Here is a 288358-nt window from a genome sequence, read left to right as displayed (position 1 = left end):
TTTGCTCTCCAGTTTTTTTATTTGCATTTCCAATTCATTGATCTCTGCCCTCCCTAATTTGTTAATATCAGCACTCAGGGATATGAATTTTCCTCTGAGTACTGCTTTGGCTGCATCCCATAAGGTTTGAAAGGATATCTCACCATTGTCATTTTCCTCGATGAAATTAATTGTTTCTATGATTTGTTCTATAACTAGCCAATTTTGGAGTATAATATTATTTAATTTCCAATTAATTTTTGATTTTGCTCTCCATGTACCCTTTCTGATCATTATTTTTATTGCCTTTTGATCTGAAAAGGTTGCATTTATTATTTCTGCTTTTCTGCAGTTGTATGCCATGTTTCTGTGACCTAGTATATGGTCTATCTTTGTGAATGTGCCATGTAGTGCTGAGAAGAAGGTGCATTCTTTTTTGTCCCTATTTATTTTTCTCCATATGTCTATTAACTCTAATTTTTCTAAGATTTCATTCACTTCTTTTACCTCTTTCTTATTTATTTTTTGGTTTGATTTATCTAAATTTGGTAGTGGTTGGTTCAAGTCTCCCACTAATATGGTTTTACTGTCTATTTCCTCCTTCAATTCTCCTAGTTTCTCCATTAGAAATTTGGGTGCTAAAGCATTTGGTGCATACATGTTGATTAGTGACATTTCCTCATTATCTATATTCCCTTATAACAAAATATATTTACCTTCCCTATCTCTTTTAATCAGGTCTATTTTTGTTTTGGCTTTGTCAAATATCATGATTGCAACTCCTGTCTTCTTTCTATCAGTTGGGGCCAAAAGGTCTTACTCCATCCTTTAATTCTGACCTTGTGAGTATCAACCTGCCTCATGGGTCTTTCTTGAAGACAACATATGGTATGGTTTTGGATTCTAATCCATTCTGCTATTTGTCTACGTTTTATGGGTAAGTTCATTTCATTCACATTCAAAGTTATGGTTGTCACTTGTGGATTCCCTGGCATTTTGATATCCTCTCCTAATTCTGACCTTTCTTCTTTAGCTATAACCTTTTAAGCCAGTGATTTACTTTAAATCAGTCCCCCTAGTCCCCTCCATTGATATGTTTCCCTTTCTGGCCTCTCCCTTTTTGTTTCTTCCCCCTCCTCCTCTCCCTCCCTCCCTTTTTGTGTTCCTTTTCCCCCTAACCCCCTTGGTTTTCTCTTCTCCTTTACCCTGTTGGATAAGATAGAATTCAAGATTCCAATGGATCTAGATGCTCTTCCCTCTCAGAGTTGATTTCACTGAGAGTAAGGTTGAAGTAAAGACTCTCTTCCTCTCCTTCTTATAGAATTCTTCCCCTCCCATTCCCATATGTACCTTTGTGTGAGAAAGATTATTCTATTTAGTTTTTTTTTTCTATTTCTTGGAGTATACCTTAGTACCATCAACCATTCCCACCCTCCCTTTTTCTTTCTCCCCCCCTTTCTCCATATCACTTAATCCCCCAAACTTTCCCTATGCATGATTCTTCTTACTACTCTAATGATGCATAGAATTTTTGAGAGTTACACATTACATTTCCCCCACATATTAACATATATGTATGTATATATATATATATATATATATATATATAGTTATAAATGTAGTCCTTATAAAAAGAGAGTTTGAATAAAAAAAATATAACGTTTTTCTCCTTTTCCCTTTCCTTCATATTTCCCTTTTCATGTTTCTCTTGTTCTTTGTGTTTGGATGTCAAACTTTCCACAGAGCTCTGGTCTTTTGTTTTAAATACTTGGAAATCTTGTATTTTGTTGAATTCCCATACTTTCCCCTGGAAGTATAGTCAGTTTTGATGGATAGTTGATTCTTGGTTGAAGACCCAGCTCTCTTCCTTTTCTGAATATCATGTTCCATGCCTTACGGTCATTCAGGGTGAAGATTGCTAGGTCCTGTGTGACCCTGGTTGGTGTTCCTTTATATCTAATTTGTCTTTTTCTAGCTTCTTGTAAGATTTTTTCTATTGCTTGGAAGCTTTGGAATTTGGCAATTACATTCCTGGGAGTTGTCTTTTGGGGATTTAGTGTAGATGGTGTTCTGTGAACTCTTTCAATGCATATTTTGTCCCCTTGTTCTAGAATCTCTGTGTGTTGTTTTTTTTTTCTTTTTTGATGATATCATGTATTATGATATCAAGATTACTGTTTATTTCTGGCTTTTCTGGTAGACCAATGATTCTCAGATTGTCTCTCCTTCCTCTGTTTTCCAGGTCTGTCACCATGTCAGTGAGATATTTTGTTATCTTCTAATTCTTTAGTCTTTTGATTTTGCTTTATTAATTCTTGCACTTTTGCAAGATCATTGTCTTCCAGTTGCCTGATTCTGACCTTTAAAGACTGGTTTTTCTTTTCAGTTTGGTCTGACCTGTTTTTTGAGGCTTCGAGCTATTTCTGCATTTGCATATTTTGGTCCCTCAGATTGCTGAGTTCCTTTTGCATTATTTACCATTTTTCTGCCAGATGGCTTCCATCTTTTTGATAATTTCCTTTTTGATAATTTCTTTTGGAAAGGTTTGGAGCATTTGTTTGTGTTTCCTCTTCTATTTCCACTGTATTTTGTATTTTTGCTTCATAAAATGTGTCTAAAGTCACCCCCTTCTTCTTGCTTTTCTTGGTGTTGGGAGGCTGACCCTGAGCACTGTTTGCCATCTCTATGGTTTTTCCTCCCCTTTTCAGTCAGAAATCTGAGTGGGGAGGGCTGATTCTCAGTCTATGGGTCTAATGATCAATCAAGGCTTTAGCCCCAGGAAAATTGTCCATTCTCTGCAGCTGCTCTGTCTTCCCTCCCCTGCCTGCCGGCTTTTCGGGTGTTACTACACTCAGTTCTCTCCAGCTGCTTCTCCACTGCCTTACTTCCATGCTTTGAACCTGCCCGCAAGGTACCCCAGTGTCTTTGCCTGCCCCAAGGTTCCTGTCCTTTCAGAAGGCCCTGCAATCTAGGGGTAGAGGGGTCCTGTCCTCCCTGAGTTCTGAGGACTCTTGATGGGATTATGTTCAACTGGTTTGGTCTGGGTGTGTCGCGAGGCAAAACCTCCAGTAAGACTGGAGCCAGATAGAAGGACCCAGCCACAAGACTGTAGGCTCCCCACATCTCTCTCTGGGTGATTCCCTGACATCTGTGTTGGATGCCCCAAGCTTGGCCCAGGTTGCTTTCAAGGTGCACCCTTCAGAATAGCACTGTTTCCTACCCAAGTTTCCTGTCCTTGTGGGAGGCCCTGCACTCTAGGGGTAGAGGGGTACAGGCCTCCCTGGGCTCTGAGGAGTCCTGATGGGATTATGTTCAACTGGGTTGGTCTGAATTCGCCAAAGGCAAAAGCCGCTGGTGAGACTGGAGCCAGATAGAAGGATCCAGCCACTGGACTTCAGGTTCCCCGGTCTCACCCTGGCTTCCTCCCCACTGACCTGAGCTGGACGCTCCAAGCCCAGCACCCCACTGCTCACAAGGTAGACCCTCTAAACCAGCACCTTTGCCTGCTCAGAGGTTCCTGCTGCTGGGGGTCAGAGCTCTGGCTTGGGAGGGAGAGGTCCTGGGACCTTCCTTCTGCCTTCCCCTTATATCCATGTGTTCTAGGATTCTGGCTTGGGGGGGGGCATACCTTTTGATTTGAGTCCAGAAGGAGGGTTTCCCGGCTCTGTCCTAATGTTGAGTTTGCATTTAAGTCCCCTAGGAGAATTCAGTTTGTGATTGGTGAGAAAGCGTTTTCAGAGGTCTGAACTTTTGCAGCTTTTAAGCCACCAATAAGTGTTTAAAATTGTTCTATCAGTAAGTGACTATCTAATAAACTGGCTCAGTTTCCTAAAAATTGGGGAAAGGAATTATGTTTCTCAAAGAAAACAAAGGTTTCACATATTTGGGCCTAATGGATTTAAACCTGGATTATCATGTCATGAACCAGTCCTATTCTTTATTTTGAAAGATGAGTAAGTTCAGCCAAAAAGCACATACACCACAAGAAAGTGACATGACCAGGAAATGGTTTGAAATAATGCAGGGTTAAAAATGTACAAAAAATGTGTTGACAGGTGAAATTAAAGGGCCATAGGACAAATTCCCTTTGTTCCTAGAATTTGAAAAAAATATCAACAGTCTTGAGATTCCAGAAAGTAAGCTGTACAAAGACAAAAGATACTGTGATATTTATAAAAATATCTAATTGCATGTTTTGTTCTTCTCTGGAAGAAAAGGAGGAAATGAAGAAAGGAAATGAAAAAAGAAGGAAGAGGGAAGGAATGAGAAAGAGAAAGAAGGAAGGAAGGAAGGAAGGAAGGAAGGAAGGAAGGAAGGAAGGAAGGAAGGAAGGAAGGAAGGAAGGAAGGAAGGAAGGAAGGAAGGAAGGAAGGAAGGAAGGAAGGAAGGAAGGAATGGAGGGAGAAAAATATCTGAGAGGTCTTAATCTAACCACCTTTATTTTATCGATGAGAAAACTGAGATCTAGGTGAGTGAAGCTAATTTCAACAAAATCTTCACAAATGGAAATAATTTTATTTCTTCATGTCTGAAACACTAGAGAAAGATGAGTACTGGTCCAGCAAATCATGGATAAAATTTATTTCAGGGCTTGAATGTAGGATTATCAAATCAAATCATTAGAAATAAAAATTACTTAGAATACATGTTGTGCAACAATCACATTTAATGAAGGAAGAAAATGAGAGCGCTAAATTAAATTAATGACAAATAGATAACACATATTAGAGTTGGAATTCTAACATCATTAAGTCAAATATGATAATAACTACAGGCAGTCCTTCTACAACATAACACTATTGCAGTTTCAATATATTGCTATTCATCATAAGAAATTAAATATTAATTTTTGGGAGTTTCACAGAAGTTAGAAAGATGAGAAGGCTAGCCAATGATGCAGAAAAAAGGGTTAAAAATTCAAGAATGTATAGAATTTTATGAAATTAGCTAATTTAATCTTTCAAAACTATAAATATGTATAATTTCTTTTTAAAGTAAAAATAAGTAAAAATTTAAAGCATGCTAAAAGAACACAAATTTCATCAGATATCTAACTTGAATTTATAGCTATTGATGTAGACATATAATAATTTGACCTACATATAGCTCATGATTAAATACTTCTCCCAAATTTTACAACAAATTACTTTAAACACCCCATAAAAGAAAATAGAAAAATCATACTTTACTGATATGAAGAAAGAACCAAATTTTTTTCTTGGATTTTCAAAATTGCAGGGACTCTGTGCCCTTAATTCATTGTGTTTTGGTGGGTCAATGAGAAAATCATAGAAACAATTATTGATTTCATTGAAGAAATGGCAATGAGGAGATAGCATGTCAAAATCAATGGGATATAGCCAAAGCATTAGTCAGGAAAAAATGTATATCCCTAAATGCTAATATTAATAGAATATGGAGGGAGGAGATCAACGAATTGAGCATGCAATCTAAAAAGCTATGAAGAGAGAAAATTAAATATCTCCAGATAAAAACTAAATTTGAAATCCTAAAAATCAAAGGAAAAAAGAATAAAATTCAAATAAAAGAACTATCGAACTAAAAAATAAGACTAGGAGCTAGTACTTTGAAAAACAACAATAAAATAAAGTGCTGGTTAATCTCATCCACACAAAAAAGAAAGAAGAGAATCAAATTAACAGCATCAAAAATGAAAAGGGTGATCTCACCTTTATTAAAGAGGAAATCAACATAATTATTAAGAGCTATTTTGCCCAATTATATGGTGAAAATATGACAGTCTAGGTGAGTGGTTCTCAACCCTTCTAATGCCATGAACAGTAATATAGTTCCTCATATTGCAGTGACCCCAAACCAAAAAATTATTTTGGTGGCTATTTCAAAATTGTAATTTTGCTACAGTTATGATTCAGAATATAAATACCTGATATGCATTATGTATTCTCATTTCTACAAATTGGGTGGTTGAGAAACGCTGGTCCAAGTGAAATGAGCAAATATTTACAAAAATACAAATTGCCTAGATTAACAAAAGAGGAAGTAGAATACTTAAATGATTCCATCTCAGAAAAATAAATTGAACAAGCCACCAAGGAACTCCCTAAGAAAAAATTCCCAAAACCAGATGGATTCACAAGTGAATTCTATCAAACATTCAAAGAAACACTGATACCAATACTCCACAAACTATTTGACAAAATAAGCAAATAAGGAATCTTTTTTTAACATTATTTTATTTGGTCATTTCTGAACATTAGTCACTGGAGACAAAGATCATTTCCTCCCCTCCCTCCCCCCCATCCACCCATCTATCCCATAGCCAATGCGCGATTTCACTGGGTATAACAAGTGTTCTTGATTCGAACCCATTTCCATGTTGTTAGTGTTTGCACCAGAGTGTTCATTTAGAGTCTCTCCTCAGTCATATCCCCTCAACTCCTGGAGTCTCGCAGTTGGTTTTCCTCAAGTGTTTTTATTTCCACAGTTTCTCCTCTGCTTGTAGATAGTATTTTTTCTCCTAGATCATTGCAGATTGTTCAGGGATATTGCATTGATGCTAATGGAGAAGTCAATTATGTTCGATTATACCACAGTGTGTCAGTCTCTGTGTACAATGTTTTCCTGATTGTGTTCCTTTCGCTCTGCATCACTTCCTGGAGGTTGTTCCAGTCTCCATGGAATTCCTCCACTTTATTATTCCTTTTAGCACAATAGTATTCCATCACCAATATATACCACAATTTGTTCAGCAATTCCCCAATTGAAGGGCATCCCTTCATTTTCCAATTTTTGGCCACCACAAAGAGAGCTGCTATGAATATTCTGGTACAAAACTTTTCCCTTAGTATCTCTTTGGGGTACAAGCCCAACAGTGCTATGGCTGGATCATAGGGCAGACAGTTTTTTATCGCCCTTTGGGCATAGTTCCAAATTGTGCTCCAGAATGGTTGGATCAGTTCACAACCCCACCAGCTATGAATTAGTGTCCCTACATTGGCACATACCCTCCAGGATTCATTACTTTCCTTTGCTGCCATGTTAGCCAATATGCTACGTGTGAGGTGATATCTCAGAGTATTTTTAATTTGCATCTCTCTGATTATAAGAGATTGAGAACACTTTCCCATGTGCTTATTAAGAGTTTTGATTTCTTTATCTGAAAACTATCTATTCATGTCCCTTGCCCATTTATCAATTGGAGAAAGGCTTGATTCTTTGTACAATTGATTTAGCTCTTTGTAAATTCGAGTAATTAAACTTTTGTATGAGGTTTTTATGAGGATTTTTTCCCAATTTGTTTCTTTCCTTCTGATTTTGGTTACATTTGGTTTTGTTTGTACAAAAGCTTTTTAATTTGATGTATTCCAGATTATTTTGCATTTTGTAACTCTTCCTAAGTCTTGCTTGGTTTTAAAGCCTTTCCCTTCCCAATGGTCTGACATGTATACTATTCTATGTTCGCCTAATTTTCTTATAGTTCCTTCTTTAGGTTCAAGTCATTCACCGATTTTGAATTTATCTAGTTGTAGGGTGTGAGGTGTTGATCTAAGCCAAATATTTCCCACACTGTCCTCCAATTTTCCCAGCAGTTTTTATGAAATAGTGGATTTTTGCCCCAAAAGCTGGAATCTTTGGGTTTGTCATATACTGTCTTGCTGAGGTCACTTACCCCAAACCTATTTCACTGATCTTCCTTTATGTCTCTTAGTCAGTACCAAATTGTATTGATGACTGCTGCTTTATAACATAGTCTGAGATCTGGGTCTGCAAGGCCCCCTTCCTTTATATTTTTTTTCATTATTTCCCTGGATAGCCTTGATCCTTTGTTCTTCCAAATGAACTTTCTTATAGATATTTCTAAATCAGTAAAAAAAATTTTTTGGGAAGTTTAATGGGTATGGCACTAAAAAGATAAATAAGTTTGGGTATGATGGTCATTTTTATTATATTGGCTCATCCTAACCATGAGCAGTTAATGATTTTCCAATTGGTCAAGTCTAGTTTTAGTTGTGTGGAGAGTGTTTTGCAGTTGTGTTCATATAGTTACTGTGTTTATCTCAGGAGATAGATTCCTAAGTATTTTATTTTGTCTAAGGTGATTTTGAATGGGATTTCTCTTTCTAGTTCTTGCTGTTGAGCTGTGTTGGAAATATATTCAAATGCTGATGACTTATATGGGTTTATTTCATATCTTGCAACTTTGCTAAAGTTGTTGAATATTTCAATTAGCTTTTTGGTTGAATCTCTAGGATTCTTTAAGTTGACCATCATGTCATCTGCAAATAGCAATAACTTGGTGTGTCCTCCTTGCCTATTTTAATGCCTTCAGTTTCTTTTTCTTCTCTAATTGCCACTGCTAGTGTTTCTAGTATAATGTCAAATAATAGAGGTGATAATGGACATCCTTGTTTCACTCCTAATCTTATTGGGAATGCATCTAGTTTATCCCCATTGCAGATGATTATTAGATGATGGTTTTAGATATATACTGTTTATTATTTTTAGGAACTACCCTTCTATTCCTATGCTTTCTAGTGTTTTTAATAGGAATGTGTGTTGTATTTTCTCAAAGGCTTTTTCTGCGTCTATTGAAATAATCATGTGATTTTTGTTGGTTTGCTTGCTGATGTGGTCAATTATGTGGATGGTTTTCCTAATATTGAACCAGCCCTTCATCCCTGGTATAAATCCTACTTGATCATGGTGAATGACTCTTCTGATCATTTGCTGGAGTCTTTTCCTAGTATCCTATTTAAGATTTTGCATCTATATTCATTAGGGAGATTGGTCTATAATTTTCTTTGTCTGTTTTTGGCCTGCTTGGCTTTGTGGTCAGAACCATATTTGTGTCATAAAAGGAATTTGGTAGAACTCCATCTTTGCTTATTATGTCAAATAGTTTGTATAGTATTGGGGTTAGCTGTTCTTTGAATGTTTGATAGAGTTGAGTTGTGAATCCATCAGGCCCTGGGGATTTTTTCTTAGGGAATTCTTTGATGGCCTGTTGGATTTCATTTTCTGATATGAGATTATTTAATATTTCTATTTCTTTTTCTGTTAGGCCAGGCAGATTATATTTTTGTATATATTCATCCATATCACCCAGATTGGTATATTTATTGCCATTTAATTGGGCAAAGTAATTTTCATTGATTGCCTTAATTTCCTCTTCATTGAAGGTGATGTCCCCGTTTTCATCTTTGATGCTGTTAATTTGCTTTTCTTCTTTCTTTTTTTAAATTAGATTGACCAGTACTTTCTCTATTTTGCTTGTTTTTTCAAAGTACCAGCTTCTAGTCTTATTTATTAGTTCTATAATTCTATCACTTTTGATTTTATTAATTTTTCCCTTAATTTTTAGGATTTCTAGTTTGGTTTTCTTCTGGGGCTTTTTAATTTGTTTGCTTTCAAATTTTTTCTATTTGCATTTCCAACTCATTGTCCTCTGCTTTCCCTAGTTTGTTAATATATGCACTCAAGGATATTAATTTTCCTCTGAGTACTGCTTTGGCTGCCTCCTATAAAGTTTGAAAGGATGTCTCACCATTGTCATTTTCCTTGATGAAATTATTCATTGGTTGTAGACTTCTTCTCTAACTAACCAATTTTGGAGTGTCATATTATTTAATTTCTAATTCTTTTTTGATTTGGTTCTCCATGTACCCTTACTGATCAATATTTTTATTGCCTTATGATCTGAAAAGGTTGCATTTATTATTTCTGCTTTTCTGCATTTGAATGCCATGTTTCTGTGACCTAGTGTATGGTCAATCATTGTGGCTGTCCCATGTGTTGCTGATAAAAAGATGTATTCCTTTTTGTCCCTATTTATTTTTCTCTTTATGTCTATTAACTCTAATTTTTCTAAGATTTCATTCACTTCTTTTACCTTTTTCTCATTTATTTTTTGATTTGATATGTCTAAATTTGATAGTGGTTGGTTCAAGTCTCCCACTAATATGGTTTCACTGTCTATTTCCTCCTTCAGTTCTCCTAGTTTCTCCATTAGAAATTTGGGTGCTATACTATTTGGTGCATACATGTTTATTAATGACATTTCCTCATTGTTTATAGTCCCTTATAATAAAATATATTTACCTTCCATATCTCTTTTAATCAGGTCTATTTATGCTTTTGCTTTGTCAAATATCATGATTGCTACTCCTGTCTTCTTTCTATCAGTTGAAGCCCAGAAGGTCTTACTCCATCCTTTAATTCTGACCTTGTGAGTGTCTTCCTACCTTATGTGTGTTTCTTGAAGATAACATATGGTATGGTTTTGGATTCTAATCCATTCTGTTATTTGTCTACGTTTTATGGGTGAGTTCATCCCATTCCCATTTAAAGTGAAGATTGTCACTTGTGGACTCCCTGGCATTTTGATATCCTCCCCTAAATCTGACCTTTCTTCTTTAGCTACAACCTTTTAAGCCAGTGATTTACTTTAAATCAGTCCCCCTAGTCCCTTCCCTTGATATGTTTCTTTTTATAGCCCTTTCTTTTTCTTCCCTCCCACTCCCCCCCTCCTTCCTTCCCTTTTTGTGTTCCCTCTCCCCTCACCCCCCTTGTTTTTCCCTTCTCCCTTACCTTGTTGGGCAAGATAAAATTCAAGATCCCAATGGATCTGGATGCTCTTCCCTCTCAGAGTTGATTTCACTGAAAGTAATGTTTAAGTTAAAACTCTTTTCCTCTCCTTCTTATAGGAGAATTCTTCCCGTCCCCTTCCCATGTGTATCTTTGTGTGAGAAAGATTACTCTATTTAGATTTTCCCCCCTTTTTCTTGAAGTATATCTTAGTACAATCAATAATTCCCCCCTCCCTTTTTCTTTTCTAACCCCCACTTTCTCCATGTCATCTTGATGCCCCGTACATTCCCTATGCATGATTCTTCTTACTACTCTAATGATGCACACAATTTTTGAGAGTTACACATTTCATTTTCCCCACATATTAATATGTTTAAATTGATATTAATATAGTCCTTAGAGAAGAGAGTTTGAATTAATGAAAAAGATAATACTTTTCTACTTTTCCCTTTCCTTCATATTTACCTTTTCAGATATTCCTTGCTCTTTATGTCTTGATGTTGATTTTTCAACAGAGCTCTGGCCTTTTCTTTGCAAAAACTTGGAAATTATGTATTTTGTTGAATGCCCATACTTTCCCCTGGAAGTATATAGTCAGTTTTGATGGATAGCTGATTCTTGGTTGAAGACCCAGCTCTCTTGCCTTTCTAAAAATCATGTTCCATGCCTTACAGTCCTTCAGAGTGGAAATTGCAAGGTCTTGTGTGACCCTGATTGGCAATCCTTTATATTTAAATTGTCTTTTTCTGGCTTCTTGAAAGATTTTTTCTTTCAGTTGAAAGCTTTGGAATTTGGCAATTACATTCCTGGGGGTTGTCTTTTAGGGATTTAGTGTAGAGGGTGTTATGTGAACTCTTTCAATGTCTGTATTGCCCCCGTGTTCTACAATCTCTGGGCAGTTTTCTTTGATGATATCTTGCATTATGAAGTCAAGATTATTATTTATTTCTGGCTTTTCTGGTAGGCCAATTATTCTCATATTGTCTCTCCTTCCTCTATTTTCCAAGTCTGTAACCTTGTCAGTGAGATATTTTATGTTCTCTTCTAATTTCTTAGTCTTTTGGCTTTGCTTTATTAATTCTTACTCTTTTGCAAGATCATTGTCTTCCAATTGCCTGATTCTGACCTTTAAAGACTGGTTTTCCTTTACAGTTTGGTCAAGCTGTTTCTGTAGTTACTGTTTTTCCTGCTTCAGATTGCCAAGTTCCTTTTGGATTGTTTACCATTTTTCCTCCCAGAAGGCTTCCATCTTTTTGATAATTTCCAATTTAAATTCTTCAAGAGGTTGTGGAGAATTTCCATTTCCTTTGGAAGGTTTTGGAGAATTTGCTTTTTTCTTCTTTTTATCTTTTCCTCTTCTTTCTATTGTTTCCTCTTCTATCTCCTATGATTTTTGTATTTTTGCTCCATAAAATGTGTCTAAAGTCACCCCCTTCTTCTTGCTTTTCTTAGTGTTTGGTGGCTTTTGCACTTCTGTACTGTTTGCCATCTCTATCTGAGTTAGGAGTACTGGCTCTTCGTGTATCTGCTGATGGTCCCAGGCTTTAGCCCCAGGCAAATTGTCCATTCTCCACAGCTGCTCTGTCTTCCCAGGTATGCCCAGGGTCTGCCCTCCCCTGCTTGCCCGCGTTTCAGGTGTTACTGCTCTCAGTTCCCTCCAGTTGCTTCTCCGCTGCCTTACATCCAGGCTCTGAGCCTGGCACAGCACTGTCCACAAGGTTCCTCAGTGCCTTTGCTGGCCCTGAGGTTTCTGTTCTTTCAGAAGACCCTGAACTCTAAGGGGTGAGGGGTTCTGGCCTCCCTGCCCTATGAGGGCTCATGATGGGATTAGGTTCAGCTGGGTTGGACTGGATTTCCCCTGAAACAGGGACCTTCAGTGAGACTCAGATGAAAGGACCCAGCCAGGGTGCTACAGGCTCCCCCTGTCTCTCTCTGTTTCCCTGCCGTCTGTGTTGGGAACCCCCTGAGAGTGACTCAGGTTGCTTTCAAGGTGCATCCTTCAGAATAGCTGGTCCTGAGGCCACACAAGACCCCCCCCCCTGTGGGCTAAGGGCTCTGGATTGGGGGGGATGGGTCCTGGGACCTTCCTTCTGCCTACCCCTTAGATCCAAGTGATCTAGGGTTCTGGCTTTTGGGGGGCATACCTTTTAATCCGAGTCCAGGAGGAGGGTTTCTCAGCTCTGTCCTGTTGTTCAGTTTGAATTTCGTTGCCAGAGGAGCATTAAGTTTGTGATCGGTAAGGAAGGGTTTTCAGAGGTCTGAACTTTTGCTGCCTCTAAGCTGCCATCTTGACCGGAAGTCCATTTGATTTTTCAAGAGCATGTTTACTTTCAAGATATAGGAGGAACCATATTCAGACATGCCCATTAACCCAAATACTAAAGGAAGGCATACTCTCCCCAATATAATCTTGGTCTTTGGGGTAGTAGTCTCATGATAGATCAATTTCTATATAGAATCAGTTCCACCAAGTTCATGTCTAAGTACTTCAAGACTCTGCATAAGTTCTTTCATTGATCCAGAGACTCAATAGTTTGCAAATACCTATCTTTGCTCTACAGGACATTAGTCATGTGATGACTACAAAAAGCTCAGTTGAATTTTAACTCCCAGATTCCTATGGTACATTTTCTTGACCTTTCAGACACACAGTGTTGAAAACTCCACTGTCCTTACCTTGAAGAGAAAAAAAAGTGAAATTCAAGGTCTAGGGCTAATTTCTTGAGAAAATATGACATCAGAGGGGAAGAAGCCTGAAGGTCTTTTATTTTCCAAATTTTCAATCTTCATATGCCATGAATGTGTCATTGAATTTCTCTAAACATCAGCCAGGTAAAGAATCCTTGTATTTTGTTAACAGGTCTTTTGTTGAATGTCTCTTAGCCCAAAGAGGCTCCCCTTCCCTTGCAGTTAATTTAAAATTTATAAAATATATTCTTCATCACAATGTTAAAAAGTTTCTATGTTAATAGCCCCATTTCTGGATCAATAAACTGAGACAGATAATTGGTGTACTGGATTTCAAACTAAGAATTTAGTTTGAATTAAATTCATACATTTATACATGTATAAATTAAGTTTATACATGTATACATTGAATTTTTTTATTTATACATGTATAAATTTATACAATTTAGAGCTAAAGGACTTGGATTCAAATCCAGGATCCTTCACTAGCTCTCTATAAGTCTATAGACAAGATATTAAATTTCCGTGGTTCCCTATTTTCTTATATGCAAAATGATGAAGCTGGACTAGATTATCCTAGGTCCCTCTCTGTCCTAAATATATGACCCTATGTCTCTAAATCTTAAAGTATTTCTATTATACTAGACATATTATGGCATACCTATGGTGTGTTTACCAAAGATGGCATTCAGAGAGTTCCCTGTGGGCATGTTTGCTACTAGAAGACAGAGGGATTCTGCCTGAGCTGCTCCCTTCCCCTTCTCCACTGTCCCTCCCTTACCCTCTACACTTATTCCCTCCCTTCTTCCCTCTCCTGTCTGGGGTAAAGTGGGGGGGCAGAGGGTGGCATTTGGTCTCTGGGGGCTGGGGCACTGTATGCAGTTAAGGACAGGGCACATGGTCTCTAAAAGGTTCTCCATCACTGTACTAGACTATATTTTTTATTAGTCATATTTACATTTAGTGGGCATAACTTTTAAAAACCAAGTTTCCCATCATGTTATAGTAAAGCTATTTCAGTGGAGAATTAATAAACCATCTATCACACTTGGTTAAACCAGGTAACTGAAGTTTTGAGAAACGTTAATGCTCATAGGTTCAGTGAGTCACTTCTTTTAGAACTATAGTATTTCCAAGACATGACAGACAGCTTTGGAATTCTTATCAGAAAGACCCTGACATGCATTTCTGGGAAAAAGGAATTAATGATCATGACCATAACAGTGCTTAAATCTAGACCTTCAGGCAAATGTTACCTGTTTTTGTTCCAGTCTCTCAAAATTAGAAGTTCCTAGGAAATGCCTTGAAATTACAAAATAGAACACCATGCAATTCATCAAATTTGTGGAGTAATGTTAAAAAAATCATTATCTTATTTCTCTTTTTAATATCTTTGCTATGTAGGAAACTCCATAAGAGAAATAATGCTAAAAAATCTGAAAGAAAATCTAGGGTATTGATCAATTTGAACAGTCCAGACATCAACTGAACTCATACCCTGTCAATTCTTCTTTTTAACATAATCATTTTACCACTCTTGAAACTCAGAATATTGTTTCTACCAAAATTAGTAGTAGAATTCAATGCTGATTTTATATCCAGTCTATAATTATGATACTATTATGAATAATGGATATGTATTATTTACTTTTTACTTTCTCTTAGTGTCTAGTATAGTACTTACTATATATAAATGCCCATCTAATAAATCCAAAAATCTAAATTGAAAAACAAATTTAAATACCTTTTATAAAAAAACTATAATCAACTAGTACGGCAGCACAATGAATTGTGTTTCTCTTTTAATCTAAGTCATACTAATTTTTTTTGGTTTAAATGAGATCTTGATGACTTTGGTAAAATGTCAATATTGTACTATTCATGTTACAGTAAAATGTGGACCTTTTGATTCCTTTAATTCTCCAACACAGCAACATTTCTAAAAATGTCATTTATGTGCCTATTTTCTCTCCTGATACAGATCAGAAATCTACTGTTCAGTTCTCATTAATATTCTCTCATAAAATTGATCCTTTTTCATTATCCAAAAAAATGAGAATAATTCAGGTTGTGTATACCAAATGGGGTGTTACCAGGATCAAATGATAAAGCACTTGGAACCATTTAAAAACTATGTGGGTATTTTGAAGAACATAGATTTTCATTCTTCATTTCCATAATCATCCAATTCATTTTGTAAGCTATTAAAAACTTTAGAGGTCATGAAGCACAATCCATTCATTTTTCAGATGAGGTGATAAGCAGGCAAAGAAATGTAAAGTGATTTGAAAAAGGTCATATAACTAGATAGCCAGAAAAGTAAAAACTATCAACCATTGTCTCCTAGTTAGAAACCTCATGCTCTTTATGACATACCTTCCAAGACATGAAAGTGAAGCTCAAATATAGCTTACATGTATTTCTTATTCATTTATACTTCTTGTATATGGGTGGGGGTGGGGGGTGACAGGTTTAAGGTGAGGACCCAAAATCACATTGGGCATATTCCCATTGAATTTAAGTACTCCATATATCTCCTAATTTGAAAAGCATTGTTCCTAATCTCTCTCCTTGATTTTGGGATGCATATTCTTTATTCATTTTTATCTAGGTTTAATATAAAATGTATATATTTGTGAAATTAATTAATTTAATTAACATTCTTTAAAAGCCTACTATGTACAAGACACTGTGTTAGGTGTTGAAATTAAATAATATCTATGACATAAGCCTGGTTAAAGAAAGTTTAAAATTTAATTAAAAAGACAACTGTGTATACAAATAACTATGGTACAAAGGATAAGAAAATAAGTACAAAGGAAAAACCTTTGAAAATGTTATGGGAAATATGGGAAAGAAGAGACGATTTTTACTTTGGTGGAATTTTGTCCCTGAGGAGAAATCATAAGCAGGACTTTGGAGAAAACAAGGTTCATCCCCAGAAAAATGGGGGGCAAGAGGGTCCATTCTGTGAATGAAGATTCTGTATGATTAGAGGAAAGGAGATAATCTGGAGACCTTATGGTATATAGGGTATGAGATATTGATCTAAACCTAATTTTTGCCATACTGTTTTCTAATTTTCCCAGCAGTTTTTGTCACATAGTAAGTTCTTATCCCCAAATCCATCATATTTGGGTTTATCAACCACTAGATTGCTGAGGTCATTTAACTGTTCCTTTGATTCCCACCTTCTATTTCTTAGTAGTAGATTGTTTTGATGATTACTGTTTTATAGTATAGTTTAAGGTCTGGTACTTCTATGTCACAATCCATCACATTTTTTATTAGTTCCTTTGACATTCTTGACCTTTTGTTATTTCAGATGAATTTCATTATTATTTTTTCTAGTTCTATAAAATAGTATTTTGGTAGTTTGATAGGTATGCCAATGATCATTCATTTATTTAACAATTTTTTGTTTGTATATTTATAAACAGAAGAAATGAAATAATGTTTAATAAGTCTCTGTTATCCATTAGGAAAGCATCTTACAATATGACATGACTAGGATTTAGCATCCTATTATTTATATGCCTATTCAAAAATTTAAAAAAATATATTGATCAGACTTTTTAGAATTGTCCAAATTTTCCAAAGTAATTTGTCTTCCCTACCTTTCCCCTATGTCACTTCCCTGCGCACCTTTGCCTGAAATCAAAACCATCTAAGAATGAATATGGCAGATTCTTCCAGCTGCACGTGATCTATTCTATCCGTTGGAAGAGAATCATGAAGGGAGAAAAGCCTTCCATCTCTATTTGTGAGGGAAATTCTAGAGATGGGTGGATTACAATTGATAATATCAAAATACAGCCAGAAAATATTGGTGTAAACATCAAAATTATTTCCCCAGAGTTTTCTATAATGTTTGGAATATTCTTTTTTTTTCCCTTGTGGGGGTGATTTATAAGGAAACAAGTAATCCTTTAGACTAGAGCAATTCTTCCCTGGAGTTTTGATGTTGCAGAGAGATAAAAAAACAACTTTTTAAAAAATTCAAACTACTTCTATTACTTCACTGTTGCCTGGCATGCCAAGAAAATAGTTCTGAGTATTATACATATGGGGATTTCTGATTAGCCACTGGGGTGTCTCAGTTACCACCATGTTGGAGCTTGTAGAAGGGAAGGAAAAGATTTCTAAGGCCTCACACCCATATACTCATTCTCAAAATAATAACTGCACCCCCTGTTTAGAATGGTTGTTTTATTTTTGAATAAGATTCTAAATTCAAAAGAAAAGACGTAGCCTTTCGTATAATTTTTAGTCATTGCATTCCTATAGGTATGACTCACAAACATAAAAAGTTAATTTGTCTGCATTATCTAGAGAAAAACTTTAGGTAAAGAAAATGAGACCAAGATGGTATCTTATGGGGGATTAGCTATAAATCAGTAGATATGTCCTAGGTTGTTGACTGGTTGTGATTTTCCCAAAGTTACACAATTATTACGAGTCAGATGTAAAATTTGAATAAAGCTCTCTTAATTCTTTAATATTGCTATATGAATTTTAGGTCTATATCCAAATGAGATCAAAGAAAGAAGAAAAGGTCCCTTGTGTGCTAAAATCTTTACTGCGGCCCATTTTGGTGGAAAAAAAAATTGAAAATAAGAGGATATCCAACAATTGAAGAATGGCTGAAAAAGTTGTGGCTTATAAATCTGATGGAATATTGTAGTGCTTCATATTACACTTTTTTATAGGAAATAAGGAAATAAGTTATTATCTATTTTGTCTCATTCTTAGAAGAGTCAATACCTGTAGAAAAAAGAGAAAAGAAATATTACAATATGATAAGGAAGATTTCTGTTTCTAAATGGGTAGTTAATGATTACTCCCTGACCTCCCTATGATCATCTCACCTTCCCCATTAGACACAAATTTTGCTCTGTGGTTCCAAGTTCTCCTTCCTTTCTGGGTATCAGTAGTTCCAAGGAGCTCTGATTCTCCACCCCAAACCGGATGTTATATATCAAAGCACAATACTATCTAAGAGATAAAATTATTATGTCTTTATTTTCACTAACTGTCAACTGACTCAACTCTAACTGAGTAGATAGGTTGTGCAGTGGATAGGGTGCTAAGGCCTGGAGTTAGGAAGACCTATGTTCAAATCCAGCCTCAAATACTTTCTAGCTTTGTGACCCTGTGCAATTCATTTAACACTACTTATCTCAGTTTCTTCATTCAAGTTATGAGAATTAGGCTAATATATAATTTATTGATCTCTATTCCCCCCTCTTTGAGTATAGAGATAATTGGATCTTTAGTAATTTTTGCTTAAGTGTGTTTTAAAAAAATTCATTTCCCATATCCTCTCTCCCCCCTAACTTTGCCTCCCTCCTGTTTACCGCCTATTTCTGTAGTTTGGGAGTTTTGCTTAATGTATTAATTCTATACAGTGAGTTGGAGAAAGAAATTGCAATCAACTCCTTTATCTTTGCCAAGAAAATCTGTAACGTGGTTACAAAGAGTACAATACAATTGAAATTGAACAAAGCAACAACTAAAATGTAGTATTTCCTGTAAATATTTTAAAAATACTCCTAGAATAGATAAATAGGCTTTACTATATATTCATAGGGGTCCATAGTACATCCAGAACGATTAATAAGTAATTTCTTAAAGCTAATAGGGAGGTACCAAAACTCTTTGAGCTAAATACTTGCTATAAGGGAAGAGGAATGAAATCCATTGTACTAGACCACAGAAGGCAGAAGAGTTTTAGAGGAAACCATAGAGTAATGATGGCAAACCTTTTAGAGATGGAGTGCTGGGCCTTGCCCTCACCTCACCCTGCCCCCCCCCAGGCTAAGTGTAGTGCCCACTCTCCCCAGAAATAGAGTGCCAACCTCCCACATAATTCACCTCCCTCTCTCCCCAGTGCCTTAACCCAGACAGGGGAAGGAGGAAGTGCTCCCACTGGGCTGCTGGGTGGAGGGGTGGAGGAAGTAAGGGATGCCCTCAGGCACATGGAGAGGGGGAAGGGAACAGCTCTGCCCCAAATCCTTTTTCTAGTAACAAAGTTTGGGAAGGGTGCTGTGTGTATCCACAGAGATGACTCTGCATGCCATCTTTGGCACTTGTGTCATAGGTTCACCATCACTGTCCTGGAATGAGAGATATTTTTTGTTTGTTTTATTTAATATAGATTAAAAAACAAAGAAAATCTAAATATTAAAATGCATAAAAATGGAATTTAGATATCTTGCTTGTCAGAGAGGTCTTTAAAGGGAGGCAACATAATTATTTTCTAGAAGTTCAGCGAGTTTTCTTAAAAATGAATTCTAGATCCAGAACTGTAAGGACAATTTGAGATCTTCTAATTCATCTCCTCATTTTACAAATGAGGATAAGCTGAGGCCCAAGGAGATGAAATGATTTCTATAAGGGCACATTGGTAGCAACAATCAGATGTAGAATTTGAAAACAAATTATCTGACTACATAGCCAAGGATCTGTAAGTTGTGGAATTCATTTATGTTATCTGTTATTGGATGAACCAGATGGTTTGTGACGATGTCTGTTTTATTCATGATATTCCGTAACTTTGTATTTCCTTGTTACCAGGGCCTTTTAAACCACTGAGTACATTACTACTCAGAATCTCTGATCTTTGTGGATGACAGTTACAATTTTTAACATTTAACTTCTTAATTTTGCATATGGAATTATATGATCCATAACACAACATTAAAGAAATGGAAAAAAGTGTCAAGATGCAAACTAATTCAATCTAATGAGCCTTTATTAAATTCCTTTTCTGTGCAATGACTATGCATGTCCTAAGGACCAAAAACCAATTTTTTTTACATGTCTGAAACCCTGAAAAAAAAATCCAAGGAAGGATGAATTGCTGATCTAAAAATAAATGTTAAACAATGTTAATCATGACTACACTCTTTTGAACAAAAAACAAAATAAAACATTCTCAAAGTTCAGAATTCAAATAAAATGTCTCTTTCTCTATTCTTTTTGAACTTTTTTGTTTAACTTTAAAAAGTTTTTTCTGTATGTTTTATAATGAAATGGAGCTTCCTTTCTATTTTTCAATAATTTTCTTTCCTTTCTTTTCTCAATTTTTTTTGGTTCATGTTCCTTATACTCATTTATTCTTTCTTTAAATTCACATTTCACACTGTATTAAATCTTCTAAGGTATCCATTTTGAGTTCATTCTTCTCAAAAAAGTATAGAAAAAAACTTTTTAAAGTTAACAAACAAAAAAATTTAAGAAAAATAGGAAAAGAGGTATTTTACATGAATTCTGAACCAAGAGATAAATCTAAACAAGTATATAAAAGGAATAGTATAAAAAGGAATTAATAATTTAAGTAAAACTCCAAACCTAGGGGAACAGGTGGTAAAACATTGGTGGAAGGTAAGATTTGGGGGGAGAGATGCTATGAGAAAGGGATTGGGTTTTTTTAAGTAGCTTAAGCTAAAAACAACTGAAGATCCACAAAATGTCTCTATAACAAGGGGAAAATATAATTCAAGAAAAAAAGAAATAATGAAAGAAAATAATAACCAAATTTTTGTAATATTAATTTTAATGGATTTTAAATATAAATGGATTAGGAAAACTAATAAAAAAAGAGAGTGACAAACTGAATAACACAGTAAAATTTACAGTTTTTTTCCTAAAGAAATGTTACTAAAAATCAAAGACATCAAGAATAAACAAAATAGCCTGGGGAAAAGTATTTCATATGAGAAGAATGTTTTAAAAAGTTGTAATGACACTATTAAGCAAAAAAAAATCAAAACAGAGATAAAAACAATTAGTAAAATAATACACAAGTTATTTTTAAAATTTTGAGAAACAATATGTTACTCTACTCCTTGAATCAAGCAAATATAGTCTTAATTCCTTAAACAAGGAAATGAAAAGCACAGAATTGTAGTCAATTATCACTGAAGAATATTCATTCAAAAGTTTAAATATAATTCTTTCTAAAATAATAGAATAATTATTTGCATAAAGAAATGTTAGGGAAATGATGAACATTATTAATTTTTTATCAGAATCAAATAATTACTTCAATAGAAAAAAGATTTTGACAAAGAACAATATTCATTTGTAATGTATAGCCTCCAAAATATAAGTATAGGAGGCTCTTTAATATCATCAAAATGTATGAAATTAAAAGTAAAATTCATATAAAAGATATATATATATATTATATATACATTCCCAACAAATTTAGATATAACCAGACTCTTCATTTTTATTTTTTGATATAATGGAAATATTAGCTAATATGGTGAGAAAAGAACAGAAATTAAAGGAATGAAGATATGTAAAGAGGACATAAACCTATCTATACATGCTGACATATATGATTTACTTGGAAAATCAGCCAAGGCATCAATTGAAACAATTAATAACATTAGAAAAGTTATGAGCTACAAATACCAAAATCTAGAAGTAATAATAGAAAGGGTTATCCCATTCCACCTAACTACAAAATGAATTAAATAACTGGCAATTAATATACAAATACACTCAAATATTTATGTAGATTCAATAACAAACAGTTCTTTAAAGAAATAAAGAAAAAACATAGCTGGGAGAACATCCAGTGCTATGCCAATATAATAAAAATTACAATATTACAAAAGTTATTTTGTAGTTTTAATCTTATGCCAATCAAATTATCAAGGGAATATTTTATTGGACTGGATAAAATAATAGCAAAATTCATTTGGAAAACAAAAGATCTAGAATATCAAGGGAAATATTTTTAAAAGGTAGGTAAGAATGGGAAATAGCACTTCCAGACTTAAATTATGTTATAAAGTAGCAATCATCAAAACCATTTGGATCTGGTTAAAAAAAAAAGTAGGGAAATTGATCACTGGAACAGAATAGACCAAGGAAAACCAGAAATAACATAATTCAACAGTCTAGTCTTTGATAAACCAGAAAATATAAATTATTTTGGAAATAAATCTATAAAATATAAAAACAGTTGGGAAAACTAGAAAGAAGTCTGGCAGAAATTATACTCAGACAAGCACTTTATATTGTATTATACAATGAATTTAAAAATGGATGTGTGACCTTAAGAACCAACCTAATAATATTTAAGAACCTTGTACAGAAGAAGATCATATATATGATATGGATAGGAGATCAATTATTAACTTCCCAAATATGGTTAGAGGCAATTATAGAATATAAAATATGTAACTGATTCCATGAAAATGGAAAGTTTCAGCTTGTTGATTTTGTTTTGTCGTTTATGATTTTTTTTTACTTCACCTGGGATTTTCTTTGTAATGATACTGGAATAGTTTACCCTTTCCTTTCCCAGATCATTTTACAGATGATGAAACAGAGGCAAACAGGATCAAATAATTGCATCAAGGTCACATAGCTAGTAAGTGTCTGAGGCCAGATTTAAATTCAGGAAGATGAGTCTCCTTGACTGTAGGTTCAGTACTTTATTCACTTTATCACCTGGTTGCCCTGAAAAGCTTCAGCACAAACAAGATCTATGCACTTGGATGAGAATAGAAAGTGTCAAAAGAGAAAAAAAAATTATATTAAATTTCTCTGTTGAGATATATGTAAGACATTTAGAAAAACTGAGATATAAAAAGACATTTGAATGTGTTTATGTGTAACATATCTGTGTATAAATAAATAAAAGCCAGTCCCCAATAGTAGTAGTAGTAGTAGTAGTAGTCTCTCAGTAACCGAGGATGACTATTGTCTTTGTGTGTTTTTGTGCACAAAGACACTTGTGCATGAAGATTTAAGTGGAAAAGTTGATGCACAGAGACAGTCCCACTCTCTAGGCATTGGAAGCCTGGGTCCAGTGGCACGAAAAGTTGTTACATCTGGAGACTTCCTCAGCTGCATTGGATGGCCATGTTGTCTTTTGTGCTCCAACACGCCCTAAGCACTCCACAGTGCCTTGCTGCATCGCCATCTCAGCCTTTGAACCTTCTTATTGGTTTCTTCCATCTGTTCCTCTGAAGCAGTCTTCACATGCTGGGTGAGCAAAGCCCTGGTTCACCAGGGGTCGGGGATGACCCGATGGCTACCCTCACAAGGTTTAGCCAGCCTGTCAAAGCCATTGCCCGGGGTGTGGCCACTGCCGCATGCTAGCAGCTACTGGGAGCCACAAGTGAGAGCTGGGTGTCAGGTGAGGGTCAGAGGCTGGAGTCCCCAATAAATAAATGGTCAAATAATGTAAACATATAGTTCTCAAAAAAGAATTACATACTATTAAAAATCATATGAAAATATCCTACAAATCATTAATGACAACCATCACCTAATTAAGGTGTCACTTTATATCCTATACATTGTAAAAAATAACCAAAGTTGTTGGATTATGGGAAGGATATGCACATTAGTGCAGGATATTTTTAATGGAATTGTGAATAAGTATAAAAATAGTGGAAATTAATTAAAAATTATTTAAATAAAATAATTAAAGTGAGCAGAGTCAAGATGGCAGCATAGAGGCAGTGAAAGTTGAGACTTCTGAAAAACCCTTCCTTACCAAATACAAACTAAATACTCCCAGGGAACTGAAAAGTCAAACATAACAAAAAGACAGAGCCAAGGAACCCTTCTGCTGGACTCAACATAAAAGGTACTCTCCCCAAAGCCAGAATTTGAGAACACTCTGATTTAAGGGGAAGGAAGAATGAGGGTCCTGAGACCCCTTACCCATGTAGAGCACTAAGCATCCAATGGCAGCTAGAACCTCTGGGTGGGCAAAGGCACTGGTCTAGGGGGAGTACATTGCAGGCAAAGCTGTGCCAGGCTCACATTGTCCAACATAGGCAGTAGGGAAGCAGATAGAGAAGAAATGCAGAGCATAGATTGTGCAACAGTTGAAGCAGAGTAGACATGCCATATTGATGCCACCCACCCCACCCCCTTTTTCAGAGGTTTTGGCCTCAGGGCACATTTAGAAATCCAGTTGGACTTAATCCCATAAAAGCCCCCAGAGGGCAGGGAATCTCAAGCTCCAACACAGCTCCACCACAGACTGCACTGAGAGATTTACTGACAAAACACCAAGGGTGAAGGCAGAAAGAAAAGCCCCAAAACACAAAAATATGAGATGAGCAAGACCTCAGGCAACTGCAGAGAATAAAGAAGGGGTAAATACATGAAAACAACAAAAAAAAGAAAAAAAAAAGAAATTACAATCGGCAGCTTCTATACAGGCAATGAACAATGAGCAAGTGGAACAGAGAAGGATGAGGGAAAAGCAAGCCAAAAAAAGAAAAAAAAGAAAAAGAAATCCCACTGAATTGGATACAGGTTCTGGAAAAACTCAAAATACATTTCAAAACACAATTAAGAGAGACTGAAGACAATTTGGAAAAGAATTTCAAAACTAAGATAAGTCATCTGGAAACAGAAAATAGGTTCTTGAAAGCCAAAAGCAACCAGCTTGAAAATGAGGCAAAGGTAATGAAATATGAGGCAAAGGAGATGAAAAATGAGGCAAAGGAGATGAAAGATAAGGTAAAGAGGATGAAATATGACCTCCAAAGAAATTCAAACCAGAAGGAGAAGGATGGACCAAAAAGCCAGGGATGAAATCCATCTTTAAGAACCAGAATACAACTACTAGAATTAAGTGACCTCATAAGACAGAAGGACATTATAAAACAAAACCAGAAGAATAAAATCAGAGAGGAAAATATGAAGCATCTCATTCACAAAAGAGAATATTTAGAAAATCATTCCAGGAGAGACAATTAAGAATCATTGATCTACCAGAAGACCATGACAAAAGAAAAAGCCTGGACATCATCCAACAGAAAATTATTAAAGAAAACTACACTGATATTCTAGAACAAGAGGGAAAAGTGGAGATTTAAAGAATCCACATATCACTTCCTGTATTTAATCTTCAACTGACAACACCCAAGAATGTTATAACCAAGTTCAAGGACTATCAGAACAAGGAAAAAATATTATAAGCTGCCAAGAAGAAGTCATTCAGATTCTGTGGAACCACAATGAGGATAACACAGAATCTGGCTGCATCTACATTGAAGGCCCAAATGGCATGGGATATGATATTCCAGAAAGCAAGGGAACTAGGTCTACAACCAAGAATCAACTACCCAGCAAAACTGAATAAATTCTTAAAGAGGAAAGTATGGTCATTCAACAAAATAGAAGAATTCCAAGCATTTGTAAAGAAAAGACCAGACATGAAGAGAAAAATTGATGCCCAAGCAAAGAATCATCAAAAGATAATTTTAAAAAAGGAAAAAAAAGATAAACAAAACCAAACAAAAAAAAGGTTTTCAAGAGACCCAATAAGTTAAAATGATATGTATTCCTATAAGAAAATAGGTCATTTGTAACTCTTAAAATTGTTATCACATGTACAACAAGAAGAATTACACTTAGAGGGAACAATGACAAACTGTATAGGATGAAATGGCAAGATATAAATCGTATATAGATTTATATATGTATAAATACATATACATGTGTGTATATATATGTGTGTGTGTGTGTGTATGTGTGTATAACTAGAGCTAAAATAAGATGTTAAAACTAGAAGAAATGGAAAGAAACAAAAGGGGGACATTTATATGTCATAAAGAAGCTCATGGTGGTAGGAAGGAGTACATCAATACACTGAAAAGGTAAAGAGGTAGGAGATGGGAAATACCCAACTCTTACATGCTTTGAAATTGACCCAAAGAGGGAAGAACAATCTAATACATTGGGGAAGAGAATATATTTACACCCCATAGGAAAGTAGAAGGGTAACAAATAGATTGGTGTGGAGGGAAGCAGTACAAGGAAGGGAGAGGGTGGAGGGGTAGTTTAAAAAGACTGTGAAGAAAATAAGGGGGGAATAAGAAGGGAGGGGGTAGAAAGGGAAGTAAAATAAGGATGGGAATTAGGGGGACTGATTAAAAACAAACATTGGAGTAGAAGGAAATAGTGAAGGAAGAAAAGCCAGGACTCTGAGTAGAAATCAAAATGCTAGGAAATACACAGCTTGTAATCATAACTATGAATGTGAATGTAATGAACTCACCCATAAAATGCAAGTGAATAGCAGAGTGGATTAGAATCCAAAACCCTACCAGATGCTGTATACAAGAAACACACATTAAGAAGGCAGACACGCAGAGGGTAAAAGTAAGAAGATGGAGCAAAATCTATTGGGCGTAAACTGATAAAAGGAAGACAGGAGTCACAATCATGATATCTGACAAAGCCAAAATAAAATAGATCTCGTTAAAAGAGAAAAGGAAGGTAATTACATCCTGATAAAAGGCAGTACAGACAATGGGGAAATATCACTATTCAACATGTATGCACCAAATGGCATAGCATCCAAATTTCTAAAGGAGAAACTAGTGGAACTCAAGGATGAAATAGATAGAAAAACTATATTAGTGGGAGACCAGAACCATCCTCTACCAGAACTAGATAAATCAAACCAAAAAAAAAAATAAGAAAGAAGAGAAGTGAACAAAATCTTCTCCAAACCCGGTTTGTTAACGAACAAATCATAGAAACAATTAATAATTTCATTGAGGGGGCAGCTGGGTAGCTCAGTGGATTGAGAATCAGGCCTAGAGATGGGAGGTCCTAGGTTCAAATCTGGCCTCAGACACCTCCCAGCTGTGTGCCCCTGGGCAAGTCACTTGACCCCCATTGCCTAGCCCTTACCATTCTGCCTTGGAGCCAATAGACAGCATTGACTCCATAACGGAAGGTAAGGGTTTAAAAAATAATAATTTCATTGAAGAAAATTATGAGACATCATTTCAAAACCTATGGGATGCAGCCAAAGCAGTACTCAGGGGAAAATTTATGTCCTTGAGTTCATATATTAACAAACTAGTGAGGGCAGAGGTCAATGATGGGCATGTAAATGAAAAAAACTAGGAAATGGACTAATTAAAAATCTTCAGATGAAGACTAAATTAGAGATCCTAAAAATCAAAAGAGAAATTAATAAAATTGAAAGTCAAAGAAATATTGATTTAATACATAAGATTATAAGCTGGTACTTTGAAAAAACAAATAAAATAGACAAAGTACTGGTCAATTTTATTTAAAAAAGGAAAGAAGAAAACCAAATTGACAGTATCAAAGATGAACAGGGAGACCTCACTTCTAATAAAGAGGAAATTAAGGCAATCATAAACTATTATGTCCAACCATATGGCAACAAATATGGCAATCTAGATGATATGGATGAATATTTATAAAAATATAAATTGTCTAGACTATCAGAGAAAGAAATACATTACCTAAACAACCCCACATGAGAAAAAAAAAAATGAACAAGCCATCAAAGGACTCCCTAAGGAAAAAATCCCCAGTTCCAGATCGATTCACAAATGAATTCTATCAAACATTCAAAGAACAACTAACCCCAATAATATACAAACTATTTGACAGAATAAGCAAAGAAGGAGTTCTACCAAATTCCTTTTACAGCACAAATATGGTACTGATTCCAAAGTCAGGAAGGTCGAAAACAGAGAAAGAAAATTATAGACAAATTTCCTTAATAAATATAGATGCAAAAGTCTTAAGTAAGATATTATCAAAAAGCCTCCATCCCCCGGCACCAAATGAAACAGATTACCTCAAAAAAGCATAAAAATCATTCTTAGAAGAATGGAGAAGCTAAGAAGAACTGCAGATATAGAGGAGCCCCCATAAGAATCACACATGACCTAGCAGCAAACATGCTGTGAGACCACAAAGCCTGGAACACGATATTTAGAAAGGCAAGAAAACTGGGTCTTCAACCAAGAATCAGCTACCCATCAAAACTGACTATATACTTCCAGGGAAAAGTATGGGCATTCAACAAAATAGAAGATTTCCAGAACTCAGTGGAAAGTTTGACATCCAAACACAAAGAGCAAGAGAAACATGAAAAGGTAAATATGAAAGAAAGGGAAAAGGAGAAAGTGTTTTTTTTTTCTTTTATTCAAACTCTCTTCTATAAGGGTTACAATTAGATCAAATTATGTATACTAACATATGGGGGAAATATTATGTGTAACTTTCAAAATATTGTTTGCATTAACAGAGTAACCAGAAGAATCACTCATAGGGAAAGATCAGGGCATTAACATACTAGAAAGTATAGGAAGAGAAGGGCCTTTTCTAAAAATAATAAAGAGTATATATCTAAAATCATCAGGTAACATCATCTGCAATGGGGATAAACTAGATGAATTCCGAATAAGATCAGGAGTGAAACAAGGATGCCCAATATCATCTCTATTATTTAACATTGTACTAGAAACACTAGCAGTAGCATTTAGGGAAGAAAAAGAAATTGAAGCCATTAAAATAGGCAACGAGGAGACCAAGTTATCACTCTTTGCGGATGATATGATGGTCAACTTAAAGAATCCTAGAGAATCAACAAAAAAGCTAATCGAAATATCAACAACTTTAGCAAAGTTGCAAGATACAAAATAAAAGCGCATAAGTCATCAGCATTCCTATATATTTCCAACACATCTCAGCAGCAAGAATTAGAAAGAGAAATCCCATTCAAAATCACCTTAGACAAAGTAAAATACTTAGGAATCTATCTGCCGAGACAAACACAGGAACTGTATGAACACAACTACAAAACACTCCACACAATTAAAACGAGACTTGAGCAATTGGAAAAAACATTAACTGCTCATGGATAGGATGAACCAATATAATAAAAATGAACATCCTACCCAAACTGATCTATCTATTTAGTGCCATAACCATTGAACTTCCAAGTTTTTTTTTTTTTTTTACTGAATTAGAAAAAAACATAACAAAGTTCATTTGGAAGGACAAAGGATTAAGGATATCCAGGGAAATAATGAAAAAAAAATACAAAGGAAGGTGGCTTTGCAGCACCAGATCTCAAACTATATTAAAATAATTTGGTACTGGTTAAGAGACTGAAAGATTGATCAGTGGAATAGATTTGGCATCAATGACCTCATCAAGAAAGTCTATGACAACCCAAAGACCCCCACTTTTGGGACTAAAATCCACTATTTGACAAAAACTGCTGGGAAAACTGGAAGGCAGTATGGGAGAGATTAGGTCTGGATCAACACCTCATACCCTACACCAAGATAAACTCAGAATGGGTGAATGACCTGAACATAAAGAAGGAAACTACAAGTAAATTAGGTGAACATAAAATAGTATACATGCCAGACCTTTGGAAAGGGAAAGACTTTAAAACCAAGCAAGACATAGAAAAAGTCACAAAATGTAAAATCAATGACTTTGATTACATCAAATTTAAAAGTTTTTGTATAAACAAAACCAATGTAACCAAAATCAGAAGGGAAGCAACAAATTGGGAAACAATCTTCATAACAAAACCTCTGACAAAGGTCTAATTACTCTAATTTATAAAGAGCTAAAGCAATTGTAAACCAAGCCATTTTCCAATTGATAAATGGGCAAGGGACATGAATAGGCAGTTTTCAGCCAAAGAAATCAAAACTATTAATAAGCACATGAAAAAGTGTTCTAAATCTCTGATAATCAGAGAGATGCACATCAAAACAACTCTGAGGTATCACCTCACACCTAGCAGATTGGCTAACATGACAGCAAAGGAAAATAATGAATGCTGGAGGGGATGTGGCAAAGTAGGGACATTAATTCATTGCTGGTGGAGTTGTGAATTGATCCAACCATTCTGGAGGGCAATTGGGAATTATGCCAAAAGGGTGATAAAAGACTGTCTGCCCTATGATCCAGCCATAGCACTGCTGTGTCTGTACTCCAAAGAGACAATTAGTAAAAAGACTTGTACAAGAATATTCACAGCTGTGCTCTTTGTGGTGGCAAAAAAACTGGAAAATGAGGGGATGTCCTTCAATTGGGGAGTGGCTGAACAAATTGTGGTATATGTTGATGATGGAATACTATTGTGATAAAAGGAATAATAAAGTGGAAGAATTCCATGGAGACAAGAACAACCTCCAGGAAGTTATGCAGAGTGAGAGGAGCAGAGCCAGGAGAACACTGTACACAGAGACTGATACACTGTGGTACAATTGAAAGTAATGGACTTCTCCATTAATCTCAGTGCAATTTCCCTGAACAACATGCAGGGATCAAGGAGGGAAAAATAAAAACACTACCCACAAGCAGAGGACAAATGGTAGGAGTTAAAATACCAAGGAAGGACAACATCTTGACTACAGGGGTGGAGGGGATATGATGGAGGAGAGACTATGAATGAACACCCGAATACTGAAACGGATAGCATGGAAATGGGGTCAGGTTGAGGATGTCTGTGATACCCAGAGGAATCACGCATCACCAATGGGAGGGATGGGGGGCGGGAGGGGGGGAGGTGATCTTTGTTTCTAATTAATAATGTCTGAAAATGACCAAATAAAATGATGTTTAAAAAAAAAAAGATTGATCATATATTAGGGCATAAAAACTTTGCAAACAAGTGTAAAAGAGCAGAAATAATAAATGCAACCTCTCAGACCACAATGCAATGAAAATAACAATTAGTAAGGATACATAAAGAGGCAAATCAATAATTAAAAATTAAATAATATCATTCTCCAAAATCAATTAGTTAAAGAACAAATCATAGAAATAATTATAATAACAATGGTGAGACATCTTTTCAAAACCTATGGAATGCAGCTAAAGCAGCATTCAAGGGGAAAGTCAGATCCTTAAGTTCATATATTAACAAATTAAAGAGGACAGAGGTCAATGAATTGGGCATACAAATTAAAAAACTAGAAAGTGAACAAATTAAAAATCCTTAGATGAAAACTAAATTTGACATCCTAAAAGTCAAAGGAGAAATTAATAAAATTGAAAGTCAAAGAACTACTGATTTAATAAATAAGATTAGAAGCTAGTAATTTGAAAAAACAAATAAAATAGACAAAGTACTTATCAATCTAATTTAAAAAAGGAAAGAAGAAAACCAAATTAATAGTATCCAAGATGAAAAGGGACACCTCACCTCAAATGAAGAGGAAATTAAGGCAGACAGTAGAAATTATTCTGCCCAATTATTTGGCAATAAATATGGCAAGCTAGGTCATATGGATGAATATTTATAATAATATAAATTGCGTAGACTAATAGAGGAAGAAATAGACTACCTATATAATCGAATAATAGAAAAAGAAATTGAACTAGAACTCCCTAAGGAAAATCCCCAGGTACTGATGGATTCACAAATGAATTATATCAAACATTTAAAGAACAACTAATCCCAGTATTATACAAATTATTTGACAGAAAAATCAAAGAAGGAGTTCTATCAAATTCCTTTTACAACACAAATATGGTACTGATTCCAAAGGCAGACAGGTCAAAAACAGAGAAAGAAAACTATAGACCATCTCCCTAATGAATATAGATTCAAAAATCTTAAATATGATACTAGCAAAAAGTCTCCAGCAAGTCATCACAAGAGTTATTCACTATGACAAGGTAGGATTCATAACAGGAATGTAAGGATGGTTCAATGTTGGGAAAATCATCTATATAATTGACCACATTAACAAGGAATCCAACAAAAAAATCACATGATATTATCAATAGATGCAGAAAAATACTTTGACAAAATACAACACTCATTCCTATTGAAAACACTAGAAAGCACAGGAATAGAAGTGACTTTCCTAAAAATAATAAATAGTATATGTCTAAAACCATCAGCAAACATCATCTACAATGGGGACAAACTAGAAGCCTTCCTAATAAGATCAGGAGTGCAACAAGGATGCCCATTATCACCTCTATTATTTATCATTGTACTAGAAACACTAGCAGTAACAAATAGAGAAGAAAAATAAATTGAAGTTATTAGATTTGGCAATGAGGAGACCAAGTTATTACTCTTTGAAGATGATATGATGGTCTACTTAAAGAGTCCCAGAGAATCAATCAAAAGCTAGTCAAAATAAACAACTTTAACAAAGTTGCAGGATACAAAATGAACAAACATAACTCATCAGCACTTCTACGTATCTCCAACCCATCTCAGCAGCAAGATTTAGAAAGAGAAATTTCATTTAAAATCACCCCAGACACTATAAAATACTTAGAAATCTATCTGCCAAGACAAACACAGGAACTATGTGAACACAACTACAAAACACTCTCCAGTCAATTAAAACTACATCTAAACAATTGGACTAACATAGACTGCTCATGTGTAGGATGAGCTAACATAACTAAAATGACAATCCTGCCCAAATTAATTTTCTTATTTAGTGCCATACCCATTGAACTACCAAAAAACTTTGTTACTGAATTAGAAAAAAAAAACATAACAAGTTTATTTGGAAGAAGAAAAGATCAAGAATATCCAGTGAATTCATTTAAAATGTGTAAGAATGATGATATGCAGGCCCAAATCTCAAAGCAGTGGTCATCAAAACAATTTGGTACTGGCTAAGAGACAGAGAGGAGGATCAATGGAATAGAGTTGGGGTAAGTGACCTCAGCAGGACAGTCAATGATAAGCCCATATATCCAAGCTTTTGGGACCAAAACCCAATATTTGATAAAAAACTGCTGGGAAAATTGGAAGACAGTATGGGAGAGTTTAGGTTTGGATCAACATCCCCCACCCTACACCAAGATAAACTCAGAATGGGTGAGTGACTTGAACATAAAGAAGGAAACTATAAGTAAATTAGGTGAACCCAGAATAGTATACATGGCAGATCTTTGGGAAGGGAAAGATTTTAAAACCAAGCAAGACTTAGATAAAGCCACAAAATGTAAAATCAATAATTTCAACTACATCAAATTAAAAAGTTTTTGTACAAACAAAACCAATGTAACCAAAATCAGAAGGGAAATAACAAGCTTGGAAACATTCTTCATAACAGAAATGTCTGACAAATGTTTAATTACTCAAATTTACAAAGAACTAAATCACTTGTACAAAAAATCAAGCCATTCTCCAATTGATAAATGGGAAAGGGATATGAACAGGCAATTTTCAGCCAAAGAAACCAAAACTATTAATAAGAACATGAAAAAGTGTTCTAAATCTCTGATAATCAGAGAGATGCAAATCAAAACAACTCTGAGGAATCACTTCACACCTAGCAGATTGGCTAACATGACAGCAAAGGAAAGTAATGAATGCTGGAGGGGATGTGGTAAAATTTGGACATTAATTCATTGCTGGTGGAGTTGTAAATTGATCCAACCATTCTAGAGGGCAATTTGGAACTATGCCCAAAGGGTGATAAAAGACTGTCTGCCTTTTAATCCAGCCATAGCACTGCTGAGTTTGTACCCCAAAGAGATAATAAGGAACAAGACATGTACAAAAACATTCATAGCTGTGCTTTTTGTGGTGGCAAAAAATTGGAAAATAAGGGGATGCCCTTCAATTGGGGAATGGCTGAACAAATTGTGGTATATGTTGGTGATGGAATACTATTGTGCTCAAAGGAATAATAAAGTAGAGAAATTCCATGGAGACTGGAACAACCTCCAGAAAGTGATGCAGAGTGAAAGGAGCAGTACCAGGAGAACATTGTACACAGAGACGGATACACTGTGGTATAATCGATGTAATGGACTCCTCCATTAGTGGTAATGCATTGATTCTGAACAACCTGGAGGGATACAGGAGAAAAAACACTATCCACATTCAGAGGAAAAACTTTGGGAGTGAAAGCATGAAAATCAACTGCTTGATTACATAGGTTGAGGAAATATGATTGGGGATGTAGACTCAAAATGAACATCCTAATGCAACCACCAACATGGAAATATGTTCTGATCAAGGACACATGTAATATCCAATGAAATTGCATGCTGGTTGCAGGAAGGATGTGGGTAGGGGAGGGAGGGAAATAATGTGATTCTTGTAACCAAGGAAAATGACTAAATTAATTATTTTTTTAAAAATTCCATAATTTTGTAAGATTAGAGGATATTATTAATACAGTGATGATATTAATATAAAAGTCAATGTGGGCCATATTCATATTCTAATTTCATTGTTATTTATCTGTTTTTCTACACTATTCAAGATTTACCCTATTTTCCAAATGATGGTAACAGTGAATAAAATTCTTAAAAGTTCTATATCTCAACTTACTGCTACAACAAGAATGAAAAACATGTGCAATTATATTGACTAGATATGAAATGACCCAGATCCATCAATTTTAATGACAGGTAAAATGTGGGTAGAAAATTATATCTTGATTAACTGATTTAAGAAGAAAATAATGTCCACTTATATCAATGAGCATACTTTTCTGCATCCCGCATCACTTTGAAACATTAAAGATAAATGAGAATATAATATAATTAAATCCACTCCTAGCTATTGTGTCTATAAGATTTGCCTAGGGGTATTTAAAAATGAGATTTACAAAATAATTACTGAAATGAGAAAACTTATGAAGCACCAAGAGAGAGGATATGAGAGTTATTGCCCACATAATTAAACAGACTTTGAATATGTTGAAAGCTAAAAACAATGTCCTGAGGATATGGCTCTTAATTATAACTATAGGTCTTAAAAAAAATGTAAAAGATAAGTTACTGTAGGCAGCTATGTTGTTCAGTGTTTTGAGAGTCAGGCCTAGAGACAGAAGATTCTAGGTTCAAACCTGGCCTCAGTCACTTTCTAATTGTGGGACCTGGATAAATCAAATCCATTTCCTAGCCTTTATCACTCTTCTGCCTTAGAACCAATACATAATATTGATTCTAGATTGGAAGGTAAAGGTTTAAAAAGTGTGTAAGGAACTGCCAAAAAATAGATAAAGAACCCACTACCTTTCAAGGCAGTTCACTTCGATTTTGGATGATTTTAAATGTTAGGCAATTTTCCTGATATTAAACCTGAATTCATATTGGCCAGAGAGGCTTTATTGGCTAAAGGGATCCATTTTGTTCTCTTTGCTCCAGATCTTTCCCCTAACTAGCCAAATTTTATTTCTATTCTTGTATAATAACTTTTTCATCCTAAATTGATATATAAAAACAAAATACAACATCTCCACAGTACCTCCCATTGAATAAAATTTGTCTTCTTTGCTATATACTTTGATATGATTGAAGAAACTAAGTTGATAATAGTGATAGAAGGTGAAGATTAATTTTTGAAACATTCATCTGACAGCAAAATTGTCATGCCTTCTATTCATCTCTCATTCCAATCTTGGCAAATTGTTTTAAAATAAATAAATAAAAATATCTTGATTTGCTTTAAAAAAAGAAAAACCTTCATCTGTTTTGGCTAATTGTGACTGTCTTAAAAGCTGTTTAAAGATAAATATCATGAAAATTAAATGTTAATATATTCTTAATCATCAGTAGAGCAAAATTTTGTTTTTGTGACCAATTTTTAAAATTATTGTTTAAAAATACAAATTATGTGTTAACTTTAAAATGTATTTAGTTGAGCTTAATTTTATTAATAAAAATAATGATCTTTATGATTGCTTTCAGAAAAAGTTTAATTTAAAAAATAAAGAATAAATTCCCTGAATATATACACCAATAAAATGTTCTATGCATGCTGATGTTTGTATGTTAAATAATGAAACTCCAATGTTTAATGTACACCAAAATTCCTAAAGAAACATTCAAAAAGAAGGGTACAGAACATTTGAAAATTCCAAGTAGGTTTTTTTTCAGGTAAAACTTTAGGTTTTTTAAATGAACAGTGACAGATCAATTTTTAATGGTAACTCTATTATTTTTCTCTATTACAAATATACTTTTTTATAAGACCATGAAAATTATGTTGACATTTGAAAAGCATGGGATTAATTGTAGCAGAACAAAAATAAGAACAGTCCAAATTTGAGAAGGTGATACCAACAGCATGCCTGTCACCATAACCCTTTTGGCAAAGGGGAATAATTCTATGTTTTGGAGTGGTGTTTTTTTTTTTTTTTTGGCTGCCAAATGTTAGAGACCTAAGGTGTGCCAGGAGAGAATGGTGTAAGTTTCAGCTGTGGTAGCAGAATATAACAGTTTGTTGCAAGGCAGTTCTGAAGTCCATAGAAAATCTGGCTATGCAAAATCCAAGTCAATTTCTCAAATGAAATTAAACAGGCAGACAGCTTAAAGTTGCAATATGGGCCAAAGAGACCAAACAATGTTTACAAATTGTAATTTCCCACATTTTCTCAACTCTTACTGAAAGATTTGTGCTCAGACATTACAAAACAGTTACTGTGCATGGAAACACAGACATGAGAAACTGAGTTCCAAAAAAACAACAAAGGCTCTAAATAGAACATTCTGTAAGGTAAAAATACTTAAAGTAATGAAATTGGGTCTTATGTGTGAAGGTGATCTCACTGTAGTCCCATAAGATCTTATTGCTCTAGATACTCTCTTCAGCAACAGGGAGAGCAAAGCATCCATGCCTGTGCAATACATTAACAACAAAGTTAGATAAGACACTGGTACTGCCCTCAATAAGCTCATCATCTAGGAAGGAGATAAGGCAGAAACTTAAATAAATATAATGCATTAGATAACACACATATATGCCATGGTAAGCACATTAGAAAAATTCATCCTCACTCTCCTTTGTGGTCTTTTCCTTGGAAGAAACATTTATCTGAGTGATTTTATGGTACATTCTTTATAAAAGTGCTAGGTTGAAACAAACATTGGCTGGGGAGGGAGTATGGTATAGAGAAAAGAACAATGAGTTATTCAGGGACTTCAGTTAAAGTCTTGATTCTTCTCCATGTGATCCATATGACCTTAAGTAACTCATTTAATGTGTCCCTACATCTCCAACAGGACAATTTTAGATTCAATCTTCTTTAAGATTCCTTCCAGCTTTAAATATATGATCAACATGGGGATCAAATGCAGTATAGTAGGTCCTCAACATCAGAGACAGAAGCAAACTTACTAATAACTTCATTCTTTTTAATTTCATCTTTTTAATTTCAAGATTTATTGTGTGTTTTGGTTTTAAATTACAAACATCTCTTAATTATCGTGCTCCCATTTCTTGAGTTTTTTTGTAAGTAATATAATTACACAAACTAACAAAATAGTGAGGGTAGCTAAGTGAATAGAGTCCCAGGCTTGAGCTGAGGAAGATCTATCTTCCTGAATTCACATATGACCTTAAAGACTTCATAGCTGTTCAATGCTAGGAAAGTTACTTAATATGCTTGACTCAGTTTCCTCATCTGTCAAATGAACCAGAGGAAATAATATCATCATTCCAGTATCTTTACCAAAAAAACTGTTATCACAAAGAGCTGGACAACATTGAAATAAATGAACAACAAAAATAATGTAGCCACCTGTAACAGTTAAAATTTAGGGAAAACTGAGGCAGGTAGAAATTAGCTTCTCTATGAAAGGAGAATTATATTTTTAGAGGTTTATTAAAGATTGAGAATTTAAGAAAAATACAAGTAAGAAAGGCACATGCCAGGTGGGCCGAGAGGCTCAATTCAATTTCACTCACATCATGAGACCCGTCTGCTTGCCAGCGGAGACAGGAAGAGAAGAGATCCCCTCCAACTGCGAAGACCCTTTAAATCATAATTTGCTCTCGGCCCAGGTGAGAATTCAGTGAGATTACAAAGCATTCTGGGGAAGTGGAGCAAGGACTTCTGGGGATTGAAGTCCTGGATTTCAGTCTCCATTTTTACACACCTCATCTAAAAATGTATGTAACATTCCCCATCTGCAGCACTCCCAATCTTATTATTTCTTTAATTAAAAGAAATATATATTTTCTCCTTTTTGTCATATCCCATTTTTAAAAAAAAAGGAGAGAGAAAAGGAAAAAAAATCTCCGTGTGCCAAATACGTATAGTCAAATAAAACAAGATCTATCTATCTATCTATCTATCTATCTATCTATCTATCTATCTATCTATCTATCTATCTATCTATCTATCTATCTATCTATCTATCTATCTATATATATATAGTGACTCATCATTAGTCCTCTGAAATCCTGGCTGGTAATAATAATAGCTCCTGCAGCTTTCAAAGTTAATTGCCTTTACAGTGCTGCCATTACATAAATTGCTTTCCTGGTTCTGCTTATTTCAGTATTGATCAGCTGATAAAGTTTTCAAGTTTGTTCATTATTATATTAACTTATAAGGTATTAAAATATATACATTATTTTTCAGTTTATATTTACTTCATTCTGCATCAGTTTATAAAAATGTTTATCTATTTTCTTTCTATCTATCTATCTATCTATCTATCTATCTATCTATCTATCTATCTATATTCTCTGTTCTTGTGAAAGAATTATATTCCTGCACACTAACATACCACAGTTTATTCAGCCACTGCTCAAATAATGCATATCTTTTCAATTTCTGGTTTTATACTACTAGAAAAATAGCTATTATAAAAATCATATTAATAATAATAATTGGATCATGCTTTATTTTAACCTTTTGAGTGGAGTAGTATAGCTGCATTGAAAGAATGCAATATTTATTAATTTTTTGTATATAATTCCAAATTGCTTTCCAAAATGTTTGTATACATTCACAGTTCCAACAGAAGTGCATAAGTACATATTTTAGACCCCCTAATAGTTGCCATTTTGCATTTTGATCATCTTTACCAATATGAAAAATGAAATTATAGATTTGCTTTAAATTTTAATTTATTTAAATAGTATGATTTGATTTTTTTAAAATATAAATCTATATTGCGTTTCTTTTCAATACACATATTAATGGCAGTCTTTTCATTCTTGGTAGTCATTCTTCCCTAGCTTAACTATCTCAAAAAATAAGGAATACAGTCCCTTTCATGGTAGACAATTTTTTAAAAATCTCTGATTGTTAGGCAGTTTTAATTACAAAAAACCAATACCCATCTCCTTTACCTAATTTCTCTAATCAAATGAGCTACCTGTCTCAGAACTTTTAGGGCTAAATAAATACTTATCATACTTTGCTACCACCACACCCAGTCACAGAAGAACTGAAAGGATGAAATTCTTGTAGATAAAAGAAATTTGAGTTTCAATTAAGTTTATGTGTCTATTTAGTTATGATACCTAGGGAATTCCATAATTTATTTGTTATTTCACTGCCAGTGAGAATATTTAGGAAGATATAATTATTGTCTGACTTCTATGTATACACTAGGGACAAGAGTAAAAATGTGTGTACTACACAAGGCTTTCAAGTCTATTAACTTTATGAAGAAAACAAAGGAAATGACATGTGGTGTTTCTTAGGCTTATTGTTAGAAGTGACCCAAACCAAAGCCTCAGGAATTCACAACTTCATAAGGAAAACAGAAAATTCTTAAATAATTAAACTATGGCAGTAAATTAAATTTTTGAGAAGGAATGAAATGTATGGAATAGATTTATACTATCACACTTGATTTGTAGGCAGTTTCTCATGGAAAAATCTATTAGTTGACAGTGAATCCATTCCAATATCCTAATATTTAATAACTTCATGTTGTGAAAAAGAATCAGAATAGAAACAGGTTTAAATCCTGGATCTTTCTTAGTCAAACACCTTTATTTCTCCATGACTCAATTCTCTTCTATATAAAATGAGGATTTCAGTGTCACATATTCAGGGGACTATTATAAGACCGAAAATGCATATGAAGTACTCTCTTATAAAAGTATAATAGGGAAAAATAAAATATTTAATTCATGGAATCACGAGACTCTTTAGAGCTAGAAGGGTTCACAGAGATCTTTATTTCAACCTATTAATGAAGAATTTCTTCTGTTATCATAGATAAGCAGGCCTTATAATGTGAAGTGACCTGCAACCTCTCAAGAAAGGTTTTATTTTTTTCAATTTTGGATAGCTTAATAAAACTAGCTATTTCTTTTTAAAACATTACTATCGATTTCTCTTACTTTTGTCCTCTGGGGCAAAGCAGAACAAGTCTACTGTTACCTTCAAATGATAACTCTATAAATTTTTGAAGAAAACTTCCTTGATTACCCTAAATCTTTTCTTCTTTAACATCTTCAGTTCTTTCAATCAGTCCTCAAAGGAGATGAATTCAACCCTTTACCATCTTAGTTCTCTTCATCCAAACATTCTAGCTCATGCAAGACCTTCCAAAAAGGTTTACAAGTAATACTTTAAAAAATTCATTATTCAATGCTTACATGGTAATGATTGGTATTAGAGGTATCTGATCAAAGAAAATTAACTATTCCCTACATCTGGCCCCATTCTTATATAGGTAAATCAATTCATTCTCAATTCCTCCCTTCAGGCATGACATTTTCTCTACTCCTACACTCTGTATGATTCTAAGGTTGTGGTGAAGGGTTCTTGAACCTGTAAGCAATGAAACTAAAACAGAGAAGAAAAATTGTCTAAAGTCACTGCCTTAGAGTATAACTTCTCTTTAACAAGCTTTTTTACTAAAACTACTGAGTCATATTTTTTTTGTCCAAGATATTCAGAATAACTGAATTCAATTGATCTTTTTTACTACTTTTAAGCACATATAATGATATTTATCAATGAAATCCTTATAGTCCATCTTGTGTGTTCAGCTCCAGATATGAGGATCCTAGCAATTAGAAAGAGAAATTCTTACTTCCAGGCTAAGATGACCTCAGAGTAGAAGCAAGGGATTTCTTCTCCTTACAACCAACAAATATAAAGCTCCTCAAAAAGACAAAAATCAAATTGGGCAAGCAAAGAGGCTCTACCATAAGACACAGCCTTGAAGGTAGAAAGGGTTTGGACATTTCCATCCTATAAGGGGTTATACTTACACCTACCAAAGCATGAGCTCCCACCTATGATGCTAGAGTTGGAATGAGTTCTGGGGAAATTTCTAAGTTCTCAGGGGCTGGCTGAGGGCAACAGAGACTTACCCCCAGAGGGAAGCAAGACTTGGAATCCCAGGAGGCTGAGGAGTGGTAGATCGTGGGCAGAGAGAAAGGGCAGAGAGGGGATGCAGACAGCAGACTTGGCAGAGACTGAAAAATAGACTCCGGGCAAAAAGCACTCTATAGCTCCATACAGAGAGAGGTGCCCACCTTCCTCACTCAGAATTCTGGCTTGGAAGGGAAAACAATAACACAGCAATAGCCACCAACACCCAAAACTACAATCTTAAATTACTAAAAAAATTTAAAAAAAAGGAAAAAAGAAAAAGAAAAAGAAAAAAGGGAAAAATAAAACCTCTGATCCTGGATAACTGCTATGGTGAAAAACAACCAACTACAGAGTAAACAGCAGAGAGTGAAAAACAAGCAAACATATCCACACTTTCCAAAAAAAAAAAGAAATGGAAATTGGTCACAAACTCTCAAGAAACTCAAATTGGAGTTCAAGAACAAAGTAACAAAGATAAAAGAAACTTGGCAAAAAAAGTGGGAAATAGTTCAAAAAGAAAATAACAGTTTAAAAGACACAATCTCCCACTTAGAAAAAGAAAACCAGAAATCACATGAAATGATAAGCAAATTGGAGACCAGAATTGACCTGGTGGAAGCCATGAAAAGCAAGATAGACAAAACCAAAAAGAAAAATGAAAAGATCATAGCTGAAAACCAGTCTTTAAAGATTAGAATTGGGCAAGTAGAAGCTAATGATCTCACAAGAAAGCAAAAATTAATAAATCAAAGTCAAAAGAATGACAAATTAGAAGGAAACATGAAATATCTCATTGAGAAAATGTGGGACCTGGAATAATTTCAAAATCATAAGCTTACCTGAAAACCTAAAAAGAAAAAACCCAGAAGCCTTGATATCATATTATAAGAAATCATCCTAGAAAACTGTCCAGATATTCTTTAACAAGAAGGCAAAATAGACATTGAAAGAGTCCATAGATCATCCTCTACATTAAATCCTCAAAAGACAACTGCAGAAATGTAAATGCCAAATTCAAGAGTTTCCAAGCTAAGGAAAAAAAAAATATTACAAGAAGCCAGAAAGAGATAACTCAGATATCAAGGAGCACCAATCAGTATTATTCCTATATCTGGCAGACTCCACACTAACAGACTGCAAGCCTTGGATTATGATACTCAGAAAGGGAAGAGAATTGGATCAACAACTAAAAATCACCTACTCAACAAAATTAACTATATATTTCCAGGGGAAAATATGGGCATTTAACAAAATAGAAGATTTTGAAGTATTTGTAAAGAAAAGACCAGAACTAAATGGAAAATTTGATGTACAAATACAAGATTCAAGAGAAACATGAAAAGATAAAAAAGAAAGGGGAAAAATTAATTGCTTCAGTAAGGTCAAATTATTTATATTCCCATATGGAAAAAATGATATTTGTAACTCTCAAAAACTGTATTAACTATCATAGTAGTTAGAAGAATTATTCATAGGTAATGGTTGGGATACTAAATGGTTTAAGATGATATGTAAAAAATGAAAGGGGGTGGAATAGAAGATGGCACCAAGAAGTTGAAGGAATAAGAAAAATAGGATAAATTATACCCTGTAAAGAGGTGCAAGGGAGGGGGAGGGGAAGAATACTATTATAAGAAGGAGAGGGAGACAGTACTAATAGGTAATACTTAAACCTTACTCTAAGTGGAATCAATTCTGAGAGTGAAGAGCATCTAGATCCATTGGAGTATCAAATTCTATCTTACCCTAAAGGGAAGTCGAGAGGAAAAAACCAAGGTGGGGGAGTGGGGAAGGGAGTAATAAGAGGGAGTTAAAGTGAGGGGGGTAGGGAATTTAATAGGCCCTAAATAAAAATGAGAGGGGAATAAGAAGGGAGGGAATGGGAAGGTAAGTAAAATAAAGGTAGGCATTAGGGGGACTGATTAAAAGAAAAACACTGGTGTAGAAGGAAATAGTTACAGAATAAAAGGCAGAAAAAGGAGAGGAAAAAATGATGAGGAATTCACAGGTGGTAATCATAACTCTGAATGTGAATGGGGTGAATTCACCCATAAAATGGAAGCAAGTAGCAAAGTGGATTAGATACCCAAATCCTACCAAATGTTGTCTAAAAGAAACACACATGAGTCAGCTTGACACACACAGATGGAGTAAAATCTGTTGGGCATCAACTGAGAAAAAAAGGGCAGGAGTCTCAGTCATGATATCTGACAAAGCCAAAGTAAAAATTAGATCTGTTTAAAAAAGATAGGGAAGGTAACCACATCCTAATATAAAAGGCAATATAGACAATGGGGAAATATCAGTACTCAACATATATACACCAAATGGTATAGCAATCAAATTTTTAAAGAAGAAACTATTAGAGTTTAAGGAGGAAAGAGATGGTAAAACTATACTAGTGGGAGACCTGAACCTTCCTCTATCAGATCTAGATAATATTAAGTCAAAAACTAAATAAAAAAGAGGTAAGAGATGTGAATGAAAACTTAGAAAAACTAGAATTAATAAATATGTGGAGAAAAATAAATAGGGGCAAAAAGGAATACACTGTCTTTTCAGCAGCACATAGTACATTCACAATGATTGACCATGTACTAGTGCATAAAACATAACAAATAAATGCAAAAAAGCAAAATTAATAAATACAACCTTTTCAGATGATAATGCAATAAAAATAATAATTAGTTAGGTTACATGGAGAAGCAATAAAAAATAAAGTGGAAGTTTAATAATATGATTCCCTAAAATTGGTGAGTTAATGAAAAAATCATAGAAACAATTAATACTTTCATTGAAGAGAATGACAATAAGGAGATATCATATAAAAATCTATGGGATGCAACCCATAGACCAATCTCCTTAATAAACATTGATGCAAAAAGCTTAAATAGAATACTAGTAAAAAGACTCTAGCAAGTGATCACTAGGATTATTCACTATAGTCAGGTGGGATTTATACCAGGAAAGCAATGATGGTTCAATATTAGGAAAAACATCTACATAACTGACCATATTAACAAGTAAACCAACAAAAATCACATGATTATTTCATTAGATGTAGAAAAAAGCATTTCATGAAATACAACACTCATTCCTATTGAAAAGACTAGAAAGTATAGGAATAGAAGAGTCTTTCCTAAAAATAAATAGTATATATTTAAAACCATCAGTAAGCATCATCTGCAAAGCAGATAAATTAGAAGCCTTCCCAATAAGATCAGGAATCAAACAAGGATGCCCATTATCACCTGTATTATTTAACACTGTACTAGAAACATTAGCAGTAGCAATTAGAGAAGAAAAAGAAATTGTAGGTATTAAAAGAGGCAATGAGGGGACAAAATTATCACTCTTTGCAGATCATATGATCATCTACTTAAATAATCCTAAAGATTCAAGTAAAAAGCTAGTGGCAATAATCAACAACTTTAGTAAAGTTGCAGGATACAAAATAAACCCACAAAAATCATCAGCATTTCTATATATTTCCAACATATCTCATCAGCAAGAATTAGAAAGATGAATTCCATTTAAAATCACCCTAGACAATATAAAATATTTAGGAATCAGCCTGCCAAGAGAAACACAGGAACTATATAAATACAATTATAAAACACTTTCCATACAATTAAAACTAGATCTAAACAATTGGGGAAAAAAAACATTAATTGCTCATGGGTAGGATGAGCCAATATAATAAAAATGACAATCCTACCCAAATTAATTTATGTATTGAGTGCTATACCTATCAAAATACCAAGAAACTTTTTTACTGAATCAGTAAAAACCATAAAAAAGTTAATTTGGAAGAACAAAAGATCAAGAATATCAAGGGAAATAATGAAAAAAATGTGAAGGAGGGGGACCTAAGAATATCAGATCTCAAACTGAACTATAAAGCAGTGGTCAACAAAACAATATGGTAGCGGATAAGAGACAGAAGGGAGGATCAATAGAATAGACTTGAGGTAAGTGACCTCAGCAAGACAGCCTATGATCCCAGTTTTTGGGACCAAAATCCACTATTTGATAAAAACTGCTGGGGAAACTGGAAAACAGTATGGGAGACATGAGGTTTAGATCAACATCTCACACCCTGCACCAAGATAAATTCAGAATGGATGAATGAGTTAAATATAAAGAAGGAAATTATGTCAGTTAGATGGACATAGAATAGTTTGCCTGTCATATCTATGGGAAAGGAAATATTTTAAGACCAATCAAGATATAGGGAATATTATGATTTTGATTACATTAAATTTTAAAAATTGTACAAACCAAACCAATACAACCAAAATTAGAAGGGAAATAACAAATTGAGGAAAATATAATAAAATCCTCTGACAAAGGTCTAATTTCTCAACTTTATAAAAAGCGAAATCAATGGTAAACATAATCAAGTCGATCCCTAATTGATAGATGGGCAAGGGATATCAACAGGCAATTTTCAGATAAAGAAATCAAAACTATTAATAAGCACATGAAAAAATGTTCTGAATCTCTTATAATTAGAGAAATGCAAATCAAAACAACTCTGAGGTATCACCTCATACATAGCAGATTGGCTAACATGACAGCAAAAGAAAGTAATAAATGTTGGAGAGGTTGTGGCAAAATTGGGACATGAATGCATTGTTTGTTTAGTTGTGAATTGATCCAATCTTTCTGGAGGGCAATTTGGAACTATGCCCAAAGAGCGCTAAAAGATTGTGTGCTCTTTGATCCAGCCATACCACTGCTAGGTTTATACCCCAAAGAGATAATAAGCAAAAAGACTTGTACAAAAATAGTCACAGCTGTGTTCTTTGAGGTAGCAAAAAATTAGAAAATGAGGGGATGCCCTTCAATTAGGGAAAGGCTAAACAAATTGTGGTATCTGATGGTGATGGAATTCTATTGTGCTGAAAGTAATTATGAGTTGAAGGATTTCTATGTGAACTGGAATGACTCCAAGAATTGATGCAGAGTGAATGGAGCAGAACCTGGGGAAGGTTGTACACAGAAGGTGATACACTGTGGTACAATTGAATGTAATGGACTTCTCTACTAAAAGCAACACAATGATCCAGAACATTTGTGAGGGACTTATCAGAAAGAACGCTATCTGCATCCATAGAAAATCTGTGGGAGTAGAAACACAGAAGAAAAACAACTGCTTGATCACATGTTTGATGGGGATTTGATTGGGGATAAAGACTCTAAACAATCATCCTAGTGCAAATATTAATAATATGGAAATAAGTCTAGGTCAATGACACATGTAAAGCCCAGTGGAATTGCTCATTGGCTATGGGAGAAGGGTGGGAGGAGGGGAGGAAAAGAACATGATTCATGTAACTGTGGAAAATATTCTAAATTAATTAGTCAAATAAAGTTAAAAAAAGCAAGAGATAACTTTAGCTTTTTCCAGATTTACATCTTTTAATTTCTCCCAATGATATAGCTACAACCTTTAAATAATGTTTTTAGAATAATCATTAATAAGAAAAAATTTCACTAGCATAAGTTTTAGGCTGTTACTATCCAAATGTAAACACAAGCTGCCATTATATGTTCCTTTTCCATTGCTTTTCACACATCCCATCCCTAAAGAAATTTGAGTGGCAGTCTGCAAAAACAAAAATGCTAAGTACATCAGAGTCTGCTTACACAGGATGCCAACAGATGGCAATATTTTATCATTATTACACAAAGCAGAGCCCCTTCATTGGTGACCTGTAGAAATGTGCAGTGTTGGCCCTTTGGTGTGACACACGTCACTGAAGTTTCATCCTCCATTAACTTGACTGTTGTTTGTGATTGTTAAGCTGTATGTCTTAGCGTGTGTCACATTCTTGACTTAAACAAGGGTCCATTAGTAAGTAGCAACTGAGTACTATGAATCATAGGAGGCCTCCTTCTTGGAAAAATAAACATAACATATTCAACTGAGATTAGAGCCACTGGTCAGGATTGAGCTGGATGTTGTCTCATGTAAAAAGCTGTTTCTATGATTCATTATAGCAGATTTTCTCTATCGATAGATCAGAGTGTGAAGACCTGCAAGGGCATGCAACATTTGTTTAGCACTCTTCATTCCCAAACATAGACTCACATATACATTACCACTGGTAAGAGGCATGACCTATTGCTAAAGAATAGATGAACATATACAATGGTGGAAGAGAAAATGGAATCCACATGACCTAGAACTAACTAGTCACTTTGTAAAATGTATATTTGGGTTTTATGTTGAAGGAATATTTTCCATTTAGATGGTTCCTCTAAGAAACCTCTTCCTCATTCTTTTTGTCCTTTTTGTTTCCTTTATTGTTTTCTCTCTACCTCTCCTCTTTTATCTCTCATCTTTCCTTTTCTTTTTCAATTTCCTTTCTTTTCTCTTTTTTCTTCTTCTCTTTCTTTCCTCTTCTGGTTTTCCTTTCTCTTCCATTCCTTCTTCCTCCCTTCTTTTCATATTTTCTTTCTCCCCTTTTTCTTTTCCTCTCCTCTTTAACTATCTCAATAGATTTTCCTTACTCATTAACTTTTGCTTTTCACTTTCCTGCATCTCTCTGCAATATACTTTCTGCTTCTATCCCTCCTTAGAGTATAAGATATATAGGGCTATATGCCAAAGAAAAATTTCTAAATTCAATAGAACAAAAAAGGAATTGAGGACCTCCTCAATAACATCTGCCTAAGGAACTGCATTTTTAAATAGTGATTTTGCTCTGGGAATAATTTAATCCAGTCATTGCCAGTACTATAACAACTGGCTCAGAATTAAAGGACAGAGATAAAGGTTGCAAACAAAATTTCCAGTTTGGGTTTGAAACAAGTTTTTTTTTTTTTTTTCCCACTGTGAAAATGCCACTTATGAGGCTATATTTCAATTCCTGACTTCTTTCCTCAACAAATTGGTTCACTCTTATTTGCATTTGGGGTCAGTGTGTGTGTGTGTGTGTGTGTGTGTGTGTGTGTGTGTGTGTCTGTGTGTCTGTGTGTGTGTCTGTGTGTCTGTGTGTCTGTGCATTCACTTCACTTTCAGGGGAGTGAATTTCTGGCATTTATTCCAGGAAGGAAAGCTCATGAAAACTTCAGGCACTGTTGGGAGGCATAAAGAGAAACCGGCACGAGCATCTTCACAGGCCATCAAACCTACTTGGTACAGGGTCATGACCACCTAAGCAAACAACCAAGGGTCAGAGGGGAGAAAACAGATGAGTCCTACAGGATCCTAGATTATATAGCTCCTTCTAAATCCTGTGAAGGAGAAATATTCTACAGTAGCATTAGTTTTCAAATGGAAATCGTCTTACAAACACTCTTTTTTATAACCAGTATAGAAGAGGTGTTTTGACATCAAACAAGGTTTTATTGAATGTCCCCTATGTTATTATTATAATATTAAATGCAGATATATAACATGCTTCATAAACTGTCACAATACACATTCATCCAATTCATGTCACACAGTAGGACTTGTACTGAAGCCTTAATAGTAATAAAGACCACCAAAAACACGATAGCCATTTATTTTCCTACATTAGGTTTCTCTCTCTTTTTTTTTTTTTGCTTGGTAGATTTTGCCATGTTGAAAGGGAACCTTTGGTCAAAAGTCAGCAAGCAAACTTGTAGAAAGCTTTGATAGTCAGTGAAGTGAATCATGACTACACATGGTAGTAACATGCACCAATGGAGCCTCTTGCTGGGTAGACCTCCCTCAAAGAGTAACTTCTGATCATTAGTCAAAGGCACCCCCTTTTAGCTGTGCATAGCCATTGGTCTCACCATCTCCACAGTGTCTGAGTCCCAAGCTGCCCTTTTTCATAGGCACTGCTAAAGCAAATAACAGATGGTATTTACTGGGTGCAATGCTTTCAATCATGTTAATCTACCCAGTAAAATATTTATGACCAATAAAAATTCCACAGTGGCACAATCCATTGGTGGAGAGAATGGAAACACAAGCCATGCCTCCAGTTGTCACAGTATCTAGGAGGAGAAGAAAGAAAGAAAGAAAGAAAGAAAGAAAGAAAGAAAGAAAGAAAGAAAGAAAGAAAGAAAGAAAGAAAGAAAGAAAGAAAGAAAGAAAGAAAGAAAGAAAGAAAGAAAGAAAGAAAGAAAGAAAGAAAGAAAGAAAGAAAGAAAGAAAGAAAGAAAGAAAGAAAGAAAGAAAGAAAGAAAGAAAGAAAGAAAGAAAGAAAGAAAGAAAGAAAGAAAGAAAGAGGGAGGGAGGGAAGGAAGCAAGGAAACTTTATAATTCTTAAAAGCCACAGAGTGAGACTGAATAAAATTGAAATAACCCCAAACTCAGGAAGGTCTTGAGCTACTACTTGAGCTACTACTTTGAAATGGTACATAGGTAAAGTATTTTGTTGCTTGAGCCCTGGAAAGTTTGAGTTAAAATCTAACATCTTGAATTTACTAGCTGGCTATATGATGACGAATGAGTCACTTAAACACACTGAAGCTTAGGAACTTCACTGATAAAATTGGATAATAACAACTGTAGTACCTACATTACAAGATTATTAGGACACTGAATTCAGATAATTTGTAGAATATATTTTGCAGACAAAGATACAAAAAAAGGAAGACTACTATCATGGATTACTCACTGGTCATGAAAAGAAGACAATCCTAAAAGAGTTACTATACTATATAGCAACAGGATTTCTATTTGGGTATGCTTTTCCTTTGGGTTGTAGCAAGTGGTAAGCATAGCTCTGAAATAAAAACATTTCTATTGTTTGCAAAATTCACTGAAGTTTTATGTAGTTGTGTTGGCCACAGACAATAAGTTATTAAATCAGCAATGTTGTATTGGAAAGTCTTTTGTTAAGTTCTTAATAAGTAAAGGAAGTAAATGGGTTTGAAGTTGCTTTCAGTGGAGGATTTCAAATTCTAGAACCTTATCCATGGACACATATTCATAATTTCTGTTAAGAACCCAGGCCAGATATGATTCCTAGGATGTTGTTTTTTTTATTATTTTTTCCCAATTTAATTTAGATATATTTTTTAATAAACATTTTCTGACATTTTGAAATCCACATTATCTCCCTCTTTACCTGTCTTTTCCCCTTCCCAATAGAGAAGGTAATAAGATACAGATTATATGTGCATTACCATGAAATACATATTTCTATATTCATCATGTTGTGAAAGGAGATATATCCCTTATATAAGAATAAAAAATCATGAAGGAAATAAAATGAAAGATGATTTGCTTCAATCTCCATTCAGACTACATCAATTCCTTTAAATTACAGTAGAGACCCTTTTTCATAGAGCTGTCTTGAATCCTTTCATTGCTCATAATAGTCAATTTGTTCACAGTTGATTATCATACTTTATTTACTTTATTGATATTACCATGTACAATGTTCTCCTGGTTGTTCTCATTTCACTTTGCATCACTACATATAAGTCTTTCCAGGTTTTTCTGTGATTATTCTGTTCATTTCTTATGGCCCAATAGTATTCCATTACAATTAAACACCACAACTTGTTCATCCATTCCCAAATGATGGACATTCCTTCAGTTTCAAATTCTTTGTCACTGCAAAAAGAATAGTTATAAATATTTTTGTATGAGTAGGTTCTTTTACCCAAACTTTATGGTTGCTACTCTTTTAAAATTCATCTTGGAAACATTATTAGGAATAATTAAGTTATTAGCTAAGGAATTCTTAACCATGATAGACCTCCTTGAGAAGAATGAATACTAATTATTGAGCACTAAAAGTAGGGGTGTGCTTTAACATCTGGTTCTCTGAAGACCATGACTAGTACATTTTTAATATTATTTTTCTTCAGTTACATATAAAATAATTTTAACTTTCATTATTTTAAAATTTTGAATTAAGTGATTCCTCTCCCTTTTTCTTGAGACAGCAAGCAGTTTTACATAGATTTTCCATTCTCAATAATGTAAAACATTTTTACATATTAGTCATTTTGTGGAAGAGAGCTGAAACAAAAAAAGTGAAATATATAGCAGCATACACTCAGACTTCAACAAATGTAATCTTTCACCAGAAGCCCTTGGGAACTGTCTTGTATCACTGTATTTCTAAGAATAGCTAATATTCACAATTGATCATCACACATTATTGCTGTTATTGTGTACTATGTTCCCCTACTTCTATTCACTTTATTTTGCATCAGTTCATGTAACTATTACTATGTTTTTTTACATAACCCTTCTCATCAATTTTTATAGCACAATAATATTCCATTATAATCACATACCACAACTTGTTCAGTCATTTCCTAGTTAGTAGACATTTCCTCAATTTCCAATTCTGTGCTAACCCAAAAAGAGCTGCTCTAAATATATATATATATATATTTGTACAAATAATTTATTTCCCCTTTCAAAACTCTTTTAGGATACAGAATGTATAACTGAAAATCTGTTAACCTAAAAAAGAGCTACATTTCCTAGGAACCAATTGACTTCCTGTCATTATGTACTTCCTATAGGCAGAGGATATTAGTGAGTGAGTTGTCCTCTTAGGGCTCTTTCTTGGGATTGCAGCCAGCATGGTGGCAGTGGTAAACTAAGCATGGGGATTTTAAATGGGTTGATCAGCCATGGGGACATGGTCTTTATTTTGTATACTCTTTATTCCTTGATTCTAATAATCATTAATAAATCTCCTAAAATTATAATATTTTTATTATTGAGATTTCATTTTAATTTTTACAGTGATAGCAACCACTTGGAGAAAAGAATTCTCAATTTTTTAAAGATAGCCTAGATAAGTTTTAAGCCACATTTCTCTTGCCAAGGCTTTTTGCCCATTCCACCCACCCACCCTCTCTTTGGAACTGCTGCCTTTTTTATTTCCCTATTTTTTCCCCAGTTACCCTCCCTACTAGACAGGCTGTTTTTAGCTGGATGACTCTTGTCAAAGAAGAAATAAGCCTCTTCTCTTGCCCATCTGCTTGAGCCCATGTTCCTCAGTTCATCGCTGCTGCCTCTGGCATTGCTGTTGCTGATACTTCCTGCTCCTACTCCTGAATCCTCCTCATGATCTCATGCCCCAGCTGCTCCTGCTTCTGAATCCTCCTCCTCATCTCCAGCCCCAGCCCAGTCCCAGCCCCAGTCTGCTGTAGCTGTGTCTTCAGAATCACAAACTAGGTGGTAAAAAATTGGGTACATTTTCCTTTACACAATTAGCCTCCTAACTCCCTCTCCATGTGGCTAGGGAAACTAGCATTTTACCTCAGGGGGGAAGGGGAAAAAAGGAAGTTACTCTTCCAAACAGGAAGGAAATTATAAGCATGGTGTACTCTTTGAAAGAGCAGTATCTTGCCTATTCCAAACAGCTTCTACCATTCATAAGTTCACTGATATTTTCACTTATCTTGCCAGAGATTCAGGGGAGAAATTCATCTCCCTATGACCCTTTGTCACTTGGGCCTGCCCAGTCTCTAAGATTCAACCAGTTTGAGATTCCTCAAACCCATGTTCTCCCTTGCTATGGGAAATACCAAAGTTCTGACAAAAGGAATTTGGATTGATATAGAAAGGAACTTTAAAGAAACTGGAGGCAGAAATTTTAAGCCCTTTCAGACTCTATTTTTTTTTTATGAAAGTCTCTGTATCTTATTGTATTTTGCTGATTGCTTTAAGATTTAATTTTGTTGTTTTAAGTTCATATATTAATGTATTCAATACTATTCTGTTACACTGAATCATTTAAATCTACTGTGTTTTAACTACTGTTATATTGTTACCTTTTCTCTATAACTATACTGAACAAATATTATTAAATAAGCCCATTTAAAAAAACATCTTTTTCTTCCTTTTTTGCTCTAATTGTCACATCAAGGATGGATAGATTTCATCAAAAACTTGTTACAATTGAATAACATCCTTTGGAAAATTTAATGAGCTAAATATCTCAAATGGATTTTAAGGGGTCTTCAGATGGGATTTTAAATTTTTTTTCAATAATTATGGGTGATCATTTTGCTGCCTCTGAGTTATTTGTAACAAGAGGTAAAGAGTCCATTTTATTAGCTGAAATGAAGCACAATTATAATCCCCACTTCCCACATTTGTAAAAATGTGAATGAATGGGACATAACAGTCTCATACCAAAGTAGCTGGGAAGTTGATCCCAGGGCTCTCCCTCACAAAAGCAAGCATTTCTCATTTGTAACTCTTCAGTTTAATTTACTTCCAACAGAAAAATCTAGATTTCTTAGTAATGTTGTAGACCCAAATAAGTTTTACTTTGTTTAAAAATATCTCAATCAAGGTTGAAAAATTTACTACACCTGAAAAACCTGTGACAAATAGCCATTAGCTTTAAATGTCATACATCAGACTCATGTAAAATATGACAGTGCATTTGTTTGCTATTGTAATTAAATGGACTATTATAACTTTGGGGATTTTGATACTTTTTGAATGTGCTTTACCTGTTGTATTACTGTTCTTTATTAAAAAAACTGTTACTTTGTGAAAATCATTTGTACTTACAGTGGATCATGGTTGAGTTTGAAGAGGTCATGGATCTCATTTTTGGAGTGAGAAACCTTTGTATTCTACCTCTCCTTTAGTGACACAGTATCTGAGTTTTATTTTTCTCTCCATTTTGTATTTGAAGTACATGTCAACAGTATTGAGATTATTCTTTATTTTGCAGTAATATAAATTTAAAATGTATTTGTTCTAATATTAATGTATACCCCCAAAAGCTTTAGACTATAAAAATGATGCCATTGATTGTTTAAAAAATGATTTTGTCTGATTCTAGGATAAGGGAATACAAAAAAGCCATTTCACAGTGCCAAAGAAGCACAAAGCTAAACTGAATAGTGCTAAGGAGCACAGGGTCAAAAATGACCAAACCAATCCAGGTAGGGTTAATGAACTCCTTTTTTTTTTTAAACTTTACCTTCCGTTATGGAGTCAATGCTGTCTATTGGCTCCAAGGCAGAAGAGTGGTAACGGTAGGCAATGGGAGTCAAGTGACTTGCCTAGGGTCACACAGCTGGGAAGTGTCTGAGGCCAGATTTGAACTTAGGACCTCCCATCTCTAGGCCTGGCTCTCAATCCACTGAGCTACCCAGATGCCCCCTTGTTAATGAACTTCTAAGTCAATACGAAAGGACTTGAACCTAGTGTGAGACTTAAGGTTGTGATGCTTGACATATGTTAAGACATAAAACACCTTGTATCCACACTCTTTGTGAAATACTCACATACAAATACTAAAGTTTGGCTATTATCCTGGTTCGCCCTATCTCTGAGAGTGATAATCATGAGTAAAATCAGACCAGGAAATGACACATCCCTATCACAAAAATCTAGTCCTTTTTTCTCTTATAATACGGCAACTTCCTATAATCTTGGCTGCAAATGGGTAAGTGAAATATTACTGCATTTTGTCTCACAGACTTGTGGGATAGAAATTACTTCAATTGAGTCCTGATTCAAGGACCTGTTATAGGCTTATTTTCCTTTACTAAGAATTTTTACATAATAGACTTTGATAGTCTATACTTCATCCAAAAATTATTTCTTCTTTTATTTGGATTTTTTTTAAAGGTTATAAATTATTTTTATATGTAATTTGGGAAAAATAAAATATTGTGTTAAATTTAAAAAATAAGATACACACACACACACAAACACACACAAAATAGCATAGCTGGTGGCAGAGCTAGGATTGAACTGAAGTACTCCATATGACTGAGAGAGATGCCCTGATGAAAGCAAATCAGAACCAAAATGAATCTGGAATGAGCCTGGATGGATAAAGGGTTCATTGTTTTCCACTTCAATCTGTAAAAAAAGAATTAAGTCTTAAAAAATAAAAATTCCGACTTCCGGTCAAGATGGCGGCTTAAAGAAAGCTAAAGTTCAGATCTCCGGAAAACCCTTCCAGACCGATCTCAAACTATAAACTCCTAAGGCGCTGAAATTCAAAACGATCAATAGCATAGACCCTGGGAATCCTCCTCCTGGACCTGGACCTGGATCAAAAGGTATGGCCCCCCTCAAAAGCCAGAACCCGAGATCACTTGGACCTAAGGGGTAGGAGCGCAGAGTCCAAGGCTCCTGGAAGCCACGGCCCCTTCCCCCACAGAGAACAGGGTCATCTGAAACAATAGCAACCCTCAGGGCGGGCAAGACAGCCTCATGGGCTGGATCCTTCTATCGAAGTCTCAGTGAAAGTCACTGCCCTAGGAGCTCGGGAAGCCGCGGCCCCTCCCCCCCCCCCCCCCCCCCCAGAGAACAGGGTCCTCTGAAACAACAGCAACCCTCAGGGCCGACAAAAAAGCCTCATGGCCAGCTATTCTGAAGGCAACTTCCGGAAAGCAACCCGACACAGTGGAGGGGGCACCTTAGCAGCAGGGAAACAGAGAGAACGGGGGAGTGTGTGGCCCCCTGGTCCGAACCTTCCATTCCAGTTCCAGTGAAAGTCATTGCCTGAAGGCATACTCAGTTTAACACAGGGAAAGCTCATAGAACCAACAATCTGCCCAGGACTAAAGCCTCTGAACCCCAGACAGAGATAAGAAAAGCTAATCCTCCCCATTCAGAGATGGCAAACTCCACAGAAGCACAGAAGCCCCAAAATCCCAAGAAGAATAAGAAGAAAGGGGTGACTTTGGACACATTCTACGGAGCCAAAATACAAAATACAGAGGAAATAAAAGACGATACACAAGAAAATGCTCCGAAAACTTCCAAAGGAAATGGAAACTCTCCACAAAGCCATGAAGAATTTGAATCAGAAATGACCAAAAAGATGGAAGCCTTCTGGGAGGAAAAGTGGGAAATAATGCAAAAGAAATTCACCCATCTACAAAACCAGTGTGACCAAACTGAAAAGGAAAACCAGGCTTTAAAGGCCAGAATCAGGCAGCTGGAAGACAACAATCGTGTAAAAGAGCAAGAATTAATAAAGCCAAGACAAAATACCAAGAAATTAGAAGAGAACATAAAATAACTCACTGACAAGGTGACAGATATGGAAAATTGAGGGAGAAGAGATAATTTAAGAATAATTGGACTTCCAGCAAAGACAGAAATAAACACCAAACACAACATTGTGATACAAGATATAATCAAAGAAAATTGCCCAGAGATTCTAGAACAAGGGGGCAATTCAGCCACTGACAGAGCTCACAGAACACCTTCTACACTAAACCCCCAAAAGACAACTCCCAGGAATGTAATTCCCAAATTCCAAAGCTATCAAACAAAAGAAAAAATCCTACTACAAGAAACCAGAAAAAGACAATTTAGATATAAAGGAATGCCAATCAGGGTCACACAAGACCTTGCAAGTTCTACTCTGAATGATCGTAAGGCATGGAACATGATCTTCAGAAAGGCAAGAGAGCTGGGTCTTCAACCAAGAATCAGCTACCCAGCAAAACTGAATATATACTTCCAAGGGAAAGTATGGGCATACAACAAAATAGAAGACGTCCACCTTTTTGCAAAGAAAAGACCAGAGCTCTGTGGAAAGTTTGATACCGAAAAACAAAGAGCAAGGAATACCTGAAAAGGTAAATATTAATGAAAGGGGAAAAATGTTATCTTCTTCTTTTAGTCAAACTCTCTTCTATAAGGACTACATTTATATCAATCTATGTATACTAACATGTGGGGAAAATGTAATGTATGAATAGGGGGTAAAGAAAGACCAAATAGAATAACCTTTCTCACACAAAGATTCACATGGGAAGAGGAGGGGAAGAAAACTCCTATAAGAAGGAGAGGAAGAGAGGGTTTTTTACTTAAACCTCAATCTCAGGGAAATCAACTCTGAGAGGGAAAAACATCCAGATCCATTGGGATCTTGAAGTCTATCTTACCCAACAAGGGTAGGGAGAAGGGAAAACCAAGGGAGGGAGGGGGAGAGTGAAAACAAAAAGGGAGGGAAAGAGAGGGGGCAGGGGAAGGAAACAAAAAGGGAGGGAATACAAAGGGAAGCATCAAGGGAGGGGAAAAGGGGGACTGATTCAAAGTAAATCAATGGAATAAAAGGTAGAGCTAAAGAAGAAAAGGTTAGAATTAGGGAAGGATATCAAAATGCCAGGGAGACCACAAATGACAATCATAACTTTGAACGTGAATGGGATGAACTCACCCATAAAATGTAGGAGAATAGCAGAATGGATTAGAATCCAAAACCCTACCATATGTTGACTTCAAGAAACACACATGAGGTGGGTTGACACCCACAAGGTCAGAATTAAAGGATGGAGTAAGACCTTCTAGGCCTCAACTGACAGAAAAAAAGGCAGGAGTGGTAATCATGATATCTGATAAAGCCAAAGCAAAAATAGACCTGATCAAAAGGGATAGGGAAAGTAATTATATTTTGTTAAAAGGGAATTTAATGAGGAAATATCACTAATCAACATGTATGCACCAAGTAATATAGCACCCAAATTTCTAATGGAGAAACTAGTAGAATTGAAGGAAGAAATAGACAGTAAAACCATATTAGTGGGAGACTTAAACCAACCATTACAAATTTAGATAAATCAAATAAAAAAATAAATAAGAAAGAAGTAAAAGAAGTGAATGAAATCTTAGAAAAATTAGAATTAATAGACATATGGAGAAAAATAAATAGGGATAAAAAGGAATACACCTTCTTCTCAGCACCACATGGCACATTCACAAAGATTGACCATACATTAAGTCACAGAAACATAGCACACAAATGCAGAAAAGCAGAAACAATGAATGCAGCCTTCTCAGATCACAAGGCAATAAAAATAATGATCAGTAAGGGTGCATGGAAAACCAAATCTAAAACCAATTGGAAATTAAACAATATGATACTCCAAAACCATTTAGTTAAAGAAGAAATCATAGAAACAATTAATAATTTCATCGAGGAAAATGACAATGGCGAGACATCCTTTCAAACCTTTTGGGATGCAGCCAAAGAGGTAATCAGAGGTAAATTCATATCCCTGAATGCTTATATTAACAAACTAGGGAGAGCAGAGATCAATCAATTGGAAATGCAAATGAAAAAACTCGAAAGAGACCAAATTAAAAACCCCCAGCAGAAAACCCAACTAGAAATCCTAAAAATTAAGGGAGAAATTAATAAAATTGAAAGTGATAGAACTATTGATTTAATAAATAAGACAAGAAGCTGGTACTTTGAAAAAACAAACAAAATAGACAAAGTACTGGTCAATCTAATTAAAAAAAGGAAGGAAGAAAAGCAAATTAACAGCATTAAAGATGAAAAGGGGGACAGCACCTCCAATGAAGAGGAAATTAAGGCAATCATTAGCAATTACTTTGCCCAATTATATGGCAATAAATACACCAATTTAGGAGACATGGATGAATATATACAAAAATACAAACTGCCTAGACTAACAGAAGAGGAAATAGAATTCTTAAATAACCCCATATCAGAAAATGAAATCCAACAGGCCATCAAAGAACTTCCTAAGAAAAAATCCCCAGGGCCTGATGGATTCACCAAAGAATTCTATCAAACATTCAGAGAACAGTTAATCCCAATACTATAGAAACTATTTGACATAATAAGCAAAGAGGGAGTTCTACCAAACTCCTTTTACAACAAAAACATGGTACTGATTCCAAAACCAGGCAGGTCAAAAACAGAGAAAGAAAACTATAGGCCAATCTCCCTAATGAATATAGATGCAAAAATCTTAAATAGGATACTAGCAAAAAGACTCCAGCAAGTGATCAGAAGGATCATCCATCATGATCAAGTAGGATTTATACCAGGGATGCAGGGCTGGTTCAATATTAGGAAAACCATCCACATAATTGACCACATCAACAAGCAAACTAACAAGAACCACATGATTATCTCAATAGACGCAGAAAAAGTATTTGATAAAATACAACACCCATTACTATTAAAAACACTAGAAAGCATAGGAATAGAAGGGTCATTCCTAAAAATAATAAACAATATATATCTAAAACCATCAGCTAATATCATCTGCAATGGGGATAAACTAGATGCATTCCCTATAAGATCAGGAGTGAAACAAGGATGCCCATTATCACCTCTACTATTTGACATTGTACTAGAAACACTAGCAGTAGCAATTAGAGAAGAAAAAGAAATTGAAGGCATCAAAATAGGCAAGGAGGAGACCAAGTTATCACTCTTTGCAGATGACATGATGGTCTACTTAAAGAATCCTAGAGATTCAACCAAAAAGCTAATTGAAATAATCAACAAGTTTAGCAAAGTTGCAGGATACAAAATAAACCCACATAAATCATCAGTTTTTCTATATATCTCCAACACAGCTCAGCAGCAAAAACTAGAAAGAGAAATACCATTCAAAATCACCTTAGACAAAATAAAATACATAGGAATCTACCTCCCGAGACAAATACAGGAACTACATGAACACAAGTACAAAACACTCTCCACACAACTAAAACTAGACTTGAACAATTGGAAAAACATTAACTGCTCATGGATAGGATGAGCCAATATAATAAAAATGACCATCCTACCCAAACTTATTTATCTATTTAGTGCCATACCCATTGAACTACCAAAATACTTCTTCACTGATTTAGAAAAAACCATAACAAAGTTCATTTGGAATAACAAAAGATCAAGGATATCCAGGGAAATAATGAAAAAAAAAAAACCACATATGATGGGGGCCTTGCAGTCCCTGACCTTAAACTATATTACAAAGCAGCAGTCATCAAAACAATTTGGGACTGTCCAAGAGACAGAAAGGAAGATCAGTGTAATAGACTGTGGGCAAGCAACCTCAGCAAGACAGTATACAATAAACCCAAAGATCCCAGCTTTTGGGACAAAAATCCACTATTCGATAAAAACTGCTGGGAAAATTGGAAGACAGTGTGGGAGAGACTAGGAATAGATCAACACCTCTCACCCTACACCAAGATAAATTCAAAATGGGTGAATGACTTAAACACAAAGAAGGAAACCATAAGTAAATTGGGTAAACACAGAATAGTATACATGTCAGACCTTTGGGAGGGGAAAGACTTTAAAACCAAGCAAGACATAGAAAGAATCACAAAATGTAAAATAAATAATTTTGACTACATCAAACTAAAAAGCTTTTGTACAAACAAAACCAATGTAACTAAAATCAGAAGGGAAACAACAAATTGGGAAAAAATCTTCATAGAAACCTCTGACAAAGGTTTAATTACTCAAATTTATAAAGAGCTAAATCAATTGCACAAAAAATCAAACCATTCTCCAATTGATAAATGGGCAAGGGACATGAATAGGCAGTTCTCAGATAAAGAAATCAAAACTATTAATAAGCACATGAATAAGTATTCTAAATCTCTTATAATCAGAGAGATGCAAATAAAAACAACTCTGAGGTATCACCTCACACCTAGCAGATTGGCTAACATGACAGCAAAGGAAAGTAATGAATGCTGGAGGAGATTTGGCAAAGTAGGGACATTAATTCATTGCTGGTGGAGTTGTGAACTGATCCAACCATTCTGGAGGGCAATTTGGAACTATGCCCAAAGGGCGACAAAAGAATATCTACCCTTTGATCCAGCCATAGCACTGCTGGGTCTGTATCCCAAAGAGATAATGGACAAAAAGACTTGTACAAAAATATTCATAGTTGTGCTCTTTGTGGTGGCCAAAAACTGGAAAACGAGGGGATGCCCATCAATTGGGGAATGGCTGAGCAAATTGTGGTATATGTTGGCGATGGAATACTATTGTGCTAAAAGGAATAATAAAGTGGAGGAATTCCATGGAGACTGGAACAACCTCTAGGAAGTGATGCAGAGCGAGAGGAGCAGAACCAGGAGAATATTGTACACAGAGACTAATACACTGTGGTATAATCGAACGTAATGGACTTCTCCATTAGTGGTGGTGTAATGTCCCTGAACAATTTGCTGGGATCTAGGAGAAAAAAACACTATTCATAAGCAAAGGATAAACTATGGGAGAGGAAATACCGAGGAAAAGCAACTTCCCGAATACAGCGGTTGAGGGGACATGACAGAGGAGAGACTCTAAATGAACACTCTAATGCAAATATTATCAACATAGAAATGAGTTCAAATCAAGAAAACATGTAATGCCCAGTGGATTTACGTGTCGGCTATGGGGGATGGGGGGAGGAAAAGAAATGATCAATGTCTTTAATGAATAATGCTTGGAAAAGATCAAATAAAATATAAAAAAATAAAATAAAATAAAATAAAAATAAAAATTCCAAGTTCAAAAATTAAAGCTGGGGGTAAGGGTAAAATTGAGGAGGAGATCAAAATCTTGACATCACTGATCGCTGTTTTTTTTTTCTCACTTTCTTCATCTTTTCCCAATTTTTTTTAAAATTTTATAATATTTTATTTGATCAATTCCAAGCATTATTCATTAAAGACAAAGATAATTTTCTTTTCCTGCCCCCACCCCCATAGCCAACGCGTGATTCCACTGGGTATCACATGTGTTCTTGATTCGAACCCATTGCCATGTTGTTGATATTTGCATTGGAGTGTTCCTTTAGAGTCTCTCTTCTGTCATGTCCCCTCAACTGCTGTAGTCAGGCAGTTGCTTTTACTCAGGGTTTCTACTCCCACAGTTTATCCTCTTCTTATGAATACTGTTTTCTCTCCTAGATCCCTGCAGATTGTTCAGGGACATTACACCGCCATTAATGGAGAAGTCCATTACGTTTGATTATACCACAGTATATTAGTCTCTGTATACAATGTTCTCCAGGTTCTGCTCCTCTCACTATGCATCACTTCCTGGAGGTGGTTCCAGGCTCCATGGAATTCCTCCACTTTATTATTCCTTTTAGCACAATAGTATTCCATCACCAACATATACCACAATTTGTTCAGCCATTCCCCAATTGATGGGGCACCCCCTCGTTTTCCAGTTTTTAGCCACCACAAAGAGTGTAGCTATGAATATTCTTGTACAAGTCTTTTTCTCCATTATCTCTTTGGGGTACAGACCCAGCAGTGCTATGGCTGGATCAAAGGGTAGATATTCTTTTGTCGCCCTTTGGGCATAGTTCCAAATTGCCCTCCAGAATGGTTGGATCAGTTTACAACTCCACCAGCAATGAATTAATGTCCTTACTTTGCCACATTCCCTTCAGCATTCATTACTTTCCTTTGATATCATGTTAGCCAATCTGCTAGGTGTGAGGTGATACCTCAGAGTTGTTTTGATTTGTATCTCTCTGATTATAAGAGATTTAGAACACTTCTTCATGTGCTTATTAATAGTTTTGATTTCTTTTATCTGAGAACTGCCTATCCATGTCTCTTGCCCATTTATCAATTGAAGAATGGCTTGATTTTTTGTGCAATTGATTTAGCTCTTTATAAATTTGAGTAATTAAAACTTTGTCAGAGGTTTCTATGAAGAATTTTTTCCCAATTTGTTGTTTCCCTTCTGATTTTAGTTACATTGGTTTTGTTTGTACAAAAGCTTTTTAATTTGATGTAGTCAAAATTATTTATTTTACATTTTGTGATTCTTTCTATGTCTTGCTTGGTTTTAAAGTCTTTCCCCTCCCAAAGGTCTGACATGTATACTATTCTGTGTTTACCCAATTTACTTATGGTTTCCTTCTTTGTGTTTAAGTCATTCACCCATTTTGAATTTATCTTGGTGTAGGGTGAGAGGTGTTGATCTATTCCTAGTCTCTCCCACACTGTCTTCCAATTTTCCCAGCAGTTTTTATCGAATAGTGGATTTTTGTCCCAAAAGCTGGGATCTTTGGGTTTATTGTATACTGTCTTGCTGAGGTTGCTTGCCCACAGTCTATTACACTGATCTTCCTTTCTGTCTCTTGGACAGTCCCAAATTGTTTTGATGACTGCTGCTTTGTAATATAGTTTAAGGTCTGGGACTGCAAGGCCCCATCATTTGTGTGTTTTTTTCATTAATTCCCTGGATATCCTTGATTTTTTGTTATTCCAAATGAACTTTGTTATGTTTTTTTTTATCAGTAAAAAAATTTTGGGGGAGTTCAATGGGTATGGCACTAAATAGATAAATAAGTTTGGGTAGGATGGTCATTTTTATTATATTGGCTCATCCTATCCATGAGCAGTTAATGTTTTTCCAATTGTTCAAGTCTAGTTTTAGTTGTGTGGAGAGTGTTTTGAAGTCATGTTCATATAGTTCCTGTGTTTGTCTTGGGAGATAGATTCCTATGTATTTTATTTTGTCTAAGGTGATTTTGAATGGGATTTCTCTTTCTAGTTTTTGCTGCTGAGCTGTGTTGGAGATATATAGAAAAACTGATGATTTATGTGGGTTTATTTTGTATCCTTCAACTTTGCTAAAGTTGTTGATTATTTCAATTAGCTTTATGGTTGAATCTCTAGGATTCTTTAAGTAGACCATCATGTCATCTGCAAAGTGTGATAACTTGGTCTCGTCCTTGCCTATTTTGATGCCTTCAATTTCTTTTTCTTCTCTAATTGCTACTGCTAGTGTTTATAGTACAATGTCAAATAGTAGAGGTGATAATGAGCATCCTTTTGGGTGAATCAGGAGTGAATCCTGATCTTATTGGGAATGCATCTAGGTTATCCCCATTGCAGATGATATTAGCTGATGGTTTTAGATATATACTGTTTATTATTTTTAGGAACGACCCTTCTATTCCTATGCTTTCTAGTGTTTTTTAATAGGAATGGGTGTTGTATTATATCAAAGGCTTTTTCTGTGTCTATTGAGATAATCATGTGGTTCTTGTTGGTTTTTTTGTTGATGTGGTCAATTATATGGATGGTTTTCCTAATATTGAACCAGCCCTGCATCCCTGGTATAAATTCTACTTGATCATGATGGATGATCCTTCTGATCACTTGCTGGAGTCTTTTTGCTAGTATCCTATTTAAGATTTTTGCATCTATATTCGTTAGGGAGATTGGTCTATAGTTTTCTTTCTCTGTTTTTGACCTGCCTGGTTTTGGAATCTGTACCATGTTTGTGTCATAAAAAGAGTTTCATAGAACTCTGTCTTTGCTTTTTATATCAAATAGTTTGTATAGTATTGGTATTAACTGTTCTCTGAATGTTTGATAGAATTCTTTGGTGAATCCATCAGGCCCTGGGGATTTTTTCTTAGGAAGTTATTTGATAGCTTGTTGGATTTCATTTTCTGATATGGGGTTATTTAAGAATTCTATTTCCTCTTCTGTTAGTCTAGGCAGTTTGTATTTTTGTATATATTCATCCATATCACCTAAATTGGTGTATTTATTGCCATATAATTGGGCAAAGTAATTGCTAATGATTGCCTTAATTTCCTCTTCATTGTAGGTGCTGTCCCCCTTTTCATCTTTGATGCTGTTAATTTTCTTTTCTTCCTTCCTTTTTTAATTAGATTGACCAGTACTTTGTCTATTTTGTTTGTTTTTTCAAAGTACCAGCTTCTTGTCTTATTTATTAAATCAATAGTTCTATCACTTTTGACTTTATTAATTTCTCCCTTAATTTTTAGGATTTCTAGTTGGGTTTTCTGCTGGGGGTTTTTAATTTGGTCTCTTTCGAGTTTTTTCATTTGCATTTCCAATTGATTGATCTCTGCTCTCCCTAGTTTGTTAATATATGCACTCAGGGATATGAATTTACCTCTGACTACGTCTTTGGCTGCATCCTAAAAGGTTTGAAAGGATATCTCACGATTGTCATTTTCCTCGGTGAAATTATTAGTTGTTTCTATGATTTCTTCTCTAACTTAAAGATTTTGGAATATCATATTGTTTAATTTCCAATTAGTTTTTTATTTGGTTTTCCATGTACCATTACTGATCATTATTTTTATTGCCTTGTGATCTGAAAAGGCTGCATTTATTCTTTCTCCTTTACTGCATTTGTGTGCCATGTTTCTGTGACCTAATGTATGGTCAATCTTTGTGAATGTGCCATGTGGTGCTGAGAAGAAGGTGTATTCCTTTTATTCCCTATTTATTTTTCTCCATATGTCTATTAATTCTAATTTTTCTAATTTTTCATTCACTTCTTTTACTTCTTTCTTATTTATTTTTTTATTTGATTTATCTAAATTTGGTAATGGTTGGTTTATGTCTCCCACTAATATGGTTTTACTGTCTATTTCTTCCTTCAATTCTACTAGTTTCTCCATTAGAAATTTGGGTGCTATATTATTTGGTGCATACATGTTGATTAGTGATATTTCCTCATTAAATTCCCTTTTAACAAAATATAATTACTTTCCCTATCCCTTTTGATCAGGTCTATTTTTGCTTTGGCTTTATCAGATATCATGATTACCACTCCTGCCTTTTTTCTGTCAGTTGAGGCCCAGAAGGTCTTACTCCATCCTTTAATTCTGACCTTGTGGGTGTCTACCCGCATCATGTGTGTTTCTTGAAAACAACATATGGTAGGGTTTTAGATTCTAATCCATTCTGCTATTCGCCTACATTTTATGGGTGAGTTCATCCCATTCACGTTCAAAGTTATGATTGTCATTTGTGGTCTCCCTGGCATTTTGATATCCTTCCCTAATTCTAACTTTTCTTCTTCAGCTCTACCTTTTATTCCAGTGATTTACTTTAAATCAGTCCCCCTTGTCCCCTCCCTTGATATGTTTCCCTTTCTAGTCCCTCCCTTTTTGTTCCTTCCCTTTCCCCGCTCTTCTTCCCTCCCTTTTTTGTGTTCCCTCCCACCTACCCCCCTTGGTTTTCCCTTCTCCCTACCCTTGTTGGGTAAGTTAGAATTCAAGATCCCAATGGATCTGGATGTTCTTCCCTCTCAGAGTTAATTTCCCTGAGAGTATGGTTTAAGTAAAAACTCTCTCCCTCCCCTTCCTGTGTGAATCTTTGTGTGAGAAAGATTATTCTATTTGGTCTTTCTATTTCCCCTATTTAAACATTACATTTTCCTCACATGTTAGCATACATAGATTAATATAAATGTAGTCCTTATAGAAGAGAGTTTGAGTAAAAGAAAAAGATAACATTTTTCTCCTTTTCCCTTTCCTTCATATTTACCTTTTCAGGTATTCCATGCTCTTGGATTTTCGATATCGAACTTTCCACAGAGCTCTGGTCTTTTCTTTGCAAAAACTTGGAAATCTTCTATTTTGTTGAATGCCCATACTTTCCCTTGGAAGTATATAGTCAGTTTTGCTGGATAGCTGATTCTTGTTTGAAGACCCAGCTCTCTTGCCTTTCTGAAAATCATTTCCCATGCCTTACGATCATTCAGAGTGGAACTTGCAAGGACCTGTGTGACCCTGATTGGCCTTCTTTTATATCTAAATTGTCTCTTTCTGGCTTTTTGTAGGATTTTTTCTTTTGCTTGAAAGCCTTGGACTTTGGCAATTACATTCCTGGGAGCTGTCTTTTGGGGATTTAGTGTAGAGGGTGTTCCGTGAGCTCTTTCAGTGGCTGTATTGCCCCCTTGTTCTAGAATCTCTGGGCAATTTTCTTTGTTTATATCTTGGATTACAATGTCTAGTTTGCCTTTTATTTCTGGCTTTTCTGGAAATCCAATTATTTTTAAATTATCTCTTCTTCCTCTATTTTCCAAGTCTGTCACCTTGTCAGTGAAATATTTTATGTTCTCTTCTAATTTTTTGGTCGTTTGGCTTTGTTTTATTAATTCTTGTTCGTTGTCTTCGAGTTGCCTGATTCTGACTTTTAAAGCCTGGTTTTCCTTTTCACTTTGGTCACACTGGTTTTGTAGACGCGTGAATTTCTTCTGCATTAATTCCCACTTTTCCTGCCAGAAGGCTTCCATCTTTTTAATCATTTTCGATTTAAATTCTTCAAAAGCTTGTGAAGAGTTTCCATTTCCTTTGGAAGATTTCGGGGCATTTGCTTGTGTTTCCTCTTCTATCTCCTCTGTATTTTGTATTTTTGCTCCATAAAATGTGTCCAAAGTCGCCCCCTTTGTGACAAGGAAATCACTTTAAAAGACTGATATATATTAATTTAAGGTCACCAAGGAATTCAGCTATGTAATTCCTAAAAGAAAACTCAAGTCAGCCATCAACCTTTTATAGAGTTTAATTACAAACAGGAGGAAGAAAGGAATTAGAGAGAGAGACAGAGAGAGAGAGGGGGGGAGAGAAGGGAATAGGGCTTAAATACACACTCTGTTTAGGCTGGGCCAAAAGGCCCAAGCCCTTAGATAGCTGGGGCAAAGAAAGGAGATCAGTCCCTATTACTCACATGACCAAAATGGAGAAACAGTTTCAGAGGCCTCCACCTCCAGCTTCCTTCAGAGCAAGCTTCTCAGAGCACCTCTCCAACCACTCAGAGCCAAAACTCTCCAAGCACCCCCCCAGTCCTCAGACCCCTCTATCTTTAAGGAAACCATCCAAATTCCTCCCCTCAGTTCTCACATCTACCAATCACTGTCCATCATTTTCCCTGTGCCAATGGTGGCTCTAGCTTAACCCAGGACCGCCCAGAGGTCTGTGGCTTTGCACATGTCTGTTGAAGGTCATATCATATTCTCAAATAATTAAATCTTGGTCTTTTGCTACAGCCCTTCCTAAATCCTGTTACCCTGAGTAGGGTAGAGATTGGAATAATTAAATTTTGATCTATGCTGCAGCCCTTCCTAAATCCTGTTAGGATTGAGTAGGGTGGAGATTGATTCCAAGTATCTCCATTGTATCAATTCTAAAATCAATCATGACTCAAAGAAATTCCTGTTCTATGCTTAAGCATAGGTCAAAGCCCTTTCCATTGTTCAGCAAAAGGTTTCTGTCCTAAAGTAATCTTAAGAAGGGAGGAGGAGGAACCTCCCATGCCAATGGGGTTCACATTCCAATAGACTATCACTAAGAAATTTTCCAAGTATGAAATTTCCCAATGGTGAAATTTCCAACATTTATAAGTCTAAGAAATTTTAAGGTTTACACCTTTTACTTGTTTTTCTTGGAATTTTGGAGCTTTTGTGCTTCTGTGGAGTTTGCCATCTCTATCTGAGTGAGGAGGACTAGATTTTCTTATCTCTGTCTGGTGTTCAGAGGTTTTAGCCCTAAGCAGATTGTCCGTTCTATGCAATTGTTGTTCTGTCTTCCCGGGGAAGCCAGGAATTTCTGGTGTTTTCAGGTTACTGCCCTCTTCGGTTCCCTCCCGATGCTACTCCATTGCCTTACTTCCATGCTCTGAGCCTGGCTTGGCCCTTTCCACAGGGTGTTTGTTTCTGTACCTTAGCTGGCCAGGAGAGCCAGCACTTTGAGAAGGGAGGGGCCAAGACTTCCGGGAACTCTGAGGGCTCCTAGGAGCTTTCCCTGGGTGGAACTGAGTGTGCCCTGAGGCAGGGACCTTCCATGAGACTTCAAATGGAAGGATCCAGCCAGGGGGTTACAAGCTCCCCCTGTCTCTTTCTGTTTCCCTGCTGTCTGTGTTGGGTGCCCCCTCATCTGAGTCAGGTTGTTTTAAGGAAGCAGTCTTCAGAATAGCCAGCCCTGAGACTCTGAGGTTCCCTCTGCTGCCTTGGACTTGCCGCTCTGGGTTGGGGGGGATGGGTCCTGGGACCTTCCTTCTGCCTACCCCTTAGGTCCGAGTGATCTCGGGTTCTGGCTTTTGGGGGGGGGTGTACCTTTTGATCCAGGTCCAGGAGGAGGATTCCCGGGGTCTATGCTGTTGATCGTTTTGAATTTCGGTGCCCTAGGAGCATATAGTTTGAGTTCAGTAGGGAAGGGTTTTCAGAGATCTGAACTTTAGCTTTCTCTAAGCCTCCATCTTGACCGGAAGTCCTATTTAGATTTTTTTAATGTTTTTTATTTCATTTGAAAATTGATTTATATACCTCATGTTAATATGTGTGTATATATGTATGTATAATGTATGTACATATTATATATATGTGTACATATATATATGTATGTACGTACTCAGGAAATGTCTGAGATCAGATCTGAACACTAGTTATTGTGACTCCAATCCTGGTTCTCTATCTATTGTTATACCTAGCTGTATCTGATAATAGACTCACTAGTGGTACACCTGGTTCAAGCACTTCATTTCTTAAAAGATCTCAGTCATAGAATCATAAAATGTTCAGATTAAAATAATTTCAAAAGGCCTGTTGTTGATAGATAGAGAATACAGGGCATGAAGTAAAAAGACATGGGTTTCAAATACTACTTTAGATACTAGATCTTTGACCAGGTAAACCATTTAAATTCTTGGCACCTTAGTTTTCCCAACTATAAGTAAGATGAGGAAACAATCTATGATTTACTTCCCAAAGTTTTCATGAGGAAAGCTATAGGTTAAAAAGCTATACATATATTGATATCTAGATATCTAGCTATACATAATGTAATAGATTTGAAAAATGCCAATCCAGCCTCATTTGGAAGACTACCATCTCCTACATATAAGGATGAATTCTTTTCCATTTTTAGACAATTCTGATTTCTAGGAAAATTTTCCATATATCATGTCAAAAATTTACTCTCCTACAACCTCCACCCATTTTCTGACTTATACCTTCTGGGGGTACATAGAACAAATCTTATTCTTTTGCCACATGACAATCCTTCAAATAGTTGAAGGAAACCTCCAAAGCTTTCCCTTTTGAAGTATAAATATCTCTAGTTCCTTTAAGTGATCCTTGTATGGCATGGTTTCAAGTTGCTTTACTATTTGGATCATCCTCTCCTGGCTGGGCTCCAGCTTGTCAGACTTTCTAAAACATAGTATTGAGGGTTGAAAATAATCCTCCAGCTATGGTCTGATCAAGTTATCAAGTCCAATCCCTTACCCTTAAGCATTTAGACACTTACATCAAATCGCCCCCTGAAGCATTATGTATTTTGCTCTAAAGAATGTGAGGAGTCACTGGATCATAGAGTCATGGAATATTTGAATTAGAAGATACTTTATAGATCATCAAATCCAACCATTATTTTACACTTAAAGAAACTGAGGTCCAGTGACTAAAATAATGTATCTAGAATCATATGATTTAGTGGCAAAGCCAGAATTAAAATGTATATCCTTTGATTCCCAATCAAGGGTTCTTTATTTCCACCATGTCACATTTCCTTTGCTATCTGAACCTAGCATCTATTTCCAATACTTTCAAGAAACCTTATACTCATATGCAAAAAATATGTATAGCAGCACTTTTTCTTTTTAAAAATCCTTATCTTTTCTCTTAGTATCAATACTGTGTACTAGATCTAAGACAGAAGAGTGCTAGGGACTAACTAATGAGAAATACCATGAGAACAGACTAAGATGTGCTAACGCAGCATGACATTGAATTTGACCATCCAAATCATTTGGATCTAGAAAGCTACTTATCCCTACAGGAAAATAGGAGGGAAAGGGGAAAAGAGAAGGGGGTGGGGCTAAAAACAGGGGGAAATTGGAGGAGATGGAGATCAGAAACTAAGCAGGGGTAAATAAATTGGAAAGTAATACCCAGTAATAATAATGTTAAGGAAAAATTTACAAGTCTCTAATAAAGGCTTCATTTCTCAAATACATAGAGAAAGTGGTTGAATATATAAGAAAATACAAATCATCCCCCAGTTGATAAATGACCAAAGGATAAGAACAGATAGTTCTCAAAGTAATCAAAAATTTCTATAGTAACATGGAAAAAAATGGTCTTACTCAGTATTAGAGAAAGCAAATTAAAATGTCTCTGAGGTACTACCCCATTCCTAACAGATTAGTGAATTTTACAGGAAAGCTTTGAGGATGGGAAAGCTGAGACAGGAGTACACTATTTGGGAGTTATGAACTGATTCAATCATTCTGAAGAGTGTTTTGGATTTATGCACAAAGGGGTATAAAACACTACCTTCTCTTTGACCCAGCAATAGCATTACTAGGTGTGTATCCCAAAGAGATTTTTAAAAAGGACCTATATGTAGAAAATTATTTAAAGCAGCATTTTTTGTGGGGGGAAAACAATTGGAAAGTGAAGGGATACTCATCAATTGAGGAATGGTTGAGTAAGTTATAAGATATGGTTATAATGTAATACTATTGTGATATAAAAAATGACAAACAGGAGGAGTTCAGGAAATCCAGGAAAGATTTGCATAAACTGAAGCAGAGTGAAATAATCAGAACCAGAAGAATATTGTATACAGGGAGAGGAATACTCTATAATGAATACTGTGAATAATAGCGATTCACAGCAGTATAATAATCCAAAACTATACCAAAGGACTCAGAAAAATTTTTATCTCCTTTCAGAGAATAAGAATTGATAGTCTGAATCCAGATGGAAGCATTTTTTTTACTGTTTTAATTTTTTTTTCTATTTGAGTTTCTTTCCACAAAAGGATTAATATGTAAAAAATATTTTATCTAACTACACATGTAAAATCTACATGAGATTATTTATCATGTCAATGGGGAAGGTAAGTGGTAGAGGAAGGGAGAGAGAAATTGAGACTTCCAAAATGTTGGAAATTGTTTTTACATTTAATTGGGGAGGAAATAAAATTTAATTAAAAAAAAAACTCGAACATCCATAGAGGTAATTCCATACTACTTACAAGAAAATAAGGATTAAGTTAAGGATCCTTCCAACTGGATGATGTACTATGAAAACACTTGCCACAATATTATTACTAGGTCCATGACAAATTGGACTATTTTTACTGAAGAGCCTTGGCAAACCACTGATGCTTTTGGTTAACTTGAGTTTTGTCACTGAGATTTTCTCACTTTCCCTCAGCACTGAATTTTCCACCCCAAAACCACTGCCCATATGCCCTGCCCCCTCTCCCCAAAAATTATCTCCCTATCCAAGATCAACTCAATTTTCTGCTACACTTTCCTTGCTTTGGGGTCACAAGTCACCATGTTTCTAGAATCTTCTATTTTTTCCCTTTAGGTTGGGTTCCATATGCTAAAATGTTAGGATACTTTAACAAATTTTTAAGAAGCTCTGCCCTCCATGCTAGGCTTTCAGTGGAAGTTTTCTGAAGTTGTACCAGTAAGATCATGGTGTCTGAGGGCTTTCTTTTCTCAGTCTATCTTGCTTTAAATAAGGATTCAATAAATAGGAAGTGGACAAAAAAAACAAAAGAATGAAAAAGAATGGGAGGGTCAAAAGGATAATATCTATATGTCCCTAAATACACATTTTCTTCTTCGGAATTATAAAATGGAAACATTCTCAAGTTTGAGATTGACATAACACTCTTACTTAACTCTAACTTAAAAATAATAATGGGAGTAGAAGAAGTATTTCTCTGGATTCACATTAAAAAGATCATTCAGTTGCTGATATATTGTTGGGCTCATAAAAAAGTAACAAAGCCTGGGATCAAGATTTCATTCCATTCATTCCCTGTTCCCCATCCCCATCTCTCAAAAAATATCCAGTAATCCCTTTACCATTCATGGTTGGTTAATAATTTCACAATTCTTTTTTTTTTTTTTAAGATCAGAGTAGGTAGCATAGTATATAGTGAGGAAAGTATTCTGTAATATACCTATGTGACATTTTTTCTGGCCTGGACAATGCCTTTTTGCTTTGTCACAGAAGCAAGAATATCTATTTATTCAAATGTGTCTGTAGATAAGATATTGAGCAAGTATTCTAAGTGTTGCTCACAAACCTCAGTACCAAATGTTGCTCTATCAAGGAAAAGACATTTGACTTTAAGGGACATCAGGACATATTCCCATCCCAACTTTGATGCTATCCTTCTCCTACTTTGCCACATTGTCAAAAATTGCATCTAAGACGTTTATATAACAACTGACAAAAACTAGAAACGTGGCTGGGGATAGAGAGGGTTGAGGTTGTGATGGTCAGGAATTCAATTGGGAATTGTAGTTTTCAAAACAACTGAATGTAGACTCAAAATCTTTCCATTGTCCTTAAATAGTAAAGTTTCTATTTTTAAGTTAAATTTATTTATTTATTACATTAAAATACCTAGGTAAGTACCTCTTTCTAACCTATTCCCTCATTACAGAAGATAACATTTAACAAAAAAGATTTATGTATATATAAAATTATGTCTTGCTTATTGCCATTCATAACTTTTTTCTCCTCATTCTTCAAATGTTTCTTTTGATATATATATACACACATATATATTAAAAAAATAAACTGCTCCGTATTTTGTATGGAGTAGTAATATTCCATCATAATCATATGTCACAGTTTGTTTAGTCAGTCTCCAATTGATAGGCATATCTTTGATTTCCAATTTTATTTTCTTTTTATTTTGCCACCACAAAAAGTTGCTATTAATATTTGAGAACACAGTTTTTTTTTTCCTTTTTCCCTTATCAACTTAGACAATAAAGCTAATAGTGTTATCACTGGGTCAAAGAGTATACCCAGTGAAAGACCTTGGGATTAAAACCCTCTTTCCCCCAATCCCTCCCAAAACTAAGAGCCCTCCTCCCTGGCAGAACACCAAGACTTTGTAACAGCCTGTACCTATACCTCATGCATGGATAAACACCATTCCTAAGAACCAATCCCTCCCTCAGGAATCCTCACCCTCTCAGGACCATCCAAAGAACTGAACCCAAGTAGCTCAGTTTGACCAGAGACAGTCAATAGAGATAATCCAGGTTACCTCATTCCTGACAACCCTCAAAGTCTTTCTACCTTAAAAGAGGTTAAACCCATCTCTACTCAAGTGGAGACCAGACAGCCATCTTTACTGGAGTTGATCTCCCATTTGTCCTCCCTGCTGCTTTGCACACCTTCCCCGCCCCACAGGGGTCTCCATAGCCACCTCTCTTCACATCAGGCTTCTTCCCCTTGTTCCTCATTTCCTCTCCTTCAACTCCCCTACTGGCACTAGACCCCTGTAGTCCCTCCTTTCCTCTAATAAAACCTTGCTGTACCATCTCACTCTAGTCTCATTTGTCTCAAGGGTAGAATCCTCTTCAGTTGGACTGACAAATGGTGTGTTGGCCATTGGTCAGGAATTGGTCAGGTGCCACTCATCCAGGCTGGACTATCCAGGGTTCCTCAGACCTAATTGGACTCTGAGGCTCTAGTCTCATTTGTCTCAAGGGTGGAACCCCAGTCAGACTGACACCCAGTTTTTTTTTTTTAATTTGGAAATTTTTATTTAATTATTTAATGTAGAATATTTTCCATGGGGTTACAAGATTCATGTCCTTTCCCTCCCCTACTCCAACCTCCTTCCTTAGCCAACAAGCAGTTCCACTGGGTTTTATATGTGTGATTGATAAAGACCTATTTCCATATTATTGATATTTGCACTAGGGTGATTGTTTAGTGTCTACATCGCCAGTCATATCCCCATCAACCCATGTGATCAAGCAGTTGTTTTTCTTCTGTGTTTCTACTACCACAGTTCTTTCTCTGAATGTTGATAGTGTTCTTTCTCAAAAGTCCCTCAGAATTGTCCTGGGTTATTGCATTATTGCTAGTAGAGAAGTCCATTACATTTGATTGTACCACAGTGTATCCATCTCTGTATACAATGTTCTCCTGGTTCTACTCATTTCACTCTGCATCAATTCCTGGAGGTCACTCCAGTTCACATTGACACCCAGTTTTATTATAACCCATTAATAGCATTGTTTCATGACTTCACCATTCTGATTATCCTCCCAAGTTATGCTCTACTTTGCCATCCTTCCTAAGTATGGTGTCCAGGGCTGAAATAAGTATTTTAGTTGTGGTGTGACCAAGACACTCAATACAGCTCTTTACCAATAAGCATTTAAACATTTATATCACCCTCCAGACACATTGTTATTAGAACTTTGGGGTATCAGTGAATAATCAACATTTACTTTTTTTAAATATTGTATTACCCAGATTGAATTGTTTGTCAGCTCTGGGAAGGTGGAAGGAAGAAGGGAGGGAGATAATATGGATGATATGACTTTGGGGAACATATTTGCTATGTTTTGTTATTTGTTATTAAATTTATTAAAATAAAAATTATTAAGAAAAAGAAACCCCATCTTAAAAATAAAATTAATAAATAGGTTGAATTCTTTAATTGGCACAAAAATATTGTATTAACTAGGTAATAATTGCCTCTATTTCTAACATTACCAACAAAATATCTTTCTACCCCATCCTGTACCATCAATTTAGTGTCTTTTAATTTAGAACTTCTTTTAAATCTCACAAGTCTTGGAGTTTTTAGATTCATTGTATCTTTCTTGACATGGATGTTCAGCAATGGGTGTATATAGAACGGGCATGAACTCTAAGGTCATTTTGCAGATTCTGATTCTATAAATCTGAAGTTTGAGGTCTGGAGGAAATGTTCATCATCCACTTTCCAATAGCAAGTATCAAAAGTATTCATAATAAGCTAGGTTTGAGGTGACTAATACTCTTCAACAACAATAACAAAAAGACAAAATTAAAAGAATAATAACATAACAGTTAGAATATCAAATTATTTGGAGTAAGTCATCTGATTACTCTTTTCAATATCAAACCTTTCAAATCCATCCCCTTAACTGTCACACTCGTTTTATGACATTGGACCTTAGGCTTAGACAAACAAAAGAAGTAGTATCATATAAACAAAACACCTAAATCTTCAATTAAATTTTGACTCATTTGACTGGGCCAATAAGCTGTTTCAGCATTATACAGACACAGACTTAGTTTCTCTATGCCTTGGTCCCTCCTTCATTATAGTAAGGCATATAATATTGGCCTGCAAATCTCTTTATGATCTTTATGAGGAAAAGTAATTTAATTGTCACTTTGAATATTATTATTATTATTATTATTATTATTAGCATCTCTATCAGCCAACACTAACTATGGATTAACCATCCCCCTATCTTTAATAAACCAGGTAGGTGGTTTAAATTTAGAACCTTGTAATTAGATCATAGGGATGCCAAAATGCATTATAATTTTTCATGTTGCCTGAATGAATAGAACTCATTAGCTAGAATAAAATGATCATTTTAATAAAAGCTCAATGTTTTACACATCTGTCAAATGTTAGCTTTCATGAAATGACCTTTATAAACACAAATTAATTTTCTTACTCTCCTATGAAGTTACTTCTTGCCACCTGCATCCATTTACAGGTGGGTGCAATGTGGATTTATAATTAATGTTTTGCTGAGATTAAGTAACCACACAGTGGAGTTCACACACATGAAGATAGGAGAGGAGAAAAACCTCATAATCTGCAACAGAGTTAAATACTACTTTGATATTGATAATGCTAATTGCTTCCCATCACATGCATCTCTTCTCACTTGTTCTCTTTTCCTCTATCTTCCATTCTTCATCTTTGTTTCCTTTTTTAAAGTTTTTTCCCCTTCCTTTTTCTTCTTGCCAAGCAATAGAACTGCCATTTTCTAATTGCTAAGGATTTAAGACATGATTCAAGGAATTTGGTATTATCCACATTGCTAACTAGGGATATTCAAGTGGAAAAAAAATAGTTAACCTCTATGTTTCATGCTGGACATGTAATTTTTCAAAGTGGATCTAAAATATATACTCAATGGAACATCTACTTGATCCTCCATCACTGTAAACCATTTAATCTTCACCACTAATATCAAAGAAATATACTTATAGGCTCTGCAGCAGTCTAATGTCTGGGAGCAATCTGTAAAAATTAAAATTAAATGTTAATAATCAAAATATTATATTTTAGGATATTTATTAAAGATCATTAGAAATAAAGGGATACAAATAAAAACCATGTGCCCATGGCTAATCACCCAAGCTTACCACCACCAAGCTCACTCTCATCAAGCCAAAAGACCCTAAGAGGACCACCCACTTGCTAATATCCTCTCTTTACAGGAAGTATGGAAGAACAGGAAGTAAGTGGGCTCCAAGGAAATGTAGTTCTTTGTTAGGGTAACAGATTTTCAATTACAAAAATCCAAGTAACCAAGTAGCATTCAAGTCAGTATGATTTCTTTGCAACCTTGTATCTAAATTCTACTAATTCAGTCTATTTCCCATGTTCACTGGGAAGCAAAACTTTGCACTAGTGCTGTGAATCCCTCATAACCTTGTTCTCTCTCTGTGTTCATCTCTCTGATGGTCAATAGAGGTCATTTCAAAGACTATGTATCCATAGTGCCCCCTGGAAAATTCCAGGGACTCCAGTGTCTGATGTGGTTATGGCTATGAGATCAGAGGCATCTATTGAGGGATATAATGTACTTTGGTCCAGTGGTGACCTAGTCTCATTCCTAAAACCAGACTAACACTATTAATGACTAGAATAGGATCCCTGGAATCTCACAAATTGTATAAGCCCTCACTATCTCAGTACTGTGATTTTTCTTAATATAGCTACCTAATATTTTGATTACATAATCAAAATTCCATTATACTCCACCCCTGCATAAAAACATACAAATTGAACATGTATATATGAATTCACACATATGTTCAAAAATAACTTTCATTCTGTCAAATATTTTTTTTTTTACTTTCTTGAAATAGTCCTTTGTTTCCTGTTTTGCAAACATTTCTTATGGCCTGGCATCCCAGTGTAGATCTAGTTAGTATCTGAGATTTGGTTATACTCAATGTGGTCCAAGATCTTGCCACCAACTAAACCCAATATTTTTTACATTTCCAGGATGTTAAATGCTATAAGGAGACAGCCTACTCTTACAAAATGTATGATCTTGTTTGGGAAATGTTATCTATAACTGAAGAGAGAGAGTAATATATAGCATATAATCAAATGCTAAATTATCTAATATTGAATTGAAGTGCTCTAAAAGTTTAAGAAAAGGAAACAAAATTATGCACAAGTGTAGTTAACAGAATTTAATGGAAATAGGGATATCAGCTGAACCTTGAAGAATGTTTAAGTCTTTTATAAGTGGGAAAGGTTTGGTGTGGAGGTGGGGGTGTAATTTTGATCTTTGAGAATAGCAAATGCAGAAACATAAAGGTGAGAGTGATCATGATATACATTAGTGACATTTAGGTGAAATAATTTCATTTGCTTTCTTTTATTTGGCTCTGTGAATGTAACTCCTGAGACATGTGCTACTTATATAGAGAGTTTTGCTCATTGCTGATAAAGACAAAATGTTCCTTAATTGTTAGTCCTTTGAGGTATGGTGACCTGAACATTTCAAAATAAGATTAATATCCAATGTGTTACATGCTAACCCATGACTAAATGATGTGATGGAAATTAACACCTTAAAAATATATGTGTGTATATATGAAAAACAGTCCCAATAGGACTTTTTTTAAAACTATGCTTCCTGTGTCTTATGACTAAGTGTGGGTAATTAAGGAAAGATCACTTTTTCCACTCCACCCACACTTACTAAAAATGTGTTGTAAGTAGTTCTTGATTTATTTGCTCTTTTGTATCTTTTTGTAATTTGGTCAAACAATAATAATCCCAAATGAAATAGATTTCATATTATTATGCCTTCCCATGATTTACTGATCCTTTTAGCACTGTAAAAAAGTTAAAACCATTACATACTAAAAATAATACATGACCCTACTGGGATTCAAAATACACTATTTTCAATTTGGCTTCAAGAGAAATGCTTGGGATGAGGGCAAAATGGAACTCCCTTGCAAGTATCCAAAAGCTTCCAGGAAAAGAGTAAAGAATTGCTAGCAATACAAAATTAAACATCAATTCATTCATAGATAATTTTGAAGATTTAAGATAGCGAGATCCATGTGGAAATGTGTAAGGCCAAGGACTTTTCCTTAGCCTTGTTCCATCATTCAACTTGGCAATTCCATTTTTTAAATAATTAGTCACCATAAACCCAGAATTATGGTATTAGAGGGACACGTAGGTGGTACAGTGAATGGAGTGCCAAGCCATTAGTAAAAAGCACTCATCTTCCTGAGTAGAATCTGGCCTTAGAAATTTATTAGCTGTGTGACCCTGGGCAAGTCACTTAACTTTATTTGCTTCAGTTCCTCATCTGTAAAATGAGGTAGAGAAGGAAATGGCAAACCACTTTTCTTCTAAGAAAACCTAAATGGGTAAAGAAGAGTCAGACATGACTGAAACAACTAAACTTTAAGAACATGATTAAGGGAATAGCATTTATATAGCATCTATTATGTTCCAGGCATTGTGCTAAACATTTTATAAATATTATCTACTTGATCTTCATAACAATTCTGCGAAGTAGTGCCTTTATTATTCTGATTTTATTGTAGGCAAAACTGAGGTAAAGAAAAGTTGAGTTTCTTGCCCAGACACACCTCGTTAGTAATTATCTAGGCAGGATTTGAAATTGAGTCTTCTTGATTCCAGACACAACACTATATCTATTGCAGCACCAAGTTGCCTCTACCGGTGATAAAGGAATGTAAAAGAAATACATGATGAATTTAGGGATTTAGCCTTAAATTGTTTTCAGTCTCTACTCTGTTCTTTATTTTTGCCATGCTAAATACTTTTTCTTTACTCATTTTCTATTCTGTGGGCTATCAGATCCTCCCTAACACTATTACTTCGGCCTAAACCATAAAAAATTTGCATACTATTACCCTGTCTTCCCCCTCATGCCTCATAGTTTATAGCTTGTTTTCACCAATTGTGGTGACAAAACAGACTCTAATGTTAATAAAAGTATATTAAGCCATGAAGGTGTAAACAGTAATTAAGGGAAGGAATGGATAATAATATGGGTAAGAAAATTCATAAAGACTGCAAAGACTGAAAAAGGGGAAGGATCTAAGACAGAGAAAAATAGCTATGCTTTAGAATGTTTGGGCCACTAGCATCTTGCTTTATATAAAAATCTAACCCCTACAATACAAGATAAAAGCTAGTGCTCTTAGCTTAGGGTCAAATTAATTTATGAGGAATCAGATGTATCCTAAACTAAGATTACCTTAAATATACATGAATATGAATGTGTCCTTTGTCATTTGAATGTTGTCAGTTCAGAGCTTTCCATCTCTCATCTATAATTCAAAAATATGTCCTATAACTTTCTATAATTTCACCATTATATATTGATTCATTTGAGTTATATGAGTGCCCTTAGAGGAGACTTCAAGAAATAAAATAAAAACTCAAATATTCTAGAAGGGATAACACACTCAGGTGTTATCATTCACAACTTAGTTAAACATAATTAAAAATATATTTTCTTTTGAACAACATTACTGAGATTCAGACAAGAAGAATTAGACTTTTTATTAGAAGAGATACTAGAGGGTTAATTCTGGATCATGAGGAAATGCCCACGGTATTGGTCTGAGTGAGGCACTATACTATGCACTTTGGAGTTAAAAGTCATTGAAAACAAACACCACCTATTTAATAGTCTAACCTTGGGCCACCCATGTTTTTTGTTGTTGTTGTTGTTTTTTATTAAGTAACTGAATGGTTCCTTGTACAGTTCTATGGTCATTGAAGCAGTTAGATGTGTATAATTGAAAAGGAAGCTTTCACTTTCCTAATAGTGACCCCATGGACCAATGGACAATTTTCCTAGTTAAGTGGCCAAAGTGTTTGAAAGGAATAAACATTTTAGAACACACAACAAGGAGTAATTTAACTCTGAGTGTGAGATTACTGCGGTGACCTAATAAATAAAAAAATATTTTTAACTTTTATAGTCTGACATACTTACTGTCTTTTATTCTAAGCGTTCAGTGAAATCTTAAGACTACCAGTTAAATGTGTTTTTCTCATCCGTAATGAGAAAGAGAGAATTTGATTTAGAAGTTTTCTGTGAAAATGTCTTTCTTAGTTAAAGTAGGAGATTATTTGAAATTAATTTTTTGCAGTATCATAAGGTATTGAAATTGCTTCTCATAGGGAAAAGTAGATAAATAATATAATTTCTTTGTCATCTAATTAATATTCAAATAAATACCTGATATTGAAGAAGAAACCAGACAAGGAGCAGAATTAGACAAAAAATTCACCCATATGTGTGGAGATTTATAATTCACTTTTAGACTGGTCGGTATATGACTCTTTTATAAATCCAATGACTATGGTCACAGAATATTTGTTGTGTATTTTTAAATTTAGCTATACATTTTAAAATTTTAATATTTCCTAGGGTTTTTTTTTCATTTAAAATGGATAAGGTTTAAAGCACACATATCTGGAATTCCCAACTTTCTTTTAAGACTAAAATCATAAACTATTCCCTAAAGGAAGTAGCTCCTTACCCCCTTTTTTTATTCTAATGCTCACCTTTGATGCTTCCCTCAAGTAGACTCCTGGATGTTAGGGGCTCTTTGTTATTTGTCTTTGTATCTACAGTGCCTAATTGTCTTCTACATAGAAATTGCTTAACAAATTTTTTGGGGTTGGATATTTCAAAGTTATATTAGCATTATATAGCCAACAAATTAGACTTTGGGAGACACATTCTCAAAATTACATATAATTCTATTGGGAAAAAATCAGTGAAATAGAATTTTAAAAGAACAAATCTCCAAAATATAATATGACAAACCAGTATGGTCATTTTCAGTAATTATGGTAATGTAAAATGTTATAAGCTTAACCACTATAGGTTAAGATTATTCTCATAAAGAGTTAAAAGGATCTCTAATGAAACAGTTATCAATACAACCAAAGGAAAATGATAGTACTTTCATATCCAGCCTAGGTCTGGACAAGAATATGGTCAAAAGTCTATGAGAACTCTAATTGGGTTTGTGGGGGGAGAGCAGAAGGGAAGGATCATTAAAGTCAGGAACTAGTAAATAGGGCTGAAGACAGTGAGATCTTGGCGTGCTATGTCAGGTCTGAAGCAAGAAAAATCAGTTCCCAATAGGTTACTGATGAAGGAAACTTAAATGAATTTGTTTGGGCATTGTGTACATGACTCAAGACACTCAAGGAGTCCAGAAGCCAGTGCAAAAGTGGGGGACAAAGCCAACTCACACTAGGGCACTTCCCAAGGAAATAGGGAGGCACAGCACCTTGGAGCTTCCAGAAGGCATAAAGCCAGAATAATCTCTGGTACCTGGCCAGGGCCTGTCAGAAATTCAGTAGGGGATAAATCCAATTTCTGGCTAATGATTGTGCAATGAAAATGAGATGGAGACAGGACTAAAGCCAGTACCCATGTAGGGCCACCAGAATATGAGAAGCCAAGAAATTCAGAAAAAGAAGGAGATTGATTCCAACTGTGAACTCAACACTCTTTCTCAGGCCACAGTTATGGAAGGCCTGGATGAAAGGATCAAGGAATCATTCACTCCAACCAGAACTGAAGCAATAAAGCAGTAATGTCATCCAGAATGCAGAGAGAAAATGTTCTGGCTGGCCATACTCACTAATTTTTGGAATTTAGGAGGATACATAGACCTTGCACTAAGTCTAATTCTGAATCTGAGGATAGGGATATGAGTAAATAGGGTAAAACTCTTAAATATAATGAAGAAATACTAGGGCATAAGAGAACTCCAAGAGATAAAGAAATGAAAAGATATTAACTTGGCATCCAGGGAAAATAGAGTCTAGGGCAGGGAGAAATAATTCGTTGACTATACGGACTTCAGAAATAGATAAGTTAAAAAAATCAAATAAAATAAGGAAGAGGAAAGAAAGGAGACAGGGAGAGAGGAATAGAAGAAGTAAGGGAGGGAAGAAAGGAGTGGGGAAGGAGATAAAATGAGGAGAAGGAGAAGACAGAAAGAGAAGGAAGTGGAAGAGGAGGAGAAACATAATAGAAAAATAAAAGAATTTAAGTTAAAGGAAATTAAAGAAACATACTTGATTTGGGAGGATTCTTGGACTGGTTCCATCTTTCACTGCTACTTAGCTTCCATGTTGGCTCCATCTCAAAGAAACATACTTGTTATAGTCTAGGCCTAAGACCAATGCAGAAAAACAGATTTAGTACTGAAATGAATTAAGACACTTCTACACTATGTCACTGATAATAAAATATGTTAAATTAGCTATTAACTGGAAATTATATTTGAAAAGAAGGTAGCATTGTTTCTTCTCCTCTCACCCCACTCCACTCTGATCTTTATAAGGAAATACAATTGACATGCAACTTTTGTTGGTTCATAAGGGGCTGTTGACTTGTATGTCTATTAAACATCTGCCAATTCTGAGGGGCACTGATGTCTTGTGAACTGGCATGTTAATGACCTAAACAGGAAATAGATGCATTTATAAATGACATATTACTTATTCAAAAAATCTCATCATATGTGAAATTTTGGCAGAAATAGAAAAAGATGACATAATTCCCTCCAAAAGATTAATGCTTTATTTCCAAACCAGGGAGGGATAAAGAAGAAAAAGAAAAATAGATAATTATCTCTAGATAATATCAATGCAAAATCACCTAGTAAATTATTATCAGCTATTATAGTAATTAATTCTTAAAATAATGATATAATATATAATGTAATATAATATTAATTAAATTACATAGAATTACAACAAAAATGCATAGTTGGTTCAATAACACATGAAGTATAAACAAGACCAAATAAATAACAAAAGATAAAAACCACATGAACACTAACAGGTATGAAAAAAATTGTGAAAAATGTATTATCATTTCATGTTTAAAAACATATTATAAATCTTAGAAATAAATAGATTTTTACTTAACATGTTAAACTTTAGCTATCTTAAGGCGAAACTAGCATTGTTCATACTAAAGTGATGTTTGAGGCTCTTTCAATATGATCAATATGATCAAATTTAAGTAGAGGGTATCTGTTTCTATATGATTAATTGATATGGTTTTCTAAGAGTTAACTACTGGAGTAAGAAAAGAAAGAAATTACAGAGGTAAATTTAGGCCAAAAAAGAAAAATAATATTGATACTGCATATGTTAAATGTTAGGAGAGACCCTGTTTATTAATATAGTCAGTTGATTGGGTTTTAGCATAACCAGATCTGACAGGGTAATTCCCTCTGAGACAGAGAGCAAAATGGCTATACTCTTCTCTCCTAGATCAGTAAAATCTTATGAGAGGGATAACACAGCAACTGTGCCAGAGAGAGATAACACCTTGGACATGAGGATGACAGTTTACTATGAATTTTGCTTTACCTAGATTTCCAAGATGTTCCTCCTCTGGGACAAAAAGCTGATCTGTAAGAGAGATCAGAATGGGCGACTGGGAGGGTTTGCTCAACCCAGTCTAGTAAGACTCTCTCTCCAGGATAAAAAATCCCAACCCAACACTCTTCAATATTTTCCTATGTATAATAGATTTGCCTGTTTCCCTTACTTTTATGGTTGTTTATTTAAAAGAATGATAACAAGGATGAGGTCAGTAAAGAGGGTTATTAGCTCTAACTAGTGACACAGATTAATGGCAAGTCTCTTCAGCCTCTGCTAAAGCCCAGGTTAACCTGGAATCCTCTCTGTCTGATGTTCTTCCTTATGCTGGCTAAATCCTAGACTAATTCAAGAAGAAGCAAGTCTCTAGGTATAGCTTGCATAAAAGAGAGGTCAGGCTCCAGGACTAATTAATCTCCCTCACCCTCAGGGCTAACCCTAAGGGCAAACTTCACAGTTGATCAGGTCCACACTGGTCTTGCTTTCATCAACAAAACAGGATCAGTCATAGGAACTGAATATATCTCTGGATAAAATAGGAATCATACAGGAATGAGTTATTTCCAGTCCAGGAGTGTGGTCTCAGAGCTGGCTTCCTCTCAGAGTCCAGAGCTGATTCCCAGAGTCCTTTATTCTCCCAGAACCCCCTCTTCCAACATTCCAACCTGTCCCTGCCTGTCTTTTTCTTTCACCACATTCTATTGCATGTCTTTGCAAAATACCTTCCTTCATATATATTATAATAACTTAGTCAAAGAACCCCAGAAATACAACTAAACACTAATTGAAACAATAGCTTCAGTAAAGTAGCAGGAAACAGAATAAATCCATAAAAAATCATAAGACTTTCTGTATATTATCAGTAAAATCCAGAAAGAAATGAAATTTCATTCAAAATAACTAAAGAATTTAAAAATAATACAGTATGGGATGTCATTTCCTAAGACAAACAAGAATGACCTGAGTATATATATAAACCCAACACTTTGCAGAAATATAGATGGCAGTAATTGAGATATTCATTGTAATTTGTGGAGTCTATGTAGGAATAGGGAAAGAGACTAGATTTATGATGTTATGGTAGAGGAAAATCTCAGATAAAGAAGCTTCGTCTACCAATGCAAGTCAACAAGTTCTTTATACCTTATAATAATGGTTTTCTAGTAAGTAATTGGTATAGGGTCAATCAGGGTCACCCAATCAGTGTAAGAAGCAATATTTTAATTACATTTTTCATGTTTCCAAAGTTAGTTTTCTATGAACAACTCTACTTATGGGACATGTCAGAATATTTAAAATATTTTAATATAAATATTTATTTATAGATTCACTGACATACTAATAAACTACTAAAGGGATACCTACTGTGTAGAACTAAAAAAAATGACAAAGACCTTCTAGAAAAATCATACAAATAAAATTCTAGAAACATCAGAATTTTTTTAAATAGGAAGAAAGAGGGTTACAAGAAGTATAAGATATCAAACTATAATTAAAAACATTAATTATCAAAATGATTTAATAGTGCCTAAAATAGAAAAATTTATGAGTAAAATAGATGAGATAAACAGGATCCAGAAAAAATCAGACATAGTGGCAGAGAGTTAAGAAAACCTAACCATATTTTTTGTGGTTCTTTAAAAGTCTACCTATTTTTTAAAAATTGCTAGAAAAATTATAAATCAGTCTGACAAAATTAAGTTATAGCAAACAGGTGATGCCATATGTCAAATTAATCTATATGTGAAAATATTAATAAGATAACAAAGGATATATCATAAATAAATTAGAGAAATAGAGAAAGATGCATTTTCTAACAAAGGGCAGGGAAAGAATTATTTACTAAATAAAATAGTGAGTTTCACAGACGGTAAAATCAACAATTAAAATTACATAATTTCTTTAAAAGTTTCAAATAAATAAAATAAATTTCTTTAAATTAAAAAGGAAATAGCTAATGGAAAAATCACTGTTTTTTATTTCTCTGACGTAGTGTGATATCAAAGATATATCACCAATGAATCCATAAAAATGATTCATGTATTAGAACGAGTCATTCCAAAACTGACAAGTGGTCAAAATTATACATTGGCAAATTCCAAAAAAAAATGAAAAGCAGGCATATTTAACAGTCATATTTTTAAAATGCTTCAAATAAGTAGTATATGAAAAATTAAAATAATTTATTAGTAACAATAAAAAAAATTCTTATCTATTACCAAACAGATTGGAAAATATGATAAAAATGGCCTATTGAAGAAAATATATTGGAAAAAGTTTGGAGGAACAAGCACCTAATGTCTTGTTGGCAGCCATTTTTAGTAGCAGAGAGTTATTTCTTTTTTTTAATTTTTAATTTTTAAAATATTTTCCATGTTTATATAATGTATTTTCTTTCTCTCTCCTCTTCACTCACCCCCTTCCAGATCCAATAAAAACTTCCAGTGGGTTATACAAATGTTGTCACTTATACCTATTTCCATATCATTCATTTTTGCAATAAAGCAAACTTTTAATACCAAAACCCAAATCATATATTTATATAAACAAATCTTGTCATTTTCTCTGTTTCTACTCCTACGGTTCTTTCTCTTAATATAGATAGTATTCTTTGTTGTGGTAAAAAAAAAACAAAAGTTCTCATAAGTCCCTTGGGATTGTCTTCTATTAGCAAAGTCCATTACATTATATTGTTCTTCAATGTTTCACTTTCTGTGTATAATGTTCTCTTGGTTCTTCTTATTTCACTCTGCATCAGTTCTTGTTCATCCTTCCAGGTCATATAGAAATCCTCCAGTTCATCATTCCTTACAGTACAATGGTGTTCCATCACCATCATATACCACAATTTGTTCAGCCACTCCCCCATCAAGGGACACCCCCTCATTTTCTGATCTTTTTTACCACCACAAAGAATGTGGCTATGAATATTTTTGTACAAACATTTTTCATTATTATTTCTTTGGGGTACAAACCTAGCAGTGGTATTTCTGGATCAAAGGGTGTGTGTTCTTTTAAAGCCCTTTAAGCGTAGTTCCAAATTGCCTTCCAGAATGGTTGGATCAATTCACAACTCCACTAGCAATGCATTAGTGCCCCAAGCTGAGAGTTATTTCAATCTTTATTCAACAAATGAATATGTAATATACCAATAAAGTTACTAAACTATGTCTACATTTTGACCCATAGACAGCTCCACTAAGCATATATAGAGTTCTGTATATAGCATATACAGAGTTCTAAATTAAAGACAAAGGACTTGTATGAACAAAAATATTTTTAGTAGTACTTTTTTTTATAGTAAGGAACAAAGTCGGTACTCAGATACTGGGATAACTCAACAAATTATGGCTTATGAATGAAATATATTGGTACCATTAAAATTCCTTTCTTTGTATCCCTAGGACATAACTTAGTGCCTGACTTGTAGAAGAGACTTAACAAATGCTGACTGTCTGATGGATTAAAGAAAACCTGGGAAGATGTGAGTGAACTATTTCAGATGATTAAAGAATAGCAATGTATACAACTGCTAAAAAAATAAAGGACATTTATTTTGAAAGACAGGAATTCTGCTCAATTCAATTAAGAGTAATGATGTCAGTTAAACTGTGAAGAATGTGTTTCCCACTTTTTGGCATTAGAGTGATGGACTAGGGGTGATAAATGAATTATCAATTTCCCAATACGAGTCAATGCATACATTCCTTTGACTATACTTGTTATAAGAAAAGGTCTCTATTTCAAGTAAGTTATGGGGCACAGGTGGTGGGTAATAATATTTTTGCAAACCAATGAAAAGTAAGATAATAATAGCATGAAATACTAAAAGAAAAAAGTACAAAGAGAGCAGGAAATAGGTAGAGTTAAGAAGTTTTAAGTAAAGGAAGAAGAGTTAAGTAGAGCAATTTTGTTACTATTATGTTAAATTATATATGCATTTAAAACTTTCCTCATCTTGACTCTTTTTTTGTTGTGGCAAAGAACTGGAATCTGAAGGGATATGCATCAATTGGGAATGGCTGAACAAGTTGTGGTATACTATTATAAGGAAATATTATTGTGCCAGAAAAAAAGATGAATAAGAATATCAAAACACACACACTATCTAGAAACACTTTTATAAAGTGAAGCAAAGTAAAGTGAAAAGAACCAGGAGAACGATAACAGAAAAAAGCAATAAAGTATGATGATTAACTGTGAATGAATTAATATTATCAGCAATGCTTCTAGGATCCAAGAGAACTCCAACAGTCTCATGATGATGAAAAAGGCTATCCTCTGTCATAGAAAGAAGGGAGGGAATCTGAATACAGATTAAAGCATACTATTTTTCACTTTTTTTCCATTATTTTTTCTCTAGAGGAAATGATATGTCTTCTTTTACATTTATAGTTGCACTCTTTGTGGTGATAAAAATTGGAAACTAAAGTTATGTCCCTCAATTGGGGCATGGCTGAACAAATGGTCTTATGTTTTGGTGATGGAATACTATTGTGCTATAAGGAATGATGAACCGAATGATTTCAGAAAAAAATGGAAAGACCTATACGAATTGATGCAGAGTGAAATAAAAAGAACCAGGAGAACATTGTACACAACAACTGAAACATTATATGATGGTGAAATGTAATAGACTTTGCTACTAACAGAAATATAAGGGTCCAAGACAATTCTGAGGAACTTATGAAAAGAATGCTATCCACCTCTAGAGAAAGAACTTTCGGAGTAGAAATGCAGAAGAAACTATATGATTTGTCATTTGTTTTTGGAGGGTTGATTGATACATGTATAATCCAGTGAAATTAGTTGTCAGTTCCAGGAGGGGGGAAGAATCAAGGGAGGGAGACAACATGAAATCATGTAACCTTGGAATACTAAAGTGTACGTTTTTTACTCAAATAAAACAAAGAAAAATATTTTTAAATGGGTGATATGTATAAAAAAGGTATTAAAATTTATTTATAATGCTACTTATTCTTACTACCCCTTAGGGTTTTGAAAAGCAATGATAACTTCAAGAATTATAAAGGGTTATATAAAAATATGTTATTATTTTACATTATAATGGGTCTTGCCTTGCAGATTCATCAACTTGAAGTGATGTCAGTTCTGAGACTCTCCTGTTCCAAAATGTTTTTGGAAGTGTGTATGTGTGTGCATGTTAAGGGGGGGGGGGGAGGTTTGCAAGTTCTGAACAAGTTTACAAGACACAGGAGGAAGTCAGATGTATTAATTTATGGCAATGACATTATAAAGGTTCCACCTTGTTTTTCTTACCCAAAGGAGTCAGATCACCCACCTTATTCATCAGACTTGGCTCCTATTACTTTTTACTATTTCTAAAAATCATATTAACCATCAAAGGATGATAATTTGTCATTACCAAAGACATTCACCAAAATATGTCCCAGACTCTGCAGGCAGAGGAAACTGTTTCCCAAAGAGGAAACAGTCTTCACTGAGCAATACCAGCATCATTGTAATAAATGACTGGCTTTCCAAGGTGATTTTGAAAGGAACAACATTTATTTGGTGGTATAAAATTCTCCTCTGTCTATTAAAAGAAATTAGTGAAAATATTCAGAGTTGGAGCAAGGAAGAAAATACATACTTGAGATCATAATTAGTTTCTATATTAAATATTCTTGAGCTGATATGATTGTTATTAGATATCTTTAGAGTACTGGGTAAAAAGAAATCAGACATGCTATGTATTGACAACTGAGAGATAATAAAATATAACAAATAAAATGTTGTTCTTGGAGTCAGGAAGATTTGGATGCAAATATTTCCTCTGACTTATTTTAGCTATATGATTATGGATGAGATACTTAACAACTTAATCTGTTTCCTCATTTGTAAAATAGGAATAACAACACTGACCTTACAACATTGTTTTCAAGTTCAAGTGAGTTGGTCATAGAGAGATTTTTAACATGAGTTCCAATGACTTCTCAGGAATCTACAGTTAGATTTTAGGAAGCCAATTGACTTGTGTGTGAAAAAAATACATCTTTATTTCAATATTGATTTTTTCTTTTATAACTTTTAATATTTTACTTTAGATATTTAAAAACACCAAGTTGAGTAGAATTTCATAGATAAAAGGGTAAATGATAGAAAAATGGAGAAAAATTGCTTCTATTTATAAAGTACTTTTCAGGAATCAAAATACTTTACCAATGGCAATAATGTCTTTATTATTTCAAATAACAAAAAGCTCTTATTGACTGAATTAAAAATCAAGTATGGAAGTCAATTCTGGGTATCTAACCAGAAGGTAAAAGTTTATTAAAACTATTTCAAGGAAGGCTAGAAATAATAAAAGCCTCTATTATTGAAAGTTTATGTTTTTTTATTTTTAATTTTTTTCTTTTTCAGGATTGAAAACTTCTTTTAGAAATAGTTGCAAATATTATTTCACCTGATCCTCACAACAACTCCATGAAATAGGTGCTATTATTTTATAAATGAGGATATATGGTGAGTCAGAAAGGTAATGAACTCCAGGTATCATAGTAAGTGACCATATTGGAACCTTGATCTTGCTGATTTCAATTTCTATTCATTATGCCATTGTGAAAACAAAATTACTTCCTTCTGGGAGCTGATTGAGACAGAGAGAAAAAATACAGAGACAGAGAAAAAGAGTCAGAGTCAGATACTGAGATAGAGATAGAGATAGAGACAGATACTAAAACATAGAGATCCAGAGCCATGTGGCTAATCCTTCATCCACTATAGTCAGAGACACCAAGAAAGACAGACAGAAAGAAGTTGTGACAAAAACACAGCCACACAGCACATACATAGAAAGACATAAAGTGAGTTAAATAGAGTGTTATAGGAATATTTAGGAAGGGGGAAAGGGTTTATACAAAGTGAGAAAATCACATTTAAATAAATGAATTTATTAACAGAGAAAGGAATGATAGGGAAGGTTAAGGGGAAAGGTTTGCATCTGACTATTTGACCCAAGATATTCAGCCCACTATAGTTAATTTCCAAGTTTAATCCTTTTCTAAACTAAACTAAAGATTACTAAGGATTACTAAAGATAAGTCCTAACAGAGAGGCCAGATTCTCACTTAGAATCCTTTGGTGGGTCAGGTAGCAAGAATTCAAGTTATGGTGTCCTTAGATGATCCACACAAGGTAGAGATTCTCTTCCCCAGTCAATCTGTCCACCAGGATGACCGGAGATTTCCTCTCAACCTCTTCTAGTTGATCTTCACAGGCAAGCTGCTTGATAGATGGTTTGTCCAGGGGAGTCTCAGATTCATAGCTTCAGTCTTCACCCCAGCTCCAGACTGACTATTGAAAACCTCCTCCTTTAACAGCTTAGAACTTTGACCCAGTCAGCTCCTGAAGAATTCTAGAATGTCACTCAAATTCTTACTACAAGAGATAGAGAAATTTTATTTTTGGTGGCCAAGCAATAATTTTTATATTCTCATTTATATTTTGGTTATCTTTGAGCTGCTAATAGGGGAAAAACTATTGAATAAAAGAAACTGTTTTGAGCATGTTATGACCTCGTTAACCTGATGGTAAAAATCTCATAAAGCAACCTTCAGCAATACAAAGGACACTTCTTCATATCTGATGCAAGAAGTAACCTATACTCTTCTGAGTTGTGATGAAACACTTGTTTCCCGAGCTTAGATGGGATTTAAACTGCTAACTCATACCAATTCACAGCCAGATTATTTGGATGACTCAGATACAATGAAATGGGAAAATAGTATCAAACAAGGAGCAAAAAGTGGTAAGTCTTGAGAGCAAATGCCAATGTATAGTGCATGTGGATTAAATAAATAATTGTAAGGGAGGAAGATATGATTCTTTCCCCTCATCACTCAGTTGATGTAGTTACAGGAGACTCAGAATTTGAAAAAAAAAACTATTAATGAATGTTAAACTGAGGAAATATGTATGGATTCCTGTATAAGCTATAAACATTCCTCTGATTGAGTCAAGGGTCAAGAGGGGAGCTCAGCTGATTGAGAAAACAATATAATAGCTCTGTCCTTCTGAGGAGTTCAAGACAGTAAAGGCTCAGAGCAAGTATGGAATTATACCTGTGGTAAAGGGAGTGGATGGAGAGAGGATTTTGGTCTCTTCTTCCTCAACATTTGTGACAGAATTTGGTTCTAGCCTCCAAGCAGGGGAAATCCCATTCGAAGAATCAGAAAGATACTAAACTAGGAGCTTCCTGTGAGACTCCTTTCAGGAAGAAGGAAGGCAATTTTCTTTTCTTCCCCCATACTTTATTGACCAGATAGCTTTAAAGGTGTGCTTCTGTGCAAATAGGAGACACTGTATTCATATAGGATAAGAGAAATATACAATTGACAGACATGGATATTGAGAGACAGAAATTAGTTGGAGGAATCAGCTTAAAGGAGCTATCTGTGGCAATTGAAAGTTGATCTTCAATATAGAGAAGACTCTGGGACCCCAGCTGAAGTACATACCTTTCAAAGACTCTGGACCTAAGAGGAGCTATATGAAGATTCCACAAAAATAAAGAAGGACTTCCAGGTTCTATAGTATCAAGAATTGTGAGTTGCCTTTGCTGCACATTTTAATTTGACATCTGCATAATTGCCATTTTACTACAAACCTTCACTCATTCTTTTCCATAGATGCTATGCATATCAGCGGGAGAATATCCAATGTGTTTATAGGAGGAATGTTTTTTTAAAAATACAATTCTTATGTCATTTAAATAAATGTGTTTGCAAGGAGTTCATTGAGTCTATCAGCTAATAGTGGAAAACATTCTGGTAGAGGCTCACTAGTTACAGTAGCAAGAATATACTCCCAAAGGGTTATACCTTAGGTATCTTCTAGTTTGTCAAGCCCCAATTCATTAGTCTGAGTACAAAATTGGAAAAATAATAGAGAAGATCTCACATAATCAAAAATACTCTGCTTTGTGCTTTGAACCTTTATCTTGTTAATAAAGAAAAGCAGACTCTGCACACACACACACAAACACACACACACACACACAAATAAATCCCTTTATTTAGAAGCATAAATGAGGGAGTTATGGAGTGGGGACAGGCAGTGGGACACAGTGGAGTCTTAGAGTTAGAAGACCTAGGTCTGAGTCTTGTAAGGAAAGAGAATATGATAGTCACTATACTAGCAATATGACACATACTAATTCTACAGAAATCGCCAAATCACTTAACTTCTTAGTGCCCTAGGATACTCTTTCAAACTACCATTTATAGAGGAATTTCTATCTGCATTTTGTAGTTTAGTACACTTAGGAAATCAGAAGCCTAGATGCCCTCCCTCAAAAAAAGGGTTAAAATACCATTTTAAAATTACAATTTTTCAGGATTTGTCCAAAGTCACATCCTGAACACAGATGCATATATTATTAATAATTTATGATACATCATTAATATAGTATAAATAATATAATATATTCTCCATAATTATGATGGGCAGGATATGTTACTAGATATAATAGACATATATGTCTTATATATTGTATATGTATAATATGAATATGCTCCATATAATATTTCCCCAGTACATTGCAAATAACATGTCCATGATATATTCTAGTCTAATATGCACACACAAAATACATATATGTGGTGAATATATATGCATACATCTGCATATACATAAATTAACCTCAAATTATAGAATCTAGTTTTAGAGCTAGAAAGTCTTAAAAGTCACTCTATCCAATCCCTTTATTTTGCATGGGGGGAAATGTGAAACCCAGAGATTTGCTTATCTGGGGGCAAACATGCTGTAAAATCTTGTGGCTGAGGATGAGGGATGATTCCCTTTTAAGAGTTCGATTTTTCTTCTATACCCATCACTCAGGACATAATATATTGATATTAAAATGTTTTTTTCTTTAAGAAATAAAAAGTCTCCTTAATAGTAATCCCCACCTTAACAGCCCCACTGAATATCTTTCTCTGATAGCTTTTCCACTATCTGTGTGGCGATACCTACACAATGTTAATGAATAAGGGTGAAAAATGAAAAAACTCAGTTCCTTAGCCAACCTTCTCAAATAATTGAATGATTATTCACTTCCCAACCAGATGTCTTGAAGTCCTGTAGATGCAGCCTCTAGTTCTATGTACTTGTTGTTGAGTCATTTTTCAGTCCTGTCGGAGTCTTCATGACCTCATTTGGGGTTTTCTTGGCAAAGATACTGGAGCAGTTTGACATTTCCTTCTCCAGATCATTTTAGAATATGAGGCAACTGAGGCAAAGAGGATTAAGTGGCTTGCTCAGGGTCATATATCTTAGGAAGTATCTGAGGCCAGATTTGAATTCAAGAAGATGAGAGTCTTATTGATACCAGGACTAACTTTATATCCTCAATGCCATCATGCTGACCCAAAACTTCTCAGTACTATCATCACGATAGTACTGAGTGGATTTTCTATGCAAAGATATATGTGAGTGGTTTGCCATTTCCTTCTCCAGTGGATTAAAGGTGAAGAGTTTAAGTGGCTTGGCCAAAATCACACAGCTAATAAGTGTCTGAGGTCATATTTGAACTCAGGTTGTCCTGACTTATGGCCAAGGGCTTTATCCATTAAGCCCTGTAGTTGCCTCATAATTCTGTCTACACAACTGCCTAAGTTGAGTCCATGAAGAAGTAAAAGAAAAGAAAACCGAAGTAATATGGATTAAGGTAATTGATTTACTATTCTCCACAAAGATCATATTAATTATCTTTCCTATAATTAGGTTTGTATTGTCTAGAAGTTAGCATATTACCAAATGTCAATCTTGATTAATCTCTGATGAAGGAATGTAGTACATATCAGTTTCAGAAATATGGAGAGTCATGATAAGAATAAAACAAAGATAGAAATATATAAAATAAGACTAATATATGACACTTTAAATTTGATATATTTTAAAAGCTTTGTTTTCATTTTTCAAGTACAAAAATGAAATTCACTGGATATTTTAAAATAAGTGGATAGTTGTTTCACAAACAAATGTTCAAATAATTTTAATTTATATTTCAGATATTTACCTTTCTTTGTAAATGGCTTTAGATTTAGTTCCTACTATCAAGTGGGACCTTACATCTCTCTATTAGACTGTCTATATACTAAAATTCTAATATTAATGAAATGTCTTTAATATTACTTAAATTAATGTAAATATTATCATAAATTTCAATATAATTTTAAATATTAAATAAATAATATAGATATATATGCTAACATAGTTATATAGATGTTCATATATTCAACCAATCAATAGACATTTTTGTAAGTACCTAACAATTATCAGTCACTGGAGGTATGAAGGTAAGGAAGAAATAATCCTTTCCCTCGAGAAATTTACATACTTTTTAGGAGGTAATCTGTATACTCACACATACATACATGCACACATACACAAATACACAAATCCCACATAAGAGTGAGTGATTGTTTAGTCTCTAGTATAGAGTCAATTAATTTTTCAATGCTTGAGTGCTCAGTTTTCCATCCTGATTCTAATAACATGAACTTTCCAGAATACTTTGATTTGTTGTGGACTTAAACATGGATCAACAATTCCAAGGGTAAAATGCACTAAGAAGAGAATGATTTGATTACATCAATCACTGAGATGGGACAGGTAGGTGAACACAGTAGATAGGATGTGGGATCTGGAGTCAGGAAGACTCATCTTAATGGGTTCAAAACTGAACTCAGACACTCACTAGCTGTGTGACCCTGGGCAAGTTCCTTATCCATGTTTGTCTCAGGTTCCTCATCTGTAAAATGAGCTGGAGAAGGAAATGGCAAATGATCCCAGTATCTTTGCCAGAAGACTGCAAATGGGGTCAGTAAGAACTGGACAAGACTGATGAACAATGACAATAATTACTGTGATGATTCAGAGTGGAAGGCATGCCTTTTCCACACCTCTACATCATAACCTATTTGCAGGGAGCCAGCAATTCATGAATTACTTTCCTTTCTGGGAGTCATAAGGATATATTTAGGAGTGGTAAAGATAGTACTTTTCCTTTTTTTATTTGTTTCTTTTAATGCTTATCTATAGACTATAAACTAGATGATTCTGATGAGTTAGACTGGAATGGTTAAATAGGCTTGTGGTTAATGTAGAATTTGGCCACTCCTCAACTAAATGTCCCTTCCTCTCTAATTGATTATACAAATTTTAGTATTCATACTTCATATCTAATTTGAGGTCTTAATCGGAGACATGTGGAGTTTAAATACATACATACGGGCACATACATAGTGGAAGAAAGAGATACAGAGTCAGAGAGAGAGAGAGAGTCTGAAAATAGAAACAATAAACTTGTTTAAACATTCTTAGTTGGAAAGATTGGCTTCTTTTCAATGAATACCAATTCCAAAATGACTTTTTTACTGCAGCCATAACTTGAGTTATTGCTCAAATCCTATTTCAAATGAAATCAGTATGTGAATGAACACTGAGAAATCAAGTCTAGACCTTGGGGACACTGGAGACTTTGGGTCTTAGAGTATAAATCTTTTGACCACCTGATCACTGATCCAGTATGATGGGGAAGGGCAGTAACTGAAATCGACCCTAGTGGCATAGGTGACCTGAGACAATGCACTTTCTGTGCCTAGTGAGGACTGTTTCATTTTAAAAGGCCTCACAATTTTTATAGAAGACACTGATTATTAAATAGAACTTCCAGAGCTGCTAAGTGGTGTAGTGGAAACAGTGCTAGACCTAGAATCCAGAAGACCTGAGTTCAAATCCAATCTCTGGCACATAATAGTTTTGTGACCTGGGGAAGTCATATAATTCTGTTTACCTCAATTCCTCATATGTAAAATGGAGCTGAAGATGAAAATGGAAAAACATTCTAGTATCTGCCAAGAAAACCATAAAAACTGGAATCATAAAGATTTGGAAATGACTAAACAACAAGTAGAGGGTTCATCATTACACTGTAATCCAAAACTTTTCCCTATTCCCGCTCCCTCCATCAACTGGTAACTATCTAATAGTCAAGAGCTGTGTAGATTCAGGTGATAGTACATATATAACCCAGTGGAATGGCTTGTCACTTCTGGGAGGGGGAAGGAGGAAAAAGGGGGGAAAGTACATGAATGATGTAACTGTGGAAAAATATTTAAAATAAAAATTTAAAAAAATGCCTCAAAATATAGATGTCATTTTTTACAACCCTTGGGGCTTTCAGATTTTTTCAAAGTTAATTTTACTCATATTAAAATTCCATTGTGGAATCAATACCTTTTGAGATAAAGATGTGCTCTCCCCTCAACCTCTCAGCCTTGCTTGTTAGCTAGTTTTAGCACCGAGGAGCAAGCAAAGAAAGTGCTGTACCTGCTCATGCTTGAAGTTACTAGAAGCCTTGGCCAGAGAAATACTGTTGGTGTGTTTATTTTGTGAACAAAGAAAAGAAACCAAATAAAGTTCATTTTAACACTATCTCCACCCCCTCCTCCTTGCAGTCAATTAGCACTTCTCAGTAATTGGCCCCATCCTACCTAAAGTGCAGGTCAAGTCTCAAACTTTTAATATTTCTGCCAAATCTCTTTAAAGTCTTGAGAAGGATACATTGGTGTCATAGGAATTAGTTTATTATATTGGCTAGTTGGGTTGTTGAGTGAGGAACTTGGGTTTCCTTTGGGTGCCCCTTCCCACATTTTTCTCCCTGTTTTGGATCCCTCATTTGACAATAGTTCCATCCCAAAGGGAAAGCTTCCCTATAAAGTAGAAGGTAACTCATTGTCTCAATGAAAAACTCACAGCTGGCAAAGATGATCAGGCATGTGGGTTTTCCTGAATTACTGTAAGCCCTAAGCTCTCCAGCTGCAGTCACTAAAGACCTGCTTTGGCTTGCCTTCTGCCAAAATTATTTCCCACAGACAGGACAACCGAAAAAGTTCAACTTCAGGTTACAGATTTTCAATGATCCAGAAACTGACAGTCACCAAATTAAAGGGATAAAAATGGGTCAACTTTGATTTTCCCCCTTTTGGAATATTCTGCTTGAAAAGAAGAACCTATCTTGCCCTGAGATTCTTTTTACCCCCTATTTCTTAAAAAAAAAAAATGGTTAGTAGGAGTTTGCATTAGAAAGGTTGAATTCTGTATTCTGAAAACCTGTCTACTCCTAATTAGCTAATTCTTTTCAATGAAATTCTAAAAGATCATTAAATTCCACCTTTAGTTTCTGGTTTTAAGGTGGCATTTAGTTAAAAGATTTATTTTCATCACAATCTTGTAAAACCTCTCTTATTTATGTATTTTTAATTTTTTTAAACCCTTACCTTCTTTCTTAGAATCAATACTGTGATTGGATTTAAGGAAGAAGAGTAGTAAGAGCTAGGCAATAGAGGTTAAATGACTTGCCCAAGGTCATACAGCTAGAAGTGTCTGAGGCCACATTTGAAGCTACAACCTTTTGTCTCTAGGCCTGACTCTCAATCTACTGAGGCACCCAGCTGCCCCCTCCCTGTATTTTTTAATGTATAGTCAGACTCAATTATTCATGCAAACAGAATGAGCTAGTATCATATAGACTTGGTAATTGCAGCTTAGATATCTGCTTTATAAATTCTTTCACATATACAAAATTTATACTTTTCTGAGGCTGGTTTTTCCACATTTGAATGGATCCATATATTCTCAGTATGTTTATTCCCTCTAACTATTGATTTAAGCATCCATCCAAATACTTTTATCCTGTAAGCCTGACTATTCTCTACATAGAATTGATTAGAGAATATGGAGCCCAACTCTGTGTGTCCATTGCTCTTACTACCATTTTTTCAAATAATAGGATAATAATATTGTAGATTTGGAGCCAGACAGAACCTAAGAGGCTATTTGATCCAGAGGATAAAAGTTACATCTTTTTTTCTTATTATTTAAAATTAATTAATTTATTTGTTTAGTTAATTTAGAACATTATTCCTTGGTTACAAGAATCATATTATTTCCCTCCCATCCATTCCCCCCCCTCTTCTGGTAGCTGATACTCAATTTCACTGGGTATTGTATGTGTCCTTGATCAAAACCTATTTCCATATTGTTGATATTTGCAATAAGATGTTCATTTAGAGTCTACATCCCCAATCATATCTCCTTCAACCCATGTAATCAAGCAATTGTTTTTCTACTCCCACAATTTTTCCTCTGAATGTGGATAGTGTTTTTTTCTCATAAATTCCTCCAAGTTATTCAGGTCACTGCATTACCACTAATGGAGAAGTCCATTACATTCTATTGTCCCACAGTGTATCCATCTCTTTGTACAATGTTCTCCTGGTTCTGCTCCTTTCACTCTGCATCAATTCCTGGAGGTCATTCCATTTCCCATGGAATTCTGCCAGTTCGTTATTCCTTTGAGCACAATAGTATTCCATCACCAGCATATACCAGAATTTGTTCAGGCATTCCCCAATTAAAGGACATCCCCTCATTTTCCAATTTTTTGCCACTACAAAGTGCACAACTATGAATATGTTTGTTCATGTCTTTTCCTTATTATCTCTTTGGGGTACAAACCCAGAAGTGCTATGATTGGATCAAAGGGCAGATAGTTTTTGAGTGCCCTTTGGGCACAGTTCCAAATTGCCCTCCAGAATGGTTGGATCAATTCACAACTCCACCAGCAATGCATTAATATTCCAACTTTGCCACATCCCCTCCAGCATTCATTACTTTCCATTGCTGTCATGTTGGACAATCTGCTAGGTGTGAGGTGATACCTCAGAGTTGTTTTGATTTGTATCTCTCTGATTATAAGAGATTTAGAACACTTTTTCATGTGCTTATTAATAGTTTTGATATTTCTTTGGCTGAGAACAGCCTGTTCATGTCCCTTGCCCATTTATCAATTGGAGAATTGCTTGATTTTTTTTTTGTACAATTAATTTAGCTCTTTATAAATTTGAGTAATTAGACCTTTGTCAGGGGTTTTTTTTATGAAGATTGTTTCCCAATTTGTTACTTCCCTTCTAATTTTGGATGCATTGTTTTTGTTTGTTCAAAAACTTTTTAATATAATGTAATCAAAATTATTAGTTTTACATTTTGTGTTTTTTTCTAACTTTTGCTTGGTCTTAAAGTCTTTCCTTTCCCAAAGATCCGACATGTATACTATTCTGTGTTCACCTAATTTACTTATATTTTCCTTCTTTATATTCACATCATTCACCCATTCTGAGTTTATCTTGGTGTAGGGTGTGGAGATGTTGATCCAAACCTAATCTCTCCCATACTGTCTTCCAATTTTCCCAGCATTTTTTTTATCAAATAGTGGGTTTTGGTCCCAAAAGCTAGGGTCTTTGGGCTTATAATAGACTGTCTTGCTGAGGTCATTTACACCAAGTCTATTCCACTAATCCTCCTTTCTGTCACTTAGCCAGTAACAAATTGCTTTGATGACCACTGCTTTATAATATAGTTTAAGATCTGGGACTGCAAGTCCTCCTTCCTTTGGATTTTTTTCATGACTTCCCTGGATATCCTTGATCTTTTGTTCTTCCAAATGAACTTTGTTATGTTTTTTTCTAATTCAGTAAAAATGTTTTTTGGTAGTTCAATGGGTATGGCATTAAATAAGTACATTAATTTGGGTAGGAATGTCATTTTTATTATGTTAGCTCATCCTACCCATGAACAGTCAATGTTTTTCTAATTGTTTAGATCTAGTTTTAATTGTGTGGAAAGTGTTTTGTAGTTGTGTTCATATAGTTCCTATGTTTGTCTTGGCAGATAGATTCCTAAGTATTTTATATTGTCTAGAGTGATTTTAAATGGGATTTCTCTTTCTAATTCTTGCTGCTGAGATGTGTTGGAGATATGTAGAACTGCTGATGAGTTATGTTTGTTTATTTTGTATCCTGCAACTTTGCTAAAGTTGTTGATTATTTTAATTAGCTTTTTAGTTGATTCTCTAGAATTCTTTGAGTAGACCATCATATCATTTGCAAAGAGTGATAGCTTGCTCTCCTCATTGGCTATTTTAATACCTTCTATTTATTTTTCTTCTCTAATTGCTACTGCTAGTGTTTCTAGTACAATGTTAAATAATAGAGGTGATAATGGGCATTCTGTTTCACTCCTGAAAAAGTTCTATATCTTGCCCAGAGTCACACAGACATTTCTCAGAGCTGAGATTTAAATTCTAGTCTTTAGACTTCTATTTAAGATCATTTGTGACTTTTTAAAATCTAGATGTCCATTTCTGTCACTGTCTCTCTGTCTCTTTCTGTCGGTCTGTCTGTCTCTCTTTCTCCTTCTCTCTCTTACTCTCTCTGTCTGCCTGTCTATCTATACATATATGCATACACACATACATACCTGAAAAATTCAACGACTTCAAAGGGTAAGTTATCTTACTAGTTTGAGTATTACCTGCATTGATGCTTAGCAACCCCATCTCTGCCTGATCATCCTGTGAAACAGGTTTATTATAAAGAGAGCAATGTTGATTTATTTTCATTTCTTGTAGGCATAGACTTTTGTAGATATTGACTAGAAAGTTCCAAGAAATGGAGAATGAAATAAAAGCAAGGGATTTGAGGTCATCTAAAAACCCAATGATTGAAAATTAATAGGGATTACAAAGATGCAACAACTAACTGAAAAATATAAAAGATTTTCTATTCAATCAAGTTGATTTCTTCTGCTTATATTATATTCAATTCATATTTACAAATAATTATTAAAAACCTACTATAGAGGCAGGTAGGTGGCTTAATGGATTGAGATTCAGATCTGGAGATAGGAAGTCCTGGATTTAAATCTGTCCTCAGGTACTTCCTAGATTTGTGACCTTAGGCAAGTCATTTAATCCACACCTCTAACCCCTACCAGTACTCTGCCTTGGAACAAATACTTAGTATCAATTTGAAAACAGAAGTTAAATAATTTTTTTAAAAAATTATTCTATATAAGGCACTGTCCGAAGCTACAAATAAAATAAGCAAATGACAAGAAGTCTGAGAACTTAAGGTATTTGCATTTTATTGTGTCTTTAACATGTAAGTAAATACAAAATAATTTGAGGAGGGAGATCTGGGGTTTGATAAAGCCAGTTCTATTACAGAATAGCTCATTATTTTATATTCAGTATAATATTAGCACTCCAAAATTAGTAAACACTAAAAATCTGGACTTGATTTTTAAAAATTGATTGTCTTTATTTATGAAAATGATGGGAAAATGTTAATAATTCAGATTAAACTTAAAGTATATTATTAATACATTTTTTTAAAAAGAAGAGCTGCTTGTTAAAAAAAATTCCCAGCATACCACTGAAGAAAGCATTGAAATTGTCCCCTCATTAATATTTGGCATTGAGTTAACTTGGACTTATTAAAAAAATTCAAAAAAAAATGTGAAGGAAGGTGGTCTTACAGTCCCAGAGTTAACTCAATCTCTCAACTCTACTGGTTAGAAAGGGAAATGAATAACTAAAAGGACTTAAATTTTCTTTAAACTGTTAAAATCCTAGTTATTCTGAGGTTTTTATAATGCTAAATTCCTGCCTAATGAGTCCTAAAACCAATAAAGAAATAAAAATAACCCACCAGAAATGTAGATGTTAAATTGATTTTTGTTGTTGAGTCGTTCAGTTCTATCTGACCCTTGTGACCACATTTGTGATTTTTTTGACAAAGATACTGCAATAGTTTGCCATTTCCTTCCCCAACTCATTTTATAAATGAAGAAACTGAGGCAAACAAAATATTGTATATTGTATCCAATGAGCTCAATGACTTGCCCAGGGTCATATACCAAGTAAGTGTCTAAGGCCAGATTTGAACTTAAGGAAGTCTTTTCTTTTAATTATTTATTTAGAATATTTTTCCATGCTTATATGATTTATTATTTTTCTCACTTCTCTTTCCTCCCCCCCTCCTGAAACTGACAAGCCATTCCACTGGGTTATACACGTATCTTTGTTTCCAGAACTTATTTCCATAAAACTAAGGAAGTCTTGTTGACTTCAGGCCCAGCACTCAATCCACTGAGCTACCTAGAGGCCCTAAATTAAATTACTTAATATAATTTTTATCTCATCATATTGATATTGGACTTTGAAGTCGGCTTTATTGTGAGATTGTCTCTAATGAGAGCTATCCTTTCCTCAATATCAATGACAATAGAAATGCTTGGTTTAGAGCCTAAAACAGAGTGTTATATCCATCTCGCCACGATGTTTGTAGTATGTGTCCCACACAAGATGGACACTGAAAATATCATTAACAGGTAATAGAGTGAGGGTAGCCACAGGCAAGATCCATAAGGAATAGAACAGAATTATACTATTGTGAAATTTAAGGTTCTAGAGGAGACAATAGAGGCAAAGAGAAGTAGACAAAAAACATGGAAACACAAAGATGCAGAGATAGACAAAGATATTATTTTTAAGACTGATAGAAAATAATGGAAAATTAATAGTGAGGGAAAGAAAATAATTTTTTTAAAGAGGAAGAAAAATGGGAGATAAGACTCTACTCCTGACACTTTTCCTGTATTCCAGGGAAATCCCAAGAGCGTTCATTCCTTTTAGATTGTGACTTACTAAACATCTTTCTTTCCTGCCATCTGATTTCCTTTACATACACTTTTCCTTTTTCTTTTGATACAAATTTATCTTTAGGAGCTAAAATTCAGTCTATGGTTTTGCATATAATTGTTTCCAATGAACTTAATGCCAAAGGAATGAATAAATAAACTAGTGCTTTTATGTTCTGTGAGGCAACTTGACTGAATAGATTGAGTTACAGATTTTGACTCATAAAGACCTGGATTCAAGTCTTGTCTTACCTAAGCTGGATGCATCAGTTAAGTGCCTCCAAGCAATTCTTTCAAACAAACTCTAAACATTAGATGAATTGATGAATTATTTTTGATCATCTAGTCTTAAGACAGTGATGAAGAAAATGTTAATAATATAAAATAAAAATAAGAGTATTCCATGGATTAATTTTTTTCTCCTCAGAGAGCTGGTTGTTAAATATTTAACAACACTTGACTGCTTATATATGTACATGTTGACTCATTTATAAAATGTAATTTACTGTAAAAAAGCATTGTTTCTTTTTGCTTACTTCCTTCCCTTCATTATTCTCTTTCCCTCTTTATTCATTCCTTTCCTTCCTTTCTTCCTTCCATCTCTTCCATCCTTCATTCTTTTTGATTTTGGAAATATTGGAGACAGTGATTCTAAGATAGAATAAAAACTTATACATCACAGAGAAATATATATATATGTATATATATAAAATTTAAGATTTACAAAGAACTTTCATATTTTATCTTTTTTGATCTTCAAAGTGAGTGAGTTAGTTCCTGTTATAATCTTCCTTTTGTAAAGAAGGAAACAGAAGCTGACAGAGGTTGAATGGTCCGTGCAGCATCATCCAGTATGAGTCTGAAGCAGAATTTGAGCTTCAGTATTCTTGACTACGAGTCTAGAACTCAATATAATGAGAATGATGATCTCATTTGAAGATTAGAGTTGATGATCAAGAATCCAGGGAATTGCAATTGTCAAGCTCATTGTCCTAATTGGAACATATTTATGGAGAAATTATAATGATGGATAAAATGTAACTGTATATCCTTGGTATGTGCACTTCCTGGCCTTACCAATTAAGTCATAGTTGTTTATTTTTTTTTTATTTCTTTAACTATAGACCTTCCTGAAAGGGTCCCTCCCTTTGTGGTTTATCCTGATTCTTCCCTAGGTGTGGGAATCTTTCTCTAATTAGATTGCTAGTAAGTGTAATAATCATAATATTGGTCCTCTGAATAGTACACAAACTATTGGCTTTCACATGGAAATGAAGTTAATTATACTGTACTGATGTTTCTAATGGTTGCACCTGCAACCCCACAACAACCTCCCTTTAACTCAGTTCCACAAATAGTAACAAAGAACAGCTGCATTGGTTTTCATAGTTACAGTTAAAAAAAATTAGAAAGATCCTTAGAAGAAAGGCATTAAACAGAGAGAAGATTCTTCTGGCTGAATTATCTGCTGATTATGTTAATCCCAGAGTTTCTTACAGTAAGAGCCTGTTATCACATGATTCTATTAAGGATTGTTAATTAGTTCATCATGTTTCATTCTTTCTTAAGTCTTCCATTAATGACTACATTATTTCTGGATGGAGAAATAGGCTGGTCAAAGTCAGACAAACTCTATTTATCTTAGAAAAATAATAGACTAGCATAGTGTATAGCATACTCCATATAGAATAAAGAAGACCTAGGCTCAAATCTGGCATCAGACATTTAATAGTTATGTGAACCTAAGTAAACCAGTTATCCTTCTTTATCCTTAGTTATGAGAAAGTTTTTGAGGACAGATAGTTGGTTCAATAGAGCATTAGAATCAGATCTGAGTTCTAATTTGACCTTAGATACTTTCTAGCTAGTGTCCTTGGACAAGTAATTTAATTCCTATTCATCTCAGTTTCCCTGTCTGTAAAATAAGAGTAAGAGTAAGAAAAAGCAAACCACTTCAATATCTTTGTCAATAAAATGACTGAATGACAATTTTTAGTTGGTGGAGGTGGGATGGAACATTCTAGATTTGGAGGACCACTGTGCAAGAATACAGAGTTGAACTAGAAAATCAGCCAAATTTTGGTTTGGCTACATGTAGAAAATGTGATGAAGTAAATGGTGGAATTAAATATTTAATAATCACATAATAAAAATTGGCTGAAATTGTGTAGTTTCAGGGATCAAGATTTATAACACCTGAAACAATGCAAAAGAATATATTGCCCCCATAAAGGCAATTTCTAAAGTACTTCCAAATATATTTTAAGAAATTGCAATCTCAGTGGAATAATCTTATAACCTCTAATGTTTCTACTTTGAAGCATCGTGGAATTATTGTATCATAACTAGAAGTGTTCCTAGAGGCCATCTAATCTGATTTTCTCATTTAAGAAACCTTTCAACCTATTGTATAAGATATAGGACCAAATTTAAAAAAAAAAAAACAAAGAAAAAAAGTCATTGATATTACCTGAAAGTCTTAACTCATGCCCATTTTATACCACACATACATGCAAGAGAACACTGAGACTAGCCAGCAGAACACCTTTATCAGCATGTCTCTTGAACAATGCCAGTGCTTCGAATTGCTCACTGCATCTGAGATCAATATTACTCTAATCCAAAATTCACAGAATGAGTAGGAGGGAATTTGGAATTTAGCTTATCCCAATACAAACCACATATCTTCTTTGGATATCCTTCAGGGTCTCAAAGATCAACTTCTATTTAAGTAAATCTTTCCAAAGAGTAGTGGTATCTGGGAGGGAAGGAAAAGTAATGCTTTTATTCACCAATGAAAAAGGAAAATGGTTTTGATCAACCTCATTAACCACCTGTGAGTGAACTTGTTTTCCAAGAGAAAAGATAAATAAACAAAGTCAAACTACCCCACTCTTGTAAAATAAACTAATTTCTTATTCCTTTGGCTCCCTGGACCACAACCTGGTTTGATCACACTGTTAAAGGAAAACACTATCTCCATTTTGAATTACTCTGGAGGAGGCAAATTGGATTCTATTCCAGCTTTTCCTGTTTAGACTTGTTGCTCCTAGCACACTACAGCAGAGGTGAATGTCCCAAATATTTTTGTGGAACGACAACTTAGCTAACCTCAAAATATGATGTCACAGCTCCCACTTTATAGATAACTTCAGGGACGTATCCTTTTACTGCATGGTGATCTAAATGAAAGATTCATGTAAACAGGATGGGAAAACACTTCTGGCTTAAATTCTGGCAAGAACATTCAAGGAACTTTCCATCTTTCTCATACAATATCAGGTTTAACTAGTTTTCTCAAACCAGTCAGCTAGAGGTATTTAATCTCTACATAAGCTCTCATATAGGCAATGGCTCCAGCATTATATTGAGATCATGAGAAGGATTTCTTCTACTCTAAGCACCACAACAACTCTAACTGGGAGAGATAGTATGGAAAAGATTCAATGACTGACATACAGCTAGCTTCCTTGCAAATACATACATGCTTTAAAGGACTCTGATTCATTTTAAATTGGCCTTCAAGTACAGCTAATCCAAACAATTCTGTACACACTTGGGGAGGTCCATCTCACTTGTTCTGTTTTGCACATTCCTAAATTTCTAAAAGATGTTTATTCAGTGGCACCATTTCAGATTTTTAAACAATGAATCATGCTAGAAATCAGACAGATGGGGACGGGCCAAATCAATCAATAGTCTATTAACTGATTATCTACTATCTCATGCCCTTTTGGAAGAATTTGAAATAAACACCATAAGCAAAGCTCTCAGGAGAGTTTAGCAGGGAACAGGGTATATACCATGTTCTCTATTTTCTTTGACTATTTGAAAATGGAAGCAGGTATGTCTTTGAATTTTCATTAACCCAAATTTGGGTGCATTTGATATATATATATATATATATATATATGAAAGGAAAATCTGGATTGTTTATTTAGAATGAAAGACAAAGAGACTTTTACCAAGCTAGGAAGACCTTCCTGTTGAAACATGCTGGTTTAAAAAAAAATATCTGAGGTTGATCTGCAATTGTTAAAGCTAATCTGTGGCCTGGGGTTAGGGTGGATGGCTCAGAAGAAAAAAGGATGTTGGGGAACCCCCAAATTCTATAGAGTGAAGGAAATTAGACATGTCCACCCCCAGATTTAACGTTCCTGTTCATGTGGTTTTGGAATCCATTTGGGATCTGAATTACATTTGGAAAAGTATAGTTATGCATGAACAGCATATAGAAGAGGTATAAAGATTTCTTCAAGAATTCTTACAGTAGCTTTTGGGACATAGAAAATAAATAAACATTAAGCACCAAAAAACAAAGAAAAAAAAACTACAATCTCTACTTTCAAGAACTTACAATATAGTAGCAAACAAACACACATAGAAAAAATAACAACTATGTATAAAGAACATATATAAAAAAGAACATATATAAAAGGATAAATTGAAGATCATCTTAGAGAGAAGATACTAGAATAAATAGGCAGGAAAGCTTCTTTCAAAAGGTGTACTTATAGCAAATTCAGACTATCAGAAATCTATTTTAAATGATGTAACATTTTTTCTGCCCAAACCAGATAATCTGGAGAGAGAGAGAGAGAGAGAGAGAGAGAGAGAGAGAGAGAGAGAGAGAGAGAGAGAGAGAGAGAGAGAGAGAGACAGATAGAGAGAGAGAGAGAGAGAGAGAGAGAGAGAGAGAGAGAGAGAGAGAGAGAGAGCCATAAACAGAAAGATAGAGTAAGAGGCAGAGAGAGAGAATTCAGGGATAGTAACAAAAGATTTACTAAAAAATATTAGATGATGAATGTCTGGCTTCCAAATAACTTTTAAATTGGTGGGGTGGGGTAAGAGGTTGGGAGATGAAGAGCATGAGTAAACACTGGTGAAAATTATATTCTCCTTCTTTGGAGAGACAGCCTAATAGAATAAGAGGTAGTGTGGAAAATAAGATAGTGTGTTAGACTTGGAGTCAGGAAGCAGGGTTTAAATCCACATTAGATGCTTTGTAGCTGTTGGATGTTAGGCAAATTACTTAACCTTTCTGAACTTCAGTTTATTCAATAAAATGGGGAGAATTGCACCTTACAAAAATAATGATCTCAAATGAGATAATAGTTATAAAATGCTTGGAAAAACTGAGAGAACTATCTGTTATTTTCCCTTGAATCTGAATGGCATTGTAGAAGACCAATATCTATGCTCCCAGAACTCTTTTTAACAAAAGTACTGTAATTATCAAATGATAAGTGACTTTTTGTACATCATTAGCCATTTAGCTCAGACATTTAAAGTAGGGAGGCACAAAGTTCACCATTAATTTTCTTTTTTTTTCCTTCCCTACCTTCCGTCTTAGAATTGATATTAAGTATCAGTTCCAAGACAGAAAAGTGGTAATGGGTAGGCAATAAGACTTAAGTGACTTGCCCATGGTCACATTGCTAGGAAGTTTTCTGAGGCCAGATTTGAATCCAAGACCTCCTGTATCCAGCCTTGGCTAACTAAAAAATTGAACAACTGTTTCTTATGACCCAGAACAAGTATTCCCAGCATACTACTGAACCACCTAGCTGCTCCTTGACCTTTAATTTTGGAAGGCTATGCCAGCTGAGTGGAAATCTACCCAATCCTCCCAAACTGGAAAGGCTTTGAGAATATAACTGGTGATGGGATTTTTATCTCTCCCTGAAGAATCAACCTATCTCAATTCAGAGAGGTTCATCAGCTACCTGGTGACAAAATTTACATCTATTATAACTCTCAAAGACCTCCTCAGTAATTGAAGTGTCATTCTCTTCTTCTAATGCCTACACTGATAAAATCACAAGCAACTGAAACATTGACAGACAACTACGTTTGATGTAACAGAATGCCCTTCCTGAGTCAATGACTATTCACTAATCTTGGCAAGAAAATCCATAAATACTTGTATCTAATCATAAGGAAGACCATAGTCTCATAGGATTTAAGACAAACTAACATTTCATTTTACAGAAGAACACTAAAAGGGTAAAGAGGTTTTACATGTAATAATTTTGAGAAAAACATAGATAGCCAAGGGCCATTTGTCCCACAGATAGAGTCTATGCTCCTTATAGTGAGTGAGTAGTATAACCTTCATACAAAAAGAACATATAATTCTTCGTTTAAATATCTATAAAATTAATTTGTTCAGCCTTCCCACTGATTGGGGATTGCCATGATATCCTCCCTCCATTTCAATCATCTTTATAACTTAGATAAACATCATAATTAAATTTAGGCTGAAGTATTCCTCCTTTTTAGATGAGGAAAGTAAGACCCAGAAAAAAGAGAATTAACTCGTCATAAGCAGCTATGTAGCACAGAACATAGAGCATTAGACTCATAACGAAGAAGACTTGAGTCTAAATCCCATTTCAGATACTACCTAAGTATCCTAAGACAAACCACTTAACCTTTGGTTGCCTTAGTTTTATTATTTGTAAAATGAGAATGATAGCACTGACCTTTCAGTATTGTAAAGAAGACAAAATACAATATTTGTAAAGTTCTTTGTAAACCTTAAAACACTAAGTAAATTCTTGTTTTCATTGTCCTTGTTGTGGTTTGATGATGGGGATAATGTTGACTGGAATATGGTATCTGCCTAATAAATGTTTATTGATTTATTGATTAATGTAACAGAGAGAGTGAATATTAGAATTGGGTCTAGAAAAGGGATTCCTGACTCTCAATTTAGTGCTATTTCCATGGAAGGTCACTATTACAAGTATTTAGAATATTTCCTTAATTGTTTCAGATAGACCCAGGAGTGTACCTGATGCATTTGTAAAAATAATCTGCATTATCAATATTCTCTCCATCTTTCTTAATCTAGAGACTCAATAAATCAAGAAAAATATAAATTTTTATATTTTTATAAAAAATCAAGATAAATAAATTAACTGCAGAGTTTATTTTTGCTGATTCCCCAAGTGTAAATGTGTATACCAAAAATTTACCAACTGTCTTTTATGAGTCAGGAAAAGTACCTCCAGTACTGTCCTGAACCTGTGGTATAGTAGAAAGACTACCAATTTGGATTTGGAGGCAAAGGATTGGAACTTGAATGCCATCTCTGGTTTATTGTTGTTGTTATTATTCAATCATATCAGTCATATATAATTATTTGTCTCCCCATTTGGAATTTTCTTGGCAAAGATACTCGTATGTCATTTCCTTCTCCAGCACATTTTATAGGTGAAGATATCAAGGCTAACAGGACTAAGTGACTTGTCTTGGGTAAAATGTGATTTTATGGTCTTCCTGATTCCAAGATCTTTGCTCTACCTATGGTGTCATCTACCTGCCCCTCTCTGGTTACTTAGAGAATTTTTGTCCTAAATAAGTTGCTTACACTTTTTAAGCTTTAAATTTCCTTGTCTATAAAATGGGGGAGAAGGAGGGGTTGCCCAGAAGATTTCCATAGACCCTTTTAGCTCTAAATCTAAGCTTCTCTGAATCTAAAAGAGATGAAAATTTTGAAAAAAAAATAATTTTAAAAAAGATTTCAAGTAGTTTCTATTGAGGGAAAAAAAATCAACCTCTTATTTTACTATGCTGGGAAAAGAAAAAGAATTCTAAAAAAAAATATGTTGATGAAACTTTGTACTGATTGCATCAGTCTTGGCTTTTGGCCACCCCAAACATCTCAGGCAGGTAATGTTTATATATTTATGTCTTGTTATGTTTCCTAATAACTGACTTTCAGGAAGAACTTTAGGCACATTAGTTCCCAATATACCATAAAAGGTTCTGGGTACAGCTTGGCACTTTTGAAAGTGAACACAAAGTGGGGAAAAGTATTGATGAAGTATCAAGCCAAGTAAGGGACAGGAATCAGGAGATCAGGAAAATACCTTGCTTCCAACAATAAGTAGAGTTAATATTTTGGTTGTTACATGTTCATTGTACAATATTGTCTTCTGGAACTTAAATTAATCAGAAATTCCCACTATGGCTAATAAAGATCAAACCTACCTCTTGTTTTCCATGATAAGGAACGTCTCAGAGACAATCTTAGAAATCTCTGTCTTGAATGTGACCTAGAGAGGAGAATTTACGGTCTATTTCTTAACTAAATAGAGAATTTTATAAAAGAAGGAGTACTGAATCTGGAGTCAGAGGACACATGACCTTAAATCTGGACTCAGTCATCTACTGGTTGTTTGAGTAACCTTATGAAAATCAGTTAACTTCCCTGAGATTCAGTTTCCTTATTGGTAAAATAAAATAGTCGGACTAGATGAACTTAATGTCTCTTCCAAATCTAAATGCTACAATTCTAATGTTAATGTTGACTATAACAAACTATAAGTTCTGAAGAACCTAATAGAATTAGGCCAACTCTACACATTCAGTGAAAGTGCTCTGCAATCCAAATGCTTCAAAATATCAACTATTTTACAATAAATGTGTAGTGAATGGAAATTACTCTGGTTCCAAGCTTATGTTAAGTACACCTATGCCATTATGCATAATAGACACTAAGTAAATTCTTTTCATTTGATTAAATTTATATAAAATATTTTATTTAAAAAACTCGAAAGGTCTCCAAATGAAGATTTTTAAAATTATTAATTCTAGAAATGATAGAGAAATTAAAAGATTTAAAGCATTGAAGTGAACTAAACACGTTACTAATTTAAAAGGTATTTTGAATGAATCAGTCTCTGACGGTCTTAATCAAATTCACTCTTCTAATAATGTCATTTTGAAAAGAATCAGTTAGGAGAAAATTACATGATTTGTCCTATAACTTTTTGCATCCTTTAAACATGGTATGGAAACATCCATCATCAATGATCAACACTTAATGATCTGATAGTTTTCTTAGTCATTCAGAGTGAGTTGTCTATGATGTCAGAGGTCATGTTCCTTTGTAATTATTCTTAATTTGTGGTAAGTGTATCTATGTATGTTTGTATATTTGGCCTACCTAATTTGGAAGACATATTTCTTGGCTTCCATGATTTTAAGGATTCAATCTCTTTTGGCAATAATATGAGCACCAGAATGGGAAACAATGAAGTTGGACCTTTGCTTATTGTAATCTGGAACTATTAAAGCCCTTCTACATTGTTGGCAGTATAACACTTACTGAAGCTTTTCTTGTACTATAGTGAATCTCTATTGATACCCTTTTCCCACACTTATGATCAATGGACAACTCCATTGATGGAACTCCATCATTCACTCCAATGAAGGAACGGTTAAAGAGATCAAGGGATAGAATTGCTGAGAAGTAATTTACTTCCTAATAATAATGGGAAAGTAACATTATCATGTCTAACTACAGAATCAACATGGAAGAAACAATCAGTCCCTCAGGTTCTAATGGGATAAGGATTTAGTAATTCTATCACAATGGGGCTACTAGGGAGAGGAAAGTTTGTGGTGCTGGTGGCTGAGGGAATATTGAGCACATCATGACATCAGGAGAGCTTTAGCATCAACTTGGGTTTGTAGAAAAATTTCATGAAAGAGGAGAATGAATTCCTAACTGCAGTCAATCCTCAACATTTGAGACTTCAAGTATTCATGTGATTTTATTAGGAACTTCAATTTCTGGAAAATGAGGAAATGTCATTTGACTGGGCACTGGCTGAACAAATTGTGGTATCTGTTGGTGATGGAATACTACTATGCCCAAAGGAATAATGAACTGGAGGATTTCTATGTGAACTAGAAAGACCTCCAGGAATTGATGCAGAGTGAAAGGAGCAGAACCAGGAGAACATTGTTCATAGAGGCTGAGACACTGTGGTACAATTGAATGTAATGGACTTCTCTACTAGCAGCAATGCAATGATCCAGGACATGTCTGAGGGACTTATGAGAAAGAATGCTATCCATGTGCAGAGAAAGAACTGTGGGAGTAGAAACACAGAAGAACAACAACTGCTTGAACACATGGTTTGAGGGGGATATGATTGGGGATGCAAACTCTAAACAATCACTCTAGTGCCAATATCAATAATATAGACATAGGTCTTGATCAAAGACACATGTAAAACTCAGTGGAATTGTGTGTCAGCTATGGGAGAGGGGTGGAGGGAGGGAAGAGAAAGAACATGAATTATGTAACCATGGAAAAATATTATAAATTAATTAAGTACATATAATTTTCAAAAAATCACTTTCATGTTGGCTACCTCATATATTCATGGCTATGTGAAGCAGTGAAAAAAATTATAGGAGAGAATGCCATCAAGTTTGTGGAGTGACTTATATCCTACTAGGAGCTTCACTGGTTTTGTTCATCTTACTATTATAGAGTTTCCATGCATTTGTTGTATGTTTTCATTGTTTGCCTTTAAAACTCAAGTTTTATGTTGTAATTAGCCCCTACTGATCTGATCAAGATAGTACACCCTTCATGACCTTCAATCACATCCACCAGCTGTGAGGGACAGTGTCAGAGGTGATGCCAAGATCTCACTGGTTTTGACTAACAGCAGTGACTAAAGCCCTAAAATTTCTCACTTGGTTTTCAGAGTGTGGCTAAATCAGAGAGCTTTACAACAGTGTAGTGTATAGTGACTCCTTTATACCATCATCTGACACTGTAGAAGGTAAGATTCAGGTTAAAAATATTTTAAGAAGTTTATTTACTATACAGTATTTATGTTAATGATGCTACTGTAGATTTTTTATATTATGAAAAAGGTCAATAGTGCTTGATTTCAGTGTTTTGTTTTGTTTTGTTTCTATTGAGATCCTAAAACAAAAGTTCACATAATTCTAGAGAATTATAAGCAAAAATGTGTTTTACATCATTAGTAATATTATTTTGTATACAGTACTTTTGGAGTTATTTCATGGTTACTATTAGAGATAAAATTTAATTTCTTGTTATAAGGAATTGTATGCAGAAAAGTGTATTTTCAGTAATCTCTAGTGAAAGATCACAGTTTTTGTTAGCTTCAGGAATCAAGTTCCCATTTCCCCAGGTTTCATGTATCACATTTTTTTGGTGTCTTTTAGGAATGTTGACCCAAGAAAGTTGAGGATTGACTTTGCTCATTCACACCTAAAATTAGGAATAGTGATTTTAAAAGAAGTATCATCTACTCTGTGACCTTATTGCTTCTGGTATTTCTCTTAATCATTATTATCACTTTTACATTAGTACAACTACTATGAATTGCTCTCGACTCATCCCCACCATTGAAGTTCACTTGTAGCTTTTACATTGCTAGTTTTTGTTTTGTTTTGCTTTCTTTTGCTTTCATCTGAACAGAGCTTCTTTTCCAGAGAAAAGAGAAAGGAAGGAAGGAAGGAAGGAAGGAAGGAAGGAAGGAAGGAAGGAAGGAAGGAAGGAAGGAAGGAAGGAAGGAAGGAAGGAAGGAAGGAAGGAAGGAAGGAAGGAAGGAAGGAAGAAAACTTTAGATTGCCCAATAATGAACCTGAGACCATTTAAATAGTGAAAGTGTCCATACAATAGTTTTGAAACTTGCCATCAAGGAATGGACATTGAAGAAGTAACAGATACTCCATGTGATCTAAATTCAATGAAACTGTCTTTGGGGCTCAGTGGGTTGAGAGCCAGGCCTAGAGATGGGAGGTCCTAGGTTCAAATGTGGCCTCAGACACTTCCCAGCTGTGTGACCCTGGGCAAGTCACTTGACCCCCATTGCCTAGCCCTTACCACTCTTCTGCCTTGGAGGCAATACACAGTATTGACTCCAAGAGGGAAGGGAAGGATTAAAAAAAAAGAAAGAAACTGCCTTTGAAGCTATGTGAGGTAAATATTTAGGGGATCTCTAACTTAGTACATCTCAGAAATACTCAACATAGGAGTCACAGAGTCACATGTCCCCCAGCATCCTTCTGAGTCTCAGCAGACATTCCCCAGCATCAGTACCTGCATCCAGATATAATGTTGCCATGGAAGGAGGAGAGAGATGGCATTGTATTCGAAAGCCATAGACCTATGGAAAGAACTGGGGTCTGGGAAGAGCCTAAGTTTGAAAAGCCAGGATGGGAAGCTGAGGAGCACTATCTTTTGTGACCACATTTGAACTACCTTTGTCTCTGATCTTGTTCTCTTATCTCACTCACAAGGTCATCTCTGATAAGCCCCATCTCAGAGCTCTGGCTGCAAATTGAGGAATGAGTTTTTAACCTAAAGTTAGAAAGACTGAAACATTTCCCTTTCTTTATCTATTCTAATAAATGCTTATAAATATAAAAATAAGCCTCTAGATTAATTATCATTTATAACAATTTTGCCACCAGAAGTTAATGAAGTGCCCTCTATGTTTTTTTTTCTTTCATTCATTTCCTCTTCCTCACTTCTTCACAAAACTAACTTACTAAAAATAGATGTTTTGTTTTGTTTTTCAGTTCTAGGTTCCAGAGATGTGACAGTAGCTACTCTATCCATCAGCTTGGCGATATTTCAAACTTGTGTTCTTTTAAATTAGATTGTTAGAGTATGGGGAAATAAAAAGCATCTGAACAGCTCCAGAGGGTGATGGAAGAATTAGAATGATTTTAATGAGAGATTATGATTTTTCTTTTTAGTTCCATTTGTCACTTTAAATTAGCCATTGATTAGGGTGGTTCATGGATACCACATGGTAACTTGATGAGGAAGTTTAAAGCAGATTTTTAAAATGGGACCTCTTTAGGAACAAATTTAAAGATGAATAACATTAGAAAATCTGATTTTCCCCCTTTTTTCTCATTTTTGGAAAGTATTGATTTAGACAATGGGAAATGCTCCAGGCACCCTGAAAAAGATTCCTAAATGCATGCCAAGGGAAAGCCCTTTATATAAAGTATTGGTTTCATAGGAATATAAAGGCAGACCCATTGAATCCTGGATGATAAGGAAGGAAGCAATTTCTTTCTATAAATCTTGGTCACAACTGGATTTTCTCATGGCCAAAATATGGTTCATTTGACTATAAGACATTAAAGAAGTTAAAGATGGGTAAAGGAGCAGATAACCCCAAGGAATTTTATTACTGTTTTTTTTTTCATGAACCCTCTACCAAAACTGGGTCATCTGACCTTCCGTGCTCCCTGCAACTTTATGTAGAACCTACTTCATCTTCTGTTTCCCTACCCCACCCTATGCCTGCTATGTATCCTTATAAAGAAGAGCTGACTCTCAACATGGCACTCCATCTTTCCATGATACTACTCCTCCCTCCTGCCTGACCACACCCTTTCCTTCTGCCCTTGCCTCCACTCTTCCCTTCCTCCTGCCTCACCTCCTCTTCCTCTTTCTCTAGTTCCTTACCTCTACCGTTCCCTTTCTCCTTTGGATTCTCATCCTTCTGCTCTTTCTCCTTCTCCTGTCCCTCCCCTCTCTCCTCTTCCCCTTGCCCCACTCCCCCAAAAGAGAGGACTAGATATAATTCAAATAAATTAACTAGGAAACAAATGAACATTCAACCCACTTTCATGATAGATTTGGAGAATCAAAAACTAGATATCTTGGGATGTTTCTATCTGTATCTGTTTCTAAACAGATAAATTCTTGGATTATAAGAAACCATTTTGTTCATCACTCTTTCCCCAAAATTAGAGAGTATTTTCAGAAGAATTGTCCGGACTTATCCAGCAGGCACATAGAGCAGATGAAGAGAATAACAGTGTATGTTTTTGAACGCTATGAAAGGGAAAAAAAGGAAAAAGCAAAAAAGATGAGACATAGAAAATGAGGCAGTTATTTTATCCCCAATCTTAACAAATGCAATTGAAGAAAGCATGGCTCCTTTATGAGAAATGGCAAGGACCCTGGCAGACAGAGGATCAGTGCAATGCTATTTCTATGGGAAGCAAGGCCATGTAGCCAAGAATTGTAGGAAGTCCAATCAGGAAAATAGGAACAGAAGTTGGAGGGATGCTTCCAACAGGGCTCATAATTCTGATGAGGTAAAACAGGACCAAAATTATAACCCTCCTCAAGGAACCTGTACTCACTGTGGGGGAACCCAAAGCAATTAACAGAGGAATTACCAGAGTAATGGCCAGAGATATATAATATATTAAAATACAATTTTAGACACACACACACACACAAATACACATACACAGATTCAAATATATTTTAGTTATATTATTTATAAGACAAAGAGAGGAAGAAGGGAGAGGAAGAGAGAAAGAAAAGGATGAAGAGAGAGAAAGAGGGAAAGAGGGAGGAAGGAAAGAAGAAAGGAAGGAATAAAGAAAGAAGTAAGTAGGAAGAGAGACTGAGGGAAGGAAGGTAGGAAAAAAGGAAGGAAAAAAAGAAACCAAGAAAAACCAGACATTTTGTTTCCAAGACCAATAACATTTCTATATTGACCCAAGGTCTCTCTGACAGAATGATAGGTCATTTTACCTATGAGTTAAGATTTCCTCACTTGGAAAATAGAGATGATGCTAGTATATTATCTACTCAAGAGGACTACTGTGAAGAAAAAGCTCTGTAAACCTTAAAGATTATATGATTCTATGTTATTTTAGTTAGTCAACATATATTTATTAAATATATTCTAGACTCAATGTTAAACTCTGAGGATACAAAGAAAAACAAACAACAACAATAACAACAAAAGAAAGCCTTTTCCTTATCCTCAAAAAGTTCATATTTTAATAAGACAAACAATATGAATATTACTAAGAACATTCATATAAGACATATACAGCATAAAGAAAACTTCATCTTAAAGGAAAGAGGCTGGTAGTGTTGGAGACTGGAAAAGACCTTCAATAGAAGGTAATATTAAATAGGTCCTAAAGGAAGCACATAGGTTGATGTAGGGCATTTCAGGCATATTGTCTGCATAGCAATTATTTTTATAGTTGAGCTAATAAGATTACCTATTCTGGCAGGCCTTATACATTGCCCTGTAACTTGAAATATCATTCCAAAGAAGCCATGTTGCCAGTCTAATTCTTCCATTTAAAAGATTTGGTCACCGTATGAATCAGCTGTGCTACCCTTTGCTGTATCACCCACAGACATAGTCATCCAGGCCAGTCCTGCTTCATCTGTGAGAAATAGCCCAAAGATATCCTAATAGCACAGAGTCACTTTAATTGGTTCCTTGCTAAATGACATGCTCTTTTTTATTGGGATAATTCCCAGGCATATGATTGGGTACATAAGAATGACAATAAGCAATGGATTATGGGGTTTACCTAGACCTTCTATGGTAGCCTACAAAGTTGAAGGTTAGAATCTGTCAGTCTGAATTCCCTACCATATTTTCCTTTGCTCTATGAGCATAGCTTTCTTGCTCCCTGAAAGTGAATTTTAAAATCATTTTTAAAATGAATATCTTCTTATTTTGCATTTTAATCTACATTTCTATGCAAAAATAAGAGGTGGAAATAGAAACTTGTTTGGAGATGGAATCAAATCTCTCAAAGTGTGATTGAAGGTAAGAATAAACAAAAATAAAAACCAGGGACAGTAGGATAATAGAATAGGTTAAAAAAAAAAAGAGCTAAACTATGTAGCACATTGGATAGAGCAGTGCACCTGGAGTCAGGAATCTGTAAGTTCAAATATAGCCTCAGACACTATCAGCTGTGTGACCCTAGGTGAGTCATTTAATCCTATTTTCTTCAGTTTTTTCATCTATAAAATGAGCTGGAGAAGGAAGTGCAAAAGCACTCCAGTATCTTTGCAAAGGAAACCCCTAAACAAGACCACAAAGAGTCAGACATGACTGAAATTACTGAACAATAACAAAACCAATCTAGGTTTCCAGATCATTTGTTCACATGATATGCTTCTCCTTACTCATCTGATAAAATTACTTCCTTGGGTCTATCTGGATTCCAAAGCCAAGATAATTTCTCTCATAGATAAGTTATTATTATTATTATTACTATTATTATTATATTTATATTTTCCCTCAGAATTGCTTCTGTTACAATATTTTCTTTTATACATTCTCATAGAGATAAAACTGGAGGGAACCATAGAGGAAATCTATTCCAATCCCCTTGTTCAAATAAGGAAATGGAGCCCAGGATTGAGGTTTAGAACTTAGGACCTTTCACTCAAAATTCAATATTTTGTTTTATTTTTCTTTTCTACAATGTTAAGCTAGCTACCATTATGAGATTTCCCTTACCTATAATAGACCTGTTTTATGTCTCTCTACTTAGAACAGAGCTATAACTAGCATTTGAGCTCTTATGGAAAACAATACAAGATTTGTCTTTTCTCTGGGTAAGCACCTTCTTATAATTCATGATGTGAAAATAATTCAATAAGTTAAGACAAATTTTATTCATAGGGCTAATTTTTTACAATAGGATATTTGACCTAACAAAAGCAAACATAACAAATATTTTTGCCCTCTAAAGAGAAGGAAGGAAAGAAGGAATGAAGGAACAAAGGAACAAAGGAACAAAGGAAGGAAACACATGTTGAATATCTAGTATATGCCAGAAAGAGCTCTATGTGCTTGACAAATATTATCTCAGTTGATCTTCTCAACAATCTTAAAAATTGAGCAAAGTGAGACAGTTTAAGTGATTTATTCATGAGTCACACAAATACTAAGTATTTGAGCTTGGATTTCAACTCCAGTCTTCTGATTCCAGGATCCAATGTATAACTTATCAGGCATTTTTTTTTAATTGAGATTTACTATCTTTTGAATATATTTTTCTTTCTCTATTCCAGAAACATAAAATCACCAGATATCAGAGATGAGATATCTAGAGATCATTTTTTCTAGGCCCCTTATTATGGAAGTGAAGAAACTGAGTCCAAAAGAGGTCAAGTGACTTTCCCATTTTAATAGTGAGTCAGTGGCAGAGCACTGTCAATCTACTACATCTCCCATAGAACAATGGCCTGAGTTCACATTTGATGAACTTTCTGCTTCTAAGTGTGGAAACAATATCCAAATCCAAGGATCATAGTCATATGTCACAGTGAAGAAGATAGAATAAGAATTAATCAGGAAATGATTTGATCCACTCTTCTTACTTTATAAATGAAGAAACTAGAGTTAAAAGGAGATAATTGAAATTCTTGAGACCCTTCAGGCAAAAAAGCAGTAGAATAAGGTTATAAACCCAAGTCTCATCTCTATAATAAGGTCACTTTTTGTTATTCCATATGATTTTCTCATCACACTTTCATTGCTTTGCCATTGGGTGTTTAGAAACACCTCTGGTCGAGGTGGAGTAAAGATGGCGTCCTAGAAGGAGCAGAAGTTCAAACCTCTGAATACCCTTCCTTACTGATGACAAACTAAATGCTCCCAGGGGACTGAAAATCAAACATAACAACAAGACAGAGCCAAGGAACCCTCCTGCTGGACTCAATTAAAAAGATATGTCCCCCCCCAAAAGCCAGAATCTGAGAATATTCAGGTTTAATGGGATGGCAGAAGGAAGGTCCCAGGACCCTTCCCCCCCTGCCCACTGAGAGCACTAACTCCAGCTGCAACAGGAACTTCTGGGCAGTCAAAGGTGCTGCTCTGGAGGGTGTACCTTGCAGGCAGGGCTGTGCCAAGCTCAGAGCATCAAATGCAAATGGCAGTGAAGGAGCTAGAGAGGGAACATAGAGCTGGCAGCCTGGCCAGAGCTGTGGAGATCCTCCATATTTGCTCCAACTTTACAGGAGGAATTAGCCTCAGAGCACACCCAGCCCAACCAAGCTGAATATAATCCAATCAAAAGTCTTCAGAACTCAGGGAAGTCCAGGCTCCACACCCCTCCCTCATTGACTGCTGGACTTTAATCCAATAAAAAGCCTCCAGAGCACAGGGAAGCTCAAACCCCCAACAACCCTCCTGCTGAGACTGCACTGAGAGATCTTCTGTCAAAGCTCCAAGAGGGGAGACTGACAGAAGCCCCCAAAACAAAAAAAAAAAACTGAGAGGAGTAAGAGCACAGACAAATATGGGGAGAAAAGAAGGGGTGGATATGAGCAAACAACAAAAAAAGAAGATAGAAATAACAATAGACAGCATCTATACAGCAAACAGAACAGAGGGAGAGGGATCAGCAAAGGATAAATCAGAAATCCTACCAAATTTGATACAGGCTTTGGAAGAACTCAAAATGCAATTAAAAACAAAATTAAGAGAGGCTGAAGACAACTTTAACAGCAAGATAAGTTATCTAGAAACAGAAAACAGTGTCTTGAAAGCCAAAATTAATCAGCTAGAAAATAAGGCAAAGGACATGAAAGATGAGACAAAGAAGATGAAAGATGAGGTAAAGAGGATGAAAGATGAACTCCATAGAAAAATCAGACCAGAAAAGAAAGATGACCAAAAAGCCAGGGATGAAATCCAGTTTTTAAGAACCAGAATACAACTAGAATTAAGTGACCTCACAAGGCAGCAGGACACTATAAAACAAAACCAAAGAATGAAAATATTGAGGAAAATATGAAGCATCTCATTCACAAAACAGAAGATTTAGAAAAAACATTCAAGAAGAGACAAATTAAGAATCATTGGTCTACCAGAAGACCATGACAAAAGAAAAAGCCTAGACACAATACTACAGGAAATTATTCAAGAAAACTGCCCCGATATTCTAGAACAAGAGGGAATAGTGGAGATTGAAAGAATTCACAGATCACCTCCTGTACTTAATCCCCAACTGACAACACTCAGGAATATTATAGCCAAATTCAAGAACTATCAGACCAAAGAAAAGATATTATAAGCTGCCAAGAAAAAGTCATTCAGATATCATGGAACCACAGTGAGGATAACACAGGATCTGGCTGCATCTACACTGAAGGACCGAAAGGCATGGAATATGATATTCTGGAAAGCAAGGGAACTAGGTCTACAACAAAGAATCAAATAACTCCCAAAAATGACTATATTCTTACAAGGGAAAGTATGGTCATTCAACAAAATAGAAGAATTCCAAGAATTTGCAAAGAAAAGACCAGACCTGAAAAAAAAATTTGATGCCCAAGCACAGAACTCAAGAGAATCATCAAAAAGTAATTTAAAAAAGAGTGATAAAAGAAAAACAAAACAAAACAAAAATTTTAAGAGACTCAATTTAAATTATATGCATCCCTATAAGAAAAGAGGTCATTGGTAACACTTAAAAACTGTTATCACCTGGGCAGCTAGAAGAATTACACTTGGAAGGAACAGTGACAAACTGTATAGGATGAAAGGACAAGACATAAATAGGTATATAGATATATGCATACATAAACACATATACATATGTGTGTGTATATATATATGTATATATATACATAAATAGAGCTAAAAGAGAGGTTAATACTAAAAGAAATGGGAAAAGAAACAAATTGTGGTAAATTTATGTCACAAAGAAGCTCATGGCAGCAGAGGGGAGAACATCAATACATTGGAAGGGTAAAGAGGTTGGAGATAGGAAATACTCAATTCTTACATGCTTTGAAATTGGCCCAAGGAGGGAAGAAAAATCAAATCCATTGGGGCAGAGAAGAGATTTGCACCCTATTGGGGAGTAGAATGGTAATAAATGAGTGAGGAGGGAAGCAGCACAAGGGAGAGAGAATATGGGGGGTAATTTTAGAAAGACTACAGGGAAAATAAGAAGGGAGGGGTATAAAGGGAAGTAAAATAAGGGTGGGAATTAGGAGGACTGATTAAAAACAAACATTGGTATAGAAGGAAATAGTGAAAGAAGAAAACGCAGGGTCAGAAGTGGAAATCAAAATGCTGGGAAATACACAGCTGGTAATATAACTCTGAATGTGAATGGAATGAACTCACCCATAAAACAAAAGTGAATAGTAGAGTGGATTAGAATCCAAAACCCTACCATATACTGTATACAAGAAACACACATGAGGAAGGTAGATGAGCATAGGGTGAAATTAAGAGGGTGGTGCCAAATCTATTGGGCATCAACTGACAAAAAGAATGCAGAAGTCACAATCATGATATCTGACAAAACCAAGGTAAAAATAAATTTAGTTAAAAGAGATATGGAAGGTAATTACATCCTGATAAAAGGCAGTATAGATAAGGAGGAAATATCCATACTCAACATGTATGCACCAAATAGCACAGTGTCCAAATTTCTAAAGGAGAAACTAATGTAGCTTAAGGATGAAATAGATAGAAAAACTATACTACTGGGAGACTGGAATCTTCCTCTATCAGAACTAGATAAATCAAATCAAAAAATAAATAAGAAAGAGGTAAGAGAAGTGAATGTAATCTTAGAAAAAATAGAGTTAGTAGACATGTGAAGAAAAACAAATAGGGACAAAAAGGAATATACCTTCTTTTCAGCAGTACATGGTATATGCACAAAAATTGACCATGTATTAGGGCATAAAAACATTGCAAACAAGTGCAAAAGAGCAGAAATAATAAATTCAACCTTCCCAGATCACAATGCAATGAAAATAATAATTCATAAATGTACATAGAGAGGTAAATCAAAAATTAATTGGAAATTAAACAATAAGATTCACCAAAACCAGTTAAAGAACAAATCATAGAAACAATTAATAACTACATTGAAAAAATGACAATGATAAGACATCCTTTCAAAACCTTTGGGATGTAGACAAAACAGTACTCAGGAGGAAATTTATATCCTTGAGTTCATATATTTAATGAATTAAGAAGGTCAGAGGTAAATGAATTGGGCATGCAAATTAAAAAACTAGAAAGCAAACAAATTAAAATCCTCCAATGAAGACTAAATTAGAGATCCAAAAAAATCAAAGGAGAAATTAATAAAATTGAATGTCAAAGAAATATTGATTTAATACATAAGACTAGAAGCTGTACTTTGAAAAAAACAAATAAAATAGACAAAGTACTAGTCACTCTAATTAAAAAAAGGAAAGAAAAAAACAAATTTACAGTATCCAAGATGAAAAGGGAGACCTCACCTCAAATGAAGAAGAAATTTAGGCAATCATTAAAAACTACTATACCCAATTATATGGCAAAAAATATGGCAATCTAGGTTATATGGATGAATACGTACAAAAATATAAATTGCCTAGACTAACAGAGGAAGAAATAAATTGCCTAAACAATCCCATATCAGAAAAAGAAATTGAAAAAGCCATCAAAGAACTCCCTAAATAAAAATCCCCAGGTCCAGATGGATTCATAAATAAATTTTATCAAACATTCAAAGAACAACTAATCCCAATATTATACAAACTATTTGAAAGAATAAGCAAAGAAGGAGTTCTACCAAATTCATTTTATGACACAAACAAGGTACTGATCCCAATGCCAGGCAGGTCAAAAACAGAGAAAGAAAACTATTGACCAATCTTCTTAATGAATATAGATGCAAAAATCATTAATAGCGTACTAGCAAAAAGATTCAAGCAAGTGTTCACAAGAGTTATTCACCATGACCAGGTAGGATTCATACCAGGAATGCAAGGATGGTTCAATATTAGGAAAATCATCCACATAATTGACTATATTAACAAGCAAACTGACAAAAAACCACATGATTATCTCAATAGATGCAGAAAAAGCCTTTGATAAAATACACCATTCCTATTGAAAACACTAGAAAGTATAGGAATTGAAGGACATTTCCTAAAAATAATAAACAGTATTTATCTAAAACCATCAGCAAACATCATCTGCAATGGGGATAAACTAGAAGCCTTCCCAATAACATCAGGAGTAAAAACAAGGATGCTCATTATGACCTCTATTATTTAACATTGTACTAGAAACACTAGAAGTAACAATTAGAGAAGAAAAATAAATTGAAGTTATTAGAATTGGCAATGAGGAGACCAATTTATCTCTCTTTGCAGATGATATAATGGTCTATTTAAAGAATCCTAGAGAAATCAACCAAAAAGCTAGTTGAAATAATCAACAACTTTAGCAAAGTTGCAGGATACAAAATAAACCCACATAAGTAATCAGCATTTCTATATATCTTCAACCCATTTCAGCAGCAAGAATTAGAAAGAGAAATTCCATTTAAAATCACCCTAGACAATACTTAGGAATTTATCTGCTGACACAAACACAGGAACTATATGAATACAACTACAAAACACTCTCCACTCAATTAAAACTAGGTCTAAGCAATTGGAAAAACATTGATTGCTCATGGGTGGGATGAGCTAACATAACAAAAATGACAATCCTAACCAAGATAATTTGCTTATTTAGTGCCATACTCATTGAACTACCAAAAAACTTTTTTACTGAATTAGAAAAAACATAACAAAGTTCATTTGGAAGAACAAAAGATCAAGGATATCCAGGGAAATCATGAAAAAAGAAATGCAGAGGAAGGGGGACTTAGAGCCCCAGATCTCAAACTTAACCATAAAGCAGTGGTCCTCAAAACAATTTGGTACTGACTAAGAGACAGAAAAGAGATCAGTGGACTAGACTTGGGGTTGCTCTTAGCAAGACAGTCTATGGTAAACCCAAAGATCCCAGTTTTTGGTACCAAAACCCACTATTTGATAAAAACTGTTGGGAAAATTGGAAAACAGTATGGGAGATATTAGGTTTGGATCCACATCTAGTTCATATATAGTAGTCTCTCAGTAACCGAGGATGATGATTGTCTTTGTGAGTTTTCAGAGCTAGGGAAAAAATGTAAAATCAATAATTTTGATTATATCAAATTAAAAAGGTTTTGTACAAACAAAACTAATGCATCCAAAATTAGAAGGGAAGCAACAAATTGGGAAACAATCTTCATTACAAAAACCTCTGACAAAGGTCTAATTACTCAAACTTATAAAGAGCTAAATCAGTTGTACAAAAAATCAAGCTATTCTCCAATTGAAAAAATGGGCAAAGGACATGAATAGGCAATTTTCAGTAAAAGAAATCAAAACTATTAATAAGCACATGAAAAAGTGTTCTAAATCTCTTATAATCAGAGAAATGCAAATCAAAACTATCACCTCACACCTAGCAGATTGGTTAACATGACAACAAAGGAAAGTAATGAATGTTGCAGGGTATGTGGCAAAGTTGGAACAAAATTCATTACTGGTGGAATTGTGAATTGATCCAACCATTCTGGAGGACAATTTGGAACTATGCCAAATAGTGCTTAAAGGCTGTCTGCCCTTTGATCCAATCATAGCACTGCTGAGTTTGTACCCCAAAGAGATAATAAGGAAAAAGACATGTACAAAAATATTCATAGCTGCCCTCTTTGTGGTGGCAAAAAATTGGAAAATGAGGGGATGTCCTTCACTTGGGGAATGGCTGAACAAATTGTGGTATATGTTGGTGATGGAATACTGTTGTGCTAAAAGGAATAATAAAGTGGAGGAATTCCATGGGGACTGGAACAACCTCTAGGATTTGATGCAGAGTGAGAGGAGCAGAACCAGGAAAACATTGTACACAGAGACTGATACCCTGTGGTACAATCGAATGTAATGGACTTCTCCATTAGTTGCAATGCAGTGACCCTGAGAGGAAACTATGAGAAAAACCACTATCCACATCCAGAGGAAACACTGTGGGAGTAAAAACACCGAAGAAAAACAACTGCTTGAATACATGAGTCAAAGGGATATGGTTGGAGGTGTTGACTCTACATGAATATCCTAGTGTAAACAACAACATGGAAATAGGTTTTGATCAAGGACACAAGTAATACCGAATAATATTGTGTGTTGGCTGTGGGAAGAGTGGGTGGAGGTGAGGGAGGGAAATAATGTGATTATTGTAACCAAGGAATAATGTTCTAAATTGACTAAATAAAATTATGTAAAAAATAAAAATTTAAAAAAATTTAAAAAGAAAAAAAAAGAAATACTTCTGGTGTAAATGGTTGCTGAACCCTTTTTAAATGGTATCTTTCTTCCTTTTTTGTCTATCTTCTTCAAGAAGTGACTCCAAGAAATTATAACATGCACAGTAACTACACTCTGGTAAAACCTGCGAACCTAAACCAGGTTGACACTAACTGGTAGACTTCAAACACATTGGTGATTTAGCGGGATTTCTACCTCAGTCATGAAAATGAATGGATGAGAACAATTTGTTCTAATGGCCATGGAGGTAACAGAAGCAGGTGCTGTGGTGCACTTAGAGCTCAATCAAATACCAAAGATGCCAATGTCATTCATGTCATCAAAAGCCATCAAAAACCCCGGATTTTGTCTTGGAACTGGACATCAGGGACTCTGAAAGAGAGTGATGCTGATTACTTTGTGCAACTCTGCCCCACTTAAAACCAAATTACCCCATAATGTCAATTGTCGTCTTCAACCATGAAGGGCAAATAACAACAACTTTGTCACATCCCATCATGTAAACTTTAGTCACTGAGGCATTGCAGGTATTCTACTTGAACCATTTGTTCGTGCTACTATTGTTAGAGGCACAGTCATTAAAATATAGGAAAACAGTGGCAACTAATTCCACATTTATTAAGAACATGAAAAGACCTTTTGAGAACTTCTTTATAGTTATAATTAGAAATCAAGTACCATCAATAATGACTTAACAACTAACCTCCCCTATAAAAAGTTTTTTGGTATAAAATTTAACTTCAAAAATGACCATTTCCTCCCAACGTTTTGAATTCTTCTCTTGTACTTATAATTTGCATTCAAGAAATTTGTGTGTACCAAAGAAAAAGTTTTACAAAGTTATTTCCTTCCAATGACCCATTGAAATAATCAGTGCAAGTGCTACTTTTATCTCCATTTTACAAATAAGGAAAAAAATAATTAAAAAATTAAAAATAAAACAAATAAGGAAACTGATGTTTAGAGATGTTTAGTACTTCCTAGACCTGGAATATGTCTTCCTGTGCCAGAATTAATTACTTTTTCCACTATTCCATGCTATTTTTCAAATTATATAAAATGGTATAATCTTAGACACAGAACTCCAAGAGAATTAATTATAGAATTATAATATCTCAAATTTAGAACTGGAAAAAAATTTCGAGATCATTGAGTCCAAATACCACAATTTAAAATTGAGAAATGTGATATCACATACACACACAAACAGATGCACACACACACACGTATCCACATAATCTGGAAAGCAACAAATGAAGGGATTTTTAAAAAATGAATAGAACCAGGAAAATGTCATATAGAGTAGCATCAATAATGTGAAATGATCAACAATGAATGACTTAAGTATAAGTAATTCAAAGAACCAAGATAACTTCAAGGAACTCATACTAAAAATGTTATCTACTGCCATAGATAGAACTCATGGTGTCTGAATGAAGATTGAAATATGTCATTCATTACTTTATTTTCTCCGTGATTTTTCCCTAGTGTTAAATGATGTGTCTTCTTTCACAATATGACAAACTTGGAAATGTACTTTCTATGATAACAGAGATACATCCTATATAATGCCACTGTCATCTTGAGGAAAGGGGAGGCTCAAGAGAATGGAGAGAATATTGATTACAAATATCAGAATATTATTATTGAAAATTATATCTATAAATAATCTTGAAAAAAATGGAAATTTTTAAATGAGTTCACTGAAGTTCCTACTTTCTAGTTCTTCCTTTTTTCGATCTCTTTAGGAATCTCATGCCCTGATACTGCCAACTTGCTGATCCAGATCACCTACTTTAGCATCTGGTTGAGTTGATCACTCCCCAAATAGGTTTTCTGTTCCCTCATATCCCTATTAAAACTTCCATTCTCTTGATGATCTCAGCTAAATATAAGATATAATAATATCTCATTAAATGAATGTACTTGAGGGTATTATGTTAGTAGTAGGCTGAATCTGAGTCAGGCTGGTCCCCTATTTGTTTAGGTTTAATATTGGAATGAAACGAGACACTGAGGTCATTCATCAGTCAATAAAAATGAAGTTTATATAGCAACAACATAGAAAGAATATTCATGAAAGTCATCACTTAGCTTGGGGAAATATAGTCTTCCTCCAACCCCCTTATATCCAAACAGAAACATTCTGAGTTAAATTCTTATCAATATGATCTTGGGAGGTCTACCAAAACTGAGAGGTCCTGATTCCATGTATATAGACATTGTATGCTCTAAAATAAACATGAAACCAAATTGATACAACCACAGGCCTCCAAGAAGTTGTGTAAATAGAGGCAATTTGAACCTTAGCCCTGTGAGCCAATTGACACTTTTGGACAGATTTCAAGCCTTTAGGGGACAGTAAAAGGGTGTTCAGTGAAGACTAGTACCTCTGGTGTTAGATCTTCCTCAGCCATTTTTTCAGGGCTGTTCATCCACCACCCTGTCCATCTTTTACCTATCTCTCACCTGTGACTTCAAGAAGGTAGCTACATGCCTGTAAAACTGTCCTCCTATTAAATAATCCTACTATAGTTACACAGTCCTAGACATATAGAGGAGAGTAAAAGGAGAATTTTGACCTAGTCTAATTCACTTCAGCATTTGAGAAGAGAAAGATACAACTTAAAATAGATGGTGGTTTTGTCTGATGCTCTCTGGATTAATAGTCTAAAGGAATATAGGTTTGGGGGCCCCTGTGTTTCTCCATGGAATACTCATAGAGTTTATAGCTAATAAGTATGCCTTGTAAATGATAATTTTAGCATTGTGACCTAAATTATATTAATTATTGATCGCCATAGATATCCCAAATAATAAAATAAAAATAACCAAGTCAGTCTGAAATATTATGGTGATTTAATTAATATGGTGGGAAGAAATGAAGAAGGGAGAAGGAAAAAGTGTAGGATTTTACCCTGCCTGGCTTGTGTTGGGCAGGAAGATTAGGGGATTTAGAAAGTAAGGGTTTGGAGTGTGAAGAAGGAAGGAATCAACCTGAACTCCAAGAGGGCTCAGCCAAGATGCCTGAACCTGAATTAGCTCAAGGGCAAACTCACCACCAAAACCCAGAGAAATAACTACCTCCACTACAAGATCTCGGAACACTTAGCATGCTGCCCACCAGAGCCGCCTCTCTGGGAAAAGACACCAAGAGAGGAAGTGACATGCCCTATATAGATGGTTTTACGTCACTTTCCTGCATATCATCTCTACCAATGTTAGCTTAGCTTGACTTAGGACATCCCAGGGGTCTGTCTGCTATTTCTGCACATGTCTGTTGAAGGCCATCTTCTTAGATAATTAAATCTTTGAGTATGGTGCAGACATTCCTGAACCTGTTAAACTAAGTAGGGTGGAGAAATGTTGAGTTCCCAAGACTTGATTCTGTTAAACCAAGTATCTCCATTGTTACTAATCAGGAGATAGCTAAACCAGATCTTCTAAAGTATGGTATGAGTAGGGTGGAGTAGTTTTAAAATTCACAGTCTTTCTCCTGACGTTATAGTATTGCAGTAGTATCCTGAGACCAGTTAGCTCAAGAGAAGACAGTACTTTCTCTTATATTATGAGAAATCTCCCTTCACTCTTTGCAAAAAATGTTCTTAATAGCAGATGAAGAACAACAACAACAACAAAAAATATGGTTCAACCTTCCCAGATTCGAGTTTTGGTAGCATAGAGACTTCATAAATAGAGGATCTTACAAACTGTCTTTCCTTATTCCTATCATTCCAAAATTAATTCCCTTTTTATGTACCAAAGAAATAAGAATATTATCCACTTGAGCCACATGCCCCAGATCAAAGATTCACAGACCTAGAGAAGTACCTCAGTGCACAGAATCATAGAATTTGAGAATGGGAAGAAACCTCAGACATCATCTTGTTCAGCCCATCCATGAAAGGAATTTGCACCATAAATTGCATGGCAGGTGGTCAATATAACCTTTAGTGTTGATTATAGTACAAGAATATGTCTTGATAGTCTTCATAAGCTATTGCTTACAGACCAAGACATTTTTTGCATCTTAAAAGTATAAGAGGAATACTGATCACTACTCAAGAAAGAGAAATTCCTTAAAATAAAAGGAAGTAAAAGAGTCAAGAGCAACATTCAAACAATAGAACAAGTCCTTACCATCACTATCATTATTCATATATGTGTGTATGTGTGTGTGTGTGTACTATTACCCAAATAAATTTTTAAGAGAAGTTTGAAAATTTTACCTCCTGCTTATATTATCAGAGAAGAAAATAATTTGAAACTTTTGAAACCATCTGTTTTAATTTGGGTTAATATACAAATGTCTCCAAAAACAATAAGCCTATGAGTCTCTATATATTTCCTCTTTAAAATATCTATGATTAAGTAAAAACAAAACATAGAATTTTTAAATTAGAAAGTCCTTTAAGGTCTTCCAACCAATATCCTAACTCATGAAGGAACCTTGTTTTATAATACTCCCAAACAAGTCATCTAGATTTTGTTTGAACACTTTCAGGGATTTTTATTTTCTTATATTGAAGTGAAATTTGTCTCCCTTTTATTTCTATGCATTGGTTCTTATCCTGATCTTTGGAGAAATATAGTACAAGTTTTCTTTACTTTCTTCATGAAAGATTTTAAAATGTTTGAATATAAAGTGTTATATTGTCTCCTTTGTCTTCTCTTTCCCAGGGTAGTCATAGATCTTTCACTTACTAAAACCTTAGTGTCAAAGGCTTGAAATATGGACTACATTACTCCCAACATGTTTTGAGTGCTTGGTAGTTAAAATACACACACCACCACCACCACCACCACTCCCTCCCTGTGTAGGTACTATTCTGGGTATTAGTTGAGGGGGAAAGTAGGGAGGAGAGACAAATAAAATATAACTTTATGGAGCTTAAAATCTAAGTAGACAGCATGGTACTTTGAAAAGAAGAAAGATTTTAGAATCAAGGAAACTTGGTTCAAATCCCAACTTAAACCCTAACTATTTAATCTTGGAGGAAAAAAAGGCTCAATTATCTCATGATAACTCCTGAGGTACTTCCCAAATCTCACTGTATAAGAAGATGTACATAAACTATAATAGAAGGGTATAATGTGAAAAATATAAGAAGAGCAAAACAGTGGTATAATGGATTTTAGTATAATAGCAATATATAGGACTAATCATAAGCAAAAGAGGATGGGACACAAGAACTAAATAGGTCATTGCAATAGTAAATAATTAAATCAGCCTAAGAGTTTCAGAAATTAAGTAAACACCATTGAATGGGGACAAAAACTAGATTTTGCCATTTAGTGATATAGCAAACTTCCATTATTTTTTTTCCCTTACATGATGCAGATGCCTTTCATGACCTATGGAGGAAAAAAAAAAACTTCTCCAACAAACTCTTCACTTTCCCCAAAATAAAGAAAATGAAGTGCCTACTATGTGTCAGGTATACTGCTAAGCACCTTACAATATTATTTCATTTAAGCTTCAAAACAATCCTGGGAAGTAGGTGCCATTGTTATCCCCATTTCATAGTTGAGGAAACTGAGACAAACAGAGGTTAAGTGATTTATTCAAGGTCACACAGCTAGCAAGTATCTCAAGGTCACATTTGAACTCAATTTCTTCAGACTTCAGACCTAGAACTCTATTTATTGTACCACCTAGCTGCTGTTATGCAGAAAAATCTTCATGTCCATCTGTCAATCTATTTGTTTATTTTCAGTGTTTCCCCAGTTTCTTTCTTTTGAAACACAATGCAGACTCCTTTCCACTCATCTTACTTCACATTTCAGGAGAGCTTAAAGTTTACATCCTTTATGAATTCATTCCTAATACTCTATTCTTTCTGCTTTCTTGTTCCATTTCAAGATTACTGTGATTTCACTCTGTTAGCCACTTCTATGGAAACATATTGTCATTACCTCCTCTTAATGATAAGATAGGTTTCCCTTCCACTATTTGTCTAGATATGATTTGGTCAACTTCCTAATATATTCTCACCCCACACAACACAGATTTATTAAATTTAAAAAATAAAAAACTCTAAATTATGTAAAGATGTGGGAGGTCACTTCAGGGATCACACTGGTAATAGGAAAAGTTTTAAGCATTAACAGTTCAGTAATAAGCTGTTATTTGGGAATGTGAGGGTTTGAGTGATAACTATGCAGGTGGAAATTAACAACACAATATAAAATTATTATTTTAATATTGAAAACTATTAAGAATTTCATAAATCAGATTCTCTAAAAAAAACAGTCTGTTGAAACAGTTCCAGGAATTACCAACAGAGATTCACATTTGGCCTGGGAGAGATTCTACTTCTCCAAACAGATTTTTATTTCTCCTTCCCTTTCTGACCTTGGCTAGGGATCATAATATCACAGAGCTGGCAAGGTTCTCCTAGGCATATGTGCATTGGTTCAAAGGTACCCCCAGAGGGAGCTCTGGCTCTCTTGCATTTTTGGACTTGAGGAACTGACCAAACCCAAAAGGTCTTCTTCATTTGATCTCTTTATTTCTCTCAACCTACACCCAGGCTTCATGGTCCCTTCAGAAATAGCACCTTAGAACTACTGATGACTCATGAATCTTCCCTCATATCTCAGATTATTATGCATCTATTTTGTACCCAGTTCTATTCTGCATAACTCAAAATCCATCATGGACACTCTAACTTAAAATCTTCAATTGTATTTTGACTAAAAAGATCATTGGTCCAATGTTGCTGTTCATTTATTTTAGTTGTGACCCATTTAGGGTCTTTTTGGCAAAGATAAATAAAGTGGTTTGTCATTTTCTTCTCCAGTTCATTTCACATATGAGGAAACTAAGGCAAATAGGGGAAAGTGACTTGCCTAGGATTACAAAGCTTTAAGCATCTGAGGCCATATTTGAACTCAAGTCTTTCTGACTGCAGGCACAATGCTCTATCCAGGGCTCTACGAACTGTCCCATAAGACCAATATGTCACCATAATGAGAAAAAGGTCCTTGTTATCAGAGGAATTGCTATAGTCAAAGTTGCCTCTTTCAAATTAGAACTGGTCTATGATAAATCCAAGGGAATTTCATGAGGTACAAAGAGAGATTAAATTATTTTTTTAGGTCATACAACTGGTATATGAGAGAGGAAAGATTTAATTTTGTATATATATGTATATTTTCAGCAAAACTTTGGATTGGACTCCTTTAAAGGAAAGAAATATTATTTACACTAGATGCTTAAATTTATCTTTGAAGGCTAAAATAGATAAATTACTTTATTTCACAGTATTCTTCTCTGACGACTCTCAATAATCTGAAGATAATATTGGGATCTCTCTGTCTCTGACTCTGTCTCTGTGTCTCTCTCTGTCTCTGTCTCTGTGTCTCTCTGTCTCTGTCTCTGTCTCTGTCTCTCTCTCTGTAATTTTCTCTGTTCATCTGTGTCTCTCCTAAGTATCTCTATTTTCTCACCCAGGCTAAAAGTTCTGAAGCAAATCCCAAGGTTTGACTGGTGCCATTTTTAACCTGGACTAAATAGGTTGCCTGATGGTCCTGTTCCCCCACCTCCAAGTAGTTCTTCCTAGTGTTGGCAAATTTAGGCCTGATGCAGCTCAGAACTCCTAACTTCATGTGATCCACCATTCTCACCCTTCCCAATAGCAATGATCACATGCTACCATGTCCAATTTGATCTTGAGTTTTCAAAGGATATATACTAATGGGGCATAAATTCTGGCAAAGCTTACCTCCCAACTGAAAAGTTTGCCAATAGAGGCATGGGGACAGAATGTATGATTCATCCAAGATCCAAGTTAGCCAAATGTGGAGAAACTCATCACCAGAATGCTGTCCAAAGGGAGATGAATTATTTCAGTCACAGTCACTTTGAAAGGTCAGTTACTAAGTGATGATAATGCTCATTATACAATGATGAATTGTATCATACTTAACATGAATATATTTCTTCTTTCATTATCTAAAATTGAAAAATACTGCCTAGAATATCCTCCACTATTCTGAGAATTCTATATACCACTTTCTACAAAACATTAAACATCTATATTAAAGGTAAAAATGTAACATTATTAAAATGTTAAGTAATACATCAAATATTATATTTGTATGCAAATATAAGCATACATATATTATGCTCATGCATAAAAGGCAAAAAAAGGCAGAAGAAATCCAGCGTTTGCTGATACGAAAAACTACAATTTTTCAGTGCCCTCAAGACTGTCTATGGTCCATTAAAACCCACCACCACTCCCTTGCTATTCTCTGACGGTGACACTCTCATAAAAGATAAAAAAAGGCATCAGCAACAGGTGGAAAGAACACTTCAGTCAGCTTCTCAACCGACCCTCTTCAGTTGACATAAGCGCCCTTGACCAGATCCCCCAAAACCACACCATTGAACAACTTGACGTCCCTCCTTCAATAGAGGAAGTCCAAAAAGCCATTAAACAAATGAGTGCAGGCAAGGCACCCGGTAAAGATGGGATCCCAACTGAGGTATACAAGGCCTTAAATGGAAAGGCGCTCCAGGCATTCCACATAGTGCTGACCAGCATATGGGAAGAGGAAGACATGCCCCCAGAACTCAGAGATGCCTCCATCGTAGCCCTATACAAGAACAAAGGCACATGAGCAGCCTGTGACAACTACAGAGGCATCTCACTACTCTCCACTGCTGGAAAGATCCTCGCCTGTATTATACTCAACAGATTCCTGTCATCTGTTTCAGAGCAGAACCTGCCTGAATCACAATGTGGCTTCCTACCAGATCGCAGTACCATTGACATGGTCTTCACAGTGAGGCAAATGCAGGAAAAATGCCTTGAGCAGAACCTAAGTCTCTACATTGTCTTCATAGACCTGACAAAGGTGTTTGACACAGTGAACTGGGACGCACTGTGGGTGATACTCAGCAAGCTTGTTTGCCCAGCAAAATTCATCAAACTGATCCAGCTCTTTCATGTCGACATGACAGGGGAAGTTCTATCTGGTGGAGAGACTTCAGATCGCTTCAACATCTCCAATGGCGTGAAAGAAGGCTGCATCCTCGCTCTGGTACTATTCAACCTATTTTTCACCCAAGTATTACCACATGCTGTGATGGATCTAGACCTGGGCGTCTATATCAAATACCTGCTGGATGGCTCACTATTTGACCTTCGCCACCTGACTGCAAAAACAAAGACAACAGAGAGACTCATCTTGGAAGCTCTCTTTGTAGATGACTGTGCTCTCATGGCCCACCAAGAAAATCATCTTCAAACCATTGTGGACAGGTTCTCTACAGCAACAAAACTGTTTGGTCTGACTATCAGCCTCAGCAAAACAGGTGCTGTTCGAACCAGCACCAGGGAGGCCAACAAACCAGCCGTGCATTACAATCGATGGCATGCAGCTTTCTAACGTCAACACTTTCAAGTACCTGGGCAGCACCATTGCCAACGATGGGTCCCTAGACCATGAGATTTATGCCAGGATCCAAAAGGCCAGCCAGGCACTCGGGCGGCTGAGCTCCAAAGTCCTCCAACACAGAGGTGTAATTACTGCGACGAAGCTCAAAGTGTATAACGCAGTGGTCCTCAGCTCGCTCCTATATGGTTGCAAGACATGGACACTGTACCAGAAGCACATGAAACAGCTGGAACAATTCCACCAACGCTCTCTCCAGTCAATCATGAGGATCCGATGGCAGGACCAAATCACCAACCAGGAAGTCTTCAACAGAGCAACTCCACCAGCATCAAAGTCATGGTCCTCAAAACCCACCTATGATGGTCTGGACACGTCATCTGCATGGACCCACAGTGAATACCAAGACAGGTATTCTATGGTGAACTGTCAGCTGGACTCAGGAAACAAGGCCGACCAAAGAAAAGATTCAAGGATCAGCTAAAGTCAAACTTGAAGTGGGCTGGCATTACACCAAAACAACTAGAACTTGCTGCCTCTGACAGAAGTAGCTGGCGAACCCACATTCATCATGCCGCCACCACCTTTGAAGATGAGTGACGTCGACGTCTTGCCTCTGCCTGTGAATGCCGAGGCGAGGCCACAACCGCACCTCCCATAACAACTGGCATCCCATGCCCCATGAGCCACAAACTCTGCAGCTCGGTCTTTGGACTCCAAAGCCACATGAGGGTACATTAATAGATGATAATGCACAAGGATAATCGTCATTCTCGGTCACCGAGAGACTGCCACTATAAGCATACATATATTATGCTCATGTATTTCTATAAATTGTATGTATACATATATGTAGATATATACACATATGAAAATCAGGATAGTTAGCTGAATTTTGCTGTTACTAACCAGACATTTGGATAGAGGGGGAAGGGGGATTAAAACTTTACTACCATTTACTAAAACATCTTCAATAAAAATACTGCTTTGTAACAAATATCCACATGCACAACATAATCTTCATGACAATTCCTGATTATCCAGAATCAATGTCCTCTATATGTAATTTATTGATTACCTCATAGGCTAAAGTAGTGATAATAGATAAGCAGAGATATATCAAGTTCATAAAGAATGATATGAAAACAGAAAGCTATTGGGAAGATGCCACCATTCAATATGTCAAATCTTTGGATCTTTTATTCATTTAAAGAGTATTTTTTGAAAGTCTTGTATGTGTGAAACACTATTCTAGACACTCTAACACACACACACACACACACACACACACACACACACAGAGTCCCTGTTATTGTCATTATGTTGGTTAAAGTCTAATAAGACCTCAGCCAATCATAGGAACTAACAAATCTGATGTTATTTCTTAATTACTCCAGTCACATTAGTGTCTCTGATGCCCAACTTCCTGAACAAACATTTTGCTTCTTGTGGCATCAAGTGATGTTACAACCTTACACCTTCTAGTGCGTGCATATATTTTAATTTTATTCACAAATACACACCCATATAACCCACATATGTATTACTTGTACTACTTTCTGATGAATATCCAATAAAAGAAAAACATGATTTGAGACTTTAGAGACAGATTTGATATTTGCACTTGAGAAAAATTCTGATTCTTATGTGTATATAGCAAATAAAGTATATTTATATTGTAGTTAGTACACTGTTGATCATACTGAAGTCCCACATTAAATGAATATTTTAACAGCTTACTGATTTAGAAATGATCCATTGTTCCATTCTCCTGAAAAATATCCCAGAGCCTATAAATAAACCCATGGACATAGAGATATTATTTTCTTGGCTTTTTCCTCCTTTCTCTTCTTTTTTCTCTCCTGTTTCCTTCCTTCCTCCCTTCCTTCTTTCTTTTCTTCCTTTCTTTCTCCAAGTTATTTATTTCTGTATCAAGGCAGGGAAAAGACAAAAATATTGAAGTCAGAAAAGTGTATCTTATGGATTGGAATGGTTAGCTAATACCTAATGTTAATCCACTAAATTTAACATTGGCACCAGGAAAGGCCTGCTTATGGGTAATATTTTAATTTCCTAGGTTACATCCTATACTGGAGTTGGAATGCATCAGATATTCACTGGGAACAAATGACTTACCTCAGGGAGGTAAAGAAAACTTTCTAATGGTTACACAGACTTATATGGCACAAGGGTATCCTGGTGCCTGTAAAGAGGTAAATGTTCTTTTATCATTCCCCTTGTGATTAGGTAAGTGCTGCTGATCATGATGATAATATTGATAACTGGTATTCTTATTTGCTTTAAGACTTAAAAAGTCTTCTACATGCTAATTGATCTTCATGATAGCCCAAGGAAAGTGCTAATATTCCTATTCTAATTTTGAAGGTGGGGAAACTGAGGCAGAGGGAGGTTAATTGTCATGCCCAGAGTTAGTAAATGTGCATCATAGAATTTAAACTCATAATTCTTACTCTAAATTCAATATTTTTTTTTCTTCTTGGGCTATTCCGTCTGCAGAACCCATCTTGGACAGTATCAGTGATGTGAGGGATTTTTCTTCCGAAAAGGTCCAAGAAGTATGCTCTCCTCAGGGTGGCATAGAAATATGTTTTTTTTTTTTTTTTGGTGCTCCCAATCAAACTAAACAGAGAACTAAATAGAAATGATTCTTCAAAGCAAATAGTTTTGGTGTTCTACAGGACTCGGGTCATCTATTTCATTTCCCTCTACTGTGAAAGAATGTAATCTCTTGGAACTCCATTTTTGCTATTAAATCTTGAATTCCTGGCACATAGCAATCACTAAAAAATACAAAGCAATCATTTAAGATATTACTAGTCTTCAAGACTAGCAAATAAGTTATTGTAGCACACTATGTTCACCTATTTCATTATAAACTATGAAAACTGGATTATTAAAATTACCCACAGGCCAATAGAAAGTTCAGATAATAGTCAAGCTGTACTAACTTAATTATCTTTAGTCATTTATGTATTTTTTTTCCATTGTCCACTGGCATTCTGAGTTAGAGTTAACCCTTACAGAGGAAAAAATTCTTAATTCTTTCAATATTTATAATATAATTTGTATAACACATAATAAAATAAGTTGACTTTATAAGATGTTAAATAAAAATCACATATGATAATAATAATGTTGATTAGACATTTATTTTATCCTTCAATAGCAAAATTATTATAATTTTATGATCCAAATAAGTTCATTATTAAATTTTATGTTTGAAATGACTTTGCCAAGCCCAAGCTAATATTGCTATATTAAGTAGATGGCAAATGGTTCTCTGTAGTTGTTTTAATTTGCATTTCTTATGTTATTAAAGATTTGGAAAATTTTTCACATGGTTATTGATAATTTTCATTTGTTCTTTTTATCATTTTATTTTCTTTAATCCTGAGTTTAAAGAACATAATAAAAAGAATATTTGCATATAAAAATAGAACAAATAAAGAGAATTTTATTTGATAACACAAATATTTATTATTTATATTTGTTTTTTAAAAAAATAATGAATTTAATATATCTTTCAAATCTTTGTGTTTCCTTATTAATTTATTTTCAATGTCTTCTAGGCATCTTAAAAATGGTTTAATAACTGTTTTTCTCTGATTTCTTTCTCTTTTGGAAGGGTGGTCAGTCTTTTAACAGCTTACTCAACAAGTGTGAAAATAAAAATCATTCAATCAATAAATGTCTATTAAGTGCCTATTATGCGCCAGGCACTGCGTTAAGCACTACACTTATAACAAATCAATATCATGATGCAAAAAAAAAAAAACAAAACTTATTTTCTCTGCCCAAAAATGTTGTCCTCCTGCACCTTGAGTCTGTCATCCATGTATAATCCTTTGAATTGCTGTTCAATAATTATTAGAAAGCTTTATTTCTATGCCTTCTAAATTTACATTCAGACTTTTAAACTTCTTTAATTTTGTGTTAGTAATGGGAATTTTACCCAATTAGATTACTTATGAATAAATGCAATATATTTTGACCCATGTCAGAATATCAGCATTCTGACTGATGTCAGAATCCTCTACATGAACTCAATATCATGTACAATTATTCTGTCACTATTTCCTATATATTCCTATTTAAAATAGATATCTTAAATGGAGATTCTGGGAGGAGCTTTCTGAATCTCCTTCTCATGAAAGGAACCCCAAAGGCAAAGGGTATTGATGAAATGAGTACCTGGGCTTAAGTTATCTTGCAACATGATGGAGTTTTGAGAGGCATTATCATGAAAACTTCATTAATAGCCTTGGAGAGTGAATGGAAAGTTCTTCCAAGCCCCTTCATTTAACAAAAAAAAAAAAGGTAGAATTATCCTTTATGCACCCTTTATAGGTATTTTTCCTCCCTTCTCTTCCCACCTTCAAATCGTTCTTTCCTACCTAAAAAACATTGACGTGAATATGATGAACTGCTCTAGTCCTCTGGCTCAGGTTTTAATCCTTTTACATGGAGTACTTGGCCCTGACCATGAATACATGACCCAACCATTGCTTCTGTTTTTATGTTTATTTGTTCCTATTCACAGGAAAGGAAATATGGGAGGTTGGCTTTGATCTTGTAAGCTTCAAAAAGTCAGAAGCTCACATGTGAGCTTGCTGGTAACTGAACCTGATGAGTTGCAAATCACCTTAAAATGTCACTTAACAGATGTCTAGGAACTGTAGGTCATCACAGGATATTTTGTTAAACAAACTCCCCCCCCCAAAAAAAAAAAAAACAAAAACACATCTCTGTCCTGTGAATCTATGTCCTTGGAGTTGTTGTTTTTTTTTTCTCCTTTCCTCCTCTCCTGGGCATTTTAAATGTCGCCTCTTTTAATCATTTTCTCAACCAACTAACTGTTCTATTCCAGATAGAAAGCTTCCCTTGTAACCAATAAGTAGATTCAAGTAAAATAAATTCATAGACTGGTCAGGTCATAAGGAATGTTTTACTCTATACTTCTTGCCTATTTACCTTTTTTCCCAAGAAATAGAAAGCTTCATCATCAGTCTACTGAAGTTATGATTTATCACTGCATTGATCATAGTTCTGAAGTTTTTCATATTTTGGTTTTCCTTTCCATTATTTTATTCATCATTACTTATGCTATCTTTCAGCCATAATTCTGAATGGAATATCTGGGTCTTGGTTTAGTTTCCTTCCATCTCTCAAAACTCTTTGTCTCCTTGAACAATCACATGATGGAGCTGGTTTTCTCTACTGTTATGTCTCTAAAAGGTCCAAACTCTAAATCCCAAGGGTTTCATTCCCCATTAATTAAAGGTTTAAATGGTTTTATACTACTTTGAAGTATGCCTTGACTACAGCATCCATACACCTTAAGGATAGGATAGCAGAACTTACTATGTTTTCTCTTTGACTATTTCCTGGAGGGAGAAGAGAGCAACTATTTTCCTTTATTATAACTGAGTTATTCCTCAGGGAACCTGGAATTGGTCTGACCTTTTGCATCTTTATTCCAGAAGTCCTACACGAAATTTTCCAAATTAAAAACACTGTAAAATGTCTAGGAATCAATATACACCAAATTAAAAGCAACAAACTATAAATTAATTTTATTGTTCTTTGTTATCAAGAAATAAAAGTCTTGCATCTTCTGTGGTCCTGTTTCAAAAATGAACTTATTCATAGTAAGCAAATTACTTGTTAATGCTACATCTTGTCAATTGTTATGTCAACAACATGCCTTTTTGGGGAGGGAAGAGCAGTGGGAATTAGGAGAACAATTAAAAATTATAACTAATATTTTGAAAAAGGATAATTTTTGAGAAGTAGGGTGGTAAAAAAAATGATCTTTGGGTCAGAGGCCCTATATTTGCATTCTGAGTTAGACACATTTGTATAGTTAGATGGGGAAGAGCCATTTCACTGTCCATTACCTTACTTTATTCATCTCTCAAATGGGAATGATAATCCTCTTAGTACCTTTCTCATTGGGTTATGAAGTCAATTCTAATTTCTATTCATTAAGCTCTATAAAAAGATCTATTATCATTGTTTTCAATCACATTTGCACTGATTATGTTGTTTAGAGTTGACTCTATGCAGAGTAACTAGTATTAAATTTGAGACTGAGTGTCTAAGAGGGAAGGAGTTGCCGAAAACTCCCAGAGAAGGGAAAAATCTGTGGGAGAGGGTAGGAATGAAGAAGAGAAGGTCACAGTGGCAAGCTAGGTGTTTATTGTCTATTACTGTTCCATTATGTTTATGCAGATGGAGGATCTCTGCATTTGAAGAAGGCAGACTTCAAGAAAATATTATGGGGAGACTTCCGGTCAAGATGGTGGTTTAGAGAAAGCTAAAGTTCAGATCTCCGGAAATCCTTCCCTACAGAACTCAAACTATATGCTCCTAAGGCACCGAAATTCAAAACAAACAACAGCATAGACCCTGGGAATCCTCCTCCTGGACCTGGAACTGGATCAAAAGGTATGCCCCCCCCAAAATCCAGAACTCGAGATCACTCGGACCTAAGGGGTAGGCAGAAGGAAGGTCCCAGGACCCATCCCCCCAACCCAGAGCACTGAGTCCGAGGCAGCAGAGGGAACCTCAGAGCCTCCTGAAGGCCTCTTCCTGAAAACAACCTGACCCAGTCAAGGGAGCACCCAGACAGAAGGGAAACAGAGAGAGACAGGGGAGCCTGTAACCCTCTGACCAGATCCTTCCATCTGAGTCTCACCAAAGGTCCCTGCCTCAGGGCATACTCAGTCTGAGGTTATTCCTATCACTAGCCCTCAGAGTTCCAGGAAGCCACAGCCCCTCCCCCCTCAGAAAGTAGGGTCCTCTGAAACAACAATAACCCTCAGGGCTGGCAAAAGGGGCTCAGGAGCCGGCTATTCTGAAGGCAACATCCTGGAAACAACCTGACCCAGTCACGGGGGCACCCAGACAGCAGGGAAACAGAAAGGGGACCCTGCAGCCCCCTGGCTGGAGCCTTCAATCCAAGTCTCAAGGTCCCTGCCTCAAAGCATACTCAGTTCAACCCAGAGAAAGTTAATCTTATCAGGAGCCCTTGGAGATCCGGAAAGCCATGGCCCCTCCCCCCTCAGAGTGCAGGCTCTCCTGGCCAGCTAAGGCACAGAAACAAACATAAGATAAGAAAAGCTAGTCCTCCCCACTCAGATAGAGATGGCAAACTCCACAGAAGCACAAAAAACCCAAAATTCCAAGAAAAACAACAAGAAGGGGGTGACTTTGGACACATTTTATGGAGCTAAAATACAAAATACAGAAGAGATAGAAGAGGAAACACATAGCCATAGAAACACAAGATATAGAAAGAGTCACAAAATGTAAAATAATTTCAACTACATCAAATTAATAAGCTTTTGTACAAACAAAACCAATGTAACTAAAATCAGAAGGGAAACAACAAATTGGGAAAAAATCTTCATAAAAACCTCTGACAAAGGTTTAATTACTCAAATTTATAAAGAGCTAAATCTATTGTACAAAAATCCAAGCCATTCTCTAATTGATAAATGGGCAAGGGACATGGATAGGCAGTTTTCAGATAAAGAAATCAAAACTATTAATAAGCACATGAAAGAAGTGTTCTAAATCTCTTATAATCAGAGAGATGCAAATAAAAACAACTCTGAGGTATCACCTCACACCTAGCAGATTGGCTAACATAACAGCAAAGGAAAGTAATGAATGCTGGAGGGGATGTGGCAAAGTAGGGACATTAATTCATTGCTGGTGGAGTTGTGAACTGATCCAACCATTCTGGAGGGCAATTTGAAACTATGCCCAAAGGGAGATAAAAGAATGTCTACCCTTTGATCCAGCCATAGCACTGCTGGGTTTGTACCCCAAAGAAATAATGGACAAAAAGACTTGTACAAAAATATTCATAGCTGCACTCTTTGTGGTGGCCAAAAATTGGAAAATGAGGGGATGCCCTTCAATTGGGGAATGGCTGAACAAATTGTGGTATCTGATAGTGATGGAATCCTATTGTGCTCAAAGGAATAATAAAGTGGAGGAATTCTATGGAGACTGGAATGACCTCCAGGAAGTGATGCAGAGTGAGAGGAGCAGAACCAGGAAAACATTGTACACAGAGACTAATACAGTGTGGTATAATCGAACGTAATGGACTTCTCCATTAGTAGCGGTGTAATGTCCCTGAACAATCTGCAGGGATCTAGGAGAAAAAACACTATTCATAAGCAGAGGACAAACTGTGGGAGTAGAAACACCGAGGAAAAGCAACTGCCTGACTACAGCGGTTGAGGGGACATGACAGAGGAGAGAATCTAAATGAACATTCTAATGCAAATACTAACAACATGACAATGGGTTCGAATCAAGAACACATGTGATACCCAGTGGAATCTTGCATCAGCTATGGGGGGGGGGGGAGGAAAAGAAAATGATCTTTGTCTTTAATGAATAATGCTTGGAAATGATCATATAAAATATTATTAAAAAAAAAAAGAAAATCTTATGGGAGCTACTAAAGTTTAATAGATACCTTCCAAATTGTGTCTTGCAGATGCTGAAATTTTGGAAAGGGGAAGTTTTTTATATATCCATTACATATTTACAAGTCAACAACTTTTATCTTGGGTGTGAACAGAACTGAAGGTCCATTGCAGAAGGAAATGTATTGGTTTCAATACATTGTGGGTCAGTATAAAAAAATAATTTTAATTTTCGGGAGGTCTTGTGAAAGCATAGACTGCATATAAAGGTCAGACAGAAAAAAATTAGAAACTCAGAAATGCATAAATATATGTATAATACTGCAAAATATCAACATATTTTAACTTTTGACGCCATAAATATGCACAATTTCTTTTATTTTAAACACCCCTTAAAGGAAAAAAGAAGAAAATTCAGACTCTCTCTGATATGAAGGTAGAATTAAAAAACATTTTATGTGAATTTTTCAGGTCCCAGGAATACTATGCCCCTAACCCTCCTTGATGTGTAAGAGTATTTGCATTAGGGTGCTCATTTAGCATCTTTCCTTGATCATGAACCCTCAACCTCTGTAGTCAAGCAGTTGCTTTTCCTCGGTGTTTTACTCCCTCAGTTTGTCCTCTGCTTGAGCATAGTTTTTGTTTTTGTTTTTGTTTTTTCTCATAGATCACTGCCAGTTGTTCAGGGACATTGTAAAGCCATTACTAGAGAAGTCCATTACGTTACGTTCTCTTGTACCACAATGTGTCAGTCTCTGTGTACAATGTTCTCCTGGTTCTGCTCCTCTCACTCTGCATCAATTCCTGGAGGTTGTTCCAGTCTCCATGGAATTCCTCCACTTTATTATTACTTTTAGTACAACAGTATTCCATCACCAACATAAACCACAATTTGTTCAGCCATTCTCCAATTGAAGGGCATCCCCTCATTTTCCAATTTTTGGCCACCACAAAGAGCGCAGCTATGAATATTCTTGTACAGGTCTTTTTCCTTTTATCTCTTTGGGGTACAAACTCAGCAGTGCTATGGCTGGAACAAAGGGCAGACAGTCTTTTATCGCCCTTTGGGCATAGTTCCTAATTGCCCTCCTGAATGGTTGGATCAATTCACAACTCCACCAGCAATGCATTAAGATATATATATACCTAATGAAGTGAAATTCCGCTCTATAAATGCTATTTGGGATCTAAAGAGCTAATCATTTTCTATTAGGCTAGGCTTTTATGCTATTTCATAGATATTGGGAACAAAAGTAAAGGCACAGAAATAAGAAATATTTTATTTGACCTATGGTAATTATATATCTGTTAAGTTAAAAAGCATTTTACATAAAGGGTTCCAATGTAGATTTAGACTTGTAGAACTATAGAGAACCTTAGAAGTGAGGCATGAAGAGGTTGAATATTTTTTCCCAAGGCCATCTACCAGGTTGCTGGCAAAGCTAAAACTAGACTCCAAGTTTACAGAATCCCAATCCAGTGCCAATTGTCATCAATAAAGCAAATTCATTTGAAACTGCATTACTATTTAGCCTAAGTACTGGAGATCACTGATAAGTAAAGTCTTCTTACCCTCAGTATAACCATAGGATCATCTAACCAGAGCCAGAAGGGAATATAAATCATTTTAAGAAATAATGTATGATAACAATGGAAACCATTGGAATCTACAGATGGAGGGAGAGTCTTATGGCCAGATCTGTGCTTTTGGAAGTTCTGGTTGGTAGGTGTGTGTATGATAGATTGGAGTGTAAAGACACAAATATGGAAGACCAATTAGGAAGCTATTATGAATCCTGGAGATATATGCTGAAAGTCTGGTACTGAGAGTGGAAGCTATGTAAGTAGAGAGAAATTTATGAATACAAGAAATGTTTAGAAATGACAAGTTTGGCAACTGATTAGGTTAGTGGAAGAAGAATGATAATGATGGGGTTGGGTACTGTAAAGGATAAGTTTAGCTTTGTGACTTGAAATCTAATTAATTGTTCACCAGTGAAAATTCCCAAATAATAAAATGCCCAAGTCATCTGTAAATTATGGTGATTTAATTAATATAGAGAGAAGGAATTAAGGAAAGAGGAGAGAGAGAGAGAGAGAGAGAGAGAGAGAGAGAGAGAGAATTAATTTAAACTGCTCTGGCTCAGGCTGAGCCAGGCAGTAGTTAAAGGCCTTGGCCAAAGTGGCCTCCCTGAACCTAAGGGAAAGGGAGTCAGTCTTATCATTCACCACAAGACCATCTCCAAGGAAGCTGTCTGAGTGAGATCCTCCAGGTTGAGCTCCATCCTGAAATGAACTCCAAATCCAATTTCACTCTGAACTGAATTCAATTCCAAACTGAATTGCCTGAACTGACTTTTTTCAGTCTCCTTTTAAAGAAATTTTCTCTTACGTCACCTCCCCTAAATTTTCATGTCTACCAATCACAGTAGACACTTTTTCCAGAACTGACTATTCTTTTTTTTCTTTTTTTTAATTTATTTAATTTTTCAATTTGAACATTATTCTATTTGGTCATTTTCAAACATTATTCCTTGGAAACAAAGATCATTTTCTTTTCCTCCCCCCCTCCCATCACCCCTCCGATAGCCAATTCCACTGGGTATCATATCTGTCCTTGATTCGAACCCATTTCCATGTTTTTGTTATTTGCATTAGGGTGTTCATTTAGAGTCTCTCCTCAATCATGTCCCCTCAACCCCTGTAGTCAAACAGTTGCTTTTCTTTGGTGTTTTTATTCCCACAATTTGTCCTTTGCTTGTGGATAGTGTTTTTTCTCCTAGATCCCTGCAGAATGTTCAGGGACATTGTATTGACACTAATGGAGAAGTTCATTACATTTGATTATACCTCAGTATTTTAGTCTCTGTGTACAATGTTTTCCTGGTTCTGCTCCTTTCGCTGTGCAGCACTTCCTGGAGGTTGTTCCAGTCTCCATGGAATTCCTCCATTTTATTATTCCTTTTAGCACAATAGTATTCCATCACCAACATATACCACAAATTGTTCAGCCATTCTCCAATTGAAGGGCATCCTCTCATTTTCCAATTTTTGGCCACCACAAAGAGCATAGCTATGAATGTTCTTGTACATGTCTTTTTTCCTTATTATCTCTGGGGTACAAGCCCAGCAAGGACTGCCTATTCTTTAGTTCTCACCTTCTTTGATTAGATTTTCTCCAGGACTATCCATTCTTTAATTTTCACCTTCTCTGGTTAGATTATATCTTCTGAGGTACTTCACACTTCTTTGTTAAGCTTACCTTTTGTGAGTTACTTGACCTTTTTGTGATTAATTTAACCTTTATAGGTACTTAACACCCTTTTGGTATTAGATCTAAAAATAGACTTTGCTTAAGTTTTAGCTTCACTATAAGGTATGAGTTAAGTACCTTCATTGTTCAATCAAGAGTTAACAACTTTATCTTCCCCTAAAGTATGTCTAATTAGAGTGGAGTGGTTTCCAAGTTCACAATCCATTTCTGATTCTGTTAGACCAAGTATCTCCATTGTTACAATAAGGAAATAGCTAAATCAAATCTTCTAAAGTATAGTCTGAGTAGTTTTTAAGATTCACTCCAAGGATAATTGTGGTCTCTGAAGAAATAAGGAACATTGAAAAAAGAGATAGATTTGAAGGGAAAGATAATTGTCTGTTTTGGATTTACTGAGTTTGAAATGCATTTGTGACATCCGATCTCAATTGACATTTAACATGAATCTTTTGTTTCAAATTTCATCATTGATATTAAGTAACCAGACATAAAAGGTTGTTTTCATTGATCATTTCTCTCTGAAACTATAACAGTACATCAAAACAAGCAGTTTATTTGATCATTTTCATGTGTATGTGTCTTTATGTGTCAAAGAAGTTCAGTAAACAATAGTAATAATATCTAATATGCACCTAATAGCTTCAAGATTTGCAAAGCACTTTCCCTATATTATTACATTTGCTCTTCACAGACAACACTGTAAATTAAATACTATTATTATAAGCATTTATAGATGAGACTGAGAGAGATATTAAGAGGTTTGCTCTTTATCATATAGTTAGTATGTGTCCAAGGGAAGATGTGAGCTAACACTGCCTCTAATTTTTAAGTTTTATTTATTTGTTTGCCACATTAAAATTCCCAGGTATCCCTCGACTTCCTTCCCCTTTACTAGAAAATTATTATTTAACAAAAAGACATATGCATATATAAAACTATATATGTCTTATTATGTTTCTAGTATATCAGTTCTTTCTCTAGATACTGACACATACAAATCATGCATCAAAACAATTTTTGTTGCTGTATATAATGTTCTTTTGGTTATTCTCATTTTACTTTCATGCAGGTATTTCCTTGATTTTTTTAAATAAATTAGTTTATTTCTTACAGCTCAGAAGTGTTCTATCACAATTATATGTCACAACTTGTTCAGTTATTGAAGAACTGAAATTAAGAGATACCTATGAAGAATAGTTAAGCATCATTCATTGTCTACATAAAATGACCCATTATAACAATGTCAAATATTTGATGTAGTAGCCTTAAAGATATAACCAAAGACAGACAGAAGGTAACAGATTGAATAACCAATCATTGAAATTAATATGTTGAAAAGGAAAGAGCCCTGAATTTTTTGTGAGAAGGTCTAGTTACAATTTTCAGGTCTGGTATTAACTCTGTGATATGAAGTAAGCACACCATTTCATTTCTCAGGACCTCAGTTTCATCTTTTATAAAATTAAGGAGATGAACTAGTTGATGATTTCTTAATTGTGTGTGTGTGTGAGTAAGAGAGAGAGAGAGAGAAACAGAAACAGATGGACATTTTTGGCAATCTGGTAAAACTTTAGAACATTTTTCTCATAATAAGATTTTTAAATTCTTGTAAAATGGATTGAAATGAAATTATCAAAATATTGTGGAAAAAAGAGTAAGATTTAACTAATTAATTGCTAAAGCTCCTTCAATCCCTGATTATCATTCTAAGAACTCAAACATTATATTGGATGGAGTAGTCCTGTAATAGCTATTGCTGACTTCCACTGCCTACATATCTTTCTGAATAAATTAGTTTCTCAACATAATAATAATAATATTCTGCATGATCAACAATCTCTAACTAAGGGTGTGAATTGCTTCCCACATACACACCCAGCCCATTAACCTTCACACTCCAAACAAGTCCAGGAAGCATCAACAATATATTGAGGTAAGAGATAATTACTGGGAAAAAAGATCCAAATAGGAGGTTGGATGCTGCCTCAAGGAGAAATGGCTTATCATAAATGCCAAGAGCTAAATATATGTGTGTGTGTGTGTGTGTGTGTGTGTGTGTGTGTGTGTGTGTGTGTGTGTTATGTAAGATCAATTCCTATTTCCAGTGGCTCAACAAAACATACTCCTGACAGCTAACTTGGCTAGTTTGTTGATCAGATTCCAGTTATGCTGGATGACTAAGCAGACATTCCCACTTGGTGGTGATTGCTGGTTTCTGAAGAGTTGGTAAGGATTGCGCAACATGGCCATCAGTGGTTCCTGGTTTCTTTTGACATTTGCTATGTAGATTTAAGTACATTTGTGGAGGAAAAGTAGGAAAGCACACCAAAATTTAAAAGGCCATCTTTCATCATAGATTAACTACTAGAATACATTTCTACCTAAATAAATATCAGTGCTTTCTATTCCTTCTTATTGTTTTATGTTTAAAAAATAATAAAAGAAAAAGGAAAAATAAGAAAAACCTTGATTCATTGAAAATTTTTAAAAAATAGGAGAATTTCTGAAAAACAATTTGTGGGACAATGTTACTTCACAGGGTTGATACTATTCTTTTCTCTCCTCTTACCCCACTCTCCTGGCAGTGATAGTTTAGTTATTGGTAGCCAAGGCTTTGGAGAATATGCTTATGTGTGTGAATATACATATGTATATGTATATATAAGCATGTGTCATTGTTTTATTTTTCCATTATCAGATGGAATTTTAAAATAGCGGGAAAAATTCCCTGACCCATTTTCTTGGGTTTTGTGGTATTTCACTCTTTCTCAACTTTTCATCAATTCTCTCTACCAGTATACATAGATTTCTGATGCTTTTGTAAGTAGGTTAATGGAAATATAGCACCCTGCCTGTGTTATTGAACACAATTTACTTTTAATTCTGATAGAGAAGATCAATTTAATCACTTCCAAATTATTTTAGCTAGTGTATTTCACCAGTATTTTGTTTTTTTCCAACAAAGACTTACCAAACAGTTCTGACAACTGGAAATACAAATAGCAATGCTGAAGAAATAGAAAAGTAAAAATAAGGATGGTAAAGAAAATATTTCCATGGGGTCTGAGCTTTGAAATGTAAAGATTTAAAGTAGTAATATGAAGTGACATGTACATAATTATGGTAATTCAGTTTGCTTCAACAATTCAATAATATATTAATAAATACTATGTACAAGGCATTGTATTTGTGTAATAAGAGGTCAAGAAATAAGATTATAAAATATATACTTTATTTCAATGATTAATGGCTCTTTTTTCTAAATAACTTTTTTAATATAGGTTTCATTGGGAGTGATATGATATTCTAAACTCTATAATGAAAACTCTATTTGTTATTTTCAATTTCTATTGGTATGATTAAAGCATGCTTTTTGGAACAGATTAGATGAAATATCATTCTCAGATTTTGTACAGATACCAGACATGCAGAAATCAACAATGACTACCATCTGTGGTTATACTGGAAAGAGTAAATTTCCCACAATCATTCTCAGGTAATTAATAGCTGAATGGCCTTGTCATTAAAACTCAATTTTTTCAGTTATAAAATGGGAATGATAATATTAGCACCTACCTTCCAAAGTATTTGTGATGTTCAAATAAGATCATTTTTACAATATCATTTAGAACAGTGCCTGGAACATACTAAGGGACATATGAATGTTAGTTGTTAATATTATCATCATCATTATCTTATTCAGCTTGGGGTAACTGGACTGGCAAAGCAAAAAAAAAATCATCTTCCTCTTGCCATATATAGAGATAAGAGTGTCATAATGGATAAAGTGCTAGACTTGTAGTCAGTAAGTGCTAGATTCAAACTGCCATATCTGACAATCTGTATGACAGTAAACAAGTGATTTCATTTATATGAATCTTAGAAAACTCCCTAGTAACAGCTAAGTGGCTCAAGGGATTAGGAGCCAGGTGCAGAGAATCCAGGTCCAAATCTGGCCTCAGATCTGTGACCCTGGGCAAATTACTTAACCCCCATTGCCTAGCCCTTTCTGCTCTTATACCTTAGAACCAATAAACAATATTGATTCCAAAATGGAAGGTAAGGGTTAAAAATAAGGAAAAAGGAAAAATAAAAACTCCCTAGAACTTGTCACTAACACCAGGAATTTTCCACAGTAAAGAAGCAGGAATTAAAGTACTGATTTTAATAGCTGGTGTATCATACAAAAACAACCTTGTAAAGTAAAACAACTATGAAAAACTTGAGAATTCTTATTATTTAATGACCATGGTCTAGTGTGTGTGTTGTTGAGGGGGGAGGATGAAAAACTGAGTATAAAACATATTACTCACTTCCTGGAAGAGGTTAACAGAGTTAGGAGAAGAATGAGACATATTTTTAAAGACACAATGAAAGAGAAAATTTGCATTGTTTGACTATATTACAAAGATTTCTAGTTTCTTCTTTGCTATAGGATAGGGATAAAAGAACACTATTTTAGTTTTAAAATATGTATTTAAAGTATTAATTTAAAGAATAAGCCCTTACTCAGGACGATGCATATATTTGGTGCTTAATACATGTTTCTCAAATTGAATTTTCCATCCTGAACAATTTCCTTCCCTTCCTTATCAAGTAGAAAGTCCAGAAGAGAGTCAAAGATGGAAGGAAGGAAGAAAACAAGGAAGGCAAGAAGGAAGAAAGGGAGGAAGGAAGGAAGGAAGGAAGGAAGGAAGGAAGGAAGGAAGGAAGGAAGGAAGGAAGGAAGGAAGGAAGGAAGGAAGAAGGAAGGAAGGAAGGAAGCATGGAAGGAAGGAAGGAAGCATGGAAGCATGGATGGATGGAAATGATGAAACAGGCATTTGTTAAGCACTTTCTATGTGGTTAGGCACTCTGCAAATTGCTTTTCAGATATTATCTCAATTGTTTTTCACAATAGCACTGGAAAGTAGCTGCTATCATTAACCTCATTGTACAGATGAGAACATCAGACAGAGTTTCCCAGAGTCATACAGCTAATAAGTATCTGAGACTGTATTTAAACTAAATTTCCTGATGCCTGGTGCAGTGTTCAATACATTGTGCATTGTATTATATTAGAGGGAACAATTTCGTTTTCTTTTTCCTTCCTTTCTCTTCAGCCCCACCAGCGGCAGCCAGTCAAAGGCACATAAGTTATCCCTTCAAGTTTTAAAAGTTTTGCAATTGTGAAGCTGGGATAAAGGGGAGATAAACTTTGCAGTTCATTCTGATTATTTTTCCTCCTGCTCTGTACCTGAAATTAATGGGATTTAAGAACAATAGCTTTGAGTTTCTACTTCAGTAATAGTGAACCTTTTAGAGAGGGAGTTCCAGGACCAGCCCCCACTCCTTCTCCTAGACAGAATGTCATTCTGGCCCCCCACCAGAGACTGAGTGACATACCCCACCCCACCCCAAGGACAAAATACTAGGCCCCTGCCCTGCTCTGCTCCACCACACCCCTGCCCCAGACAAGGGAGTGACAAAGCACTCGGCAGAGGGACAGGTGATGTGAAAAAATGACATTAGTTAGAGTGGAAAGGGGGAGGGGAGCAGCTCCACTGAGTCCCTCTGACTTTCTGGTATTGAACTCTTGGTGGGAGGGTTGGGGGGGGGGACGGTTTTGGAGGGAAGGATGGCCAAATCCCCACAGAGAGAGCTGTGTGTGCCATCTTTGGCACCTGTGCCATAAGTTCACCATCACTGTTCTACTGCCTTCCTCCTCCCCCTACCTCTTATTCCAAACTACTTGAAGACAATGCCAATCTAAGTATTTGACTGTTGACAATTATTCAGTATGTTTTCTCTCACTCTCCATGGCTAATATGTTGAAAACAAGGTAGGGCAGCTAGATGGTACAGAGGATAGAGCACTGAGCCTTGAGTCAGGAAGAGCTGAGTTCAAATCCAGCCTCAGATATTTACTAGCAGTGTGACTCTGGGAAAGTCATTTAACCTCATTTGCCTCAATTCCTCATGTGTAAAATGGGGACACTGTGAAAGGGAAATTGCATACCACTCTAGTATTTTTGCCAAGGAAATCTCATGGGCAATATCTATGGGAACAGGTAGAGTCAGACAAGAGTAAACAAAAACAACATGATATGACAGATAGTGAATATTTTTTTACTGACCCTATCCAGTTCCCAAAAATAGTTTTCCATTTTAGGCATGGAAAACATCCTCTCCAATTTTAATCAGGAAAGAACAGTCTCACCAAATCAGAAGCTTCTTGAGTCAAAACAATTTATCAAGTATTTCTTAAGCATCCAGTAGGTATGTGTCGTAGATGCTATGAATGTAGGATACAATGAAAGATAAAAAAACAAACAAACAAACAAAAAAAACTGACCATGCTCATAGGGCCACCTATTCCTCATTTCCTAGAACCAGAAAGAGGCCTGGCATTTCCTCATGTAATAGAAATGGTAATCTGTTGTGAACTATTTCTGGTTGCTATAACTGGTATATTCTCTGGCTTGTGACTAGAGTCTGCTACCAGTATGTGAATGGAGGTAGAAGTACTACAGAGATAGAGAGAGATGCTGCCACAGGGATAGAGGGATGTCTGCCACAAGGGAATGCCCTGGGGTTTGCCTATTGATCCCTATTTGATGACTAATGGATCAATCTATTTCCTAATCTCCTACCCTCTTCCTCCCTCACTCTCTCCCTTAACCACATGAAGCCTTTTGGCTTCTTCCCTCCCCCCTGAGTGCACTATAAAATACTCTTGTATTCTTTTTTCAGGTAAGGGGTTTATAGGGATAACAGGATAAGGAAACTGAGGAAAGAGGGATGAGGGTTTCCCTAATCTATAAAGAGGGAGAATTTAAGGGTTTGGGAAAGTAGTCCAGTCACAACTGTGACTCTAAGACAACCAGAGAGATGGAGGACAACAGTTAAAATCTGCTTTCTTCTTCACAAAGCCATCAAAGTCTTTCAGCCTAATTTCAGAAGCCCCCCTCCCCCAGGGTCTTTCAGCCTGGGACAAAGCTAGCAAGATTAGTTAAGGGCTTCTCTCTTTCAGTCAGCCACCAAGAAAAGTCTCTCCTTCAGCCCGGCTTTCCTCCAACTCTAGGTCAGTCAAATCTCAAAGAGAGAGACTGAGTCAGAAGTTTCTCAGTTTCTCCTGGCCAGCTCAACTCCCAGAGAGACAGAATCAGTTCTTCCTTTGGCCAGAGCCCCAAAGCCAAGCCAGCCCCCCAAGGGTCCTTCAGCTGGCATCAACTGCCTCTCCTCCTGGGAACATTCCATTTGGAACCTTCTTGATTGACAGACAGGTCTCCAGCCTTGTTTCTTACATCTTGGCTTGTCATGAAAAACCTCTCTCTCTTCAAGTCTCTATCACACTCATAAACTTCTCCAGTGAGCACATTGTGCCAGCTCTCTCTGGTATTAAGCCTTTGGACTTCATCCTCAATTTCCATCCCCTTTATCCTGCCACTATTCTCTATTCCCCCAAATTTGGAAAGCTCCATTTGATTTTAACTCTGGTATTCACCATGAAATTGAAAAATCAAGTCTTGTTCACTCTAAACCTTTAGAGTATTAGTATAATTCCATGGTTTATTTGGTGAAGCTTTAGCTCTTTGATGTCAGATTCTGAAGGATAAAAGAAGTTGTGTACCCAGGTCTGGGCTGGCACCATAATACTTTGTAAAGTACTCCGGGGGAAATTTGTTACTAAATACCAGGGTAAAGAGAAAGAAACTGATGTCTGATTTATTAACAACTAACCAGAACTATCAAAATAATAGAGGCTGTGGTATGTGTAAATTGTAGTTTTATTTTGGTGGCCAGCTAGCTAAAGAAGATGGTTTATAGTGTGACCCCTAAAGATTAAACTAACCAAGACCACACAGAATCTAAAATCAGTTTCATGTTCTTATCAATGTGCACAATGATAGCAGAAAGCACATCTTTGATTAATGTGGGGAAAAGATTATATCATTTATCTTTATTTTTGATATAAATAATCGTACCATAGTCACCTTGAATTGAACCATATTAGTCACCTGTGGAGAGATAATATGCTCTGAAAAAATATTTAGGGGCTTTTAAGGAGACTTTTGTCTGAATTAGAGATAGAAAAAAATTGGACTTGAAAACACCTAATCACAGAGTAATAATTTATTCACCTCCCCCTAACCCCATTTTTAGACAAGCTGCATGTAGAAAGATAGGAATATCTTGAATACTTAGCCAGGCTAATTCTCAAACTTTTTAAAGGGTCAACAAAGTAGTTTATTGCAACTGAAGCCAAATAACCAATGCTGTAAAAGGTCATTTATTTGCAAAAAAAAATTCAATATACAACAATGTGTTCCTCCATAAAACATTAAGAATATCTCATTTGAAACTGCATTTACTAGATCAGGGTCAATTGCTTTTGTTCTTATATAAACATATCTAACTATAAAAGAAATTCAGGGATTTATGGGGGGAGCTAGATAGCCAATGACATTTAAAAAATAGATATCAGAATGAATATGTGGGATTGAAGTCTGAAGTATAGGGGAACAGATATATGTACCCAGTTTTGAAGTATCTGTATAAGGGGAGTATCAGGATGCCTGAGAAGCCTTTTTGTATTCTAATCAACTCTGGCAGGAACAGAGGTGGGAGACCAATTCATTCACTGAATTACAAAAGTTTAACAGTTTATGAGCTATCTCCTAAAGTTTTATTCCTGAGGGCTCTGGTCAAAGAAGGAAAGAAAGCTATACAAATAATTTGGAAAGTCAGAATTGAAATTGTAATTAAGCATTCAAATCCTAGCCAATATCCCACATAATACTTCTCCTTTTCTGGCTAAGCATTTAAACTGAATCACAGAAATTTCAGATGGGAGGTATCTATGAATGTGAAGTAAAGTGGTGAATCAAGGGCATTCTCATCTGCCAAATGAAAGGAGTTGGATGAGATAATCTCTAACTTGCCTTCCAAATCTAGCACTCTATAATTTTATAAACACCAATAACTGATGTTAAAAAGAAAAATCTCTTCCACCTGTGCCATATTCTTCCTATATATGTTGTTGGAATTTTCTGAAATATTTGAATTCAAATTAAATAAATTAATTTATATTGAGAACCCAATATTCAGGACATGTTTCCCATATTGTTTGTGTGTATAGAATAAATCAATTTCATTTCATAATTAGTAACTGCAGCTTCAAAATGAAGCAGTTAGAGAGTAAGATCAATAATTAGTTTGATATTCCGTTACTTTTTACAGTAATACATTTTGTGTGGCAATGTGATAAGTGTGTTGTAAAGGAGAAGAAGACTCAGGAGAAATCTGGGCATTAATATCAATCAGCTCTGTCTCTTATGTCTTTCCTAGGCTAGTTATTCAGCCTTTTTTAAAATTCATGTCCTTCCATTCACAGTGAGAGGAACAATTGTGGGAACAGAAACACAGAAGAAAAACAACTCCCTGATTACATGGGTTGATAGGGATATGATTGGGGATGTAGACTCTAAAGGACCACCCTAATGCAAATATCAACAATATGGAAATAGTTCTTGATCAATGACACATGTAAAATCCAGTACAAGTATGAACTTTTGTCTATTGCAGATCAAGAGAAATTTTAGTCACTTGTTAGCAGAGCAGACTCAAAAGAATGCTGGTTACAAAATGAAGTTCAAAATCATAGAATATTTGGCTGAAATAGTATCTAGTTGTCCCCTCAACTAGTTTTGAAGATGAATGTCCCAGATGTTTAACTCTGAAAAAGACGTCAAGGTTATTTGTTCATTTTACAGAGGAGGAAATTGTAGGTCTCAAGTTAAGTGACTGTCTCTAGGCTTCAAGAGAAATCAGAGGCAACAAAAGGATTGAGACTCAGATTCTTTGTCTCTACATTTAGCATTTTGTCCACTATACCACCTATTCCCTGAGGCAACTTATGATTGACTGGAAAGAAAAAGTTTCTAGTTCTGTGATCAACTGGGGGGGTGGGGGACCCTCTGGACATGAAAGAAGAGGTAGATAGATTTGAGTTCCATTTCTGCCACTTTCTTCTTGTATGACCTCATGCAAGGGAATTCTCCTCTCTGGACTTGGACTATATCACCTCTAAGGTTTCTTGCAAGGAGAGGAGGGTAAAAGAGTAAATGCTTATGTAGTACTATGTGCCAAGTGCTAAGCACTTTGATATTAATATTATATGGCATAAGGCTAGGATGATAGTTTCCTGACATCCAGAACAAATTACCTTTCTGTTTATCTATCATATGGTTCTTTAGCATGATACAAAAGTCAGAATATTCCTCAAGCTATACTAACAAAAAAAATTATGAAGCAGTTCATGACAGATAAAACAGTATAATGAAAAGACTGCTAGATTTAAAGTTATGCCACTTGGCTTTGAATCCTGACATGTCCACTTTAGGTAAGATTGTTCATTCTTCTAAGACTTTCTTCATTCCCAAAATAAAGAAGCTGAATTTGGCAAAGGGACCTTCTGATTTAAATCTGTACTCTTATAATGATTATTCTGCATTTTCCAACTCAGTAAAAGATTGGTACCAGAGGATGCTTAGTGTTATATTTGTTCAGTATTTGTATTTAGTTCAGATAGAACTTTTATGTTTTTGTGGTGGTTGCTGATTGATTCTTTTCGCTGTTGAGGTTATTTTAGTTAAGATACAGATGAAGATAGCTCTCTGCACATATTCAAAAAATAAACAAAAAAATGAGTAAAGTATCTGGGTTTATTCAAAACAACAACAATAACTGTATCTACTAAAGTTTATAAAGTTGGCAAAATTATCTAGTACTGGTTTCAGCTCTTCCCATTGAGTAGTAATCAGAGACACTATTTCTGAACACCCTTCAATCCTCCCAGTCAGTAGGATGACAGTGGGCTCTGTTTTATAAATAGATATCCTCCTTAAGAATTTTGAGCCACTTTTGGCTCTCTCATTATCACCATCATCACCATTATCACCATCATCATCAACAGAGCAAACATTTCTATAGTAAATTAGGATTTTTAGCATGTTTTACAAATATTATCTCATTTAATCCTTACACCACCTTTGGTAGGTTGGTACTTTTATTATCTTCATTTTGCAGGAAACAAGTGACTTGCCCAAGATCATGTAAGTATATGCTGTAAGATGATGTTCCCAAGTCCAGATACTATATTTTATCCACTCAGTGACCTCTAAGGTTAATTTGAATCTAATTAAAGGTGTCAGGCTTACCTCTCTGGAAATCAAAGCTTTTGTGTTCATAAGTAGTCTGGTATTTATAGAACACTGGCAATATCACTATTAGATTTTGAAACCTCTGTGTGTGTGTGTGTGTGTGTGTGTGTGTGTGTGTGTATGTATCTGTGTGCATCTATCTCTCTGTCTCTTTCTCTGTCTTATTCTATCTGCCTGCCTTTCTTTACAATTATCTCATCTTATCTTTACAACAACAGTGGGAGGTAGGTACTATTATTTTTACTGTTTCACAGGTGAGGAAACTGAGGCATCAGAGGTTATGTGGCTTGCCTAGGACCACATAGTTAGTATTTCTCTCTGTCTCTTCTCCCAAAGTGTCCTCATATGATATGAGATCTCATTTTCCTCCCCAAAGTTAGAAGTTGAGAGGGGTGGTAGAAAAGACGACAGTCCCACTGCTAGAGCTCAAAACTCTCATGGTTTTAGAAGTAACCTTGGTATAGGGATAATATATTCTTGTTACTTATTACTATAGCTACTATATACTGTGCTTCCTATTGTCAACATGGAAATCTAGAAGTCTCTAGTTTATTTAGTAAGGAAGTAGAAACCCCAGGTTTTGACCTTGTCACAGGAGAGGTTTCCCCCTGAGGGAAGGTCCCACTTCACCAGACAATAGACATTTACTTCAGGTGGGAGGTGTAATATTTATTGGGAGAGATGGGGAGGATATGAAAAACCAGGAGATAAAGGGAGGTCTGTATGTAGTAGGGTATGGAGGAGTTTAAGGGGAGAGAGAGGGAATATTGCTCGGTAAGGCAAAGGAGAGAGATGCCTCCTGCAGAGAGGAAGCAGCAGGGGTCCAATAAGGATTGTTTGTTTTGAATGACTGAACTGATGTTCAGCTCCCTCTATACCCCAGAAAAGATAGTCCACTTATCTGACTGTGAATTCAAATAATATAAAGTTTAATAACCAGTTAGGATTAGAGTTTTTTCCTCAGCTACAGAGCTGAGGCCAGGCCTCATAGGCTGGTGGCGGGTTTATCCCACTCCCATCTACTCTATATCAGTCCTTGCTTTGTCTAATTCAAAATATTAGCAGTAGACCGAAAGCAAACAAGAACAGTTCTAACTTTCAGAAGCCTGCGTCTTTGGGCTGAACAGAGTAGAGGCACTCCACTCTAGACTGGGCTGAAATAGCTCCTCCCTCCTCCAACACCAAGAAGGAAGAGGAAGCCGGCAGGAAGGAAGTGCTAGTCACAAGACCCAACTGCCAATCCCAGTTGCCCCTTCCCTCACCAATTGTCAGTCTTGTTTCCTTTACACAGAGGTAGATCCCATCTGAAGTCAAGTAGCTCTTTTGTCTCCAGAAACCTCTCCCAGTATGTCACACCCACCTTCAGAGGATCGAACTCAGGCAACTGATGTGCCACCTACTGCACCAAAGCTGAAGTGGATGTCTATTGTCTGGCAAAGTGGGACCTTCTCTCAGTGGGAAAATTCTCCTGTGACAAGGTCAAAACCTGGGGTTTCTACCTCCTAACTAAATAAACTGGGGACTTCTAGATTTCCACATTGACACTATATACAGAAAAATCTGTTACTATGACATGTTTAATTCAAAACATGAAACACTAAAAGATAAAGTAAAAGTAACAATAATCTCAATATTGCTAAATATTCAATACCAAAGGCAGAGGCAATAATAATGAAAACATTATAGATTATCCATTAACTTGATCCCTGCTTTCTGACTTACATACACAATGTATGCAAGGAAATATATACATATACTTCTCTATGCCTTAGTTTATTTGTGAAGTGAAAATAAAAATGCTGTTGCTTTGAAAAGATGGGAAGCACAATACAAAAGCAAAATAGTTAAACCAAGGCTTAAACCTTGGGGATGAAAAAAATATATTTCTTTGTGATGTTGAAAAGAGGAAGAAAAATCATGGAATATTGAAAAAGAAAGTCTAGTCTCTTGTCCAAAATATTCAGAAAAGGGTCATTGATTTTGTCTGGACATTACATACTATAACTAGCTTTATCAAGTTCACCATTGATTCAGAGGTTTGAGGGCTTTTGTAATCAATGGGATCTGTTCTTATTGTCATTCTTCTTATTTAATTTTTTTTTCTCTTTCATTCCTTGTTGGCCCAGGTTTGACAATCATGAATTGTTTTACATAAGGAAAAGGGAAATACATCATGGTCCATAAATAACATCACCAATTCATCTTGACAGTTTCTGAAATAATTAGTTCTGTTTAGAGTGCTTCCTTCTATCCCACAATGGCTCTTGGCTTTCCTCTTTGGAAATAACAGAATTGTCTATAAGCAGCGGTGTGTAAATATTAAGACTCAGAGCTTTTGGATATCCTGAAGAAGTTTTCTATTCATAATGTTCCATATACAACAATTTGAAGTTGTTATAACCAAGCCAATATAAGGGCAATGTTTTGATACCTGGATCTATATTATTTTAGGTTCTTTGTTTGAAGCACATAAATAATAAGCTTAGTGGAAAGGTTAAACATGATATTAGATATACCATATATCACATGGGAAATGTTAGGGTTTTTCCTCTTTTTGAATGAGTAATTTAAACCCATTCTATTTCAATTTCATCATTAAGTAAAACAATCATTAGAAAGAATGGTTGAGTTCACAAGAAATTTAGGGAAATTAAATTGACATTTTGTTTCTTTTTAATAAAGGGGGCTTTTGCAGAGCAGTTTCTATAGTTAAAGAAGAATTTTCTGAAAGGTAACTTCATGAGTTTCCAGAAGATGGAGTCTCAAACAGATAGTTTCCCACCCCACCCCCCTTATCTGAGGAAAGGTTATCATAAAAAAGGATGTATTCCCCAGAATGCAGAATTGTAAGAAGTCAAGGAGATCATGATTACTGTGAGAAGATAGAGCAATAGACTTCTAATCACCATCAGAGCTATCTCATCTATCATAACTAAGGGCTAAACTATATAGAAGTGCTAGTGGAGTTAATACGAAAGAGATTTTGATTTCTTGAGTTCATTAAATACATCCTCCTCCTTCCCCCTCTTTATGCCTTCTAATTTTCTCTCCCTCCAAGAAAGAAACAGTTCCTGTTCCAAAGGTGTCCTCCTGTTCATTAAACTTGCATTTATATCCACACACAGATGGTAGATAGGTGGATAAATTATATATACATATATTGAGTCAACTAGATGAAGAAATCAATTTAACTGATCTTGGTTGTATGTTTTATTCATTATGAAAAGAACCATGTCAGAGAAAAGGGATGCAGTAATTCATAGTCTCAGAGAAAAAAAAAGGAAACAGTGAAGGTGAATGTTCTCCATTTGAATATCAGAGTGTAAACAGTTCTTCCTTTCAAGTTAGCCTTAGGATGCACAGTAACTAAATTAAAGAGACTCTTAATTGATATTGGTTTAATATTTTATTATATAAATAAACGTGAGCAAACCTTGTTCTGAGTCTCTTCTTTTATAAGTTAAAAACCACTCTTGATCTTTTGAAAGGATATGAGAGTGTTGCTGCATCATATGTCTCCCTCCAATGTTTTCTGTATTATCTTTTGGGAAGTGAATGGCTAGACAGGACTAACTATGACTTCCTTCCAAAGTTGGGGCTCAGCTAAGAGGAGCCAATTATTTTTGTCTTAATTTTAGTGAAATTTGTAACTTCCACAGACATCTGACTATATACTAATTCATTCTTTTTTTTTCCAATTGGCTTTTTAACAGTTTGGGCTAAGAAATTCCTACATCCTTGTCATGTACAAAAATTCCTTCTGGAGACATCAGGATCTAATCGGCCCTAAATTTAAATCATATTTTAAATCAATCTAAATTTTAATCACAAAAGAAGGAAGTTCATAGGAATATGGGGATTGTCATAACAAGTTGGGTGATTTATTGTTGTTTTATGGATGGGAGTTGGGGCATGGACTTATTTGCCAACATTGGGGAAGCAGACTATAGATAGATAAATATTTAATATTAGTTTAAATAGTAGGAATGACCCTCTGTCCTATGCTTGAGAAGAAGGAATGTAATAGGGTAAAGACTCATATACATTTGACTTGGCAAAAAGGGACTATCTCTTCAAATGAAAAAGAGGTTAAGAATGAGATTTTGGAAGAAGGTATCTGAATGATCTGAGATAAAGATGAGAGGGTAAAATTGAGCTCTCAGAAAGATATATAGCTGAGAAAGTAGTGTATGGGGTTATGTAAGCAATTTGAAGAGGAATAAAAAGGTTTGGAAAAGTCTCTATCATTTATGAAATAATTAAATTGATTGAGGAGAGATGCAAAAGAATTGATTTACTACTTTGAGGCCCCAGTTTAGATAATGTACCATAAATATGCAATACTCCCAGTCAATATTGTTTTGTGATTTTCTCCAGAGCTGATCTGAAAAGGGACAAGAGGATGAAAGTAATACAAGATTGAGGCTTTCCAAGGCAAGGAAGATGATAGGATAATAAGACTTGAATGTAGAGAAGAAGTTCTCAAAATATTATCCAGGGACCTTTGGGAATCCCTGTGTTCTTTTTAAGGGTCCATGAAGTAAAAACTATATTTGTAATAATATTGAATGTGAATGTTTAGTTTTAGAGTGAATGAGTCTGTGATTAGTCTAGCACTTTGTGACACACTTCATTTTTGACATTCTCACATCATGCCTTTTATCTCCTGAACAATGACATAAAAAGTGATCACCTGCCTAAGAGTCAGTGTGGCTTCAGAAAGGGTCAAGAAACAATCAACATGTTGTTCACTGCCCAAAAACTCCATGAGAAAATCCAGGAGTAGAACAGAGAGGTCTGTACATAACATTAGTCAATCTGACCAAGACCTTTGATATTTTCAGTAATGAGGGTCTGTAGAAGATGATGACAAAATTTGGGTGCCTGGAGAATTCAGCAGCATTATATGACAGTTATATGATATCTATATGGGTTTGGGATTTTTAAAAAAAGCACTCATGCTTCACCACTTATGAACAGAGTGAAGAAGAGTTGTGTGTTTGTTCCTGTGTATACTATTTTCTTTGATGTTGCCATATGTCTTTAATGAAGATGAAAACATCTTCAAGATCAGTTTCTGCATGCTAAAAACCTGAAAAGACTACAAGTCTGGACCAAACTGGAGAGGGAGTTGGTGCTTGACTTTTTGTTCACAGATGATTGTACACTCAATGAGGCTTCTGAGACCAAGATGCAACAGAGTATGGGTTGATTCTCTGCTGCTTGTGCTAATTTTGACCTGACAATTAACACCAAGAAAATATTCTCCACCAGCCATATTCTCCACCATAACATCTGTATGTGGAATAGTAAGTAGAGAAGATCTGAAGTTCCCTTCTCTTGGTTTCTCCAAGGCTGTCCACATAGGTGATAAGACTGTTGCATGTGTTTCTAGAGCTAGGTCAGTATTTGGAAGACTGAAAGCAAGTGTGAGTGAGAAGAGTTATCAGATTGCATACCAATTCAGTGGTCTACATGGTCATTGTGCTGGCTATACTGCTGTATGACTAAAAATTGGACAGTTTATTGATGTCATGCTGGAAAATTCAACTGCTTCTACTTGAATAGTCTCAGGAAGATAACAACTTTTACCTGGCAAATAAGATACAGGTCCTCCACAGAAATGAACTGCTCAGCTTTCAAACTCTCATGCAGAGAGCACAACTCTGTAAACAGTGTTGAATGCATGCGTATGCAAAAGAATATTTTACAAAGAACTGGCAGGAGGCAAGCATTCACATGCCAATGAGAACAATTAGTATCTTAAGGTATCTAAGCCAATAATCTTCAAGTATCTCTGGAAAAAAAAAACAACAACTAATATTGAGCATGACATGAGAAATACTGGTACAATATAAGACATTGGAAATACTGGCCTACCATGGCATTCCCTCATCAAATGGTACTCTATAGTAAAATAAAATCATAGAAGCACAAATGAAATGTGAGCTTTGAAAATTCAGTCATCTCTACCCAAAATATTCTAATGGACCACTTTTGCCCTATCTGTGATAATGCCTTCCAAAGTTAAATTTCAGTCACAGCCACACAATATACTCTTGACATGGGCACTGTACCCCCAGAAACCCAGGAACTGTTATCAGGGAAACTCCCTTGCCTTTGCATCCTTATGACTCTTAACCTAGAAACACCCAATGACCCCACCCAGGGTCCTGAGATGTTTACCCTCTTTTGTCCTCTAGATTTAAGATGGGCAAAGAGATGAATCTTTATGCCTCCAGGCAGGCCCCAATCAGATGACCATCCCACTCCACCAAATGCCTGAGGGACTAACACTCTCCAAGTCATGTCCACACCAGGACATAGCATCTAAAGAGAATATAAACCCCAGAACTGATGTCATATGGGGGACAACCTCTCCATCCATGCTGTCCCCATGGAAGAACAGCCTTTCCTTTCATGCTGTCCTCCCAAAGAAGTGCTTCCCATCTTGCTGTTCTACCTTGCTATCCTCCTGGCCACTCTCAACATTACTTTCTAAATTAATAAATCTCTTTTTGTTTTTAAGCTAACTTTTGGAGTCATTGCATGCTTGCAAAAGGCATCCTTCCCGAACCTCAAGGGTATCCTTCCTGCCAATAAAACTCTGAACTCAAAATAATTTGTATTTGAAAATTTTTATTTAATTAATTAATTTAGAATATTTTCCCATGGTTATATGATTAATGTTCTTTCCCTCCCCCCTCCCATAGCTGATGCACAATTCCACTGGGTTTTACATGTGTCATTGATTAAGACCTATTTTCATATTATTAATTTTTTCATTAGCTGACCCCAAAATCATAATGTTATTGGTCTTCCTAGAAAATGAAAGATGAATAATAAGACACCTTAATTTCAAATATATTTCATATCAGTATATACAGTCTACATAAAGAAAATCTATGGGAAAAATATTAGGAGGGTAAGGGAATACTGAGATCAAAAAGACTTAGAACCACTGCTATAGGTACAAAGCAAAACTAATTCACCAAACGGTCAAAAGAAAGAAAGGGGCAAAATATAGCTGGGGTAGTGTTTATAGTGTATAAGTGGAGATTTTGAGCCTTTGGACTTCATCCCCGGAAGTCCCTAGTTTTTCCCAGGGTTCAATTTTCCTGCATCCCCACATTTTGCATGATTATATTTGTGGTTGTAACTCCTCCCTCATCCTCTCTTTTGAACCTGTGAGCAGGCTTGAGTCAGGCAATTCTTTTGTTTTAATTATTATTAATAAAACTTAAAAATATAATATTTAGTTTGAGACACTCGCCTGCGAATGCCTCAAGAAGAGAGAAAGTATAGTAGTTTAGATTCCGTGGGGGGAGAGATGGAGCCGGGAGATGGAAGAATTGAGTCAGAAACCAAGCTGGATCGATTTCAATGGAGCCACAGCACACTCCGGACTCTAGAAATCTCAAAGGAAAGAACCATCCAGTAGTCCAAAATTACCACCACTCAGGTCAGAGAAATGACGGAGTTTAGCTGAGAGATTAGCCTAGGTTCCTTAAGTTAGATGCCAAGCAGGAACTTTAAGGCTGAGAGAATAGGGTGTAGATAATAGGATGAATGAGAAAGTTATGTATTAGCATTGGAAAAGAAAAGTGCCTGGCCAAAGGCCAGGCCCCAGGTGAGAGAGAAAGGAGAGAAAAAGAGAAGAGACAGTGTTAGGCAATGCTTGAGATCCCAGAGAGAGAGAGGTGGCTGCAGGCTGCTCCTTTTAATGTCTTTGATATGCAAATATGCATAATGCATAAACATGAATACAGAGTGTATTGATTGGTTCAGGTGTAGATTCCAACAAGGTAAAGGTGGGGTTTATCCCAGTGTGGATAAGACAAAGGGATCTAAGTTTCGCGCCTTAACCTTAGCAATGCTGGGATTGGAGTTCATTGCCATGTGCAAGAATGGCCATGTGTCCATACACAATCCTTACATCTTAATTATACATATGGGCTGGACTGCTACATTAGTTATTGAATATTAATTTTAAAACCCACAGTTTGGCTTACCATGAAGTGATTAAGAATTCTCAAAAAAATTTTAACCAGATAGCCTTACAGTAAAGATAGTAAGTTTGCCTGGTCGCTGCCCACCGTGAGGTCTGGTGGCTGGGTGCCTGTGCTCCTGCCCTCCCAGCCGCCTATGCCTGCTGCCTGTGCCTGCTGCTGCCTGCTGTTTCTCCTGTCCATTCCTCACCGCACTCTACACAGCTTGGAGCCTCCTCTTACAGAGACCAGACCCGCCACAAGAGCCATTTTTTTTCCCAGAGGGTGACATATAAAAATCTTTCTGCCCCAATCCCTTTCCACACTCCATGTGTGTGTTTCTAGTCTGCCATAGCCATTTTTCAGTGTGGAGAAAAGAACCCCACACCTTCTAATTTTCAAGCAGCCTTTTTTTTTTAAGTTGATCCTGGACTCCTAGTTTAGAAGGCTGTTGCTAAAGGTTTTTTCACAGGGAGGGCAGTTAGTTCCAAATCTGTAGATTTAAAGTTTTGCGGAATAAGCCTGATTTTTTCCCCTTCTTTCTCTTGACCCAAAATAAAAAAAGTATCCCCCCCCCATGCTCCCATCCCAGCTCATATGCAAATATGCTATTGTTTTCCCTTGAAGTTTTGTGTCTTTATATTTACTCTTTAAACAAACTCTATTCAGCTCTTTCTGGAAAAATGCTATTGCAAAGCATGCTTGAAACTATGAAACAACATTTTGAGTTGATAGAGCTAAAAAGCACAGTTTGGATCTGCTTAATTCTTATCTTGGGACTTTTTATTTTCATTGGAGATTTCCCATTTCATTTCCTTCTCCTTAAGAATATGCCATAAGCTAGGCCGCTTTTGCTACAAACCAACCTGAAATATTTTGACGAAGTTCTAAAGGTCCTAACTGCTCTTAACATGCAGAATGGAGATTCTGCCCTGTGCTTCTATGAGGAAATTGAGACCTCTGACAAACTAAATCTAAATGGATAATAAATACTGGGGAGGGGAAGGAAACTTTAAAGGAGATCTGGAAGTTTCTTGATAACTATTTTGAGTTTATTCTCCTCCTATAATAATGAGTAAATCTATTGGGATTGGTGAAAACAATTTTGACTGCATTGCCTGCCTGCACCTTTGTTTATATTATTATATTTATTGATTGCTTTAAGATTTAATTTTTTAAGTTTATCTTTATTAATCTAGTCAATATATTTCTGTAATACTGAATCATTTTAAGCTACTATGTTTTGCTTATATTGATCTTTAATTTGTACCTTTACCTCTGCTGAAGAACAAAATATCACTGTATAAGCCCATATGAACATCTTGCCTAAATCCCTTGTCACTGGATCCATTGAAGATCACATGTTGCCTTTGTTAATTTTCAAATAGATGATGATGGATGGATTTCAACAAAACTGGTTAAATTAAGTGCAAACTTTGGAGAATTTAATAAGCTAAGAATTTAATTGTAATTTTAAGGGGTCTTCAGAAATAATTTCACATAACTAGTAGTTTCCGAATGGATTATTTACTATATATATATATATATATATATATATAATGTATTATAAAGAATGTTGTATTAAAGGTAGAGAAACAAAGAAATGTTCCTACCAAGGTGTTTCTATGTTTCAGGAAGCCAGAAAAAAGAGCTCTTGCAAAACTCTTCATTTTAATTTACTTCCAGCAGAACAATCTAGATTTCTTGGTGATGTTCTAGACCCAAATAAGTTTTACTTTGTTTAAAAATGTTCGCCAAGGTTGAAAGATTTGCTACATCTGTAAAAATTGTGACACATTTCCATCAGTTCATAGGTTTTTATATGTTATATAGCAACTTATGATAAATATGAGAGTAGGTTTGTTTGCTATTATAATTAACTGTGCAATTGTGAATTTTGGGGACTTTGGTACTTCTTTAAATGTTTATTACCTACTATATTACTGTTTTATCCTGAAAATCATTTTGTACTCGCACATGGCTGACACAGTGTATCACTGATTTTAAGCTATATATTTCTGATTTTTAAAACTTAAAAAAAATCTTTGATTTTTATTGCATGTGCAATATAGTATCTGAGTTTTATTTTTCTCTCCTTTTTGTATTTGAAGCACATGTCAACAGTATTGAAAAGATTTTTCTTTATTTTTTTTATTTTACAGTAATATGTTTTAAATATATTTATTCTAATATTAATGCATACCTAAAAATCTTTAGACTATAAAAATGATGCCCTTGATTGTTTAAAAAAAAATTATGGGACTTTGCTTAATGATTCTGTCTGATTCCAGGACAAGATAATACAAAAAGAGCCATTGCACAGTGCCAAAGAAGCACAAAGCTAAACTGCATATTGCCAATAGAGCAAAAGGTCAAAGAGACCAACCAATCCTGGTAGGATTGATGTAATTTTAAGTCAAGACAAGAGAACTTCAACTTGTTTGGGATTTGAGGTTGCGGCTGTTTAATGTACATTAAAGGCAGGTCTTCCTTGTCCCACATTCTACCAAGAATCTCAAATTTGGCTCCTACCTGGCTCCTACAATTTAGTTCCTTTTCTATCTTTCATAGTGTGGAAAACTTTCTGAAGTCCTGGTTACTCTTTGGGTAAATGCATCATTGCTTAAATCATTTTAATTGGGCCCTGATTCAAGGACCTGTTATAGATTTGTTTTTCCTTTACTTAGATTTTTTTAGACAGAAGGCTAACATTTTGTACTATATCCACAAGTTATTTTTCTCTTTTATTTGGATTTTTTCATTTTTTTTTATTTTGTAAATCGATTCATATACCTCATAACACAGCCATGCATCCCTGAGTGATCCCTGTGTTTGTTATTATTCACCTCAGGGGGGCCAAGTTATTGGTGTGAACTTTGATTTAAATTTAAGCAGTTTTAGGTTAAGAAACTTGCTACCTCCCAGAATCCAGAATGCCCCATGAAGATAGAGGCCTGCAGAGACCACATGCTGTACCAGAAGATCCAGAGTGAACTTTGGGATGTGAATTGAACTATGGGGGGTTGAAATGCCTTTGTTTTGAATGTATACTCTTATGCCAAAGGGGACTGCCCCCAAATTGGCTTTTTGTCAACCTAGTAATCATTGGTTTTGTTATGGCCAGGGAAAAACCTGAGGGGAGGAGGGTGACAGTAGAGGTGGAGAAAGAGGCCACAGTAAAATTGGAGAACAGAGGTTTCAAGGTGGGAAAGCAAATTTAAGAATAAGAATAAGATTCATGAAACTAAGCTCCAAGCCTTAGTCTACTATTTCCCAAACAAAGTTGAACACAGGTAATAGGCTATATCCCATAAATGTTCTTATAGAATGCCCAGGAGTATAGAAAACTCTTTTGGGATAATAGAAGAGAAGGAGAGAAATTCTAGATCAAAACAAAATTGGTAGATTTTAAGCTAGAAAGTATATTTAAAGCATGTCCTCATTTTATAGAAGAGAAAAAAGAATCTCATAGGCTAATGTTGATAAAAATCATTGATAGCAACAGCAATCCCAATGACAATAATGATAGCACTTTTTAAGGAGACTACTATGTGCCAAACACTATGCTAAGTGCTTTGAAAATACTGTCACATTTTATTCTCATAATGACCCTGGAAAGTAGGTGCTATTATTATCTCCATTTTGCCAATTCGAAAACTGGGACACATGGGGTGAAATTACTTGTTCAAGTTCACATACATAAGAAGTGTCAAAAACTGGATTTGAATTTAACTTTTCCTGACTTCAGGCCTCGATTTCTATCCATTGTGCAACGTAGCCGCCTCTTAATTAAAGTGATTTGCTCTCTCTTTTTTTATGATATCTCTATAGTCATTGGGAATAAATAATAAAGGTAAATCTATACTGAGAGGCAATGTGATTTCTTTTTTTTTCTTTTTTTTTTTTTTTAAATATATTTTATTTGGTCATTTCCAAGCATTATTCGTTAAAGACATAGATCATTTTCTTTTCCTCCCCCCCCCAACCCCCCATAGCCGACGCGTAAGTCCACTGGGCATTAGATGTTTTCTTGATTTGAACCCATTGCTTTGTTGATAGTATTTGCATTAGAGTGTTCATTTAGAGTCTATCCTCTGTCATGTCCCCTCAATCTTTGTATTCAGGCAGTTGCTTTTTCTCGGTGTTTCCACTCCCATAGTTTATCCTTTGCTTATGAATGGTGTTTTTTTCTCCTGGGTCCCTGCAAGTTGTTCAGGGACATTACACCACCACTAATGGAGAAGTCCATTACGTTCGATGATACCACAGTGTGTTTGTCTCTGTGTACAATGTTCTCCTGGTTCTGCTCCTCTCGCTCTGCATCACTTCCTGGAGGTTGTTCCAGTCTCCATGGAACTTCTCCACTTTATTATTCCTTTTAGCGCAATAGTACTCCATCACCAACATATACCACAGTTTGTTCAGCCATTCCCCAATTGATGGGCATCCCCTCATTTTCCAGTTTTGGGCCACCACAAAGAGCGCAGCTATGAATATTTTTGTACAAGTCTTTGTGTCCATTATCTCTTTGGGGTACAGACCCAGCAGTGCTATGGCTGGGTCAAAGGGTAGATATTCTTTTGTCGCCCTTTGGGCATAGTTCCAAATTGCCCTCCAGAATGGTTGGATCAGTTCACAGCTCCACCAGCAATGAATTAATGTCCCTACTTTGCCACATCCCCTCCAGCATTCATTACTTTCCTTTGCTGTTATGTTAGCCAATCTGCTAGGTGTGAGGTGATACCTCAGAGTTGTTTTGATGGCAATGTGATTTCTAAGACATCGTGCTGGAGACAAGGAGACCTGGTTCTGAAAGCTGACTCTATTAATTCCTATGAGACCATATGTAAGACACTGAAGCTCTCTAACTCTCAGTTTTTTCATCTATAAATACAAATAATAATATTTGTGGAACTTACAAGATTATTGCAAAGATCAAATTAGATAAAATATGTAGTAAAATGTTGCATAGGACTTAATGGCTATATGTGTTACCTAATGTCAGGTGATAATTTATAAAAACAATAATAATTAGAATTTATAGAGCACTTTAAAATTTACAAAATACTTTACAAAAACTTTTATTCTATCCTCACAACCCTTGGAGGTAGATGATATCCTTATTTCCATTTTACAAACATGGAAACTAAAACAGATAGGTTATGACTTAGACAGGGTCACATAGCTAAGAGTTGTAGTATGGATTTGAATTCAGTCCTTCCTAATTCCAAATCTAACACAATCTCAAACTAACTACCACACTTTCTTCATAGTTTTATATTTAACTTCATATGTAGGAGAAAAATTATATAAAAACACATGTTTGTGGGTATGAATTGCAACTCTCATATATTGCCTAGTACTCTGGTCTCTGATAAACTGAGTTTGATCTTTGAATGTTTGGAGTGGTGTTCTGTTTTTTTTTGTTTTTTTGTTTTTTGCCTATAATTCAATCTGAAGTTCTCTAGGAAACATTAAATAAAGCTATCATATCAATTGATTTTCCAAGAAACCAAAAGGTTTCCCCAAATATGGATCATGAGAGCCACATTTCCCAGAAAGGCATTCATTATATAATTTAGATATCAAGTATGAGATAGTATGTTACCCATTACAGAACAATAGAAATGATTCATGGGAGCCCATGAACATTTGAAAAAAATGCTTTTCATTTTCTTTGGACTTTCGTCATCTGAGCAACTTGGAGAAAGAGCTAGGCTGTCAAAATCTTCTTTTGGTTACACCTACCTCCTTGATACTAACATCTTGTCTATCCTTTTCTTGAATATCTTTATTCTCTAAAAAGCCTGTCATTGAGAAAATCTTACACTTCAAGTTGTCCAGTACTCCAAATATCAATCTGATAAATTGGTATTTTCTTGAAAATGGCCAAATTTGCATGGAAAATTAGTTTCAGTTAGAAGCAGGTTGGTGACATCATGGTTTACAGACCCTTACTATCCATATTTAACATTTACATTTAGCCCCATCACTCTATGTCTCATTTTCAGTCTATGAAATTAGGTGTTGGATTTAATGCCTTTTAAGATCACTTTAATCTTTTAAACTATGATCCCAGGATAAGTCTATTAGGAATTCTAGCCTCTGTTATGCTCAGAAAAGTAAAATGAAGGACACCAACAACTAAAGATTGAAGAACTCTTTTTCATACTGTCCTGGGTAAACACTGCCTACTTAGTATGAGATTCTCCTGTAAGACATCATTTTTTTTCCTCTTTGACAACACGATGAACATGGAATTATGTTATAGCACATTTACAACCTATATAATATTACCTACTACCTTGGGAAGCAGGGGGGGAGGAAGAAGAGAACATGGACTGCAAAATGTCAGAAAACAGTTTTTAAAATTGTACCTGCATACGATCTGGAAAAAAAAAAATTAAAATTAGAACTCAAAAAAAAGGAAAGTGCCAAGCACTAAATCGCTTTCCACAAGGAGAAGAAGGAAGGAGGAGGAAGAAATAATTTTTCCAGACTTTGGGGAGTGTAGGGGCAAGCCAAAAGAAATTTCCTCTTCCATTCCTTACTATGTTTCACTTTAGTCTAGAAGTATAAATGAAAGAAATAAAGGGGAAAAAAAGGTTAAGCCATTTCATAGCTTGATAATATGGATGACAAGAAAAACCAATACTTCTGACAAATATGGGTTTTAAAGTGTTGTGGCCAGGGAAATGCATCCCTCAGTCTGCCTCAGGGTCTCTCCCTAGTACTTCCTGCCATGGGATTGGTCTTGAATGAACCAATCCTGTCCTGGGGCAGGGACCATGCCCCTACTTCCTGGATTGGGATTGGTCTTGAATTAGACCAATCCTGTGCCTAGGAGGGAATTTGGAATATGAGAAGTTTCAAGGTTTAGAGAATTAGTAATTTTTTCAGCAGGGGGAAACTCCAGTTGTTTTTTCTTTAATAAAGTTTTTAAAAAAGGATTAAAAGGGTAGAGTTTTTCTTTTAGCATCTTCACAAGATACTCCCTCCCCCATGACTCTTAGGTACAAATCCTAATGGAAGTAATCAAAGTCTAGTGAACCAGTGAGTCAGTAGACATTCATTAAGCACTTGCTGTATGCTAGGCACTGTACCTAGTGCTGGAGACCACTCAGAGGGATTCCCTTCGTCATTTCCACAAGGTTCTAGATTCACAAGTCTAATTACATGGGAAATACTTTCCCAAACAAAGGTTCACTCTATGTATTCATATCATGAATGGAGGACTCACTGAATATATCCCCTAATTAAATTATTCAGACATCCAGAATTTTTTGCCCTGTATTTGCATTTAACAAATCACACAAACCCAAATTTCCTCAAAAAATAGGTGGAAAATTCTTCTTTAGTCCATGACCATTTTGAAAACAGAATTCTTTAAGATTGGTTGGCACAAATCAGTCAGGACTGTTTGAGGCCTAGTGTGAGTCATTAATAAGAGCCCATTTGGTTTAAGTTATGTCAGAGTCTAGTTCAATTCATTCTCTCATAAAACATTATTTATATTGATATTGTTTTTAAGGACAAGCTCATTGGTTACCAAAATACAAACAGTGTTTGAGGTTTTAATGGATTTTTTTATAGTGAAACCAAAAGTAGTTTTCTCAGTAGGCCAAAGAGTAAATTTTATAGATCTGATTTACTTACAGCCGCAAAATATGGCTGCAATATAGCAGTTTTCCAGGGAAATAATTTGCTTACATTTCCCTGTGTTCTATGTAGATGTACCTATTGATTTAGCTCCATTTTAATAAAATAGAGGTAAATCAATAAGTACATTGCTTGGAACAGGTGAGAAGTGACTACCTTTGCCCCAGAACACATTAAGATGACACACACAGAAAGATGTATGTACATATATATATATATATATATATATATATATATATATATATATGATAATAGCACCTAAATAATCTGTCTCACTGTTGGTGTCAGAAAAAAAAACAGCTTTGTAAACCTTAAAGCAGTAAGGAAATGGCTTTTTATTGTTGTTATGATCAGTATTTTTGCCATATCATTATCAGAAGTGCAACCATTATTATCTACAAAAGAAAAGTACATTTTACTCTGTTAAATGTCCTATAATGGAAGAGAAATTGATCTGGTTTATAGCTCCTAAGAATTTTTAAAATCTTTATTGCACACTTTATCTCAACTTAGAGGACTGTACAAAATATTGGATTACCTTTGAATCCACCTACTGTATATGACAACAATTGGGAGCTTCAGACAAATACAAACTACAGCTTCTTTCTCTGCTTATGGATGAAGACTTGGATGAATCTCAACATTGACAGTTTTTTTTTTAACTTTTTCTCTGCTGTTGACATCATCAAGTGCCCTCTATATTGAAAGACATTTTTGTTTTCTATAAAACTTTGGTGATACGATCATTTTGATGGAACAAGTAACTTTCTTTTAGTATACATTTAAGTGGACTTTTCCATTTTTCTCTAACATTTTTTGGGAGGGAGGAGGAGCATATTTGTGTACTTTGCTTCAAATCACTCTGGTCAAGCTCCAGACAGACAGAGATTTGTCACTCTATTATTGTTTTAAAGTGCGAGTCTCAGACACTTAAGCATTATTGGAATGCAATGAAAAAACCCCACCATGTTTTAAATCTCAAATGGGGTAATAAACTGCAGCCAGAAGCTAATTGTCCTGAAACTTGAGCCTCTCAAACATGTTACTACTGTAATGGGAACACTCAGCACTGCTTTGGTGGGGTTGTTGTGTAATTGGGGATACAGTGTGGTGCAGACATATTAAAAAATGTCAAATCAGACATTTTTTCTCATAACTTGTAGACTTCAGCATAATTCTCAAAGCAATCAATGCATTTCATCCATTAAACAAGTGATGGGGGAGGGGATATTAATCTTTGTAATGTTTAACTATCCACTGTGGACTTTTTCCTTGCCAAATTTCTTCCACCCAAGAAGTACTGAAATGTTGCTTCTCCCAGCAAAAGAAATAAATCATAATAAGAACCAGCAAAGTCAGAATTAAAATGGAAGCAATGCCATGATATGGATGTATAAATACAAGTTTCAGGTCCACTTAGGAGAAGCTTGTTTCGTATGTGAGCATCAGATGGACTATTCTGTATGGTTCTTTCAAGGAACTGAATGTAATCTAAGGAAGAAGAAATCTAATACACCATATAGAATTTCTAGGAAGTCTGAGGCTGCTTTCTTTATTTTCTGATTAAGGGATAGAAGTAATTTATTAACTACAGAACAATAGGAAATTTCCTCAACTCCTCCAAGTTTCATTTTTTTCATCCATAAAAAGAGGGTATTAATACCTGTAGTGCCTACTTCATTGAGTTACTGAGAAGCTTACATGATATAATCTGTTCAAAAGAATTTGCAAAATATATAGCATCAAACAAAGATAATACATGTTTGATGAATGCCCAGGTTCCCTAAAATTGTGACACTACTTTCAGGGATACCAAGGACACCAGTTTCTGAGAGACAGGAGGACCATATGGTTCAAATAATCTCTTTACATTGACAATACAGCTTGACCTGGCTGATTCTTTAGAAGTATCTGACTGGTACTGTTTTCTGTTTTCTCTTCTGGTAACACCTAAGGGTAAAGAATTCCTTCACTTGTTAAGTAGCATTGTGTTTGGAGTGTTTGGAGACATTTATCACTGTCCTCTTTTTAGGCCATCCGGAATCATGTCCATCCTTATAAGCAGTTTCTTTGGCAGATTTCCTTTCTTGATCCAGATTACTGGTAACATCTTCCTCCAATATTTCTTTTAAAAATTGATTAAATACAAAGAATACATAAGGCTATAACCTTTAAGATAGCTTCTCCTTGGGAAGATGAGATACTACCAAGGATCAAATCATATACATGAGCCCATACATAACAACACTTTTTACAAACAGGAACTAATCTGTCTGAGATTGATGGTAACCCAAAAGAATGTTCTAAAATGGTGCATATTCTTTTACAACAACAATAGACCTGGCACAGGAGGTATATGTCTAGGTAATTTTTTTAAACAATGAATTAAATAAATCATCAAATAAAATATAAATCATCTTTCCCAGAGATAAGAAAAATATATAAAACATTATAAAATGATCCTGATATTTATCTATTTTCCAGTGGAAATATTTATATTCTATAAACATGTAAGTTAGGTGAAATCACATTGCAATTAACCACCATCTGTCATATGATCCCTTAGTTTCATTCTCAAATAGAAATAATTCCAGGTTTTACAAAGGAGTATTACCTCCTGGTAGGAATGTTCCTATGTTTTCAAATGAGTAGAGTGCTCAGGGAGGAGTAGTATCTCTGGTATGGAGGGCTTGTCATGCCCTTCGAGGTTAGCTCTCCAGCCTCTGACCCTCACCTGACACCCAGCTCTCACTTGTGGCTCCTAGTAGTTGCTAGCATGTGGCAGTGGCCACACCCTGGGCAACAGCTTCCACAGGCCGGCTAAACCTTGTGAGGGTAGCCATCGGGTCATAGACCCCTGGTGAACTAAGGCTTTGCTCACCCAGCATGTGAAGGCTGCTTCGTCGGAACAGACAGAAGAAACCAATAAGAAGGTTCAACGGCTGAGATGGCGACACAGCAAAGCACTGTGGAGTACTTAGGGCATGTTGGAACACAAAAGACAACATGGCCATCCAATGCAGCTGAGGAAGTCTCCAGGTGTAACAATTTTTCATGCCAATGGACCCAGGCTTCCAATGCTGAGAGAGTAGGACTGTCTCTGTGCATCAATTTTTCCACTGAAATCTCCTTCACGCACAAGTGTTTTTGTGCACACTCATCTACATCACAGATAAAAGCGCACACAGACAATCGTCATCCTCAGTTACTGAGAGACTACTACTTAGTTCATTACTACCCTTCCATCTTCCTCATATTTATTTTCCCTCTCATATACCATGAAATTTCGTCCATTGGTCCATGTCTTTCCAATTCTGGGAGGTGTTAGTTGTCACAAGAATCTTAGATTATCCCTCTTCTGGGGCAGTGTAAGTATTTTCCAAAAGGACAAAGTCCCTACATACTATATAACAATAGTAAGAAAATTTACAGGATAATTTTCTTCCTTAGTGGGAATATTTATCAGTGGCATCCTTTCCTACCATTGAAGATTTTCCTCTTTCTTTCTCAGTGTTTCAATTCTTCCCTTATCCCTTTGCCTCTACATTTTCTACCATATTCCTTTTTCTTCCTGAAATATTATGAGTTATTTTCCCTTCATTATTAAGTTAGACTTGATTAAATACATTGCATGTCTCCTTTCATTGTGTTTCTCTCCTCTCTCTTTTTATTCTTACTTTCATTTTGCAAATAATATTAAAAATATATTAATAATTTAAGTGTCTTTGTCTTTTTTTGAGTTTTGTTAAATTTTATTTTCCCAGGTAACTTATTTATTATCTATACCTTCCTTGTTTCCTATATTTATGTAACTTTTTTGTATTTGTTGTTGTTTGGGGTATTTGTAAAGCAATTTGTTCAGATTCTTTTTTCTTCATAGGAATGTTCCAAAAGTGTCTTTATTGTTGTCATTGTTCAATATTCATCTTTTTTCATTACTGATTTCCTCAGATTTTCAGGGTATATCAACTTGGGTTTTACCTTGAACTCTTTTGCTCTTTGGAACACATTATTCTATTTCCACTGCAGGTTCTGGAGGTTACATGATTAGAAGAGATAAGTATTATTTGAATTAGATTTTTTTAATATTTTAAGTCTTTTCCCCTGGTTGTTCATAGAGATTTTTACTTGTCATTAGAAATGTTAATTTTGCAACTCTCATCTTGAAATTTGTGTTTATGTGTTTGATGTTGCATGTGTGTTTTTAAGGGATTAAATCTGTAGATATTTTTCAATTGGAATTTTATTTTCTGTATCCACACACTATGATTACTTTTCTTGTACTACTTTTTCTGCATTGTGGTATTCAAACTTTTGAAAATGTTATTTTCTTGTGGGATAACAATAATTCTAAGTGGACTCTACTAATACTATCTTTAAAATCAATATAATTTGCTTATATAAATACCACATTTTCTCTTCATGTTAACACATTTCTTTCTGCTTGCCCTTTACTTCTGTTTTTGTTTCTGTGTAGCATTATGCTTTTATTTCTTGCATTCTCAATAAGTTGTTCTTTCTTTTATTTGGTGACACTTGGAATCATGTTCATTTATTCTGATTCTGCTCATTATTTCTACTGTTTAAGCTAAAAAAAAATTCTGCTTTTATATTTCTTATTTCTCTCTTTAACCATTCAGGAATATCCTGCTGTGATTTCATGTTCTCTTGGCACTCTACAGGGAAATCTTCCTCATAAAATATTGACTGATTCATCTTACCTTTCCTTTCAATTTTTATTAGCTTATATCTGGACTTATTTCACTGACTTATTCCCTTCTATCATTAATCTGTCCCTATTTGCTTATCTGTTGCAGCTCCTACTCTTTAATGGAGTTTCCTTCCTCCTGGGATATTTGGTAATTTTAGCATTCTGTCCCTTTATATTCTTCCATTGCTTAGTTTCTGAATCACTTCTCTTATTAATGATAATCTTCAAAAATGACCTCTGAATTTGTGTAAGCCTCTTCTTACACTGGGGATTCTTTCTACCTCTTCCTGCTTAGTTTTGTTGGAAATATATAAAAATGCTGATGATTTATGTGGGATTAATTTGTATACTTGAACTTTGCTAAAGTTATTAATTATTTGTGCATGTATTTCCTTTCATGTAGTAAAAATTGCCCAATTTATTTTTTGTAATTATTTTTAACCCCTTTAAGAATGCATGCCTTATCTCTACCTGTGAAAAATATGTAGTCTGCTTCTTTTCAATTATTTTATGACATGGTCTTTAATATTAAGGTAACATATCCATTTAAAATATTTTCTGGAATATGGCATAAAATGTTGATTTAAGCTTAATTTCTGCTATATAGCTCTTCAAGTTTTCCCAGCAAATTTTTTAATCAAATAGGAAGTTTTTCCTTGGTAATTTAGTTTATTGAACACTAGATTAAAGCTTTCTATTATTTCTAGTTCTTCTTTTTCTCATCTGTTTCACTGATTTACTTCACTATTTGTAATAAATACTATGCAACATCTTTTTACCTGGTTTTCTTTCTTCGTGTCTCTCCCAATTCCAATTTCTCATCCATACAGCTACCAAAATAATTCTCCAAAAGTACAGGTAGGATGTCATCACTTCTCCCTAAAAATAGTGCAGTTGCTCACTATTTCATCCAAGAGCAAATATAAAATGCTCTGTTGGCATTTAAGGCCTTTCACAACTTGATCTCAGCCTACCTTTCCAGCCTTTTTACATATTATTCCCCATGCAAACTATCTGTCCTCATTATACACTCCCCATCTTTGCACTTGCCATATACCATGACTGGAATGCATTCTCCTTTCAACTCTGCCTCTTAGAATCCCTTGCAACCTTAAGTCACATGATATCTTCTGCATGACATTTCCCTTTACTGCAAATTACTTTGTGCCTATTTTGTTTATACCTATTCACAAAAGAAGAGTAAGATGGTGTAGATAAGTCACTGGACTTGAATTTAAGAAGACTAGAAAAGCTACTGGTCTTCTCTCATGTTGCAGACATTTACTATCTCTGTGACTCTGAGCTATTATAAGATAATACATAAATGGAAAATTGAAGGGCTACCCATCAATTGAGGAATGACTAAACAAGTTGTGGCACATGACCGTGATGGAATACTACTGCACCATACAAAATGATAAACAGGTTAATTTTGAATAACAAGTAAAGACCTACATGAAACTGAAGAGTGAAATGAATAAAATTGGGAGAACACTTTATACGACAACAGAAATGTTGTTTGAAGAATGATTTTTGTATGTCTAAGTCCAGAGAAAGAATTCATATAGAGAAATAAGTAAAACATAATTTTATACATGCATATATCTTTTTGTAAAATGATGCCTTCTCTTTATCTCTCTCTTTTTTTCTGCACAACCAAAATTAATTTATCTAGTATAAAAAGGAAAACAATCAAATGGGAAAAATTCTTTATATCAAATTTCTCTAAAAGTTTAGTACCCAAGATATATAGATAACTAACAGAATTATAGGTATGCATGTAAATATACATCATATTACATAAATATCTGTGTATGGATGTGTATATGTAACATGGAAGACCAAAGGCCATTCTCTAATAGATAAGTAACTGAAGCATATTAAGAACAAATTATTCTCAAAAGAATTATAAACTATTATCAACAATAAGATTAATCCAAATCACTAATAATAGGAAAAATATACATCATAATAACTTCAAGGTTTCTTTTCAACTCAGCAAATCAGTAAGGATGTTGGAGGGGTTGTAGAAAAGTAAGCTCACTAGTGCACTATTGATAGAGTTTTGAAATAGCATTACCATTTTGAAAAGCAATTTGAATTTATGTGAATTAAGTGTCTAAAACGTCTTTGACCAAGAGATTTGGAGATGAAAGGGACTCCAAAGCTTGACTACCTAGCCTAATCTCATCATATTTTACAGATGAAGAAATTGAAGTTCAGAGGAGTTCTAACAGAATCCAATTTACTAAGTGGTTACTCTGTAATAAATACAGAAAAAGCAGAAGCAGGGGAAGATTTACATGAACTGATGTAAAATGAAACAAGTAGAACCTGGAAAATAAAATACACAATAACTACCACAATGTAAATAGAAAGAACATCCACAATGATACAATTAAAAATGAATGTTACAAAATCAATGAATAAGTGTGGTTCCAAGGAAGATATATGAGAAGATGCCATCATCGTACTTTTTTGCAAAGGTGGGAGATAGAACATTGCATATACATTAATGCACTGTTGATGGAGTTGTGAATCGATCTAACCATTCTGGAGGGCAATTTGGAACTATACCCAAAGGGTGCTAAAAGACTCTCTGCCCTTTGATCCAGCCATTGCACTGCTGGGTTTATACCCCAAAAAGATAATAAGGAAAAAGACATGTACAAGAATATTCATAGCTACACTCTTTGTGGTGGCAAAAATTGGAAAATAAGGGGATGCCCATCAATTGGGGAATGGCTGAACAAGTTGTGGTATATGTTGGTGATGGAATACTATTGTGCTCAAAGGAATAATAAAGTGGAGGAATTCCTTGTGAACTGGAACAACCTCCAGGAATTGATGCAGAGTGAAAGGAGGAGAACCAGGAGAACCATTGTAAACAGAGATTGATACACTGTGGTCCAATTGAATGTAATGGACTTCTCCATTAGTTGCAATGCAGTGACCCTGAACAACTTGGAGGGATTTATGAGAAAGAACAATATCCATATTCAGAGGAAAAACTGTGGGAGTAGAAACACTGAAGAAAAACAACAGCTTGATCACATGGGTAAAGGGGGATATGATTGAGGATGTAGACTCTAAATGATCATCCTAGTGCAAACATCAACAATATAGAAATAGGTTCTGATCAAGGACACATGTAAAACCCAGTGGAATTGCACATCAGCTATGGGAAGGGGTTGGGGGAGGGGAGAGAGGGAAAGAATATGATTCTTGTAACCAAGAAATAATGTTCTAAATTGACTAAATACAATTTTCAAGTAAATAAATAAATACAAAAAGAAAAAATATTAATTATTAAGAAATTAAGAAAGAAATATTAATTATTTCAAGTAGTTTTTAAATTGATTTTCTATGTTCTCTAAGTATACTATCATACTCACAAAGAATGATAGAGTAGTGCCCTTATTGACTATTTTAATTCATTCAATTACTTTTTCTTCTCTAATTGCTAAAGCTATCATTTCTATTATAATAATAGTGGTGATAATGGGCATCTTTGCTTCACTCCTGATTTTACTGGGAAGATTTCTAACTTATCCTCATTGCAATGGGTACTTATTGATGGTTTTAAATAAATACTACTGATTATTTTAAGGAAAGGCTTTTTTATTCTTGTGCTTTCTAGTGTTTTTAATAGGAATGGGTATTGTATTTGGTCAAAAACTTTTTCTGCATCTGTTGAGATATTCATGTGGTTTCTGTCTGTTTATTGATGTGGCTAGTTGTGCTGATAGTTTTCCCAATATCAAACCAGTCTTGCATTCCTGGTATAAATTCGATCTGGTCATAGTGAATAATCCTTGTCACATATTGCAATAGCCTCTGCTACTATTTTTTAAAGATTTTTGCATCAATGTTCATTAAGGGAATTGGTCTATAATTTGCTTTCTCTGCTTTTGGTCTTTCTGGCTTAGGTATCAGCACCATATTTGTGCCATAAAAAGAACTTGATAAAAAAAAAACTCCTTCTTTGCAAATTGTTGGCAAATAGTTTGTTTAGAATTTAGATTAATTATTTTTTAAGAGTTTGGTAGAATTCACTCATGATTACTTTTGGCCCTGGGCATTTCTTCTTTGGAAGTTCATTGATGGCTTGTTCAAATTCTTTATCTGGGATGGAATTATTAAGTATTCAATTTCCTCTATTTTTAATCTAAGGAATTTATATGCAAATGTTCATCCATTTCACATTAGATTATCAGATGTATTGTCCTAAAAGTGGGTGAAATAACTCCTAATATTTGCTTTAATTTCCTCTTCATTAGAGGTGAAATCACCCTTTTCATTTATGATGCTGGTAATTCAATTTTTTTCTTTCTTTTTAAATCAAATTAACCGACTTCTGGGTTATCATGGTGACAGTCTAGACATAGGATGCTTCCTCTCCTCAGAACCACTGATATAAACTACCTCAAAAGACCGAAAAAAATTTTTCATAAGAACAAAGAGATCATACAGGAGGGTGCAGAAATGAAGGTATATGGGATTTGGGCATTTCTACACTATAAGGGGGTGAAAAATCTCCCACCCAAAAATGATCTGATCTAACCTCCCCCACCCCACCTACAGAGCCAGAGTCAGAGGCAGCGTGTGCCAGAATCAGCGAGTGATCAAGGGGAACCTCTAGAGCAAGCAAGTGGCACCTCTAGGTACTTTGGAGCTGACTAAGAACACCAAAGATCAACCTGTGAGAGAAGTTACACCTGAAACCACAGTGGGTGGGTGGGGGAGTGCAGAGGTTGAGCGCTCAAATCCAATGCATGCCAGAATCAGTGAGTGAGTGAGGGGCACTTCTAGAGTGAGCAAGAGGCACCTCAATGTCTAGAGAGCTGACTAAGACCACCAAGGACCTACCCCTGAGAGCAGTTACACCCAAAACTCAGGGAGTGCAGACCCTGGGTGCCCCCAGGAAAATAGCACAGCTGCGGAGATTTGAGAGCTTGCATCAGGCAAAATCCTTGCTCCTTAAATCCATAAGCAGAGAACCTGCCCAGTGCACTCAGATTTCTGACTAAAAAGGGAAGGTAAATTTTCTATAATGATGCTAATTGCACACAGGAGCCCCAAAATCCTTCCAAAAAAAGCAAAAAAAAAAGTCATTGACCCTGGAAAATTCTTATGGAGGAAAAACCCAGGATACAGAGGATATACAGGAGGAAATTAAAAAAAAAACCTTCAAAAAATGGAAATTCTCCACAAGCTCTGGAAGAATTTCAATTGGAGTTTATAAAAAAGATGGAAGCCTTCTAGCAAGATAAGTGGGAAATGGTTCAAAAAGAAAATAAAAAAAAATTATAACACAAAACCAAAAAATTATAGCTGAAAATTAAAAGGTTAAAGCAGAAAACCAGGTCTTGAGGTCCAGAATTGAGCAAATGGAAACCAATGATCTTGTAAAAGAGAAAGAATTAATAAAGCAAAGTCAAAAGACTGACAAAATAGAAGAAAACATAAAATATCTCACTGACAAGGTGACAGATCAGGAAAACAGAGGAAGGAGAGACAATTTAAGAATCATTGGGATACCTGAAAAGTCAGAAATAAATGGAAATCTTGACATCATACTACAAGAAAGCATCCAAGAAAACTGCTCTGATGTTCTTAAAGAATGGGACAAAGTAGACATTGAAAGAGTTCATAGAGCACCCTCTATACTAAATCCCCAAAAGACAACTCCCAGGAATGTAATTTCCAAATTCCAGAGCTTTCAAACTAAGGAGAAAATTTTACAAAAAGCCTAAAAGAGACAATTCAGATACCAAGGAGCACCAATCAGAATCACACAAGACCTGCCAGCTTCCACACTAATGGACTGCAAAGCCTGGAACATGATATTCAGAAAGGCAAGAGAACTGGGTCTTCAGCCAAGAATCACCTATTTATCAAAACTGACTATATACTTCCAGGGGAAACTATGAGCACTCAAAAAATAGAGATATACAGTTATTTGTAAAAAAAAAAGACCAGAACTAAGTGGAAAGTTTTATATCAAACACAAAGATCAAGAGAAACATGAAAAGGTAAATAAGAAAAAGAGGGAAAAGGATAAACGTGTTTTTCTTTTGTATTCAAACACTCTTTTTTAAGGGCTACAATTAGATCAAATTATTTATATATATATATATATATATATATATATGGAAAATGTTATTTGTAACTCTCAAAAACTGTATCCCTTATAATAGTAACTAGAAGAATCACTCATAGGAAAAGATTGGGGCATTAAGGACTATAATATGATATGCAAAAAAAAAAAAGAAAAAGGGTGGGGGATCAAAGAGGGTACCATGAGATACTTGAAGAAGTAAAATAAATAGAATAATGTTTTTCACACAAAGATACACATGGGAAGGGGAGGGGAAGAATACTCTTATAAGAAGTAGAGGAAGAGAGTGCTAATTGATAATACATAAACCTTATTCTCAGTGAAATCAACTCTGAGAGGGAAAAGCACCTAGATCCATTGGGATCGTGAAGTCTATTTTATCTTACCGGGTAAGCGAGAATGTAAAACTAAGGGTTTAGGGGGTAGGGAGTACAAAAAGGGAGAGAAAGAGAGGGGGAATAGAACTTAACAGATCATTAAAAAAAAAGAAGGGAACAAAGAGGGAGGGACCAGAAAAGGAAGCATATCCAGGAAGAGGATTAGGAGGGTTGATTAAAAGTAAACCACTGGTTTAAAACGTTATAGCAAAAGAAGAAATGACAGAATTAAGAGAGGATATCAAAATGTTAGGGAATTCACAAGTGACAATCATAACTTTGAATGTAAATGGTATGAGTTCACCCATAAAACATAGATGAATAGGAGAGTGGATTAGAATCCAAAACCCTACTATATATTGTCTACAAGAAACACACTTGAGGTGGGTAGATATTCACAAGGTCAGAATTAAAGGTTGGAGCAAGGCCTGTTGGGCCTCAACTGATAGAAAAAAGGCAGGAGTTGCAATCATGATATCTGATAAAGCCAAAGTAAAAATAGACCTGATTAAAAGGGATAGGGAAGGTAAATTCATCCTGAAAATAGGAAGGATAGACAATGAGGAAGTATTACTAATCAACATGTATGCACCAAAAAGTATAGCACCCAAATTTCTAATGGAGAAACTAGTAGAATTGAAGGAGGAAATAAGACAGTAAAACTATACAAGTGGGAGACATGGACCTACCATTATCAAATTCAGATAAATCAATTAAAAAATAAATAAGAAAGAGGTAAACGAAGTGAATGAAATCTTAGAAAAATTAGAGTTAATAGATATATAGAGAAAAATAAATAGGGACAAAAAGGAATACACCTTCTTTTCAGCACCACATGGTACATTCCCAAAGATTGACCATATACTAGGTTATAAAAACATGGCATACAAATACAGAAAAGCAGAAATAATAAATGCAAACTTTTCAGATGATAAAGCAATAAAATTATAATCAGTAAGGGTACATGGAGAGCCAAATCAAAAATTAATTGGAAATTAAACAATATGAACCTCCAAATTTGGTTAGAGAATAAACCCTAGAAACAATTAATAATTTCATTGAAGAAAATGACAATGATGTGACATCATTTCAAAATCTATGGGATGCAGCCAAAGCAGTACTCAGGGGAAAATTAATATCCTTGAGTTCATATACTAACAAATTTGGGAGGGCAGAGGTCAATTAATTGGAAATGCAAATAAAAAAACTTAAAAGAGAACAAATTAAAAATCCCCAGAAGAAAACCAAATTAGAGATCCTATAAATTAAGGGAGAAATTAATAAAATTGAAAGTGATAGAACTATTGAAATAATAAATAAGACTAGAAGCTGGTATTTTGAAAAAATAAACAAAATAGACAAAATACTGGTCAATTGAATAAAAAAGAGGAATGAAGAAAATCAAATTAATAGCCTTAGGGATGGAAAGGCAGAACTTACCTCCAATAGTAGTAGTCTCTCAGTAACCAAGGATGACGATTGTCTTTGTGCTTTTTCATCTATGGTGTATAGATGAGTGTGCACAAAGACACTTGTGCGTGAAGGAGATTAAAGTGGAAAAGTCGATGCACAGAGACAGTCCCACTCTCTCGGCATTGGAAGCCTGGGTCCATTGGCACGAAAAATCGTTACACCTGGAGACTTCCTCAGCTGCATTGGATGGCCGTGTTGTCCTTTGTGCTCCAACATGCCCTAAGCACTCCACAGTGCTTTGCTGTGTCGCCATCTCAGCCGTTGAACCTTCTTATTGGTTTCTTCTGTCTGTTCCGACGAAGCAGCCTTCACATGCTGGGTGAGCAAAGCCCTGGTTCACCAGGGGTCTATGACCCGATGGCTACCCTCACAAGGTTTAGCCGGCCTGTGGAAGCTGTTGCCCGGGGTGTGGCCGCTGCCGCATGCTAGAAACTACTAGGAGCCACAATTGAGAGCTGGGTGTCAGGTGAGGGTCAGAGGCTGGAGAGCTGCCCTAAGAGGGCATGACAAGCCCTCCATACCAGAGATACTACCCCTCCCTGAGTACCCCATACACCCCAACCATATCAATAATCAAACCATAATTATCTCATGGTAATCACATATTCACAATAATCACATGATTGTCTCAATAGATGCAGAAAAAGCCTTTGACAAAATACAAAATCCATTCTTATTGAAAACACTAGTAAATATAGGAATAAAAGGGCTTTTCCTCAAGATAATAATATTCATTTAAAACCATCAACAAATATCATCTGCAAAGGGGATAAGTTAGATGCCTTCCCAGTAAGATCAGGAATGAAGCAGGGATGCCCATTATTACCACTACTATTTAATGTTGTACTAGAAATGCTAGCAGTATCAATTAGAGAAGAAAAATAAATTGAAAGGATCAAAGTAGACAATGAGGACAGTAAACTATCACTCTTTGCAGATGACATGATGGTATACCTAAAGAATCCAAGAAAATCAACTAAAAAACTAGTAGAAACAATAACTTAGCAAAGTTGCAGGGTACAAAATAATCACACATAAATCAACTGCATTCCTATATATTTCCAACAAAACCCATCAGCAAGAGTTAGAGAGAGAAACTCCATTTAAAATTATTGTATACAAGATAAAATACCTGGAAATCTACATGTCAGGACAAATTCATTAATTATATGAACATAACTACAAAATACTTTGCACAAATAAAACTAGATATACACAACTGGAAAAACATCAAATGCTCATGGATAGGATTGTAGTTTGATAGGTATAGCAATGAACTTACCTCCAATGAAGAGGAAATTAAGGCAATCATTAAAAAATATTTTGCCCAATTAGATGACAATGAACCTGCCAATCTAGGTGATATGCATGAATATTTATAAAAATTCATAAATTGCCTAGGTTAATAGTAGAAGAAGTAGAATCCTTGAATAGTCCCATATCAGAAAAAGAAATTGAACAGGGCATTAAAGTACTCCCTAAGAAAAAATCCCCAGGACCTGATGGATTCACAAATGAATTCTATCAAATATTCAAAGAAAAGCAAATCCCAATACTATACAAACTATTCAACATAATAAGGAAACAGGGAGTTCTACCAAATTCTTTTCATGACACAAATATGGTACTGATTCCAAAGCCAGGCAGGTCAAAAAGAGAGAAAGGAAACTACAGACTAGTTTCCTTAGTGAACATAGATGCAAAAATCTTAAATAGGATATTAGCTAAAAGACTCCAGCAAATGATCAGGAGTTTTATTCGGTATGATCAGGTGGGATTTATACCAGGAGTGCAAGGATGGTTCAATATCAGGAAAAACATCTACATAATTGACCATATCAACAAGCAAAACAACAAAAATCATATGATTATCTCAATAGATGCAGAAAAAGTCTTCGACAAAATACAATACTCATTCCTATTAAAAATACTAGAAAGTATAGGAATAGTCTTTCCTAAAAATAATAAACAATATCTAACTAAAACCATCAGCCAACATCATCTGCAATGGGGATAAACTAGATGCATTCCCAATAAGATCAAGAGTGAAACAAGGATGCCCATTATCACCTCTAATATATAACATTATACTAGAAACACTTGCAGCAGCAATTAGAAGAAAAAAGAAATTGAAAGTATTAAAATTGGCAATGAGGAGACCAAGATATCACTCTTTGAAGATGATGAGATGGTCTACATAAAGAATCCTAGAGAATCATCTAAAAAGCTAGTGGAAATAATCAACAACTTTAGCAAAGTTGCAGGATACAAATAAACCCAAATAAGTCATTAGCATTTCTATTGATCTCCAATACATCTCAGCAGCAGGAACTGGAAAGAGAAATTCCTTTCAAAATAACCCTAGACAATATAAAATACTTAGGAATCTATCTGCTGAGACAAACACAGGAACTGTATGAACACAACTAACTACAAAACACTTTCCACACAACTAAAACTAGATCTGAGCAATTGGATAAAACATTAACTGCTCATGGGTAGGATGAGCTAACATAATAAAAATGGACATCCTACCCAAACTTATACATTAATTTAGTGCCATACCCATCAAAATTTCAAAAAAAATTTACTGAATTAGAAAAAAACATAACAATATTCATTTGGAAGAACAAAAATCAAGGATATCCAGGGAAATAATGAAAAAAAATATATAAAAGGTAGCCTTGCAGTACCAGATCTCAAACTGTACAATTAAGCATGGGTCATCAAAACAATTTGGTACTGGCTAAGAGTCAGAAATGAGGATCAGTGGAATAGACTTGGGGTAGGTAGCTTTAGCAAGACAGTCTATGCAAAGCCCAAAGATCTCACTTTTTGTGACCAAAACCCACTGTTTGATAAAAACTGCTGGGAAAATTGGAAGACACTGTGGGAGAGATGAGGCTTGGATCAACACCTAACACCCTACACCAAGATAAACTTAGAATAGGTGAATAACATGAACATAAAGAAAGAAACTCTAAGTAAATTATGTAAACATCGAGTAGTATACATGTTAGGCCTTTGGGAAAGGAAAAAATTTTAAACCAAGTGCGACTTAGAAAGAGTCATGAACTGTAAAATAAATAACTTTTACCAAATCAAATTTAAAAATTTTTGTACAAAGAAAACCAATGTAACCAAAATCAGAGCAGAAATAAAAAACTTGGAAACAATCTTCATAACAAAAACCTCTGACAAATGTTAAATTACTCAAATTTACAAAGAGCTAAATCAGTTGTATAAAAAATCAAGCCATTTTCCAATTGATAAATGGGCAAGGAACATGAATAGGCAATTTTTAGTAAAAGAAATCAAAACTATTAATAAGCACATGAAAAGTACTCTAAATCTCTTATAATCAGAGAGATACAAATCAAAACTACTCTGAGGTATCACCTCACACTTAGAAGATTGTTTAACATGACAGCAGCAGAAAGTAAGGAATGCTAGAGGGGATGTGGCAAAGTTGGGACATTAGTGCATTGCTGGTGGAGTTGTGAATTGATTCAACCATTCTGGGGGGAATGTGAAGCTATGCCAATGGGTGCTAAAAGACTGTCTGCCCTTTGATCCGGCCATAGCACTGCTGGGTTTGTACCACAAAAAGATAATAAGGAAATATACATGTACAAGAATATTCATAGCCGCACTCTTTGTAGTGGCAAAAAATTGGAAAATGAGGGGATGCCCTTTAATTGGGGAATGGCTTAACAAATTGTGGTATATGTTGGTGATGGAACACTATTGTGCTCAATGTAATAATAAAGTGGAGGAATTCCATGGGAATTGGAAAATCCTCCAGGAAGTGACGCAGAGCAAATGGATCAGAGCCAGGAGAATATTGTACACAGAAACTGATACACTGTGGTGCAATAGAATGTAATGGACTTCTTCATTAGTGGCAATGCGGTGATCCTGAACAACCAGGAGGAATGTATGAGAAAAAACACTATCCACATTCAGAGGAAAAACTGTGGGAATAAAAACATCAAAGAAAAAACAACTGCTTGATTGCATGGGTTGAGGGGAATATGATTGGGGATGTAGACTTTGAATGAACATCCTAGTGCAAATATCAATAATATGGAAGTGCATTCTGACCAAAGACACATGTAATACCCAGTGGAATTGTGTATCAGCTATGGGAGGGGAGGGAATTAGAGGGAGAAGAGGGAGGTATTGAAAATGATTTTTGTAACAAGGGAATAATTTTCAAAATTGACCAAAAAGAAAAACAAATCAAATTAACAAATACTCTATTTTATGTCTTTGTTTTTTTTTATAGAACCAACTCCTATTCTTATTTATTAGATATATAGTTATTTTACTTTCAGTTGTATTAATTACGCTGTTGATTTTTAGGGTTTCCAATTTAGTCTTTAAATGGAAATTTTGAATTTGTTGTTTTTTCCACCACAAAGAGCACAGCTATGAATATTCTTATACAAGTCTTTTTCCTTATTATCTCTTTGGGGTACAAACCCAGCAGTGCTATGGCTGGATCAAAGGGCAGACAGCTTTTTAGTATCCTTTGAGCAGAGTTCCAAATTGCCCTCCAGAATGGTTGGATCAATTCACAACTCCACCAACAATGCACTAATGTCCCAACTTTGCCACATTCCCTCCAGCATTCCTTACTTTCTGCTGTTGTCATGTTAGCCAATCTGCTAGGTGTGAGGTGATACCTCAGAGTTATTTTGATTTGTATCTCTCTGATTATAAGAGATTTAGAGTACTTTTCATGTGCTTATTAATAGTTTTGATTTCTTTATCTGAAAACTGCCTATCCATTTCCCTTGCCCATTTATCAATTGGAGAATGGCTTGATTTTTTGTACAATTGGATTAGTTCTTTATAAATTTGAGTAATTAGACCTTTGTCAGGGGTTTTTGTTCTGAAGATTATGTCTCAATTTGTTGCTTCCCTTTTAATTTTGGTTGCATTAGTTTTGTTTGTAGAAAAACTTTTTTAATTTGATGTAATCAAAATTATTGATTTTATATTTTGTGATTTTTTTTCTAGCTCTTGCTTGGTTTTAAAGTCATTCACTTCCCAAAGATCTGACATGGATACTATTCTGTATTCACCTAATTTGCTTATAGTATCCTTCTTTATATTCAAGTCATTCACCCATTGTGAGTTTATTTTAGTGTAGCATGAGAGATGTTGATCCAAACCTAATCTTTCCCACACTGTCTTCCAATTTTCCCAGCAGTTTTTATCAAATAGTGGGTTTTGGTCACAAAATCTAGGATCTTTCGACTGGTCATAGACTGTCTTGCTGAGGTCTCTTACCCCAAGTCTGTTCTATTGATCCTCCTTTCTGTCTCTAAGCCAGTACCAAATTTGTTGTTGTTGTTGCATACCTAATTCATTGATCTGCTTTTTTCTCTACTGACATAAGCATTCAGTGATAAAACCCCTGAAAAAGGTCCAATCAAAGATCTTGGGGCAGCTGGGTAGCTCAGTGGATTGAGAGCTAGCCCTAGAGACGGGAGGTACTAGGTTCAAATCTGACCTCAGACACTTCCCAGCTGTGTGACCCTGGGCAAGTCACTTGACCCCCATTGCCTAGCCCTTACCACTCTTCTGCCTTGGAGCTAATACACAATATTGACTCCAAGATTTTTTTTAATATTTATTTATATTTATATTTATATATTTATGTATATTTATATTTATAATTAAAAAAAAAGAATCAAAGATCTAATAGAAGAACACAACAAATAGAAAAATCTTAAAACTGTAATGCTAGAAACAATATGAGAAAACTATTCATAACTACTGGATAGAGAGCACAAAGTACCTGTGCAGGGAATGCACAGATCATTTCCAGAAAACAAACAACAAAAATAAATATGTATTCTAAAGCACCAAACTGAAATTAATTCAATAGAACAATTACAATGACAAACAGAAAACATTGCATATAGCCCCTAAAACACTTTCAAATTTAAATACAAAGGTATTCAAATTAAAAAGCACATTTTCCTGTACTCATGAGAAATTAAAAAGGAAATGGAATATTATATTACAAAAAGGACAACTAAAGCTATAACCCCAAATTATGTACCCTGAAAAATTTGACCCCAGTTATGAATAAAAAGGTGGCTGAGAATAGAGACATTCTTTTCATTTAGCATAGGGCAGGAATTTGAGAGAAATTTTGAAGTTGAAATTTCCACAGTTAAATATATTTTGGAGAGACAGATGGATAGGCAAACAGTTAAAAGAAGCTATGGTGTCAAAGAAACAATTTCAAATTAAATGATATATTTGGATTGTACTTCTAGGTTTGCACAACTTATTCTGCTTGAAAAAAATCACATTTGTCATATAAAATGTTTTCGTTGCATAGTTTTGTTAAAGTTATAAATTTTAAAAACAAATATTTCATTATTATTTTATTGAAAATAATAGAACTTATCATGAGAAGGACACTTAGAACTCATCTTATCCAAGCTCCTCATTTTATAGATGAGAAAACTGATTCAAAGGTGAAATTTATCAAATTGCCTAAATCAATCTCAGTATGTTCCTGTAATTATTTGTAGGCTTTCAAAGATTAAGTTATGTCTTGAATCCAGCATTTTATTTGTAAAGTGAGTATTCACTCATATCTCATCACTCTAAATTACTACTTTCCTTCAGAGAGAAGCACATTGGGAAAACCCATAGATTGGGAGTGAAGAGAAAGTTAATTTTAATTCTAGGCCTCTCATTGACTTTTTGGTCAAGTCATTTAACTATTCTAGGCCTCATTTTTTGAAATTAAAATGGTAAATTCATGCCTCTACCTAGAGATAAAGAGGAAGAAAGGGCCAGGTAAAAATAAATAAGTGAAAGTCATCTTAGAAGCAAAGGAATAGGAATTGTTATGACCATGAAAGTTTTACTGACTGACTTCTATCCCAGTACTTTCAATTTCTCTTCTGATAGTTAAAATGATGACACATGGTAAAACCCAATGGAATTGAGCATTGGCTATGGATGGGGCTTGGGAGGAGGAGATGGAAAGAACATGAATCACATGGAAAATTTTTCTTAATTAATCAATTAAATAAAATTAAAAAAAAAGTAATGAAGACAGGTGGCACTATTGTTGCCCTGCAATGTTATTGTCCTGTATTCTTTCTCTCTTTCTACTGGCCAGCACTCACACCTGAAAATGTCCCTTGTCTTTACCACAGTAGAATCCAGACAGTAGCAGCCATATTCCAAAATGCTGCAGGAATAGAAAAATTATTTCCAAAATTTGGTGGGAGGAGAGAGGTAGGAGTGATTATCTACATATTTATCATGTGAAAAACAATCTTAAAGGGCCAATAAAACTATTGTTGTATTTTGTTACGGGCCCCTAAATTATCTGTTCACCTTGAAGCTGTTCTGTCCTTTAAAAATCACTCAGATATTTAAGTGAGAAAGATTATTACATGCTGTTTTCAATATAATCAATAAGTCATACTCTCAAATTTTGTAGAAAAGATGGAAAAATTTGGGCTAAAGTTTTTGAGATGAATCTAATGGAAATGCTAAATTCAGAAAATACTGAAGTCTCTCTGGTAATTTTTTATTATTGTTATAGTATTTGGTAACTTCTGTTTCCCTCCGGCTGTCATTTGAGAGCTTTCCCCTCCCCTTCCCACTTGACAGCAATCATTTGTTGTAAAGTAATGACTGTCAGCCAGCAATAATTTGTAATCTAAACAAACTTGACACTCCCTGACATTTATTGAAACCTCAGACCCTATTTGCTGGTTTCAGTGTTTCTCTCTCTGCTCTGTTTTTACAGAGAGACAAGTACTTAGATTTTGGTTTAATAATGAGGAGAAATTTCTCCTTGGCTCTGATTTGCTTGTGTTGGCTATACTTGGACCTTGCAACAGACTGGTGGTTGAAGTTAATGATGAGAACATTATTTGACCCCATCAGTTCTGCACTAGACTTTGTATATGTGCCACTTTAGAGACACGGGCAGGTGAACACTTCACAGGATGGACAGAGGTAAGAACAGCATGTAGCACTCCCACTCCACAAGAAGAACAGAAATCCTAGCAAGTCTTTATGTCACTAGTAGCACTTTTGAGTTATCCTGACAGTGAAAACTGGTGAGGCTTTTAAAGAAACTAAGGAGAAATCGGTCTTTCAGTGCAATGTGTTAAAACATGGCATCAGAATGAAAGTACAAATGATTCTGTCAAGGAAAAATGTATCATCTTGAGCGTCTTTATTCTTGAAAATGATCCTGGTTTGGGGGGCCATACTGACAAGGACACTTCCAGTTGATGTCATTAAGATATCTTGTTCCTTCCTAGCAATAAGACATGTCAAGGCAAGGTTGATATATTTATGGGATAGAAGATGGAAGAAGAAATTTTAGTAACCAAAAGTACAAACCACCTGCAAATTGCACCTCTAAGACCATTTGCATGTGACTCTTTTCTCTGGTGGAGATCAGTTATTTAACATTTTGTACCTTACTGTTTTTGAAGTTGTGAATTGATCTAATCATTCTGAAGAACTATGCCAAAAGGGCTATAAAACTATGCATTACTTTTGATCTAACAATACCACTACTTGGTCTGCATCCCAAAGAGATTTTTTTAAGAGAATGGGGTGGGGGAGGACCTTCATGTAGAAAAATATGAATAGTAGCTTTTTATGTTGGCAAAGAATTGGAAATTGAAGGGATGCCCATCAACTGGGAAATAGCTGAACAAATTGTGGTATGTGATTTTGACAGAAAACTATTGTACTATAAAAAATGATGAGCAGGATGGTTTCAGTAAAACCCAGGAAGACTTTCATGAGCTGATGCAAAGTGAAATGGGGAGAACCAGAATAACAGTGCACACAATAGCAGCTATTTTATATAATGATCAACTGTGAATGACTTAGCTATTCTCAGCATTTTAATGATCTAAAACAATTCCCAAAGACTTATATTGAAAAATACTATGTACTTTTCAGAGAAAGAACTAATGGAACCTCAATGATGATGATACATATGCAGTCATGCAAAACATTTTCATATTATTCTTGATTTTCTTGAGGTTTTTGTCTACATATTCTTTTGTAATTGGGACCAATATAAAAAACATTTTCATATTATTCTTGATTTTCTTGAGGTTTTTGTCTACATATTCTTTTGTAATTGGGACCAATATGAAAATGTTTTGCATGACTGCATATGTATAATCTATATTAAATTGCTTGCCTCTTCAAGGGCAGGGAGAGGAGAGAACATCAGAGAGACTATGGAATTCAAAATTAAAAATTTTGGTTTACATGTAAGGGGGAAATCTTTTTGTAAAAAGTTATATGCCTGGATAAAGGATGGAGTTTATTAAACTTGGGAAAAGAGAGATCATAGTCTTTTGGCTTCCAGCTTTGAGAAAGGGCTTTTCAGGTTCCTGAAGGGGAAAAAAAACTGACATAAAGAGGAGCTAACATCTAGATTATGTACCTAATATCTGCTTACTACAATAGAGATTTCCATAAATTTCCTATTGGATTATATTTGGAATTATATTGGTTACACTAAATTATTTACTTCCAATGAGAGAACATATTTATTCTCTATTATCTAGCACATAGTCTTATCTATAAACTTCTGATTTCTGTTTGCCATCACCTTGGATAAATGAGATTATATTCTATGTGTTCACTGTGGAACTGACATTGAGGAGAAATAGATTCAAGCTTTGGATATATAGCTTGGATCATTACTTTTCTCTTAAGGAAAAGTGATTAGGAGCATAAGATGAACTTATTTTCCCCTCAAACTCACACTATTTAAGGCAACAGGTAGACGTATTTGTAGTCCTTTCTCTGAGGAAAGTAATATTATATTCTGACCATAACCTTCTGTTTGCCCTCTTGGAAGGAATCAGTGTCCTTTAGAGAAGGATGATTAGGGAAGACTAGAAATTCGTGTATTCCTATAGTCGAATTTGATAAGATAGACAACTAACTTATGAAGACAATCCACTTCCCTTACACACAATCTGACTCACTTTGTCATATTTTCCATGAGGAAATAAGAATTATGTATGTGACAGATACTCTGCAAAAAAAAATAGTAGTAATAATACTGTAAGTTACAGCATTAAAATCAAGACTTCGAAATTATCATGAAGGCTACAATAGCTATTGGGAAACATGAAGTGGTAAGGGCCTGTACCAGGATGGTAGCAATGTCAGAGGAAAGAAAGATGTATGCAGGAGATGTTACAAATTACAAAAGTAGAAACAAAAGGACTTGGCAACTGACAGGTTATGGGATATTAATGAGATAGAGGAGTTGATAATAACATCGATATTTTGAACATAGCTTATTTGTTGGATGATAATGTCCTTGATAATAATAGAAAAGTTAGGTAGGGGTATATTGGGTTGATGGATAATGTATTCAGTTCTGGATGTATTGAATTTAAATATCTATAGGACATGAAATTAGGGCTAATAGGTAGACCTGAGAACTATTAGCTGTGGATGATTATTAAATCCAAGGGAGTTGATGAGATCACCAAAGGGAATAGTACAGAAGAAGAAAAGAAGATGATTCAGGGAAGAATCTTGGAGGATATCCATGTTTAATAGGTGTGACCTGGATAAGGATCCATCAAAGGAGAATGGGAAGTAACTAAACATATAGAAGAAGCAGGATAGATTAGTCATAAAAGGGAGTGGTCAACAGTGTCAAAGGCTGCAGAGAGGTGAAGAAACTAAAGGATTGAGAAAAGATCATTAGATTTGGCAATTATAAGATCATTGGTAATTTTGGAGGGAGAATTATTTTAGATAAACGAAGAGGAGAAAAGGATGCATTCAAGGCAATACAAATGTCAAGAGCAAAGGCATAGAAAGATAAAATCAAGTGTAGTTTCTAAAATGTTTTAAAGAAAAAAAAATAACCCCTTCTGAGTGAGTTCCTAGGGCTATCTGTCTTTCTGAAGGTCCTGATCTGAAAGATTCATATTCTAGAAAAGCCCAGTGCCTGTCATAGAGCAGGAACATGCTTATTGATCAACTTACTAATCATTAGGAAGGAAAGCTATAGAAAGGCTATTAAGGTGCCTAAGTTCCATAAATCTTCTTTCCTAGTATATGTCTGAAAGTCATTTTGTTTTGTTTTATTACCTGTTGTGATTCGATTTGTTTGAAAGACCAAGATTGTTGGAGGATTTGGACATGAATCAGGCACAAATAACCTTGGAATATCTATAAAGAGAAATGAAGCTGACTACAGCCAATGTTTGGAAAACACCCACTCTCTTTACATGAAGAAAAAAACACTTAAATGGTTTACCTAGTTTGCTATTGGGTATAGAAAGGTTCCTAGTCCATAAAAGAATTAAAATTTAAGTCTCTGAATTCTAAATCAAAGGAAAGATGACAGAGTCCATTCTACCTCTTATAGGAAAGGATTCAAACCTATAGACAAAAATTGTAAATAGAGAAATTCTACAACCTCCTGTTCCATGATATGCTTACCACAACCACAGAATCAAGAGGGCATGTGATCAGGGAATAGTACTCAGAAAAATAGCATGCCACGTCTCTCTGCTTGGCAGTGACTACATGATACATAAGATCATTAGAGACCAAATGAAACAGGATCAGGGTAATGCTGTCACCAGAAGATTTTGGTAGGGTTTTGTCCACATGTAAGATATAGGTAAATATAGCTCAAAAGAAGCAGATGGCAATTGGAATGAAAAGGAAGGAATGCATGCTTCATGAAGAATACATCAATAAGACTTGGTGACTGTTTTGAGACATCTATTGGAAGGTCTTATATGTATCATATTATCATCATTTTCATTATGTCATCATCAAACATCTACTGAATATTATTATTAAAGCATCAAGGAGTAAGAGAAAGAAAAATAAATGATGATTCAGTTTATGAACCTCATTGACTGAGAAAGTGATAGTGCCATTGAGAGAAATAAGGAAGTCAAGTGGAAACATGGATTTAAAAGGAAAGGGAAGGGTTATGAGTTTAATTTTACTTATTAGTGGTTATGGCTATTTTAATAAATAATTTTTCAGACAACGAGTTGCAGTGTGAAATAATGGATAGAAAGGTGACATTGGCATAAGGAACACCTGGATTCAACTTCTACTTATGACCTATTATTGCTGAGTGACCCACAAAAGTAGATGATAAGTATCTTAATCTCATAGAGCTCTAGGTAACTCCTTATGAATATAAGCTCCAAAGAAGGTGCCTAACTACAGTGATAGAATGCAATCCTCATTGGAAATTCCCTATTCCAATAAAATCATGGTTCTTATATCTTTTCCAATTTTTTATTTACAAATGTATCAAACAATAACAAAAGCAATCACACATAAAATTAGTCTATGATCTTAGAAATATATTTAGGGCATTTCTCTTTTTTATCCTGCTCCTTATTCTACATTCACTTTGCCCTTTTTTCTCTTCCCCCTCTCTTACTCTCATCTTTTATCAAAAACTCCTCACTCTTCATACATGAACTTAATTTTGGAAGTGCTTAGGTTGATAATTGTCAAAATATCCAGGATTAATTTCAAGATGGAAATTAAAAATGGCAGTATCGAACATAGAAATATATCTTGAAATATACCTACACATACAGATACATAGTAATAGACACTGAGTTATTGATCTAAAAGATGTAGATCTACATTTATAGATATATCAATCTATATATCTACCTATAGAGATTGAAAGATATCTATATAGAACCATATGAATCTATATATCTATCAATCTATTCTTTTTTCCTTCTTAGTTTCTCTCAATTCTACCACAAATATCTGCCCCATACCTCCATTCACAACTTTCAGATTTTTATTTCCTGGATGTTGAGACAGAGAGTCAAAGAAAGACAGAAAGAGACAGACATACAGACAGACAGATAGAAATATATATTTGTGGGCAGAATATTTGGGGATCTTCTTTAAAAATAAGTTTTCTTGACATCTTTTATTTTCATATCATAAGAATGTCTTCCAATATTTCTTTCACAGAGAGACATCCAGACTTCCGGGTAATCATGGCTGCAATCTAGACGCCACACGCTTCCTCTCCCCGGCACCGAACGAAATAGACTACATCAAAGGAGCATAAAAATCACCTTTGGAGGAACAGAAGGACTCCCCAGTACTCCCCAGTACCCCACAGAGGCGAAGGTATGAGGGGTTTGAACATTTCCACACTATAATAAGAAGGAAGTAAAGCTTGCACAGAAACGTGAACTGAGTCACCCTTCCCCCCCCACCTCCCCCACCAAACCAGAGTGAGCTACTGGAGCGCTCACTGGGACAGCGAGTGAGTGGGGAATATCTCTGTCTGGGGGGGCACTCCAGGGTCCTTGGGATCTGGGGACTGCCAGGAAACAACATCTCAGGGCGGTTTCATGGGAGAATCCTGTGCTGAGCACAGGGAGCCCAGGGAGCCGTACTTGGGGTGGTTTCACTGAGCATCTGGGCAGAGCTAAACACCAAGGGCGGACCAGGCACTGATTATCTGGGCAGAACTGAACACCTGGGCAGTTTGGCTGTGATCAGGGGCCCAGCGCTCTAAGAAACCCAGAGGCTGGGAAGAACTAGTCTGAGGCAACCTAAATTCACAGAAAACCCGCCCATATCACCCAGACCCCAGTAAAAAGGAAAAGGGAATAAAACCACCAAAGGGATGCCTCACATGGCCCAAAATCAAGCCTCCAGGAAGAAAGGGAAAAAGGTGACTATTGAAAACTTTTATGGTGGAAGTACCCAAGGAAAAGAAGAGAATGAGGATGAAATCCAAAAAAAATCAGAACATGCCTCCCAAAATGGAAACTATCAACAAGCTCTGGAAGATCTCAAACTGGAACTTACCCAAAAGATGGAAACCTGGAAAGAAAAATGGGAAAAAGAGATCAGCAGTCTGACAGATAAGACTGCTCAATTTGAAAAAGAGTTCGAAGCATCCAATAGAAGGGCAGACAAAGCTGAAAAGCAAAACCAGTCCCTAAAGACCAGAATTAAGCAACTCGAAGAAAGTGAGATCATAAAACAGCAAGAATCAATAAAGCAAAGCCAAAAAATTAATGAATTAGAAGAAAACATAAAATATCTCACTGAAAAGGTCACAGACTTGGAAAACAGAGGAAGAAGAGACAACCTCCGAATTATCGGTCTCCCAGAAAAAACAAGAGATAAACAATAAACTTGATGTTATTCTACAGGAGATTATAAAAGAAAATTGCCCACACATTCTGGAGCAAGGGGGCAAAATAGAAATAGAAAGGGTTCATAGAACACCCTGTATACTAAATCCCCAAAAGACAACCCCCAGGAATGTAATTGCCAAATTCAAGAGCTTCCAAGAAAAGGCGAAAATCCTACAAGAAGCCAAGAAGAGGAGCTTCAGATATAGGGGGGCTCCCATAAGGATCACACATGACTTAGTGGCTAACACACTAAGAGACTGCAAAGCATGGAACACGATATTTAGAAAGGCAAGAAAGTTGGGTCTCCAACCAAGAATCAACTACCCAGCAAAACTGACTATATACTTCCAGGGGAAAGTATGGGCATTCAACAAAATAGAAGATTTCCAAGCATTTGCTAAGAAAAGTCCAGAACTTAGTGGAATATTTGATATCCAAGCACAGAAAGCAAGAGAAACACAGAGAGACATCTAATATATCAATAATAATGAAAAGGGGGAACATAATCAAATAAATCAATACATAGAAAAAGTATTTTCCCACCTCTGCAAAGGAGTAGAGGAGATACATTTTCCATGGACCAAACTTATTCTTTGTAGGTTAGAAATATTTATTCACTTTTGATTGTTTTGTGATTATTTTTCTTTCCATTTATGTTATTATATATGTTAAAACCTGAGTACTAAGAAAATTCTTCCCTTGGGGCACTCAGGTGGGAGATGTAATGAGTATAAGAAAAGATGTCTGTGTGACCCTCCTTCTAGGTGGTCAGACTTATCTAGGACTGAGTCTTGCCTGGGCTATGCACAGAGCAGAGGGGCACTTTAGTGGAAAAGGAAGGGAAAATTGGTCCTGACAACCTTAGCTCAGTAGTGGTTATTATTGTTAGGTAAGCAAATCACTGAAATGCTTCTCTTTATTATAGATCTATCAATGGCCTATATAGGTTGAACTCCATTTTGTTAAAATGAGAATATATTATGGAAATTAGTTAACAACTGTGTAGTATTTCCTTTTTATCCAGGACAAATTTCAGTTCAACCACAGGTGGTAATATTGGTTATAATTTACTTTGAATTATGAGAGACATTAGTTCAAATTTTCTGAAGCAGATTAGGCTAAAAAGATTTATGATTGCATTTAGAAACATTAGACTCAGGACAGCATGTTGAGGCATGACAAAATAGCACGTAATAACAGATCTCATTAAAGACTGTTTATTTAAATTAACATTACCCTGTCAGGGGTGTTTTTATTGCTGGATAGAATTCACTTTCATCCAGTTAAATAATGCCAAAATGCAGACACCCCAGGTTATATATGTATCAACGGACAGCTAGAAATACAAATTCAGACTCTTACTAATCCATTCCAATTCTTAGATAATTCTGTGGTACTCTGGTTGAAATATCAGTTTCCAGTCTTTCAGACCTAACACTGGGAGATCTTTTTTGCTTTTACACAAAGAAGAATAAAACTCATTAGCAATAGAAACATATCCTATCCATGAATATAACAGGAAAATTTGAGACATTCCTCTTTAGTGAGATGTTCCTCACCTTTAGCATAGGTGAAGAAAAGCTGATGTGAGGCAGAGAAGACATATCTAATCTCTTCTCTCTCCACCCTCTCCTAGGAAGACTTTATTTCCTACTAAAAGGGGAAGCAGGAGGTGGGGTCAGAAACTTCATCAGTTAGTTCTCCTTAGAATGAGGTGGTACTGCACTAAAATTATCTCTATTCCCTTAAATATTATTAGTCTAGGGGACATCATTTTTAGCTTCAACAAAATTTCTGACTGCTATTTATTAATGGGGAAAGAAAGTCCAAGAATCTGTATTTGAGGTTTGACTCCATTCCTACTGCATTCCAGTTCCTCAATAAATATACATAGTAGCTGGCAAAGAAACCCAATTATCTGAGTTGATAGCAAAACTGAGATCAGGGAAGGTATACATAGAAGGATGTAGCTATATAGACAATAGAGTAAAAGAGCTCTCCTCATTTGGAGTGAGTTAAGTCAGCTCCACCTAGAGAAGGACTCCAAGATCTCACCAAAAGGGAAATTATCCAAAGCCTCTTGTGTAAGAACCTGGAGATAGAGGTATGATGGACACTGCTAACTCTTTTCATGCCAACTTCTTCCCAATCTTATTTTCCCATTAGCAACCTACAGTGGAGTATGCATCATGTATTTTCTCTCTCAAAGCTGAAAACCTAATGCACCTAAAGTGACTGAAGAGACTCAAATGAATTGGAGAAACCTGAAAAGTTGATAGTTTTCCTCTCTCCTGCTCTCATAAACTCTACCTTGTCCTTCACACAGGTGAGGAGCATTGGTTTCCATTAATGAGGAAAAAGCACCATAAGGATGGACTTTCAGATTCAGCTTATATATGTGAATTTCAAAACTACTCAACCCTGTTCAAACCATTCTTTAGAGGATGGGATTTGGCTATTTCATGATCAATAATAATAGAGATACTTGGAATGACAGAATCAGGTCTTGGAAACTACAATCTCCACCCTACTCAGGGCAACAGGATTTAGGAAGGGCTGCAGCAAAGCTCAAGATTTAATTATTTGAGAATATGGCCTTCAACAGACATGTGCAAAGGGGACAGCTCTCTGGGCAGTCCTGGGTGAAGCTAGAGCCACCATTGGCATAGGGGAGACACAGGAAGTGAGGTAGAGGAGAGCTCAGGAGTGCTGGGACTTCCTTTGTGGAAGGTGGTAGTGGTTGCAGCCTGGTGCTTGGAATGGAGGTCCTCAGACTGTTTCTCCATTTTGGTCATGTGAGTGATAGGGACTGATCTCTTTTCTTTGCCTTGGCTATCCAAGGCCTTGGGCCTTTGGCCCAGCCTAAGCAGAGTGGGTATTTAAACCCTATTCCCTTCTCTCCCCTTTCTCTCTCTCTCTCTCTCTCTCTCTCTCTCTCTCTCTCTCTCTCTCTCTCTCTCGCTCTCTCTCTCTCTCTCTCTCGCTCTCGCTCTAATACCTTTCTTCCTACTGTTTGTAATTAAAAAACTCCATAAAAGGTTGACTGCTGACTTGAGTTTTCATTTAGGAATTACATAGCTGAATTCCTTGGCAACCTTAAATTAATATATATCAGTCTTTTAAAGTGATTTCCATATCACACATATCTTCATTTTTCAAACTGTCCTTCTTGAGGAAAGTTTTCCCAATTCTGTTTTATGTTCCCTATAGACTGATTCCTATGAGCTAAATGTGCCAACCCTATAATAGTACCCATTAGGACCTTTATATTTCTTTTAGGGTCAGCTTATTCATCACTGCCTATAGGAAGCTTTTCCTGATCTACTACTTGGACTTTCTTCTTTGCTCTTTGGCCAAGTTGCTATATCTGTGTTTACCTATTTTAAAATATAGTTAACCCCAGGGGAGTGAAAACTACTTGAGGGAGGATTCCATTTTTATATTTATGTCTTTGTATTCCCATCATTGAACAGCAGTCAGCTTCTTGCATAGAACAAGCATTAAAAAATTCTTATTGAATTGCAAAAAAAAATAATTATTTCTACTGTTCAGGGTTTGTTTTTCTCTCCTCCTGGATCACTTCAAAATATACTTTTGTCCTTTAGAATGGTGATCTTTGATGTGTGTGTGTGGGGGGGAAGGCACATAATTTTTAGTGGGGAAAAGAGCACATTCCCACATGAAGTTTATATATAGTGATTCTACCTAGATCAAAAAAGAACACATGATCAGGAGTTTAAATCATGAGTACATTCCATAATCCAGGATTCTAGGCTATATGTTGCAACTATCCCAGCATGAAAGACAAAGTCTAGGAGTATGAATTTAGGTGGAATCTTAAACTTAGAACTAGATTAGACATATAAAAGATATTAAGTTAATCCATGAACCTATTTCCCTTCCCTTTTCCAGAGACAAAGGTGGCTTTAAAAGGGAGAAGGGGAATTCTACCTCAAAGGTTTGTATATTTGGTTGTTTTGTACATGATATATTAGATGACTCAATAGAAAATAAAGCATCTAACCTCAAGCTTCTCATCCTGACAAGAATGAATATCTTCTTTGGAGAAGGATGTGGGCAGAAGGTTTGAAAAATTTATCCTGCCACTCTTCAAGCCACCCAAGGACAGGCCTTCACCATACGTGGGCCTCTATACATATGAAGAGTCCATTTCTAATGCTTCTTTAATAAATGCTTTGCTAAAAGTTAATACTGATTAGTTATTAATAAGAAATATAATGGTACTTGATAGGAAAGGAAATAATAAATGTTGGAGGGGATGTAGCAAAGTTGGGAAACCTATGTATTGCTGGTAGAATTGTGAATTGATTTCACTATTCTGGAGGGCAATTTGGAATCATGCCCAAAAAGCTTTAAAAGAATGCATGCAATTTGAAATTATGCCCAAAGGGTATTAAAACGCATACAACTTCATCTAGCAATACACTGCTGGCTTTATATCCCAAAGAGATAAAAACAATTGGGCAACAATTTATTTGTATGAAAATATTTATAGCTATGCTCTTTGTGGTAGCAAAAAATTGGAAAGTGAGGGGATGTCCGGCAATTGGGGAATCACTAGACAGATTGTGGTATACCATAGTGATGGGATTCTATTGTGTACTGTAAGGATAATGAACCTTATGATTTCTATAAACCTTTATGATTTCTATAAAAACTGTAAAGACCTACCTGAACTGATGAGCAGTGAAATAAACAAAACCAGGAGAATATCATGCACAGAGACTGTAATATTTGGTACTAAAAGCAATGTAATGATGCAGGTCAATTCTCAGGAACTTATAAGAAAGAATGCTACCCACATCTAGGAAAAGAATTGTGGGAGTAGAAATATAGGGAGGAAAACATGTCATTTATCACTTGTTTATATGGATATGTGATTTAGGGTTTTTGTTTTAAAGGATTCTGAAAATGAATAATATGAAAATAGTTTCAAGGGATTATATATACATATATGTATATTATATGTGTGTTTTATATATGCGTATAATTCAGTGGAATTGCTTGTCAGCTCTGGGAGGGGAGAGATGAAGGGGTTAGGGTTGGGGAGAAAGCATGAAATATGTAACAATGGAAATCATTTAAAAATTAAAAAATAAATGAAGAAAGAAGTAAGTTGATGAAGGCTTATTAATTGTAGTGTTAGGATCACAGAACTAGAGGATATCCTCTGAGAATGGAACCAATGAATTTGAGGACATGCTACAAGAGTAACCCAGAAAAATTGCTCCAATAAAATCACAGATATTTTGAGTTTAAAGAGTCTTCTAAAGTCACAATCTAACCTTCTCTCCAGTGTAGAAATCTCCACTATTATCAAATCAGATGCTCATTTCCTCCTCAGAATCCTTCTTTTCTGAAGTGTTTCATGAAGTTTAAATTATGTTAAAGAACTATATAACTGCAATTTATCTTCATCTTTTGTCTTCTTTCTTCATTTCCTTCCAATCATAGTTGTTATTGTTAAGGATATGCTGGAAAGTATTAAAAATTTACCTCTCTGAAAATGCATAACACACAAGTTTAATCTGCTTTATTTGAAATTTTCAATTTCTTTTTCTCAATTTTGAAATTGTCATAATTTTTTTAAATTTTTATAAAGAAATCTCTATATTAGTTTTCTGAAGTTATATAATCTAAATCATTTCCCTAACTTCCATCTCTTCCTCCTCCCAGAGATAGTAAGCAATTAAATCTGAGTTATACATGTATTATTACAGAAAATATAATTCCATATTGTTCATTTTTTTTGTAAGAGAATAATGGCATAAGACCAAAACCCCCAAATAAAAGCCCAAAGAAACTATAGTAAGAAATCATATGCTTTCATCTGCATTCTAACTCAAACAACTCTTTCTCTGGAGATGGGCAGAATTCTTTATAATAAATTCCTCAGAATTGTCCTGGATCATTATATTCCTGAGACTAGCTAAGTCTATCCCAATTAATAGTTTTATAATATTGTTTTTACTGGGTACAATGTTCCCCTGGTTCTGCTTATTTCATTCTGCATTAGTTCATGTAAGTTTAATCTACTCTTTTTATCAATTTATCATCCTGTTCATTGTTTCTTATGGCACAATAGTATTCCATCACCAACCTATACCACAATTTATTCAGCAATTCCCCAATTGATGGACATCCCTTCAATTTCCAATTCTTTGCCACCACAAAAAAGAGCAGTTATAAATATATTTGTATGAGTAGGTCTTTTGCTGTTGCTTATTTCTTAGGGACCTAGTCATGATATTTCATAAAATATTCAGTCAATTTCTAAAATCTTCATAATCAATAAAACCATAAATAAAGCCTTGATTTGTTGTATTTTCAATTTCCAAGGCAAACTCTGAAAATTTATCAATAAGTTCTAATAAGCTGTCATAGTCTTACCTTAGTCAAATATCAATATACATTTTTGCAATATGTATAGTGAATATAAATTGCTTCAGCTGTTTCAAAGAGTTTCAGCTTTCATCTCCTTACTTCCTTTACTCAACTCTAGGGTTCTGATCAAAGACTGCCGTTTCATCCTGTAGTAGAGCATGAATTTCAGCATTGTGATGGTGACAATAAAAATGTATGAACCTTAGTTGAAATTCCACAATCTTTTGCTTCATAGATTGAAAAAATATGTATCTTATATTTTTATCCTACCATGAAGATTTTTGTGATTATCCAAAAAAAAAAAGAAAAAAGACAACTGGCAAGACTTGAATGTTGTTCCCTTCTAGTTTATTCTCCATTACTTTTTTCTCTTTTCCCATGTTGCTTATAGTCACATTCTTAAAAATTTTTGGTAACATACGTCAATTTTTGTGAAGGTACCTTGGATAGATGATCAAAAAGTATATTCCTCTCTGTACCCATTTAACATTCTCCTTGAAGTCTATCATATCTAAAGTGACTAAAATTCTCTTCATCAAAGAAATTAATGCTTTTTTCTCATTTTTTATCATTAAATTTATCTGGTTCTGAGAGGAAAACATTGAGGTTCCCTAAATGGTATAGTTTTACTATTTTGTTCATTGGAGTAAGAGAGAATAATCCCAAGCATCATGTTTTTGTTTTTTGTTGTTGTTGTGTTTTTTTTTGTTGTTGTTCATTATTTTTGCTCTACTCTTTTCAGAGCTAGAGGGGAATATTATGTCAGTCTAAATGAAAGAAAATGTGGGCATGAAATAGAATTACCAACGATTTTGAAGCTGATTAGATGCAATGATTGAAAGACAGAGAAAACTGACTAATCACTTTCCATTTTCAAGCTTATGGGGCAAAAGTATGGAGAAAATTGGCTCCACTAAAAGAAACTGAAAACTTAGGAACTAATTTAATACTGTGAGATATTTCTGGATTTGATTTTTGATATTTCATTTTGTACATAAATAAATCCATCTGAAAATAACCAAGACAAAGTTGGGATTGTGAAATTAAGGTATCAAAGGAATATAGATTCAGAAATGGAAAAGGACCTTAGAAGTCTAATTCAATCCCTTCATTATATTGCATATTCTTATCAATTTATGTATTGTAACTCATTAATACCATATAAACTCCTTGAAGGTAGAGAAGATTTTCGTCCTTATTTTTGAATATCCAGGATTGAACCCAGGGATTTCCACTCAGTAGACATATAATAAGTGTTTCTTGATTTGACCCCCATTGCCTAATCCTTACAACTCTTTTACCATGCAACCAATACACAGTATTAATTCTAATACACTAAGTAAAAATTAAAAAATATATATATTTATTGGGTTGGATTCAGTTGAATTGTATGGATGAATAAATAGAACTCTATGTAGGTTGAATGATTTGTCCAGGGTCACACTCATAGTAAGTGATATGAATAGTTTCTATGACTTTTTTAACTCAGTAGAGTGGTAAAAAAAAAAAAAAACTCTTAGAAGAGTAAAAATAATACTACCTAGGCATATAAAAAGCTTTTATTACATATCCTAGAAATAGCTTCTAGATAGATGGGCTCAGCTCTGCAAGATTTAGAACATAAGGGATCCTCTCAGAAGGATATATATATATATATATATATATATATATATATATATATATAGACAGAGAATGACAAATATAACACTTCTGAAAAAAGATTATTTTGGGGTCATTTGTGTCAGAGTAAAAGTAAAGGCCAAATATAGGTTTTTTTTACATGATTTAAAAATTAAACCACTTTGAAACCCAAAGAGATGATAAGGAAAAATACTTGTACAAAAATAGTAATAGCTGTTCTCATTGTGATGGCAAAAAATTGGAAAATGAGGGGGTGTCCATCTATTAGGGAATGACTTAAAAATTTCTGGTATCTCCTTGTGATGTAATACTATTGTGCTGAAAGGAATAATGAGCTGGAAGAGTTCCATGTCAATTGGAAATACCTCTAGGAATTTATGCAAAGTGAAAGGAACAGAACCAGAAGAATGTTGTACACAAAGACTGATATACTGTGGCATAATCAAACATAATAGACCATGTAACCCTAGAAAATTCTAAATTAATTAAATAAGTCAATCAAATTAAAAGTGAAAAAATTAAAGTGTAAAAAAGAAAAAAAGAAAATTAAAATTAACCCACTATAAACCATGGGAATGAAATCATGGGATTTGGGGGAGTTGGAGTAGGGAGAATTCCTACTTTAAAGTTATTTTTTGCTTGTTTGTTTTTATTTTAGTACTTTAGAAAGATAAAACAGCCTGACTTGTAAACAAAAGATGGTAAAGCATCTTGGGGACATATCCACAACATAATTGCTATTATAATTTAATGCTTAACTGAATACAGAAGTATTAAAATATTCTTTCCATTAACAGTTTTGGTGAAAAGAAAAAATAGCTTTTTAACTAATAAAAAGAAAAGTAAAAATGTGATCTCAGAAAGACAAAATATAAATTGACTAGGAGTCTTTTATTCCTCTTTCTTTTTTGATACCCCACCAAAGGGAACTTTATGAATAGGAAAAATTATCTTGGTCTCTGGATCATCTTTTTCTGCTGTTAATAATTCTCTTTTTAATTTTAAAAAAATAATTAATTGAGAATATTTTTCCATGGTTAAATGATTCATGTCCTTTTACTCCTCTCTTCCCTCCCCACCTCAGAGATGACAAGCAATTCTACTAGGTTCTACATGTATCATTGTTCAAAATCTATTTCCATTTTATTAATATTTAAAATAGAATAATCATTTAAAGTCAAAATCCTCAATCATATAACCATCGAACCATATGACCGATTATATTTTTTTGTGCATTTCTACTTCCATAGTTATCTCTGGGTGTGGATATCATTACTTCTCATAAGTTCTTCTGGATTGTTCTGAATCATTGATTTACTACTAGTAAAGAAGTCCATTACATTTGATTGTACCACAATATATTAGTTTCTGTATATATTGTTCTCCTGATTCTGCTCCTTTCTCTCTGCTTCAATTCCTGGAGGTCTTCCCAGTTTACATGGAATTCCTCCAGCTCATCATACCTTTCAGTACAACAGTATTCCATCACTAACATATACCACAATTTGTTTAACCATTCCCCAATCAATGGACATCCCCTCATTTTCTATTTTTTGGCCACTACAAAGAGCATGGGTATAAATACTTTTGAACAGGTATTTTACCCTATTATCTCAGTGTGTTACAAACCCAGCAAAGGTATTGCAGGATCAAAGTACAAACAGTCTTTTAAAGTCCTTTGAGCATAGCTCCAAATCACTCTCTAGAATGGTTGAATCAATTCACAACTCTAGCAACAGTGTATTAGTTGTCCCAATTTTGCTACATCCCCTCCAACATTGATTACTATCATATTGGTAAAAAAGCTAGGTGTGAGGTTGTACCTCAAGGTTGTCTTGATGTGTAATTCTTTAATTATGAGAGATTTAGAACATTTTTTTCATGTGTTTGTTGATAGTTTTGATTTCTTTGTCTGAAAATTGCCTATTCATATCCCTTGACTATTTATCAATTGGAGAATGCCTTGATTGTTTTGTACAATTGACTTAGATCCTTATAAATTTGAAATTAGACTTTTGTCAGAGGTTTTGGTTATAAAGATTTTTCCCCAAATTTGTTGCTTCACTTCTAATTTTGGCTGCATTGGTTTTGTTTGTATAAAATCGTTTTAATTGAATGTAATCCAAATTATTCATTTTAAATTTTGTAATATTTTCTATATTTTTCTTGGTCTTAAATTCTTTCCTTTCCCATAGATAAATTTCTCCCAAACTATTTACCAAATTTCCCAGTAGTTTTTTGTTTTATTTTGTTTTGTTTTTGTCAGTGGGTTCTTGTCCCAAAAGTTAGGATCTTTGGATTTATCATATATTATATTTCTGAGGTCACTTACCCCAAGTGTGTTCCATTGATACACCCTTCTGTCTCTTAGTGCATATTGTTTTGATGATCACCACTTTATAGTACAATTAATTTGTAGTTGTGTTCATATAATGCCTATGATTTTCTTGAAAAATAGATTCCTAGATATTTTATACTGTCTATGGTGATTTTTAATGGAATTTCTCCAACTCTTGTGTTGGAAATATATAGAATGCTGATGATTTTTATGGGTTTATTTTATATCCTGCAACTTTGCTAAAGTTCTTAATTATTTCTGTTAGCTTTTTAGATAATTCTCTAGGATTCCCTTAGTAGACCATCATGTCATCTGCAAAGAGTGATAGTTTAGTCTCCTCATTGCCTACTTTAATCTCTTCAATTTCTTTTTCTTCTCTAATTGCTACCACTAGTGTTTCTTGTATAATGTCAAATAATAGAGGTGATAATGGGCATCCTAGTTTCACTTCTGATCTTTTGGGGAAGGCTTTGAACTTATCCCCATTGCAGATGATACTTTCCATATTATTTTATTGCCTTCTTTTTAACCCTTGGACTCTGAAATTTTGCTTTTAATGTCCACAGAGTCACCAAAACTTTAGGTTTTTATTCGTATTAACCAAGTTTGGAGAAGTTATCTCATTCTAAGTAAGTACCAAGAAAGAAGAGGTAAAAGAGCTGTTTTCAGTGCAGCTCTATTCCTCCCATAATACCTTCAATAATCAGGCATTCAGGGTAGGGGATAGGATGAATCTTGCTTTCCTGTGATTTGTAGCTACTCTCCATTTGGAAACAAGAGACATTAGTCATTCTAGCAAAAGAATTCCATAAGGCTCAACTCACTGCTGAATAGAAGGCTTACTAATATCACTGTGCAGAGGACTGAAACTGGCAGAGGAGAAACTTTTTTTCTAGTTTCTAGCTTTGAGAAAGGATATATGTTGTTTTGGGTTCTCTTCAGGGAAAGGATCTTAAAGGGAGAAAGATTTTGCAAAGAAGCCAACATGTAGAGGAGCTTTGGTTTCAAGGATGTCCCTATTTCTTTCACACTGCCTGGAGACTTCTGGAAATTGCCCCTTCGGTGAGACTGGGGGACACTTCCAGCAGAGCTGAAGTGTCTTAGCAAACCTAATTCCCTTTATGTTATAAGCTGCATAGTTTCTCCAAACTCTAATTGTTAGTGACTTAGATACATGGGTTTATTTGTTTTTCAGTATTGTAACCATCTTTATGTAACTGGCTTTTGATAGGAAGGGAGTCGTTTTTGGATATGGCTTGGGGCACCCTTTCCCCAATAAGAGATATTGACTAGAAAATGTTGTTCAGTTGTTTCAGCTGGGTCCATCTTTTTATGATAATATTTGGAATTTTCCTTGCAAAAATGCTGGAGTGATTTGCTATTTTTTTTCCTCCAGCTCATTTTACAGATGAGGAAACTAAGGCAAACAGAGTTACATGAATTGTTGAGGGCAATACAGATAAGTGTCTGAGGCCAGGTTTGAACTTAAGTCTTCCTGACTCCAGGTTCAATGCTATATCCTCTTTATCACCTAGTTGCCCTTCTTTCTCTTAGGCTAACAATATTTAAGGGGAGTAGGTATAATTCTAATATTGTATTTACTCACTGTAGAGAACTGAGAAGGTCAGCATTGTGACCTCAACTTCCTACTACCTTCCTGTAGGGAATTAAGGTCTCCCTTAGAGAGATGTGGTTGAAATTTCAGAAATATCTATGCATGATTCACTGGGAGCTGAATTTAGTCAGACTCATATAGACCTGCACACCTACATGGGTGATGTACATACACATCTTTTGTAATAGCTAATATTTATATAGAGCTTTTTTTCAAAACACTTCACATTTATTATCTCACAAAAATTTTATAAAATAGATTCTAATATCCTTGTTTTGCAGATGAGGAAACTGAGGTAGAAAGAAGATAAGGAACTTTACTAGTGTCACACAGATAGTAGGTGTCTGAGACAAGACTTCCTGACTCCAAGCCCAAACTTTATCCATCGTACTACCTAACTACTTTAATGGCTTTTCAGTTTCTATAACTAGATTAGTAAGTACAGTATATAGTAGACCAACCCTATATCCACTTGATATCCCTATGTTACCATATCATATGTCACCATGTCACTCACTATGTCATCCTTATCATGCTTATGCTCATATTCAAGTTTTGTCAATAGGTATTTTACAGCATTTAGAGCTTGGGGGAAATTTAAATATTATTGAACCTAACATTTTAATTTTATACCTTTGGAAGCTTTGACCAGAGAAGTGATTTTCCTATGCTGGAGTTAAATTCAGACCCTTGAACTCCAAGTTTAGTGGTCTTTTCTCTATGCCAGACTGTCGAATAGGTCACAATTATGACTTATATAACCATCAAGCTAAACCTGGACAAGTTCATAATGAAATTACTTTCCTATTTAATGCACAATACTTCTCAGTCATATATCCTTTTCCCCTCCCTTCTGCCTAAATAGCAGTATGATATAGTGGAAAGAGCTTTAGAGGAAGAAAGGAAAGAAGGAAGAGAAGGAAGGAAGGAAGGAAGGAAGGATGGAAGGTAGAGAAAACATTTAAGTACTTACTATGTGCCGGGAACTGTATTAATAACTTTGTGAACATCTCTTTGAATCCTTACCTGATGGAGTGATATAATTATTATCCCCATTTTTTTAGCTGAGAAAACTAAGGTAATCATAGGTTAAATGATTTGTGCTGTATCTATCACAGAGCTAGTAATTATCTGAAGGTATATTTGAGGCAGATCTTCCTGACTTCAGGCCTAGCAATTCCTAATCTGTTACTTGACTGATAAGCAAATCTGAATGTCACTATAAACATTGTTTTTTCTGGAATCAAGACATCTATATTCACTACTTCATATACTCTCTAAGTATATGACCATAGCTTAACTACTAATTAAATGGGAATAAGTATATTTCTCCTCAAAGGGTTTTTGTGAAGAAAGCTGTAGCAGTCCACACCTATCTAGGGGCAAGGGAAACAGTTAGTATGTACAGATTGTCTTAGAAGAGAGCATGCTCAGTCTTAAGCATGCTCAATCTTGCACATGGCTGGGAAAGCCTCTGACCCTTGACCCCAGCTTCCCCCAGGTTAGGTGGGAAAACAGGTTTCTTTGTGTTCTCCTGGTTAAGAGAAACCACACCTATACCTTGTCCATAACCAATGATAATCATCCCTATGTGTTGTGTATATTTGCATATCAAAGAGATTAAATACAGCCACAGCAGGCTGCACCTCTCTCTCTTCCTCTCTTCTCTCTCTTCCTCACTTGGATATCAGCTCTCACTGATGTCTGTCCTTGCTGGAGCTTGGCTTCTCTATCTCTCTCACCTGGGACCTGGCCTTTGGCCAGGCACTTTCTTTTCTCTATCATTTCTCCGACCTGTGTGGTATTAAGTTTGGATCACTGGACAGGTACAAGCCTTCTGAGTAGTCCACTGATCCAGAGTATTGTTGTGGCTCATTGATAATTAATAAGGCCTGGATTTCTAACTCATTCCTGCCACCTCATATCTATAATTTGGCTCCGCCATCCCCCTCGTGGTATCCAAAACTTCTATCCTTCCTCTATCTTCTTACCTTAAAGCTTCTCTCCCCTCAGGAAGCTTTAAAAGCCCTTTGAAAATCTCAAACCATTACAAATCCATATGACACCTTCCCCTGCTATTAACAAATATAACTCATTTCTTCTTGTTCTTGTCAAATTAACAAAATGGCACCAGAATAGGGGAATGTCTCTTCCCAATTCAGAGTAGACAGCAAAAATTAACAGAATTGTTGTGAGTAGATGTTAAAATATAAATGATTATATAGCACTGACTATGTGTACTAAGCTAAGCACAAATGCTATCTTATTTGATCCTAACAACAATATTTCAAAGCAGGTGTTACTGTTTTGTTTGTTTGTTTTTATAGTTGAGAAAACAGGCAAATTAAGGTTAAGTGACTTCCCTAGTATTTCACTGTTAGAATGTGTCTGAGGCTGGATTTGAACTCAGGCTTTCCTGATTCTCCAGGCCCAGCATTCTATCCATTGTACCACTTATTTACCTTTAGTGCAGGAACTTTTAACATTTTTTATGTGTTATGGACACCTTTAGCAGTCTGGTAAACAATATTGATCCCTTCTCAAAATAATATATCCATATATGTGTATATATATATATATATATATATATATATATATGTATGTATATTTTACATTGAAGGAAATGCTGAATTTCAATTAGAGGTTAATGAAATAAAGATGTGATTTTTCCCCTTATCCAAATTCTTAGACCCCATGAAATCTAATCTATTCACATATTTTTTTGGAGAACTTCAGACCCTTCTTAAAAATGCTTTATCATGTCTAACCCTTTATTTTACATGAGGAAACTAGACTCCAGAGAGGGGAGATGGATTGCCCAAGGTCACATAAGATGTTGTTTGTGACAGAGCTATTCCCAGAAGATGAATGTCTAAACTCCATGGATATTTAGTTTTTTCTGTTATATCAACTGCCTTCCTATCACACACTTAACATTTGCTAAATAATTTGTCCTTGGACAGTTAGATAGTGTCTCCTAGATGACCAGTAACTACTTTTCTTTTTTTTTCCCTTTTCAGCTAGTGGGCAGGACTGGACTCCTGAAGAAATCAGAATGTGTATTTAGAAATAATAGATGGTGGAACTCATGCCTCCCTCCCCCACCCAAATTAACTTAGAGAACCATGAGAATTAAGAGAACCCAGGAATTGGGAAGTAATAGATGAGAGTTCAAATCCTTGCTCTGTCACTTAGTGATAGTGAGATGATTCATATTAACTTAATTACTTAATCTCTAATTTTCCTTCCATCTCTAAGATTCTGCTGTTTTTATATTTTAAATTAGAAAGCAAAAAAAAAAAAGATATAGTCTGCTAACTGCTCCTTGTTAATCTAATCCATCCATTATCTCAATACATATTGGGTGAAATGTATATGAGAAAATGCCCAAGCCCACTCATTGTATCCACCCTCCTCTTAGGTATCCTGTATTTGGAATCCCACTTCCTAAGGATTCTACTCAATTTTAATGTTCATACATATCCATTTGTCATAGCCCATGGGTGTTTAAATTAGGGAGCTGAAGTAAGGTGGTTAGTAAACATTTATTAAGTCCTTACTATCCTCCAGGAACTATGCTAACGGATAGAGATATAAACAGAGGCACAAACCATCCCTGCCCAGCTGCATTTTACATTCTAATAGAGGAGCAAACATGTAAATGACCTGGTACAAATGAGATACGTGCAAGGTAAATTGGAGGTAATCCCAGAGAACATCCACTAAGTACTGGATTAGAGTAAAGAAAAAAGTAAGACTTGGGGCTAAATAGGAAGGAATGAATAAAAATACACATTAATCCCAATGGTGATCCCATTGCAGAAAGATTTAATATAGATGGCATAGCAGGGAACAGAGTAGATAGGACTCCAGACTTAGAGTTGGGAGGACCTGGGTTCAAATAAGACCTCAGGTACTTTCTAGCTTTGTGACCCTGGGCAATTCACTTAATCCCAATTGCCTAGCCCTTTCTGCTCTTCTGTCTTAGGACTCAAACTAAAACAGAAAATAACAGTTCAAAAAAATAAACTTATGTAGAGCAAGAGATCAGAATACACCTGTGAGTCTCAGAATCAGTCAACTGTTTTATTGTAGTTTAGCCCAAAGGAAGTAGTGGGAGAGATATCAGTGACAGAAACCATGGGAATAGACAGATCTACTACTATGTTAACATGTAGACTTCTAGTTTGGGACAGATTCAGAAGCATGGTGGAAGAGGAGAAAGAATCTTGTTAGACAGGTACTCAGAGAAGCATCTTGACCAGTGGTCTGGATTTTTTACTCAAGTCACCATATAGAAGTACCTAAGATGAGGAAGAAAAGTCAACAAGGATTTATTAAGTTCCTACCATGTGTTGGGCTATGGGTAGCTAAGTGATACAGTGAATAGAGTCCTGACCTTGAAGTCAGGAAAGCTCATTTTCCCGAGTTCAAATATGGCCTCAGACACTTGCTAGCTGTGTGACTCTATGAAAGTCACTTAACCCATTTTTCCTCAGTTTCCTCATCTGTAAAATGGTCTGGAGAAGGAAATGGCAAGCCTCTCCCATATCACTGCTAAAAAATAAACAAGCAAAAACTTCAACTGGGGTCACAAAGTTGGAGGAGCTTTAACATCAAAGAAAAACAATAAAATGTGCCAACAGTTCCTGTATTCAAGGAGCTTTTATTCCAAGGGAGAGGTAAAATGTAAATAACTATGTACAAATAAGATTTACACAAGATCACCTGGAGATAATCTCAGAGAAAAGGCATTAAGGAGACATCCTATAGAGAAGGTAGAATTTTAAGAATTTAAAGAAGTCAAAGAAGCCAGGATACAAAGATAAGGATATTTAGGAATTGGAGACATTCAGTGAAAATGGTTGTAGTTAGGAAATAGAGTATTTAGTGGGAGGAATAACAAGTAGTCCACTGTCCCTGAAACACAGATCTCTAAGAAAGAATCTTATTTAGTGTAAGACTGTAAGCTGTGCATAGCTAAATTCTATCATTATCCTATATATCCATAATTACCTATTCATATAGCACTTGGTATTTTATTTTCCCCATACTTTTGTATAAAGTCATACATATAGAGTACTAATAAGGGACAGAGTCATGTACATGTATGGAACTCCTTGGTAGAATCCCTCCAAAAATGCAGACGGGCAACTCTGTAAGTTCATATAATCTAAAAGTTATAGAATTTTAATTTGGAATGGATCTCAAAAGTTAGCCTAAGGAATTCCTCTTCTAAAATAAATGGCAAATGATAATTCAGTCTCCTCTTGAAGACTTTCAACAAAAGGAGATTCACTATATCCCATTCCACTTTGAGATAAATCTAATTTCTTATAGATTTTTCTTGATATAAAAAAAATAAATTTCCTTTATTGAAATTTCCACATACTGGTTTTGGTTTTGCTTTCTAAAATAAAACACAAAATACCAAGTCCCTTTCCCACCTTACAGTCCTTGACACACACTGAGATAACTATCACACCTCTCCAGAGGTAGCTAAAATAGTGGATAAAGTGGACAGAGTTGCACCCTGAACAAGATTCCTAATTTCTGTCAGCTTCACTTTCCTCAACTGTAAAATAAGGATCATAATGGCACATACCTCCCAGGCCTGTTTTGAGGATCAAATAAGATAATATTTGTAAAGCTTTTAATTCAATGATTGGCACATAGAAGACTGTTAATAAATGTTTCCTTCCTTCCTTCCTTCCTTCCTTCCTTCCTTCCTTCCTTCCTTCCTTCCTTCCTTCCTTCCTTCCTTCCTTCCTTCCTTCCTTCCTTCCTTTCATCCTGAATCAAGACTTCCTTTTTGTAACTAATGATCAGTTTAGCTTGATGGCTGCCACATCACATTGTTAACATATTTTGCCTATGGTTAGAATTTCTTGTTTGTTGGTTGTTTTTCTGCTGTCTAACCCTTCCTTCTACATTTTATAGTTACAAAGGTGATTTTTGAACCAAGTGTAAAACTTTACAGAGTAAAAAATCCAAGTGTAATTAATCCCTATTAAATTTTATCTTCTAGAATCTAACATAGTGTTTTATCTTATCAAAATCTTTTTAAAGATCTACTTGCTTGCTTTCATTCTGAGAACTCTCCCTCCTAGTTTTGTGTTAAATCAAAATCTGTGTTCTTAACATCTCATTTACATATTTATCTAAGATACTAATAAAAATATTAAAAGGCATTTATGCTCTTAAAAAGTTTTCTGGGCCTGGGTGTCTTGCTTATGGTCATAGAGAAAGGAACAAAGGAAGGAATCATTTATTAAAATAAAGAAAATAAATAAACTTACTCTGTGCCAGGTACTTTGCTGAGTGCTTTAACAATGTTTTCTTGTAATTTTCTTTTTTCCCTCCATTTATTTTTTTTTAGTTCACTTGTTTTCCTTCTCATTTTTTAAAAGCTCAGTTATATATATATATATATATATATATATATATATATATATATTATCTCATTCAATTGTGCCATAATGTATCAGTCTCCTGGTTAGAAAGTTGCTTTAGTGATATGGAAAATCAAAATACAACTCAGAAGAGGACAACATGCCAAAAAAGAAAGAGGAGGGTAAAGGGAATATAGGAAGGAGGGAGGTAGATAAAAAAAAGGCTAACCATTCTTGAAAGCAATTATGGGATCAAGTTCAAAGGGCTCTAAAACTGCAACACCATTGACCTAGAAGGAACCATCAATGGGTCTGTATCTTAAAGAGCTCAAAGAAAAGGGGAAAAGATCTGCCTCTGCAGAAATAGTTTTACTGGCTTTTTTTGTATTAGCAAGAATTAGAAACCAAGGGATTTGTCCATCACTTAGGAAATGGATGAACAAGTGTGGATATATGGTTGTAATGAAATATTCTTATGCCATAAAAAACAAATGATGAATAGGATCATTTCAAAAAAAACCTGGCAAGACTTATGTGAACTGATGCAAAGTGAAGTGAGAACCAGGAGAATAATCTATATAGTAACAGAAAAAAGAATATGAATATATATGTTTATATATATACAGACATATCCAATATGTCTATATCCAATGTGTATCAGAGGCAAGAAACCAGGTCATCTTAACTTTAACATCAGCTGTCTATTTTTCATACAAATGATTCTTTATAATACATATTATTTATTGGTAGAAATTCAATAATATATAGTTGTCATTCTGAGAAAGAAGCATAAGTAGCTTGACCAAACTTCCTCAAATGGCATAAAAGGGCAAGTATTTTGTAACTTTATTGTTAAAGAAAACAAAGCCTAGAAGAACGACAGTAATGTTTCCAAGGTCATGCATGCAAGGTACCTGAGATAAGAACTTATTTCAAATTTATGAAACAGGATTTATTAGTAAATACAGCCCATATGGCACTTGCTCCCACAACACAGAAAAATCTTACCTCAAGAAAATGATGGTGTCTAATGTTGATTCTAATTTAAGGAGAGAATTCATCTCTCTAATTATTTAATGCAACCTCCAGTACCAGATTCAAAGAAAGGACAAAAAAAAGAAGGTTGTCACAATCTCTGTAATCATTATTTGTTTCTTTGAGAAGTGGCAATACTTTCTGTCACAAAACCAACAGTTCTAAAATGCTTAACTTTGTTCATTGATGCTTCTTGCTCAACTCATCTACTTCATTTACTTTTGTATCTGTTACATCAGTTGTGAATTTTTTTCTGGCTGCTTTCCTTGGCCTCTCCAGAAATACAATCAAATGAGGTCAAGGGTGGGCTTAATGGTTTTTCTTCCTTGGTCTATACTTTAGTTAGGTCTTGTTTGGGCATCTCATTAAATTAGGAAAACCCAGTTGCATGTTGGCAGTCTGTCTCCCTTTGGGTTTGACAACAAAGCCATGGAAAGGAAACAGTGCCTTGGGTTTGCTGCTTCTTGATCTTTTAGATTTTTTCAGTGGAAAATACTGCACCAACGTGTTAGTTTGTAGTTTTGTTTTATTTTGTTTTCTGGAGAGAACAATGATTTTTTTTTATTTATTTCTGCTCTATCTTGCCTAGGGAAGAAGGAGAATGTATGTTATTGCTCACTAAACAACTTCTGTACACTCAGCCAAGCCACAGACCCTAATCTCCAATCAGGGAGTTAACTTCTCATAGAATGAAGCCTGTGGCTCACATTCCTTTGGAAAATGACTTCTTTGCTCTCCAGATTTTTCCATCTCCCTTTTAAAAATGTACCTCCAAAGGTTTTCTTCTTTTATAGGTTTACTCATATTGTATCCAAATTTTCCATTGATTGGGTGTTATTTCCATTACTTGCTTTTGAAACTTCCTTAAGAGAGCAAGAGTGACCAGTGATGATTTTGTTATTTCTGCTGCCAGATTGATAGTAGTTACCCCACCATTTTCAAAGACAGATTTGAATGCCTTGCTTGGTTTCCACATTTTATGACAAATTGTTACATAAACCATTAGTGTTTTCTATTTTGACTTGTCCTTGAAACATCAGTAGCAACGGGCATCTCTTTAGTGTATGAAACCAAGAGCCCCTCATGTTCCCCTAGCCACTATAACTTGGAAGTTATTTGGAAGCGGACTTGATAATAAGCCAGTACTATTGGATCTAGTGAGAAAGGTGGATGGAATTATTAGAATTATCTATTCTTCAGATATCCCTCAAATATATTTTATCTGATTTAAGTGGAAATTAGTCCTAATGACAGGTCTTCAGTCTATCAAATTTAGAAAGTACAAAAAATGCACATCATTTTTGTCTATGTATTTTAAAATTACAATTCTCATGGAAAGGAGGCAATTACAGTGTATCACTTCTATTCTATTTTCCACTCTCAGTGACCTTCATATATTAAATTGCACATGAAAAAAAGAGAGAGACCAGGCCAAGGTTAAACAGTGAAAAGAGGAGGGAAGGTGAATGAAAGGAGAGGAGAAGGGAAGAAGAGGGAATGGAGAGAGAGGTTCAGAAGCAAGGATAGAAAAAAAGAAAGAAAGAAAAAAAGAGGCCATAAAGAAAATTGCAATGAAGCTATTTGAATTTTTTTACTTAGAAGGAATATTTCCTATTGATTCACCAATAATAGGAAAGATCAAGAAGCAGAAAAATACAGGTTAGTTGTTCTTTATTATTATTTTATTGCTTTGTTCAATGGGAGCATGTAGACATGCAAATAAATTCTCTTAATTCAAACCCCCATTAAAAAGAGAACTGCAATCCAAATTCATCCTTTCCCTTTATCCAATCCCCAACTTCTGCTCCATTCTCACAAGGACTGCCTGGTACAGTAACCTACACAAAATGATTAAAAGGAAACCAAGCTAAAGTCCCTCATTCATCTCCTCACAAGGAGTTAGGCTGTCTTTTTATCTACCTAAACCAAGATATGACTTTCAGAAAATGAATAGAAAGCTAAAAAGTAGATGTTCTTGTTGACCATTTTTCTTTTTCCTTTAATGGGTATAGTAGATATGGAACTTTAAAGCTGGAAAGGACCTTAAGAGATTTTCCAGTCCAACCTTTTCAAGGTATAATGGAAAGAAAGGCAGACTTGGAATATAGAGGAAATGGGTTTAGGTCCATCTGACACTTACCAACTGCATGGTCAAAATCAAATTGCTTAACCTTTCTGACCCTAACTTCCTCATCTATAAAAAATGGGATCATAGCACCTACCTCATAGTATTGTATGGATCAAATGAGATAATGTAGGCAAAACTTCACAAATGCTGTTGTACCTTATGGATGTTTGCTGTTATTATTTCCTGTTGAGGAACCAGAGGTTCAAAGTGGGAAGTGACTTGCTTATGGTCAGTCATATAGCTAATTAGGGGTAGAGGTGGGAGAATAAAACCTAAGCAATTCTGGGTTGACTTACCACATGGTTAGGAACAGCCTTTTTTCTACTACCTGTATAACTGGAATAATAAGCATCTTTAAAGCAATATTATTCAGTGAGAGTGACTTTTGCAACATTTCATCTGATGGAACTTTTTTGGTCATACCTTATGGCAAAGGGAAGGACATGAGTTCTCCCTCCTTTCCTTCATTCCCTTTACATCATAAGGACCTAAGAAATGACCTAGGTCTTGAAACCTTTCTTTCTACTCTAGATGCACAAAATAGAGGCTCTAGCCTGGTCATAGAAGATGAATAGTAGAGATACAGAAATTTAAGGATTATGTATGGATTTTGAATCCATCCCCATGGTCTGGGAATGCCAATTAAAAAAAAAGCCATAACTCTTAGCTCTGGATTTAAACTTGATTGGACTTATACTATGGAAACTGTTGCCCCACTGTCCCCAGAGACCAGGGTGGTAGAGGGAGGGTTATACCTTCTAGGTATTGAGGAAAATGTTTATGTCTACTTTCCCTGTATTATTAAAGCAAATATTCCTTTATAAAATCTAATTTGATATTAAGTAGTTAAATGAAAGTGGAGTACTATCAAATGGGACTCTGAAATAGAGGAATACAACCATTTGGAGCTTTAGCCATGGTAGAAAACAGAGATTGCTCAAAGCCTTTGAGTACCAGAAAGCCCAGAGGGGTAAAATGTAGTAGATATGGCCTTGGAAGAGTGGTGTAAGCATCAAGTCACATTACACAAGCAAACTACATTCTATTGGCACCTCAGACTTAAACACCAGGGAGGCAATTCTCTTTCTGGTTCCCAAATTTGACATAAAAGTGTTCATTAGAGTATCTAAGAGAATAACAGCTCACATTTTAGCCATTGAATCACATCCATGATTTTTTAAAAAAATCAAAGATAACTTGAGATTGGACAACAATGACAATTAAGCACCTAGCATGTTTCCTTAGAACAGTCAATAAAGTCTGTATCAACTAATCAGCATGTATCTCAACAAGCTAAAACTTGGGTTAACTTTGACTTAATTCATTCTTTGGCATCTTCTGCAGGAGAGAACAAACTCTTGTCTCTATTTAACTTTAACTGAAGCCACAAACATTGTCTAATCTTGCTAGCACCTGAAGTACACTTACACATAAAAACTGGAGAAGTGACAAGTTTAAATACCCATCGGTTGGATACCAAGCTCATGAAATAGCTAGTAACAAATAGGCAGGGCCTACTTTCATGCTGTTAATCTTATAAAGGAATTAAAATCTGTTTACAGGATGGAGAAAGAAAGAAATTAAATTCAATTTTTAAAATAGGTTCATTCCACTAGCTTTATCTTATCTTGTCAAATATGTTCATTTTTCTTCTTCTTACCAGTATCTCAAGATGCTGCTGTAGATCTATCCATCATCATAAGGACATGTTACATGCAAATATATATGTATATGTCCTAGTTGCTGTAGAGATTTTAAAAAGGTAAAAAATTCCAAATCTACCCTATAGAATTTTATTATCTTGTTGTATAAACAAGATTGATGAACATGATAAGATAATTGAGTACAAGATAATAAATGTGTACCAAAAAAGTGGCATAAACATTGCATGAAATTATATATATATGTGTGTGTGTGTGTGTGTGTGTGTGTGTGTGTGTGTGTGTGAGAGAGAGAGAGAGAGAGAGAGAGAGAGAGAGAGATAAGGGAGACACACAGAAAGACAGGTAGACTGACTTAGGACAAAGTCTAGAGATATAGCTATAGTTACAGAACATACTAGAGTACAATAAGCAAGGCAAACTGAGAAAGAACAGTCAAATATATCAGAGAACTAAAGGAAAGCAAAGTCATAAAACACAGAGAGGATAAAGTATACAGGAGAGGGTGCTCAGTGGTGTCAAATTCTGTCAAGAAGGATAAAGATTAAGATAAAGTCATCATATTAGGAAATTAGGAGATCACTGGTAACTTTGGAGAAAGCAATTCCAGTTGAATGATGAAGCTGGAAGCCAGGGTGCAATGAATTTAGAGGTAAATGGGAGGAGTAGAAATATAGGTAGAGGGTTTTAAACAATAAACATTGTCACCCTACACCTCCCTAGCATTCAGGCTGAAAAAGAGTAAAGCTATATAATTAAGCATTTGAGAGTATGGCAAAATCTGGTAAGGCTTTTGTTGTTTATACGTAGGGAGTCTGATGAGCATTAGAGAAGGAATTATTAGGTATGGAGAAACCAAACTGATTATAGGGAGAGATAATCCAAGGATAATTCTCTGGAGAAGATGGGCATCGGTGGTACTAGGTGGAGGAATTTCCATTGCTGAAGACAAGAGCCAACTTTTCACTAAAGTTAGAAGTAAAGGAAAGAGAAAATAATGTCTAATGACTTCCACATTTATAAAAAAAAGGTAATAATATGATTGTATACATAGAAAATCCTATAGAATCAAGCTGACTTAGTTGTACCAGATTTTAAACTATACTATGAAGTGGCAACCATCAGAACAATACAGTACTAAAAAATAGAGTGGAGGATCAATGAAATAGATTGGGCACTTGATATGCAATGGTAAATACCTATGGTAACCTAGTGATGACAAACCCAGACATCCAAGTTTTTGGAAGAATAACTCCTTATTTGACAAAACTGTGGGAAAACTGGAAAACACTATGGCCAAAATTAGGCATAGTTTCTTGCCATATACTGTATTAAGGTAAAGTCAAAATGGATAAATGATTCAGAAATAAAGAGCAATACCAAAAAACGAATTAGGGGAGCACAAAATATTTTACCTGTCAGACTAATGGAAAAGGGAAGAAGTTAAGACAAAATAATACAGAGAACATTATGAGATCTAAAATAGATAACTTTGACTATATTAAATTAAAAAGTTACTCTACAAACAAAAGCAATGAAACCATGGCAAACAATGGAGTAGGGGAAAATGCTTAAACCAAGTCTCTCTGACAAAGATTTCATTGCTCAAATATATAGAGAAGTTAATCAAATTGAGAAGAATACAAAATATTTCCCAACTGGCAAATGTCAAAGAATATGAAGATGTAATTCTTAGATGAAGAAATTAAAGCTATCATTAGTTAATATGAAAAAATGCTTCAAATCAATATATATATATATATATTTTTTTAAAAAACCCTTACCTTCCATCTTGGAGTCAATACTGTGTATTGGCTCCAAGGCAGAAGAGAAATCAATATATTTTAAAGAAAAGAAAATCAAAACAACTCTGAGGTACCACAGCACATCCATCAAATTGGCTAACATGACAAGGATAATAAGTACTATAGAGAATGTGGGAAAATTGGGACACATTCAGTGCTGATGGAGTTGTGAACTGATACAACCATTCTGTAGATCAATCTGGAACCTTGCTCAAAGGTCATAAAACTGCATACTCTTTGAAATACTACTACTAGATCTGATTCCCAAAAAGATTAAAGATAGGGAAAAGAACCTACTTGTACCAAAATATTTATAGTAGCTCTTTTCATGGTGGCAAAGAACTGTAAACAGAAGGGATGTCTTTCAATTGAGAAATGGCCAAACAAGTTGTGGTATATAATTGTAATGGAATAATATTGTGCCATAAGAAATGACAAAAAAGATTATCACAAGAAGACCTTTTAAAATGTATATTAAGTGATACAAAGTGAAGTTAGCAGAACCAGAAGAACATTGTACACAGTAATAATAATATAGATGATTCATTGTAATTTACTTAACTATTATCAACAGGAGTAACCTGGAAGGAGTAATTCAGGATTGGAAATGTTAGCAAGGTGTCAATAAGAAAGGGGAACAAGGGTCTCAAGAGCAAAGGACAGTGCAGATTTGAACTTGTTAACTACAGAGTAGAGATTAGGAAAAGGGAAAAAATGAAGTTAGAGTAGGAATGAGAGAGGAGAGACATCCGTGAGGTAGAGAGAATGAAAGTATTTGTGAACATGAATTGTGAAATGTATTGTGGGAAAGGCATAGAAAGATGAGATTTATAGGAAATTGTGGTCTAAAATAGATTTTAGTTGTATTGGGTGTCTAACCTCGTGTTTTCCTGAGCTTTGCCTTGTACTTTTTCAACTTTGTGGATGTCAAATAAGAAACAAAACTGTTGACATGTATCTTTAGATGAGGAAAAACTCCTAGTGACTTAGCTGTTTGACTTTATTTTTATAGTGAGCCTATTCTAGGCAATCTCACATATATATAGGTGTCTGGCAGAATTTAATTTATTACTCTTCTAGTCATTTTCTTCAACCTCTGGCCTACCTCATTCACCACTGGGATCGAATGGAGATCTGAGTGTTAGGCTAAAAAGATGAAAAACGGAAAAGAAAGGGGCTTTATGGAAACAGAAGAACAATTTGCATAATGACCATATTAACATGGAGAAAAACAACCTAGGGAGATTAGAACTGTGGTTAATGCACTATTTTTGGCTTAAAAACATTAACACATGACTTATGATCAAAAGAGGGATGGTGAGCTATAAATACAGAAAGATGTATAAATGGTAAGATCTGAACAATACCTACATGAACTCTTTTTCATAAAGTAGGGTGCACTTGGAATGGTAAAATTCAGAAAGAAAAGTAATGAAAACAAACATCAATAAAATATTTTAAAGGAGATTAAACGAAAGGTGGCTTTAAAAAGAAGGATAAAGGTCCCCTATCTTGATCTTTCTAAAAGTGGTTTCTAAAAGTCACCATTCTCAAGAAAAATTTAGTAATAGTCAGGGAGAATCATATTATATTTTAATAGTAGGAGGTATTTCTAGTGAGGAAAATAGTTGAAGTCTTGAAGTTCTATCAAAATATACACTTCACTTAAATAGAGGAAGAGGTTGGGGAATTGGGTTTAAAATATTATTTTTAATGACATGGACCCCTCTGGGAATTCTGATGAAACCCCTGAACCTCTTCTCAGACTAAGGTATTAAAATGGATAAAATAAAACCCATGGTATTAAAAGAATGTAAATCACATTGGAAAACAACTATTATTTTTATGTCCCTCCACCCCCACCTTAAGAGAATCTTATAATAATTTCACATATAAGGTTCTATTTAGATAGGGTAACTTTCAACAAAAAGGGCAAAATGAATACTAAAGCAGAAACAAGGTGTGATCAGGTCAGATTGCTATTCTTTATACTAAAATATAAGTATAAATGTCATCTTTGTTCCCATGAATTACAAAATTTGAAACACTGTCTGTGTCTAGGACAAAGCATACAATAACTGTAGATTACTTAATCTGGTTTTTAGATCAAATTAGACAACTTCAAAGAAAATCCAGGATCATTATTAGAAAATTATATTTATAATTTATAGCTCCATATATGTATATATATATATATAATTTTCTGAACATTTGATATCTTCATCCCTTCTTTCAGTGATTTCCTTGGGCTCTTTAAAATTGTCTTCCCAATAGGGAATACTTCTTTTTATATTACAGTGTTCAGCAGCAACATATTTCATTATTATTATGGAGGTATTGTGGGAGGCATGAGGAGATGGTGAGAGCTCCTATATGCTTCCATATCTTTATAAATATGCTACTGGATATAAACCTTAAAATTTCTTAGACTTATGAATGTTGGAAATTTCCCCATTGGGAAATTTCATACTTGAAAAATTTCCTACTGATAGTAAGAACTCTATTGGAATGTGAAAACCCTTGGCATGGGAGGGTCCTTCTCCTCCCTACTTAAGACTACTTTAGGACAGAAACCTTTTGCTAAACAATGGAAAGGGCTTTGACCTATGCTTAAACATAGAACAGGAAGTTCTTTGAGGCATGATTGATTTTAGAATTGATACAATAGAGATACTTGGAATGACAGAACCAGGTCTTGGAACTTACAATCTCTACCCTACTCAGTCTAACAGGATTTAGGAAGGGCTGCAGCAAAGATCAAGATTTAATTATTTGAGAATATGACCTTCAACAGACATGTGCAAAGGAAAAAAAAAAACCTCTGGGTGGTCCTGGGTTAAGCTAGAGCCACCATTGGCACAGGGGAGACATCGACAGTGATTGGTAGATGTGAGAACTGAGGGGAGGGGACTTAGATGGTGTCCTTAAAGATAGCGGGGTCTGAGGAGGAGAGGAAGTTTTTTGCTTGGAGGAGGTTTTGCTCTGAGGAGGTTTTGCTCTGAGAGGAGGGCTTGCTCTGAAGGAGGCTGGAGGTGGAGGCCCCTGAGACTGTTTCTCCATTTTGGTCACGTGAGTGATAGAGACTGATCTCTTTTCTTTGCCTCAGCTATCTAAGGGCTTGGGCCTTTCGCCCAGCCTAAGCAGAGGGGGTATTTAAGCCCTATTCCCTTCTTTCCCCTTTCTCTCTCTCTCTCTCTTTCTCTCTCTCTCTCTCTCTCTCTCTCTCTCTCTCTCTCTCTCTCTCTCATACCTTTCTTCCTCCTGTTAGTAATTAAAAACTCCATAAAAGGTTGACTGCTGACTTGAGTTTTCATTTAGGAATTACATAGCTGAATTCCTTGGCGACCTTAAATTAATATATATCAGTCTTTTAAAGTGATTTCCATGTCACATGGAGAAATGGGGAAGGATTCATTATACATTAGATTGTAGCAATAAGAGAATGGTAAATATGACATTGATAGCCATCAAAACTTGAAAATGTATAGGAAATGGATCTGTTATTGAATGCTTTTCATTAAGAAAAGAACATATTAGAAAAATATCAATGTAATTGACCATACAAAAAAATCACATGATTATTTCAATAGATGTGGAAAAACTTTAGACAAATATATAACATTTATTCTTATTAAAAACACTAGTAGAGCTCTCCTGAAAATAATTTCTAGTATCTATCTAAAACCATCAGTAAGCATTTTCTGTAACAGTGGTAGGCTAGAAACCTTCCCAAAAGATCAGAGATAAGACAAAAATATGCCAATTATCACCACTATTATTTAGTGTCTTACTAGAAAAGATAGCTATAGCAATAAGAAAAGGAAAAGAAATTAAAGGAATTTGAATACACAAAAAGGAAAATATAAATTTCACTTTGCATACAATATGTAATAGCTTACTTAAAAGTTAAAATAATGTAAAATTGTAGAATACAAAAGAAATCCACATGAATCATTAGCATTTCTGCACATTACCAGCAAAATCAAGAAAGAAGAGATAGAGAGAAAGTCTATTTTAAATTACTAATATAAAGTACTTGGGAGTCTACCTAACAAAACAAACCAAGAAACTATATATCCCCAGTCACAAAACACTTCACACAAAAATAGATATAAATAACTGGAGAAATATTAATTGCTCATGAATAGACTGAGTTAATAAAATAAATGACAATTCTACCTAAATTAACTCATTTGTTTGAAGCTGTTCCAATCAAATTGCCAAAACATTTACATTGTTGAGCTGGAAAAAAAACAAATGAATTCATCTGACAGAACAAAATGTAAGAATATCCAAAGCATTGAATATGATGGACTTTTCTATTAGCAGCAATGCAATGACCCAGGACAATTCAGAGGAACTTGTGAGAAAGAATGCTGTCCACATACAGAGAAAGAACTAATGGAAATGGAAATGCATTAGAAAATATGCAATCGATCACATAATGTGATAGGGATATGATTGGGATTTTGATGTTAAAGGATCATGCTACTGCAGATATAAATAACACGGAAATAGGTTTTGAACAATGATACATGCATAACCCACTGGAACTGCTTGTCAGATTCTGAAGGAGGAGGGAAAATCAGGGGAGGGGAGAGGAGATCATGAATCATGTGACCTTGGAAAAATAAAAAAAGGGGAGGGAAAAAGAATATCCAAAGAATCAATGAAAAAAAATGTGAACAAAAGTGGCTCGCTAGTGCCAGATCACAAACTGTATTACAGAATAATGATCACCAAAACAATCTAATACTGGCTAAGAAATAGGTGAAATAGATTAGGTACCCAATCAATATCCAGTAGCAAATAATCATAGTAATCTGATGTTTGATGAGCCCAAAGATCTAAGTTTGGGGGACAAGAATTGAGTATTTTATAAAAGTTGCTATGGAAACTGGAAAAGTTTGGCAGAAATAAAGTATAGACCAAAATTTTATACCATATACATTTATAAGGTCAAAATGGGTATGTGATTTAGTCATCAGAATGATATCATAAATAAATTAGAGGAATGTGGAATAGTTTACCTGTCAGATTTGTAGACAAGGGAAGAATTTCTGACTGAAGAAGTGATAGAGAATATTATGGTATACAAAATGGATAATTTTTATTACTTTAATTTAAAAAGCTTTTGTGCAAACAAAATCAAGGCAGCCAATATTAGAAGGAAAACAGAAACCTGGGGGAAAGTTTTAGCAAATTTCCCTAGAAAAGACCTAATTTCTCAAATCTAGAGGACTGAATCAAAGTTATTTTAAAAATATGAATCATTCTATAATTGAAAATTAGTCAAAATATATGAATAGGCAGTGTTCTGAGATAATCAAAGCTATCTACAGTCATATGGGAAAAAATGCCCTAAATCACAATTGATTAGAAAAAATTAAATTAAAATAATTCCAAATTATCACCACATACCTATTATATTAGCTAATATGATAGAAAAGGAAAACAAAAAATGTTGAAGGGGATATGGAAAAATAGGTACACTAATGGTTTGGTGCAGTTATAAAATGATCCAACTATTCTAAAAAAGCAATTTGGAAGCATCAAAAAGAGATTGGGGGGGGCAGGGAAAGGAAAAGGACCTCTGTACAATAATATTTATTGCAGCTCTTTTTTAGGTTGTCAAAGAATTGGAAATTGAAGTGAGGACTATAAATTGGGGAACTGTTGAGCAAGATGTAGTAAATGATTGTGATGGGATACTATTATGCTATAAGAAATGACAAACAAGGTGGTGTCAGAAAAACTTGGGAAGAATTAGGTGAATTGATGTAAAGTGAAGTGAACAGGATCAAGAGAACATTTGACTGCTATGAGTATGAGCTGAATTATTAGCTAAATGATGCATTGTAGTGATTACATAACATAAAATAAATTATAATTCAGATTACCAAAATAAAATTATTTTCACATAAATAAAATGTATGCAACTAGGATAAGAAAGAAAATGCAGATTTGAAAATTTTGTTGTGTTAAATGTCTTAGATAAGGACCCATTATAATATATGTATGAATATGTGTATATACACTATATGTATATTTGTAAGTATACACACATGCATGTGTGTACACAACTGACATAAATATAATAGATTGAAAACTGTAGCCTAATTGTTGTGATCATAGTATATGAATAAGCATTGCTTAAAAGAGAATTAATGAAATATTGTATTTTAGAAATTGCTCCAAATCAAAAAATAATAAATTTTTGTTTTAAAGAAACCTTACTAAATTTTTTAAACTCTTACCTTCCATCTTAGAATCAATAATATGTATTGGTTCCAAGGCAGAAGAGTAGGGAAGGGCTAGACAATGTGGGTTAAGTGACTTGCCCAGGGTCACACACCTAGGAAGTGTCTGAGGCTAGATTTGAATCTAGGACCTCCCATCTCCAATAACTACCTGCTCCCATAATAAGAAAATTTCAAGTTAAAATAACCCTGTTACTTCACCTTAAACCAATACAGTTGGTAAATAGAATAGAAGATAGAAATTATCAAGGTTGGAGGCTTTGGTGAAAGATTTTCACACTAATGCATCATTGGCAAAGTTGTGTATTAGGCCAGTCTTTCCAGAAGATAATTTGGAGTCATATGAAGAAGCTAACTAAAATGTCATAGGCAAGAAAGGCAAGAAAACTTCACAATAATCAAAATAATATATTCGCAACATTTCCCCTTTTTAGTCAAAAGGACATGTAAAAAATATTTTTTTTTCTTTTTCCCTTGCTTTCAGTGGTCAACAGGGTGGAGAACACAAACTTTCCCCTTCCCAAGTCCAATACCCATAATAATTTAATATTCAATTATATTTTAATGTCTTTCAATCAGTATTATTTGTGTCTATATGAGTCAACAGAAACAAGCATTAGTCTTCTGTTAAATAAGAGTTTATATTATGACTTTTGTATGTTCTCTGGAAATATTACAGGTGCCTAATTGTTCTTATTAAGTCAAGAAATAGTAGCCTTTGTAACCCCTTTGTAACCCTTTGTAACCCCTGCTCATCAACTACTATTATTCTTCACTTCTTCCTCTGACTTTCATTGGAAGACCTTTCCCTTGATAACTCCTGTGCATCTAGCTTTTACAAGTATTTGGTAGAAACATTCTTTGATATCTAGTTTATTCTCCTACCTTTCTTCACAACTTTAGCACCTCTCTATATTGTCTCTTCAATTAGAAGGTAAATCTTCCTTTCTACCTATTGCCATTCTATCATCCTTAGAAACTCCAGTATCCATAATAATGTACCCTCTACCACTATTATCTCTTATTTCTCAAAGTCTTCAATTCCTAAGACCTTTATATCTGCCTCAGATAGACACATTTTATAACTTAATTTCTAAAAAATATTGTTTTTATCCAATTTTTGAATTTTGAATTTCCTTTATTTTATCATGTCTTCCTTTCATACCTTTCAGACACCCAAGACCTTTATGCTGACCTTTTGCCATTTGATCTCTTCCTTTTCTCCCATTACTCCAAGGCCTTCTGGCTTCACTTACATCATTCCTGATCCTAAGATTAATCTTGATCTTGATATTCAAGTATGTAAGGTGTTGTTACATGCAAGAGGAATTAGAATTATTCTGGTTGGTCAAGAAGAAAAGAATGAGGAAGAATGAGTGAATGTGGCTGAGATGAAGATTTGCATTTTTATAATAATTAATAATCTTAATATAGCTGTCTCCAGATGACTCAGAAGTTAATTCCTTTTATCTGAAGTACTTTTTATAAGTTTGAATACACATTTGTGAAATATGAGTTGGACTAGATGAAAGTTGAGTTTAACCTGTTTTTAGATCATTAGCCTTACTTCCAGCCATTGTCCAGAGGATCAGTCTAGTGGAAAAAGAGTCAGGCTACCACAGTTAACGCTAATACCAGTTGTCATCAATGGTTCAAATTAGTCATTCTGACTAAAGCAACTAAGTTTCTTGAAGTAGAGCAGCAGGAAACATTATTTGTCAGCTGATATCCAAACAACACCAAAAACTTCACCTCCTCTCAGGTCCTACAAGTACAGGACACTGAGTTTACAAGACCCAGGAATAGCAGTATCCCCACTACCAGACCATTAAAGCTATCAATCATTGATAGATCTGCTTCTCCCCATCAAGCTCAGCTACTAAATATACAGGAAAAAAAAAAGTTCATTCAACCAAAGTCCTTGACATTATCAAATGTCTTAATGTCAGATAAACACTCTTTTGGAAAAGACACTAAAGAATATACAATTCTTGTGAGACGATTTGGGCTACACGTTATTATCTTCTTGTTTTCCATTTTTTTGTACTTCAAAATCTTTCGTTCTCTATTATCCCCCTCATTCTATTTTATGTCTAACCAATACTATAGAAGTAGCTCTCTTTATTGTTAAGTTTTACCTTTCAACTAGTGCCCTTGATCCAGGATCCTCTCATCATCTTCAAAGTATTAATTACTTGATAATATTCACTTTGTCATCTCAACTTCTTCCATTTTTATACAAAGATATCTAAAACATCTTAACCAGAAAAAAAATGTCCATTGATCTTGCCACTTTCTCATATTTCTTTCCCTCAATCCTGAAAAAAAAATTCCAGGAATAGTAATCTGCATTAATTCCTCTACTTCATCAAAATTACCTCACACAATAATAGAATATCAGAGGTAAAGTCCTCTAGAGAACATACTGATAATCTTTCTATGAGTAGGAATCCCCTCTATATCATGCCCAGCAATCAGCTAAGACTAGAAACACCTGTTCCTTCCATATTACGAGAGAATGTACTTCCTACATTCCTTTCAAAAAAGTACATTCCTTTTTTGAACCACAATTAATTTAGAATTTTTTTCTTTTTATAATTAAACCTAAATCTCTCCCTTTACAAACTCTTCCCTTACTCCTAGTTCCATCATCTGGGACAAGGCCACATAAGCCCAATCTTGTTCTGCCCAAATGAAAACCCTTCAAATATTTGAGCACAATTGTCATGTCTTACCTATTTTCCTTTCTTCAGAATGAATATTCTCCATTCCTTTAACATTTTACTATATGGCTTTGAGCTGTTTTTCCACCCTTATAACTCTCCTTTGGGCATGGGTCAGTTCCCCAAGGTCTTTAAAATTTGATTCCCACAGCAAAGCAAAGTATTCCAGATGAGGTCTTAATACAGCTTAATATGAAAGAGTTATTGCTTCCCTCATTCTGGAATCAAATTTATATTAAGGAAATTCAGGGTTGAATATATTTTCTTGGCTACTGTTGATTCACAATCAGTTTGAAGTCCATCAGAACCTCTATTTTTTTCATATTCATAAAATACCTGCAAGCTGACTTCTCCCTTATAAAGAATATCTCTAAAGCTATCCTATTTAAGAACATTAATAGGTTTCAGGAACATATATATTCATTTGTTCTTCTTTAGTTACTATTGCCACTGACTTTTTATAAGCCTCTGACACTATTAGTCACTTTTGTTTTGTTTTTTTCAATTAAGGACAACGAGTATTTGTTCAAGCTTTCAAAATTCTTTTTGGAACACCTTCACAGCTTTCAACCTTGTCTTCCTGGTTCCTCTCATCTCAAAGTAATCAAATGAATCACAGGTTCATACAGATTACTTCTCACTTCAGAAACATTCAATGGATCCTCATGATTTATAAAATAAAAGAAAAGATCCTTAGCTTAAAATGTAAAACCTCATGATTCCAACATACATTTTCAGTTTACTTCAACACCTTCTCAGTTTATTTCACACTACCCCTTTTCATAGATTCTACCTGCTTGTCCTCACCTAATCTGCTCTCCATACAATTTGCATCCACTTTTTCAGCTATTGTAATTCTTTCCTTACTTCAATACTCATTTTAGTTGCTACTTTCTCCATTAAACCTTCAAAAATCCCCCAGCTAAAGTACTCCCTTTCTCCTTGACTCTCTATTTTTTTTTCTGTTTAATCTATGAATATTTCCAATGCATGCACTACCTTCCTATGTAGTATGGTAAAGTGTATAGAGTGTTAGTCTCACATTCATAAAGATCCTACTTCAAGTGTAACATCAGATATATACTGCTTATGTGATTCTGAGTAAATCAAATAGAATCTCAGTAGCAAAGGAAATTATCTGAGATTATAAATTGCTGAGAAAGTATTGAAATCTCATAGTATGGGAAAAATTTCTCTAGCATTGAAGCTACCTACCTATTAAAAAGAAAAATACAATTGTTACTTCCTATGGTTATGGTATTTATTATATATGATTCATCCCTCTACTAGATCTTATGCCTGCTGAGAAAAAGAACTGTGCCATAGCATTTTTGTATTTTTATTCACTAGTATAGTGTATAGCACATAATAGATATTTAATAAAAATTTGTTAATTGAACTGTGGTTCCCAGAGGTAAGGAAAGGTGCATGACTCAAATTATATCTATACCTTGCCCTGTATGTAATAGGTGTTGAACATAATTGTTGAATGAATGAATGAGACATAATAGCTATATTGAGATATCTGAAGAGCTATCATATGGAAGATGGATTAGGCTACTTTTATGTTGTTCCAGAAGACATTAATAAGAACAATGTTAGTGTCTCAGCTCAACATATGAAATAAAAATGAACATATCCCAACAAAGGAACTGATGCCTTGTAAAGTTGTGATCTCCCTGTCCTTAGAAGTATTCAAATGAAGATTAAATGAAAACTTGTCAGGTATGCTCTATGATGGTTTTGTGGATTGGATGGAAGGTCAGACTTGACCCCAAAATATCCAAAGGCATTTTACTTCTTATGTGACTCTCAGAAGGAAGTGGGTTGAAAAGGATTATATTCTGGAAACCAATTTCATCAGAGTACTGTGTCGTGACCTGAAATATGGAGGCATTTTTCAGAAACAATAAGACACCCTCCTTCCCAGCCCAAGAATTTCCCTGGAGGAATTCTCTAATGTTGGCACCTTTTGAAATAATGTTTTGGCAATATGAACAAGCCCAAAGCAAATTTACCCAGACTCCATCTGTTTTGTTTCCTCTTCATCACCCCAACATATTTCCTTTAGCCAACATGAACCACTTGGCCCTATTAATTAGTTAGAATTATTGTATATTTATCTAGATTTCCACCTCCTTAATACCCCTCCTCTTCTCTATTATAGTTTAGGCTGTTGAAATGCTTGCACAGTAAGGGTAGAATTAATTTAAATATAGTTCTTGGCTGAAGCATAAACCACAGATGTTGGGTTATTTTTTATTGTAATGTCTTTAAGAATGACAAAGGAATGTGGAGAGGGAAGTGAAACTTGCAAAGTGAAACACACATGTTGAAGCCATCCTCTAACTTGCTCCTCTTTTCATGCTTAAACATAAAATCCTTTGGGGGAAAATTTGAAGGTCATGTCCCCTGTTCAGAACAGTCTCAGGATTTTCAAAGACTAACTTGAAAGCTCCTCTGCATGATCACAATTTATCTAATAAATGTATAGGCATGTTGCATTTAAATGAATCCCCATAGAGATAATCATAGAAAGATGCAGAATATGAGGTCTCCAAAGAATGATCTTTGCTCAACACACTGAGACCCCCAAAATGCTTCCAAATTCAGAAAGCTTTTCACTGTAAGTAAAAGATCTTTGAAAATCCTTAATAATATTTCAACAACTAGCATTTATATAGTGTTATAAGGTCTGTAAAGTGTTTTATATATGTTATGTCATTAAATTCTTACATCAACCCACTGAATTATTCACATCTTACATGTTAGGACACTGGGAGAGAACTCAAGTGACTTGTCAAAGGTATTTCACTTTGGTGAATATCTGATAATGGATTTGAATTCACTATTTTCATACACCAAATCCCTCATTGTACCAACTGTTCTATATAGCTGCCTCAATAAGGAATTCTTACAGAAAAAAATGAAAAAAATAACTAAATTCACTAGTCCAAATTATTCCCAGTGCTCTCAACATTCCCAGGTCTCTACTCTCAAAGTGCACTAAGGTCAGGAATTTTGGTTGCCTTGTTACCCATGATCCTGGACTTTTAGACTTTTAACTCTCTTAGAGTTAACATTTTTGTAATTTTCAAGGCTTGGTTCCAAATCCAAGGGCAAGAGGAATCACTGATACCCTGGGTCTTGCTGAATGTTAGATAATTCCTTACTGGTGCAGGATCTATGTTTCTGTTGCAATTTTATTTACCAAGACTTTGAAGTCAATATAGATACCATATCCTATAGCAAAATCCCTTGCTCAGGGAAGTTAAAACGAATGAATTTGCCAGCTGAAGCCTAGAGTAGAAGCAAAAGAGGTGGCTTCGGAGCAATGTGATTTCAGGGAGATAAGAAAGAGGAGGAGGAAGAAGAGTGAGGAAACCAATTACAGTCCCAGAGTGTGACTATGGTATACCAGGGATAAGTCCCCTCTCCCTTGTAGTCTAGAAGTTACTGGTCTGGTATCTCTTTATAGGAGGCTAACTAAGACCAGGGTCTACTTTCTCCTATCATCATTCTTTGGATCATAATTCTGTTCTGGAGCCAGAAGTTGGCTATTGCCTGGTACATACTCACTGAACCACTCTGAATTTCCTTTGTCTTATGCAACTTAATCAATAGTTAATACTAGTCTTGTCAATTTCCTTGTACAGTAAGCACCTAGAATTTGTGGTTTCTGGCTTAGGTCACTGTTGACTTCATCTAAATGATACTGGCTTCAGTTTAGTCTCATGGGGGCTTCCCTAGATGCTTGTTTGGATTCTAAGTGACCATTTTATCATTTAGTCATTTACTCAGGAATTTGTGGTTTACAGTTTTAAAATAGGAACTGTGACACCTGGTTACCTACTTGGAAGTTATACCTAGTTTCAAGTCATTCTCTAGATGTATACCCAGACTTTAGGCAAAATGGCATTGGACCATTTTCCTTTCTCCACCTTCAAACATAAAAGCTCAACTTCTGAAGTATTTTTTTTAATTTCAGATTCTATCTCTTGATTTCATTTGAGAATTTTCTTTGTTGTTCATGTGTTTCTCCCAAAGGATGTGAGTATATTTTCTTTACATCACAACCTAATTAACAAAACATAGTAAGTATTTAATATAACATAATAGTCAACTTTAAATTGATGCATGATGCATATGTACATGTGTTATACTTAGATATAAAGCTTTCTTTTTCATCCTAGTTGCATTAATTTTTTCAGCAAAAAAAATTTCCATTTCATACACTCAAAATTATTTGTTTTATCTTTTGGGATTTCCTTTCTCTTATTTACTTAAGATTTTTCCTTTTTCCTTAGCTATGAAAAATTCCTCTCATCTGCTTTTCTATTCTTTTCTCTTTTCTTCTATCATTTATTTATATATTTACTTATATGGTAGGTCCCTCAAAAATCCAAATTATGTATACATTTTTAGCTTATTATAGAATGTGGTATAAGATATTTCTGAGAACCTAGATCATGAGGGTCTTCCTTTAATAATTTATGTTCTCAGGTTTATTTATTTATATATTTATTTATATATAAAGGAATATTAAGTCTTTCTGCCTGTATGGCTACCTGAATACAAAACAAAACTCAACTTCATCATAGCTAGTATAAGCAAATAAGTTAATATTAGACCAAATATTTATTATGAACAAATCCAATAAGCAACTATAGTAAGATATTCTCCTATCCAATCTTGCACATTTAGCAAAAAGCTATGGGATTAAGATATGGAAAAATGAGATTATGGTAGTTTTAATTTAAAGTAAACTCTAGAAAGATCAGATAAGGGAAATGAATTACATTTAAGTATTTATCTCTACAATAAAAAAAAAGCAGAGATTCCCTGCAAAAATCCTAAGGAGATGATAAGCCTCCAAGCTAGGGTTATTAAAAGCCTCAGGAATAGCACCAGGCAGTGACCAATGTAGGGACCTGATTCTAAGACTGGGGAAGTTCAGCCCCAGTGACCTAAGTTTCCTAAAACTCTGTACTAAGATTTCAGAAAGACCCCTAATGATACTGTCCTTTAAAACTCAAAGATACAGAAAATTCTAGTCCTTGTAGGTAGAAATAATTGTAAAAACCCAATAGGCACAGGGCATGACCAAACTTGACTGATTACCCACTTCCAAAACCAAATCAGGGGACAGAGTATGACCCTGTCACAAAGTCTCCAATTCTGGAACTAAAGCTAGAGACATGAATAAATCAAAGAAAAATGGGGGAGGGGGAGAAGAGAAAGTACTGTTTTGTGTAAAAAATAGTTTAAAGCTAGAGATTGTCAAAAAGAAAGTGAAAACCAAAAATAATTTCAAGGGGAGACTCAAAGAAAAAAATGTTCATATTTGAATTATGAATTCATGAATTCCTAGAAAAATAAAGATTGGATAAAAAATGAAATCAAAACTCTATGGGAAAGAATTGGAAAGATAACAATAGTTAGAAGTAGTTAACCTTACTTAGGCACTGAGCTCCTTAAAAATTAAAATAGATAACAGAGAAATCAATGACCCAATGAGACAACAGAAAATATTAGAACAAAATCAGAAGATTAAAAACATAGAAGAAAATGTAAATTTATCTAATATTAAACATAACTGACCTGGAAAATAGGTCAAGTAGATTTAATTTTAAAAAGCATTAGATTGTCTGAACAGTGGAAAAATAAAATCCTGGAAGTTACATTGATAGAAAAAAATAAATGAAAACTATCTGGATCTTTAAAACCGGAGGACAAAGTAAAGAATGTAATAGTATATCAATAACTTCCAGAAGAGAATTCATCAAAAGGAAAAATCCTATGAATGTCATATTCAAAATTCAGAGTTCTTAGGGGTGGCTGGGTGGCTAAGTGGATTGAGAGCCAGATCTAAAGAAAGGAGGTCCTAGGTTCGAATGTGACTGAGTGACCCTGGGCAAGTCACTTAATCTCTATTGCCTAGCCCTTTCTGCTCTTCTCCCTTAGAATCAATACACAGTATTGCTTTTTTAAAAATCCAGAGTTCTTATGCCACTTCTACTCTCTTTGAATTGGTTTCTTACTAAGTGGAAATACAAGATTCTTAAAAACTGGTATTCTTGAAATTCACAAATCCATCCCATCCAGGTAGCTATGATGACTGGATTCAACAGGATAGGAGTCTGAATAAATTTAAGTGTGTGTCAGGTGCCAAAGCATGTGCTAATAGTCATTAATTTAACTCAGTCAAGATGATCTATATATAAATCTTATCTCAGATTAGCTGTTTAATTTTAGGTAAATGATTCACTATCTAAATTTCAGCTTCCTTATTTGTAAAATAAGGATACTAATGCCCAGTTTCAGGAGATGTTATGAGGATTAAAAGGGAGGGAGGAGAGAGAAAGATTAAAAATATACAGTATTTTGAAAACAATGTTTAGAATTTTATGCAACAAATAACATTTATATAGCACTTAAAATTTTACAAAGGCTCATTCAGCTAATAAGTAGTTGACATGAGATTTGTACCCCTATCTTCTACAACTCCATTAATGCACCTCTTAGATATCACAAGCTCTGATTTTTCATGGACCACACTGGTTTCAAGGTATGTTTCTACTTCTGAAATATGACTTTTGTTAGATAAAATTTGTCATTGTATTCAAAGAATCTTCAAAAAATATTTCCCCCTTTACATTAGCCTTAAGATAGAAAGTTTTTTTAATCTGAAGAAGCAGTCTAGTATACAAAAGACAACTGGTATTGATATCTTGAAATAGGTTCAAATTGTTTTTTGAGAATTTAATGTAGAGGGTAATCTATGGACTCTTTCAATGTCTATTTTTCCCTCTTGTTCAAGAATATCAGGACAATTTTCTTGGATAATTTCTAGTAGTATGATATCAAGGTTTCTGTTTATTTCCAGTTTTCAGGTAGGCCAGTGATTCTCAAATTGTCTCTCTGGGACCTTTTTTCCAAGGCAGTCATCTTCTCAATGAAATATTTCATCTTTCCTTCTAATATGTCTTTCTTTTGACTTTGCTTTATTAATTATTGCTGTATTGTGAGATCATTAGCTTCTTCTTGCCCAATTCTGGTTTTTAAAAGACTAGTTTTCTGCTATTAACTTTTGATTTTCCTTTTTTGGTTTGGTCTATCCTGATTTTCATGGCTTCCAGCAGGTTATTTCTGATCTTCAATTTGCTTATCATTTCATTTGATTTCTGGGCTTGTTTTTCCAAATTGGAGATTTTCTCTTTTAAACTGTTATTTTCTTTTTGAACTATTTCCCACTTTTCTTGCCAAGTTTCTTCTATCTTTCTCACTTGGCTCATGACCTCAAATCTGAACTCCTCAAGAGCTTGTGACCAATTTCCTTTTTTTTTTTTTTTTTTGGAAGGTTTGGATGTGTTTGCTTGTTTGTTCTCCTCTACTGTCTCCTCTGTAGTCTGGGGTTTTTCTCAGTAGAAATTATCCAAGGTCAATGTTCTTTTCCTGTTTGTTTTTTGTTTGTTTGTTTTTTGTAGTTGCAGATTGTAGTTTCTGGTTGTTGATGGCCATTTCTATGTGAGTTCTTTCTTCCCTTCCCAGTCAGAAGTCTAAGTGAAGAGAGTAGGCAGGTCTTTTTATGAAGCTACAGAGCAGTTTTTGCCCTTACATGTCTGCTGCATGCAGGCCCTCTCTGCCCTATCTCTGCACCAGGTCTCAACATTCCTCAGTCTCCTGGGGTCCCAAGTATTTCTGCTCTCTGGGGTAAGTCTGTGGTGTCCTCAGTCAGCCCTCAAGAACCTGGTGATTGTCCCATGCTCATTCTGACGCTAGCCCTGTAGTTGGAGCTGGGGGAGGGGTGATCAGTTTGTGCTTTAGTAGAAGCAATTTTACACCTTTATAGTGTGGAAATGCCCAAATCCTGACTACCTTCAAGGCTGTGCCCTATGGAAGAACCCCTTTGCTCGACTGATTTTGTATTTTTGTCTTTTTGAGGTGATTTATATCAGTATGTGGTGAGGAGAGGAAGCCCTTTGCCTCTACACTGCAGCCATCTTAGACTGGAAATGTCTATATAGGTTCAAATTGTATACACTAAAACATTAGTCATATATGAAAAAGTTTTCCCAATTCTCTTTTTTTTTTCATATAAATGAACATTTATTAAGTTTCTTTAATAAGCCAGCCATGTGCTACCTGCTATGAATCAAAGGACCAAAGGGGGATATCAATTAACAAATGTTTATTAAATATCTAAGATGTTTGAAAGCATTCCTACCCCCAAAGAGTTTACATTTTATCACACAGAAATCACTTATAAATACAAAATAATTAGAAGAAGTGGAAAATCGAAATAACTGAAGAGAGTGAGTAAAGACATTTCATAGGAGGTAAAATTTGATCTAAACCCTGAAGATATTAAAAATTCAAAGGTGTAAATGAAGAGAGAAAGAATTCCGGGCATGGAGGGAAGCCTTTGTGAAGGTGTAGAAGCCAGAGATGTAATATCAGGTCTAAGGGAGAGAAAAGTGGCTAATTTGGACAGCTAGTTTACATGGTAGTATGTATGTGGGGAGAGGAAGAGAAGCACCAAGAGGAATTAGTATATATAGTCTCTAAAAAGATAGTCTAGAGTCAAATTGTGGTAGTGTTGCAATTCCAAAAAACATTAGAACAATAATATTATATCTCACAGGTGTGTTTTGAAGAAAAACCTTTGTAACTTTATTATTTTTCCTCCTGAGCCTATGTTTTAAGTTTGCAGATCTCAAATTCTCCAGGGTGCTAGTGCTTTTTTTGAAAATGGAATAACCAGAGTTAATTGTTTTTCAATAATTAATTAATTTGTTCATTTTTCTTTACTTTTCCATTTATTTACATATTTATTTTGGGATTTAGGTTAACTCAGAGGCAGTCTTTAAGGAAATAAGAGAGCACCTGGACAAATATGATGACAATATTGTTGCATTAAAATATGAGAAAGATACTGAGAAAAATATTTAGTCATATAGCATTTTGTGAAATTTTAGGATACAATTGTTATTAAGGAGACCTTGGGGTTTTTCAGGCTTTATGAAGAAGACCTTATCAGAAAGATTAAGGTTGCAAAATGTGATTCAGAGAGCAAGAGTATGATGTCATCTTATTACACAGGACTTAAAAGTTGACAGAACCCATTTTGTCTTTTAATCTTAATCATGAGAAAAGACACTAATATATTTGAGAATTTTCTGGGGAAGAAGGGATTGTGATATTCAAAGGAAATGCAAAAAAAGTTTTATTTGAATGCCATTATGAAAACTATATGTCTTATGGTAGCGGTTGTCTTATTGATGCCTTTTGAGAATACATCTTATGCACTGAATTGAATCCTCTTACAACCAGTTATTTTTAAGTTAAGTGAAACTGACTAATGGTACTATACCTTTTCACGGCTTATGGAACATTCTGGATCCATATTCTCATGCCTTTCTTTAGCTAGAGGCAGGAAATATATTTTATCTTATATCCTCTAAGACAAAACCATCATATTGTCTTAGCTGGTTTACATTTAGTGTATTTTTATATTATTATGGACACTGTATAAATTGCTTTTCTGATTCTACTTTTTTCAATATAGCAGTCTATACAAATCTTTCAATATTTTTTACTGAATTCTTCATATACAATAATTATTATGGCACAATAAAATTCCATTTAATTCCTTTTTTAAAAAAAATCTTATCTTCCAGCTTAGAATCAATACTATGTATTGACTACAAGGCAGAAGAGGAGTTGGGGTTAAGTGTTTTGCCCAGAGTCACACCACTAGGAAGTGTTTGAAGTCAACTATGAACCCAGAAAAACCAGTCTCTAGGTCTGGCTATCAAACCAGTGAGGCCCTTAGCTGCTCCTTTCCATGACATTCCTAAATCACAGTTTGTTTATTCAAAGGGAATTTTTGAAATGTGTTATTATAAAAATCTTCTATCCTAAAAATCCAATTTGGGTAGCCTAAAAACAGAGAAACTCATGGTTCCTATACTCCAGAGGACTGAAATTATGTTCATCCCTCCCTTTTATTTCTTCCTTCAGAGAATACAACTGCATTCAACTTGAAATGCAACCAAAATGTAAAAGAAAGGAAGAAATGAAGTAGGAGAGGGAGGAAAAAATTTTGGATTTTTGGAAATGGTGGACCTGATTGTCTTTCCATTACCATAGACTCTGCTTAACCAAGGTGCTTGTGATTTATGACTAAAATTAATACAATCAATCTTTTGGTCTGTGTTTTTTTTTTGCTTGTTTTTTAGTTCCCATTGTCCTAATTAAACTGTCTGTTGGTAACTTTCAACTAACTCTTGAATTGAAAAGCCACCTGGATGTCTCTTTTCTTTTCTGTCTTAAAGAAATACACAAAGTCACAATGGTGGAACTTGGATTAAAAGTATATTTTGCCTGATTGAAGCTGAGGACACATTTCCCCTCACACATTTAGTGGCTGTCAGCATTTTGAATAGAATTCAGGAACTTGTCCTTGGAGTCCAGTGTGCCTAATGTGATTTAATGTGTTCATGGATATATTAACACAAGAAACCTTCCTCTAGCCTTGCTCCACCTTTAGTTCCCCAACCATGCTCCCCATCCCTGCCAAAAAAAAAAAAAATCTGCCATAGAAAATTCCATAAAAAAAAGCTGCCATAGAAAATTCCATAAAAAAAAAGAAAACTTTTGCATAATGAAGTCAGGATTCCTGTAGATTTGTGTTATTCTTTTAAAAAAGACTTAGCAGACTGCTGTATTTGTTTTCAGAATGACACATGAATAGTTGTTCACTATTCATAGAAGACTGGCCATCTACATAATACTGAAATCTCAAATAACCGGGCTCTTTATTTTCTGTATAGAAAAACTTGACTTCTATTAGTAAATCATAGTACAACAGACTCATATTAGAATACTTTTTTTTTCAGATGAAAGGAGTGTCTTAAGGACAGGATGTCTTTGGCCCAAAGGCCTATGTCTCCTTTATTAGACTAAGGAAACTGATAAACTTCAAAATTCCCAGTTATTTATGCCCAAAGGGCTTTAAAATGCTGCCTGCCCTTTGATCCAGCAATACCACTGCTGAGTTTGTACCCTTAAGAGATAATAAGGAAAAATATGTGCACAAAAAATAATATATATATATATATGTATATTTTGGCTGTATTCTTTGTGGAGACAAAAATGGAAATGAGGGGATGCCCTTCAATTGGGGAATGACTGAACAAATTGTGGTATATGTTGGTGATGGAATACTATTGTGCTCAAAGGAATAATGAACTGGAGGGATTCCATGTGAACTGGAAAAACCTCCAGGAAGTGACTCAGAGTGAAAGGAGCAGAACCAGGAAATCATTATACATAGAGACTGATGCACTGTGGCACAATCGAATGTAACAAACTTTTCTACTAGCAGAAATTCAATGATCCAGGACAATTGTGAGGAACTTATGAGAAAGAACATTATCCACTTCCAGAGAAAGAAATGTGAGAATAAAAACACAGAAGAAAATCATTTGATCAATCATGTACTTCTATGGGGATATGATTAGGGTTTTGATGTTAAAAGATCACTCTATTGCAAATATTCATAAGATAGAAATAGGTTTTTAACAATGCCATGTCTAATGCAGTGGAATTGCTTATTGGCTACAGGAGGGAAAAGAATATGAATCAGGAAACCATGGGAAAATATTATTAATTAATTAATTGACAAAAAGAATTTTCCATCATCAAAATGAGGACTAAATAATTCAATAACAAAACTTAGATAGTGTTATAATTAAAATTATTCTGGAGTCTGGTTTTGGATAAGAATATAATTTTTTTAATTAGGCTTGCATTATAACACACAATATTAGGCTTTCAATATAGGCTTGCAATAAGGTGGTAGGTCAGAGACTTCTAGGTAAACATGGAGGCAGTCTAGACTCAGGGCTCATCCTCTCCTCAGCACCTACTGATATAGACTACCTCAAAAGACCAAAAAAAATTCATATGTACAAAGGGACTCTATATTAGGGCTCAGAATTGAAGGGACATGGTACTTGGTCATTTCTACACTATAAGGGGGTGAAAAAGCTCCCACCAAAACCTGAGCTGATCTACCCAACCCGACCCCACCTATGGAGCCAGGGTCAGAGCCAGCATGTGCTAGAACCAATGTGTGACCAAGAGGCACCTCTAGAGTGAGTGAGGGGCACCTCCAGGTCCTTGGAATCTGACTAAGACCACCAAAGGCCTACCCCAAAGAGCAGGTAGACCTGAAACCCCAGCAGGCTAAAAAGCACAGACCATGGTCACTCACAGAGGGGAGATAGCACAGAGAAGGGCAGAAAACAGCTGAAGCTGCATAGACTCAAAAACTGGCCTCAAGCAAAATCCTTTCTCCTTAGCTCCATACACAGAGAGCCTGCCCATCTCACTCAGATTTCTAACTGAAAAGGGAAGGAAAAACTACCACAGTGATGGTAAACAGTGCCCAGGAACAACTTTCCAACACCAAGAAAGAAGAAGGGGTTGAAACTGGATAATTTTTATGGAGGAAAACCACAGGCTACAGAGGAAATAGAAAAGGAAAAACAAATAAATGCACCAAAACCTTCCCCAAAATGGAAATTGTCCACAAGCTCTTGAAGAATTTAAATTGGAGCTTATCAAAAAGATGGAAGCCTTTTGGCAAGAATAATGGGAAATATTTCAAAAAGAAAATAACAGTTTATAGGACAAGAATTTCCCATTGGAGAAATAGCTGGAAGCCACAAAAAGCAGGATAGACTAAACCGAAAAGGAAAATCAAAAGATTATAGCAAAAAATCAGTCCATAAAGACCAGTATCAGGTACTTGGAAGCCAATGATCTTGCAAAACAGCAAGAATTAATAAAGCAAAGTCAAAAGATTAACAAAATAGAAGAAAACATAAAATATCTCACTGAAAAGATAACAGATCATGGGAACCGGTCTCAAAGAGACAATTTGAGAATCATTGGTCTACCTGAAAATCCAGAAATAAACAGAAATCTTGACATCATAATACAAGAAATTATCCAAGAAAAAATGTCATGTTTTTTTTTTTTTTGAACAAGGGGGAAAAATAGATATTGAAAGAGTACATAGAATACTCTCTACACTAAATCCTCAAAAGACAACTCCCAGGAATGTAAATACCAAATTCAAGAGCTTCCAAGCTAAAGAGAAAATTTTATAAGAAGCCAAAAAAGAGACAATTCAGACATCAAGGAGTACCAATCAAGATTAAACAAGATCTGGCAGCTAAAGGACCACAAGGCTTGGAATATGATATTCAGAAAGGCAAGAGAATTGCATCTTCAACTAGGATCACTTATCCATCAAAACTGACTATGTCCTTCCAGGGAAAGTAAGGGCATTCAACAAAATAGAAGATTCCCAAGTATTTGTAAAGAAGAGACCAGAACTAAGTGAAAATTTTGATATCCAAAGGCAAAGATCAAGAGAAACGTGAAAAGGTAAATAAGAGAGAGGGGAAAGGGGAAAATTTTTTTTTATTCAAACTTTCTTCTTTAAGGGCTTCAATAATATCAAAGCACTTATATTAGCATATTGGGAATATGTTATTTTTAACTCTCAAAATTATATTCACTATTATAATAGTAATTAGAGGAATCATTCACAGGAAGAGATTGGGTAATAAGTGCTATAAGATGATATGCAAAAATAAAAGAAAGAAAAAGGTAGGGGGGAATTGAAGATGGCACAGAGAGATATTTGAAGAAATAAAATATATAGGATAATCTTTATCACACAAAGATACAAATGGGAAGGGGAGGGGAAGGATACTATTATAAGAAGCAGAGGAAGAGAGTGCTAATAGGTAACACTTAAACCTTACTCTCAGTGAAATCAATTCTGAGAGGGAAGAGCATTTAGATCCACTGGGGTATTCAATTCTATCTTACCCTACAGGGAAAGTAAAAAGGGAAAACTAAGGGGGGTAGAGGGCAATGAGTATAAAAAGGGAAGGAAAGAGAAGGGAGAGGAAACTTAACAGTCCCTAAAAAATAAGAAGGGAACAAAAAGGGAGGGGGAAGAATGGGAAGCTTATTAAGGATGGGGATTAAGGGGACTAATTAAAAGCAAACCATTGGTTTAAAAGAATATAGCAAGAGAAGGAAGGATAGAACTAGGAAAGGATATCAAAATGCTGGGTGATACACAAGTGGCAATCAAACCTCTGAACATGAATGAGATGAACCCATAAAATGAAAACAAATAGGAGAGTGGATTAGAATCAAAATTCCTACTATATGTTTTCTACAAGAAACACATCTAAGGCAGGTAGACACTCACAAGTCTAGAATTAAAGGTTGGAGCAAACCTATTGGGCCTCAACTGATAGAAAGAAGGCAGGAGTTGCAATCATGATATCTGAGAAAGCCAAAGTAAAAATAGATCTGATTAAAGAGATAGGTAAGGTAACTACATCCTGATAAAAGACAATATAGATAATGAGGAAATATCAGTAATCAGCATGTATGCACCAAATAGTATAGCATCCAATTTTTTTATTTTTATATTTGAACAATTCCTTGGTTACAAAAATTATTTTATTTCCCTCCCTCCTCTCCCCCACCACTCCTTTAGCCAATGCGCAGTTTGACTGGGTATTGCCTGTGTTATTGATCAGAACCTCTTTCCATGTTGTTGGTATTTGCAATAGGTAGTTCATTTGGAGTCTATTTCCCCATTCATATCTCCTTCGACACATGTCATTAAGCTGTAGTTTTTCTTTAGTGTTTTTACTCCCACAGTTTTTCCTCTGGATGTGGATAGTGTTTTTTCTCCTGTACCTCTCTAGGTTGTTCAGGGTCATTGAATTACCACCAGTGGAGGAGTCCATTACCTTTGATTGTACCACAATGTGTCAGTCTCTGTGTACAATATTCTCCTGGTTCTGCTCCTCTCACTTTGCATCACTTCCTGGAGGTTGTGCTAGTCTCCATAGAATTCCTCCACTTTATTATTCCTTTTAGCACAATAGTATTCCATCACCAACATATACCATAATTTGTTCAGCCATTCCCCAATTGAAGGACATCCCCTCCATTTCCAATATTTTGCCATCACAAAGAGTGCAGCTATGAATATTCCTGTACATGTCTTTTTCCTTATAATCTCTTTGGGGTACAAACCCAGCAGTGCAATGGCAGAATCAAAGGGCATACAGTCTTTTATCACACTTTGGGCATAGCATCCAATTTTTTAAAGGAGAAACTAGTGGAATTAAAGGAGGAAATAGATAGTAAAACTATACTAGTAGGAGACGTGAACTTACCCATCAAATTTAGATAGATCAAATTAAAAAAATAAATAAGAAAGAGATAAGAGATTTGAATGAAATCTTAGAAAAATTAGAGTTAATATGGAGAAAAATAAATAGGGACAAAAAGAATACACCATCTTTCCAGCAGCACATGGTACATTCACAAAGTTTGACCCTGTACTAGGTCATAAAAACATGACAAACAAATGCAGAAAAGGAGCAATAATAAAGGCAACCTTTTCAGATCATAATGCTATAAAAATAATAATCAGTAAGGTTAAAATAAAATAAAGATTAAAATTTAGGGGGAGACTGAGGCAGGTAGAAATTAGTTTCTCTCTGCAAGGAGTATTATATTTTTTAGAGGTTTATTAAAGATTAAGGATTAAAGAAAATACACAATAAGAAAAGTCTAGGCCAGAGAGGCCTAGACAAGACCTTACCTACATTATGAAAAAGCCACCTCTGCTCCAAAAAGGAAGTCCAAAAAGAGAGACCACAAAAGCCTTTTCAATCAAGTTAAATCCCTTCTCAATCTCGGCCCAACTGAGAATTCGGTGAGCTTACAAAGCATTTTGGGGAAGTGGAGCAAGGGCTTGTGGGGATTGAAGTCCTGGATTTGTGTCTATTTTTTACATTTTTCCATGTGATCATTTAAAAAAAAGTAATTTTTTTCCAAAGGATCATAAAAACATAATTAACTTAAAGGATTACACTAATGTGAGGATAAGAGAAAAAAGAACAAAACCAATAATTTCTGGACGCATTGACAGAAAGCCAGTTAGGGGACATTCCCCTTTGGCATGAAAGTATACATACAAATAAATGTTCAATTAACCACACCCAAAGTTCATTTTGATCTTGTGCAACTTGTGGTCTGGAAGCTTCTTCATGGTGGCTTCTCCAACAGTTCAGTTTCTGGATTCAGAAAGGTAGCATCTTCTTTACCTAAAATTTTTCTCAAAAAGAATTTAAACTTTGCAATTTAAATAATAATATTCTTTACATTTCCCTGTGTTGTGGGTGATTGAAAAATACAGGATCACTTAGGGATGCATGGATGAGGTATGAGGTATATGAATCAATTGGTAAGATAAATTAACAAAATCATCAGAAAAATCCAAATTAAAAAAAAAATTCTGCATGAAAAGATAGACTATCAAAGTCTTATGTGTAAAAATTCCAAGTAAAAAGAAAAATAAATCTATAACAGGTCCTTGAATCAGGGCCCAATCAAAATGATCTAAGCAATGATGCATTTACCATAGCCAGGACTACAGAAAGGTACCACACTATGAGAGGCAGAAAAGGAGACCGGATTATAGGAGCCAAGTTTTGGGGATACTTGTCTGTGAGTATCTTCAGAGTGAGTGTGGACACAAGGAAGGCCTACATCTTAACATAAGTCAAGTGTCACAACCCCAAGTCACACACTAGGTTCAAAACCTTTGCATTGGCCTAGAAGTGCATCAATTCATCCTGGATTGGCTTTTCCTTGGCTCTGTGCAATGGCTCTTGTGTGTATATGTTGTCCTGGAATCAGAGAGAATCATTAAGCAAAGTCCCATAATTTCTTTTAAATAATTAGTGGCATCATTTTTATAGTCACAAGCTTTTGGGGCATGCTCTGAGAAATGTATTTTAAACTTATATTACTAAAAAATCAGAAGGTTAAAGAAAATCTTAAATTTTCAATTTCATTTCAATTTCAAATAAATTTCAAATATAAAAAGGAGAAAAAATAGTATATTGCACATGCAAGAAAAATATAATAATAAAAGAGCTTTAAAAATTCAAAAATGTAGCTTATAATCATTGACACTCTGTGTCAGCTAAGAAAATATAGAATTTTTCTCACGAAAAATGAGATCCATTTCCTCTTTGGCTATGCTCACTGTGAGTTGAATGCAAATGAATTGAACGAGGTAACAATTTTTCATTTTTAAAAATACAGTAGTACAAATATGTAGTTATCAATATCCCCAAAATTCTCAATAGCCCAATTAATTACAATAGCAAACAAACACACATTCATATTTCACATAAGTTGCTGTATGACATTTTTTTAAAAAAAAACTATGAATTGGTGGACATTTGTCACAAGTTTTTATAATCATAGCAAATCTTTCAACCTTGGTAATAAACATATTTTTAAACAAAGTAAAACTCATCTTGGGTTAAGAACATAATCAAGAAATCTATACATCATTCTGGCAGAAGTTAAGTAGTGAGCTGAAGAGTATAAATGAGAGATGCTCCTTTTTTGTAGGCTTTTTAGGGGTACAAATGCCCTGAGATTAATTGCCCCAACTTCCATTCACATATTTAGAAATGCAGGAAAGTTGGGGGTTATAAAATATATTTCACTTCAGCTACTAGAGTAAGCCTTACACCTCATAGTAGGGGTAGACAAAATAACCAGAGTTTGTTAAAAAAATTCTAAAAATCATATTTAAAAAACCCTTAAAATCATTTGAGATATTTAGCACATTAAATTTTCCAAAGGTTGTTATACAATTATAACCAGTCCTGAAGTCCATCTATCCTCTGTGACAATTTACAAAGTTAAAATAGAACAACTGTTTTTTTTTTCTTATATGGGCTTAATTATTACAATATTTTTTCAATATATGGTTATAGGGGAAAAGCAACAGAATTTTAAAACTCAGTACATTCAAAATAAATTCAATCAACTTTCAGTGTAACAGAATAATATTGAATCCAGTAACATATGAATTTAACATCACAAAGTTAAGCCTTAAACAAAGCAATTAGGAAAATGCAATACAGAGATTATTTTTAATAAACCATTGGAGTATGAAATGCCTTAGAACCTCCAGTTTAAGTTCGTTGGGTTCTTATCCATTTAAATGTCTATTGTCGGAAGGCAGAGTGGTACAGGCTAAGCAACGAGGGTTAAGGGATCTGCTCAGGGCCCCACAGCTGGGGAGTATCTGAGGCCATATTTTAACCCAGGACTGCATGTCTTTAGGCCTGGCTCTCAGTTCACTGAGTCACAGAGGTTTTTCCCCAAAGTTAGCTAAATGGTAGTAGGAAGCTAAATATTTTCCCTGACATGCAGGTGAAGTCAATAAAGGGATCAATGCAATTAAAAGATATCCTTGTAAAATAGCCATGCTCCTGCTTGAAAAAGTCTGTTTCTTCTCTCTCCCTTTCTCTCTCCCCTGCTATGATCCCTCACATGGTCAATACTCCAGTTTGTTTGTTAACAGCTGGTCGATCTGCTCCGAGGATATGGGTTTGTTGGACAGGCAGGTCACCAGGGGATTGCAATCTTGGTTAAATCAGGCGGGCCAGGTGTACAAGAGAAAGACTGCTGGGGTGGGTAGGGTTGGAAGCCAGACGGGTCAGGATCAGGGCTGCAGGCAGGAAGTGGCCGGCCAAACTGGGTGGGGTGGACGGCAAAAGCAACAGGTCTGGAGCCTGTGAGCTATCTAATGGCTGGAACACACAGCATCTTTGCAAGGGTTAAAAAAAAAAAGCCTCAGCCAGAGAAACATGGATCAAAAAAAATTTTTTTCTAGGCACTAACTATTAAAAGCTGAACTTGAGTACTTCCGGGTAAACATGGCTGCAATCTAGACACGACACACTTCCTCTCCCCGGCACCAAACGAAATAGACTACATCAAAGGAGCATAAAAATCACCTTTGGAGAACAGAAGGACTCCCCAGTACTCCCCAGTACCCCACAGAGGCGAAGGTACATGGGGTTTGAACATTTCCACACTATAATAAGGAGGAAAAGCTTGCATAGAAACGTGAACTGAGCCGCCCTTCCCCCCCACCTCCCCCACCAAACCAGAGTGAGCTACTGGAGCACTCACTGGAACAGCAAGTGAGTGGGGAACATTTCTGTCTGGGGGGGCACTCCAGGGTCCTTGGGATCTGGGGACTGCCAGGAAACAACATCTCAGGGTGGTTTCATGGGAGAATCCTGTGCTGAGCACAGGGGGCCTGCGGAGCTGTACTCAGGGCTGTTGCGCTGAGCACCTGGGAGGAGCTAAACACCAGGGGCAGACCACTGGAAAATGGAAAATGCCTTCATTTTTTTGTACAATTCCTTTAGTTCTTTATAAATTTGATTAATTAGACCTTTGTCAAAGTATTTTGTTATGAAGATTATTTCCCAATTTTTTACTTCCCTTCTAATTTTGGATGCATTAATTCTGTTTGTATAAAACATTTTTAATTTGATGTAAACAAAATCATTGATTTTACATTTTGTGATTTTTTTCTAGTTCTTGCTTGGTTATAAAGTCTTTCCTTTCCCAAAGATCTGACAAGTATACTATTCTATGTTCACCTAATTTGCTTATAGTTTCCTTCTTTATATTCAGTTCATTCACCCATTCTGAGTTTATCTTGGTGTAGGTTGTGGAGATGTTGATCCAAACCTAATCTGTCTTCCAATTTTCCCAGCAGTTTTTATCAAATAGAGGGTTTTGTTCCCCAAATCAGGGATCTTTGGTCTTGTCATACACTATCTTACTGAGGGCTTTTACCCAAAATCTATTCCACTGATCCTCCTCTCTGTCTCTTATCCAGTACCAAATTGTTTTGATGACCACTCCTTTATAAAATAGTTTGAGATCTGGGACTGCAAGTCTTCATTTCTTTGCATTTTTTTTCATGATTTCCCTGGATATTCTTGATCTTTTGTTCTTCCAAATGAACTTTGTTATTTTTTTCTAATTCAGTAAAAAGTTTTTGGTAGTTCAGTGGGTATGGCACTAAATAAGTAAATTAATTTGGGTGGGATTGTCATTTTTATTATGTTAGCTTATCCTATCTATGAGCAATCAATGTTTTTCCAATTGTTTAGATCTAGTTTTAATTGTGTGGAGAATATTTTGTAGTTATGTTCAGATAATTCCTCTGTTTGCCTCAGCAGATAGATTCCTAAGTATTTTATATTGTCCATGGTGATTTTAAATGGAATTTCACTTTCTAATTCTTACTGCTGAGATGTGTTCAGGATATATAAAAATGCTGATAACTTATGTGGGTGTATTTTGTATCCTGCAACTTTCCTAAAGTTGTTGATTATTTCGATTAGCTTTTTGGTTTATTCTCTAGGACTCTTTAAATAGACCATCATATCATCTGCAACGAGTGATAGCTTGGTCTTCATATTGCCTACTTTAATACTTTCTATTTCTTTTTCTTCTCTAATTGCTACAGTTAGTGTTTCTAGTACAATGTTAAATAATAGAGATGATAAAGAGCATCCTTCTTTCAATCCTGATCTTATTGGAAAGGCTTCTATCCCCATTGTAGATGATGATTTCTGATGGTTTTAGATACATACTGTTTATTATTTTTAGGAAAGGCCCTTCTATTCCTATACTTTCTGGTGTTTTCAATAGGAATGGGTGTTGTATTTTGTCAAAGGCTTTTTCTGCATCTCTTGAGTTAATGATGTGATTTTTGTTTGTTTGCTTGTTAATATGGTTAATTATGTGGATGGTTTTTCTAATATTGAACCATCCTTGCATTTCTGTTATGAATCCTACATGGTCACAGTGAATAACCCTTATCAGGACTTGCTGGATTTTTTTTTTTGCTAGTATCCTATTTAAGATTTTTGCATCTAGATTCATTAAGGAGATTGGTCTATAGTTTTCCTTCTCTTTTTTTGACCTGCCTGGCTTTGGAATCAGTACCATATTTGTGTCATAAAAGGAATTTGGTAGAACTATTTTGCTTATTCTGTCAAATAGTTTATATGATATTGGGATTAGTTGTTCTTTGAATGGTTGATAGAATTCATTTGTTAATCTATGTGGACCTGGGGATTTTTTCTTAGGGTGTTCTTTGATGGCTTGTTCAATTTCTTTTTCTGATATGGGGTTGTTTAGGTAATCTATTTCTTCCTCTGTTAGTCTAGGCAATTTATATCTTTGTAAATATGCATCCATATCCCCTAGATTGCCATATTTGTTACCAGATAGTTGGGCATCATAGTTTTCAATAATTTCCTTAATTTCCTCTTCATTAGAGGTGAAGATTCCCTTTTCACATTGGATTCTATCTCAATTTGGTTTTCTTCTTTTCTTTTTATTAAATACTTTGAGCAGCAATTTGTCTATTGTATTTGTTTTTTCAAAGTACCAGATTCTAGTCTTATTTATTAAATCAATAGACTTTGATTTTCAATTTTATTCATTTCTCCTTTGATTTTTAGGATCTCTAATTTTGTCTTCATCTGAGGATTTTTAATTTGTTCACTTTCTATTTTTTTTTAATTTGCTTGCTTTTTTAAAATGTATTTACAGATGTGTGACCCTGGGCAAGTCACTTGAGCCCCATTGCCTAGCCCTTACCGCTCTTCTGCCTTGGAGCCAATACAAAGTATTGACTCCAAGACAGAAGGTAAGGATTTAAAAAAAAAAAAGAGTTACCAATGACTTCTTTTCTTATAGTGATACATATTATTTTAAATTATTGGGTCTCTTTTTAAAATAGGGTTTTTTTTGTTTCATTTTGTTTTTCTTTTTTCCCTCTTTTTTAATTATCTTTTGATGATTCTCTTGAGTTCTGTAATTGTGCATCAAGTTTGTTTTCTGTTCAGGGCTGGTAATTTCTTTACAAATGCTTAAATTCTTTGATTTTGTTGAATGACCACACTTTCCCCTGTAAGAATATAATCAGTTTTGCTGGGTAGTTGATTCTTGTTTGTAGACCAAGTTTCCTTGCTTTCCAGAATATCATATCCCATTTCTTTCTGTCCTTCAGTATAGATGCAGCCAGATCCTGTGTTATCCTCACTGTGGTTCCATGATATCTGAATGACTTCTTCTTGGCAGCTTGTAATATCTTTTCCTTGGTCTGATAGTTCTTGAATTTGGCTATGACATCCTTGAGTGTTGTCAGTTGATGATTAAGTACAGGAGGTGATCTGTGGATTCTTTCAATCTCCACTTTTCCCTCTTGTTCTTGAATATCAGGGCCATTTTCTTAGATAATTTCCTGAAGTATGACATCGAGTCTTTTTCTTTTGGCATGGTCTTCTGGTAGACCAATGATTTTTAAATTGTCTCTCCTTGAACGATTTTCTAAATCCACTGTTTTGTGAATGAGATGCTTCATATTTTCCTCAATTTTTTCATTCTTTTGGTTTTGTTTTATAGTGTCCTGTTGCCTTGTGAGGTCACTTAATTCTAGTTGTTGTATTCTGGTTCTTAAAAACTGGATTTCATCCCTGGCTTTTTGGTCATCCTTCTCTTTCTGGTATGATTTTCTTTGGAGGTCATCTTTCATTCTTTTTACCTCATCTCTCATCTCCTTTGCCTCACTTTAAGCTAGTTGATTTAGTCTTTCAAGACACTATTTCCTGTTTCCAGATGACTTACTTAGTTTTTAAGTTATTTTCCCAATTGTCTTCAGCCTCTCTTAATTGTGTTTCGAATTGCATTTTGAGTTCTTCCAAAGGCTGTATCCATTTTGTTTGTATGTCTCTTGATGTTCCCTCCTCCTCCTCTCTTCTCTTTACTCTTTGTTTATTGCCTGTATAGCAGCTGTTGATTGTAATTTCTTTTTTCTTTTTCTGTTGTTTGCTTATATTTACCCCTTCTTTAATTCTTGCAGTTGTCTGTGCTCTTACTCCTCTCATTTTTTTTGTTTTGGGGTTTTCTGTCAGTCTCCCTTCTTGAGGCTTTGCCAGATCTCTCAGTGCAGTCTTAGGGGGAGGGGTGTTGGAGGTTGAGCTTCCCAGACCTCGGAAGACTTTTGATGGGATTAAATTCAGCTGGGTTGGTTTGAGCTGGGTGTGCCCTGAGGACCAAACCTCCTAGAAGGCTGGAGCAATATCGTGGGTCTCCACCACTGTGACCAGACTGCCTGCTCTGTGATACCTCTCCATCTCCTTCACCACCACCTGCATTTGATGATTGGAGCCTGGCATCATCCTTCCTGCAAGGTACTCCCGCAAGACTAGCATCTTTGCCTGTCTAGAGGTTCCCACTCCTGCTAGAGTCTTAGTGCTCTAGGTGGGGGAGGGGTCCTGGGACCTTTTTCCTTCCTTCCCCTTAAATCTTTAAATTCTGGCTTTTGGGGTGGTCAAACCTTTTGAATTGAGTCCAGTAGGTGGGTTCTTTGGTTCTGTCTTATTTTTAGGTTTGAATTTCAGTCCCCTAGGAGCATTTAGTTGGTAAATGGTAGGGAAGGGTTTTCAGAGGTCTGATCTTTTACTACCTCTATGCCGCCATCTTGACTCTGCCCCCAACAAATCCCAATATTATAGAAACTATTTGACATAATACGCACAGAGGGAGTTCTACAAAATTCCTTTAATGACACAAATATGGTACTGATTCCAAAGTCAGGCAAGTCAAAACAGAGAAAGGAAATTATAGACCAATCTACTTAATGAACATAGATGCAAAAATATTAACTAGAATACTATCAAAAAGACTCCAGCAAATCATCATGAGGGTTATTCATTATGATCAGGTGGGATTTCTACCAGGAATGCAAGGATGGTTCACTATTAGGAAAACCATCCATAAAATTGACCATATCAACAAGAAAACCAACAAAAATCACATGATTATCTCAATAGATGCAGAAAAAGCCTTTGAAAAATGCAACACTCATTCCTATTGAAAAACACTAGAAAATATAGGAATACTAGGGCCTTTCCTAAAAATAATTAACAATATTTATCTAAAACCATCAGCAAACATAATTTGCAATGGGGATAAACTAGATGCATTTCCAATAAGATTAGGAGTCAAACAAGTATGCCGATTATCACTGCTATTATTTAACATTGTACTAGAAACACTAGCAGTAGCAATTAGAGAAGAAAAATAAATTAATGGTATTAAAATTGGCAAGGAGGAGACCAAGCTATCACTCTTTGCAGATGATACGATGGTCTATTTAAAGAACCCCAGAGAATCAACTAAAAAGCTAGTGGAAATAATCAACAGTTTAACAAAGTTGCAGGATACAAAAGAAGCCCTCATAAGTCATCAGCATTTCTAAATATCTCCAACACATCTCAGCAGCATGAATTATAAAGAGAAATTCCATTTAAAATCACTCTAAACAATATCAAATACTTAGGAATCTGTCTTCTGAGACAAACACAAGAACTATATATGAACACAACTACAAAATACTTTCCACACAATAAAAACTTGACCTAAACATTTGGAAAAACATTAACTGCTCATTGGCAGGACGAGCTAACATAATAAAAATGACCATCCTATCCAAACTTATTTACTTATTTACTGCCATATCCATTTAACTACCAAAAACTTTTTTTACTGAATTAGAAAAAAATCATAACAAGTTCATTTGGAAGAACAAAAGATCAAGGATATCCAGGGAAATATTTTTTTAATTGCAAAGGAAGATTGCCTTGCAGTACCAGATCTCAAACTATTCTATAAAGCAGTAGTCATCAAAACAATATGGTACTGGCTAAGAGACAGAAAGGAAGATCAATGGGATAGACTTGACGTAAGTGACCTCAGCAAAACAGTCTATGAGAAGCCCAAATATCCCAGCTTTTGGGACCAAAATCCACTATTTGATAAAAAAAAAAAAACTGCTGTGAAAATTGGAAGACAGTATGAGAGAGATTAGGTTTTGGATCAACATCTCACACCCTACACCAAGATAAACTCAGAATGGGTGAATGATTTTAACATAAAGAAGGAAAGTAGAAGAAAATTAGGTGAACACAAAATTGTATATATGTCAGATCTTTGGAAAAGGAAAGAGTTTAAACCAAGTAAGAAAAAAAAATCACAAAATGTAAAATAAATAATTTTGATTACATCAAATTAAAAAGGTTTTGTACAAACAAAACCAATGCAACCAAAATTGAAAGGGAAATAACAAATTGGGAAATAATCGTCAAAGCAAATAACCTTTGACAAAGGTTTTAATTACTCAAATATTTAAAGAGCTAAAACAATTGTTCAAAAAATCAAGCCATTCTCCAATTGAGAAATGGGCAAGGAACATGAATAGGTAATTTTCAGTTAAAGAAATCAAAACTATTAATAAGCAAATAAAAAAGTGTTCTAAATCTCTTATAATTAGAGAAATGTAAATCAAAACAACTCTGAGGTATCATCTCACACCTAGCAGATTGGCACTAACATGACAGCAATGGAAAGTAATGAATGGTGGAGGTGATGTGGCAAAGTTCGTACATTAATGCATTACTGGTGGAGTTGTGAACTGATCCGACTCTTCTGGAGGTCAGTTTGGAACTATGCCCAAAGGGCACTAAAGACTGTCTGCCCTTTAATCCAGTCATAGCATTGCTGTGTTTGTACCCCAAAGAGATAATAAGTAAAAAGACATGTACAAGTGTGCTCTTTGTGGTGGCAAAAAATTGGAAAATGAGGGGATGCCCTTCAATTGGGGAATGGCTGAACAAATTATGGTATATGTTGGTGATGGAATAATATTATGCTCAAAGAAATAATAAACTGGAGGAATTTCATGTGAACTGGAATGACTTCCAGGAATTGATGCAGAGTGAAAGGAGCAGAACCAGGAGCACATTGTTCACAGAGACTGTGGTATAATCGAATGTAATGGATTTCTCCATTGGTGGCAATGCAGTGATTCTGAACAACCCGGAGGGATCTATGAGAAAGAGCACAATCCACAGTCAGAGGGAAAAGTGTGGAAGTAGAAACACAGATGAAAAACAACTGCTTGATTACATGGGTCGAGGAGATATGATTGGGAATGGAGACTCTAAATGAATATCCTCGTGCAAACATCAACAACATGGAAATAGGTTCTAATCAAGGATTCATGTTATGCCCAGTGGATTTGAGCATTGGCTACAGGAATGGTGGGCGTAGGGGAGGGATGGATAGAATATGATTCTTGTAACCAAAGAATAATGTTCTAAATTGACTAAATAAAATTAAAAAAATTAACCCCCCCCAAATAAAGTAATTGGTCAGTGACACCCTCAAATTACCAATGACTTTAAAACCGCATCTGGCAACACTTAAACATCTCAAGATATCTCTAGCTGGTAAATAACTAATTGGGTGGTCAATCAAACTCTCACCCTTCCCCATATCACAATTGATAGAGATCTTGGAGGCAGGAAGATAATCCTTGTTGCCTTTAACAATGAGTAAAATTTTATTAAAAAGAAGATATTCCTTGAGATTTCTAAGGAGAAAAATTCAAAATAGCGGTAGGCTGGTAGTAGTCTCAGACACACAGACCCAGGAACACATAGCAATTCTCTATAAACTACAAATCCTTTTTAGAAATTAGAAAGTGCTATATAAAAATAAATTCATGCAATAGGAACATGGAAAATACTAATTTTGTAAATATTTTCAACAAAAAACAAGCTCTTCAAGGTCAGGGACTGATTTCTTAATGCCTTTCTATCTGAATGGCTTAGCATACTGCTTTGAACAGAAAAGATTCCTAAAAAAATTTAAGATTAAATTGCTTTCCAAAAATACAAGCATAAGCTTCTTCTCTTTTTATGTTTCAAGCTCTTTATAATCTGACCTTTTTTTTACCTTTCTAGTGTTATTATTCTTTATTCCATATGTTCTCCACCCTTTTGCCCCTTCCCTGTATTCTGAGATTAAAGGACATTGGTCTCCTTGATATTCTTCACACAGTATACTGTGTCTCTCATCTCTGTATTACCCCCCTTGCCTGGAATGCTCTCCCTTCTCATTTCTCTATATTCTAACCTCCTTGTCTCCATTCAAATCCTAACTAAAAATCTCATCTTTTACAAAATGAATTTCTTGATCCACCTTAATACTAGTTCCTTCTCTCCATTATATCCTGTATAGATCTTATTTGTACATAGTTTGAATATTGTCTCCCACATTAGACTGTAGGCTCCTTGAAAGCAAGGACTGATTTTTTCTTCCTCCTTTCTTTGTATCCTTAGTACTTAGCCCAGTACCAGATGCAGCAGTTGTTTAAGAAATGCTTGTTACCTTGACAGTTAATCAGAACCCTAGTTTAGTATAATTAATTTTATCTTATATTCAGAGCATATTTTTTTTAAAACCCTTACCTTCCGTCTTGTAGTCAATACTATGTATTGGCTCCAAGGCAGAAAGAGTGGTAAGGGCTAGGCAATGGGGCTCAAGTGACTTGCCCAGGGTCACACAGCTGGGAAGTGTCTGAGGTAAGATTTGAACCTAGGATCTCCCGTCTCTAGGCCTAGCTCTCAATCCACTGAGCTACCCAGCTGCCCCCTAGAGCATATTTAAAAAATATATATTGATTAAATGATTACAGATTCATAACATTTGAAGAGATTTTGGAGACATTGAAAATATAAGTTTTTCAGTTTGGGGTGTTTTGTAGGTTCCTAAATTATTTTTTTAGAGAATGGTTTCTTTAAAGTTCTCTCTGAAAAAAAAATAGTTTCATGGAATCTCAAAGTTGGAAGGAACTCTAGAAAAACATTCCTGAATATAAATCCCCTCTACCACTTCTCAATCTGTTTTTAAAGCTCCAGTAGTAGGAAATGCATGACCTCTTGGGGCAGTCAATCCACTTAAAGTTTTCTTTGTATCAAACTGCAAATCTCTTTTCTCACTCCCATTCATTAATCTATTTGGCTCTTCTAAGAATCAAGCAAAAATAATAATTAACCTGACAAAGGATATTCCTATGAATATTTAAAAACAATTATTATTCACTAACACTGGGAAACTCAAGGAAAGTCATCTCCATATTAAACATTTCTTATTATAATACTAGATCCTCATGGCATAGTTTAAATCTTTTCACCTTCCTATTGACACTTTCCTGAGATAATGTCAGATATGGTTTGCTCACATAATGTTACAAATGTTACAAAACTATCGTCTTGGTTCTGATTATTACATATTTACCCTTGAGTATTAAAAAAAAAATGACTGCATTGTCTCAGTGTTGATTCATTGTGATGAGCTTGCAAAATAAATCCCATCTTTTTTCATAGGAACGGTTTCCCTGTTTTTTTTTTCTCATTCTATATTAATCCAGTTGATTTTTTTAGCCAAAATGGAGACTTTAATATGTCATCCTCTTAATAATTTAACTTTATAAATTTAGAACATTATTTCAGCCTCTCAATTTTTTTTTTTGGATCTCAACTCTGCTATACAATCAATTCTGCTATATGTTTTTACCATCCCTTCCATCTTCATTTAAAATGTAGATTCATTAAGATTTCTATCTTTTCCTCTATCTAAACCACTGTTAAAACAGTTGAACACAAAAGAGTTATTGTAACCTTGGGGACAAAAACTTTCTGTTTTCAGGTCTGTAGTCTTCTGGCATAAAGATTTCTTCATTCTCAACACAATCCTTTTCCTACCTGGCACCCACTTTCTTCTCAGGTATCTGCTCAAAATATTTTATGCTAGAGATATTCCTCTCTCATATAATCTTAATCATTGGTACCTCCACCCTAGGACCTCAGAGGTAAGAAACCATTCAGATGCAAATGAGTGAGATCCTTTTCCTCTGCAGCATTGTGAAACTGCTTTGATGTTTAGAATAACCCAGCACACAGGGACCCCAACTGATAAATTGCCTTCTCCACATATCAAATTGTTTGGCCCTTTGTGTGTGTGGATAAAACAAACCAGACAAAAATCCCTATTATCTTTAGCATTGACTGATTTATCAATTTTTCTGTGAAACTAATATCTTTAATAATAAAAATATTATATTTTATGAGGTTTATTTTTTATTTTTTCCATTTGATTTAGTTTATTGAGTCAATTTAGAACATTATTCCTTGGTTACAATAATCAAATTATTTCCCTCCCTCCCTTCCACCTACCCTTCCCAGAGTCCATGTGCAATTTCTTTGGGTATTACTTCTGTTCTTGATCAGAACCTATTTCCATGTTTTTGATGTTTGCACTAGGATGTTCATTTAGAGTCTACATTCCCAACCATCTCCCTTGGACTCTTGTATTCAAGCAGTTGTTTTTCTTCAGTGTTTTTACTCCCATAGTGTTTCCTCTGAATGTGGATAGTGGTTTTTCTTGTAGATTCCTCCTAGTTGTTCAGGATCACTGCATTGCCACTAATGGAGAAGTCCATTACATTCGATTGTACTACAGTGTATCAGTCTCTGTGTATATATGTTTTCCTGGTTCTGCTCCTCTCACTCTGCATCAATTCCTGGAGGTTGTTCCAGTTCCCACGGAATTCCTCTACTTTATTATTCCTTTGAGCGCAATAGTATTCCATCACCAACATATACCACAATTTGTTCAGCCATTCCCCTATTGAAAGGCATCCCCTCATTTTCCAATTTTTTGCCACCACAAAGAGTGCAGCTATGAATATTCTTGTACATGTCTTTTTCCTTATGATCTCTTTGGGGTACAAACCCAGCAGTGCTATGGCTAGATCAAAAGGCTTTTATGAGATTTATTAAGGATCATTAGAAATCAAGGAATAAAGAAGATACAAAATAAAAACCACATGCCCATGGCTGATTAGCCCATTTAAAATCCCCACACTTAGCTTACCACTATACTTGCTACATCATTGCAAGGAAGGAAGAGAGGTATTATGGGAGGTATTACTTCCAGTTAAATACAAATTGTGATCTCCAGTATGTCGAGACTCAGGTGAGATTATAGGGAATCCTGGGAAATACCAAGGACTTCTGGGGATTGAAGTCTAGGGTTTAAAATCTCCATTTTTACATTGGAACATAATAAGGATCAATGACAAAGCATTGTTAAACTCTACTGTAGGCAATACAAGTTGAATTGATCTATTAATCGTTAGTTTTTCTGTCCAGTGATTCAACTAGTTTCAAATTCATCAAATAGCATACATCTCTCTGTTTTGTTGATAGATATCTCAAAATATATCCTAAGGAACATTACCACATGCCTTGATGGTTAATTTAACCAACTGTTTTTTTTTTCCCCAAAGCCATAAAGATCTGAATTCAAGCCCTATCTGTAACATTGTACTTTCTGTGTGATTCTGTACAAGACAACAACTCTGCTTGCTATAAGCAGCTGTCTAAGACTATAGAGAAAATACTAATTTGTATTAGTAAAATAATTTTCTGAGATTTCTCTACCCAAAAGAAATCACAGGCCTTGATGTTATCTCCAATACTATCCATATTTTATATTTTTAAATTAAGTAGATTCATTCTGAGTTTCAGTTTCCAAGATGTGTTAATGGTTAGGCCTTTTGCATTGGGTTGGACTGGACCCATCTTTATTGTGAGTCAATTAGAAAACATAATACAGTGGTTAGGACATTGGATTTGGAGTTTACAATACTTGAGTTTAGATAGAATATCAGTGGAATTTTTCTCTTTTTTAATATCTATACATATATATCATATACTTATATCAGTTCATAAACATGTACAATTAAATGTATAAGTATATACATGTGTATATGTTTGCATATAATGTTATATAGTAGGTGTTTGACTAATTTTAATGCTGAAATAACCTTCTTTTGGCAGTGATGTGGACATTCTTATTTGGCAAATGTGGGTAGTCAGAAAGCATACTCTTTCCAATGGACACATCACTGGAACTGACTGCACCTTTAAATCTTTATGAATAGGATACATTTTTCCTTTTCTTGCCAAATATGGGACTCATTTGCTCATAAATGTGATACCATGAATAGTGGGGAAAGGCCAGAGACCCCCCCCCCCCAAGTCATATGCTTCTGAGAAACAGGCTTAGAGCTTTTGGCTGTTTCATTTGTTTTTTAAGTTGAAAGTACAGGGAGTGGAGTCTTGGAACCAGGAGCTTCAACCATAAGGACCCATGATCCTAGGATTCTAAACTGTATGCTACATTCAACCCAGCAGCAGAACATTGAGAAGCTGAGATTGTAGAACACAAAACCAGAGAAAGGGCAGAGAGTAGAAGGTTGGACTTGAAACATGGTGAGACCAATGCTATGTATGGATTAAAATGAATACCTACTCTCCCTGGTCTCACTAGATTTTGAAGTGGTATGGAGGATTACATGTTTGCTTTTGTTATACCTTTGACATGAATATTATTTTGTAAAATTTAATCTTATATTAAGTCATTAGATGGACTGGGGGTATATGAATCTAAAATTGGGGAACACAATTGGTGGGTGTCTCTACTATTCATTGGAAGAGAACAAGAATGACTCTCACCCCAATATCCCCCAGGTTATTGAAAAACCCTGGAGAATATATAAAACAAGATATATCTATTACATATATACCAAGTGTCCCAAAAGTCTTAAAGAAGCTTAAAATTTCAGAACAAAGATTCTGTCAGGTTGGTAATGGTGAGCATGTCCAGAGGAGGTGTTTAGAGAAAGAACCAGACTCAGAAGAAGTTGGCGTGGAACATTTTAAATCCCCTAGTCCCAACCAGTTAAAGGTAGCTGGCTCTGTTTCTGAAATGGATTTAATGTCTCCATCTATTTCCTATTATTCATATTGGGCCGCTTTGCAAATGACAAAAATGAAATTGCCTTCATTATCCCTCTTTTCAACTGATCTTCTCATTGCAGTCTCAGAATGTATTTTTCTTCAGACTAAGCTTTTGTTATATTTGCATAGCTGACACAAATTTAGAGGATTGCTTTGAATTACTATAAGAATATAAGAAAAATATGCAAAATAAAGGGTAATTATAATGTACAATCAATCCCTTTTTGGATTATTTAGTACCATTATGGATAAAACAGGCAAAGGTCCAACCTCTTTTAGCTACTACCCTAGTCAGGAAGCATTGTTGAATTTATGCATTTTGCCCTTATTTCCACTTGCCTGCCACTAAAATGGGGAGCTCTGAAAAGAAAAATTCTGAAAGATCAAAAGTAATGTAAGAATGGAGAGATCCCAGAAGCAAAAGGTATAGAGAAGATCTCTATCAATTAATCCCTGGGATCATTCCAATACATTTTTAAAAGATGTTTATCTGAGACAGAGTAAAGGAAGAAAATAAAATAAAAAACTGTAGACTCCTGTTCATTTTACATACTTAAAATATCTCCTAAAAATATAGATCTTGACTTTGTGCCCAATACCACTTTCAAAGTTTTGCTATTATTTTCTAATTGTTAAGTAAATGTTCACTGGATATATCTTCTAAGTAGGGAAAGAGGAGAGGGGGAAAGGGAAGTCATAGTTGGATACAATATGATCAGGAGAGTCTTCTTTAATGCCATGTTGTAGAATCATTCCGTTTTCTTAGAAGTCATTTATTTCATAGACTGTTATGTTTGTAATTTTATCCCTGAGAACAAAAGAGCTATCTATTTTATTCCTGAGATTTCTTATAAGAAAATTCTTGTTTCCTTTCTTCTCCCAACTTCTATTTCAAAGAATATTTGTTTCTTCCTAGGAGTATATAAGGAATGGCTAACATATGAGTATTATTCTAATTGCCCATGACATTGTATAAATTCTTGTTGGTCCCTGATTGTAAATGCACATTTTTAAGATGTAAAATAACAAACACATAATGAAACAATTCTTCTTCATATGAACTAACACCATACAAAGTGATCATTTTGAGAGATTTCTTTTTTAAAGGCAGACAATTCATAGTCCCTTCCCTCAGAGTTCTTAATGTCATCATGTAAACAAGGACTTATATAGGTGACATAAATAGAGGAAAATTAAATACCAGATCCTATGTTGCTAATTATAAGTAAAAAAAGAAATCACTTCTAGTCTTTCACTAGTTCCTTGGAATGTAATATATTTTTTTTAATAATCACTAGCTTGGAACATGACCTCTATGTTATTTCCATACCACATTGTCTTTTTCTGTTTCATTCTAGAATCCCAAAATTGACATGAGATGTATATTACATATACATATGTATAGCTATATATAGCTATATATTTGTTTATATATATACATGTATGTGTGTTTTTAGAATTTGATTATATATTGGTCACTGAGCCAGTATGAGTTAGATGTGCCACTTAAACTCAGGTCTATCAAAACCAAGATATAACTGAAGTATAATAATTGTGCCATTATAAGGTAGTTTCCAGCAATTATCTTACACAGGTGATACAAATCCCAAGGTCTTTGGGCAAGAGTTGCTTTTCATGGCAATAATTTTTTCTCCAATGGCAAACAGGGCCAGGGGTTATTCAGAAAATTGGAAGTGGAGATGGAGTGGTGTCAACAATTATAAATATACATGTTTTATAATGAATTTAAGGAATGTAACATGATGGGTTTTAAAAAAATTCTAAGCTTGGAGTCAAGAATCATCTGGGTTTAAATTATCCTTTTATACCCCCTAACCAAGCTCCATGCATGCCACTTAACTTCTATGTGACTCTGGTAGCTTGCAAAGACTTAATTAAGACATGGATGAGTTAATATCAGTGATGCATTGTGGTTTTCAGATGTCTTTTTTTTATTCAGATGTCTTAATGCAGAAATTACCACATATACCAAAGTAGTGCCCTACCTAGTATTAGCAAGGCACTACTGATAGGAAATTTTTGGTAGTTCCCTATACTGAGGCAATCAAACCACAGACCTATACTAGCATATTCAAGCTGTGTTCTTATTAAATAGGTCATGTTCATAATTTTCCTCTCATTTAAATAATCTCCTCATCATTCTTAATGTAGTCTTCTAAATATTTTATTCCCTGAAATGAAGTATCAACTAAATTATAAGACATCAGTGAGAAAATGGAAGTAATGGCATTTGGCCCATTCATTGGATGGATTTTGTACATGGCTGAATTCCCTTTCAGAAAACACATGAAAAAAATAACAGAAATAATGGACCAAATCTGGGACTCTCAAGTAAAGAACGAGATGTGGGTAGGAGCAGGCTGGGGGAAAAATTAAGTCCCCCAGACCATTTTTGATTTAACTCTTGAACCTTCCTGAAATGCAGGAAACAGCAGTCCGTGTAAAATCTATAAATAGTTGTATAAGTTAGTTTCTTTTCAGATGAGGAAAAGAAATAAAACACTCTCTGGAGAAAAACATGATCTTTTCTCCATGTTTTAGTTGTCAGCTTTGACAAGAATGATACAAGCTAATTAAATTTTTGTTAATTTATTTTGTCTGATTCAGTGACTGCCTGTCACACAAATCCCTCAGTAAGTAAGATTTCTCTCTGCTATAAACTTTCCACTCTTTCTCTGAAACACCATTAGGTAAACGTAGGAAAAGTGGACCTGTTTTACTCAAATAAACACTAAAAGCACTTAAACTCAATCCATCCTCAATACTTCAACTTCTTGTGTCTGTTTTGGAGAGGGCCAAACTCTTTCCAGCTTATAAATCTCTAGTGGGGGCCATTACCCTTTTAAAAAATTGCCTCCTTGTAGATAAAATACAAAGATGGAATTAAGAAAGGGATGGCAGATGAAATAAAGGAAAATGTTCCATTTCTTCTTGCCCTTGAGTTTCCTGGGGGATTTTGGCTTGTACATGATTCTAGGTAAGAGTTATGCCCCAGGGTTTCTGGGGTGAACTTTTTTACTGATATGATTGTTGGAGTTATTATCTGGTATGGTATGCAGAGAGTTAAGCAGCTGAAGAGTTGTACATTTGACCTTGAGTGTTACCAGTCACATCCTTTGTTCCACATTACCTCCAGAGTGTTAAATCCAAAATAAGAATTAAAGAGTGTTCACTCTTTTACACTTGTTCATTTTCTGCACTAACTTCTTAATCAATAAATCAATCTTACATTGGAATAATGTATATTTTTAAGTTTCTGTGTGTTTCTTCATCTCCATCTCTATCTCTGCCTCTCTTTCTCTCTGACTCATTTATCATTTCTCTGCTACCCATTATTCTGGTACTCATTCTTGATATTTTTATTATGTTGTCCGTACTATTTTAGTAATTTCTTAGAATCAATCCTTGGATTATCAGTAAGTCTTTGTCAGAAATTATTGGAAGATTTCTATTGAGAACAAGAAATTTCCCATTCCATGTGTGTGTGTCTGTGTGCATATATATCTTTCTTATGACAATAGATTGGTCTAAGGACATCTCTAAATTTCCTACAATTAGCTAGTCAAACATATATTTATTAAGAGTTTAAGATATACATATAATTATAGTTTTAATATTTTATTATTTATATTAGACTATGTCCTTACCTGCCAAAGAAATGTTATACCTCTAAAATCTTTGAGATAAGAGAAATCTCTTTATCTCTCTCTCTCTCCCTCTCTCTCTCTCTCTCTCTTTTTCTGAATCTGTCTCACTCTTTTTTCTCTCTCAGCTCCACTGCACTATTCTCCTTTTCTTATTTTCTAAAAGGTGGGAATAGAGGAGACTTTCCAATTTGTTTCTCTCAAAGTGTAGAGATGGCTTCAAGGTACATAAAAGACTTAGTAAGAAAGAAAGAATGGGGCAGAGTCAAGATGGCAGCTTAGCAAGCAGCAAAAGTTCAAACCTCGTGGAAGACCCTTCCTTACTGATACAGACTGAATGCTCCTAGGGCACCAAAATTCAATCTGAACAACAGGACAGAAGCAGGGAACCCTCCTTCTGGACTCAAATCAAAAGGTATGCACCCCCCCCCCCAAAAAAAGCCAGAATCCGAGAATACTCAGGGCTAAGGGGAAGGCAGAGTGAAGGTCCCAGGACCCCTCCCCCACAACCCAGGGGGCTGAGCCCCCAGCAGCAGCGGGAACCTCTGAGAGGGTAAAGGTGCTGGTTTGGAGGGTCTACCTTGGGAGCAGCGGGGCGCCGGGCTCGGAGCATCCAGCTTGGACAGTGGGGAGGAAACCAGGGAGAAACGGGCTGTGGCTGGGTCCCTCCATCAGGCTCCAGTCTCACCCATGCCTGGGGCACATCCAGACCAATCCAGTTGAACTAATCCCATCAGAACTCCTCAGAGTTTAAGGAGGCTGGCAAAGGCACTTGCAGACAGTGGAGAAGCAGCTGGAGAGAACTGGAGAGAGCCTGGGCAGCCCAGCCTTCCAGGAGTCTTCAGAGCCTCAGTGCTTCATACCACATACAGACCAACCCAATTGAACTCAATCCAATCAAAAGCCTCCAGAGGACAGGGAAGCTAACATTCCTCCCCTAGAGACTGTACCAAGAGATCTGACAATGCTCCAAGAGGGGAGACTGACAGCCCCAAAACCAAAACAAAATGAGAGGAGCAAGAGCACAGCCAAATACAGGGAGCAAAGAAGGGGTAAACTCGAGCAAACAACATAAAAAGAAGAAAGAAATTACAATAGACAACTTCTGTACAGGTAATGAGCAAAGAGCGAATGAAACAGAGGGGGAGGACCCAGCAAAGAAAAAATCAGAAATCCCAGTGAATTGGATACAGGCTTTGGAAGAACTCAAAATAAAATTCAAAACACAATTAAGAGAGGCTGAAGACAATTGGGAAAAGAACTTAAAAACTAAGATAAGTCATCTGGAAACAGAAAATAGTGTCTTGAAAGCTAAAATCAACCAGCTGGAAAATGAGGCAAAAGAGATGAAAGATGAGGCAAAGCAGATGAAAGATGAGGTGAAGAAGATGAAAGATGACCTCCAAAGAAAATCCAACCAAAAGGAAAAGGACGACCAAGAAACTTAGGATGAATTGCAGACTTTAAGAACCAGAATACAACAACTTGAATCGAGCAACCTCACAAGGCAGCAAGACACTATAAAACAAAACCAAAAGAATGAAAAAATTGAGGAAAATATGAAGCATCTCATTCACAAAACAGAGGATTTAGAAAATCATTCATGGAGAGACAATTTAAGAATCATTGATCTACCAGAAGACCATGACAAAAGAAAAAGCCTGGACATTGTATTACAGGAAATTATTAAAGAAAAGTGCCCCTAAATCCTTGAATAAGAGGGAAAAGTGGAGATTGATAGAATCCACAGATCACCTCCTGTACTTAATCCCCAACTGACAACACCCAGGAATGTTATAGCCAAATTCAAGAACTATAAGACCAAAGAAAAGATATTACAAGCTGCCAAGAAGAAGTCATTCAGATACCAAGGAACCACAGTGAGGATAACTCAGGATCTGGCTGCATCCACACTTAAAAAAAGATAGGCATGGAATACAATATTCCGGAAAGCAAGGGAACTAGGTCTACAACCAAGAATCAACTACCCAGCAAAACTGACTATATTCTTACAGGGGAAAGTATGGTCATTCAACAAAATAGAAGAATTTCAAGAATTCTTAAAGAAAAGACCAGACCTGAACAGAAAATTTGATGTCCAAGCACAGAACTCAAGAGAATCATCAAAAGTTAATTAAAAGAGAGGGGAAAAAAGAAAAAACAAAAAAAATTTTTAGAGACTCAATAAGTTAAAATGATATGTATCCCTATAAGAAAAGAGGTCATTGGTAACTCTTAAAAACTGTTGTTATTAGCTGGGCAGCAAAAAGAAGTATACTTAGAGGGAACAGCAACAAACTATATAGGATGAAAGGACAAGACATAAATAGGTATATAGATATATGCATGCAAAAATATATAGCATGAGTATGCATATACATATGTATATAACTAGAGCTTAAAATAGGTTAATATTAAAAGAAATGGGAAAAGAAACAAATGGGGGTAAATTCATATGTCATAAAGAAGCTCATGGTGGGAGGGGGGAGAACATCAATACACTGGAAGGGTAAAGAGGTCAGAGACAGGAAATACTCAACTTTTACGTGCTTTCAAAGTGACTCAAAGAGGGAAAAACAATCCAATCCATTGAGGGAAGAGAATAGATTTGCACCCTATAGGGGAGTAGAAGGGTAACAAACGGTCTGGTGGGGAGGGAAGCAGTACAAGAGAGGGAGGGAGCGGGGGGTTAATTTTAAAAAGACTACAGGGGAAAAAAGGGGGGGAACAGGGAGGGGATAGAGAGGGAAGTAAAATAAGGGTGGGAACAAGAGGGACTGTTCAAAAGCAAACATTGGTGTAGAAGGAAATAGTAAAAGAAGAAAAGGCAGGTAAAGGAGCAGAAATCAAAATGCTGGGAAATACACAGCTAGTAATCATAACTCTGAATGTGAATGGAATGAACTCATCCATAAAACACAAGCGAATAGCAGAGTGGATTAGAGTCCAAAACCCTACCATATGCTATCTACAAGAAACACATATGAGAAAGGCAGATACACATAGGGTGAAAGTAAGAGGGTGGAGCCAAATCTATTGGGCATCAACTGACAAAAAGAAGGAAAAAATGCAAAGGAAGGAGGACTTGCAATCCCAGATCTCAAACTATACTATAAAGCAGTGGTTATTAAAACAATTTGGTACTGGCTAAGAGACAGAAAGGAGGATCAGTGGAATAGACTTGGCGTAAATGATCTCAGCAAGACAGTTTATGACAAACCCAAAGACCCTAGCTTTTGGGACAAAAATCCATTATTTGATAAAAACTGCTGGGAAAATTGGAAGACAGTGTGGGAGAGATTAGATTTAGATCAACACCTCACACCCTACACCAAGATAAATTCAGAATGGGTGAATGACTTGAACATAAAGAAGGAAACTATAAGTAAATTAGGTGAACACAGAATAGTATACCTGTTAGACCTTTTGGAAGGGAAAGATTTTAAAACCAAGCAAGACTTAGAAAGTGTCACAAAATGTAAAACTAATAATTTTGATTACATTATATTAAAAAGTTTTTGAACAAACAAAAACAATGCAACCAAAATTAGAAGGGAAGTAACAAATTGGGAAACAATCTTCGTAAAAAAAAACTCTGACAAAGGTCTAATTACTCAAATTTATAAAGAGCTAAATTAATTGTACAAAAAAAATCAAGCAATTCTCCAATTGATAAATGGGCAAGGGACATGAACAGGCAGTTCTCAGCCAAAGAAATCAAAACTATTAATAAGCACATGAAAAAGTGTTCTACATCTATTATAATAAGAGCGATGCAAATCAAAACAACTCTGAGGTATTACCTCACACCTAGCAGATTGGCTAACATAACAGCTATGGAAAGTAATGAATGCTGGAGGGGATGTGGCAAAGTAGGGACATTAATGCACTGCTGGTGGAGTTGTGAATTGATCCAACCATTCTGGAGGGCAATTTGGAACTATGCCCAAAGGGCAATAAAAGACTGTCTGCCCTTTGATCCAGCCATAGCACTGTTGGGTTTGTACCCCAAAGAGATAATAAGGAAAAAGACTTGTACAAGAATATTCATAGCTGCACTCTTTGTGGTGGCCAAAAATTGGATAATGAGGGGATGCCCTTCAATTGGGGAATGGCTGAACAAATTGTGGTATATGTTGGTGATGGAATACTATTGTGCTAAAAGGAATAATAAAGTGGAGGAATTCCATGGAGACTGGAACAACCTCCAGGAAGTGATGCAGAGCGAAAGGAGCAGAACCAGGAAAACATTGTACACTGAGACGGACACATTGTGGTACAATCGAAGGTAATGGACTTCTCCATTAGTGGCAATGCAGTGTTCCTGAGTAATCTGCAGGGTTCTAAAAAACACTATCCACAAACAGAAGATAAACTGTGGGAGTAAAAATACCGATGAAAAGCAACTGCTTGACTACAGGGGTGGAGGGAATACGACTGAGGAGAGACTCTAAATGAACACTCTAATGCAAATACCAACAACATGGAAATGGGTTTGAATCAAGAACACATGTGATACCCAGTGGAATTGCCGTGGGCTATGGGAGAGGTGGTGGGAGGGAGGGTAGGGAAGAAAAGAAAATGATCTTTGTTTCCAATGAATAATGTTTGGAAATGACCAAATAAAAAGAAAAAAGAAAAAAGAACAAAAAAAAGAAATAAAAGTGAGAGACAGCTATCCGTGTAATCAATGGACTTCTTCATAAGCATCAAGAAAGAAAAGCCTGATACATTCTTCCCTTGGAATTAGTCACTTTGACAAAATCTTCCTTTGGGCAGCCCTGTTCCTACTGACTAGACTTCTTATAATGTTCTCTTGCTCAATGTGGTCATTTCTGCTTTAAGACACCTGATTCCTTTTTCAATTCCCCTTGGCACTGAAGCACCCAAGTACGTGACTTTGCACTCATAAAAACACTGGCACTTCAACCACTCCCTGCCCCTCTCCTCCCCTCTTCTAATTGGAATTCACTCTCAGTACATGCTGCACTTTCCCTCAACCCAGACTGCATATCCAGGGGCAAGAAATCCTTCAAGAAGCCCATCAAAAAACAGATAGTATCTCAAATTTGTTGAGTCACCTTACTCTCTGGGTTGCTTTCATAATGACCCAATAAACTGAATTATAATCCATGTTTTTTTGGGGAGTGAGCAAATCAAACGCAAGATTATTGAGTCTTCGGATATCTTCAAACAACTTTGTTTTCTTTTATATTAATTTGAATCTAGAATTGATAGAGGATAATCATACCAGCCTGAATTTTGTTCTCCAGAGATGCTAAGACTTGCTTAGGAGTATAACCATTATAGAAGAGAATTTTCTTTTGGGCTTGGAAATTCATGAGATTCCTAGACTCCTATTCTGATTAGTTATAGCAACACAGACCTGTGGAGGTGGGACAAAAGCAGTCAAGCTGTATCTATGAAGACTGTGAGGAGATTATCTTTATTTTACTGAGCTACCAACAATAAATCAATTTCCTAGGAGCTGCCTGGAAGTCCAAGGCCCAAGAAAAATCCCTACTCTTTCCAAAAGTAAAGATTTTACTCCCCTCTTATGGAGGAAGGTCATTTCCCAGTCTTCTTATGACATAAACTTCCCCAAGTGGAATTGTTAATGGCTTTCTTTGTAGACTAGTGAACTCTCTTCTTTGGCATTAAATGCTTAAAAGAAAAATGATAGCTCAGGAGGAGAGCTGTGAAATAGGAAGAAGAGGTTCATAGAGGTATTAAAACTAAGGACTGATTCCAATCAGCTCAGTTTTCCAGACTTAGGGAAAATGCATATTACATTTCATTTATAATCTTTCTTTCCTTCTTGACTTTTTGAGTCCCCCACATACATTTAGGAAATCCAGCTTGTGGGTATTTAATGTTCATTCCAGATTATATAGTCCTTGGCTTTTTAATGTATTTTCTCATCCTGGATTCAGGTTTTGTTTCCTGACTCCTACAAGATGGTAAATAACTTGTCTGTCTGTCCATTTCTTTTGTAAAAAAAAAAAATGCGTGGGGGAGGATAGAATATGGAAGGACTCTGAACTGGGCCTTCTGCCTAAGGATAACTGTGGTTCCTACCTGATTCCATCAGTAATCCCACTCTATGCCTCTCCCCTCCAGTGGCTTAAAACATTAGGTAAATTAGACCCTGGTGCTATTAGTCACTTCATAAGTGGCCTTTCTGGGGGAAATTTGCCAGGACAACTGCTGAGTGATGTCTCAATTTATGACCCAAAAGAGGACAAGGCATCTCTGGTAACTCTATTAATGGAGAAAGAAGAGTCTAAATGTACCACTTTCTCCTTTCAGTGGTAACTTTAAAATGTTTTTTAATATGTTTGGCCCCCACTGCAATGGCATTATTGCTGTCCATGGAGGAAGGATTTGGACTCCAGAGGAAACGTGGAAAATGCTTAACTGTGGCTCCTCGGATTTCTCTACTTTAACTACATAAAATATACCTTTTTACTTGGATATTAAAAATTCTTAATATTCTGCTGCTAACATCTTAATTCTGGAAAGGATTGCTAAAGCTTTAATAAAATGCCTCCAGTGAATTTCTAATGGACATTAAAATATACACTGTTCGGAGCCTAGTCCCTTGTTGCTATTTAGTAAAAGATAAATAACTAGTGTCTTGTAGACTTCTTCCCTATTTGTTAGATTAAATGTGGTTAGGATTTATTTGAAAGATTAAAGACATAAGCTGATGTGAAATGTTAGTCATATTCACTCTTGTCATGACGTTGAGGTTATCAAGAGTGATAACAAACATGTGCTTTAACTCCTTTCCCCAGGACTCTAGTGTCCTTGCCCATGCTTTGCTAACGACTGCAACTCACTAAAGAGTGGAATATCAAAATGTATAACATGCATTCTTAATATGTTTCCCCCCTAGCCTGAAGGGGATGGTTGGCATACTAACAGATAAATATTTCCTACTGACAAATGTCTCAAGCTGTGCTATCTGCCAGGGAGAATTTCAGTGCTGAGGCTAAAACTCAGTTAAAATCCAGAAACACACTGACTCAATAAGTTTAGATAAGCATGTTATCCTTCCTTTAACTTTGTTACAAAAAGCCTCATTCTTGTATCATCTCTTCTTCCCATATAACCATTTCTTTCAGCAGCGAGCAGGTTCAAATGCATAGTCAATTTGAAATCAGTGATAGCATATTTCTGAAGTATAGTTCAGTTTCAGCCTTGTGTTTTACCCAGAATTGAATAATGACTGATAAAATAAGATGTTTTTTCTTATTGTCTTCAGCTTCTCAGTAAACATAAATTATTTCAAATTTTCAAAACTGTCAGCTGGGTTCTTATTTTTCTCAATTATTCCAATTTTAATTGAGGCAAGATAGCTTTTACATTTCTCCCTTCTCTATTTCCACTGGCATTAGCCAAATACAAACTCTTATTACCAACTCCCTGGACTATTGCAATAAATACGTGTTCCTTCCTCCATCCTCTTCCTATTCAAAGTCATCCTTCACATTTCTACCACACACATAAGAGTCAGTTCTGTACATAAATCTCATGACAACACTCTACTACTCTAATCAACAATGTTCAAACTTCATAGCTTCTACAATCAGATGGCCCTCTTTCTTTCCAGATTTATCTGATACTAATCCTTTCAGTATGATCTATTTTAGATATTTGAGAGATGAGCAAGAAGAGGAGGGGAAGGAGGAAGAGAAAGAGGACAAAGAGGAGGAGGATCAGATAGAAAGCTATAGATAGAGAAAGATATAGCAACAGAGAAACAGAGCAAGGGGCTCTTCTTTACTCAGGGATCAATTGTGGATTTAGCTTTCATGGAGATAGAGATGGAGTCAAGGATGAAAAAAAGAACAAAAGGGCACCAGAGGGAACAAGCACATAGAACTCAACCAAAATTCTTAATATTTTATTTAATAATATTTTCATATTTGTCCGAGGCAAAATGGTTTTATCTCCTAGACAGCACATGTAACAATGGACAGAGCCTAGTTTCAGTCATGCCCAAAAGGGTCTTTGTGAATATTTTCCCTGTTTATACTTAGTTCAATCTCAACAGCTTTGTGAAGTATGTAGGACAGAAAAAGACTACTATCTAGAACAAATCAAGGTCCAGAGAAATGGAGAAATATATTCAAAGCCATACAGAAAACAGCAGATACAGACTAAAAATCCTATGACTCTTCATTTAGAATTCTCACTAGCACAGATAGATTAGAGGTAAATTATTTATCTTTTCTCATTTTGTGCTGTAATTCCATTACAACATCTTCATCTGAATCACAGAATGTCATAGTTGACAGGAATTCAAAAGATGAAGTTCTTTCCCTCTTTGGCTGTTGAGGACTATGTCAAAAAGTTTTAGAACTAGGTCAGGGATTGAACAATATTTAATGACTTTGGAGCTATAGTTCAGGTTTTTTATAGAACATTTAAACTATCTAGAGGTAGCTGTGTCTCACAGTGGATAGAGTGTTGTGCCTGGACTCAGGAAAACTCATCTTCCTTAGTTCAAATCTGGCTTAAAATATTTACTACCTATCTGACCCTGGGCAAGTCACTAAACTCCACTTGCCATAACTGGAGAAGGAAATACGAACTACTCTGTGATCTTTGTCAAGAAAACTCCAAATAGGATCATGAAGACTAAGACATGAATGAAAGAACTCATCATCATCATAGACTAATCCATCATGGCCAACAATGAATTAGGGTTCCAGATCCACAGCCCACGCAACAATTGTAATTTTCCTCATTTGTCTTCTTTGCCAATCTAGTGGTATTTGGGGGAGTCCCAGAAGAGTTTTGATTTCTATTTATCTTACTATTAGTCATTTAGAATATTTCTCCCCAAATGATTTTGATAGCTCTAAATACTAATAATTTTTTAAATTACCTATCTATATCTTTTGACACAAAAATTCTAGGAAATTATTATTTCTATATAAATATTATCAGTTTTCTATGTGTTTTGGATCTCATATTGTTTGTAACTAATTGTTTAAATGTTATCTTTCTCATGAGAGTTTAAGCTCCTTGAAAAAAAAAAGACTATATTTCATCTTTCTTTCCATCCTTGACACTTGGTACATAATAAACACTTAAACAAATACTTGTAGATTTAGATTGACTTGACTACTAAAGAAACTTAATAGAAAGGCTTTTTTTTTCATTCAGTTACTTTATTTGTACTTGAGCTATATTGATTTTGCTTATTGTTAGACAAGCTTTCTGCCACTCCCTGTGGTGCTCATGGGAAAAGCACTCAGTAAAAACTATTTAGTAGAATGGTTTCTCTTCTTCAGTTTCTTTAAATAAACTTATTCTTAACTTTCTTATATCTCTTCTTTTTATCTTCAACTGCCTCCAGCCATCTCTTAGACCCAGAGCTCAAAAGAGTCACCTCTCTCTTCTCTGATTCTCAGACAAGAATAGCTCCCAACTGACTTTTCCCCTGGGGTCTCTGGAATTTTCCCTTAGGGGCTCCACAGCAAATTTCTCTCTCTCTTCTGTCTTACAGGGGACTGAGTCAAAGCACAAAACCCTTTTTCTAGTCTACATTCTTTCTCTATCAAAGCTAATTAAGCTAATAAAATATTTCTCCTAACATTATTGAAAAACTTCTTTTAAATTAATGTGACTAAAATAGTCTATATTTTTTCTGTGATTATCTCTTTTCTTTGTTAATTTAAGAATCTATCCCCAGTCAAAGCTGTGGAAGATGTCTCCTTTCTTGCTCCTTTAATTTGCTTATGATATTATATGATATGTATACCTTATAGCTTAAATAAATGTTTATTATAGAATATTGAGTAAAATGTTCATCTAAATCTAATTTCTACTTTACTAATTTCAAGTAGAAAATATTAATACCAGTAACTGTGGTCTCTGGATTTAATAAAAAGTATGCTGTGATGATAGATAATTGCTATATTTTGTTTCCTTAGAATATTCCATTAATAACCTCTATGTTTTGAGCAATAGTTTTTATATTAATTGATTTATCAAATAGAGATCTGATCTTTATTTCTACATTTTTTCTAATTTACCTTGAGTTGTTTTCCTTTTTTACTCCAGATGAAATTTATTTTGTTAGTTCTAAAGAATAACTACTTAGTAATTTGATTGGTATAATAATAAATCTATAAATTAATTTATTTGGGGGATTTGAATGTTTATTTTTTGTTTTAAAATAATTTTCTATGTCTACATGATTCATTTTTCCCTCCCCTTTTCTCTCCATCCTCCCATAGCCAACAAGCAATTCCACTGGATTTTACAAATGTTATCACTTGACACCTATTTGCATAGTATTCATTTTTGCCATAGAGCAATCTTTTAAAATCTAAACCCCAAATCACATACCCATACACACATGTGATAAGTGATGACATATGTTTTTCTTTTGCATTTCTATTCCCATAGTTCTTTCTCTCAATATGAACAACATTCTTTCTCATATGTCCTTCAGGAATGTCCTGCATTATTGCATTGCTACTGGTAGTAAAGTCCATTACATTGGATAGTTCCACAATGTTTGACTTTCTGTGTACAATGTTTTCTTGGTTCTGCTCATTTCATGCTGCATCAGTTCACTGAGGGTATCCCAGTTCATGAAGAAATCCTCAAGATCATCATTCCTCACAGAACAATATTATTCCATCACCACCATATACCAAAATTTGTTCAGTCATTCCCCAGGCAAGGGGCACCCCCTTGTTTACCTTTGTGTGTGTGTGTGTGTGTGTGTGTGTGTGTGTGTGTGTGTGTGTGTGTTTGCCACTACAAAGAGATAGGCTATGAATATTTTTGTACAAACATTTTTCATTATTATTTCTTTGGGGTACAAATCCAGTAGTGGTATTTCTGGATCAAAGGGCATGCAATTTTTTAAAGCCCAAATTGCCGTCAAAATGGTTGGATCAATTCACATCTCCAGCAGCGGTGCATTAGTGTCCCAATTTTGCCCAATTTTGCTCATTACCTCTAAAAGACACTTTTCTAATGGAAAGTGAACTGGGCCTAGAATTGAATAACATCTGGAAAACTATGCCTCAATTTAATAATCATAAGAACTTGCTTGACACATAAAAACACATATTTCTATGTACCCATACACATAAAGAATCTTTTGAACATCATTATTATAATCCGAGCTCAGAGTGAATGCAGGAAGAATCTAATATTTATTTAACTTCTGAAACCATAAACTGAGATCACCCAGGAAGAACATCACCAAATTTAAGATTCCAAGTATAGGAGGGTTGATATTAGAGTATAACTCATAGAATGTTGAACTTGTGCACTGACCATTTTTAGAGAAATAATCATTATGGAATTGGGTTCTTTGGAAAGATTTTTCCTTATTGCTAGTTATGGAGAAGAGGCACTAATTCATTAATTTGTTATTAATGAATTAAAAATTAATTCATTATTATGCATGACAGATAAAAATTAGATCATCCCCTTTAATCTTTACAAGGGGATCATCTAATTGTTATCTGTCATGCATAATAGGTGTTCTAGAGTCTTCTAAATGGGTTGGGATAAGATTGATTCCCTTCCTTCATACCCTGAGAAGGATGGCAACTTTGAGTACATATAGTGAAAATTGATATGGATTGATAGACATATGAGTCTGAGTCTTAAGGTCTTGGCTACTTCTTTTGTTTTATTTTTCATTTGAGTGTAGGTCACTACATATGGATCTTAAAGTATATAAATCCAGTTTGGTAAACAACCTTGCAAATTTAAGAGGAAGAAACCCTGAGTTCCTCAGTTGTAGCACAGTCAGAGGAGTTTCTGTAACAGTGTTAATGCCTCTCAGTGAGGGAAGCAGCTCAACCCCTGACCTGAATTTTAAGATTTGCACCTCTATGGAACTCCTTATACCTGCAGAGCAGAAGTGAATTATCAGACGCCTTTAAACTACATCATAGTATGATGTCTTAAATATCAACCTTCCAACATATGATAGTGGGTCTGGCTTTCCTGTTTCTTCTTTAAATTTCTTTCAATGTATACTTCTTAATATGTTTCATTTTTAGTATTTCTCTTATATTCAGAAAAAATGCTTTTTGAAACCAAATCTAAAGTATAAATCAAGTGTCTTTAGTCTCCCTCTATCAGGAATACTCAAGAGATAAGCCAATATTAAACTTTAAGTATCTTTTTACTTTAAGACTTTGGGGGAGGGGGGTACAGTTGGGTAGCTCAATGGATTGAGAGCCAGGCCTAGAGACCAGAGGTCCTAGGTTCAAATCTGGATTCAGATACTTCCCAGCTGTGTAACCCTGGGAAAGTCACTTAACCCCCATTGCCTAGCCCTTACCACTCTTCTGCCTTGGAATCAATACACAGTATTGATTCTAAGAGAGGATGTAAGGGTTTAAAAAAAAAGACTTTGGACCAGGATTGTAAAAATCCCAAGTGTGAGGGGGTAGCTGAGTAGCTCAGTGTGAGAGCTAGGCCTAGAGACAGGAGGTCCTAGGTTCAAATCTGGCCTCAGATACTTCCCAGCTGTGTGACCCTGGACAAGTCACTTGACCCCCATTGCCTAGCCCTACCACTCTTCTGCCTTGGAGCCAATACACAGTATTGACTATAAAATGGAAGGTAAGGGTTTGAAAAAAAATCCCAAGTGTGAGAAAATGATCAGAGCCCCTCTAGTCCAGGTTCCTCCAGCAGTGAATTCAATATACATCTATTTAGAAACAAGGAAGGGAGGGAGGGAGGGAAATACAGAATTAGGGAAAGGAGGGAGGGACGAAGGGAAGTAGGGAGGGAGTAAATTTTCATTGGCTATTAAAGAAGAAAGGAAAACCAAATATAAATATTTTTTAAAAAGAATTCCCAACAAATTAAGAGAAAATGAAGGAAATCATTAGAACCTATTTGGCTCAATTAAAGGACAGCACAACTGATGATAACTGAAATGAAATAAATGAAAGTAAATAGAAGTAAAATATAAAATGCCCATGTTAGATTTTCTTAATGTGAATATCGGTCTTAGGAAAAGACATCAAACAAGTTATGAAGAAGTTACCATAGTGAATGTAGAGTCAGGTGGACTCTACATTCTAAATAAATGCCATCAAACTCTCAATGGAGAATTGATTCCATTTTACATGATTTTTTTTTTGCAAAAAGATAGGTTTTTTATCACATTCCTTTTATGAGATGAATTTCTTTTTTAACATTTATTTACTTAATTAAATAATTTAGACTATTTTTCCATGCTTACATGATTCATGTTCCTTCTCTCCCCTCCTTCCAACCCACTCTCATAGCCACAGAGCTATTCTATGGGTTTTACATATGTCATTGATCAAAACCTATTCCCATATTATTAATATTTGCACTAGAGTGATCCCCATTCATAACCCCATTGACCCATGTGATCAAGCAGTTGTTTTGCTTCTGTGTTTCTACTCCCACAATTCTTTCTCTGGATGTGGATAGCATTCTTTCTCATAGGTCCCTCAGGATTGTCCTGATTATTGCATTGCTGTCAGTATAGAAGTCCATTACATTCAATTTTACCACAGTGTATCCTTCTCTGTGTACAACTTTCTGCTGGTTCTGTTCCTTTCACTCTGCATCAATTCCTGGAAGTCACTCCAGTTCACATAGAATTCCTCCAGTTCATTATTCCTTTGAGCACAATAGTAAATTTGGTCAGTCATTCCCCAATCAAAGAGCATCCCTTCATTTTCCTATTTTTTGCCACCACAAAGAGCACAGCTATAAATATTTTTGTACAAGTAGTTTTCCTTATTATCTCTTTGGAGTATAAACCTAGCACTGCTATGGCTGGATCTAAGAGCAGACAGTTTTTTAGTGCCCTTTGGGCATAGTTCCAAGTTGCCTTCCAAAATGGTTGGATGAATTCACAACTCCAACAACAATGCATTAATGTCCCAATTTTGCCACATCCCCTCCAACATTTATTACTTTATTTTGCTGTCATATTAGTCAATCTACTAGATGGGAGGTGGTACCTCAGATCTATTTTGATTTGCATTTCTCTGATTATAAGAGATTTAGAACACTTTTTCATGTACTTCTTGATAGTTTCAATTTCTTTATCCGAAAATTTCCTATTCATGTCCTTTGTCCATTATCAATTGGGAAATGCCTTGATTTTTTGTACAATTGATTTAGACCCTAATAAATAGATCCAATAAAAAATAATTAAACCTTTGTAAGAGGTTTTTGTGTTACTTCTCTTCTAATTTTGGTTGCATTGGTTTTGTTTGTACAAAGCCTTTTCAATTTAAAGTAATAAAAATTATTTATTTTACATTTTGTAATATTCTTAATTGCTTGCTTGGTCTTAAAATCTTTCCTTTCGAATAGATCTGACAATTATACTATTCTATGTTCACCTAATTTACTTATAGTTTCTTTCTTTATATTTATATTTAAGTCATTCACCATATCTTGGTGTAGATTGTGAGATGTTGATCTAAACTTAATCTGACCCATACTGTTTTCCAATTTTCCAATCAGTTTTTGTCAACTAGTGGATTTTTTGTCCCAAAAGCTGGGATCTTTGGGTTTATTGTACACTGACTCTCTAAGATCATTTACCCCAAGTCTATACCACTGATCCTCCCTTCTGTCTCTTATTCAGTACCATATTGTTTTGATGACCACTGCTTTATTTTTTTAAACCCTTAACTTCCATTTTAGAATCAATACTATGTATTGGTTCTAAGTTAGAAGAATGGTAAGGACTAGGCAATGTGGGTGAAGTGACTTGCCCAGGATCACACAGCTAGGAAGTGTCTGAGGCCAGATTTGAACCCAGGACATCTCATCTTTGGGCCTGGCTATCAATCCACTGAGTCACCCAGCTGCCCCCAATGACCACTGCTTTATAGTACAGTTTAAGATATAGTACCACTAGGCCTTCATCCTTCACATTTTTTCATCATTTCTTTTGATATTCTTGATTTTTTGTTCTTCCAAATGAACTTTATTATATATTTTTTTCTAATTCAGTAAAAAAGTTTCTTGGTAGTTTGATAGGTATGGCACTGAATGAGTAAATTAATTTGGGTAGGGTTGTCATTTTTATCATATTAGCTTGTTTTAATCATGAACAATTCATGTTTTTCCAATTGTTTAGATGTAGTTTTAATTGTGTGGAAAGTGTTTTGTAGTTGTGCTAATATAATTCCTGTATTTCCCTTGGCAAATAGATTCCTAAATATTTTATACTGTCTAGGGTGATTTTAAATGGGATTTATTTTTCTAACTCTTGCTGCTGAGATGTGTTGGAAGTATATAGAAATGCTGATGACTTATGTGGGCTTATTTTGTATCCTGAATCTTTGCTAAAGTTGTTGATTATTTCCACTAGCTTTTTAGTTGATTCTCTAAGATTCTTTAAGTAGACCATCATATCATCTGTGCCTATTTTTTATACCTTCAATTTCTTTTTCTTCTCTGATTGCTACTGATAGTGTTTCTAGTACAATATTAAATAATAGAGGTGATAATGGTCATTCTTCTTTCACTCCTGCTCTTATTATTAATGCTTCTAATTTGTCCTCATTGCAGATGATGGTTTCTGATGGTTTTAAAAATATACCATTTATTATTTTGAGGAATGAGCCTTCTATTCCTATACTTTCTAGTGTTTTCAATAGGAATGAGTGTTGTATCTTGTCAAAGGCTTTTTCTGCATCTATTGAGATAATCATGTGATTTCTGTTGGTTTGCTCATTGATATGTTCAATTATTTGGATGGTTTTCCTAATATTAAAACATCCTTGCATTCCTGGTATAAATCTCACCTGATCAAAGTGAATTACGCCTGTGATCACTAGCTGGAGTCTTTTTTGCTAGTATTCTAATTAAGTTTTTTGCATCTATGTTCATTAAGGAAATTGGTCTATAGTTTTCTTTCTGTTTTTTATCTGCCTGGCTGTGGAATCAGGGCCATATTTGTGTCATAAAAGGAATTTGATAGAAGTCCTTCTTTTCTTATTTTGTCAAATAGTTTGTATAGTATTGGAATTATTTGTTCTTTAAATGTTTGATAGAATTCACTTCTGAATCCATCTGGCCCTGAGGAGTTTTTCTTATGGAGTTCTTTGATGACTTATTCAATTTCTTTGCCTACTATAGGATTATTTAGGTATTCTATTTCTTCTTCTGTTAATCTAGGCAATTTATATTTTTATAAATATTCATCCAGTATCACCTAGATTGTCTTATTTATTTCCATGTAACTGGGCAAAATAGGTAAGCCCCTTTTCCCAGTTGATTTTGATTTTTATCCTTTTGACATGCTTTATATAGATAGGTCAGTGGTGAGGAGAAGATCATTGCTTCTGAGGCCATTGTAGCCCAGAAGTTGACAGATTTCTTGATACCTAAATAAGGGGTAGACAAAACAGGAAGAAAGGTGTTTGGCTTATTATATCAATAATATTCATATATAATATTTAGTAAAATTTTAGAAGAGAAAACATATACTAAAATGATTATATATTGTGATTACTTGGATTTATAACAACAATGTAGAACTATATAAATAATCAGAAAATTCTAAATATAGGAAACCATATTAATTATAAAATCATGTTATATCAAGAAAGGAAAAAAAATAAATGCCTTTCTGATAATATCTGACCATCTGAATGAAAGAATAAAAAAGTCTTAAA

The sequence above is a fragment of the Monodelphis domestica genome, chromosome 2, assembly GCF_027887165.1.
Source record: "Monodelphis domestica isolate mMonDom1 chromosome 2, mMonDom1.pri, whole genome shotgun sequence".
NCBI lineage: Eukaryota > Metazoa > Chordata > Mammalia > Didelphimorphia > Didelphidae > Monodelphis > Monodelphis domestica.
This window is presented reverse-complemented; position numbering follows the sequence as displayed.